Raw genomic sequence first — 288,358 nt, forward strand, 5'->3', positions numbered from 1 at the left:
TTGATACTTATATCGGAGCTCTTCTATGCTTTTTGTTGTAGAGAAAATTTCGATATTAATAAATATGAAGGGCAAGTTCAACTTTGGTTGAACAAATATCTAACTTATAAAAATATATATTAACCATGTCTATACTTTAAAAATTTATACTAATTTATATTTAACGTTATATGTGATGCCGGTATTTTTACACTCAGTGAGGACTTATGACCACTCACGTGAAACTATATATAGAAGACGATTGAATTCATATATATTTGCAGACATTGCTTCTATGAATAAGCAAATTAAATTTTAATGTTTTTAAATGATATATAATTATTTTAAGATTATTCATTAAAAAAAGAAAGAAAGAAAGAAATAAAGGTTGAGTAATATATATTAGATTATATTACGTTTTTATTTTATAGATAGTTGGGCATAAATATTTTAGGCTATTATTTATGTTATGTTACAATGATTATGATAATAATATAATTTAAAGACTCATGCATTAGAATAGTATTATTATGCATTAGGGTAGTATTCCCTGCATTAGGACAAGGAGGTCGTGAGACCACCCTCCTTGACCTCGATACCAGTAAGACTTGCCTAGTAGGTAAAAGTAGCAAAAAAAAACTATACCTGTTTGTAAATTTTAAATTGCAAAACTATGTGTTAAATTCAAATGTATACCTCAAACTTTTGCAAATTTTATTATGTATACAGGAAACATTACGATGGTAAGGACATATGAGTGACGATGAATCTGATCGGGAAGCATCACCATCATTAATACCACCATCGTCGTCATCACCATCTCCATCACCACCACCATCATCATCGCCTCCATCGAGACCATCACCAGCACCAATCGCTCTAGTACCAGAGTTGACCATGATAATACACTCATTAGAACCTTTATTGGAAACATTAAAAGGGTCAACAATGGCTACGACCAAAGAAGAACCTCAACTCTTTGCAACCAATTCAGCGGAACCAAAGAATTTTGAGTATAAAAGATCAAAGGAAGATATTTCTAAGGAGCTTCAGAAAATTAAAATCCTAGAATTTTCAAGAGGTCGAGCTGGAGAACGTGTTGAGGCATGGTTAGAAGGAATGAACAGATGTTTCAAATTAAGAGAATACTCTTCTTCTACAAAAGCAAAAATTGTTGTATTTCAATTAAAGGAAAGTGCCTTGATTTGGTGGGGAAATTTGGAAAAACAACTACACCTCACAACGGATAATGTCCCTTGGGAATTGTTCAAGGAAAGATTCCATGCTAAGTATTTACCTCCATATTTTCAGGAACAACAAGCTAGAGCCTTTCATATAATAATTCAAGGTAATAAGTTAGTGGAAGAATATGAAATAAGGTTTATGGAACTTGTGAAATACATTCACTACTTAGATTCTGATGAACGTCAAGTTGAATGCTTCATATTTGGGTTAAACCATCGCATCAGGGCCTTGGTTAGGATGTGGAAACCATCATCAGTAGCCGAGGCAGTAGAATGTGGCCACTGTGTAGAGGATCATCTAGGAACATAAAAGGATGTTAGAGTATCAGAACCCCTACAATCAGGGTTTTTAGGAAACACTCCCCAAAATTTCTTCAGGGGAGGTAGCTCAAGACCACCTTATGGTAATAGATTTACCCCAAGAAATGTAGAAACAAGAGCTCCCATGGCAGTTATTACTATAGCCACTGAATCATCAAACACAAGTCCATGGAAATCTCGTGGAACTGCTAATAGAGGAAGAAATTCGCGAGGAATCGATATGAGAGGGCAAATCTCTTTATCTAGAAACTCACAATTTGATTCAAGAGGATTGACCCAGGTAAATTGTTGGGGATGTGGAGGACCATATTTTCAATGTGATTGTCCAGAATCTTCATCAAGTATATTACGAAGGGCAGAAAAAGAACCAATATCAAATACTTAGGGTAATCATAGGATCCATGTAATAGTCAACAACAATCAAGTAGCACACCAGTCCAATGTAGTGGAATCCTCAGGTATTATTAATGGTATAAAATTCAAAATCTTGTTTGACACTAGTGCCACAGATAGTTTCATTTCATCATATGCATTAAATAAATGTGGGCTGGCAGCTCGCAGGAAAAATGATTTTAGACAAGTAGAAATGGCCTTAGGAGAACTCCAATCTATACACTTAAGTGTGGATCAATGCAAAATCGATCTAGGAGTCTTTTCGACTAAATTGAAAGTTTATGTTACAAATCTAGGCACTGATGATATTTTCATAGGTATGGATTGGTTAGAAGCTCATCAAGCTTCGGTAGACTGTTATGGAAAAAGAATTCTTGGTATAAATGATGAAGGAGAGGCGATCCAAATTCAAGGTATCAAGAGAAAAGTATCTTTATGCTACATATCAGCAGTGAAAATGAACTGTTGCTTAAGGAAAGGTTGTTAGGCATATGTAATTCAAGAAGTAAAGAAAAAGGACCATCCTTAGAACAATATCTAGTGTTAATCGAATTTCCAGATGTATTTCCAAAGGAACTACCAGGATTACCTCCCGAATGAGAGCTAGACCTCACCATAGAATTGAAACCTGGTACTCAACCAATCTCTAAAACACCTTATAGAATGATGGCTCCAGAACTTCAAGAATTACAAATTCAATTGAAGGAACTATTGGATATAGGACATATTCGAGCTAGTATATCACCTTGGGGTGCTCCTGTAATTTTTGTCAAGAAGAAAGACAGATCCTTAAGATTATGCATAGATTATCGAGACTTGAATCGAGCTACAGTAAAGAATTGATATCCTATGCCTCAAATTGATGACCTCTTCGATCAAATGAAAGGAGCTGGTATATTTTCAAAAATTGATCTTTGATCAGGGTATCATTAGCTAAGGATTTCCGAAAGTGATATTTCTAAGACTGCATTCTGAACAAGCTTCAGGCATTATGAATTTACTGTGGTACCATTTGGCTTAACTAATGCACCAACAATATTCATGAATCTTATGAACAGTGTTTTCCACAAATATCTTGATCAATTCATACAAGTCTTTTTAGATGATATTCTCATCTACTCCAAAAATGAGAAAGAGCATGAGGACCATTTACAGATACTATTATCCTACCTCACAAAACACCAGTTATATGGAAAGTTATCCAAATGTTCATTCTTTTAGGAAAATATTCATTACTTAGGTCATGTCATATCAGGTAAAGGGATCTTAGTAGACCCTAAGAAGGTAAAAGCAATCATGGAATGGTCAATACTAAAAAATGCACATGAAGTACAAAGCTTTAGTGGTTTAGCCGGTTACTACCAAAGATTTGTGGAAGCATTCTCCAAAATTGCAAAAGTCAATTACAACTCTTCAATGTGAAGGTGTTAAATATGAATGGACTAAGGAATATAATAAAGCATTCTCTGAACTTAAAAGACTACTAACCAGTGTACCAATCTTAAGAGTCCCTGATATGGAAAAAGATTTACAGTATATATTGATGCATCCAAACATGGGTTAGGTGCAGTATTAGTGCAAGATAGAGGAGTAATAGCGTAGGTCTCAAGAAAGTTAAAGCCTCATGAAGAACTCTACGCTACTCACAATTTAGAGTTAGCTGTTGTAGTACTAGCTTTAAAGATTTGGAGGCACTATCTAGTGGGGCGAAGTTTTACACTTAAAAGCGATCATCAAAGTCTACAATATTTGTTCACCCAAAGAGACTTGAATGTTAGAAAAAGATGATGGAGTGAATTCCTAAGTGAATATGACTTTGGATATTTATCATATATTAAAGGAAAAGAAAATGTAGTGGTAGATGGTTTAAGCATAAGACGTTAGATATTCTCCCTTATACCTATTCAAGTAGACTTAAGGCAACGAGTACTAGAACATCTCATAAAATATAGTTGGTATTTAAAGGTAAGATCTAGTCTTAAAAGTAAAAAGCCAAAATAATCTAAATTTGAAGGATATGAACTAGAAGATGATGGAACCTTATGATTTCATGGAGGATGTATATTCTTGATAATAGGGATCTTCAAGACACCATCCTTAAAGAAGCCCACAGAGAAGTATATTGTACACATCTTGGAGTAAAGAAAATGTATATTGATACCAAGAAACTCTTCTTCTGGTCGGACATGAAATGTGATATCGTTCAATTTGTTACAAGATGTTTGGAATGTCAACAAATAAAAGATAATCATTGTCATCTAGTAGGTCTCTTACAACCTCATGACATTCCTATGACCAAATGGGAGATCATTTCTATCGATTTTATCACTGAACTACCTCTTACTTCTCAAAGACACAATGCTATTCTGGTGGTAGTGGATAAATTAACAAAAAGTGCCCATTTCATTCCCGTAAGAGATACTTACGAAGTTGCTGACGTAGCTCAAGTATTCATAAATGAAATTACCAGATTTCATGGAGTACCTAAGAAGATCATATCAGATAGATATTCACGATTCACTTCAAGATTTTAGACTTGCATGTAGTCAGCCTTAGGAACTCAACTAAATTTGAGCACAGCTTATCATCCTGAAACTGATGGTCAAACAGAAAGGGTAAATCAAGTACTTGAAGATATGTTGATAATGTATGTTATGGATTAGCATTCGCACTGGGAAAAGCATTTATCCTTAGTCGAATTTGCATGCAATAATAGCTATCACAGTTCAATCAGAATGCCTCCATTTGAAACATATACAGCGGACCTTGCAGAACATCGTTAAGTTGGGACAAGTTAGAATATTGAGTGATAGTAGGGCTAGAATTAATCCAAGAAATGGAGGAGCAGGAAAAACAAATTAGGCGATGGTTAAAAGAAGCACAAGATAGACAAAAGAGTTATGTTGATGCTCACAGAACTGATAGGAAGTATGAAGTTGGGGATCAGGTTTTCATCGGCATCAAACCGAATAAAAGCATTATTCAATTTGGAAAAGGAACAAAGTTGTCACCCCGATTTATTGGACCATTTAAAGTCATGGAAAGAGTTGAACCTGTCACCTATTGTCTTGCACTGCCACCTTACTTGCATAAAATTCATATTGTATTTCATGTATCTGTATTAAGGCATTACATAGCTGACCAATCTCATAACCTTCAATGGAAAGAACTGCAGGTATTGGATGAAGGAATCATATTAGTCGAACCATTACGTATACTGGAACGTAGGGTTCGCTAGTTCAGGAATCGTCTGGTAGACCAAGTTAAGGTCCAGTGGGATAAGTATAGTCCTGGATCAGCTACTTGGAAAGATACAAAAATCATATGTCAAAAACACCCCAACTTGTGTCAATTTTGAAGAACTTTAAACCATGTTTTGTATATTTACTTTACTTTAAATCAGAAACTCAGAACCATTTTGGAATGATCACATATAAACGTGAATTCTTATGATATGTTATCTATTTAATTCTACTGGTACGTGGATACCAAGATGGAATTATAGTTCTCAAAGTAAAGTTTAAATATCTAAGTAGTTTTGCTAATGATGGGAATTAAGATATTATAATTTTGTTTCATTTATGCATATCGATATGATTGATGAGATAGAAATAAAAGAATGATTATATTTTAAATATGAAAGCTAATAACATGAGTAGAATATGGCCAAGTATGTTATACTGCAGTTAACATGTATGAATTATACATAAGCTATTTGTTTTGAATATGTTGATTCATATTTTATAAATGTATGGATAAGTGTTTATGTTGCAGATAATATCATTACCAAGATGACCACGTGATGATGAAAACTTTAGAACAAGTAAGGCTCAAAGAGATTCCATGATAGGGTGTTAACCCTGGTCCCATTAGGAGGGGCAGAGGTATTACCCACCGTTTATCCTCCGAAACCTGGAGTCATGGGAGGACTGTGTCAATCACGCTCCCCTAGATGTGTGATGATGACTGCCAAATGCCTACTAGGCAATCAGATTGATATAATCAACACTGATACCCTTAAAAGTATATGAATGGTTAGTCAGTATAGTTGATGCCATGGCATACTCTAGTAGAGGACGGATAGGATGGAAGCAGAAGAGATTAGGAAGGATAGGGTGATTATAGAATAGCTGGAAAACCAACTGAGGCAAAACATGGACATTATAGTTGTAAAATATTAAAAATATTAAAGAAAAAATTCAATTTTGTAATATAAGACATATATACTCATAATAATCATTAATATATTTTAGAAACCCTAACTTTGGGACGAAGTTTTTGGAAGGAAGGATGTATGTAATGACCCTAAATTTATGAAATTAAATAAAATTAAATAAATTAAAAACTAAAAATTAAATAAATTGAATAAAATCATTAAAATAAATAAATAAGCATTATTAAATCAAATTAAGATATTCGAATAAAATTAAATCAGATTTTGTTTATAAAATCAACATGCATCATAATTTGAACACGGAGATGGAGGAAGTTGGTGGACAGAGACTTATAAGAAGGAAGGGATGGTTGGAGGAAGGGGGGTTGAAAGGAGGAGGAAAATTTGTAACACATATTTTTTCAATAGAAAAGACTGAGCCTTGTTTGTTTTGAAGTTTTTGGGCATGGGGGAACAGATTGCGGCAATTGAGAAGAAATCTGGAGTAAGTACCTAGGTTATACTTAGTTTGGCTGGGAGGTTATGGTCTTTTGGTAATGGGAGCGAAAGCTGGAGCAAATCTGAAGTCTCTTCGTTTGCAGGAAATTAGGTAGGTACTTCTCATCAAATCATTCAATTTGATATATGAAATTTATTATTAAATTTCAAAGCATGTTCATAAAAATTTCATATCGAGTTCAGAGTAAAAAGTTGTTTAATTTCATTTTCAGTGCTGACAGACATTCCTTTCTCTCTTCCTAGGATGACGTTTGTTGCAATAACCCTTGCATGTATGAAAGGTATCATAACAACACCATATTCAACCTTGCTTTTTGTGCTTCCTAATGAGCCTTTCATTCTTTGCCTTGTAGCTCCTTAGCTCAACTTTTAAGCTTGTGAAGGTTTTTTCTTTATTAGGGGAACCTTCCTCATCTTCTTGATAATGGAGTTGGTTTCTGTTGTGTTGTACCATATTGTTTCCCATTCAAATTTATTTCTTGCTACAATTGGGCCTTCATATGTGCTATCACGCACACTTAGCTATTAGTTATGTCAGCATAAACGAAATGACATGTTACCTTTCCATTCCAACAACGTACATGTCGGTCTAAAGCATGTTTATTTTTTGTTTTTCACACATATAGAGTCCATGTCATTTAAGCATTTAAAAGAGCATATCAACATGCTTATACTCATACCAATCAACACGATTGAAATCAACATTTTACAAAAATTAGCAACCATGATATCTACAAGCCTAAAAGACAATTACAAAAAAAATAACATATCAAAATATATCATTCCTATCAATTCACAATTTTGATATCTATACATAAATGCATAGGACATATAGTCTGCAACTGGAACCTACTTGCACACACCAAACAATCACTAGAAAATGCCAAAAAATTGTTACAAAATTCCAAATATTTATGTCCAAAGGTGTAAGTTTGAGCCTTTGCTCCTTATTTCATCTCTCGTGATTTGATCCAATCCAAGTGTTGAACCAGGGTGCTCTTATACCACATTTAACACTCCCTCGCACCCCTTTGGGTACTTACTTCAGGCTGAATGGGAGGTGTTACTTTAAATTAACCTCAACTCTATGGTCTCCTTATAGAGATGGGGTTATAAAATAATCAAATTCAAAGGTTATTAGAGTCAAGTTATAATACCATACACTTTTAAAGCTCTATACTTCTTTATCAGAGCGATTTGATATTGCAAACTTCATAGTGGTGCAGTATTCAAATCTATCGATTCTCGACCTCCAATATGACATGCCCCTTCTGCTTAGCCCTTCCCACATTTCTCACCACAGGACTGAGGGTCGTGACCTCCTTCTTATCCTGAAGGTGCTATAGCATTTAGACTCCTACTAGGGGACATTCTTCCTTTGTTAAGTGCTTAGTGCCCAAGGTTCTTAAGTTACTCTTAACAATGCACTAGCCAAATATCAGAGCCCCTCTCATCGGAGGCTTCGAATTGGGGAAACAACTTTGGAGTTGCGATATTCTAATTCTCCCATATGTTGATAGCTCTTGGTTCTTAGTCCCAGATCTACGCCTTTGGTTCTTTCAGTCCTTGCAACTGTGGTGCTAGCCCAACATTGGAGCCCCCTTATCTGAAAATTTTCAATTATCAATTTTTGTAAAGTGTTGACATCCTTAACCTTTGATATGCAATCTCCAATATGATGTCATCATTTCATGTGGCACCCTATGGGTTGTGATAGGTGTCACTCATATTTGTCCCTTAGGCCACCTCAAAATGCTAGAACTGACTGCCACATGTCCTTCTGTATCACCACATCAGATGCCACTATAGCTTTATTAGAACTAATCTTATGTCACCACTTGTCCAGCTATATGAGAGATAAAAGGGCCCGCTCACCTTTTCTTTTGCTATGAAATCCTTTGTTAATAATTTTCAGTGTTTCCCAGTGATTTTTAATGCTATCGGAACTTTTCCATGTCGAAACTTTTAAAACGTCATCACCTTCAAAAGTTCTGATTCTCCAATTTAGAATGTTCTGATGTTGCAATATTGCAATGTGCCAATCTCTTTTGAGCTTCGACACTTGTTGCTTCAATGCATTATACCTTTGACATGCATGACCTATGATATTTGATCATTGATATGCCGATGCTTTGATGTTGTGATCATTAATGTGCCTGACATCTGATACATTCAGACCTCCAACATGCGATCTTTGATATTCCTGATATGCCTTCACAAGGCTTTAGTCCTTGAAAGTTAAGAAGATAACTTTTCATCTAGGAGTCCACGTTTAGACTTCCACAGATCATTGGAAAGCTTGTTTAGAAAACTTTCTATAGAATTTTGTAGAATTTTTCCTACAAATCAGCGAACTTTGATACCATGTAGAAATTTTTCTACAAATCAGCTAGCTTTGATACCATGTAGAAATTTCCCACCTGTAGATCAACCTGGTAATGCAATGTACTAAAGAAAAACAATTGATCTACTTCTACAAACGATTAAGCGGAAGCTTAATCAACCATGAGCAACATCAATAAGAACACATATAACTGATAAGAAGGAATCAATCACACATAACACAGAAGAATTTGCCTGGGTAAACCAACTACCTAAAACCCCATCTCTGTATTATCATACAAGTGGAAATATAGTCTGGATTACAAAAAGAATCAGCTCACAAGCTATCCTTCTCTCTCTGCAATCCCTCTGTTGCTCATAAACAATCAAAGGCTTCTCACAAACCTTCTCCTCTGTCCTCCAAGCCTCCTATTTCCTTGTGCAATTTTCCTTGGGGTCCACTGTTGCCACGTGTGTGAATTGGCCCCTTCACACACTCACTAACCTCTGATCTAACTGCAAAAACTTGAAGGAGATAAATCCTCATTGTGGATGAGCTTCCTTTATAGGAAAAATATTCATCCAACTGATAGTATATTGTCCCTTCTCTGATCTCAACTGGGTCTTTGACAGAACTGACATGCATCAATTATCCATGAGTGAATACACAATTATCTGAAAATATTAGTTTTTAGATGTGTGCAAGCATCAATATACTATATCTCATTAATTTAACAACTTGTTAAATTAATCTAACTGAACTTGACTAAGTTAAACTAAGTCAATTGATCCTTTCAATATAGAACTCATCCTTAACTCCTCGATCAGTGGAGTAAATCAAGGACACATTCTCCAATCAGTGGAGTAATAATTGCATGTTCCCACAAAGACTTCAAGTTTGTTTTTCCATAATTAATTAACTCATGGAGAATTAATTAATTAATATTTTAAACTTCTCGTAAGACCAAATTCAAATTTACTTCCTATAGATAGACTAGGGACTGCTATAAATAGGAAGGCTCCCAGAAATGCTATTTTTAAAAGATGTTATTTTTAGCAATTTCACCTCTCACCCAAGGTGGCCAAAATGCTTATTGGCCAAACTGCTATTTTTACAAGTGTTATTTTTAGTAGTTATATTTTTAGCACTTCCTAAATTTAGCATTTCTTGTTGCAGACTTTTCAAAACTCCCTTTCAATAAGAAAGGCTTCCTCTCGAACCTAATCCTGTAACTCTGGAATGTTCTGCATGCAACACATCTACCAATTGTGGTTGCTCCAGCAACACTCGAAACAAAAAATCTCCCAACTGAACTCTTTGTTGGGCTAGAAACATACTTTGATGCTAAAGCTCTACCTGCTACAGACAAGTGCTCCCTCTCTGACCTCTACGCTACTGCAACATCTCCATGCATCTCACACCATTAGAAACTTCTCTGTGCTACCCTACACTGTGGAACACAATTGTGCCTCTTGCATTGTTGTAACCTGCATGCTCTGCGCTGTCTTAGGATTCCTTGCACTGTAGCTCTCTCTGCCGCTCCATTCACATTTGTCTCTATCCAATTAGTCAGTTCTTGCTACTCTACATCGGGGCTCCTGTAGCAAGGTCTCATCCAAGAGGTTGAGTACCTCAAGGATCATGCCCATCATCCTTGGGACTATCACTCTACATTGCCGCACCTCTTACCTGGAGGTATGGCTACATGTGATCCCTCAACCCACCTGGCTCAAAGTTTCCCCTTACTAGAGGTCTTTGCATGAGTAGATGTCTCTACTCGATCTCCACTCAGCTTCCCCTATTGTGGCTGCTCCATAACCTCCTAAAGCTGCTGCACCAATCGTGGCTTCTCCATAATCGTCTGAGACTTCTTCTGGCACTGCATGTTGAGAGGTAATTTACTCTCCCTCTCAACCACCAAGTACCTAACCTTTGCCTTACTCCTTAAAGCTTTTCATGCATCTTGTACATCAAGTGCATATAGATTCTTAGCTAGCACACCAATCTATTTCCACTTTCTTGTCGTCACGAAATTTTCTAGAAAATAGCTAATCTTAAATCAGCGATATCTCCCTCATCCGAACTTCGATTCAGCTTTTTTTTATTTTATTTTAGGTATTTCTCCACAAGGAATCCAAATCTCCTATTTTTTTCTGAAAATTTTGTACAGAAATTTTCAGATCTTCTCTGCAAACTCTCGAACCAAAACTCAAAACTTTGAAATCTCCTCTCAGTATACTATTCTCTCCTTGATCACCTATGCTCTGATACCATGTAGAATTTTGTAGAATTTTTCCTACAAATCAGCTAGCTTTGATACCATGTATAACTTTTTTTACAAATCAACTAGCTCTAATACCATGTATAAATTTCCCACCTATAGATCAACCTGGTAATGCAATGTACTCAAGAAAAACACTTGATCTACTTCTACAAACAATTTAGCAGAAGCTTAATCAACCATGAGAAACATCAATAAGAACTCATATAACTGATAAGAAGGAATCAATCACACATAACACAGAAAAATTTTCATGGGGAAAGGACCTGCCCTAAACCCCATCTCTGTATTATCATACAGGTGGAAATATAGTTTGGATTACAAAAAGAATCAACTCACAAGCTATCCTGCTCTCTCTGCAATCCATCTGCTACTCATAGACAGTCAAAGGCTTCTCACAAACCTTCTCCTCTATCCTCCAAGCCTCCTATTTCCTTGTGAAATTTTCCTTGAGGTCCAGTGCTGCCATGTGTGTGAATTGGCCTCTTCACACACTCACTAACCTCTGATCTAATTGCACAAACTTGAAGGAGATAAATCCTCATCATGGATGAGCTTCCTTTATAGGAAAAATATTCATCCAACTGATAGTACATTATCCCTTCTCTGATCTCAATTGGGCCTCTGACAGAATTGACATGCATCAGTTATCCATGACTGAATACACAATTATCTGAAAATAATAGTTGTCACATGCATGCAAGCATCAACAAACTATATCTCATTAATTTAACAACTTGTTAAATTAATCTAACTGAACTTGACTAAGTTAAACTAAGTCAACTGATCCTCTCAATATAGAACTCATCCTTAATTCCTCAATCAATGAAGTAAATCAAGGACACATTCCCCAATTAGTGGAGAAATAATTGCATGTTCTCACAAAGACTTCAAGTTTGTTTCTCCTTAACTAATTAACTCACAGAGAATTAATTAATTAATATTTTAAACTGCTGGTAAGACCAAATTCGAATTTACTTCCTATAGATAGACAAGGGACTGCTATAAATAGGAAGGGACCCAGAAATGCTATTTTTAGAAGATGTTATTTTTAGCAATTTCACCTCTCACCCAAGGGGGCCAAAATGCTCATTGGCAAAACTGCTATTTTTAGAAGTGATATTTTTAGCAGTGCTATTTTTAGCACTTCCTAAATTTAGCATTTCTTATTGCACACTTTTCAACACTTTCTAATGGAGAGGCTCTGTTTTAGGATTTGAGTCATTTTGAGGCTTGTAATATGACTGTAAACGTCTATGCTCATTTACTCTTCGGATAATTGAAAACACATTTTGCAGTAATTGAAAACAAGGTCAATGTTGTCAACTCCATTTAGTGTCTCTAGTGTGTTCAAGAGAATTCATCCTATTTATCTTTGTTGAATACTCTAAATATTTCATTTCATGTCTGCCTTTCCTAATATAGTTCCATATCAGCATCATTCTAATCATTTTATCTCAATGATGATACATGTTTTTCTTCGATGATGGGGGATAGATCAAGGCCCTCCTATGATGGATCACTTCGTGTTGACATCAGAACATCATCGAGGAAGTTGACTTAGAAACACACCTTTTGTACCTTGGAACTTGCATACATCGATGGCAAATTTCCTCGCTCTCGGTGACAGGTTTACATCAATGGTCTTTGACTGAAATATTATGTGTGTTGTTCGACATCGATTCATTTATTCACACCATACGAATTGTACTATAGTACCATGAGAGCCATTAAGATCATCGATGGTTTCTCTTGTGTTTGCTAACGATCTACATCATTGGTCAATAATCATATGCTTTCTACCATGTTCGAATCCAACTCATTGATTCATATGGTTAGGCTCTTACATTGGTTGGTCACGTGAATGAGATACAAGACCCCAGATCTAGTTTGATCCATTTGGGCTACAATTTCAATATTTATACAAAGATCACAATTTATGTTGGTCATGATCATATAGATAGTCATCGAGTCATGGATCCACTAGTTGCATCTGTGGACGCTTATTTTTATCATTATACATTTTATGCTAGCTTATGAGATGTTTATGGGTATGCCTACCTCAACAAACAAATATGTCATATTGTAATTGTATTGTAAAAAATGAAGCTCACCAGTTTTCCTTCCTCCCGGAGTTGTCACAAGGTAAAGCACTTTAGTAATCAGTCATCACCTATGACTTTGGACTTTAGGGAAAATTCTGTTATAGGCCATTTTGTCACATCTGATGAGTGAGCCTCCTAATGGGATCAATCAACATCCTATCCCCCCTTATCAGCATCTTGCACAAAGCCCTAAGCATGTTCCCTTCACCGACCAAAATTTTAGCCCTAAAATGTAACATATGAGCCATTTTGAGGACCAATTCTCCTTGTAAGCCTATTGGGGTGCGTTCACCTACATGTTTCTCCATTGTGCCATGCATTGGTCACTAGTAGGTTGCTCTACTCTACACTTGTGTTGGTTCTAGAAATCCTAGATAATGATCAATATTCTAGAAGCTTCCCCTTCTAGGAGATTCCAAAAGTTGTTTTACTACTTACCTTTGATAAAACATTTAGATCCTACACTTCCCTACTTTGTATTTTTGACCACCTATCCTTTGATCCTATCCCTCCATCAAAGGTGGATCTCTTACCCTAGATTGGTAATTATATAAGAACTCTGAACTTATCCTACTTCTCTATATATTCCTAACCTTCTATGTGGTCCCCCGGATGCGGGTGACACAGGTGTCATAAATGGTTTACAAGCCAAATGTTAAATGTGAGTACCGCATGCTGCAGAGAAACGGGGCTCCCCAGAACCTTACCTCATGTAAAACTGATAGACAACATTACGATGGATATGGTAGTATCTGGGCATTTATGGTGTGCTCTGTTTGAAGCATGGCAAGGAATGTTATATTCAAGGCATCTCGGCTCATCCCTCTCATGGTTAGTATTCATTCTTCTTGCTCTGAGTTTTGGCTTATGAAGGTTTCGGGTGGCGAGAAGTTCTCCGTTTACAGCGGCGTGCTCTGCAGGACTCAGGCTCGTTTCTGGGGTAAGCGGTTCTCACCTTCTTCTTAGACCCTCTCAGTGTGTATTTCCTGTTCTCTGGCTCAATCATTCCGACTCTCAATTGCCTTCTTTGCTTGTTTTGTTGATTCTGTGGCCCTCCCTACGCTCCTCAATATGGTCCGCCAAGGTGGCAGGAAATGACCCAGAGGGCGTCATGGTAATGGCTCTCGCCCTACAGCCAGCAGTTTTGAGAACCCTGAACAATCTCCCATTAATCTCCCTCCCTCTCAGGCGAATGTGCAATCTCCTAGCCCTGCTCGTAGGCCAATCCCGAATAGTGCTTTTCAAACCACCCATTTTAAATTCCAAGGCAATCTCAATAGGCCTCTAATTTCTGCCCATATCACCATCATCCTCTTGGAAGAAGAAAACCAAATCCATCCTCTGGCCTGCATAACGCCGGAGCCCTCTCAGAGCAGCGAGTAGCATTTGACAGTGGGAAGCAAGGAGAAAGATTTGGTTGATCAACCAGGTCAAATTGACAGTCCAAGAATCATTCCGCCACATGTAGACACTCTCCCTACTACTAGGGATGGATTTCTGAATGATACTAATCACCCCATGTTAATCCCAGAGGATGATAAGGCTGGCAATGATGATCTATGTTTGGGTAGCGACTGTCCAGGAGAAGAGAAGACTCCTGGAAGCCTAAGGCCACCTGGGTCTGTTTTGTCTCGTTTTTGCTTTTTGGCTGTCAAGTAGATGAATGCATCCAGGTTTCTTTCAAAATAGTCATGACTCAATTCCATCATCTTGACACTTTTGGTCATTTCCAGGGCAGTGGCAACGTTTTTACAGTCAGACTCACTATGGATATTAGCTCTCTTGTACACATGCACAGTCTTCTAATCTACTGGTCCTTCTCTCAAATGTATTTCTGTCATGTAGTTTTTTGTAGAATATATGCCTAGAATCCTTCCATACTGGGGCAAACTTGCTGTGTAGAGCGCCCTCATGAATTCTCTTCTGAGGCCTCGAATACTTGTAAAATTATTTTTACTTTAAGTTAATAGATCTTAATCTTTGCAGAGAAAAAAAAAAAACCTTCTATGTGGTCAAGGGTTATATTTTAGAGATTTTTTCTACCCTTACATTGTTGTAGTGAGTTGTCATCATCTCATGCATTTAGGGTGAATGGAGGTGCATATTGTAACAAGGAAAGGATAAGTTAGCAACTTGGAGGAGCTCTTCTACAAAGGACAACTTCTACTTATGGTTGTAATATCCTTCCATTTATATTACTGTTTTCCTAGATGTGATGTTGTTATTTCACTTATTTCAATACCATGTTGATATATTGAATGAAGTACCTAGATAATACTACATAGATGTCATAGTTTCTTGGCTTGTGTTATGTGATTGTGCAAGTTCTAAAATTGGCATTCATAGCTAGAATTTGAGCTTCCAAGCTAAAGTAGGAGCGAAGTGTGTGAAGGATTCCAGGTATGCCTCACTCCATCATGTTTTTACTTTAAGGAAAATCATTATGATCCTTGTCTCCCTATTTTTATAGGTTAGCCAACGACCTAGGGGAGATACTCTTGTTCACAATCATTAATCTCATATAACAGGTGCTAAGAGGATGAAAGGGATATTAGATCTTTTTCATAGTGATGTGTTTGGACCTATGTCTATTCCATCACTAGGTAAGTCTATGTGCTATGTATAATTTATAGATGACTTCTCAAGGAATACATGGATATATTTCCTCAAGAATAAATTTAAAGTCTTTAACAAGTTTAAAGAATTTAAGGCTTTGGTGGAAAACTAGACAGAGAAAAATATGAAGTTGCTGAGGATAGATAATTGTTGAGAGTTTAACAAGAAGGAATTTGAAGAGTTTTATAAGAGTTGTGGTATAGCACAACATAAAACTAGTCCATACACACCTCATAAAAATGGATCACCTTCACCAACATTGGAGAATAGGAATCCAAATGAGGTATGGACTAGTAAGAAACACTCTCTTTCACATACAAGGGTATTTTGTTGTGATGCATTTTACATGTTCCAAAGGAGAAAAGAACCAAGTTGGATAGTAAAACTGAAAGGTGCATATTTATTGGGTATAAGGATGGTTAAAAATGTTATAAGATTTGGAACCCATAACTTAGGAATTATTTTGGCTTAGGGGGTTCTAACCTAGGTTTAGAGTTAGTTGCACCAACCAACAAATCCCTACACTACTCACCCTTTCGGTAACAACCCGCATAGCGTAGGCCGCAGTCTCACCCGAAGTAGTATGGGGGGATGCAAGAACCAAGTTTCTACATCCAGAGACAATTGTGATGTGTTGTAGCTCCTTAGCTCTGCCTTTGTGTAGATCAATAAACCCTTAGGGCTCGACACTGTAGTTTTATTAAAATAGCTTCTAGACCTTCGTCAAGGTCTACGATTGGTCCTTGCGGACTTGTATTAGTCAATCTATCCAGTTACGTGCATTGGAGAACAATTATAAATTAGACTTTGCATAGATAATCTTATGTTATTAATAAACATCAGATAATTCATCTGAGTCTTCACGAAATTACATAAACATACTTATGCAGATGATTTAACATTTATTTATTAGAATCGTGCACTGTCAGACCAATATTTCATAAACACATTATTCATCCACACCATATATCGTAAACAGAGATAAACAAATATGCACAATATTTGTTCGGTAGTCTTCTTTGTTGATATTTAGTTAAACTTGATAGACTCAAAACTACCCTACGCACTCAACTGCAGCGGTCCACACACTCAGCTACAGACTCTACCCAAGCCTCTATGCGCTCAGTTGTAGACCTTTCTCTCCAATCGACCCACTTCTTTGTGCTATCACTTTTCTCTTACTGACCCACTACATCCATCATTATGTTAGATATCTCTCTTAGAATCTATAAGACACACCTACTTATACAATCCCATGGTCCGTGGACCACGGGTGGGTCTCAAAGGCGACTCAAACTTTACATAAAAAAGGGGTTAAAACCCCTTTGACTCTTAACCATCTACACGCTCCACGTCCACAAATCACTGAGACTTTACATTAGCTACAAAATATACATTAAAACATGGGTTATTTTAACCCCAAAACTGACTCAGGGGACCCCATATCAATAGGAAGGTTGTGTACAACTGAGATATGGTGTTTAGATAGGTGAAATATTTTATTAAACATGAAGTCCTACTAATGTAAACTGAGAAGATAGATTTTGATCTAAAGGAGGAAAGAATAAACTCTACAACAGAAGAAGAATCAGAGGATGAAGAGCCACAAACTCTAGTTGTGATAACATCAGTGTAGGTTTTAACCCCGTACAGAAATTACCTACATACAAATTCTAAAACACAAAAAATAAACAATGTGAGAGCATAACACATAAAACACAATTACACATAGATTTTCCACTGGATCCCAATATCGGGACTCCCATCTTGATTTTTCATTATGTTCATTTCAATGTTACAATACATACTTATACATGCCGAAGTATCCAATACCATGGACAGAAAACCATCGCATCAAAAACCACGTGCAAAAAATCATGCACAAAACCATAGGTAGGTCCGCCGAACCTAATATAGGGTCCAAAAACAAAATTTTCTGGACCCCATAGAGTGGGCTTACCTGCACCTACAAACCCACTGTGACCCGTCCACACCCCCGCCCGGCTACGCAATTGGCGGAACGAGCCCCCCCTCTAACCCCTCGGTTAACTACATGGGCTAGTCATGGAAAGAATATAACACAACCCAACATTCTCACACTTGTTGTTTTCTTTCCACAGGGGGCCAAAAGAGAGCTTAGTCATTTATCCAGCCCTGTAACACCCATTGTTTCTCTACACCAAGAGAACTTCTCAAAGCTCAAAGATTTTGTCAATGCATCTGTTGTATTCTTCAAAGTGTCCACCTTTACCAGCAACACCTTTTTTGTCTTCTATCATTTCCCTCACAAAGTGAAAATGAACATCAATGTGCTTTGTCTTTGAATGATATGCAGGGTTCTTTGCCAAGAAAATTGCACTTTGTCTTTCACAGTCTCTCCTTATAGCTCCATGTACTAACCCCATACTTGAACACAATCGCAACTAAACTACTTCCTTGCTTGCATGAGTGGCTTCCATGTATTCTGCCTCTGTAGTTGATAGTGCCACTACAAATTGTTTCTTACTTATCCAAATGATTGCACCTCCAAATAGGTTAAACACATACCCACTTGTAGATCTTATCTGATCCAGATCTCCATCCCAGTTTGCAACAACAAAGCCACGAATATCAAACACTCTATCCAATCCTGGTCTTCCTTGGTAGCACAAACCATAAACACTAGTGCCACAGAAATACCTGAAAACCGCTTCACTACTATCGAGTGCTCCTTCCCTCGTTTTGACATAAACCTGCTCAATACTCCCACTGCATGTGCAATGTCTGGTCTAGTACAAACCATTGCATACATCAGGATATCGATTGCACTTGCATATGGAACATGGGACATGTCCTCTTCCTCTTCTGGTGTCTTGGGACACTGTTCAGTAGATAACCTCACACCTACAGGAATAGGAACCTTCATCGTTTATTATCCTGCATATTAAACCTTTGCAATATTGTCTCGGCATACTTCCTCTGGTTTAACTAGAACTTCCTTTTTGCCCGGTGTCTTTTAATTTCCATGCCCAAAATATAGTTTTCAGCACCAATATCTTTCATGTCGAATTTGGAGGACAATTGGGTCTTCAAATCCTGGATAATTTCTTTGTCATTTCCAACCAGCAACATATCATCCACATATAAGACCAGATAAATAACACAGTCACCAATTAATTTAAAATACACACAGTGATGTAATTTGCTTTTGGTGAAGCCAAGTCCCCATATAAATGTATCAAATTTATGATACCACAAGTTTGGTGATTGTTTTAACCCATACAGAGACTTCTTTAACTTGCATACTATTTCTTTCTTACCCTTCACCAGAAAACCTTCAGGTTGCTTCAAGTAGATCTCCTCTTCCAAATCCCTGTGAAGAAACTTTGTATTCACATCCATCTGTTCTACCTCAGAATCAAAAGTAGTAGCAACAAATAGAAGTAATCTAATAGAAGCTACCTTGGCAATAGGAGAAAAAATATCACCAAAATCAATTCCCGACACCTGGGAATAACCTTTTGCTACCAACCGAGCTTTGTATTTCTCCACCTTTCCTTTTACATTTTTCTTCTTCTTGAACACCCATTCGCTACCAATGGGTTTCCTTCCAGCTGGTAACTCCACCAGATCCCATGCCTCATTTTTGTGCAAAGGTTCCATTTCATCAACCATGGCCTCTTTCCAGAGTTTTCCATCCTCTGAATCTACTGCTTCCTTCATAGTTTTGGGTATCATCGTCAGTAATAGATAAAGAAAAAATTTGAATAGAAAGAAGATGGACTATACCTTTCTGGCTGCCTCCTTTCTCGAACTAATCTTCTCACACTCGAAATTTGTGGCTCTTCATCTTCTGATTCCTCCTTTGTTGTAGAGTCTGATTCTTACTCCTTAAGCTCAAACTCTATCTTCTCAAGTTCCTTTGGTTGGAATTCATGTTTAATAACATCTTTTACCTCTCTAAACACTACATATCGGTTGTACAAAACCTTCCTTGTTACTGGGTTCCAAAGCTTATAGCCCTTTAAACCATCCTTATACCCAATAAAGATGCACTTTTCATATTTACTATCAAACTTTGCTCTTTTCTCCTTTGGAACATGTACATATGCATCACATCCAAATACACTCAGATGTGAAAGAGAGGGTTTCTTACCAGTCCATACCTCTTGTGGAGTCTTATCCTCAAATTTTGATGAAGGTGATATGTTGACCAAGTAACATGCAGTCTCCACCGCCTTTGCCCAAAATTCTTGTCCTAACCCGAAACCACTAAGCATGCTTATTTACCTTTCCATCAATGTCTTTTTCATTCTTTATGCAACTCTATTTTGTTGAGGTGTATATGGAGTAGTCTTCTACTGTGCTATACCACACTTATTACATAATTATTCCAATTCCTTACTACAAAACTCTCCACCGTTATCTGTCCTCAACACCTTTATTTTCTTCTCTGTCTGGTTCTCCACCAAAGCCTTAAATTCTTTAAACTTGTCAAAGACTTCAGATTTATTCTTAAGGAAATATATCCATGTATTCCTTGAGAAGTCATCTATAAATGATACATATTACACATACTTACCCAGTGATGGAACCTTCACAGAACCAAACACATCATTGTGCAGAAGCTCTAATATTTGTTTCACCCTCTTACCACCAGAGGGGAAACTCACCTGATTCTGGTTCCCATATACACAATTTTCACAAAAATAAAAATCCAAAGATCTATTAATTATAGCTTCTACCATACTTTTACCATGAAGTATTCAAAGGCCTTTCTCTCCAATATGTCCAAGCCTTTGATGCCACAACATGGTCTTCTCTCCAGAGACCACTAGGTTTTCTACTCCACTTTGAGGAACCACGAAACTGTTTCACCCATCAACAATAGTGCTACCTTGCAACTCGTACAGAGTTCCAATCCCAACTCCCCACATCAATACCAGTGCTACCCAAACCATCTTGTAGGTATCCTTCTCGAAAATTGTTTTTATACCTGCATCATCTAGCTTGCTAACAGAAATCAAATTTCTTTCCAATACAAGGAATATGTAGAACACCCGGAAGTGTTCTAACCCTTCCACCTTGCAACTTCAACTTTTCTTTTCCGCGACCAATGATTTTCGCCTTCTTATCATCCCCTAAGAAGACATCACCACCATCGTATTTCTCATACTCACAGAACCACTCTCTATGGGGAGTGAAGTGAAAGGATGCACTTGAGTCAATCAACCATTCTTCATGATCTAGATGTGTAATTGAAGAAGCAAATTGCACATCCCGACCTTCATCTGAGGTGGTTTTCATCTATACAGAAGGAGCATCAGCAGATCCCTTTCCTTTATCAGGAGCTTTAGATTTACAGTCCCTTTTGTAGTGCCCTTCCTTTCCGTATTTCCAACACATAGATCTCCCACTCGATGAATTATTTTTGTTTCTATTCTGGGATCATCCTCATACAAACAAGGCATCACCATTCTGGCTCTCCATATTTTTTTGTCTCGTCTCCTCCGTCAGCAAGGATGAGACTATTTCATCAAACTGCAAGGCAGTTGCATTGCTACCTATTGCAATAACCAGACTATCCCACGAATCTGGTAGAGAACACATCAAACTGATGCACTTATCTTCATCTAAAATTTTAATATCTATAGATAATAACTGGCTTACCATAGTATTAAATGTGTTTAAATTCTCTATCACAGAGTCTCCATCTTTCATCCTCGGGTTATACGACTTTTTCCGTAGGAACAGTTTATTCACTAGAGACTTAGATTGGTACAAAGTCCCTAACTTTTCCCACAAAGCCTTCACCATAGGTTCCCCTAATACATTCAACAATATTGAATCTGAAACACACAATCGTATTGTGCTCTTTGCCTTTCAATCCAACTTCTTCCATTCTTCATTAGACACTCCCGTTGGTTTAGTACCTAGATCTACCGCGTTCCACTGATCTTTATCCACCAACAGATCCTCCATCTTGAGTTTCCACAACTGAAAACTCTGACCATTAAATTTCTCGATCTCTATCTTTCCACTACTCACCATCTTCTTTTACTACCAGAATCAATCTCGTAGATCTCCCACTAAACAGGGTCTACCACAGGCTCGAGCGAAACCCCTCAGCAACAAAGGCATCCCCTTGAAGCAAAAACAGGTCTGATACCAAATGTAGGTTTTAACCCCATATAGAAATTACCTGGATATGAAATCTAAAACACATAAACTAAATAATGTGAGAGCATAAAACATAAAACACATATAAAGAGAGATTTTCCCCTGGATCCAAAAACCGGGACTACCAACTTGATTTTTCATTATGTTTCCTTCAATGTTACAATACATATTTATACATGCCGAAGCATCCAATACCATGGACCAAAAACCATCGCATCCAAAACCATGGACTTAAAACCATCACGTCCAAAACCATGTGTGAAAAATCATGCACAAAACCATAGGTAGGTCTGCCCAACCTAATATAGGGTCCAAAAACAAAATTTTCTGGGGCGTTGCCCCTAACCCCATAGAGTGGGGTCACCTACACCCCTTAAACATCCTGTGACCCTCCTCGCTACATAATCGGCACAATGAAGGGGGGGCTTTGCCCACCCTCTAACCCCTCGGTTAACTACGTGGGCTAGTCTTGGAAAGAATATAACACAACCCAAAAATCAGTTTGAGAAAGAATACATATGGAAAGTTATAGTCCATATTCTTTTTGTTAAAATTTTGCTTTATATATTACTGATGATGATCCCATAAATGTCAGGGAGGTAGTAGATTCAGAATATGGAAAAATCTGGAAAGAGGCCATGGTTGATGAAATGGCATATTTGGAAAAAAAATGAGGCCTGCAATCTGGTGAAGTTGTTGGATGGAAGGAAACCCATTGGAAGAAAATGGGTGTTTAAAAGGAATATTAATGCAGAAAGCGAGGTGGAGAAATACCAAGCTCAGTTGGTAGAAAAAGGTTAATCCCAGGTGTCGAGAATTGATTTTGGTGATATTTTTTCTCTTGTTACCTAGGTAGGTTCTGTTAGAATACTTTTATCTATTATTGTTGCTTTTTATTTTGAGGTAGAACATATGGATGTGAATACCACATTTCTTCATGGGGATCTAGAAGAAGAGATCTACATGAAGCAACTTGAAGGGTTTGTGGGGAAGGGAAAGAAAGGACTGGTATGTAGGTTAAAAAAGTGTTTCTATGGGTTAAAACAATCACCAAGGATGTTGTATCATAAATTTGATACATATATACAAGGACTTCACTTCACTAGAAGCAAAGCGGATCACTGTGTGTATTTTAAATTAATTGGTGGCTTTGTTATTTATCTGGTTTTGTATGTGGTTGATTTGTTGCTGATTGGAAATGACAAAGAAATTATCCAGGATTTGAAGAGGAACATATGGTTAAACCATAGGAAGTATGTCGAGACAATATTGCAAAGGTTTAATATGAAGGATCGTAAACTGGTGAAGGTTCCTATTATTGTAGGTGTAAAGTTATCTGTTGAACAATGTCCCAAAGCACAATAAGAGGAAGAGGACATGAACCATGATCCATACTGAAGTGGAGTCGGTATACTGATGTATGGAATGGTCTATACTATACCCAAAATTGCACATGAAGTGGGAGTATTGAGCAGGTTTATGTCAAAACTAGGGAACGAGCATTCAACAACAGTGAAGTAGGTTCTTAGGTGTTTGCATGGCACTAGTGATTATGGTCTGTGTTACCAAGCAAGACTACAATTCAACATAGTTTTGGACATCCATGGCTTTGTTGATGCAGACTGGGTTGGATATTTGGATCGGAGAATATCTACATGTGGGTATGTGTTTAACCTATTTGGCGGTGTAGTTATTGGATGAGAAAGAGACAGAATATAGTGGCATTTTCAACTATAGAGGTAGAATACATGGAATCCACTCATGCAGTCACAGATGCAGTTTGGTTGCAGAGATTCTGTTCATGTATGGGGTTAGTATAATGAGATTTAAGGATAGACTATGACAACCAAAGTGGAATTTTCTTTGAAAAGAACCTTATTATTCAAAGACAAAACACATTGATGTTTAGTATCACTTTGTGAGGAATATGGTTGAGGAAAAAAGGTGTTTCTAGTAAAGGTGGACAATTTGAAGAATGTTGTAGATGCATTGATGAAGTCTGTTAGCACTAAGAAGTTTTCTTGGTGTAGAGAAATAATTGGCATTACAAGGATGGACCAATGAATAGGATCACATATGACATTCTATGTGGAAAGGAAAAAAATAAGTGTGAGAATGTTTGGTGTGGGTTATGTTATTTCCATGACTAGTCATAGTGGCGTAGTATCCCCCCTGCACAAGATCTAAGGATATGCTGCAAGAATTGCTTTTTTGGACCCTATATTAGGTGGGAAGACATACCTACAATTTTGTGCATGGGTTTTTCACATGGTTTTGGGCATAATTTTCTCACCATGGTATTTTGTAGATATGGTGAAGGGAACTATGTTTATGTTCTAATCCAGGGTTAATTGATTGGGGTTTTTGAATGCTTCGACATGTATATATATGAATTGTAACATTAATTCATGGGTTTGGGAGCCAGGGGAAAATATTTATGTATTTGTTTTATATTCTAGTCAGTGTTTATTTTTTGTTCTTTGAATTTTTCTGCAGGAAATTTCTATACAAGGTTAAAACGTATAGTTGATAAGTTTGTGGCAAGATGATATGCAATCTCTTGCATGACCAACTTATCCATGGTATACCTTCATAAGAAATGTGATGGTTTTTGGTATTCGAAGAACCTAAGGTAAGTGTCATCTGGTGAGGCAATTTAATCGGCAAGCTTTTATACTTAGTCCATCACCTCACGGGAAATGTAGGGGGGTTCCGCCTCAAATATCATCTAGTAGAAAAATTTGTTGAAGTGGTCAGCCAACTTTTCCATGACTCTTTTGTATCTACACTCTAAAAGAAGTTTGCAATAAATATTAACAAGAAGCTCTTTGGGTGTCCATTTCTAGCTCATGCTAGGAAAATAATTATGAGCACATATATCATCCAATAGGTATCCAAACATGTAGAATTTGGTTTGCTTGATCTTAGGCAGTTTCTTTGAATTTTTCACATTAATCTTAAGTTGCTGAGCCAAAATATCTGACCAATTAATACCTTACCCTTGGTGACAACCTAATGAAACATGTAAACCCATCCTTTGGGGAAGGTTCGAATACTCTTCCATCCATATATTAGGAAACATAGCACAATCAAGTACTAGAACAAATTTCTAAGAGATATAGTCCTATAAGTATTACTAGGTGTCTCGTGGAACTTAACTGGCACTTTCACCAAGTCTTGATAACATCCACGGTTCTCAATTAGCTAGTGACCGCATAGAAATCTGAATCCATGTATTCCTTTGGCTTAGGCAAGTGATACATCAAGTGAATATCATGGCTAAATAAGAAGCAAGACATTGCCCACTAACACTAATAAGGGTCATGTTCTTAGTATCCATGTTGGCCATGGAATCCCGTTGAGGCATGTTTTGGGGCTTAAAGACCAAATTTTGATCAAGTCCTTTGTAAAAGCTCCGCGAATTGAGGGCGCAGAGCACGAAGTCATAATAGAGTCATAGGGTTATCTACCGTAGTTTTTGTAATGTAATGTTGGATTGATATACCTACCCATGGTTCGTGGACCATGGGATTGTATAAATAGAGTGAGGCTCTAAGGAAGAAAAGATAATGATGAATGAAATAATGATAAGTCTAAGTGCTTGAGTCGAAGGGAAAAGTGTGTCTTTGGGTTGTAGAGTAGGAGAAGTTTCTGCAGCTGAGTGCACAGACCCCTGCAGCTGAGTGCGCAGGGTAGGTCGAGTCTGTAACTGTTTGAAGAATCAATAAAGAGAAGTTTACCATATTTATGTGTATCTTTTCCTGTTTTATTGTATTATTTCATATAAAATGCAAGTGTACTATTTATTTACATGAACTTATATGAATGTGTTGAATCAATAAATCTAATATAAGGCACCTATTTATATGAAGGTATCTAATTTTTGTAAGAAGCTAAGTACGATCTCTGGTGTGTCTTAAGGGAATAGCATAGAGTGTTGTTCCAACAGTGTGGAAGCTCCATAGTCACTGGTTAGGGTTGTGCGAAGGCAGTGCATCAAGGCGTGAAAGCCTAGGAAGTGCGAAAAGCAACCTATGTGTAGGAACAGATAGTTGGACTAGTCAAAAACCTCAAACATCTCAAGGGTGTGGAAACTTGGTTCTAGCACCCTCCCATACTACTTCGAGTGAGACCTTAGTCCACGCTCCGCAGACTGTTGCTGAAAGGGCCAGTAGTACAGAGATTTGTTTGGCTAACTAAGTTTGAACTTGGGTCAACCCTAACAAGCTAACAAATGGTTCCATTTTCGGGATCGAGATCTACGTAGGGATGTCTGATGTTGCATCACTAGAATCCAACTAAGAAGGAAATCAAAGATTGGATTGACAGGAAAATTCATGAGTATGCACTAAAGGAGAATAGGAATTCACAAATGACAAAATAAGATGGGTTAGACTGCTACCTGTATATAGAGATCCACAAAATTTTCTTCACGTCATTCCCCATTGAGATGTACGAGTGGATCGCAAAGCTAGAAGATAGCCAAGGAAGGTGCAGGCTTGATAGTCCTATTGTGTGGACCCAAATTTGGTAAGCAAGTTGGAAGAATCAGAGGACAAGATGGCAAGGGTTGTTGATCATTGGCTCGATTGAATTATAGGAGGATTCATTACTAAATTCATGGTAGACACTTCAGTCACCTATAGTGAGGCAGAGTGACGCTTCCTCAAAGGACCGCGAGGTAAGTACGTTAAGTATTTGAACACTTTGATTAATATGCTATTGTGTGAAAAATGGATTATGTGGTTACATTGATGTTCGGGGCTATGTGAAGTGGAAGAATTTACAAAAATGAAGGAAGTACGAAGCTAGAAAATAGCCCCCTGATCTCACCTCCACGAAGGGAGGAGGAAGAGCTCGTGCAGGTATCTCTGCTCATTGTGATCAACTTGATAAGGCAGAGGATTCCACGCATACCACCTCCACCTACACCACCTCCAATTTCACCACCATCACTTCCATCCTCACCCACCCCACCTCAACCACCATCGCGTTGTAATATGGTGAGCTCAATAAAGTTGTCGGTGTTCAAAGGAGGCAGAAATGAAGATCCGGACCAGTTTTGGTTCATGGTAAAAGCTATATGGGAAGCACAAGGAGTGATATATGATGCGATCAAGAAATCTACATTGGTTAGTTCCCTTCAGGATCATGCATTAACTCGTACATTAAGCACTCAAGCGATAATCCAAATGCAGGAATCAAAGAGGTTCAAGCCATGCTAGCTAAGGAATTTAGTAAGCCAAAATCAGAAGCGCAGTCAATAATTGGGTTCAAAGAAATCACGATGCTACCAGGTGAGAATCCTTGGGAGTTGGATCAAAGGCCGAAATGTATCATCCACGAAGCCAACATGACCCTGATAGATGGACAACACCATGCATGGTTTTTAGCATCACTAGCACCTTATCTAAGGAACGTGTTGTCACAACAAAGAATAACAATTCAAACCGAAGCATTAAAGACCGCGATGAGGATGCATGAAACTCTGATATAGGATCCTAACCTAGGAGTTCGGTAGATTCACACGTAGCTAAAGAACTTATGCCTTGAGATGCAGAGCCTAAAATAAGACAGTACAGTTCACCTGGAGGTGCGCGAAGAAGTATGGTGTGTAAAATGTAAGGGTCAGGGACATGACAAGGACCATTGCCCAATGTTTACGAATTACCTCACGGTAGTTGGACCAATGTCACTAAGGCAAGAGGCACAAGAAGGACCTATAAAGGCGATTGCATTATGGTGCGTGATTTGTCAGATAGGAGGAAAGTATGCTACAGATAATTGCCACTTATTGCAGAAGTACACACAGAATTTTCAACAGTTGTTCTATAATTTCTGTAGATCAGTAGATCATGATGAGCACACTTATGGAAGTTATGAGCTGATGATGGATCGAAATCCTACCTACAGAGTTCAGGCTAAAAAATGGCCCCTTGACCAGAATGTAGGGATGGTGAGAACCTGATTTCAGTGGCGCAGAAGAGGTCAAGTTGGAGGAGGACCAGGAAGAGGTCGCGAAAAACTTGTATGTTACAATTATTGAGGGTCAGGACATTATGCCCATGATTGTATGAATTTGACACAACCATCATTCTTGTATTTTACATTGTTTGATCATAAGATGGAGGATTGTCCCACACTGATAGCAAAGTTGCGTGATAAGGGAGCGCTCCAACCTCCCTCGACTCAAAACCTACAAATGATGAGGTCTAGGCTGCACGAGAAAGACCCCAATGTAAATATTGTGCTATGAAGTGGAATTACAACAGGGGATGACAAGGGCACATAGCCTGAAGAGAGTACTTGGGTTCACAAGGCTCCAACGAAAGAACCAAAGTTCGATTTGGAGCACGCCAAGGAGTCCTTCATGGAAGCTAGGGAGATCTTCACTGAGGCCTCCACTTCACGAAGTAAAGAAAGGGTGGAGCCAGACATGGACCCATCAATGCTCACAATGTTCTTGGAGACATGCATGAAGCTACTGCATGACAACAAGGTTGTAAAAGAGTTGTAGGAACTCATTAATAGATGTGTGGGGACTGCGCCAGGTGAATCACGCATAGTCAAGAAGGTTGGAAAGCATGTGACAAGGACAGGAAGAGAAATAAGATTGACTGTGCAAATCAGAGAATACGAGATGGATCAAGTAATTATGGACATGGGATCAGACGCAAACATTCTACCAAAGTAGACATGGGAGCACATGGGGAGGCCTATGCTACAATGGTCTCCTATCTAGTTGCAAATTGCAAATCATCATAAAATCCTACCTTTGGTAAGATTGTAGGGAGTCACTATAGATATCGAAGGGGCGAGTGTGCTAGCAGATTTTGAAGTGATAGAGATTGTTGATGACAACAATCCTTACCCCCACACTATTAGGTATAGATTGGGCCACTGACATGAATGGGGTAATAAATCTAAAGAAGCATAAGATGATTTTTGAGAATAATTCTCGGTGTGTAGTTGTACCGTTGGACCCTATGGAAGGATCACGTTACATGGAGCCAGCGTGCGACTATGAGATCGATGACAATCTAGATTGCATCTACAAGATAACTGCATGAGAACAAGACTAGGTGAACCCAACCGTGGATGGACGAGTCTCATGGGAGTGCGAAAGTTATTGTACATTGGATTTTGATGAAGAAATAGAACGATGGCAGAACCGATTGCACGAGGTAACCATGCTGAACTATAACATGATGACAAGGTCGTTGTGCTATGTATCAATGGAATTAAGGGATTTTCTTACGTATGATGGGTTAAGAAAGGTAGATGATTTCCTAAACAAATTCGAAAGCAAGGTGCTAGAATAGCAGTGCTTTGAGGCTTTGAAATTACTACTGCACGCTACACCCACAAGGTGGTGGGTACACACCAAGGAAGCTTTGGAGACTAGAACGCATGTAGGAGGATGATGCACACATGGTTTGGGAAGCCTATACAGTGATTGACAAATAAATGTCAGGGATGTTATAGTCCTCGCACACATTTGTCTAGATGGGTACGATCATATGGAAAACAACCTGTGTGGAAGCATGTGAACTTTGTGTTCATTGATATGGTCCATGTGCAGGTGTTGGGAGGGTAGAAATGTAAAAAGCTCCTCGAAAGGGAGCAACATGGTGAACAGAATATGATTGCGTAGAAGGGTAACCATGCAGAGGGATGTGGCAAAGTGTGTGAAGCTTTGAACAAGGCATGTAGCGTGCGACAAAATTATTGGGACCTCGTGTACGAGAAGTCCTATGGGTGTATAGAGTGACATGCAAGAAACTAACACAATAGATGACGTCAAGGCTAGGTTGTGGAGTAACCACTGTACTCCTAATGGAGCATCGCAAGCCTAGTCCGCACATAGTAGCGCCATGGGATATGAAGGGTCGACGTGCCCTAGGAGGAGGGACTACACAGTTAGAAGAAATGGAAGAAGAACACATGGAACCTAATGAAGAGATTTAGGAAAATGGTCTTAGGCTCTAGGAACTTATGAAAGAAAGGGTGCGATTAAGGAAGAAAAGCGCTCTAGTGGAAGCGGAAGTCAAGAGGTTGGAGGATGGGATAAAGGAAGATTTTCTCGATAAGGAAGCCAAGGGGATAAGATAGGATGACCATGATCAAAATGACAATATTTAGGACTATTGTCATGAATTGATTAGTATGATTCCTTGGCTTGGACTGCATATTACTAAGCAAATCAACTAAGGTGACGCGCTGCAGATGATAAGGTGCACGTCATCACCAGTAATGATAAAAGGTGGGTACTTTCCAGGAAGAATGATGGATGACTGGAAGAAATCATATAGGAGTGGCACAACCACCTGACTAGCTGAGGGAAGCATAGTCTTAGCACTCCAGGAAATTGAAAGGAGGTGTGGGACTTAAAACTACTCTACCCGGGAGCTGTGTGATGTTGGAGTTGTGTGCAGAAGCAAAGAGTCACAAGGTCCGCGCCCGCGCAAGGGGGGCCATGCTGCCATGTGGGTTGTCCAGAAAGTGACTGCTAATGTCTCTATTCATGATGCGATGTTCGACTTGAGACCAAATGGAGTGGGTGAGAGGCATTTAAGATGCAATTTATGGGCAAGATTTGCGAAAATCTATCGCCAAGGGAGCATTAATGAACCAGATTTGGGGGAACGATCGAATTCAAATTCAAAAGGTGTTGTAAATTATAATGGGCTACCCAGTAAACAAAAATTGGTTATTTGCAAATTGAGCTATTCAGCATAGACCTGTTTGTGTTGTGCCAAGCGTTGATTGAGCCCCTATGTTCGTGAGTGATATATTTCTAAATGGACATGATGGCAGCGGTTGAGGAAGTTATGGAAATAACAGGGGTCATCATCGAAAAGGCTATGCAGGCCCTAACTATGGGGGATGCCTCGAAAGGTGTCGGGATTGTGGCAGAAATCCCGAAATCATCTTGCACACCAAGACCAAAGAAGGACAAACAAATGATGGTTCCCGTACGTGTGTCCCCGTGAAACCCGCTGCACACCAGGCTGACGATGGATGGGAAGGGGAAAGTTGTTACCATAGAAACTGATGAGGAAGACTTGGAGGACCTGATTGTTGAGGAAAACATGGATGAAGGTACCGAAGAGGAAACTGAGCCTGCACACCCTCCAACAATGCTACCCACCTATATCCCACTGTGGAAATGGAAGGCCAAAAGTGCCCAAGGATCTTGACGAGAGAAAGAGCTCGCTCCAGACCCTACTCCTCCCAAAGAACATCATTTTTGAGGGCATGCACTTGGGATGGGTGCCAAGCTTGAAATTTGAAGATTGGGACCTTGCTGACCATGAGAAGTTCCCTCACCTTGAGACCATGCATCTCAAGAATCCTAAGCGGAACACTGTAGCGGGAGTAATAGAATTAGAGCTGCGAACGTGGTTGCATGGAGTGGAAAAGGCAGGGCTACTAAATTTGCTTTGGGTGCCGCCTTTCCACCGTGCCTCAATAACAATTTTTGTCATCAGGTAGCTACTCTTCCCGTGCATGGTGGGTGTTTATGGTTGGAGGAGCCCATCCCGATCACGGAGCATTTGATTCACTACATCACCCAGCTTCCATGCAAAGTGGAGGACCCCACGGATATCTCTGACGGAAAAAGCAGTGATTTGGCCACCGTGGACGCCATGAACAGGAAGTATAAACTCGAAAAGAAGAAGAGGGGCTACACCATCTCCAGCATCAACAACAAAGTAGTATGGGTGCAGACCAAAATTTTGGTAGGTAAGGTTATGCACAAGTGACGTGCGGATGAGGTACTCACGCTGGTAGTAGCACTTGCTAAATAGTCCGCAGAGGGGGTCCAGTGTAACTGGTCCCAGTTCCTCTGCAAGGAATTCTTAGAGAATTATTATGAAGCTCAGGAATAGGGCAAAACATTTCACTATGCATGGCTTCTGCTGACGATAGTACTCGTGGCAGTGGAATTGCCGGAAGATAGTCAATTCCCCACAATTGACAGGCATTGGCTAGAGGCTGTGAACTACGCTTCATTCTGGGCCACAAAGGATGCAAATAGGATCTGCCACAGTAAGATGTTTTGGGTGCTCATGGAGATTAACCTCAGAATGGGGATCAACCCCAAGTTTCGGTTGTCACCCACTCTCTACAACAGCCTAAAGTTTTGTAGAGTTCAAGGTGGATTTCCATAGCATATACATCAGAGCGTGTAAGGATCTGAACAAGAAATGGACAGAGCTACCCTTTGTGGCCACGAATGATGTAATCTTCAATGTACTGGAGACATGGCCACTAGAGTGGTGTGCTCTAGACATATGGCAATAGAGAGGTCTACGGAGCAGAGGAAGAAAGAGGAGGCCAAACTTTGCATCGCGTAGTTGGCAGAAAAGAAAAGGTAGGAGGTAGTGGCAGTAGAAGCGCAAGAGGCACGGGACACTGCAAAAACAACAGCTAAGTAGGAAAATGTAGCAGTAGTAGTAGCAATGTAGGAGGCAGCCATGAAGGCGCATGAGGGCCAAAAGTCACTTTCAGATGGGTAGGAAGCAGAGGAATACGGCGGAGGCGTGGACCTACAAACCGCGTCAACATAGTTGAAGCACCCACACCCAACCGAGAGGATAGGGTCATGCAAGAAGGTCAAGGCATTGAAGGTTTCTATTGACCCGATAACCCTTACCGAGGGTCATCTACACAACATCAGCAAAACAATGTGCAATGTCACCTCCGAGGCCATCTAGGAATTTATACAGGAGAACCAGATTGTGTGTGGGGCCCTTAGAGTGTAGCTGTAGGAGTTGCAGGTGCGTACTACTTAGGTTGGTACCCTTTTGACCAACCTCACAGTTGGAACAATGACAGCAGAGCATATGTTGTGCGCTTGGTTGATGAATATCATAATATTGCTGGAAGGGGCACTGATGACAAAAAATGAGGCCAATAGGCCTACGGTTAGCACATTGAAGGGTATCGGCATCAACATGGCTTCACTCCTGTGGGAGACATTATAAATTCTGTAGGATGGGATAACTGCAGAACTACGGGCTAGGGAGATCCATGCACTCCAAGTCCTCAATAAGCAGAGAAAAAACATGGACCATTTGAGCTTGCCGTGTGAAGAAGTGGGGTCACAGAATCAATAGTTGATAGAGGTACTGGATGAATCTTATCAAAGCATCCCAGAGCTAGCCATCCCAATAGACATACCAACAGAAGTGCGTATTCACAGGCTAGCAGCAGGGGTGCACAAGGTGTGGGAGGAAAAGACAAAGGTTTAGCTGGAGCTAAACCTTCAGATTGCAGAGCTACGGTTGAAGGCGCAGCTATCCACCCCTCCAGAAGTAAGAAAACAACGTGCCAGCACTATTACAGTGGGACTGGACAAGATCAATGGTGTAGTGAGAGACTACACCAGCATGTTGGAGGAGTCACTTGAGGTCCTCTCAAATCTGTAGGACCCCAACATCCAGCGCTTAGAGATAGAGGCGTGAGAACTCCAATAGCAATACGACAACATCAAAGGAACTGCACAGATGGTGGCCCTCACTCAGAGGCTATTGTGGATGCAACATGCCAAAGCGCTAAAAGAGCAGGTGGATGCAACACGGCATAAAGAAGCAATCCTGAAGTTGCTCATTCAGCCTTGGATCGACAAGGCCTTCACCATCATAGTAGTAATTGAAGGCAGGCTCGCACAAATGCAGGGAACACAGACACAGATGCATAGAAGCACTTTTGACTCTGAGGTATCGAAACAACACGTACAACAGATTGAGCAGGCAGCAGCTTAGTGCATTGCCAACCTTGCAGCAGTTCGAGTAGAGTTGGAGGGGCTTTGCGCAAGGATCTCCACACTGATAGAGTGACTCGAGGATGAGTCATGATGTTTGTGTTGGGGGCCTACTGGGCATGGAATCCCCCCGAGGCATGTTTTGGAGTTTAAAGCCTAAGTTTTGACCAAGTCCTTTGTAAAAGCTCAACGAATTGTGGGCGCAAAGTGCAAAGTCATAATAGAGTCACACTGTTGTCTGCCCTACTTTTTGTAACGTAATGTCAGCTTGATAGACCTACCCATGGTCTACGGACCATGGGATTGTATAAATAGAGTGAGGCTCTAGCGAAGAAAAGATAATGATGAATGAAAGAATGATGAGTCTAAGCACTTGAGTCGAAGGGAAAAGTATGTCTTTGGGTCGTAGAGTAGGAGAAGGCTCTATAGCTGAGTGTGCAGAGGCCTGGTAGTCTGCAGCTGAGTGCGCAGACCCCTGCAGTTGAGTGCGTAGGGCAAGTCGATTCTGTAACCATTTGAAGCATCAGTAAAGAGATGTTTACCATATTTCTGTGTATCTTTTCCTATTTTAATGTATGATTTGGTATAAACTGCAAGTATACAGTTTATTTACATGAACTTATATGAATGTGTTGAATCAATAAATATAATATAAGGCACCTATTTATGTGAAGGTAGCTAATTTGTGTAAGGAGCTAAGTAGGATCTCGGATGCGTCTTAAGGGAATAGTACAGACCGTTGTTCCAGCAGTGTGGAAACTCCACAGTCCCTGGTTAGGGTTGCGCAAAGGCAGTGTATCAAGGCGCGAAGTCATGGGAAGTGCGTGAAGCAACCTACGTGTAGGAACGAACAGCTGGAGCAGTCGAAATCCTCAAACATCTCAAGGGTGATGAAACCCAGTTCCAACACCCTCACATACTACTTCGGGGGAGACCTCAGTCCATGCTACATGGACTGTTGCTGAAAGGGCTAGTAGTACAAGGATTTGTTTTGCTAATTAACTCTGAAGTTGGGTTAGGCCCCAACAAGCCAACAATCCAATTTCTGCAAGAACCATTTGATAACATCTACACAGGGTAGGACTGGGAACCTGGAAGTAGCTCTATGAAAAGAGGATTATTGGATGTTTATGTACACCTCTTTGTCCTCTAGATTTGCTTTGAAGTTGGTAGTTGTGAATGCATCTTTGACATTATGCCATGTAATATCTAAGTCTTTTTCAATGAAGAGTTGAGTATCATATAAGATAGGAATGGTGACTAGAGTTCTCTTAACCACTCAATTAGTAATTGTCTATGTTGTTTCTTTGGAGGTTTATCTCTTTGGATGGGGATGATGATAACTGATGAAAGATGCACTCACGGAAAAGACAAATTAGCTTAAGAACATCAACTCAACAACCAAGATTAAATTATCACAAAAATGACTAAAGAGAATGATTGCATAGTTTCTGGGCTTTGGGAGTCAGATTGAGCTCTTCAAATGTGCACTACGTAGTATCAACATAGAAAAGTAGAGCGTGAGGCTTGAGACTATGCAATGCACAGTCTAAATTGGGAAGGAGAGGGAAGAGAGGCTAAGTTTTAGGAATGAGGCCAGGAACTGTGTAATGCACAACTATTCAAGCCAATGACTATGCATTGTGCAGTCACATAGGCCATGAGAAAGGCTTAAACCTTGAACTTGCAAAATGTGCAGTCGGAGATGCAGCAACTCCTCAAGAATTGTGTAGTTATGCCCGAGAAAGAGAGAGAAAAACTTCAATATCTGATGTTGGGGTAGGAAAATGTGTATATTAGCCTCAAGGTCAGTTATACCAATCAAAATAATGGGCTAGAAAAGTTCATGCAAAAGGAAAAATATGCATGCACAAAATGACCTAGCAGTTGTTAGCATTCGAATTTGCCTCAGGCTGAGGAAGGCAAAACTCGAGGCCACATCAAGCCACGCTCAGCCTCGTAGCTAGCCCTACGAGGATAGGAGAGGGCTCTCTCCTGTCAATCTCGGCAAAAGGTAATCAAAGAGGCTCGAGATGACTGAATTGATGACTAATTTTAGGCTAGGTATGAAGTACAAGGACTATGGAATTTATTTTTTGATGTTTTGTTGAATTCAAGGGAAAGGCAATTTTGGGTGCGGGGATGAGGCACATCTTTTGCAGAGGTCTACTTGGGGCAAGATAGGCGATTTTTTTGATGCCTTTAAAGTGATTGAATGAATATACCTGATAGGTGAGGAACTAAGGAGAGCAAGGAAGTCTCAAGGATTCTCCTTAAACTGAAGAAAACATGGAAAATTAAACAAACTTAAAGGCAGAGCATAGCAAATTTATGGATTCTACCTTAACACTTCATTCGTTTAATTGCAGAAGATTAAATAAGGAAAGTGATACACATACACAACTTACAAGTACTAATAGAAACACACCATCAACACATAAGGCCACATGAATCCCAAATAGTGCTGCAAAACCCTGGTCTATCCTTTGCATAAATTGCAGATAAAATATATACAATAGTGTATCAAGCTATTCCCAAGAGTCCAACCCTGAAAATGACTAAGAAAATACATAATATAGGCAAGCTAACACATTCCCTTGCCTCTAGGGGTCGAGCTCATCATCTTAGGAGCTGTTTCAACCAATTCTAAACAAAGCACTACAATCTAGGCAGTCAAAACAACTTGCCTCTATAAGCTAGGAAACCAATTCATTCATTAAATTTTTGTTATTTTATGAATGAACCATCTAGAATAGGTAAATAAGTGTCAAGTCAACAAAAAGTTCCATTAATTACATTAAGGAGGGTGAAAAATCCCATCACAAGTCAAAACTGGTGAAACTGGCTTTGTTTCCTGAGCTGAAGATGAAAATTTTGCAAAAAATCCTGATGCGTAGCGCGCCTGAGCCCTATGCGTAGCACGCCTTTCCACCTGCTTTTGGGGCACTTCCCGGCATCCAAATTGAGCTCAGGTTGGCTTGTTGGAAAGCCCTAGATGTCTACTTTCCAACCCAAGTAGAATTTTCCAATTTGATGTCCATTTGCCCCTCCCAAAGTGCATTCTCCCAAGGCTGCTACCTGTGTGTCCAAAAAGGGGCAGTGAGGTCATTTTTTGCATGTTTTTTGACCTTTTGGGGATCCAAACCTTGATGAAATGCCTTGGCAGTGGCTGAGAAGGCGTATTTCATCATGAAAAATCCAAAAATGTAAACCTTTCGTGATTTGGACCTCCTAATCTTATGGGTAGCGCGCGGCGCGCTACGCGTTGAGCCAAAAAACCTGTTTTTCAAGCCAAAAATTTCAAAATAACAAAATTTTCTCCAAATTCTTTGAAATTTGGGCTGAAGGTGCCTCATCAAGTGACATGCTCAGCCAAAGAGGCTTCGGCCAAGATTCGGAGTCTATCCTCCCTTTTTCGACGTTTTAGTGTCCTTCTGGTGCATGCAGTTTCAGTTGTAAAGTCACTGTCTATCCTCCTTCATGGTGTTTCAAAGTCTGTTTGGCTTTCAATGAGATGAAGAATAAGAGTTTGGCGCAATTTCCAAATATATCACATGTGTATCAAAGTATCATAGGAAAGCCACAATGAGAATAGTTTTGTCAAATGAGTTTGCATGAAAAAAATAGTCGTTGCTTTGATTATGAAGGAATTTGACAAGTGTGTAGAAAAGAGGTGGAAATGACAATGGCCATAACAATGACAGCAGGGATGTAATGGAAAAAAGAGAGTGTGAGGCTAAGGTTAAAAATGAGCATGGACACCACTGAAAATAGATGACATAGGCATATATTAACCCACACAGTCCCTAATATTTGTTTCAAACCCTAAGAAGTGAATTTGGAAATAAACATAGGGTTTTACATTTCACACTTGTTTCTCCACTTCAAAACACCATAATCATGTCTAAAATTCACTGAGAAAACATAAAGAACCTACTTGCAAGTAGTTGGAGGCAATTTGGCATGAATCTGGATGAAGGAGCAAAAAATTTTACCCAATGCGTAGCGCACACCTGAGTGCGTAGCGCCTGTGTATTTTTACACTGGCCAGTGAGGCCCAGTGCGTAGCGCCCATCTCAGTGCGTAGCGCCTTTTTCATGAGTCGTTTGGAGGCCTTCCTGGTGTCAAAATCAGGCGCAGGATAGCTTGTTGGAAAGTTCTTTGAGTCTACTTTCCAACCCAACTGGAATTTTTTAATTTGGGGTTTATTTGACCTGTCAAAAATCAAATCTCCCAAGACTGGTCAAAACGTGCCAAATGAGGCTGCCTCAAGGTAGAGTGCTGTTGCAGTCAACTTTTGAATGCCTTCCTCAACTCCAAATTGAGCTCATGATAGCTCATTGGAAATCTCTTTGTGTCTAGTTATCATTTGACTCATCAAGAAAGTCATTTGACCAATCAAGCTAGAAGAAAACTTGATTTTCCCAAGGTCACTTCAGAGGTGCATTCGATTCTCCTGAGGCAACGATATTTTTGACATTTCTCTAAAACCATGAAACCTGTGTAAAAAGTGAAGGAATATTTTCTTCCTTGGCCTATTGTGGACAAAAACCTCTCTCAATTTTCTAAAATTCATCTTTTATTGCTCTGAAACATCATTTGAGTGAAACCTATCCCGATGTGTGAAACAAGGGATTTTGTCAAAATGAAGCGAAATGAAGGGGATAAGGGGCTTCTAAATTCTTGGGGAAATTTTTGGAAGTAGGGAGGGATGTTAGAAAGTAGGGGAAAGTGGAATCTCAGAGATTGAGTGAGGGGAAGGGGTCCAAAAGGGCAAAACACAGGCCCAACCTAGAAAATTGTCAGGTTTTAGCAAGAAACTAGGGTTTGCGCGAAAATGAGGAACTTTGGGGATCTCAGTGATGGGAAGAATTTGATAAGGTACTTTAAGGATAGGGGAAGGTGTATGAACATCAGGATACAAGTTTTGCCGATGATTTGACTGTCCAAGAGAAATTGCCTTCAAAACCCTAGGAGAGGGAAATGACCTTACCTAGGCGCAACTGAAGCTTGAACAAGGTGTAAAATGACTCATTAGACACTGACATGATAATGAAAAACCTATGAATGATGATAGACTCAGATGAATAGTGACATATATTGGCATTTGGGCAATTTTGAAAACAGAGAAAGCAAACCCTAGACCTAATGCCTAGTGACCAAATTTTGCTTGAAGACTCACTGAAATGACAAAATTTGACCTTGACACTCTGAGACCACTTTGTAAGAGCATATTTGATCACTGGAGGAAGGCTGGAAAGACTGACACTAACATTGGCTCCAATGGGGATGGTAGCTCCTTGGAGGTGCCAAGAACGGCAGATCTTTGGGATAGCAGACCAGCGCCTTATCCATTGGGCAATGGAGTCAAAAACTCAAACTAAAATGCATGACTGAAAACCGACACAAACTAACTTAACAACAAGACTGAAAATTGACTCACAAAGGACTCATGACTCAACTAAAAACTGACTCGATACTTAAACACAATCGACCAACTGAAAATGATGCTCAAAGTGGAGCTTATTCATCAAAACCTACTCTAACAGTTTCATTCATCACCTGATCAAGTGAAATGAAACAACCAATGCAACCAAGTAAGTATTCCATCTACTGTTCGAATTTTCTGCAAGTGCTCACTTATGAACAACAAGAGAGAACTAATGAATGGCAACTCCCATGATAACTTAGAAACAGATCCGTTGAATGATATGAATTCTCTATCCGCCTCCAAAAACACTGCATAAGGATCTTGAAGTTCATGCACACTGGGACTTAGCTCATCCAATGGATTACTTTTCTTCTCCTCATACCATGAATGCAAACTTTGAACTAAGCCTTGTGATGATACCTCTGCTAAGAATGATAAAGAGACCAGCTGCCAGATCAAGTTCATGTCAGCACATGTCTCAAGCTCACATGTAGTTAATGGAGAAAGACTTTGACTGCAAACCTCATCCAAAACATCAACTATTGGATCATGAAAAACCTGAAAAGACTGCTGCATTGTATCCATTTAAAATATATGACATCCTTCTAGCTGTTCATCTTTTTCTTGAGAGATTTTACGAAGATTCTGCCTTATAAACTGAAATGCTTCGAAACAAAAGGGTATAGAATCTTCCTGCATCATCAAATCATGTATTTCATCTTCCACAACTTCATCTATAATCTGCCCTTCAATTTCATTTGGTGGCTGCAAATCTGATGCTACAGGCTGCTCAAGAATTTTGTTATCTGTCTCATCCTCAACATTAACACTGAGAGATTGCTGATTTGTTATAGGCTGTTCATTTGAAGATTTACTATGCAATCTACCCTTCAAAAACTGAAATGATTCAAAACAGAATGGTACAGAGTCACCTTGAATCATTAAATCATGTGTGTCCACTTCCAAGTCTTCAACTGCAACTTGACAATCAATGGATTTTAGGGGTTGCAAATCTGAATATGAGAAGTCTTGAACAAAATTTTCATTGCTCTCAAGATGATTGAAATCAAGACTTGTTGACATTTGATTTCTGATTGCATGGTAGTTATCTCTGATGAACTGAAACGAATCAAAACAAAAAGGCAAAGATCCTTCACTTACTTCAAACTTTGATGCACTTTCCTCATCATTGTCATAGCTCATATGCATCGGTTGATCACTGTATTCGAGCTGCTGAAAGTGAACTTCCTCCTCGCACAAACTAGCTGCTGATTCGTCTGCAAGATTAGCTTCTTTTTGGAGAACATAATCATCATCATATTGATCAAACTGAGGCAATTCATCATCAAACATACACATCATATCAACAGATCTCTCTTGTCCAAGATGATCTATAAGACAATCATTATCAGATCTATGACAATTGGGATAAGAAAGAAGATGTTTTGGATCAACAACTTGTTCCTTTTCAATCAGCGAGCCTTGAACTTGAACATCATAATCATTCCTTGCGTTGATCTTGTCCATCATCTTTTCCGCTGCACTTACCAAAATGTCAAGCTTCACCTCTAGAGATGTTGACTCGGCCGGATCTATGTTTTTCATCTCTTCTTCTTTCAACCTTGCCCTTCGGATCAGCAGGTGAGCCTCTACATTTACTGCACTTTTTTGCATCTCGTGAAGTGTTGCAATATCCCTTTCTCTCAGCTGAAACTCCATCTCCGTATCAAAGGCACCCGGATAGTGCAAGAGAGCCGATCTAGGAGTAGGCCTTATATCAACAGGCATCGAATAATAAACTTGGTTAAATCTGGCTGAAAACTGTTGTACTGTCTCCCCTGGTAATCTTTTCAGCTGGTTATACTCTTCTACAATCAAGAAAAGGTTCTGCCCGATCATCCACCTGTCGAGAAAAACTTTGACAAACTACTGGAAATCTGAAATGCTTGCATCAGGTAGGGCTTTGAACAAACTCTTCACTTTGGCTTGCAAAGAAAGAGCAAAAAGCCTTATACTAACATTTTCGCTATCAACTTCAAAAAGGTCTGGAAAAGACTCAAAATTCTGCACATGTTGCTCAGTGTTGACATTCTTACTTTCACCATCAAACCTCGGCAAGTATAGATCATAGCTTTTGGGGAAAGCATGGAGAACAGAAGGTAAAACAAGAGGTTTATACCGATCTGGAATTTTACAAGGTGTAGGGGTATGTACAACAGGTATAGAATTAGTCTTGGTCTCTTGAGGTTCATCAATTTGAAGATGGTCATCACAAGATTTAGAAGAAAGGTCTTGATCAAGCTCAAAGGTATGAAAATCTTTGGTATTTACCATCCTCAAAGGGAAAGAATCAACTGCAGGCCTGGGATCTTTTCTCAAATACAATATACATTGCAAAGCCTTCTTGACATTCTTGGGAAAAGAGAAGAAATAATTTATGACAAAGAACAAAATGTCTTGGATGAAATTCCAACTTGAGTACCTGATCTTGCTATATTGTCCCTTCATGTTTCCGCTGGTCGGGATCATCCTCCAGTGGAGTCTTTGGATCTGATCTCAAAACTAATTTAGAGTCGCCAGGTGAATGATTTCAGCCTTGCTAGTGTCTGATCGTTGTCCACCATCAACAATCAGATATGAACTTGATACATGTACTGGGGCAATTAACAAGTTAGATGTCACGATTACAAGCTAGACCGGAGATTGACTGAAGTAGCATTTATCTACTTCCGCTAATGCAAAGCAAAAGCGTTTTGAAGGCTACTTGGCATAACTTCAGGCTCCGTCTGTAGCTTATAAAAAAATGACATCAACAAGAAAACCATGTTCCTCCCCAGTATGGTCGCCACTATGTTAGCGTTCGAATTTGCCTTAGGCTGAGGAAGGCAAAACTCGAGGCCACATCAAACCACGCTCAGCCTCATAGCTAGCCCTACGAGGACAGGAGAGGGCTCTCTCCAGTCAATCTCAGCAAAAGGTAATCAAAGAGGCTCGAGATGACTGAATTGATGACTAATTTTAGGCTAGGTATGAAGTACAACGACTATGGAATTTATTTTTTGAAGTTTTGTTGAATTCAAGGGAAAGGCAATTTTGGGTGCGGGGATGAGGCACAGCTTTTGCAGAGGTCTACTTTGGGCAAGATAGGCGATTGTTTTGATGCCTTTAAAGTGATTGAATGAATAGATCTGACAGGTGAGGAGCTAAGGAGAGCAAGGAAGTCTCAAGGATTCTCCTTAAACTGAAGAAAACATGAAAAATTAAACAAACTTAAAGGCAGAGCATAGCAAATTTATGGATTCTACCTTAACACTTCATTCGTTTAATTGCAGAAGATTAAATAAGGAAAGTGATACACATAAACAACTTACAAGTACTGAGAGAAACACACCATCAACACATAAGGCCACATGAATCCCAAATAGTGCTGCAAAACCCTGGTCTATCCTTTGCCAAAATTGCAGATAAAATATGTACAACAGTGTATCAAGCTATTCCCAAGAGTCCAACCCTGAAAATGACTAAGAAAATACATAATATAGGCAAGCTAACACATTCCCTTGCCTCTAGGGTTCGAGCTCATCATCCTAGGAGCTGTTTCAACCAATTCTAAACAAAGCACTACAATCTAGGCAGTCAAAACAACTTGCCTCTATAAGCTAGGAAACCAATTCATTCATTAAATTTTTGCTATTTTATGAATGAACCATCTAGAATAGGTAAATAAGTGTCAAGTCAAAAAAAAGTTCCATTAATTACATCAAGGAGGGTGAAAAATCCCATCACAAGTCAAAACTGGTCAAACTGGCTTTGTTTCCTGAGCTGAAGATGAAAATTTTGCAAAAAACCCTGATGCGTAGCACGCCTGAGCCCTATGCGTAGCACGCATTTCCACCTACTTTTGGGGCACTTCCCAGCATCCAAATTGAGCTTAGTTTGGCTTGTTGGAAAGCCCTGGATGTCTACTTTCCAACCCAAGTGGAATTTTCCAATTTGATGTCCATTTGCCCCTCCCAAAGTGCATTCTCCCAAGGCTGCTACCCGTGTGTCCAAAAAGGGGTAGTGAGGTCATTTTTTGCATGTTTTTTGACTTTTTGGGGACCCAAACCTTGATGAAATGCCTTGGCAGTGGCTGAGCAGGTGTATTTCATCATGAAAAATCCAAAAATGCAAACCTTTCGTGATTTGGACCTCCCAATCTTATGGGTAGCGTGCGCCGCGCTATGCGTTGAGCCAAAAAACCTGTTTTTCAAGCCAAAAATTTCAAAATAACAAAATTTTCTCCAAATTCTTTGAAATTTGGGCTGAAGGTGCCTCATCAAGTGACATGCTCATCCAAGGAGGCTTCGGCCAAGATTTGGAGTCTATCCTCCCTTTTTCGACGTTTTAGTGTCCTTCTGGTGCATGCAGTTTCAGTTGTAAAGTCACTGTTTATCTGCCTTCATGGTGTTTCAAAGTCTGTTTGGCTTTCAATGAGATTAAGAATAAGAGTTTGGCGCAATTTCCAAATATATCACATGTGTATCAAAGTATCATAGGAAAGCCACAATGAGAATGGTTTTGTCAAATGAGTTTGTATGAAAAAAAACAGTCATTGCTTTGATTATGAAGGAATTTGACAAGTGTGTAGAAAAGAGGTGGAAATGGCAATGGCCATAACAATGACAGCAGGGATGTAATGGGAAAAAGAGAGTGTGAGGCTAAGGTTAACAATGAGCATGGACACCACTGAAAATAGATGACATAGGCATATATTAACCCACACAGTCCCTAATATTTGTTTCAAACCCTAAGAAGTGAATTTGGAAATAAACATAGGGTTTTACATTTCACACTTGTTTCTCCACTTCAAAACACCATAATCATGTCTAAAATTCACTGAGAAAACATAAAGAACCTACTTGCAAGCAGTTGGAGGCAATTTGGCATGAATCCGGATGAAGGAGCAAAAAATTTTACCCAATGCGTAGCGCACACCTGAGTGCGTAGCGCCTGTGTACTTTTACACTGGCCAGTGAGGCCCAGTGCGTAGCACCCATCTCAGTGCATAGCGCCTTTTGCAGGGGGCTTTTGGAGGCCTTCCCGATGTCTAAATTGGGTGTAGGATAGCTCGTTGGAAAGGCCTTTGTGTCTACTTGCCAACCCAACCATAATTTGTCAATTTGGAGTTCATTTGCCCTGTCAAAAATCAAATCTCCCAAGACTGCTCAAAACGTGCCAAATGAGGCTGCCTCAAGGCAGAGTGCTGTTGCAGTCAACTTTTGAATGCCTTACTCAACTTAAAATTGAGCTCATAATAGCTCATTGGAAAGCTATTTGTGTCTAGTTATCATTTGACTCATCAAGAAAGTCATTTAGCTAATCAAGCTAGAAGAAAACTTGATTTTCCCAAGGTCACTTCAGAGGTGCATTCGATTCTCCTGAAGCAACGATATTTTTGACATTTCTCTAAAACCATGGCACCTATGTAAAAAGTCAAGGAATTTTTTCTTGCTTGGCTTGTTTTTGACAAAAACCTCTCTCCGTTTTCTAAAATTAATCTTTTATTGCTCTGAAACATCATTTGAGTGAAACCTATCCCGATGTGTGAAACAAGGGATTTTGTCAAAATGAAGGGAAATGAAGGGGATAAGGGGCTTCTAAATTCTTGGGGAAATTTTTGGAAGTAGGGAGGGATGTTAGGAAGCAGGGGAAAGTGGAATCTCAGAGATCGAGTGAGGGGAAGGGGTCGAAAAGGGCAAAACACAGGCCCAACCTAGAAAATTGCTAGGTTGTAGCAAGAAGCTAGGGTTTGCGCGAAAATGAGGAACTTGGGGGATATCAGTGATGGGAAGCATTTGATAAGGTACTTTAAGGATAGGGGAAGGTGTATGAACATCAGGATATAAGTTTTACCGATTATTTGACCGTCCAAGAGAAATTGCCTTCAAAACCCTAGGAGAGGGAAATGACCTTAACTAGGCGCAACTGAAGCATGAACAAGGTGTAAAATGACTCATTAGACACTGACATGATAATGACAACCCTATGAATGATGATAGACTCAGCTGAATAGTGACATAGATTGGCATTTGGGCAATTTTGAAAAGAGAGAAAGCAAACCCTAGACCTAAAAATTTTGCTTGAAGACTCACTGAAATGACAAAATTTGACCTTGACACTCTGAGACCACTTTGTAAGAGCATATTTGATCACTGGAGGAAGGCTGGAAAGACTGACACTAACAGCAGTGATCACTTCTAGTAGGGAAAAAGCAAGAAGACAATGTGACACTTCTAAAAACTAAAAAATAAATAAAAGCCTTATACAAGCTAATAATAATATAATTTTTTTCTACCAATAAATGAAATAGGAGAAATAACACTTGTAGAGGCAAAAGTAACAAAAGTGGCAAAAAAACAAGAAAAAACAACACATGAGAAACTTATCTGGAAAAGTGTTGCAAACCAAGTCTAAAGCTCCTTGATCTTGTGGGGAAGGATAAGGCTCAAATGTTGAGTGTGAAAATGAGATCTACAAGTTTATATTACATATATTTAGCCCTCATGGGGATAGGTTAGGCTTTATGACGTGGATGCCTAAAATCAAGGAAAAAGTGACAATTGTCTTAAGATAAAAAAATATAAACTTTGTGCCAATTTTCAAACACTTATTGTGCATTCTATATTTTCTATGGATGAGAATGATCTTACTCCATGAAATTACACAGTCCCACTAGCGTAAGGGACTACAAAATTCCCATCAAAAATGGATTGTGTAGTTCACTAACTTAGTGGGTTACATGGTCTTGACTCTAAAAAAAGAGAGAGATAGTGCATTTTTCATGCTTAGTGAATTCCTGTCTTCAAGACTTCTGCAAGTCTAATCCTAAAGTCATAGCACAGTTCCTAGTGACAAAGAATTATGTAGTTTCTAGAGGAAAGACTAGCAATTGTTGCAAGATCAGGGAAAATATTAGCTTGTTCTAGAAGTTGTTTAGTTGTTATTGACAAGAGTTAGCCATCATCAAGACAACCAAATCAAGTCATCACACGAATTAAATGCAAAGATAATTGTTCATAACACTATAAAATCAAAAGGAATACTTGACAACAATGAAATATAGGTTCTTATGAATAGAAGGTAGGCCCCAAATTCAGGGCATAGGCAAAATTTAAGAGGAGGGTTGTAGCAGCTACAACACTTGGTGACGCACAATTAGAACTCCAACACTCTATATGGGTCTACTTCTATAAATAGGTCTAGATAATAAATAATTATTTTTCATCTCATTTATTACCACAACTTCTTTACTTAGCTCGAGGTAAAGATATAGTTCCTTCGTTCTCTTCATCGGTGACACACTAAAAAAAGCAAGTCAACACAGTGTTTTTAATTGTTTTTAAGGATTATATATGCAAGTGAAAAAGGATTTTTAGAGTCTTAGTTTCCATCTCTAGTGTTCCTCCGCTACCAACAGACCTAGAAAGTACCTTGACAAAGTCACTATAGGAACATAAACATTGCCTTGCTACCAACGAGCCTGGAAAGTACGCAAGTGAAGTTACTTGCTTCAATTCCCTGTGTAGGAATCCTTTCTCTTCTTTCACCCTTTCTTTATTTATTTATTTTTTCTTCATAACCTATTTATTTTGTGTGGCACAAGAGTGATCACAACTTGTTCAGAGCATAAGAGGTTTTCCCTTTAGAGAAGGATATTTCTACACCTTTTAAATGTAGTCTAGTTGTTTGAATTTCCTCCCCTCCTCACTCTACTTGACTAAGTTGAAAAGGTAGAACCAATCAAACATAAAATTTACTAGATAAGAGGGTACTAGTTATAGATTCAAGCATTGCAACTCAACTAAGGTCTTATCTGAAGATGAACATATTTTCCATCTAAGCATCATCTACTAAAATATACAAGGCCCATGCAAAGAGAAGGAATAGAGAGGAACCCAAGCATTGACAGTTGTACAATATACTCTTGAGATTTTCCATGCTCATTTCAAAAGTAGAAGATAATCTCATTCAAGGTTTATTATCAAGGAACTAAGGAAGGTACGAGACAAAAATAAATAAAATAAGAGAAAAATAAGAGTAAACTAACTAAGCTAAACCTATAGAATTTCCCATTGTAGATCACCAGATAATGCAATATGCTAAAGCAAAATACTTGATCTACTTCTACAAACAATCTTGCAAAAGCTTAACTGATTTTGAGCAAGATCAAATAGAACACATATAACAAAGAATGAGAAATCAATCACACATGAACACAGAAGAATACTCTAGGGAAAGCCTCAACTAAAAACCTTGATCTGTGTATTATCATACAATTGGAAATATGCCTGGATTACAAAAAGCTTTAGCTCACAAGCTATCCAGTTCTCAGTACAATCCCTCAATGTATCTCATAGACTGAATAGACACAACATATGCCTTCCCTCAATCCTCCAAGCCTCCTATTTCCTTGCGCAGTTTCTCCTAGGATCCAATGCTACCACTTGTGTGAATTCCCACATCACACACTCATCAAAACTCAAAGATAACTGCGCAATCCTCAAGGAATGAATTCCTTCTGCATGCAAGAGATATCCTTAATGGAATATTCCTAAAACTGATAGTACATTGTCCCATCATCTGATCTCAACTGGGTCTCTCACTAAACTGACATGCATGAGTTATTTATGAGAGAATATTCAGTTATCTGAAGTGCAGTAGTTACATGCATGCATGCATTAACTAACTGAACTCACAATCAATTCCAAAAACTATTGGAACTAATCTAATTCGACTTAACTCAGTTAAATGAGCTAACTAATTACAACTCAAAGTACAACTCATCCTGATCTCCTTAATCAAGCGATAACTTCCTCAATCAAAGGGAAAACTGTTGCATGTCTTCACATAGACTTCATGTTTGATTTTCTACAACTAATTAACTCAAGATGAATTAATTAATTATTTTTCAAATAGCTACTAAGATCAAATTCAAATTTTAATTCTCAATTTTAGTTCTGGGGCTAACTAAAATTGGAATGTATCTCGAAATGTTATTTATAGTAGTGCTATTTTTAGCACTTCTATTTTTACCATTTCTTGTTGCTATTTTCAACACTCCCTCTCCACAAGAAAGGGATTATCAGTCACCCCAATCTTGTCTCTGTTGAACTCGAACTTGCATTTTGATAACACCTTAGTCAAAATATCTGCATCCTATCCCTTAGTCGAAACATACAGCAAAAACCATGATCCTCTTCACCACAAAGTCTCGAGGATGATGATACTGGATATCAATGTGCTTGTACCTGTCATGAAATACTAGATTCTCAGAGAGTTTGATACAAATCTGATTATCGCAGTAGATCATAGTTGGATACATCCTCTGATCAAACAATCCAACTAGAATCCTCTACATCCAAATGGCCTCACATGCTGCCTGAATGGCAGCCATGTACCCAGCCTCTGCGAGCTAAGTGAAATTGACCTTTATTTCCTACTGTACCAAGAAACAACAACTGAACCAAGATTGAAGATTCCTCCTAAAGTGCTCTTCCAATCTGATGGACTCCCTACCCAGTCTGCATTTGTGAAGCCCTGAAGGTTCACTCCCTTTGTTCGTCTGTACCACAATCCATACTGAGATGTGCCTCAAAGGTATCTCAACATATGCTTCGTTGCCTGCCAAAATAGCTTGGTAGGCTGAACCATATCTTAACAAATCTAGTTCACTGCAAAGCACAAATCTGGTCATGTGTTCACTAGATACATCAATGAAGCCACAAGCTGCCGATAAACAGTAGCAACTACTAACTCACTTGAAGTTGCATCCTCCTTCGTCTAGTTACTAGCTAGAGGAGTTTGCACGGGCTTGAATTTCTCCATGTGGAATTGCCTGAGTATCTCATTGGCACACTTGCCTTGAGACACAAACACTTCCCCATCCTTCTACCACACTTCCATGCTTAGAAGGTAGTGCATAAGGCCCATGTCTTTCATCTCAATTTGTCTTGCAAGGTCCTCCTTATAAGACTTGATCAACCGTTCATCACCTGTCAATGTTAGATCATCCACATAAAGAACAATGATCAATGGCTTACCTTCTACCATGATGTGGTAAAGGTTCACATGTGCTTCACTCTTGGTGAAGCCCAACTCGATGAAATAGTCATCGATCCTGGTGTACCAAGCATGAGTTGCTTGCTTCAACCTGTACAAAGCCCTCTTGAGTCGGCACACATGCGACTCACAATCGAAGGCCTCAAAACCTTCTGGCTATTCAATGTACATCTCTTCCTCAATATTCCCATTGAGGAACATAGTCTTCACATCCATCTGATGGATCTTCCAACCCATCTAAGCTGATAGTTCCAACATCGATTTGATAGATGAGTACCTTGCTAGAGGAGTAAAAGTATCATTATAGTCAATCCCCTTGACCTGTGAGAAACCATGGGCAACAAACCTTGCCTTATGTTTCTCAACACTACCATCATATGCCTACTTTACCTTGTAAAGCCATAGGGAACTCAGCACTGACTTGTCCTAAGGTCTTGGGAGAAAATCCCAAACACAGTTCTGAATGATGGAGTCGTACTCCTCCACCATAGCATCAACCCAGACTGGTTGTTGAACTGCTTCCTCAAAAGAAGAAGGTTCGGTCTCTACACACTCTCCAACCAGGGCCATGTAACCAGTATACCACTTGGGTGACCTCCTCTATCTGCATTGAGAAGATGGTCGTCCCACATTCTCTCTTGAATCTAGCATCAACATGTCAGCTTCCCTTGAGCGTTTCTACCCATCTCTAGAAGACTCAGCAGGAGTGGATGTCTCCACTCCAGGATCCTCTGTATGCGACTGCTCTGCCTCAGTTTGAGGCTCCTCCTCATTAGGAACTAAAAGTTCCTCCTATGGATGCAACTTGAGCTCCCTCTCAAGTGATACTCACATGGCTTTGTGCTCGTTGAACTTCTCTGCTTACCACTGTCCTCTGACTAGTAGGTAAGAACATACAATAGTTTTGGGGTGTATCAGTGTACCCCACAAGTATCCAAAACTCGGCTGTTGGATCTAACTTCTTTCAGGCATCTTTGGTCACATGGCAATAAACCGATGATCCAAATATCTTGAAGTGATTCACATCTAGTCTCTTCCCAGAAAAGGCTTCCATTGGTGTCTTCATTCCCAATATACAATGCAAGCTTCTGTTCTACAAGTATACTACTGTATTGCATGCCTCAACCCATAAATGAAGTGGTAGGATTTGGTCGTGCAACATTGCTGGAGTTGCTCCCACAATCGATTTGTTCTTCCTTTTAGCCACCCCATTCTGTTGTGGGTTATGGGGTGCCATCAACTCCCGTTTAATTCCTTCTGCTACGCAGAAGTTCTTAAACTGTTGGGAGACATACTCTCCACCATTGTCACTATGCAAGGCCCTTACTTTCTTTCCAGATTCTTTCTCTGCCAAGGCTTTAAACTCACAAAACCTTGAGAAGGTCTGATCCTTCTTCTACATAAAGTAGATCCAACATCTACGAGAAAAATCATCAATAAAAATAGCATAGTACCTTTGTTTATTGGTGGAGGCTATAGAGAATGGTCCACACACATCTATGTGAACTTTCTCCAGGATTGCTCTAGCTCTACTATCTCAATCTTGAAAGGAAGATTTCACATACTTACCCAAGGTAAAACCTTTGCATGTATTCGTCTGCTCTAGTTTTCCCTTGAGAAGTCTAGTAGAAATATGATGCATGATCTTCAAGGCCCCATGGTGCAAGTGGCCCAATCTTCTATGCCATAGCTCACCAACATCTTGGCTCTGCACCAACTCTGCTTTGGAATTCAATGCAACACAGTAGTCTACCTTCAGCTTGCAGATATTCTTAACTCGAATCCCAATCCTCTTGGTCTTTCCAGTGCTGATATGCCTCAGGAATACCTTTCCTTTACTAAAGATTACATCATATCCTTTGTCTTCCAGCATAGCGACAGGTACAAGATTCTTCTTCAGACCTGGTACATACTTTACATCAGTCAGGGTGAGAGGAGCTCCATGCTCCCTCTAAAACACAACCGTACCTTCACCTAAAACACGGTACTGTCCATCATTTCCCATATCGATCCACATCTAGAGATCCTTCTCCTCCAAGGTACTGAAAAGATTTTTGTCGTCAGTCATGTGGAATGAAGCTCCACTGTCCATTTACCAAACACATCCCACCATCGATGAAACCATGCATTTGATGAGGGATAAATCCAATTCAAACTATGAGGCCAGGGCCTCACCATCTGATCCCTTCGAGGATCCCTTCTTGTATTTCTTCTATGGACAATTCATAGCATAATGGCCCACCTCATGACAATGAAAGCATCTCACTTTCGATTTGTCATACTTCTTCCTACCATGGGAAGAACTGAGTTTGGAATGGGACACCTTCCCTTTCCCTTTCCCTGCCTTACTCGCTAAGGTTAGATTTTCTTCATCATCTTGCTTTGATGAAAATCACTCTTTAGTGCTTCTTCTTATCTCCTCTTGTAGGACTGACCAAAGTCGTTCCCAATCTGGTAGTTCCTCTCTTCCATTTATCGAATATTGGTAGCTATGCCAGCTCTTAGGAAGACCGACGAGAGAAATACTCACCACGTCATCATTGGTTGTCATGATCCCTACACTTCCAAGCTCACCCCTGTAGGTGGCGAGCTTGTTCAGATATGTAGAGATCATGTCACCCTTTTCACACTTGATTTTCTAAAGCTTGTCTTTCAATGCTAGCTTCCTCTAATCGCTGCTATTATGATATAGATATTTCAATGTTTTCCATATTGAAAATAGTGTCTCCTTCCCATGGAGACTCGAGACTATGTGGTCTCGAACTCCCTCCAGAAGGATTCTCCTCGCTCTAGCCACACATTTCTTCCATTCTACCAATTCTTGGGCATTAGTCGCTACTGGTTTGGGGACTTCTTGATCAATGAAGTCCTTTAGACTATTATCCTCTAATACTATTTCCATGCAATCCGTCTAGGCTATATAATTCGAGCTACCTTCAAGGTCATACTCGAGTCTCAAACCGTTGAATTCCATTGGTGAAATTTGAGATGTGATAAGAATTCGAATTATATAATTAAGAACTTCAAACTTCAAACTTCTCCCTTCTTTGTATATTGTTCTTTGCTTTGATCACCTTTTCTCTGATACCATGTAGAATTTCCCACTGTAGATCACGAGATAATGCAATATACTAAAGAAAAATACTTGATTTTGAGTAAGATCACATAGAACACATAAAATAGAGAATGAGAGATCAATCACACATGAACACAGAAGAATACTCTGGGGAAAGCCTCAACTCAAAACCCCGATATTTGTATTATCATACAAGTGGAAATATGTCTGGATTACACAAAGCTTTAGCTCACAAGCTATCCACCTCTCAGTAAAATACCTCAATGCAACTCATAGACTGAATAGACACAACATATGCCTTCCCTCAATCCTCCAAGCCTCCTATTTCCTTGCGCAGTTTCTCCTGGGGTCCAAGGCTGCCACCTGTGTGAATTCCCACATCACACACTCATCAAAACTTAGAAATAACTCCACAATCATCAAGGAATGAATTCCTTCTGCATGTAAGAGATATCCTCAATGGAATATTCCTGCAACTGATAGTACACTGTCCCATCATCTTATCTCAACTGGGTCTCTGACTGAATTGACATGCATGAGTTATTTATGAGAAAATATTCAGTTATCTGAAGTGAAGTAGTTACATTCATGCATGCATTAACTAATTGAACTCACAATCAATTCCACAAACTATTGGAACTAATCTAATTGGACTTAACTCAGTTAACTGAGCTAACTAATTACAACTCAATGTACAACTCATCCTGATCTCCTTAATCAAGGGATAACTTCCTCAATCAAAGGGAAAATTGTTGCATGTCTTCACATAGACTTCATGTTTGTTTTCTACAACTAATTAACTCAAGATGAATTAATTAATTATTTTTCAAATAGTTGCTAAGATCAAATTTGAATTTTAATTCTCAATTTTAGTTCAGGGATTAACTAAAATTGGAATGTATCCCACAATGCTATTTATAGCAGTGCTATTTTTATCACTTGTATTTTAGCATTTCTTGTTGCTATTTTCAACAAAACCTACTCCTAATATAATAGTGGATAGACTAGGCTTACATAAAATGAAATTTCCAATGGAACCAATGAAACATTACCTGACCTATATCGGCAAGGGAGCCAATGAAAACAAATATCATCAAGATCATCACATGACAAGAAAGATAAAACATGACATGTTTGAAAATTTGAAGACGGAAAATGAAAGAAGAAAAGTACAATAAAAAAGTATTTTCTAGACATATGGTTGATGCATTATGATGTTTACACACATCGGGATAGACTCTCATATAAAATAATCTATTCTAATTTCCAATATTGGAAAACATAAAGAAATACAAGAACTTGTGTTTCACAAAAGAGCTTTCCAGGTATGATTTCTCCAACCATTAAGCAATATGGTCACAGAAAACAAGTGAAGGATCTTAGGGTTGAGAGATATATTCATTTTCAACTTTTGTGATTACCTCATGAGGATTCTTCAAGGAAGAGAATCAATTTGATCATGCTTGAAACAATCATCAAGATTGCAAGAAATTGACATAACCATAAGTGTAAGCTTAAGTGTATCAACATATTGACATGGTTCCAAGATATCTGAAGATATATCATCAAAAATCGGTGGCTTGGAAAAATCAATAGTTAAGGACACATAGTTATGACTCGATGAATAAATGAAAATATTAAGAAAACCATGATGATAATTTACTTTCTCAAAATGAAGGGATTCCTCATTATCTGATGAATCATAAAGAGTGGCTTATTGAATCAAGAGATTCCATTATCTGTTTCTTTAGATTGGTAGAATGAGGGATGTGATAGATCATGAAGAGAGTATCTTCCCTCACCTTGTTTTAATGTAAAATCAACATTCCACCACTTCCGACTACAATAAAAAATAGCATTCTCAAAAACTGGCTCACCAAAAGATGGGACATGTGTGATATGTTCATTAGATATGTCAACATAATGGGTGTGAGGTGAGTCCTTTTGGGGATCGGAAGAAACTGTTATAATAGGTTGATGTAATATCTCAAGATCTAGAGGATCAAAGGAAATAATATTGTTGATTGAATCACATTAGAAAGTGAAAATTGCGTTCAAATCTTGAACATGAAAGGTAAGAGAAGATAGTGGTAGATTGCAGATTGAATTTCATATTCTCTAATCTCAGCTTGTGTGCATGGATTTGTTTGATTTAATGGAGAATGATAAGAATATGAGGAGTTACATGGAAAAAAAATTTGTCCTTTTACGGATTGGAGAGCTCCATAACCAAGAAACGTTGGGAGGATTTCAAAAGATTTGAATTGTGATGGATTCAAAGAAATTTGAACAAGATACTTGAATTTATCTTCCATAAAAATTAAAATAATTATTTAAATTATAAATATAATTATTCAAATTACATAATTTATAGGTAGTAAACTTTTTTTCAAGTGTTACATTTATTTATTGAAAAATATAATTTGAATAAACATTAAATTGCAATTTAACTAACAATGTTATTTTCAAATCTGCTTAGCTTTATCCATTATCTTTGATTTAATTAGTAATTGTATGAACTATCCTAGATCCATATTAACCCCATATATCAAGAAATGAGAGGGATCAAATCTCTCAAGGTGGATGCCTATTTTTTTAGTACAAAACTTGAGAAACATTTGACTGCACGTTTCTTAAGTTTTGCACTAAAAGAATAGGTTTATGCCACGTGATATTTGATCCCTCTCGACACTTGATAGATTTGTGGTTAAGATGGATCTAGGATGGTATTATTAATTTACCATAAAATTCATTCTTTGTCTTCTCTCAAGAATATTTATGAACTAAAACCTCAATAACATAATCAAGAAAATGTTGGTAAGAATATAATTCAATTTTTTTTGTTTGACCTAAAATGATATGGCAAGGATCATACTTCCATGTAAAAATTTCCTTTGAATTCAATATAGAAAGTGACGCATCTAGAACATCATAAGCTATCAGGCCTTAACGATTAAGTAGCAAAATTAAGAAATAATTTTCCTCCTAATTGATGTAGCACCATGTAGAAATGATTTTTCCTCTTATGCATATTTCATTTACACAAACAAAGAGCATAAAAATAAGAAGTATTATTTGATTCATAACTGGCACCATATTTAAGACTTTGAACTAGTAAAAACAATTGATATAAGGAAGGGTCACAACATAAATTTTACCTAGGGTTTATTGGCTTGTCCTACCAAAACATTCTTAGGTACTCTCATGGTTAATGGGGATATCTTTTGTTACCATTAAATATTTTGAGTGCAAAGCATGACAAGGCTGCAAATAATGTTGGAGTGATGATGTATGTCCAAAGATTAATTGTTTCCTATGTTACATGATAATTGATTACATGAATCATTTTATGTTCTAGTATGGTTATCCAATGTTTTTTGTTGATGCGATTATCTGATTGATTACATAAATTATTTTAGTTCTTATGTGGTTATTCAATGATTTTTGTTGATGATATGGTATATTCAATGATATTATTTGATAACATTATTCGATGTTATTCCATGAACTAGAGATCATGTATGACCATTGATGGAAATATTAAATACATTATTGTGAAATTACTTTGTTAATTATAGAATGACTTTGAGTATATCAATTATTATCTTCTTATTTATTTTAAAATATTTAATGAAAATAGGAAAACAATTGTTTCTTGAAGATATTGGATAATATCATATCTTAGTTTAATGGAGGTATGCATTCCCAAACTAGTGTATGGTGTAAGCTTTCACCATACTACAAACTAATGCGGAGCTCCGTTGATTTGAATTTAGGAGACATTGTAGCCCATGGAAGGTGGAATTTTAAAATTTTGGTGGTACTACAAAAGTTCCACTACTATGGGAGTTGTAGTAGCATGGCTAGAATGGGTTGAGTTATTATGCACGTTCTAACTCTATAGAGAAGTGTATTTGTATGAAGGTACTAATTTATTATTAGAGGTATTCACTAGTTTGCAATGTCCTACGTTATCCCATTCGAAGTGTTTTGATACCATAGTAAGGGAAGTGAAATAGTGCTTATGAAATTGTAGCATTTTTGGGAGATGTTGATATTGCATTGGAGGTTGTGGCTTTGTACTTACTAAGTATTTATGCTTTGGGGGGATATTGCAAGATACTAGAGGTGAAGCTAGAGCTTCACTTGCCACACTTCAGGGCTTCTTGACTACCTTCTTATGTGTACACTTTGTGGCATAGTGTCCCATTCCATGACACTGAAAGAACTTGATCTTGGACAACTATTTCTTCTTGCCCCCTTGACCAGAATCTCCTTTGGATTGGATTCCTTCCCTTTTCCTTTATTTGTCTTTCCATCCAAGGCACAATTCTCTTCATCCTCAACCTTGGATGAGGTCCTCTCCCTATTGTTTCGTCTTATTTCTTCCCTTACTAGATAGGACAATAACTGCTCCCAACTTGGTAGTTTCTCTCTACCATTTACCAAATCTTGATAACTGTCCAAGTTATTGGGAAGACCCAAAAGAGCTAGAGCTACCAAATCTTCTTCAAGGACAGTAAAACTGACACTGCCAATTCCATCATGAAACTGTGTAAACTTGCTCATGTATTATGGAATTGATTCATTCTTTTACATCTCAATACTTCTCGAAATCTCAAGGATAAAAATTGAGAGAAGAACTACCGACTTGCAATTTATTTAGGATTAATTAGGTTTATATATATGTTGGTCAGAGGGTTCATCTCTCGAAGAACAATCATTCATAATCTACCATTTTTTGTCCTGATGATGGCCTCCTTTGGGGTTCGAAACGTCGACATGATGAATATAATACTGTGGATAATCTCGATCATACTACACCAAAAAACAACCACAGAAGCTTAAAGTCTAACATTACTTCCCTGTACGGAGGGGATACATGGAATGAGATATTTCTTCTTGAAATATCAAGGATAAAAATTGAAAGAAGAACTGCTGACCTGCAATTTATTTAGGATTAATTAGGTTTATATATACTCTCGTCGGGGGATTCTTCTCTCAAAGAACAATCATTCATAATCTACCATTTTTGGTTGTGATGGTGGACCCCCTTTGGGGTTCGAAACATCGACATGATGAATATAATGTTGTGGATAATCTAGATCATACTACACCAAGAAACAACCACAGAAACTTAAATTCTAACAAAACTATTATTCTCGTCTATTCTTATGTTGGAATGCAACTTAATACATATATAAACATAGAAACAACGATGCAACAGGAAAAATTCTTCATTTCATTAATATAAAAGAACTCAGAGATGCTTACATACAAAATGGAAATAAGGCAGCTTAGGTAATGGTAGGTTATCTCGGAGAAGAGATGCAGTGGATATATGCCTATGAACTACGTTACAATATGGATTGAATATGCCTATGAACTACATTCCAATGTGGATTGAAGGCCTATTTATTATTGAGGAACAATTTAAAACCATAAACATTGAAAAGCCTAACCCTAGGAGATTAAGCAACAAAACTGTGAGTTCCGTTGGGGTAAATTGGTACATCAACTTCCTTTCAAAGTACTCCATGTATAAGTTGGTGACAATGGGTGAGAGTGGGGAACCCATGGTGACTCCAGATATTTGTTCATAATAGTAAGCTTGAAAACTGAAAAAAGTGGACCGCAAACAAATTTCTGCAAGCTTTGCTGTTTTAGGATCGGTGGCCATCTTTATAACATAAACCGCTTCATCTAGAGGAATCTTTGTAAACAAAGAAACCACATCAAAACTAACTAGAATATCATCTTTATCCACCCTTTTATTCTTGATAAGCTTTACAAAATCATTTGAGTCTTTTATAAAAGAGTCCGTGTTACCAACCAGAGGTTTTAGGATCTTAGCTACATACTTAGCCAATTCATAGGTGGGGGAACCAATGGTGTTAACAATTGGTCTAAGAGGGACCCCTTCCTTATGGATTTTTGGTAATCCATAGATTCTAGGAATAACCTCACAGGAGGGAATCAGCTTCTTTTTTATTTTATCATCCAGGTTTGTTTCCATGATGGCTTTCTTGACCTGTTTTATCACCTTGGGAATAGGGTTGGAGCTGACTCTTCTATAACTCCCACAATTTAAATGCTCATTCATTTTATGAATGTAATCTTCCTTATTTAACACAACAGTGGCCCCTCCTTTATCAGCTTTAAGAACAACTATCTTATCATTATTTCGGAGAGATTTAAGAGCCTCTCGTCCCTCTTTATTTAGGTTACTCTTTGGGCATTTAGACTTCAACATAGCTAGGGAACATTCCTGTCTCAATATCTCTTTTTTGTTTGATGAAAGGCCTTGAGTACCATTTTCAATGTTGCAGATGATGTTTTCAAATGGAATGTTCTTAGGAGAGACCGCAAATCCCAATCCTTTGCTAAGGATATTGATTTCTTCAGAAGTGAGCATTATGGATGAGAGATTAACGACTCCCTTATCATGCTTATTTGTAACATTGGGGTTCCCACTAACATACCCACCATTGTCAGGATTATTAGATTTAGCCCTAAATTGATCATCACTTATAGCGTTATCATTCTTAATAATTTTACAAAAATGAGCTGTAGAATCCCCATTCTCCAAGATTCCCCTAGCATCAATGCTAATGTCCTTGATTTCAACCTTTCACCCCTGCTAATAACGGATTCAATTTCATCATCATTGCTGGAGCCCATGTTGATGGAGTTAACCCATGAGACAGTGTTGCTGGATTCAACATTGCTGGAGTCAACAGTTGGGACAGCGCTGCTGGAGTCACCACATGAGTCAGCGTAGGGCACCACGCTACTCCCCGTGTTGATACTATTGATACAAGCATTGAATGCGTTGTTGGAGCCAACGTTGCTGAAGTTGCTGGGGTTGACAGCGTTGCTGGGGTCTAAGGCAGCGTAGTTGGAGCCAATGCTGCTAGAGTCGCTGGAGTTGACAGCGTAGTTAGAGTTAATATATGGGACAGCGTAGGGTTCCACATTGTTCACCGAATTGATGTTGTTGTTAATACCTGTTTTAATGTTAATACCTGTGTTAAATGCATCGCTTACCGAGTTAATATTGATACCTGCGTGTTCCATGTTGTTGGTGCTGCAGGTGCGTTCTAAGCTGTTGGTGGAAGGAACAGCGTGGGAACAATGCTCCAGCTCTGGTTTTTTGATGCCGTTGACAGCGTAGTTGTAGGGAGCAGTGCAGGCCATGGGTCCTAGTGTGTAGATGCAGGAGACAGCGTTATCAGCTACTCCGTCTGGAATTGTTTCCATCAAGTTTTCCACAGTATAATTCGTTTTTGCGCTGCCTTTCTTGAAGGTTTTAACACCAGCATTTAGTATTAAAGCCACGTCTCTTTCCAACTTGGCCAGCTTTCTGGACTGTCTCTCCCTGGCAATCCTACCCTCCACCCGGGCTTTCAATGCAGCTTTCGCATCAATTATTTTCCATAGATTGAAGCTAATTATCATAGTAAGTTTTAGATGAGTGGAAAGGGCCAAGCAATTGAGCCTGTCTAACGCTACCCTGGTTCTTCTGATTTCTCCTCTAATTAGGGCCAAACTTAATTTCAAAAATTCTTTATCATTGTAATGATTAAATAATCTATAATTTACCTTAGCAAAAGGAGGAATGATTTTATTGTTTCTACATTGTTTCAGAAATTGTAGGTCAGCAGTTGTCCTCTCAATTTTTATCCTCAAGATTTCGAGAAGACAGATCTCCTTCCATGTTTCCCCTCCGTACAGGGAAGTTATGTTATATTTTAGGCTTCTGTGGAAGTTTTTTGCAGTGGTATGATCCGGATTATCCACAGTTTTGTGTTCATTCTATCGACATTTCAAACCCCAAAGAGGGTCCATCATCAGGACTAATAGAATATGAATGAAAGCTTATTGAGAGAAGAGTCAAACGACCTAGGAATAAATAAACCTAGAATCTATGGATTACCAAAAATCCATAAGGAAGGGGTCCCTCTTAGACCAATTGTTAACACCATTGGTTCCCCCACCTATGAATTGGCTAAGTATGTAGCTAAGATCCTAAAACCTCTGGTTGGTAACACAGACTCTTTTATAAAAGACTCAAATGATTTTGTAAAGCTTATCAAGAATAAAAGGGTGGATAAAGATGATATTCTAGTTAGTTTTGATGTGGTTTCTTTGTTTACAAAGATTCCTCTCGATGAAGCGGTTTATGTTATAAAGATGGCCACCGATCCTAAAACAGCAAAGCTTGCAGAAATTTGTTTGTGGTCCACTTTTTTCAGTTTTCAAGATCACTATTATGAACAAATATCTGGAGTCGCCATGGGTTCCCCACTCTCACCCATTGTCGCCAACTTATACATGGAGTACTTTGAAAGGAAAGCCCTGGACTCATATCCTCTGAAGCCAGCATGGTGGAAAATATTTGTTGGTGACACTAACCTGAATTGGACTCATGGTAAGGCAGAACTGGAGAAGTTCTTCAAACATCTTAACTCTATATCTTCCGAAATCAAATTTACTATGGAGCTTGAAGAGAACGGTAAGATCCCCTTTCTTGATGTTCTGATCAGTAGAAAGGAGGATGGTACATTGGGACACCAGGTCTATAGGAAAAAGACCCATACTGATAGCTATCTTCATGCTGACTCTTACCATCATCCTTCCCAAAAATCTGGCGTCTTAAACACTCTAGTTGTTAGGGCTTTCAAGATTTCTAACCCTGATCACCTAAAAGAAGAGATTGAACACTTAACCTCTGTCTTCAAAAACCTTGGATACAGAGAGTGGTGTATGAAGAAAGCTATAAGAAGAGCTCAGGATAAGGTTCTCTCCAAGTGTCCTCCTAAAGACAAGAATGAAAGTTATGGAAAGGTTTACCTTCCATTCATCCAAAAGGGGTTGCAGATAAGATTGCAAAAATTTTAAGGAAGAATAACATAAACACTCAATTTACAACATGTGGAACTATAAGACAAATGATGAGGTCAGTAAAAGATAAGATTGATCGTCAACAACTCAAGGGCATGTACAAGATTGACTGCACTTGTGGCAAGAGTTATATTGGGGAAACCGGTCGATCTCTGAAAATAAGACTAAAAGAGCACGCGGCTGATATAAAGAATGAGAGATCCCGTACATCAGCCCTTGCAGAACACTCGTCCAAAACAAAGCATCATATGTGTTTAGAGGACGCTAAAATAATTGCAATAGAGGAGAGTTATCATAAAAGAAAAATCAGAGAGGCCATTGAAATTATGAAATTTCCTCAGAACCTCAACAGGGACAATGGGAGTGAAATTAGTGGAAATTGGCTTCCCCTGATCAGACAAATAAACCCCTCCAGTCCTTTGGAAGCATAGTATCAGGGTTTTCATTTTAATTAATTAATTAATTTTAATTAAATAAACAAAAATAGAAATTAAATAAATTAAAATAAATAAAAATTAATTTATTAATTAGTTGGACAAATGATTAATAAAAATTATAAAATTAATATAAAATAAATAGAAAACAATAATAAAATAAAATTAATCAACATTAATTTATATATATATATTAATATTTTTTTTTTTTTTTAATTAAATAAAATAGGAATAAAATAAAATAAAATAAAAATAATTAATTTATTAATTAGTTGGACAATTATAGGTTAATTGGTTAAATCTTGAAAATTTCATTTAATTACATCCATTTTAATTAATTAATTAGATTCTAATAAAAATTTAATATAAAATAATTAGTCAATTAATTAAACTAAAATAATTATTAATAAAACAAATAAATTAAAGATTATGAAATATAAATTAACTAATTAACTAATTAATTGACTAATTAGAAAACTAGGGCTAAATAATAAATAATAAATATGGTAAATAACAATAAATAAATAAATAAAAATTCTGAATCAGATTAAACTAATTAATCAAACTATAAACTAATAAATTAAATTATAAACTAATAAATTAATCTTTGAATAAAATAATAATAAATTAAAATAAAATAAATAAGAAATCATACATATGAGTGTCGACTTCTTTAAAAAATTAGGGATCTAGGTTTATTTATTCCCAGGTCGTTTGACTCTTCTCTCAATAAGCTTTCATTCATATTCTGTTAGTCCTGATGATGGACCCCCTTTGGGGTTTGAAATGTCGATAGAATGAACACAAAACTGTGGATAATCCAGATCATACCACTGCAAAAAAACTTCCATAGAAGCCTAAAATCTAAAAAATCTCTATTTGATATGTTGTTAGAAAGATATATCTGAGGACTACAATTTTCGACTGCAAACATTAATCAATGATCAATGTTTCCCTGTTTTCCAAAAGCATGTCATTTAGGGCCTCAAAATGGCTCCAAAAGTTTAGGACCCGAAAAAACTGCAAAAAATATTAAACTGTGGTATAACTAAGGAAATGTAAAAATTGAAATAAATATTGTTGGGTGTCCTAGTGGTATTGGCTGGTGGCCACCAATATCCACCTCGATCATTCCTTCCTTCTTAGGATGAAATGGTTCCAATTGCGTTGAGTTTTGCCATGAGATTGGAAAAGTCCTCATGAAGTTGGTCCTTGGTGAGCCACTTTCCATGGTGGTGGAATTGGCCAACTTTGACAACCTAATATAGTTGGATATTCCTCTTATGAGTGTTATTGATTTTTGTATCCATGGTATTACTAGTAGGGGTTTGTTCAATACAACTTGGGTTGAACTCTATTGGTGTCATCTGGTTAACAATGTCCGATGTATCCAGCAGTGGGGGAAAGTATGGTTGCAGGCAATCCACATGGAATATTGGGTGCAAGCCAAGGAATGGTGTAGTGTTGAGCTTGGAATCAGTCTCCTACAAACTTGGTGATAATGTAAGGCCCATATACGAGTGGGAAAAGCTTGTGGTGGACCTAAGTGAGGTGCTCCTTCTACAGATGTAACCAAAATTTTTCGCCCACGTTGAAGTTGTGTGGCACCCAATATTGATTATTGATGTTGTTTGTAATTAAAATTTTCTCCACCCAATATTTCATGGACCTGTTAGCAGAATTGTTGAATGCATTCAATGAAGATGTTATCTTTCTTAGCTTCAGATTGGACATGAGCCGAAGTTTCTTGTATAACTACAAGTGGTATGGCAAGATCAATGGGACACAATGGTTGGAATCTCAATCCTACCTTAAATGGTTTATGAATATTTGAGCTGTGGAGATCCTTGTTTTATGTGTGTTGGACATAGGGGAAGCTTTCATCCCATGTGCATGGATTGTATATATGTAGGATGTGAAAAAACATTCCATTGACAACCTTGCTTTGTCCATCAGGATGGGGGTGGAAGGTCATGGACTTAGTGAGATTGGTATCCAGCAAAGACCAAAGGGTTGACCAAAATATACTTAGGAACATCTTATGGAATATGAGATCTTGAAGTGTACCCATACTTGTTCAAAGAAGGGTTTGGTAATGAGTTTTGTTCTGATACTCTTCTTCCAAGCCTCCAAAATGGACATCTTAGAGAATTTGTCGACAACCATGAAAACATAGTTGTTTCCATGCCTGGTAGAATGGATTCTCGGCATATCATCCATGGAGATAGATTCTTATGGTCACCTAGGAGTAGGCAGAGGAGTATACAATTCTTACTTATTGATTGTATGTCTGAAAATGGCACAAGTAATATAGGATCTTATGTACTTCCCAACATCTTGTCTAAGGTTTAGCCAACAAAAATACTTCTACAACATCACCACGATTTTCTCTACCCCAAAATGTTCAGTGACCCAATTGTAGTGCGCCTATGCAATCATCTTGGCATACTTGATTGAAGGAACATAGAGGTGTCCTAGGTGGCATGACAATGTGTCTTGGAGGTGAAAGCTTGAAACTTTCTTTCCTTCAAGGAGGATCTAGTATGTGGTGCCGAATTCTGGATGACTCTTGTAATGGTGTGACCATCCCTAAACCTCATGTCCACAAGAATCGAGCACCATGGTTAGTGTGATAGCCATCGATTAGATGAGGAAACCTGCAATTTTATTTGTGTTTCCCTTCATGCACTTAATGTTCAAATGGAATTGTTACATATTTCTGTATTAACACTATAAAATCATCCACATGTTTGCACAATAAATAAGATGCTAAAATACATCTAGTAGAATGCAAAAGTGAACAATTTTTGGCTAAAGACATCATGAAGTTTAAAATTTTTATTTTTTCCAAAGGTCCAAAGTTTAAAAATGTTAAAAATTGAAGACTTCATGATTATTTCTTCGATAAATGTGCAACGTGCAAAAAATTATTCGAAATTTGGGCGGTCGAGAAATTGGATGACTCAACAAATTTGAGACCACTTCACACACTTGGAGGTGATTCCATGAAAGATCTTATTCCAGGATAGTCAAATTCGAGTCGCCCTAGAGACATGCAGCAATTAATGGAATCATCTTGTCCTACTCATGATTCATTTTCATTCACGAACCAAGAGAGGGAAGATGGATTCAAAAATTCTATATAAATAGGCCATGGGAGAACCAAAATAAGAGATAATGTTATGATTGCCAAATTTCTATCAAAGAAAACATATATTTCATTGTTCAAACAAAATAAAGTAAGAGCACTAACATGCTGGCCATATTTCTTCTAAGAAATCCATCATCTTAGTGAGAGGACCAAAGTCCACCATTGAGAGACTCTTCCTACTTATTTGAGGGAGTGGAGAAGATTGCAAAGATATTAAGGAAAAGAACCACCTTGTTAAGGATTTTTTAGCACGATAGCTCAAAGAATTCTCTTCAAGTGTTTAATATTAATCTATTGTATTCAAATTCTACTACCAACAATCAATAAAGGGATGGTTTTCCATAATTTTGTTGAATTGTTTGCTCCATTGAGTGTTGTTTGTGTATTTATCTCTTTGTTTTAGTTCATGTTTGGTTTCATTATTTGTGATGCTTTGTTTATCTAAGTCTGTTCAACAAACACGTTAACTATGTTTGTGCTCCTTTTCAGGGAAAAACCAACTTTTAAGGCAGTGCCTTTTGGTACATAATTTCCACAAAAACATTACCATACATTTGTCTTTTCCTTAATCTAAAGGTTGTGTTTGTAGATATTCTCTCTGCATAGTTGGCCTACAAGGTGTGTAATACCTATATGGAAGTTTTGTAGAACCTTATGAACATGTGGTGGGATAAGAAACTTGTTAATTTACAATATCTAGTTGACTGCATTAGTTATGCTCAAACAGATGCACACTCCATGGATTTTCCTATGACAGATAGGTCGTTGCATTTGTGTATTGTGAAACGAGCGCAATTTTCCAAAAAGTTAAAAATACCTCGTAATTTCACATTTTTCAAGTGACTGATAGTCTTTGGTGAATTTCCTTCACCTCTGCAATTTTTTTACATTCATTTTAGATTTCTTAGATTCTTTACTAATCACAATTAGTAGAGAAATTAGATTATCTTTTGTTTTTGTTCACAATCTTCACATATCTTAATTAGCAAAAGAGTAAGTGGGCCGCTACTCACAAATCTTCTTACTAACCAAACAATTCATTTTTTTCAGTTTATGGGACTAGGAGAAAGTGTTATTAAAGAATGTAAGTAATCTCTACTTTGATTGCGTATGTTATATGAACTTGGGCTTGCATATGAAAACTTTCTTAAATCATTTGAATTCTCACCTACCTATTTTGAAATTCACATAGTGTAATTGGAAAAGGAGTAAGCAGCCCATTATACACATATCACTTCTTTTTCATCCAAGGAACAATTGAAATATAGTATAAGTAGGGGAATATTTGTATGAATCATCGGATATCGACATCTTCTCACACTTTACACTCTCACTTCATCACTTGTCGACAATTATACAACAGACACTAAGCTTATATAAAATTCATATTAGAAAGCATATAGTTTCCAGAGATTTCGATACTTAGTTTATTTTATCCTACATATCACACCCTAAAGAAAAGTAAGACCCTTAAAAGCAACCATAAATTGAACCAACTAAATTCCCCATAAGGGCCACCAAAACATTTATAGCTCATGTTAGGACCACTCGGTGTAGGTATCCCATAAGCCACAATGGTAATGTTACATATTTGAAACATAGCTGTGGACTTTTTAGGGAGCTTAAAATCCTTCAATCATCCCATGGAAAAGAATACCCAAGCAAGGTACAGACCTAATCCAGAGGGTGTTCGGCTTAGGTCCAGTGCCCGCAGTACTCTTTAGGGCTACTCAACCCATCTAGTGCTCAGTACTTGTAACTGAATTCCAAGAAACTAAATTCTCGAATTCTGATGTGGGACACAGGTACTTTAATGGCCAAAATATAGGGAACCCTTTCCCTATAGGTGATGGTGTGAGAAACACTTGAGCCTCGAAGATGTCATGAGTTCTTTTAGGACATTGTCCCAAGACCCATTAGAGGATATCTCTGCAAGGCCTAGTTACTTTGAGATTGGTAAGAATGAATAGGTCTTCTTAGGATATGGTTCTTCCTTTGGAGCCAAAATCTCCTCATCTGAATGCAACTAAATCTCCCTCTCAAGGGAACACCTTGTTGCCTTTTATTCATAAAACTTCACATCTCTATGAACATATGTCATCCTAAGAGATGTCAGGTACACCCGATAGTTGTGAGGTGTATCAGCATACCCCACAAATATGCCCAACTGTGTTGGTTTTTCAAGATTTTTCCTTGATTCATTGCAAACATGACAGTAAAATGATGATCCAAAGATTCTGAAGTGTGACACATGTTGGCTTACGGGTTCTTGACCCAGGTTCAAAGTTAGTTGCACCAACCAACAAAACCCTACACTCCTGGCCCTTTCGGCAACAACCCGCATAGAAAAGGCTGCAGTCTCACCAGAATCAGTATGGGGGGATGCAACAACCAAGTTTCTGCATTTGGAGACTAGTGTGATGTCTTTCAATGCCTTGGATCTGTCTCAGCATAGATCAACACACTACTAGGGAACATTACTGAAATTTTTTTAAAGTGGTTTTCAAACCTTCGCATAGGTCCACGATCATTCCTCACATACCCTTAATAGCAGATTTATTTACTTACGCAATTCAAAGAGTAATCATAAATTGGAGTTCACAGAGATATGATTAATTTGTTAGAACACATAAGATAAATTACTAGAGTCTTCGCGGAAGTGTTAAACATGCATTGCGTACATTATTAAGACTTATTCAAGAAAATCACATAGCATTCAATCAATATTTCATAGAACAAGTCATTCATCATCTGCATATGTGATAAATAGACATGAACATAAATACTCAATAATTCTCCACAAACTTGTCTTTATTGATCTCAATTCACAAATTACAGACTCAAATTAACCTATGAAGATAATTGCAGGGGTCCGTGTACTCAGCTGCAGACTCTACCTAGGCCTTCGTACACTCATCTATGGAGCATTTCCTTCTACCTACATGCAAAAAGAAAAGCCTCCTTCCTTAACCCAATACCCTATCCCACTCCTCCTTGTTCTCCAACTTCTTCCTTAGTTAGTTACTGTTGTGGGGAAAAGTATCCGACTCGGAATGACCCTATCCCGACTCTAAGGGTGATAGTTCCTTAGCAACAACTGAAAGTAAAGCTTAGATATTTTCCTTTATGAAAGTACAGAGAAGGAAGAAAAGATTAACCAACCGGTGTCTTTCGCTTTTGTCGATCCTGTCCTCTCTCTTTGTCTCTTGTTCCCAGCTCCTTGCTCTCTTTGCCGCCCAGCTACACACAGATCCTGCACAAACAAGAGAGGGAAACTACAAGAAACATGTACTCATAACTGATGCATGGATTAGAGTGAATCAGATATACAAGTAAATACAATACATCAATGCAATACAAGTATATAGGAGAACATTCAAAGCTTTATTGATAGAAGTAAAAGGGTTCTGAGAAGGTTACAACCATCAATGGCTCCAATCCAGCAGCACCTCCCCAGCAGCAAGAAATCTCCTCTTCACCTCTATAAAAGCAATCACCCAATAGCTCTAACTGTAAACCAACAACACTTCCTTGCTTTGCACAAAATTCCCGCTTCCCTAGACCTCATAGAAGAGCTCTATATATAGGAGATTTGGAGAAAGGATGAGTCAGCTTGAGGCTGGCATAAAGCTGACTAGTGTCCTCTCTCTCTTCAGTTAAACTTCAGTTCTTGAGTCCACTTGGAGATCCTTGCTTCCACATGGAGATCAAGTACCTCTTACTCATCACAGGGCGAATTCCTCGAACCAAGTGTCAGTTTGGAAGCTTCCTGGGCAATTGACACCTTGCAGAATGACTGTGCCACTTGGCCAATCTCGCCCAGCGCAGGTAGCCTTCATTGGAGTTGACTTTCAGCGCAGGTACAAGGAGGAGCAGTTGACATTCAGCGCAGATGCTCAGTGGAGCAGCTGACATGATCCAAAAATAGCCTGTTTTTAAGTGTTTTCAGGTGGAGAACTGATAGGAAGTGCTGTGGTTTGCTGACCTTGTTCCTCTAGGGGTAAGAACAACCTGTTTAGGGACTGAGGATCCCTGTAATTATTGACATTTCATGCTCCATGCTGCGAGGCACAAAAATGTCTATAACAGTTGCCCCCTAAAGTATGAGGCCGTTTATCGGGTGAAATGCTTTATCCAGAGGGTCCGAAGTTCATTCAAGTGCTGAGAGGTGCCCTGTAATACAATACAATACAATACATTATTTTTCATTTTGTTTTCATGATCTAGCTGAGGCGGGCATTCCCATGCTCAGCTTTATAAATACATTTTGGTACATAGAACAGACGATCGTATGATGGTAGACTGATAATTCTCTGCTGAAATTATCATCCTTTGAGTAGGATGATCATCTGCTGCAATGATGTACATGACAAATGCTTTTATATTTCCTGAATATGTATCGCAGCCCGGATGGATGAAACTAGATCCGGGGTCTTCAAACTCGTTCGATCTTCACTCTAAGTACAAGTCGATCCATGTGAGAATTTCGCTGAAGTCGAACATGGAAAGATATCGCTTGATTACCGGTCAATGATGAAAACCGTTAACAAGCGCGAGAGGAATCACCGATAATGATAATGACCCTCAAGGTACTGCAGTACAATTCACGTGGCGTGAATAAAGGACTTGGCGTCGAACGCCACGCAAAATCTTCTGGTCGAAGGTCATTGATGTATACCTGTCGCCGGAAGTGAGAAACTTGCCATTGAGGCATGCAAGCTTCAAAGTACTGATGGGGTTGTTCCTAGATCAACTTCTTGGATAATGAGCTGAAGTCGACAAGAAGCGATCCGTCAAAGGAGGGCCTTAATGAATCCCACATCAATGACACGGAACGGAGCTAATGATTTTAGTGGAGGTGAAAACAAACTGTGACATATGATTCAGGGTGGCGATCATGAATGGATGAAGGATAATGTATGGCAGTGGATGGGACATGGTTGACACTTTCAGAATGACCTCTCTTGAACATATAATGACACTGATGCGATGGATCGGTAGCATTACCCCAAAATGTGGATGATTTGGCGAAGACCATGGTGAAGAGACCGGTGAATGAAACAACCCAACCCGATGTGGTACGGAAGAAAAGTGTCATGTTCAAGAGCGACTTGCTACCATTAAGCTTTGATGTTCTCCCAATTTTTCCCCAGTCATTTCTGACCAGTACCTCTTTATTTTTGTCAAGCTTGAGGAGGATAACATATGCTTGTTCTATAACCTGCCCTTCGGGCAAGCCCATCGCTATGATTTAACGAGCTTAGCGATAGGGAAACTCGTTCTCGTCTAAAGACAAGTTTGTCGCTATTTAATCATTTTAACGAGTCTAACGACAAGGAAAACTCGGTCCTTTTCATTTTTAGAGAGTCTGAAAAGGTACAGAAAGTTAACTCCATAATTCCTTTTTCGTCATCTAATCCCTTAAGTCCGAAAAAGTATAAAACAATACAGAAGGGATGAATTTTCGATTGCTTTAACGAGCCGAACAAAACAAGGGCTCGATCTTTTTGTGTAATAATCCCTCAGGTCCAAAAAGATTAAAATCTAGAGGAGGGATAGCTCTTCCGGTCGCTTTAACGAGCTGGAAGGCCAAAACTCGGCAAACTTTTCATATTTTATGAGTCAGTGAAAAGAGCTCAAAGAAGACTCGTCTTTTGAGGAACGAGTGATAAACAGGGATAGCAGCAGATTCCAGGTACAAGTTGGAATATTCCAATCACGGCAGTGTCACAAGGATGGCTAAGTGAAATCACTCTTCGCAGCTGTTCCTCAAAATGGGTAAACAAACATATGGAGACGAACGTTTGGCCAAATGAACGGATGGAGGTGAGACTGCGAGAACACGACCAAGGGCTTTAATATGGCTGTCAAAGGTTACATTCACCAAGGTTATTTACCAGTTCATTTTTTTTTTTTGGGTGAGCTTGAACTCTAGGGGAAGATTTCTCACAACTTTTGTTTATTTTTTAACGAGCATGAACTATGCGCTAAAACTGCTCGGATCCCGCGTTTATTTTTTAATGAGCATGAACATTGCTAAAACTGCTCGAATCTTGCATGCCCCCAGCATCATAATAACGCATGTCAAAAGGAGGGTGCCCCCCAAGCTTCATTGCATTCAACTTGGTGATTGGAATGAAGGTTTACCTTTGAATTTTGAAAAGGGGATTTGTTTCATTTTTTAATGAGGTTGACATAGTAAAAGAACTATCCTCATAACTCCTTGTTTCATTTTTTAACGAGGTTGACACGAGATAAGAACTGTCCTCGGAGCCGACAAAATATTTAGGAATCTTCCGAATCCAACCAGAAGATTGGATTAGATTTCATTTTGTAGGTTTCCACCGTGGCCACTCCCGCCAGATTACTTGGAGGCGGTAGGGCGAAAGTACCCATTAAGGCAGGGTCTTTTAGGAGACCTACTCCGATATTTTGAAGCAAATGATTCCTTCCATGGATCATTGGAATGCTTCCTGTAACTTGTGAACTGTTGGGGAGAAAAGTTTGTTGGTCGACGATTGTAATTCCTTCTTGGAAGGGAAATGCAATCTTCCTGAAGTAGGTCGACACAACCGCAGCCATGGCGTAGATCCAGGGCCTTCCTAGTAGGATGTTGTAATCGAGGTTTCCATCAATTACTTCAACATCAATTCCTACTGTTTTGCCCCCCAGTTCAACTTGCAAGTTACTTAAAATCCCGTATGGATTGTATGATCGTCCATCAAATGCTTTTAACGTCGTTGACGATTTCGACAAGGGTGGTGAGCCTAAATCTTTCCAGAAACTCATCGACATAAGACATGTAGATGCCCCCTCATCAATAATTGTTCGATGAACAGTTTTGTTGAGGGCTTTCACTTGAATAAGGAAAGCTAGTTGAGCTGGTAACTGAGGGTCATATCCTTTATGATCAAAGGCCACAAGATTGGAATCCATTGGGCCAATCCCACCTATTGCTGATAATAAAGCTTGCTCTTGGGAGGGGCAATTTTGTGGTACTTCAAGCGTCGACATAGTGGACAGCGATTGGGCCAGGTCCTTTACTATATTATAATTCTGTGCTCCTTTGGCACGAGGATTAAATGTCGATTTGTGTACTACTCCCTTTGGCGACTTTATCATTGGCTCAGGAACGATGGGTGGCACAACTTCGGTCAAAGTTGTTGTTGAACTACTAGGTCGTTCATTAACCTTGTTGTTCGACAACTTTGGATTCCCGTAATCTTTACTCCTTGTCAAAGCATTATTCTGTTGCTTCGAGGTAGACAACATAAGCACTTGGGATCCGGAAGCATTTTGATTAGCAACCAGATTTTGACTTGGATTAGGAAACGGATCAGTCAATACTGCTGGGGTTTTTGAACTCTTGAAGAGTTTCTTAACTTCAGCTATATGTGGACAATATTTCGTCCAATGATCCTCATCGCATATATGACACCCTGCCGGGGGTTTCCTTTTTCTTCCTGTCTTTTTCTTCTTGCCCCCTGGTTGCTTCAGTTGTTTGCCCTTGTCGGTCGACATGGCATTTACTTCTGAGGCAAGAAGCTTTTCATTTGCATTTTGACTGTAAATTTTGTGCTTGCCAATCACGTCATCGTCGGCGTGAGAGTCATTGTCTGATTTAGGAGGAGGAGGAATTGAGAATTCCGGTCTAGGGGCGTCAGGTATTTTGTCGTAGAGCGTGCCAGACTAAGTATAAACCAAGTCTAGATATTGCGCACGAGCTATAACTTGCTCTTTTGTTACGACTCCCCCCTTGGCCACATCTTCCGTTATGGTCGGAAGTAATGACTTTATAAACCATTCAGCTAATAGCTGATCGGGAACATATGTTTTTACCATCCTACGACGACGTCGCCATTCATGTATATGATCAGATATATGAGTGGCCGTTGTCTGTTTGAAGTTGGTAAGGAGTTCTGTTCCCGTTTCATACCTTATCGGCAATTGAAAATGGGTTAAAAAGGTTGTGGCTAAGGCACTGAAGTTGTCGAACGAAGCTCTAGGCAATTCAATATACCATTTTGCCGCTGGACCCGTTAACGTCCTCTGAAAAAGGCGAAGTCTTATCGAATCATCATTCAGGGTGTTTGATGAACACCATAGATGGAATGTCATCACGTGATTCGACGGGTCTTCACCTGGATTTCCATTAAATTTAGGAATGTCTGATGGAAGTTTGTGTGGAATCGCTGGCCACCAAGGGGCATAAGCAATTGGATCATTCGTCAGCCGGTTTAGATCTGGTAATTCTAGAGTTGCTACAAAGGGCAACTGTTGATTCAGGTTAGGCGAAGCATATCCAGGATAAGATGGAATCGCCTGAGCAGTGGGTCTTTGCATACCAGCATAATGTTGGCAACTTTGACAAGGTTGATGGGTATAACCATTATAGTATGGTTGCCCATTACTTACAAAGACTTGTTGCTCAGGTCCTTGATATGATTGCTGGAATTGCGGTTGTTGAGTTCGAACCAGCTCTGGTTGTTGGACCATTTGCTGATGCCCAATACTAGATGATTGACCAAGATGAGGAGTCACAGTACTTGTTTGATCCTGAGTCGCTCCAGATAAGGAGGCACTGACCTGAGGTTGCGATTGAGATGTCGAGAGAAGAGGCTGTTGTATGGCAACCTGAGAAACTTGGGGTTGACATACAGTAGGTAGCGCTTGTACTTGCGACGCAATCACCATACCAGGTATAGTGGCAACATTCGACACAGGGCGGACTGGTTGCATAGAATATACAACTCCTGGTTGTTGAGGCAGTATTGGTACCCAACCGCTGGATGTAATTCCAGTTTGACCTGAACTTTGTTGTGAACTCACGGATGGGCATCCTCCCGGAGGAGGTAATGAAAGGGCATACTGCCCCCCATATGGTATCAATCCGGAACTCAAGGGGATCGATTGCCCAAATTGACTTCCAAATGGATCAATTTGGCGAGTTTCAACATAAGAAATACCAGATGATAATCCGGATGAAGAAATAGGAACTAACCATGTCGTTGTCCCTGATTGGGCTTCGGCTTGTTGTTGACAATTTGCCGGGACAGATGGTATACCAGCGAACATCGTTGGAGTAGCAGCAGGAGGCTCTGCTGCAGCTGTGTCGGACGACACAGTCCTAGATGTCGACGGTTGTTCAGACATATCTAGTCTATCCAAAAGATTTCTTAGCGATTCTACAGGAACTTCCACTTGTGGTGGACTAACTTCGAAGATCAACGAGGGAAGGGTGATGATTATTCCGCTTAAAATAAATTTTATAACGACGCTTTAGACACAACTTGCTTTTTCAGTTTTAAAGAGTCGAGAAAAAGCTAAAGATGACTCTAGTCTCCTTCGATGTTTTAACGAGCCCGAAGTGACAAATGCTCGGATGGACTTTTTCAGTTATAGAGTTTGAAAAAGGCCAAAAGAAACTACTCTGGAGTTCTAGGCAGAGGGTGTGCCAAACTTTTCGCGAAACCACAGAATACGTTTTACGGTACGGGTGGTCGATCTTCGTGAATGCTGTGTTCACTGCATCGCGATCAGTAGGGCGGCCGACACGGCTTCCTAAGGGTAAAGGATAAATGCCTATAGGGGTCTCCCAATATACGCGACGGTACGCGGGAGCACAAGTCCGTATTAGTGCTATCGTCCCTCAGGAGGAATCACCCACCTTCGTAGAGATCGACAGTCACTACGTTTAACGACGCCGGAACACGTCTCTACCTAGACCTCTATTGTGAGCGTTATGTTACAAAGCATTTTTAGATTCATTCAATATATTTTAAGTTGATCTTGTTTAGCAGTTTGTCTTTCAGGATCACCACGAGATGTATTGGTACAAATTCCTAAATGCAGCTAAAATGATAAGCAAGCTTTACAATTTTTTTAGCTTTGAAAATCCTAACTACTGAGGGGAGAGAAAAACATTATCTTTCCACACAGAGCACAAAGCACAAACTAATGCACTTTCCCCTAGATCAATCACGAAAACTTATCAAAAAATGCAAATGCAAGATGCATGTATTTCTTTTCTTTTCCCTTAATGTTGATGTAGACAAAAGGAAACTGTCGTATAATTTTCGAATTCAATTTGAAGCGTAAACAAACAAGTTTTGTCTAAAATCAAAAGACGCCTTACAGGTACTTGTTTCAACACTAAAAATGTATGAATTCAAACCATAAAATGAAAAACAAACAAACTCAAACAGCCATGAACAGTAATAAAACTAGCTCTCAAGATCACGACGACACTTTTACAGTTCAAGATCTAAGAGGTCACAGCTATACTGGTTTGCTTTTCACAATGGGAAACTGTAACTGAAACAAGAAATACTGAAAGAACAATCACAGTTTCATCACACAATTGAGGCGGAATAATGTCAAGGAAAGTTGGTTTACAGCAAGTACTAATGACAAGTAATCAGCAGCAAAATAACAGTGAAAACAGGGCCAAGACTCAGTGGGAAACCTCAGGAAGACATAGCCTAACTGGTTCAGCGCAGGCTCTAGTCTGTCAAACTGACTCTCAGCGCAGTTCCCGAAGGGAGTACCTGCGCTGAAATGCAGACTGCCTTTGGACAGCCTGCACTGAGACACGAGAGTTGCGTTTACAAGGATTTCTGGGTCATAAAAAGCTCAAAAATTCACTGTTTTTGCTGAAATAAAAAGCTATAGGTCAAGTACAAGCTAAGGGATGATCAAGAGGATGAAAATCTATCACAAAGAGCACAAGAGTCTTTCGTAGATCAGCTCTTCAAATCATGAATCTGCTCAGAAAATGAGCAAGAGTAGCAGCCCCTCTACTTCGCTTTTGATATAGTCAAAAGCTTTTCGATTTGGTACTCTTTTGTTCAGGAAATGAATAGAAAAGATACTACAAACACCAACAAGATACTAGGATCCCCAGTGGAGTCGCCAGTTTGTTGTGGGGAAAAGTATCCGACTCGGAATGACCCTATCCCGACTCTAAGGGTGATAGTTCCTTAGCAACAACTGAAAGTAAAGCTTAGATATTTTCCTTTATGAAAGTACAGAGAAGGAAGAAAAGATTAACCAACCGGTGTCTTTCGCTTTTGTCGATCCTGTCCTCTCTCTTTGTCTCTTGTTCCCAGCTCCTTGCTCTCTTTGCCGGCCCAGCTACACACAGATCCTGCACAAACAAGAGAGGGAAACTACAAGAAACATGTACTCATAACTGATGCATGGATTAGAGTGAATCAGATATACAAGTAAATACAATACATCAATGCAATACAAGTATATAGGAGAACATTCAAAGCTTTATTGATAGAAGTAAAAGGGTTCTGAGAAGGTTACAACCATCAATGGCTCCAATCCAGCAGCACCTCCCCAGCAGCAAGAAATCTCCTCTTCACCTCTATAAAAGCAATCACCCAATAGCTCTAACTGTAAACCAACAGCACTTCCTTGCTTTGCACAAAATTCCCGCCTCCCTAGACCTCATAGAAGAGCTCTATATATAGGAGATTTGGAGAAAGGATGAGTCAGCTTGAGGCTGGCATAAAGCTGACTAGTGTCCTCTCTCTCTTCAGTTAAACTTCAGTTCTTGAGTCCACTTGGAGATCCTTGCTTCCACATGGAGATCAAGTACCTCTTACTCATCACAGGGCGAATTCCTCGAACCAAGTGTCAGTTTGGAAGCTTCCTGGGCAATTGACACCTTGCAGAATGACTGTGCCACTTGGCCAATCTCGCCCAGCGCAGGTAGCCTTCATTGGAGTTGACTTTCAGCGCAGGTACAAGGAGGAGCAGTTGACATTCAGCGCAGATGCTCAGTGGAGCAGCTGACATGATCCAAAAATAGCCTGTTTTTAAGTGTTTTCAGGTGGAGAACTGATAGGAAGTGCTGTGGTTTGCTGACCTTGTTCCTCTAGGGGTAAGACCAACCTGTTTAGGGACTGAGGATCCCTGTAATTATTGACATTTCATGCTCCATGCTGCGAGGCACAAAAATGTCTATAACAGTTACCTCTTAGACTCATTAAGACACAACTATTTATAGACTTTTCCATATAAAACCATGGTTCGTGGACCATGGGTGAATCTCAAAACTGACTCAGAACTTATCCAAAACAAGGGGCTAATCTCCTTTGACTCTTATTCCTCTATGCACTCTGCATCCACAAATCACAAAGACTTTACGTTGTTTTACAAAATTGTACCAAAATTTGGGTTATCTAACCCCAAACTTACCCAAGGGACCCCATTCCAACAAGCCTCATCACAAAGATCATGACTCTCCCTCAAGTCACTCTTCTGGTGTTGCGATCTTATTGCGAATATCCCCTAGCTCCACTTGGATCACTGCAACTACAACAACGCACAGTGTCGCGGTCTGTCTAACCTCCTCAGCCAAATTTTCAGTGGTTGGTCCTTCTACATTCAGCCTCATCATAGCTGTGTCTACTACAGTCCCTTAAGGTTGTCTTGAATGGAAAGCATGATCTAATAAGCTTCCTCCAACCAAGGCTGCAATCCAACCTTTAGCAAGGTCTGTTTCTTCTGCGCTACCTCTACCTATGCCAGTATCTACTTTCCTTCCTGTAACATGGCAAGGGACAGAACTCGTGCTAAGGTGTGTGCGTCACCCTGACCTCTTCATATTAGCATTGAATCTCCCTTACGTCTGTGTTCAATTCTTGCAAGTTCAGATCTTCCTACAAATTGATCAATTTCCCCATAGACATTCTTGTATTAGGATACCCAAAATGTAACATCATCACGTGCCTGTAATCCCTCCATCCTACAAAAATATCCTTGTGCATACCCCACCATCATGTAGGCATAGCGTGTAGCACCAAATCCAGCTCTTAAAACTAGTGGTCCTCAGGGACTTCACACTCAAATTCATCCAGAAATAGATCTACGTCAGTTAAGCCATCATACTAAGGTAATTTTCTTATTAATAATGGTATGGAAACTGTTGAACTATAATATATACCTTGTAGAACTCCCTTAAGCTAGGATACGTTAAAGGATAGAAATTGAGTAGGACCCAAACTCATTTACGAAATGGAAGAGAAAGTATTTTTAATTAAGAAAATATTAAAGGAAACTCAATATTTTCAAAACAATTGCATATAAGAAACCATAGCTATGAATTTAATGATCATGTCTTTCTAAGAGTTGAATCTAGGAAGCACTCCAAAAAGATCCAAACTTTCCCCTTGATTTGTGGGGACACTTGAAATCTTCAACAAGATAAACTTATCATCCTTTTTGACCACTAGTATGGCATATGTATATTTTTTTCAGACATTGTATCCCTAATGTAACTCACTTTTCGAATTAGAAACAACTAAATCATCTCCAAGTTAGCAACGAAGGAAATCAAAAAAAAAAATCATCACACCCACATGCTAAGATACCATCTAATAAACAAAATATTTATAGTCCAAGTTTTCCCACTTAAAACTATGCAACAATTATGCACTTGAGGTATCTGTTCTTGTATAGTAAATGAGTATTATACATTTTTGTTATTCTATTTTGAATTCAAAAATATTTAAATAGTATAATAAATGAGTATGATATATTTTTGTTATTTTATTTCGAATTCAAAGATATTTAAATAGGATACGATCTGAATATTTTGTAGAGTAAATGAAAAAAAAAAAGATTTTGTTATTATTTTTTTTCGAATTAAAAATTAATTAGAAATGTTTTGTGAGAAAGAGATAAATTAACTAGAAGTTGCAGGATTTTTTTAGAGAAGTTTAGTATTCTACGTGAGGTTAATATTTTTACACCATAACCGATTATTTTAATATTTCTTTTAATAAATCTAAAGTATGACAATGACAACTACAATTTGCCCCATTCACTCATTATTGGAGAGAATATGCAATTTGACACTTATTATTCCCAAAATGGGATTCCTCACTTGCATTTGTTGTTTATGAATCGTGTTAAGGTGTACAAAATTACCAATCAATTCTACTATTCATTTTCTTCTTCCATAAGCATTTGCTAGTAAACTGTGGTAAATTTCCTACAAGAACTACAAAATAGTTGTCACTATGCACTAGTGGCAACTCTCATCTTTTGGATAATTATTAGTGGAATAAAATTTCTCTTCCATGGAGAGACCTTTGAAAGAAACATTCAAAGGTATGTGTGTACCTGAATCTTAGAAGTTACAATGCGGCTTGAAGGCCTATTTATTATTTAGGAACAATTTAAAACCATAAAAATCCAAAAACCTAACCTTAGGAGATCAAGCAACAAAATTGTGGGTCCCATTGGGGTAAATTGGTATATCAACTTCCCGGGGTTGTAACTTTGGCATACAATATCTGTTTGATACATTGTTAGAAATATATATCCGAGGACTACAAATTTCGACTACAAACATTATTCGAAAACCAATGTTTTCCCATTTTCCAAAAATATGTCGTTTAGGGCCTCAAAACGGCTCCAAAAGTTTAGAACCCGAAAAAAACTGCCAAATATAATAAATTGTGCTATAATTAAGGAAACATAAAAATTGGAAGAAATAATGGTGGGGGTCCTAGTGGAATAGGTCGATGGCCACCAATATCCACCTCGATCATTCCTTCCCTCTTAGGAATAAATGTTCCCAATTGTGTTGAGTTCCTCCATGACATGGGGAAACTCCTGCTGAACTTGGTCCCTGGTGAGCCACTAACATTGGTGGTGGAGTTGGCCAACTTTGAAAACCCAATAAAGTTGGATATTCTTCTTCTGAGTGTTATTGGTTTTTGTATCCATGAAATTACCAGCAGGGGTTTGTTCAATACAACTTGGGTTGAGCTCTGTTGGTATCATCTGCTCTGCAATGTCTGATGTGTCCAACAATGGGGGGAAGTATGGCTGCAATCGATCCACAATTAATACTGGGTACAAGCCAAAGATTTGTGGAATGTTGAGCTCAAAGTCATTGTCTCCTACAACCTTGGTGATGGTGTAAAGTCCATATAGGAGTGGGAAAATCTTGTGGTGGACCCCAGTGAGGCGCTCCTTCTACAAATGTAACCAAAAATTTTCTCCCATGTTCTAGTTGTGTGGTACCCAATGCTGATCATGATGTTGTTTGTACTTAAAGTTTTCCTCGTCCAATATTTCATGGACCTATTGGCAGAATTATTGAATGCATTCAATGGAGATGTTGTCTTTGTTAGCTTCATATTGAACATGAGCTGAAGTTGCCTGTGTGACTACAAGTTGTATGGCAAGATCAATGGGACATAGTGGTTGGAATCCCAATCCTACCTTAAATGGTTTATGTTTAGTTGAGCTATGGAGATCCCAGTTGTATGTGTGTTGGACATAGGGGAGGCTTTCATCCCATGGGCATGGATTGTATATATGTAAGATGTGAAAACCATTTCGTTGAAGGCCTTTGTTTGACCATCAGTTTGGCGGTGGTAGGTTGTGGACTTAGTGAGATTGGTATCAAATAATGACTAGAGGGTTGAACAAAATTTACTTAGGAATCCCAATCTTATATCATGGAATATGAGATCTCGAAGTGTACCCATAATTGTTCAAAGAAGGGTTTGGCAATGGCTTATGTTCTGATACTCTTCTTGCAAGTCTCCAGAATGTACATCTTAGAGAATTTTTCGACAACCACGAAAACACAATTGTTTCCATGCTTGGTAGAATGGAGGACCAACATGTAATCCATGGAGATAGATTCCCATAGTCAGCTAGGAGTAGGTAGAGGAGTATACAGGTCTTAATTCTTGATTGTACGTTTGGAAATCACACAGGTAGTGTAGTATCTAATGTACTTCCAAACATCTTGTCTAAGGCTTGGCCAACAAAAATACTTCTACAACACCGCCATGATTTTCTCTACCCAAAAATGTTCAGCGACTCGATTGTAGCGTCCCTCTGAAATCATCTTGGTACACTCACTTAAAGGAACATAGAGGTGTCTCGTGTGGCACAATAATGTGTCTTGGAGGTGAAAGTTTGGAACTTTTTTTCCTTCAAGGAGCAGCTAGTATGTGGTGTCGAATTCTGTATGACTCTTGTAAAGATGTCACCATACCTAATCCTTATGTCCATAATAATCGAGCAATTTGGTTAGCCGCATAGCCAACGATTGGATGAGGCAATTTGCAATTTTATTTGTGTTTCCCTTCATGTACTTAACGGTCAAGTGGAATTGTTACAAATATGTGTATTAACACTATAAAATCATACACATGTTTGCACAATATAGAATATGCTAAATTACATCCAGTAGAATGCACAAGTGAACATTTTTCACCTGAAGACATCATGAAGTTTAAAAATTTTAATTTTTCTAAAGGTCCAAAGTTTAAAATTTTTAAAAATTAAAGACTTCATGATTGTTTATTCGATAAATGTGTAGTGCTCAAAAATTTATTTGAAATTCGCATGGTTGAGAAAATGGATGACTCAAAAAATTCGGGACCACTTCACACACTTGGAGGTGATTCCATGACAGGATCTCAGTCCAGGACAGTCAAATTCGAGTCACCCTGGAGACATCTAGCCCTCAATGGAATCATCTTGTCCTACTCATGAGTAATTTTCATTCATGAACCAAGAGAGGGAAGATGGATTCAAAAATTATATATAAATAGGCCATGGGAAAACCAAAATAAGAGATTATGTTATGATTACCAAATTTCTATTAGAGAAAACATACATTTCATTGATGAAACCAAAGAAAGTAAGAGCACTAACATGTTGGCCATATTTCTTTCTAAGAAATGCATCAGCTTAGTGAGGGGACAAAAGTCCACCATTGAGAGAGTCTTCGTACTTATTTTAGGGAGGGGAGCAGATTGCAAAGATATTATGGAAGAGAACCACCATGTTATGTATTTTTTAGCATGATAGCTCAAAGAATTCTCTTCGAGTGTTTAATATTAATCTATTGTATTCAAATTCTACTACCAACAGTCGATAAAGGGAGGATTTTCCATTATTTTTTTGACTTGTTTGCTCCATTCAGCATTGTTTCTATATTTATCTCTTTGTTTTAGTTCATATTTATTTTCACTATTTGCAATGCTTTGTTTATCTAAGTCTATTCAATAAAAACATCAACTATGTTTGTGCTCCTTTGTAGGGAACAACCAACTTTTAAGGTGGTGTCTTTTGGTACATCATTTCCACAAAAAAATTGACATAGAAATGGTGACCATGCAATTGTCTTTTCCTTAATCTAAAGGTTGTGTCTGCAGATATTTTGTCTGCATAGTCGGCCTATAAGGTATTTAATACCTATATGGAAGTTTTGTAGGACCTTATGAACCTGTGGTGGACCAAGAAGCTTGTTAATTTACAATTTTCCGTCGACCACGTGACTTATGCTCAGACAGACACACTCCATGGATTTTCCTCTAACAAATGTGTTGCCATGTTTTTGTATTGTGAAATGCGTGCGGTTTTCCAAAAACATAAAAATACCTTGCAATTTCATATTTTTCAAGAGATTGGCAGCCTTTAGTGAATTTGCTTAACCTCTGCAATTTTTTACAGTCAATTTAGATTTCTTAGCTTCCTTACTAATCACAATTAATAGAGTAATTAGATTATCTTTTATTTTTGTTCACAATCTTCACCTAGATTAATTAGAAAAAAAGAAAGTGGCCCATATCCACAAATTTTCTTACCAACCAAAGAATTCATTTCTTTCATTCTATGGGACTAGGAGCAAGTGCTATTAAAGAAAGTAAGTAATCTCTACTTCGATTGCATATGTTAGATGAACTTGGGCTTGCATATGAAAACTTTCTTAAAGCATTTGAGTTCTCATCTACCTTTTTTGAAATTCACATAGTGTAATTGGAAAAGGAGTAAGCGGCCTGTTATCCACATATCACTTCTTTTTCATGCAAGGAACAATTGAAATATAGTATAAGTAGGGGAATATTTGAGCGGATCACCGATTATCCACATATTCTCACACTTTACATTCTCACTTCATCACTTGCACACAATTATACACCAAACACTAAGCTTCTATAAAATTCATATTAGAAAGCATCTAGTTTCCGAATATTTTGATACTTATTTTATTTTAGCTTACATATCACACCCTAAAGAAAAGTAGGACCCTTATAAGCAACCATAACTTGGACCAACTAAATTCCCCACAAGGGCCACCAAAACATTTATAGCTCAGGTTAGGACCATTCGAGGTAGGTATCCCATAAGACGCCATGGAAATATTACATATTTGAAACATAGCAGTAGAGTTTTTTGGGAGCTTAAAATCCTTCAATAATCCCATGGAAAAGAATACCCAAGCATGGTAGAGACCCAATCTAGAGGGGGTTCGGCTTAAGTCCAGTGCATGCAGTGCGCTTTGGGGCTACTCGACCCATCTAGTGCTCAATACTCGTAACTAAATACTAAGAAACTAACTTCTCAAATGATCATCTAGGACAAAGGTACTTTAATGGCCAAAATTTAGGGAACCCTTTCCCTATAGGCAATGGTGTGAGAAACACTTGAGCCTCATTTCCATTACCTTGGTTGATTTTTTTATTGATGGAAGATGTCGCTAGTTTTTTTGGGACATTGTCCCAGGACCCATCAGAGGATATCTCTGCAAGCCTTAGTTACTTTGAGAGAGGTAAGGATGAATAAGTCTTCGTAGGATATGGTTCTTCCTTTGGAGCCAAAATATCCTCATCTGAATGAAACTAAATATCCCTCTTAAGGGAACACCGTGTTGCCTCCTCTTCATTAAAATTCATATCTCTATGAACCTATGTTATCCTCAGAGATGTCAAGTACTCCTAATAGTTGTGAGGTGTATCAACATATCCAACAAATATTCCCAACTCTGTTCATTTTTCTAGATTTTTCCTTGATTCCTTGCAAACATGAGAATAAAATAATGATCCAAAGATCCCAAACTATGAGAGATGTTGGCTTAGGGGGTCCTAACCTAGGTTCAAAGTTAGTTGTGCCAACCAACAAAAGCCTACACTCTTGGTCGTTTCGGCAACAACCTGCATAACATAGGCTACAGTCTCACCCGCGTCAGTATGGGGGGATGTAAGAACCAAGTTTCTGCATCCAAAGACTAGTGTGATGTCTTTCAATGGCTTGGATGTACCTCCACACAAATCAATACACTCTTAGGGCACATTAATTCAACTCTGTTAAAGCGGATTTCAAACCTCCAGATAGGTCAATGATCACTCATTGCAGACCTTTAACGGTCAATTTATCTACTTACACACATCAAAGAGTAATCATAAATCGGAGTTCATGCAGATATGCTTAATTTGTTAGAACAAATAAGATAAATTTCCAGAATCTTTGTGGAAGTGTTAAACATGCATTGCATACATTTTTAAGACTTATTCAAGAGAATCACGTAGCATTCAAAAAATATTTCATATAACAAGACATTCATCAGCGGTATATAACACAAATAGACATGAACAGAAATACTCAATAATTCTTTAGAAATTTGTCTTTATTGATCTTAGTTCACCGATTACAGACTAAAATTAACTTGCACACATAATTGTAGGGGTCCCAGCACTCAAATGTGGACTCTAACTAGGCCTCCGTGCACTTAGCTATGGATCCTTTCCTTCTGCCTATGCGTAATAAGCAAAGCCTCCTACCTTAACCTATTGACCTATTCCACTTCTCCTTGTTTCCCAACTTCTTCCTTAGTTAGTTGCCTCTTAGACTCACTAAGACTCAGCTATTTTTAGACTTTTCCATATAATAACATGTTTCATGGACCATGGGTGAATCTCAAAACTGACTCAACAGAACATTTCTCCCCCTCCCATGCTTGTTTTGACAACATTTGCATCGGACCCCAAATCGAAGATGTCATGGTCCATTTCATCGTCACCATTCTACGTTGTTAACCTCATTTCTCGCCCTATTCGTGACGTATGCATGGCACATTTATTGATTAATTCCTACAGGCCCTCTACAGTCTTTCTAATGCACAGTTATTTCACAAAGGTCTCCAAAAGCATGGTGAGTATAAAAGGAGAAACCTCTGTAGGCATGCTGATTTCTTGCACCTTTCCCTGGCTTCCAGAGGTGGAGGCCTTTGTAAAGCTCTTCTGGTCTTCCCTAAAAGTTTCCTTAGCATGAGTCAAATCAAGGTCGACTTCTTTCTCTAGGGCCTTGCAGACCCATCCATCTTCTTTAGGTTGTTTACCTTTATCAATTCCGGTCATCATTCCACTTATCATCACAATATTAACACTTTGATCCTCCCCACGGGGCTCAGCTCTCATCATCACTAGATTTTGCATAGGCTGCTGAGGTTGTGCTTTCCTCTCTTGTATTTTAGCTATCAACACCAGGCAGTCTTCTATAGCATGGTCGAACTGACAGCAACATTGACATGACAAGCGTGTTGGATTCTGGCACCCTCATGCATAGTGCCCAAGTTGTTTGTAGTTGTAGTAGATAATCTATCCATGACCTCTACCAGGTCATCCTCCACGGCCCGTTCTTATGCCTTGAAACCCTCCAAGTGCTCCTCCAACGGCTTGATGTGGAGGATGACTTTCTTCTTGCATATGGTGAGTTGCAGTTCTCTCCATCATTATCTCATAGGTTCGACAATGGTTCTCATCATGGCCCATAGATTGGGGAAAATTACAGAACAACTGCTGGGGTGTCTGAACAAATTTTTGAAGTAAATAGAAATTATCTATTGCATTTTTCCAAGTAACTTGACAAATAGCAGACCATAGTGCAACCCCCATGTTCAGCCCTACTGGGGCTTCTAGTTTCAGTGGAATTGGACTTCTCCTGTAATATAATTTGCGTACATGGGACAATGATCCTTATCATGCCCATGGCCCTTGCACTTCAAACACTAGAATTATGAGTGCGCTTTTGGTTTAATCTCCTTTTCCTTCTTCAAACTCTGTATTTTTAAGTGTAAGCTCTCTAGCCATGAGTGGATTTTTTGTACTCCTAAGTTTGTATTCTGAATGGGTGATGCATTCAGCCTCATTGTGATCTCCAAGGCTTCTACCTACATTTCAATCTTTTGTTGTGACAAGGAAATTCTCAAGTGGGGAAAGATCGAAGCTATGAACCATTCACGGTGCTGACTATCTTTGACCTACATGTTAGCTTTTGTGATCTAACACTTCAACCTTTGATCAAATTCCCAAGGCATCTCATCAACCCTCATCATGATATCTTTAAATCCAATTACTGACTAGGAGTCTGATTTAGGTTGAATAATCTATTTGTTGAAAACCATCTTAGTCTCTTCTAGCATTGCTAGAGGATTATCAGTGGAATACTTAATCCTGCAAAGCGGTAACCAGCTATGTCTTCTTTCATCAATAATCTATTGCGTTGTCCACACAAAATTCGCAACAAACCAGAATTTCTTTGGTACTTCACTTCCTGTGCCCTTGAAGACTAGAAACTTCATTGCATTTTCCATATTGGATGGTGGGGGTGGAGGTGGAGGGGTGGGCGAAGGAGTATGTAGTGGAGGTGGAGCTGGAAGTAGAGTTCATGGATGATGTGCTCATGGAAAACCCTATGTTATCATCTGAACAACACTTCGCAGTGAAGCCTACACTGCCCCTTCATCATCACTTGAGGGAGGTTTATTCAATGGGCTATATTCAGGACCTGATCTCTCACGATCTCTAAAGAGTCTTCCACTTCACGTAGCTCCGTACATAAAGGTAATGGCATTACCAAATATTGACACAAGAGCATTTTAATCTAAGTACTCAATGATTTTAAATACTTACCCCGCAGTCCCTTGAAGAATCTTCAGTTTGCTTCGCTATAGATGGCCGAGGTATCAACTACAAATTCTATAATAAATCCTCCCAGGATCTGATCTAGCCAATGATTGACAACTCGTGTGATCTTGTGCTTAGAGGCTTCTAGTTGTCGCACTAATTTTGGAGTCCACACTATAGGACTATCAAGCTTCCACCTTCCTTGACTGTCTGTCAACTTAACTAACCACTTGCACAATTCGATTGGGAAGGTGCAAAAGAAGATATTGTGTATATCTATATACAAATATCTATTCAACCATTGCTCCTTTGACAACCACATATTCCTATTTTCCTGCATCGTGAACATGTGAATTTTTCAATCCAGGCACTTTTAAATTTCTCTCTTGGCTGGGATCCAGTGATGCGACATCACACATCCCTTTCAAGAAGATCCTGGTCCTGACAATGGAACCATTTTTTGGCTTAGGGGGTCTGACCTAGCTTCAGAGTTAGTTGCACTAACCAGCAAAACCCTACACTATTGGCCCTTTCAGAAACAATTCACGTAGTGCAAGTGTTGAAAATAGCAACAAGAAATGATAAAAACATAATCCAGAATATTCCAATTTTAATTTGTCCTTGAATTAAAATTGTGAATTGAAATTCGAATTTAGTCTCATGAGCTACTTGAAAATAATTAATTAATTCATGATGGATTAATTAGTTGGAGAAATTCAAGTTAGAAGTATTTTTGAAGTCATGCAACAATTATCCCTTAAATTAATGAGATTATCCCTTAATTAAGGAGATAAGATTGAGTTATATTTGAGTTGTAATTAGTTAACTCAGTTTACTGAGTTAAGTCTAGTTAAACTAATCACAAACTGTTTGAGGAATTAATAGAGAGTTTACAGTCAGTTGATGCATGCATGCACTCAAAAAGTGTATTCCAGTTAACTAAAGATTCACTCATCAGAAACTCTTGCATGTCTATTTTGAGAAATATCCAGTTGAGATTAAAGGTAGGGACAATGTACTATCAGTTGCATGTGTTTGCCTATAAAGAAAACACAAGCATGCAGTCAATGTAGAGGTTCCATAAGGATTGTGTAGTTCTGACAGTGTGTTACAAGAGTGTGTGAGATCAATGTTGCACTTGGTAATAGGAGTATCACCCAGGAGAAACTGCGCAATGAAATAGGAGGCTTGGAGGGCAGAGGAGAAGGCTTGTTAGAAGCCTAGGTTACCTATGAGCATCCAGGAGGATTGTATTGAGAGCCGGCTAGCTGTGAGAGCTAAGGCTTTGTATAATTATGATGTATTTCCACCTTGTATGATAATACAGATAGTGGGGTTTTTTAGCTGAGGCTTTCCCCTGAGTATTTTCTATGTTTCATGTGCATTGATTCTTCTTTTGGTTATATGTGTTTAGCTTGATCTTTCCCAAAAACTTTTGAGCTTCCGCAAATTGAAAGTATAATTAAGTTATAGTATTTTTCTTTGGTTATATTGCATTATTGGGTTAACCTACAACTAATTTCCTACATGGTATAAGAGCTAGATCTATAGAGAGAATAATTTCTACATGGTATCGGAGCAAAGGTTATCGGATCTATGAATAGTATACTGAGAAGAAAATTTGAAGTTTCAAGTTCAAGGTTGTAGGTGCAAATCGAATTTTGATCATACTTGAAAGTTGGTTAATGGCGTTCTATGGCTTGAGACTCATGTATGCCTTGGATGGTAGCTCGAATTGCATAGCATCAAAAGACAGAATGGAGTTTGTATTAGAAGACAATGGTTTGAAGGATTTCATCGGTCAAGAAATCACAAAGCTAGCTTCAACTAATGCACCGGAGTTGGCTGAATGGAAGAAGTGTTTGGCGAGGGTGAGACAAATCATCCTTGAGGGAGTTTGAGATCATGTTGTCTCGAGTCTCCATGGGAAGGATACTTCATATTCAATGTGGAAGACATTGAAGGACCTCTACTAGAATAGTAGCGACTAGAGGAAATTGGCGCTCAGGGATAAGCTTCAAAGAATCAAGATGGACAAGGGCGATACTATTTCAACATATTTGAACAAGCTCACCACCTGTAGAGATGAGCTTGGTAGTGTGGCAATAACTATTGTCAATGATGATATGGTGAGCCTTGCTCTCCTTTGCCTTCCAAAGAGTTGGAATAGCTACCAGGACTTTGTGAATGGAAGGGAGAAACTGCTGGATTGGGAACGATTGTGGTCAGATCTTATGCAGGAGGAGATCAAGAGGAGCACATGAGATGGTTCTTCATACAAGAATGATGATGAATAAAATCTGACCTTAGCAGGTAAGGTGGGAAAAGGAAGGGGAAGGATTCCCATTCCAAATTGAATTCTTCTCATGGAGAGAAGAAGGGTGACAAGTCTAAAGTGAGATGGTTTAATTGCCACGAGATGGGACATTATGCAACTAATTTCCACTTGAGGAAGTCCAAGAAGGGGTCCTTAGAAGGATTAGAAGGTGAGGCATTAGCCTCCTAGTTTGAAATGGACCTTACCCTCATCGCATGCATGGTGTCATCAATGATGGGTTGTGTTTGGTATCTTGATAGTGGAGCCTCATTCCACATGACTGGTGATAAAACATTATTTAGTACCTTGGAGGAGAAAGACCTCAAGATGCACATAGAGATGGGTGATGACAGAAGTTATAGTGTTTTAGGAGTGGGCAAGGATACTTTTCAAAGGGAGCATAGACCTCCTATCACCTTGACTGATGTGAAGTATGTGCTAGAACTGAAGAAGAACTTGGTATCGGTCGCAATGTTGGAGGACAAAGGCTATGATGTGTTTTTTAGTAAGGGAAAGGTTTTCCTTAGACACATCACCATGAGATAGGTGAAATAGATTGGTTCACAGGTTGAGCACCTATATGCTCTTGAGGTTCAAAATGCATGTAAAGCCTTGAGGAGCAAGGAAAATGTTAGAGACTTGGTGGTTGAGAGGGAGAGTAAATTACCTCTCAACATGCAGTCCCAGAAGAACTCTAAGATGCAACTTTAGGAAATTGTGGAGCAGCCATGATTGGAGAAGCTGAGAGGAGACCGAGTGGAGGCATCTAGTCATGCAGAGACCTCTAGTAGGGGGGAAGTTCGAGCCAAGTGGGAAAAGGGATCACATGCAACCATACCTCTAGGTGTGAGGTGGGACGATGTGAAGTGATAGTCCCAAGAAGGCTGAAATTGGGTAGGGTCCATTGACAGGTTTTATCTCATTTATCATACCTTGCTACCAAAGCCCAAAGTACATAGTAGTGCCAGAAATCAGTAGGATTTATGCAGTCAGAGATCAAAGTGACAGATGCTAGAGTAGTCAGATACTGAAGAGCACAGAGAATGATTGACAACAGTGCAGAAAGGCAGAGTCAGTAGAAGCACAAAGTTTTCAGTTGGCAAAGGCAATAACAATAAGACTTTCATGAGAGACACATCATACTAATTCAGGTTAGATATTATTTTTCTTTTGGAGTTGCTGGCGCAACAACACTAGAGAGAAGTGTTTCATGGATAACATTCCAAAGGTACATGATTGGGATCGAGTTGAATTCCTTTCTTGTTGAGAGGGAGTGTTGAAAATAGCAACAAGAAATTATAAAAATAGAATCCAGAATATTCCAATTTTAATTTGTCCTTGAACTAAAATTTGAATTTAGTCTCACCAGTTGCTTGAAAATAATTAATTAATTCATTATGGATTAATTAGTTGGAGAAAATCAAGTTAGAAGTCTTTCTGAAGTCATGCAAAATTTATCCCTTAAATTAAGGAGATTATCCCTTAATTAAGGAGATAATATTGAGTTATGTTTGATTTGTAATTAGTTGACTCAGTTTACTAAGTTAAGTCCAGTTAAATTAACTCCAAAATGTTTGAGGAATTAATAGAGAGTTTATAGTCAGTTGATGCATGCATTCATTCAACAAGTGCATTCCAGTTAACTGAATATCCACTCATTAGAAACTCATGCATGTCTATTTTAAGAAAGAACCGGTTGAGATTAAAGGAAGGGATAATGTACTATCAGTTGCATGTGTTTACCTATAAAGGAAACACAAGCATGCAGTCAAGGCAAAGGTTCCTTGAGGATTGCGCAGCTCCGACATTGTGTTAGAGAAGTGTGTGAGATTAGTGTTACACTTGGTAACAGTAAGATCACCTAGGAGAAACTGCGCAAGGAAATAGGAGGCTTGGAGGGAAGAGGAGAAGGCTTGTGAGAAGCCTAGATTTCCTGTGAGCATCTAGGAGGATTGTACCGAGAGCTGCTAGCTATGAGAGCCAAGGATTTCTATAATTCTGATGTGTTTCCACCTTGTAATACGAATAGTGGGGTTTTTAGCTAAGGCTTTCCCCTGAGTATTTTCTGTGTTTCATGTGCATTGGTTCTTATTTTGGTTATATGTGTTTAGCTTGATCTTTCTCAAATCTTTTAAGCTTCTGGAAATTGAAGGTAGAATTAGGTTATAGTATTTTTCTTTGGTTATATTGCATTATCAGGTTAACCTACGACTAATTTTCTACATGGTCTAAGAGCTAGATCTATAGAGAGAATAATTTCTACAGCAGGCTATAGTCTCACCCGAAGCAGTATGGGGTGATGCAAGAACCAAGTTTCTGCATCCAAACAATAGTGTGATGTCTTTCAACACCTTGGATCCACCTCCGCAGAGCATGATACACTCCTAAGGCATGTCACCACAACTCTATTAAAGTGGCTTTCAAACCTTCTTGTAGGTCCATGATCATTCCTTGTGCACCTTTAACAGTCGATTTATCTAATTACACACATCAAAGAGTAATCATAAATTGGAGTTCATGCAAATATGATTAACTCATTAGAACACATAAGATAAATTACCAGAATCTTCGTGGAAGTGTTAAACATGCATTGCACACATTATTAAGACTTATTCAAGTGAATCATGTAGCATTCAATCAATATTTCATAGAACAAGTCATTCATTAGCGACATATAACATAAATAGACATGAACATAAATACTTAATAATTATTTAGAAACTTGCCTTTATTGATCTCAATTCACTGACGCACACAGCTACATGGGTTTGTGCACTCAACTACAGACTCTACTTAGCCCTTCATGCACTTAGCTACGGAGCCTTTCCTTCTACCTATGTGTAGGAAGATGAGCCTCCCACCTGAACCCAATGGCCTATCCCACTTCTCCTTGTTCTCCAACTTCTTCCTTTGTTAGCTACCTCTTAGAATCGCTAAGACTCGACTATTTATAACTTTTCAATAAAATACCATGGTCCGTGCACCATGGTTGAATTTGACAATGCACTCAAAAGTTATCCAAAACAAGGGGCTAAGCCCCTTTGACTCCTATTCCTTGATGCACTCCGCATACACAAATCATGGAGACTTTACATATTTTTACAAAATTGTACCAAAATTTGGGTTATCTAACCCTAAACTAACCCGGGGGATCCCATCCCAACAAAACATATTATTTCTTCCCTAAAAATTATTCTTCTAGTGTGCTCATCCCAAGCATCAGATGAGGACTCCTATTCTGCACATATACCGTTGTGTTGCATGCTTCAACCCACAAGTGAAAAAGTAGGCCCTGATAATGTAACATCACCTATGCAACTCCTACAATTTTCTTCCTCCTCTCAACCACCGCATTTGTCATGGGTTATGGGGTAATATTAACTTCTATCAAATTACTTCCTTTACATAGAATTTTTTGAACTCATTCGACAAATATTCACCACCATTATCACTCTTGAGAGCCTTCCATTTCATTCCAATTTCTTTCTGAAGAACTATTTTAAATTCAAAAAATTTGGAGAATGTCTGGTCTTTCTTGTGCATGAATAAAATCCAACACTTACGTGAGAAATCATCTACAAATATAACATAATACTTGTGCTTGATCATGGAGGCTATCGAGAAAGTTCCATAGACATCAAATTGAATCCTTTCAAAGGATTGCATGCGCCCTGCTATTTGAATAATTGAAGGTTTCTTTTATGTACTTCCCTATGGTACACCCTTTGCACGTATTATGCTTCTCTAGTGCTCCATTGAGGAGGCCTCTCGTAATATATTGTATGATCTTCAAAGCTCCATGGTGCAAATGGCCAAGCCTTCTATTCCGTAATTCACTGATATCTCTACTATGCACCTTTTCTACCTTTCTGCCCAAAGTAACAAAGTATGCCACCTCCAACCTATAGATTTTCTTCACCAAAACCTCAATCGCATTCAATTTTCCCATGGCGATGTGAGCCGGGAGTTCATTTCCTTTGCTGAATATCACATCGTAATCATGGTCTTCCATCACCGTGACAAAACCAATGTTCTTCTTTAGACCCATAACAAAAATCACATCATTGAGCTTGAAAGGAGAGTGAGACTCCCTCTGAAAAGTAATTGTACTGATATGAGTCACATTATACCTCCTATCATCTCCCATCTCGATGTGCATCAAGAGGTCCTTCTCCTCCAAGTCATTGAAAATTTCTTGGTTGCCTATCATATGGAATGAAGCACCACTATCCAAATACCACACACTACTAATCATTGGGATTACCATACATATAATGAGGGAAATATCAAGCTCTAATTGTGAAGGTAGAGCTTCACCTGCCACACCTCTTGAGGGCTTCATGCTCGCCTTCTTGTTTCAACACTTTTTTCCATAGTGTCCCATTTCATGACAGTGAAAGAACATGAACTTGGACAAGTCTTTCTTCTCCTTCGGATTGGGATTCCTTCACTCTCCCTTTGTTTTCCTTTCCATCCAAGACACAGTTCTCCTCATCCTCAACCTTGGATGAAGTTTTGTGTCTGTTTCTTCACCTTATTTCTTCGCTTACTAGACCAGACAATAACCACTCCAAACTTGGTAGTTTCGCTCTGTTAACACCCAGGTTGTTCCCTATGACTCCCAAGGGAATACGGCCGGGGTAACCACTAACCAATCTTTTAATCACTGTTTCTAGCCAAACAGAGATCAGAGAGGGCTCTCTCTTTATGATTTATATCTACAGTGATGGTGTTTTAGGCTAGGTTTTGAGTACAGGTTATGTTTGTGTTTCGGTTGATGTAATTCCCTTAGACTTTAGTGATGTAGTTTTCAGATATGTTGAATATCATTGGGCAATGGAGTCTGTGGTTTGGTGTGTTTGAAACTGTAAGATGAAGGATGGAACGTACAGGGCCTTTTGAGTGCTTCATTAAAACATATTTTTGGGTAATGACAGGAGACAAGAGAAAACAGAGGTCACAGGGGCAATAGTTGAATCCCTGAAAATGACTGTTACAATAAAAATACAGTTTCGAATTGCAGCAACTAAGAATTACAATTCTTTCACTGTATATGAGGAAAACATATATAATAGCTCAGTTTGAGTCCAGGGTAAACATGGTTAAATCCTGGTACTATCCTTTCACCTTGCTATCAAGTGTAAAACATTAGAACAACAAAGAGAACAAAAGACTCAAAACACATGACAAAGAGATTTGTGAATACTTATAGTTTTATGCAACACCCATGGAATCCTGTAACATGCATCCTTCACCACAAGACATCAAATACACCAAACTTCTGGAAGTTCCATTCCTCCTTTGTATTAATTCTCTGAAAATATTACAGCAGATGGAAGTTATCCAAGAGAAAATTCCAGCAACCTCTTCAGCATCTGTGAAGGGTGTATATATACTAGCGGTGGTCTACAGAAATATCTGAGTTCTGCGTTATCTCAGTCTTTACATTCTCACCAACTCTTTAAGATATTATGTCAAAAATTTATTACACATTTAATACACAGTACAGGCATTTTAATGCTCTGTCAGAAGATATTTAGCTTTATAAGAATAGCTAAGTCGGTCTGAATATTTGGAGTTAATGCATAGAAAACCCGACTGTAGGCTGGTACACTATGTCTCGGACCTGTCAGCTGTGACTTTGACTGCTGCTGGTGGTGAGTGACTGGTCTGGCTGAGTTGGCTCAACCTCTGCTTTTTCTGTAAATTTAATTCCCAAAATCGCCACTGCGCGTGTCTGTCTTTTTCCTTCTGCGCTATTGGTTCTGGCCTGTCAAAATTGTCTGGGTCAAATGCCTCCAGACATCCTGTGTGGGCAGTTGATGTGCCAAAATTGCGCCTAGAGTCTCATCTGCTTCTGTGAATTTGAAGAAATTGGGTGGTGTATCAAACAGATGCTCTATCTCATTCATGAGAAAAAACAGGTTTTCCACCCTGTCATACACCATTTGCCCTGTGGCTGGCCCTGTGTCTGCTGAAGTGCTGGGAGGTTTTGCAATCTCTGCTACTGCATGGGCATCAATTCTCTTGTTATAGTTGTCCAGGGTGAGCAGTCTTCCCACGCTGCTCAAAATGTTGGGGAGGCCTCTGTTCTGCAGTGTTACAAATTTCTCCAGGAATTTGTTAATTTATGTCTGCATGTCCTGTGTTCTCCTCTCCAGGGTCCCAACCAAGTTTCTCAATGTAACAACTCTCTTGGCTATGGCAATTGTTTCTGTCCTGTTGTTGATTCCCATGGTAGCCAATTGAGTGCTGGTCTTGTAATTCAGGATATTGATCATCCTGGTAGCTGCTTCTGGCATGTGTCCAAGGCTTGCCCTGGCTCTCTGTATCTCCTTGTTTGCTTTGGTGATGAGCACCATTTGCTCATCCATAGTCTCAATATATTGCCACTGGTTGGCAATGGATCTTCCAATGTTGCTCCATAATACTGCTTTCATCTGAGCAGTTACCTTTTCCAATGCAAGCTCTTTTTCCAGCTCAGCAATCCTTCTCTTAAGGGTTTTCACCTCTCTCTCCTTGGCTGCCTCATTTTGTTTGCTTTTATCAAATTTCTCATTAACATTAGCCAAGTTCTGTTTGAGCCCATCCAGCTCTTTCATTTGAGCTTCCATAGCTCGGATCTCTGCTTGCAGCTTTTGCATGTCTAGACTAGCAGCCTGTTCTGATGTTGTAGTTGTTGCTGCTGTGGATGGCGCTGAAGTTGGTGCTGTAGCTTCTGTTTGCTGAGGAGGAGGAGCAGTCTTTGGAGGGACTTCCTCAAGATTTATTATCATAGGAGGAGGCTGGGAGGGTTGGCCCTCTTCTCTTTGCTTCAGTGCTTCCTGTAGTGCTGCCTTTGCAGCTTCAGTTTGTCCTAGCTGGTCTTGAGTCCTAACCAGCTCTTTGTATAAGGATACCAGCAGGTCTGTGGTATCTTTTTCTTGCCGTTGCTGGGCAACTTCATCTGTTTGTGGATGGATGGTGGCCGGGAGCTTGATCTTCTTTCTTAGGGCTGCCATATCTGCATCCCTTATTTTCAGGAGTTCTTGGATGCCTTTGACATCCTTGGGGTCATGTCCTATCTCTATGATTACCTCCTCCAAGGATTTGATCCTGTTGTCCTTGGCTTGTGAGGATGCTCGTTCCAATTCTAGCTGGGATGATGTATTGTCTAGGCTGCTCTTTAACTTGTAATTTTCCAGTGTCTCATCTGCCAGGGAGGCATACACCATTTCACCCGTTTGTTTGTGTAACTCTATCTTATCCATGGGGTGAATATCTTTAGCCAGAACCTCCATATTGGTTCTTAAATAGTCTGAGGTGGACTGGGGATGTAGAGTTGTGGGCATGAAATGGCTCATTATCATTTTTCCCTCACTCACATCAAAAGCAGACATTAGTCTCTGCTGGTTGCTGGGAGCTAGTTTTAACAAGTGATCATAGAGTTGCACTTTTATGGGATCACTCCTTCTCTTGATTTCTATGAACTGCTGCTTTATACTTGAGTGCCCCTCTCTATGCTGGCCAGAAGAGCTGACCTCTCCTCCCATTGTCATATCTGGTCCTCTTTGAGATGAGCTGGCCGAGAGTTCTCCACTGGGTGGGCCCATGCCCATGGCCTGCCTTACTGCTATGTCCTCCTCTTGGGAGTCATTCAATCTTTGTCTCTTCTCTCCTCTGATAAAGGATGAAGTCTGGGGAGTCTCTCTCTCTCTCTTTCTGGTTAAGTCCTCCTTCTGAGGTGTTTGGAGGACTGAGCTGTCCACATTGATGTCTGTTCTTGGAGACAACTCTGTTTGGGGCTGCTGTTCTGTAGAACCGGGCAAATCTGTCTCTTTATCTTGCTGTAATGGCTGCTGCCCACTAGTTTGTGGTTTATCTTGTTGCTGCCCCAACTCCCGTTCTTCCATTTCTTCTTGCTGCTGTAGCAAGGTGTCAACCTGTTCTTCTGTTAATATAGGTGGTTGTTCCACCTGTTTGCCTTTGTCCTTGCTTGCTGCTTGGGTTGTCTGCTCGACAGTTCGCTGTTGTGTTGCTGGTGTTGTGGTGGCTGCCCCAATTTGCCTCCTGTAGGAAATAGGCACCTGTCCACAAGTTTCCAAGTCAGCTTGTTTTTGGACATTTCTAGCCTCTTGCTCAAGTATTTCTTCATTAGTCATTTGCTCTACTAATGTGCCCTCTTCCCAATCTGGTGCATTTGCATATTTTTCAATTTCAGGTAATCTTGCATGTGCATAGTTGCCTAACTTATACCTGATCCTCCTGAGGGAAATAGAGTGGTTAGGGTCATATGGAATCCACTCAAAACTAGTTTTCAACTGGAGTCCTTCCAGGATCCTGTCTGCCTCTTTCCAGCCTTCCTCCTTCCTGTTGTATAAGAAGGGACCTAGCTGATTTCTCACTTTCAACTGTGATTTCTTGTTTCTACTCTGAAAGTGTAGGTAATCTGAGTTCCCAAATTGCCTGAAATATTCTAAGGCAAACAGTCTCATGGGAACGTACCTTGGCAGCCTAAATGGATTTAATTCACATCCATACACCCTAATGACTGTGTGATTCTGGTAGAAGTACCAGTTGCCGATGTTGTAAAGCTTGTTCAAATGAAGAATTCTCTTCATGTCATCGGTCAGTCTAGGAGGAGGGGCACCTTGCAGCACTGTTAGGGCTGGATGAACAAATAAATCAATAAACTCACAGTATGTATAAGGTGATACTGAGGTATAATGGAACACAGGGGTCCAAAAAACAACTGATCTTGGGGTTCCTTGGGCGTTGAGTGGCCTCAAAGGGACAGAGAAGGTAGCTGGCTGGTTGAACAAGAACAGATGGTATATGTAGGAGGTGTATCTGAACAGCCTCTCCCTCTTCAAGTTCATGAACTGGTCATGAATCTTCTCAGCTATATAAGTTGCATAATCATAGTGGATAGCTGGAGGCTTACCCGGGGCAAATATGGACAGCATGGCCAATATGCTGTCATCTACATCTTCCAGTCCTCTGAATCCCAGGACATATTCAATCAAGTCCACCATCATCCTGCCCAACTCATTCAGGTATTGGTACCCAATGGGAGGGGTTCTGACTGCTTCAGAGCTAGGTGTGACAAATAGCTGGTTAATCTTCACAATCTGGTCATTAGACAGGTTATTTCCTCTCTTTATCAAATCTTGCATGGAAAGAGGGGTCAATTTCTTGGCTGTATGGAAATGCAGCATCTGATTTATACTCTCTGGAGTGATCTGAAACAGGACTAGGCCTGTGGGGCTAATGACTGCCCTTTGGCTGGGGTCATAGCACTCTTGGCAACTGTAGATAAGCTCTGGCATGGGATTAACTTGGGGAAGGTTGTATATGGGCAAATTTGATTCCCAAATTCCCAGGATATCTGCTCCACTCATGTGCTGGGCTCTCAGTTCATTTAACATCTGGATATTATACTTAGTTCCCATAGGAAACCAGTCCAACATCTGGTAATCCATGTCTCCCAGGGGCTTCCATGCTAATTCTTGGTGGGGGGCATTGATAGGCTTAATATTGAGAGCAATGGGAGTCTCCATAGCTTGTGAAGGGATAAACTAATGCAATTTGACAAGTGAGTTGGCAAAGACAGACTGCAGATTGCCCTCTGTGGTAAAAACTTGATTTTCTGAACTGTCAGAGGGGAATTTACCAGCTAGAAATTGAAATACTGCTGGTAATTGGTTACAGAGACTCTTTTGGGGCCCAATTTAGCTCCTGGTAGTAATTCAGAGGTATTCAGCGGGGCATTTAGCCGAGAAAACGCAGGACGAGGGGTTTTCAGATGAATTGCAGTTTGTTACAACTCTGCAGGGAATTTTTGGACTTCACAGAGACAATGGTGGAGGTATAACCCGGTTCTAGCGGTGAAAAAGTCTGTTTTACGGTCCTATTATGCCTGTGAGCAGTTTAGAGCAGAATGCAGGTCGTATGGAGGGCAGGGCAGGGTAAATACCTGTAACTTGACGTGCAGAAGTCGTGATAAGGTGTACTGCAGTTGCTGGAGTGGTCGCCTTTGTTGAATTTACAGGTTGGCGGAAATCCGGGCAGAAATGGTTAAACAGAGAGTTCAGCAGACAAAACGATGAAATGGTGAAAAAACGCGTGAAATTTGGTTAATATGAGATTTTTACCCATTTGGCGCTTTTTTTACGATGACGTCAGCATGACGTCATTGGTGGGTCACGGTGATGTGACGTCAGCTGACGTCATCGGGGAGGACGTGGCGGAAGACGACAGGTCAACGGGGGTGAGGTGGCAGTCCAGTCAGCGGTGAGCTGGATGCGTGGTGGAGGCGGGTACGAGACGTGGCAGACAGGTCAACGGGGACGGGCGGAGGTGAAACCGTGACGGTCATGGTTAAGGCTCTAACCGTCACGGTTTCTCGGGGCGGTTAGAGTACGGCGCCCAGGGTGTCAGAGGGAGCTCCGAGATGGTCCATCGGGCGACGCGTGGCGGAGGAGTGACGAGGCGCAACGTCATGTTCTCGGGAGTTAACGTGCGGACGTGGATAGCGCTCCGATATTGTTGTGGGCCGTCGGATCTGGAAGGCTTGATCCGACGGCTGGCGGAGGTGTAAGGTGCACGGCGGATAGGACGGCGGAAATATTAACTGTTTGTGGGTTTTTTGACATGGTTTTCAAATGTTTCAACTTCTGACCACCCGCGCTTGCATTTGGGGGCGTGCTGAAAGCGGAATTTTGCCTTTTATAAGGTTTGCGGAGGGTTTGTGGGCTAGAGGGGTTTAGAGAGGGGTTTTTACCCATGCAAAGGTATTTTTTGAGGGGAAATGATCTGCAGCAAAGGGAGAGTATCGGAGATAGGTTCACCATGGTGGCCAGATGCCACTATGATCCCTCTTTGCAGATTTCTCGGCTATTATGCCTAGGGGAGGGAATATATAACATTTAGGGCTTTATACACCTTAGTGTTATTACTATTAGGGCAAGGGGTAGAATAAGGGAGTTAAATAGTAGATTTAGGAGTTAGTAAAGTGAAGGAGGGGAATCTTTGAGAAAGGGGATGTTAATGATGGAGTAGAGGGGAAAAAGTGAAGTTAGTGATGCTCTCTGCTGTGAATCCATGAAATTCACCACCTTTTTTGCTGATATGTCCATTGCCTTGGCAAAATATCTTTGACAACTATGTAATGGTGAACCTGTCCTTTCTGCAACCACAACTGCCTACCCAACTATTTCACCTAACATTTTTTAGTTTCTTCTTGGAGGGGCACTTAGACTTGCAACCCTCAATTGCCTTTTCTTTTCTTTGGCTTTTTCCTTTTTACTCTATCTGCTTCTACCCTTATCTCTTCCAAGGTCCCAGATTAGACTTTTGGGAACCTTTGTTTCTCTACCTGAACTACTTATCTGCCAAGATTAAGCTGTTTGGACAGACTTCTTTCTCTATTCTATAACTCAAAATTGAAACATGGCATGATCCAGCTTGAACTGTTGAATCATCCACAAAATTTGTAATAAGGTCCTCAATATTTGAAGTATTTCATACACCTCTGATTTCCTGGAAATATGGGATCTTTGTAGTAACAAAGCAGAGCATATTTGGATTTTCAATAATCAATCATGAAATATGAAACCTATTACTATAGGTATCCAACAGTGGCTCCACATGGGGATGGTTTTTCTTTTGAAAGACCAAGAACAGCAGGTCAGATTGCCTTGTTGCTCGATTGTCCATCTTAATCTTTGAGCTCTGATACATGTAACCTGTCAAAATTGTGTGCTTTTTGATGGGGAACCTCTGGTTCTATGTGCCTATTGCTGCTAGGTGCAGCACTTGGAAAACCTCTTCTTACAAACTAAAAATAGAAAACATATATAGGCCTGAATATATACAATGAACCTTTGGATCCTTATCATAGTGGACCATCATAATAGTGCTTCAGCATCCTGCCATTGACAGGACCTTCATCCAGTTCAGTTACAGTCAAACTTTTAAGGAAATAAGTGTTATTACCTTGCACTGCTTGGACAGCAAATGGTCCTTTCCACAAAGAATCAAATTTCCCATGTTTCCCTTTCTCTTCTCTTCTTGCATCCCACTTTAGAACTTTGTCTCCCATATTGAAATCTTCTGCTTTGGTTCTTCTGTCAAAGGCCTTTTTAAGTTTTTCCTGTAGTATTTGCACTCTGCTGAAAACTTGTTCTCTGGTCTGCTGCAAACAGATTATCTGGTTGATCCTTCTTTGCATGTCATTTGGCTCTGCTTGACTTTCTTGTAGAAGTTTCATAACTGGCACACCTAGTGATGAAGGAAATCTGGCCTCTAATCCATAAACTAACTGATATGGGCTGGTCCCAATTGATCTTTTGGTGGTTAATCTGTCTGCCCATAAAGCATTTACTAGCTTTTTGTGCCAGTTCTTTTTGTTCTCTTCTAGCACTTTCTTTATGATGTTTATCAAACTTTTGTTTGATGATTCAGCAAGACCATTTCCCTGAGGATAGTAAGCTGTAGAATGGCCCAAAGTAATGTGAAATTTATGACAGAAATTTATCATTTTCTTGGATTTGAAGGCAGCAGCATTGTCTGTTATTATCTTTTCTGGGCAGCCAAATCTAGCCAGTATATTGTTTTCCAAAAATTGAATGATTACTAAATCATTTGCTTGTCTGCATGGGGCAGCTTCAATCCACTTGGTGAAGTAGTCTGTTGCTGTTAGAATCCATCTGTGTTGTCCTGAAGATGAGGGATGAATCTCTCCAATGAAATCCAAGCCCCATTGTTGAAAAGGTCTTTCTGTTGAAATGGGCCTCAAAGGAAGTGGCAGCAACTGTCTTCTGCCTTCAAACAGCTGGCACTTGTGGCATGATGTTGTGAATTTCTTCACATCTGAGAACATGGTGGGCCAGTAATAACCGGCCCTTAATATTTTGTCCACAGTGGACTTCCAGTACAAATGTCCACCACAGTCTCCAGCATGGAATTCTTGCATAATTTTATCAGTTTCATTCTCAAGAAGACAGTGCAGCAAAATACCTTCATGGTTTTTCCAGAGTAGATTCTCATCTAACACACAAAATTTGGATGTTTTCATTTTTAGGAACCTAGACTTAGTTCTGGACAGTCCTGGGGGAGCACACAGGTTTTGTAACACATAACAGATATCAGAGTACCATGGAGATTGTTCAAAGGCTACGTTGATCTTTGGAGTCGCCAGCTCTGTTTCACTGTCCAGTTGGTTGATATCTAAGGCTTGGAAATTTGCTTCTGTCATTAACTTGGCCAAACCTTGCCCTTTAATCAACTTTGTAGGTTTTATTTCAATGTCAAATTCAAGTATGTTTGCAATCCATTTTCCTCTTCTACCCTCTAGGTTTTCTTGGGTGAGAATGTCTTTGACAATAGGACTTGGTACATAAGCTACAACATGGGAGTAAAGGATGTAAATCCTAAAGTCTTTGATGGCTTTGATCAAGGCATAGGCTTGTTTTTCCATTATTTGATACTTCAAAGGAGCATCTCTAAGAGCTCTGCTGAAAAAAGCAATGGGCTTTTCATTCCCTTGATCATCTTTCTGCAATAATACAGCAGCAATAGTATGCTGGGAGGCAAAAGAAAAAATGATAAAGTCTCTATCAAACTGAGGATTAGTTAATACCGGGGTTTGGGTTAAAGCCAGTTTTATGCTTTCAAAGGCTTGCTTTGCTTCCACAGTCCACTTGACCTTTGAGTCTTTCTTTAGCATATTGTTTAGTAGTCTGATCAATTCTGCTAAATTTGGGATAAACCTTCTCAAAAAGTTGATTTTTCCCAAGAATCCTTGAAGCTCTTTGACATTCCTTGGGTGAGGCATTTGTAGGATAGCTTGTATCCTATCTGGATCAATTCTTATGCCATCTTTCGAAATGATGTGTCCTAGAAGTTTCCCTTCTTCCAAACCAAATAAAGACTTCTTGGGGTTTAAGGAGATGCCATATTTTCTGCATGTTATGAAAATCTGTCTTAAATGTTTCAAATGTTCTTGGTCAGATTTTGAGAAGGGTGTGAGATCATCTAAGTAAATGACCAAGAAATCATGAATTTCTTTTGCAAAAGCAATGTCCATTGCTCTCTGAAATGTTGCCCCTGCATTTTTCAATCCAAAGGGCATTTTCACATACTTGAAAGTTCCCCATGGGGTAGTAAATGCAGTTTTGTCTTGATCATCAGGGTGCACTAAAATTTGATTGAAGCCTGAGAACCCGTCAAGCAGTGATATCCTTGAGGCTCCTACTACTCTTTGGAGGATGTGGTCCATTTTTGGTAAAGGGTAGTTATCTTTGAGTGAAACTTGATTCAGATTCCTTAAGTCTACACAAAGTCTAATCTCACCAGTTTTCTTTCTTGTAGGGACCAAATTTGAAATCCAGTCAGAAAACCTGATTGGTGCTATGATCCCAGCTTTGAACATTTTTTGTAATTCCTTTTCAATGGAAGGAAGAAGCACAGGATTGATTCTTCTCAATTTTTGTTTGAATGGTTTTTGATTAGGCTTGAGGGGAATGGTGTGCTGTATAACAGAGGTATCATAAGACTTCAAGTCTTCATAACCCCAGGCAAAGACATCTTGGAATTCTTTAAAGAGATCAACATATTTGGGCTTTTGATCGGGGGGCAAAGAGGCGGACAGCTTGACTATCTTAGGCTTTTCCATAGTGCCAATATTACATTCTTCAACTCTTGCATCTAATGGCTGCATCTTTGGCTTCCTAGGGATGTCATTTGAGTCAAAAATATCCTCTAATGGGGTAAGGCCCACTGGGAGGAAGTTGTCTTTGAGTTGTATGATTTCAGTTTCAATGTTACTCATCTCTTCACAGTCCATTTGTTTAATTTGTTGAATGTTTTCATTGTTGAAAATGGTTGGGCTGAGCAGTTGTTTTGCTGTCCTAAGTGACATTGGGTGAGCAGATTGTTGAAACTGTAATTGTGATTGACTTGCTCCATCAACAATTTGAGATTGACTTGCTGTCTCAAGGTCAATATTTAATCCTGTAAACTCTTGTTGCAAAGTTAAAAAGTTGTTTATTTGCCTATCATTCTCAAATACTTGCCATTCTTTGACATTGTTTGGAATAGAAGGCCTATATTTGACTTCTGCTGTGAAACAATTGTTGGGTTGTAGTGGGAATTTGAAGGTGCTGGCAAATGTTGCCAAGCTGTGAGCATGGAGATTGTGGCCCCTTGGAATCTTTGTGAGAACAAACTCGGAGAAAGTTTCTAGTATTTCAATTACAGCAGACCTGTAGGACCTTAATCTTTTGTCATTGGTGACAAAATCCCCTTTTACTTGTTGAATTACTAGATCAGAGTCCCCCATGATTGAGAGGCTATGTGCTTGTAATGATTTTGCAATCTTGAGGCCTAGTAGCAGAGCTTCATATTCTGCCATGTTGTTAGTGCATTTAAAGTTCAGTCTATATGCCCTGCCTTGTGCACAGGCTTTCTCTTTGTTATGTATCCATACTCCAGCTCCTGCCCCTAACTTGTTAACTGAGCCATCAAACTCTAGGACCCACAGACTATCTTGCTGGTCAGGGGATCTTAAATTCTTCTCATGGGATGGCCATGTGAGCATGAGTTGAGGTTTCTTTTCCCATTTGTCTCCTAGGATAATTTCATCATTTGTTTGACAATTTTTGACAACTGAAGGAGGGTGAATGGGTATTGTTGGGCTGATTAAATTTTGGCAGGTGCCACTTGTTTGATGGATGTTTTGTTCTTGTATGGGTGTCTCGGTCTTAATGTTATTGCTTAAGGAATTTGTGCTGTCATTGAAAAGGATGAAGGAGTCTATGTCCGAATGGACAGCATATATTGGAAAATTTTGAGGCTTTTCTTCACTGCTGACCATGTATTTCATGAGTGTTTCCCTATAAAGTCTCTTGGGTTGTCCAAAGACAGAGATGGTTGCATATGACATGTCTAATTGCAGGGAGCCTTGGAGCTTGGCTCCCCATGATCTTGATAAGAGCATTCCATATTTGGGTGGGATATCAGCAACAACAACATCCATTAAAATGGTTTTGTTGGGAAATTGAACCAGGGACACACATAAATCCTTAATCAGGCCCAAGCATTTTACTTGACTAGAATCAAAAGAAAACAGGTCTTTGTATGGTCTTGTTATATCCAAATTTAATCTTTCCATGACTGCTTTTGGCATGAGGTTGTGAGATGCACCTGAGTCAAACATTGCATTGTGCAGTATTTTATCATGAACGTGTAAGCTGACATAAAAAGGTAAAACCCCTGTGACTACTGTTTTTCCATCTACCTCTGGACCAAACAGTAATTCTGGAGTGTCATCTAGCACATTTACATCATCTTTGTTGTTGGTGAGCTGAAGGGATTTCTTGATCTGTTGCTTATATATGTCATGCTTGGCTAGCTCTAAAAGGGGAATTGCTATCTTTAACTTGCCAATCTCTGTTCCTAGGTCAAAGGGTTTATCCACCTGAATTTTAGGGTCACGGACAGCAGTCCTTTCCTTGTTCAATGAATCTTCTTGTTGGATTTCATCTTGATTTTGGAACCTGCCCCCCATGTCCATGTCTTGAGGGGTGATGTTCGGATTTGGGTGAGAGGATGATGTTGCTGTGGGCTCTTGTGGTGTGGACAGAAATTCAGTGACCTCCTCAACCACTACTTCCTTTGCAGGCAAGTTTGTTTTGTCATTAGGTTCAGTGACTGAGGCTTCTTTAGATTGCTGTTTCTCCTTTACCTTTTCAGGCTGATTTGCATTTACAGTCCGACTTCTTAGTTTGTACTGCTTATGGACTTCATAGACAGCAGTATCATATCCTTGCTTAAAGTCAAAGGATTCTCCTGATTGTGTTTGGAATGTTTTGTTTTCATCCTCATCATGGTCTTCTTGTGTTAGGAAAACATGGCTTTTACCATCCAGACCTATTAAATTGATCTCAGGATCTTCATTGAGCTGATTAGCCGAGGAAGTTTCTGCATAATTTTCTTGAAAAGGTGGTCTGATATCTTGGTCAGCACCTGTTTTTCCTATATTGGGGTTCTGTGTTCTCCTAAAATTTGGGTTTCTAGGAGTATTGTTTTGTGGTGCTTCCCATGATGACTTTCTTTCTACTGATTCCACTCTCTCACCTAGTCTTTTCATGCTGTTTAGTATTGCATCCAACTTCTGATCGAAGCCCGAGGGCTCTTCCTTGAAACCAACCTTCTTTTCCAGCTTTGCCCTGTTTCTTTTGGCAATTAGGTTGGCCTCTACAGTGACTGCAACTCTTTGGGCTTCTGCAAGGGTTGGAGGGTCTCTTTCTCTCAACTGATAGGCCATATCAGAGTCAAAACCATCAGGGAAGTTATAAAGGGCCAAATCAGGAGGGGGCCTTAAGTTCTGGGGAATAGCATTGTATATGTTGTTAAACCTAGCACAATATTCCAACACCGTTTCTTGGGGACCTCTTTTAATAGTGTTATATTCACCAAGTATATGGTGTGGATCTCTCTTTTTCTCCCATCTGTTGGTAAATTCCTGGTATAGAACTTCAGAGGTTGCAATGGAATTTGCATTCAAGGATCTAAACCAAGTTCTGACATCCCCAGTTAGGCTTTGGACAAAAATTCTCATTCTAACACTGTCATCATCAATTTCATAGGTCTCAAAGTGGTCTTGCATCTTTTTAGCATGCTGGATGGCCGTCAAAGGGCCATGGGAATCAAAAAATGAGAGTCTGGTTTGATAATCTTGGGGTAGGGCTGGAGCATTGGCTGGAATCTGCAATGGTGCATATCTGTTAGCCATGTTTATAGGGTTAATAGGGTTGATAGGAACAAATGGGACAACTGGGATTACAGGTGTACTGGGGTTAATAGGATGGATAACAAGTGGAGAACTGGTTGAGTGAGTATGTGCAGATGGTGAAGATGGAAAGGTAGGACTTTGAGGGGTTGAAGATGAACTAGGGGAGTTGGGTGTGGAACGAAAAAGGACTTTGCAAGGAGTGGGAATGAGGATGGGTTGGTCTGACCTTATATCTGAATCAGCAGGTTTATCCTGCTTGTGCTGTTTCCTTATGTTCTTTGGGATGATATTTGGGTTATCAACAATGATGGGTTGATCAGGGTCAGGGTGTGCCCTAGTATGCCTTGGGTTTCTTTTAGGAGCCAGCTTCTAAGTGTTCTTTCAGAACTTTATACAGAAGTTTTGTATTTACAAGGGCAAAATAAGAACTCTGGAATGACTATATATGTTTCAAGGCTAGGATAAGTTTCCCTAGTTAGCTCTTCCCTAAGACTGCCCCTGTATTAGAGAAACAGTCCTAAGATGTCTTGGCTAGCTTCAGGCTTGATGAAAGCTTTGGAAGATAGATAGTGATTGAATAGTCTTATCCCCAGTGGAGTCGCCAATTATGTTAACACCCAGGTTGTTCCCTATGACTCCCAAGGGAATACGGCCGGGGTAACCACTAACCAATCTTTTAATCACTGTTTCTAGCCAAACAGTGATCAGAGAGGGCTCTCTCTTTATGATTTATATCTACAGTGATGGTGTTTTAGGCTAGGTTTTGAGTACAGGTTATGTTTGTGTTTCGGTTGATGTAATTCCCTTAGACTTTAGTGATGTAGTTTTCAGATATGTTGAATATCATTGGGCAATGGAGTCTGTGGTTTGGTGTGTTTGAAACTGTAAGATGAAGGATGGAACGTACAGGGCCTTTTGAGTGCTTCATTAAAACATATTTTTGGGTAATGACAGGAGACAAGAGAAAACAGAGGTCACAGGGGCAATAGTTGAATCCCTGAAAATGACTGTTACAATAAAAATACAGTTTCGAATTGCAGCAACTAAGAATTACAATTCTTTCACTGTATATGAGGAAAACATATATAATAGCTCAGTTTGAGTCCAGGGTAAACATGGTTAAATCCTGGTACTATCCTTTCACCTTGCTATCAAGTGTAAAACATTAGAACAACAAAGAGAACAAAAGACTCAAAACACATGACAAAGAGATTTGTGAATACTTATAGTTTTATGCAACACCCATGGAATCCTGTAACATGCATCCTTCACCACAAGACATCAAATACACCAAACTTCTGGAAGTTCCATTCCTCCTTTGTATTAATTCTCTGAAAATATTACAGCAGATGGAAGTTATCCAAGAGAAAATTCCAGCAACCTCTTCAGCATCTGTGAAGGGTGTATATATACTAGCGGTGGTCTACAGAAATATCTGAGTTCTGCGTTATCTCAGTCTTTACATTCTCACCAACTCTTTAAGATATTATGTCAAAAATTTATTACACATTTAATACACAGTACAGGCATTTTAATGCTCTGTCAGAAGATATTTAGCTTTATAAGAATAGCTAAGTCGGTCTGAATATTTGGAGTTAATGCATAGAAAACCCGACTGTAGGCTGGTACACTATGTCTCGGACCTGTCAGCTGTGACTTTGACTGCTGCTGGTGGTGAGTGACTGGTCTGGCTGAGTTGGCTCAGCCTCTGCTTTTTCTGTAAATTTAATTCCCAAAATTGCCACTGCGCGTGTCTGTCTTTTTCCTTCTGCGCTATTGGTTCTGGCCTGTCAAAATTGTCTGGGTCAAATGCCTCCAGACATCCTGTGTGGGCAGTTGATGTGCCAAAATTGCGCCTAGAGTCTCATCTGCTTCTGTGAATTTGAAGAAATTGGGTGGTGTATCAAACAGATGCTCTATCTCATTCATGAGAAAAAACAGGTTTTCCACCCTGTCATACACCATTTGCCCTGTGGCTGGCCCTGTGTCTGCTGAAGTGCTGGGAGGTTTTGCAATCTCTGCTACTGCATGGGCATCAATTCTCTTGTTATAGTTGTCCAGGGTGAGCAGTCTTCCCACGCTGCTCAAAATGTTGGGGAGGCCTCTGTTCTGCAGTGTTACAAATTTCTCCAGGAATTTGTTAATTTCTGTCTGCATGTCCTGTGTTCTCCTCTCCAGGGTCCCAACCAAGTTTCTCAATGTAACAACTCTCTTGGCTATGGCAATTGTTTCTGTCCTGTTGTTGATTCCCATGGTAGCCAATTGAGTGCTGGTCTTGTAATTCAGGATATTGATCATCCTGGTAGCTGCTTCTGGCATGTGTCCAAGGCTTGCCCTGGCTCTCTGTATCTCCTTGTTTGCTTTGGTGATGAGCACCATTTGCTCATCCATAGTCTCAATATATTGCCACTGGTTGGCAATGGATCTTCCAATGTTGCTCCATAATACTGCTTTCATCTGAGCAGTTACCTTTTCCAATGCAAGCTCTTTTTCCAGCTCAGCAATCCTTCTCTTAAGGGTTTTCACCTCTCTCTCCTTGGCTGCCTCATTTTGTTTGCTTTTATCAAATTTCTCATTAACATTAGCCAAGTTCTGTTTGAGCCCATCCAGCTCTTTCATTTGAGCTTCCATAGCTCGGATCTCTGCTTGCAGCTTTTGCATGTCTAGACTAGCAGCCTGTTCTGATGTTGTAGTTGTTGCTGCTGTGGATGGCGCTGAAGTTGGTGCTGTAGCTTCTGTTTGCTGAGGAGGAGGAGCAGTCTTTGGAGGGACTTCCTCAAGATTTATTATCACAGGAGGAGGCTGGGAGGGTTGGCCCTCTTCTCTTTGCTTCAGTGCTTCCTGTAGTGCTGCCTTTGCAGCTTCAGTTTGTCCTAGCTGGTCTTGAGTCCTAACCAGCTCTTTGTATAAGGATACCAGCAGGTCTGTGGTATCTTTTTCTTGCCGTTGCTGGGCAACTTCATCTGTTTGTGGATGGATGGTGGCCGGGAGCTTGATCTTCTTTCTTAGGGCTGCCATATCTGCATCCCTTATTTTCAGGAGTTCTTGGATGCCTTTGACATCCTTGGGGTCATGTCCTATCTCTATGATTACCTCCTCCAAGGATTTGATCCTGTTGTCCTTGGCTTGTGAGGATGCTCGTTCCAATTCTAGCTGGGATGATGTATTGTCTAGGCTGCTCTTTAACTTGTAATTTTCCAGTGTCTCATCTGCCAGGGAGGCATACACCATTTCACCCGTTTGTTTGTGTAACTCTATCTTATCCATGGGGTGAATATCTTTAGCCAGAACCTCCATATTGGTTCTTAAATAGTCTGAGGTGGACTGGGGATGTAGAGTTGTGGGCATGAAATGGCTCATTATCATTTTTCCCTCACTCACATCAAAAGCAGACATTAGTCTCTGCTGGTTGCTGGGAGCTAGTTTTAACAAGTGATCATAGAGTTGCACTTTTATGGGATCACTCCTTCTCTTGATTTCTATGAACTGCTGCTTTATACTTGAGTGCCCCTCTCTATGCTGGCCAGAAGAGCTGACCTCTCCTCCCATTGTCATATCTGGTCCTCTTTGAGATGAGCTGGCCGAGAGTTCTCCACTGGGTGGGCCCATGCCCATGGCCTGCCTTACTGCTATGTCCTCCTCTTGGGAGTCATTCAATCTTTGTCTCTTCTCTCCTCTGATAAAGGATGAAGTCTGGGGAGTCTCTCTCTCTCTCTTTCTGGTTAAGTCCTCCTTCTGAGGTGTTTGGAGGACTGAGCTGTCCACATTGATGTCTGTTCTTGGAGACAACTCTGTTTGGGGCTGCTGTTCTGTAGAACCGGGCAAATCTGTCTCTTTATCTTGCTGTAATGGCTGCTGCCCACTAGTTTGTGGTTTATCTTGTTGCTGCCCCAACTCCCGTTCTTCCATTTCTTCTTGCTGCTGTAGCAAGGTGTCAACCTGTTCTTCTGTTAATATAGGTGGTTGTTCCACCTGTTTGCCTTTGTCCTTGCTTGCTGCTTGGGTTGTCTGCTCGGCAGTTCGCTGTTGTGTTGCTGGTGTTGTGGTGGCTGCCCCAATTTGCCTCCTGTAGGAAATAGGCACCTGTCCACAAGTTTCCAAGTCAGCTTGTTTTTGGACATTTCTAGCCTCTTGCTCAAGTATTTCTTCATTAGTCATTTGCTCTACTAATGTGCCCTCTTCCCAATCTGGTGCATTTGCATATTTTTCAATTTCAGGTAATCTTGCATGTGCATAGTTGCCTAACTTATACCTGATCCTCCTGAGGGAAATAGAGTGGTTAGGGTCATATGGAATCCACTCAAAACTAGTTTTCAACTGGAGTCCTTCCAGGATCCTGTCTGCCTCTTTCCAGCCTTCCTCCTTCCTGTTGTATAAGAAGGGACCTAGCTGATTTCTCACTTTCAACTGTGATTTCTTGTTTCTACTCTGAAAGTGTAGGTAATCTGAGTTCCCAAATTGCCTGAAATATTCTAAGGCAAACAGTCTCATGGGAACGTACCTTGGCAGCCTAAATGGATTTAATTCACATCCATACACCCTAATGACTGTGTGATTCTGGTAGAAGTACCAGTTGCCGATGTTGTAAAGCTTGTTCAAATGAAGAATTCTCTTCATGTCATCGGTCAGTCTAGGAGGAGGGGCACCTTGCAGCACTGTTAGGGCTGGATGAACAAATAAATCAATAAACTCACAGTATGTATAAGGTGATACTGAGGTATAATGGAACACAGGGGTCCAAAAAACAACTGATCTTGGGGTTCCTTGGGCGTTGAGTGGCCTCAAAGGGACAGAGAAGGTAGCTGGCTGGTTGAACAAGAACAGATGGTATATGTAGGAGGTGTATCTGAACAGCCTCTCCCTCTTCAAGTTCATGAACTGGTCATGAATCTTCTCAGCTATATAAGTTGCATAATCATAGTGGATAGCTGGAGGCTTACCCGGGGCAAATATGGACAGCATGGCCAATATGCTGTCATCTACATCTTCCAGTCCTCTGAATCCCAGGACATATTCAATCAAGTCCACCATCATCCTGCCCAACTCATTCAGGTATTGGTACCCAATGGGAGGGGTTCTGACTGCTTCAGAGCTAGGTGTGACAAATAGCTGGTTAATCTTCACAATCTGGTCATTAGACAGGTTATTTCCTCTCTTTATCAAATCTTGCATGGAAAGAGGGGTCAATTTCTTGGCTGTATGGAAATGCAGCATCTGATTTATACTCTCTGGAGTGATCTGAAACAGGACTAGGCCTGTGGGGCTAATGACTGCCCTTTGGCTGGGGTCATAGCACTCTTGGCAACTGTAGATAAGCTCTGGCATGGGATTAACTTGGGGAAGGTTGTATATGGGCAAATTTGATTCCCAAATTCCCAGGATATCTGCTCCACTCATGTGCTGGGCTCTCAGTTCATTTAACATCTGGATATTATACTTAGTTCCCATAGGAAACCAGTCCAACATCTGGTAATCCATGTCTCCCAGGGGCTTCCATGCTAATTCTTGGTGGGGGGCATTGATAGGCTTAATATTGAGAGCAATGGGAGTCTCCATAGCTTGTGAAGGGATAAACTAATGCAATTTGACAAGTGAGTTGGCAAAGACAGACTGCAGATTGCCCTCTGTGGTAAAAACTTGATTTTCTGAACTGTCAGAGGGGAATTTACCAGCTAGAAATTGAAATACTGCTGGTAATTGGTTACAGAGACTCTTTTGGGGCCCAATTTAGCTCCTGGTAGTAATTCAGAGGTATTCAGCGGGGCATTTAGCCGAGAAAACGCAGGACGAGGGGTTTTCAGATGAATTGCAGTTTGTTACAACTCTGCAGGGAATTTTTGGACTTCACAGAGACAATGGTGGAGGTATAACCCGGTTCTAGCGGTGAAAAAGTCTGTTTTACAGTCCTATTATGCCTGTGAGCAGTTTAGAGCAGAATGCAGGTCGTATGGAGGGCAGGGCAGGGTAAATACCTGTAACTTGACGTGCAGAAGTCGTGATAAGGTGTACTGCAGTTGCTGGAGTGGTCGCCTTTGTTGAATTTACAGGTTGGCGGAAATCCGGGCAGAAATGGTTAAACAGAGAGTTCAGCAGACAAAACGATGAAATGGTGAAAAAACGCGTGAAATTTGGTTAATATGAGATTTTTACCCATTTGGCGCTTTTTTTACGATGACGTCAGCATGACGTCATTGGTGGGTCACGGTGATGTGACGTCAGCTGACGTCATCGGGGAGGACATGGCGGAAGACGACAGGTCAACGGGGGTGAGGTGGCAGTCCAGTCAGCGGTGAGCTGGACGCGTGGTGGAGGCGGGTACGAGACGTGGCAGACAGGTCAACGGGGACGGGCGGAGGTGAAACCGTGACGGTCATGGTTAAGGCTCTAACCGTCACGGTTTCTCGGGGCGGTTAGAGTACGGCGCCCAGGGTGTCAGAGGGAGCTCCGAGATGGTCCATCGGGCGACGCGTGGCGGAGGAGTGACGAGGCGCAACGTCATGTTCTCGGGAGTTAACGTGCAGACGTGGATAGCGCTCCGATATTGTTGTGGGCCGTCGGATCTGGAAGGCTTGATCCGACGGCTGGCGGAGGTGTAAGGTGCACGGCGGATAGGACGGCGGAAATATTAACTGTTTGTGGGTTTTTTGACATGGTTTTCAAATGTTTCAACTTCTGACCACCCGCGCTTGCATTTGGGGGCGTGCTGAAAGCGGAATTTTGCCTTTTATAAGGTTTGCGGAGGGTTTGTGGGCTAGAGGGGTTTAGAGAGGGGTTTTTACCCATGCAAAGGTATTTTTTGAGGGGAAATGATCTGCAGCAAAGGGAGAGTATCGGAGATAGGTTCACCATGGTGGCCAGATGCCACTATGATCCCTCTTTGCAGATTTCTCGGCTATTATGCCTAGGGGAGGGAATATATAACATTTAGGGCTTTATACACCTTAGTGTTATTACTATTAGGGCAAGGGGTAGAATAAGGGAGTTAAATAGTAGATTTAGGAGTTAGTAAAGTGAAGGAGGGGAATCTTTGAGAAAGGGGATGTTAATGATGGAGTAGAGGGGAAAAAGTGAAGTTAGTGATGCTCTCTGCTGTGAATCCATGAAATTCACCACCTTTTTTGCTGATATGTCCATTGCCTTGGCAAAATATCTCTGACAACTATGTAATGGTGAACCTGTCCTTACTGCAACCACAACTGCCTACCCAACTATTTCACCTAACATTTTTTAGTTTCTTCTTGGAGGGGCACTTAGACTTGCAACCCTCAATTGCCTTTTCTTTTCTTTGGCTTTTTCCTTTTTACTCTATCTGCTTCTACCCTTATCTCTTCCAAGGTCCCAGATTAGACTTTTGGGAACCTTTGTTTCTCTACCTGAACTACTTATCTGCCAAGATTAAGCTGTTTGGACAGACTTCTTTCTCTATTCTATAACTCAAAATTGAAACATGGCATGATCCAGCTTGAACTGTTGAATCATCCACAAAATTTGTAAATAAGGTCCTCAATATTTGAAGTATTTCATACACCTCTGATTTCCTGGAAATATGGGATCTTTGTAGTAACAAAGCAGAGCATATTTGGATTTTCAATAATCAATCATGAAATATGAAACCTATTACTATAGGTATCCAACACGCTCTACCATTTACTGAATTGTTCTAACTGTCCCAGTTATTGGGAAGGACCGAAAGAGCTAGAGCTACCAAATCTTCTTCAAGGACAGTAACACTGACATTGCCAAGTTCATCATGATATTGTGTAAACTTGCTTGGGTACTGTGGAATTGACCCATTCTTTTGCATCTAGATACTTTGAAGCTTTTCCTTCAGTGCTAGCTTCTTGTGGTAACTATTATTTTGATCTGTTCTTATGCAGGAAATAAAAAATATACATATATAAACACAAAAACAAAGACACAACAGGAATAAATCTTCATTTCATTAATATCAAAGAACTAAAATATGCTTACATATAAAATGGAAATAAGGTAGCTCGAGCAATGGTAGCTTATCTCTGAGAAGAGATGTGGTGGATACATGCCTCTATAATATGCTAAAATGCTACTTGAAGGCCTATTTATTATTGAGGAACAATGGAAAACCATAAACATCCAAAAACCTAACCCTAGGAGATGAAGTGGCAAAACTGTAGGTCTAGTTTGGGTAAATTGGTACATAAACTTCCCAGGTCGTAAATTTGGCATACAATCTCTATTTCCTACCTCACTAGAAACATATATTTGAGGACTACAATTTTTGACTAAAAACATTAGTGTAAGACCATTTTTTTCCTATTTTCGAAAAAGATGTAGTTCAGGGCCTCAAAAAGAATCCTAAAGTTTATGAACTAAAAATCTCCCAAAAATAGTAAATTGTTCTATAATTAAGGAAACTAAAAAAAATGAAAGAAATAATAGTGGGGGTCCAAGTGGAATGGGTGGGTGGCCACCAATATCCACCTAGATCATTCCTTCCCATTTAAGAAGCAATGTTCCTAATTGCGTTCACTGCCTCCATGAGATGGGGAAACTTCTACTGAACTTGGTCCCTTGTGAGCCACTTGCCATGGTGCAGGAGTTGGCTAAATTTGACAACCCGATACAGTTGGGTATTTTTCTTGTGAGTTTTATTGAGTTTTGGTATTCATGATATTACTAGTAGGGTTATGTTCAATGCAACTTGGGTTGAGCGTTCTTTGTGTCATCTTCTCAGTAATGTCTAATGTGTCCAGCAACAGGTGAAAGTATGTCTATAGTCGGTCCACATTGAATACTTGGTGCAAACCAAGGAACGGTGGAATGTTGATCTCAAAAGAATTGTCTCCTATAACCTTGGTGATGGTGTAAGGACCATATAAGAGTGGGAAAATATTGTGGTGGACCCTATTAAAGTGCTCCTTCTACAAATCTAACTAAACTCTTTTGCCCACCTGGAAATTTTGTGGCACCCAATGTTGATCATGATGTTGCTCGTACTTAGAATTTTCTCTGTCCAATATTTCATGGACCTGTTTGCAAAATTTTTGAATGTGTTCAATGAAACTGGTAGGTTTTTCAACTTCAGATTGGACATGAGCCGAAGCTACCTATTTAATTACAATTTTATGGCAATACCAATGAGACATAGTGGTTGGAATCCCAATCCTACCCAATGTGGTTTATGGTCAGTTGAGCTATGGACAACCCTGTTTTAGTAGGTGTGTTGAACGTAAGGGAGTATTTCATCATATTGTCATGGATTGTATATGTGTAGGATGTGCAAAACCATTCTGTTTACGACCTTTGTTTGGCCATTAGTTTGGGGGTGCAAGGTTGTGGACTTAGTGAGATTGGTATCCAACAATGACCAGAGGCTTGACGAGAATATACTTAGGAACATGTTATCCGAATCATAGATCATGGAATATGGGATCCCGAAGTGTACCCATACTTAGTCAATGAAGGGTTTGGCAATGGATTCTGTTGTGATACACTTCTTTCAAGTCTCGAGAATGGAAATCTTAAAGAATCTGCCGACAACCATGAAAACACATTCATTGCAATGCATGGTAGAAGGGAGGCTGGACATGTAATCAATGGAGATAGATTCCCAGGAACAGCTACAAGTAGGTAGAGGAGTATACATGCCTTACTTCTTTATTGTAGGTTTGGAAATGGTACAGGTAGTGTAGGATCTGGTGTACTTCCCAACATCTTGTCTAAGGTTTAGAAATTCTAAAAATTGAAGACTTAATGATTGTTTCTTCGATTATTTTTTTCCAAAGAAAAAGCGAACTTTTTATTACCAGGATAAAAAGTTACAAGTATATGCTGAGGCATTTGATTTGCTCTATAACTTGCTGATCATAGAGCTCACTGGATGAGAACATTGAGTCCAGCCAAACATTTAAAGGCACCACTAAGCAGATACACGACCTCCTCATATGAGGACATTTTGGGCCAGTGTCTGTCAAAGGTGATAAACACATAAAAAAATAAAAAAATAAAGACAAAACTGCAAGTGAAAAAGACCACAGTGAGAAACAAAGGCGCTGACATTTGGGGGGATCATGACTTCCTCCCCTTTTTCTTCTTGACCTTTCGCCATTCTCCTTGGGACGGAATTATGGGAACAATTTGAAGTGGATTTTCATCGCCGGGTCGGGGGTTTTCCTTGTCTGAATCAGAGGTGTCTGATGAATGCTACCTTTTGGTTCCACTTATTTCCATTGGATTTGAATTCTTTCCGGATTGTGATTCCATGGGCTCTTGTGTAGGAGTCTTCTGAGTTTCTGTTTCATTTGGAGTTGGTTCTTCCTCTTCATATTCTTCCTCCTCATCCGAACCTGAATGTATAATTTTCCATCCCTTTTGTTGATTGCCAATTTTCTTTTTTTTGCGACTGTTCTTTTTGTATTCTAGACATGCATTTTGGAGATGTCCCATTTGTCGACATTTTCTGCACCTGAAAGCTGTATTTTCATAATCTAATGAATGTACCCAGCTGCGATCTTTGTGTTTTAGTTTAGTGTTTCCCGGTAATCCTTTACTGAGATCTACTTCCACACATATGCATGCAAAAGTAAAAATTCTTTCATCTATTCTTTGTGTATCCATTTTGATATATCTCCCTATGGCGTTCCCTATGCTTGCAAGTATTTTTTGGTCCCAGAAATGGATAGGGAGATTATGGAGACGTACCCATATAGGCATTTTAGATACAACGAAAGCATTTGCATCAAATTCCGAGAACCGTGGAGTTATAAAGAGGCCCGAAGATCCCCAAAACCAAGGTCCTTCCTAAATCACAAGATCTCTAACTTCTGATGATTGAAATTTTACTATAAAAAACCCTTTGGAACAGAGGTGGATCTCACAGTCCATAGACCATTTTTTGAATATCCAGTGAAACAGATCCAAAGGTTTGGGCCAAAATCCATTCAAACGGCATATGATGGGTAGCTTCTCATAGCTGCAACATACCTTTTCTACTTTTGCTGCATCGATTTTTAGTTCTGGGGTTTGCTGCATTTTCTCCACTATGTATGGACTTGGTTCTAATCCAACCTACTTTGGAATTGTTGGAGAAGCTTTCCCTCCTTGTAGAATATTCTTGTAAGATGTTCCTTCACTTCTGTGCTGCTGGTGTAGATCTGGGTTGTGATTTGATTTGGATCCGCTTCCTCCTTCTATTGATTTGATTGTTGCTGCACCTCCTCTTAGTCTCATATTGAGAATGATTGCAGATCCTGGTTTGACTTTGTAGTCTTTTATGGATCTGGAGTCCTGTAGCAATCTGCCCCTGCTAATAAGTGTTGCTTGTCAGTCGGGTATCCGATCTGATCTGCAAATGTGGTTTTTCAGATCTATTACATTGTCTGTAGCGTAAACCCAGATCAGTGTTGTATTCCCCGTGGGTGTTCTAATGAAAATTTGAAAGTTCTTGGGGGTTATCTCATCATAGCTGGCGATCTACATCTAGGGGCCAATTTTGTGGTCTTCGCTTTCCACTGAAGTGGATTTCATACTTTCCAGATCTGGCCCATCCAGATCTGCATCAGATCTGTGCGGAACCTTGATCTTGTGAAAATAGCTATGGATCTGCCTTCCCTTGAGGAACCCATCTATGGCTGATCTATGGCAAGAAGAATCTGCGTCAAAAAAGATATATTTGGTTCCAGATCTAGGCTTTAGCATTGCCTGAGGCCCAAGATCTAATCGCCCTGCTGCAAGAAAGCTTCAATCTAGACCTCGAAAGCTCCTCTCCTTCCATTGCATGAAGACGACAGCATTTTGAAACCTCAGATTGGTCTTGAGATTCCGGGCAGTCATCCTCACCAGGCACTGGAAGAGGGATAGCTCAGTGTTCTTCTGGTGCTATCGAATCTCACGAAGGGTAGCGATGCTGAGCCTGAATCTGTGAGGCTTCCTTACTCCTCCCGTCACTGGGACAGACTTTGGCGCAGCCTTTGTTGCATGTTGCTCCCACGGATCCTTCTTTCCATTTGACTTCCAGGCTATCTGCTTCCTGCGGACCCTCTCTCCGTTATTGCTCGAGCCAGCATCTCGGAGCTCGATCGCGTATGCCCTCGCAGAAACCCTTGCCATTACAGATCCCTGATCTTGTTTCTTCGATTATTGTGCAACACGCAAAAATTTATTAGAAATTCACGCAGTCGAAATAATAGAAGACTCAACAAATTCGGGACCCATTCACACACTTGGAGGTGATTCCATGACAAAATCTCAATCCAGGAAAGTCAAGTTCGAGTCGCCTGTGGGACATGTAGCCCTCAATGGAATCGTCTTGTCCCAATCATGATTCATTTTCATTCATGAACCAAGAGAAGGGAGATGGATTAAAAAATTCTACATAAATAGGCCATGGGTGAGCCTAAATAAGAGATAATGTTATGATTTCGAAATTGCTATCAAAGAAAACACACATTTCATTGTTGAAACCAAGGAAAATAAGAGCACTAACATGTTAGCCATATTTCTTCTGAGAAATCCATCATCTTAGTGAGAGGACAAGAGTCCACCACTGAGAGAGTCTTTGTACTTATTTGAGGGAGAGGAGAAGATTGCAAAGAGATTAAGGAAGTGAACCTCCTTGCTAAGGATTTTTTAGCATCATAGCTCAATGAATTCTCTTCAAGTCTAATATTAATCTATTTTATTCAACCTCTACTACCAACTATTAATAAAGGGGGGATTTTCCATTATTTTGTTGACTCGTTTTCTCCATTAAGAATTGTTTGTGTATTTATCTCATTGTTTTAGTTCATGTTGTGTATTTATCTATTTGTTTTAGTTCATGTTTGTATATTTATCTCTTTGTTTTAGTTCATGTTTGTTTTCACTATTTGAAATTCTTTGTTTATGTAAGTCTGTTCAATAACAAAATCAACTATGTTTGTGCTCCTTTGCAGGGAACAACCAACTACTAAGGTGGTGTGTTCTTTTACACCATTTCCACAAAAATTCTACCACAGAAATGGTGACTAGACAGTTGCCTTTTCCCTCTAAAGGTCGTGTTTGCAAATATTCTCTTCGCATAGTCGACCTACAAGGTGATCAATACCTCTATGGAAGTTTTGTAGGACCTTATGAAACTCTGGCAGGCTAAGAAAATTGTTAATCTACAATTTCCAATCGACTGTGTGACTTATGCTGAGACAGATGCACACACCGTGGATTTTCCTCTGACAGATGTGTCATTGCATTTGTGTATTGTGAAACCTGTGCGGTTTTCCAAAAGGATAAAAATGCCTCGTAATTTGACATTTTTCAAGTGATTGGAAGCCCTTATTGAATTTCCTTCACCTCCATAATTTTTTTACAGTCAGTTTAGATTGCCTAGTCTCTTTACTAGTCAAAATTAGTAGAGTAATTAGATTATCTTTTCATTTTGTTCACAATTTTCACATAGCTTAATTAGCAAAAGAGTAAGTGGCCTGTTATCCACAAATATTAAGCAAAGCATTAATTTCTTTCATTTTATGGGACTAGGAGCAAGTGTTATTAAAGAAAGTAAGTAATCCCTTCTTCGATTGCATATCTTAGACGAACCTGGGCTTGCATATGAAAACTTTCTTAAAGAATTTGAATTCTCATTTCTCTATTTTTAAATTCACATAGTATAATTGGAAAAAGAGTAAGCAACCCATTATCTGCATATCACTTCTTTTTCATGCAAGGAATAATTGAACTATAGTATAAGTAGGGGAATATTTGAATGGATCGCTGAATATGCACATCTTCTCACACTTTACATTCTCACTTCATCACTTGCACACAATTACAGACCACACACTAATCTTCTATAAAAATTCGTATTAGAAAGCATCCATTTTCCAAAGATTTTGATACTTAGTTTATTTTAGCTTACATATCGCACCCTAAAGAAAAGTAAGACCCTTAAAAAAAGCCATAACTTGAACAAGCTAAATTCCCCACAAGGGCCACCAAAACATTTATAGCTCAAGTTAGGACCATTGGGGATAGGTATCCAATAAGCCGACATGGTCAAGTTACATATTTGAAACATAGAAATAGACTTTTTAGGGAGCTTAAAATACTTCAATTATCCCATGGAAAAGAATCTCTAAGCATGGTAGATACCCGATACAGAAGGGGTTCAGCTTAGGTCCTGTGCGTGCGGTACTCTTTAGGGCTACACAACCCATCTAGTGCTCAATAATGATAACTAAATATCAAGAAGCTAAAGTCTCGAATGCTCATGTGGGACACAGGTAATTTAATGGCCAAAATCTAGGGAATCCCTTCCTTATAGGCGATGGTGGAGGAAACAGTTGAGCCTCATTTCCATTATCTTGGTTGATTCTTCGACTGCTAGAAGGCGTCACCACACTTTTAAGATGTTGTTTCAGGATGCAACAGAGGATACCTCCACAAGGCCTAGCTACTTCGAGAGTGGTAAGGATGAATAGGTCTTCTTACGATATGGTTCTTCCTTTGGAGCCAAAATCTCCTCATTTGAACGCAACTGAAGCTCCCTCTCAAGGGAACACCTCATTTTCTTCTCTTCATAAAACTTCACATCTCTAGGAACATATGTCACCCTAAGAGATGTCGGGTACACTCGATAGTTGTGAGGAGTATTAGTATACCCCACAAATATGCCTAGTTTTCTTGTGGGTTCTAGATTTTTCCTTGATTCGTTGCAAACATGACAGGAAAATGATGATCCAAATATCCTAAATTGTGACACATATGGTTTCTTCCCTGAAAAGGATTCTTGCAGTGTACTTGTTCTGAGAATCTGATGAGGACTATTGTTCTTCACATATATTGTTGTGTTGCATGCTTCAACCCACAAGTGAAGAGGCAAGCCCTGATCATGTAACATCACATGTGCAACTCCAACAATAATTTGTTTCCTTCTCTCAACCACTACATTTGTTATGGGTTATGGGGTACTATCAACTCCCACCAAATTCCTTCCTTCGCAAATAATTTTTTGAACTCATTTGACACATATTCACCACCATTATTGCTCTTGAGAGCCTTCAATTTCATGCCAATTTCTTTCTAAACAACTACTTTAAATTCAAAAAATTTTGAAGAATGTCTAGTATTTCTTCTACATGAAGAAAATCCAACACTTACTTAAGAAATATGCTACAAATATAACGTAATACTTGTGCTTGGTCGTGGAGGCTATCGTGAAAGTTCCAAAGACATCAAATTGAAACCTTTGAAGGATTCCATGTGCCCTCCTATCCTAATAATTGAAGGTAGATTTTGTGTACTTCCTAAGGTACATTGTTTACATGTATTATGCTGCTCTAGTGCTCCATTGGCAAGGCCTCCCGTAATGTGTTGCATGATCTTCAAAGCTCCATGGTGCAAATGGCCAAGACTTCTATGCCATAATTCACTGATATCTTTGATTTTCACCTTATATACCTTTGTGCTCAAAGTAATAAAGTCTGCCACATCCCACCTATAGAGTTTCTTCACCCCAATCTCAACCTCATTCACTTTTCTCATGGTGATGTGCCTCAAGAATTCCTTTCCTTTGATGAATATCACATCATGATCATGATCTTCCATTACTTCAACAAAAACCAAGTTCCTCTTTAGAGCTAGAACTAACATCACATCCTTGAGCTTGAAGGGGGAGCCAGCCTCCCTTTGAAAAGTAACTTTATTGATATGAGTCACGTTATACCACCCACCATATCCCACCTCGATGTGCATCTAGAGGCCCTTCTCCTCCAAGTCTTTGAAAATTTCTTGGTTGCCTATCATATGGAATGAAGCACCACTATCATAATACCACAGACTACCCATCATTATGCTTAACATGCATGCAATAAGGGTAATATCAGGCTCAGATTGTAAAGCCACAACTTCAACAGCTACACCTCCTAAGGGCTTCTCACCTAGATTCTTGTGTGGATACTTTGTAGCATAGTGTCCCATTTCATGACAGTGAAACAACTTGAACTTGGACAAGTCTCTCTTCTTGCCACTTTGACTAGAATCTCCTTTGGATTGGGATTCCTTCCCTTTACCTTTCTTTTGCTTTCCATCCTAGGCATAGCTATCCTCATCATCAACCTTGGATGAATTCCTATCTCTGTTACTCCTCCTTATTTATTCCCTTACTAGATCAGACAATAATTTCTCCTGACTTGGTAGTTTCTCTCTACGATTTACCGAATCTTGATAATTGTCCCAATTATTGGGAAGGCCCAAAAGAGCTAGAGGAACCAAATTTTATTCAAGGACAATAACACCGTACTACCAAGTTCATCACAAAACTGTGTAAACTTGCTGAGGTATTATGGAATTGATTCATTATTTTCCATCTCGATACTTCAAAGATTTTCCTTGAGTTCCAGCTTCCTATCTTAACTATTATTCTGATGTGGTCTTATGAAAGAATGCAAACATATATATATATATATATATATATATATATATATATATATATATATATATATATATATATATATATATATATATATATATATATATATATATATATATATATATATATATATATATATATATATATATATATATATATATATATATATATATATATATATATATATATATATATATGCAACATGAATAAATATGCATTTCATTAATATCAAAGACCTGAAAAATGCTTACATACAAAATGGAAATAAGGTAGCTCAGGCGTGGTATCTTATCTCTGAGAAGAGATGTGGTGGATACATGCCACTAAACTATGTTAATATGCAGCTTGAAGGCCTATTTATTATTGAGGAACAATGGATAGCCTTAAACATCCAAAAACCTAACCCTAGGAGATGAAGTGGTAAAACTATAGGTCTCATTCAGGTAAATTGGTACATCAACTTCTTCATGTCGTAACTTTGGCATACAATCTTTGTTTCATACCTCGTTAGAAATATATATCTGATGACTATAATTTTTTACTACAAACATTAGTGAAAGACATAATTTTTCATGGTTTCCAAAAACATGTTGTTTAGGGCCTGAAAACAGTTCTTAAATTTTAGGACCCAAAAAACTCCTAAAAATAGTAAATTGCGCTCTAATTAAGGAAACTTAAAAAATGAATAAAATAATGGTGGGGGTCCAAGTGGAATAGGTTGGTGGCCACCAATATCCACTTGGATTAGTTCTTCCCCCTTAGGAAGCAATGGTAGTAATTGCATTGAGTTCCTCCATTAGATGGGGAAGCTTCTACTGAACTTGGTCTCATGTGAAGGAGTTGGCAAACTTTGGCAAACCGATATAGTTGGATATTTTTCTTGTGAGAGTTATTGATTTTTGTATTCATGATATCACTAATAGGCGTTTGTTCAATACAACTTGGGTTGAGTGTTGTTTGTGTCATCTGCTCAATAATATTTGATGTGTCTAGTAGTGGGTGAAAGTATGTCCGTAGCTGATCTACATTGAATACTAGGTGTAGGCCAATGAATGGTGGAATGTTGAGCTCGAAAGAATTGTCTCCTACAACCTTGATGATGGTGTAAGGCCCATATAGGAGTAGGAAAAGCTTGTGGTGTGCCCTAGTGAGGTGCTCCTTCTACAAATGTAACCAAACTTTTTTACCCATTTGGACATGAGCCAAAGTTGCCTTTGTAACTACAAGTGGTATGGCAAGATCAATGAGGTAGTGTGGCTAGAATATCAATAGATAATCCTTCTACAACCATTCCTTGAGAAACATTTGCATTCCCCAACCGGTAGCATCCTCTCCTTAGGCCCTTCTCGCAGTATTGGGGTTTTACGCTACCATAGTTGTTGTAGGTAAAGGTAACAATCCTTATTACATCATGAACATCTTAATACACAATGAAACTTCCCTCACCAACTTCCCTCTTATTCTTGACTTGAACATTTCTTTCGCCCTTGAAAAGGACTAATAATTTTCTGCTGCGAACTCAACCATGTATCCCTCTACCGTAGTTTGTAACCAAAATTCTACTACCCTTGTTAGATCGATATCCAAGTGTCGAATCAATGCAAGGTCTGAGGGAACCCAGTCGTGATAGGCTGGTGTTGTTCCTTCTAGTTGAATTTGTACTTTTAGCCTCCTTAACCAATTATAAAAGTCTTCTCGGAACTTACACCAAAATATCTCGTATTGGTTACTCGCAACCTTAAAGTGTAAAATCTCTTCACTTACTTTGGAAATACTGATGAGCCTCATAAATGGGTAATTATATGGGCTCATTTTACCTCCTAACCTAGTCAAATCAACCATTCATTTTCTGATTATATTTATGTTTATGGAGTGAGTTGAGTTAGTTATGATGCCATGTGGTCTAACGTGTGTTTAATGAAGATTATTAATGAATTTTGAGATCAAAGACAAAGATCTAGTGGAAAAATGGAAGAAATAACTCGAAGTGGAAAAAGGAGAGGAATTATAGGAGGTAATCAACCTCATTTATTACTCCTCACTTCGTATTCCCCTTCGTTCAGCTCGGAGTACAAGCAACCAAATCATGCACTAGAAGGCAGCTGAGCAAGTGGAGGATGACTGATGATTATCTCGAGTTTTGGGAGCCAAGCCTACCTGATTTTAAGGAAGCTATTGTTAGCTTCATTTTTATAAGTAGAGAGGCCAAGGGCCTCACTACTGTTGGATTTTTTCTTATGTAAACTCTGCTCAACTTCGAGCTTATTATTTTGTGACAGTTCATGTAATCTTGTTATTGTTTTGATAATAAAGATGGAAACCTTTTTGAGATAGCATTGAGTTACCTCAGAGGGCTAAAGATCTTAGGTTATGGCCCAATCCAAGCAACCAAGCTCCTCTTTACTTGTATTTGTATGTTTTATTTCAGTTTGTAGATTAGGTTGCTGTTAGATGTATTTCTTTTATGGTTAAGCATAGGTTGCTTTTGATGATTCAGTACTTTACTTCCATTTGTGATTTCTATAGCACGTTAGGCAGTGATAAAAAGAAGATTCAAAAGGATAGCAATGGTGCCTTGGCCTCTCTTCCTCCCTTTGGGACCACGATTTGAGGCAAAGACCCTCTTGCTGCCCCAAAAACACAGATTTTCCTCACTCATAAGACTTCTAGTGTTTCTAGCTTTTTAGTAGGTTAATAGTCCATTTTTTTTTTCCTTCAGATCTTCCTCATCATGCTCACTTATTTATTTGCAATAGTATTCTTTCATGCTTTCCCCTCTTGCAACATTTCTCACCATTTCCTTTCATAGATCATAGTTTATACTATTTTGATGAAAACTCTGTTTTCCTAGATGCACTCATTTCATTGCTTGCTTGATTTCCTTGGTTAACTATTAGTTTTTTATGCAGTAGATATCTTCTAGCAGTAGGCTAGCCTATTAGCCATTCCATCCTCCATCTGATCCATTCTCTACAGGTCGCACAAGTCTCCCCTCAATTCTGCTTTAGTTTCCTGCATTTTCCATAGAACTTATTCCTCTCCCCTTGAGCAAACCCAATCGTCTTTTCTCTCTCCTAGTGATTCTCGGTAGACCCTAGGTGCCCTAATACCTAATTCCAACCTTCATCCACCTTTTCTATCCACTCTCACACCTTCAAAATAGTGAAAACTGCTCTCGGCCTCCTCATGTAGGCCTCTTGTAGTTGCCCTGTTTTCCTCTTGTAGATTTCCTCTATCCTCCTTTAGATTTTTCTGTAGGCTTTCTTTTGAAGGCCAAGTGTGGGAAAACCCTCCAAAAGGTCACCTAAGACCTCATAGGACCCATCCACACCATCCTACATCCTCTCAAGTCCCAGAAACACCCTCCAACGCCACCTATTCGTTGCCACATTCACACAAAATGAATTACATGCATGTCAAATTCACATAAAAATACATAAAAATCCAAAAAGATGTTTTTTGCTTATTTACTTCCAAACATAGCTTAGTTAGATGTTGTTTACTTTCTTGAGTAGGTGATGGAATTCTTTTCATGGCTTTCATAGTACTTTCTGCAAAAGTAGGATTAGTTTGTTAAGTAGGGTTTAGTAGGTTTGCTTTACATTTCAGTCTTTCTCCTTTTTGCATTTAGCATAGCACACGTAGAGTAATATTTCTTTCCTTTCATCACATATAGAGCTTCTTCTGGAATCCATAGAAGTTGGCTTAAGCTCCTAGTGATCTTGCATCAGCTGACCAAGTGACAACCTGCAGTGAGAGCTAGTACTTGTGCATATAGCACCGATGCTTCCAAGTTTGTTACGAACTACAGGGTTGATAATAGTAAAGTAGGCAACCCAAGAGTTGCAGCATTATTGCTCTAATACTGGTGCTCACCACTTTTTGGCACCATTGTCGGGGAAGCATCAAAATATTATGTGATTACTTATTTATTCTATTTTCTTTTGCAATATTCTGCTAATAGTTTATTTCAGCAAAAGTAGACTAGTCATTTCTCTTCTTTCAAGTTTTGCATTTCCTTGCATTCCTCTTCAATTTTGCAAATTTTATTTCAGCAAGTTCATTTTAGCTAGTTGCAATTTGTTTTGTTCAATCAATTTTAGTTTTTGCAAGTACTATCAGTGTGGGGAAAAAGAAACAAAAACCAACCAAAAAAGATTTCCTTTCATGCCTCATAGGAATAGAGATAACTTAGGAAAATTTTTGCCCAACACCCCCACTGCTTCACACAACCAGCCTTCTCTCTTCTTCGGTGACTGTGATCAAGAGGAACCCTTAAGTGAATAGCAAGACATATTTGAAGAACCCATAGGGGAAGAAGAAGAATAAAACAATCCTTTCGAGCCAACGACTAAGCACAGAAATGCTAGGGAGAATGGAGAGAGAATAGAGGGTACCTTTCCCATTCAAGAGATCAATGGGAACAACAAAATGAAGAATATAAGCCCTTTTTCCCCACCTCATTTCCATGTTCTGACACCTTTTTATTTGAGCTTGTTGTTATCTGTCGAACCTATGACTATGCAGAAGATGAGCAAAAGTTGAAATGGTTCCCTTCTACTCTCAAGGATGCAGCATTGCGATGTTTCATGGGATTACCTGGCAATAGCATCACAACTTGGACTCAAATGCAGCAAGCCTTTAAAAACAAGTATCGAGACTATTGTAGGTCAAAATATAATAAAGAAGAAATTTTTTGAATGACTATAGGAAGTGATGAGTCCCTGAAGGACTATGAAGAGAGGTTCCAGCTCAGTTCCAAAAGGGTCGGGTGTACACTTGACCCTGAGTCTCTGAAGCTGGTCCTGCTCAGGGGAATTCGAGAAGATCTTTTAGACACCCTCCATCTATTGGCCATGGGAGAAATCTACCAACTTTCATATTAATACATAATGACTATTTTTAGAAACCATTCTAGAGCAGCTAGAAAGAAAGGTAGGCGGAGGCAACCCATAGCCAGTACCTCTTCCTCTAACTCATCCATTAAAGGCGAAATTGGAAACATGCTAGAAGACTTCAAGAGTGAGATGTTGTAGACTCTTGCCATGCAAATGGATACCTTACATATCAAAAGGAAACAAGAGGATGCAGAGAGGGCTTTGGCCATTTTGGCCCTAGATGCAAAAGGAGGAATCCTAGGAATGAATGCCCATTGAACTCTATAGAGGTTTGTTCAGTCTGTGAAGAAAATCATTCTACAGATAAGTGCCCTTCCATACATGGACTTAAAGCTGTATATCAAGGGGCTGAGGGAGTCACTGAACAACTCTATTACATAAACCAAAGGAGGCCACATGGACCTAGACCATACCAACAGGGGATGCAAGGGACATCTCAGGCATACTACAACCCCAACCAAGTCACTTCCATACCTTCTTGGGCTCCCCCTGCTCATCCTTCCTAGTCCACACCTCCTCCTTGGTCCTTCACATCTCAATACCATGCCCAACAAGTCACCCATTCATTTTAATCCTATGCTCAGCCACAACCTTAGTGGAATGCACCTCATCAGGGGTGGAGGCCCCAATACAACTCTCTTCCCGCTCTTTTTCCTCCACCACCTGCCCAACCACAACTGCTACCTCCTGCTCTGCCAAAGCAACCCCAAATTCCTACCCAATTGAGTCTGAACCTAAACAATAGACATGCTCAACAAGTGTATTGTGAGGAACCATCATGCGCAACTTATGCTGTGGAGATTTAGGAAATTAACTTGTAATCTAGGAAAGTTATCCCTGATAGCCAGCCTCCACCCAGTGAGGTTGAGGAAGATAAAGAGGAAAGTGAACCTAAAGCAATTCCACCCTTTCCTGAGAGAATATCCGTGACAGTCTAGCCTACCCCAGAGGAAAGTAAACTCCTGGGAGAATTGAAACTTTTATGTGTGAATATACCACTTCTCCAAAGCCATAAAAGATGTGCCTATCTACAATAGGTTGATCAAAGAGAAGTGCTTTAGGCATCCAAGAAGGAGCAAGAGAGATGCCCCAACCATCAATGTCATAGGGCAACTGTCCAACCTTATGTTAGGGCAGGTAATCTGTCCAAAATATCTGGACCCTGGAAGCCCAGTAGTTGATGTCGACATCAATGGCACCATGAACCCACACACCTTGATTGATCTGGGAGCTACCATTAATGTGATGAAAAAGGACACAATGCTCAAAATCAACCTCTAGGGCTCCTTGAGGAAGACCACGACCGTGCTAGAGCTAGCAAACCGCTCCACCATGACCCCTGAGGGTATTTTGGAAGATGTGATGGTCTCCATTGATTCTTGGGAGTACCTTGTTGATTTCTTAGTTCTCTAGCCAAAGGAAAAGCTCACTAGGTATCTTCTCATTCTGGGAAGACCCTGGTTGGTTATCGCCGATGCCTACATCAGCTGTCGATCTAGGGACATGACCATAAAGAGTAGGCATATGTCCAAATAGTTAATCCTATATCCTCCTGCCCAACTGTTTCTAGAACATGATCTAGCTCTCTGGTTGGAGGAGGAAGATGAGGATGAAGTCAATTTTGCACCGCTTTGTGCATTAGAAATATACATGGGGGGAAAACCGCAAGATGAGGATGATATGACTGAAAATCTGATTCAGAATCCACCTCCCAGTGTATCTCCATTAGAGGACATAGTAAGAGAAACCCAAAACAACCCCTCAACTAATCTCTGTGCGGCTGAGTCCACTCCTCTCCCTGTTAATAATATAGAGTTTGGACCAAAAAGAACCTTGAAAATCAATCCATCTCTATCGACTTCCTAGCAGAAGGAACTACATAGCCTGCTAAGAAAGCACCTATATGCCTTCACCTGGAGTTATAAGGAGATGAAGGAAGTGCACCCTTTAGTATGTACTCATCATATATACATCAAGGAGGACTGCAAGCCCGTCAGGCAGTCTCAAAGCAGGATGAATTCAGCACTCAAAGATATTGTTAAGGAAGAACTACAGAAATTGATTGATGCAGAATTCATCTATCCCATCTCCGACAATGAATGGGTCTCTCCTTTGGTGTTAGTGCCAAAGAAAAATGGTAAGTGGAGAATCTGTGTCGACTATCACGAATTGAACAAAGCCACTAAAAAGGACCATTTTCCTTTACCTTTCATACATCAAATGTTAGATGGTCTGGCAGGGAAAAAGATTTTTTGTTTCCTAGATGGGTTTAGTAGGCACAATCAGATTCAAATCAGCCTGGAAGACCAAGATAAGACCACTTTCACTTGTCCTTGGGGTACCTTTGCATTCCGGGTCCTTCCTTTTGGTTTGTGTAATGCTCCAACCACTTTCCAAAGAGCAGTATTGAGTATATTCTCTAAATTAGTTCATGATGCAGTAGAGATATACATGGATGACTTTACTCCTTATGGCTCTGACTTTCAGGAAGCTTTATCTAACCTAGGAAAAGTTCTAGACAAGTGTATTGAGATGAACCTATCCCTCAGTCCAGAAAAATGTGAATTTTTGATGACTGAAGGGAAAGTGTTAGGTCATGCAATATCTCAGTAGGGACTGCAGGTGGACCCCAACAAAATCGCCATCATCCAAAGGGTCCTACCTCCTCAAAAGGTGAGATATGTCAGAAGTTTCCTAGGCTTAGCTGGGTATTACACGAGAATCATTAAAGATTTCAGCAAGCTAGCCTCTCCTTTGTTTGGCCTCTTAAGCAAAGATGTTGAGTTCATATGGTTAGAAAACTATCAAGAAGCCCTAGATACCTTGAAGAGCAAGCTCTTGACTGCCCCAATTCTAAGAGGCCCAAACTAGGCCCTACCTTTCCACATTCACAAAGATGCCTCGAACAAAGCAATAGGAGGAGCCTTAGGACAAATTGATGAAAATTTACCTTATGCCATATACTTTATAAGAAAAAACTTGCAAAGGCAGAGTTAGACTATACAGTGACTGAGAAGGAACTCCTAGCCGTCGTGCATTCCCTAAAAAAATTCAGACATTATATCACAGGCTATAAAACCTTTGTGCACACTGCTCATGATGCAATTAGATATTTAATGAACAAAACAGATGTAAATGCTTGCATTATTAGATGGTTTCTTTACTGCAGCAGTTTGATTTGACCATTATTGATAAGCCTGGTAAAGAAAATGTTGTTGCTAAATTTTTGTCTAGAGTAAATTTTCCTGCAGGTGAAGAAGGAATGGTGGATGACCAAATGCCGAATGAACATCTATTTTCGATATCAGTAATCTCTCCATGGTTTGCTAATATAGCAAACTAATTGGTTTCAACACAATTCCCACCAAACCTATCCTTAAAAGAGAAGAGCAAGATAGTAAGGAAAAGCACCCCTTTCACCCGGATTGGGGGAAATCTCTTCAAAGTTGGCCCAGATCAGATCTTGAGAAGATGTTGTCAGGGAGGAGGAAGTCTTTGACATCCTCATAACCTGTCATGATGGGCCTTGTGGAGGTCATTTTGCAGCAAAAATAAGTGCCTTCAAGATATTGCAAGTAGGCTACCACTAGCCCACTCTTCATTAGGATGTGAGGAGACATACCAGCCAGTGTGATCGGTGTCAGAGGATGGGGAAACCTACTCCAAAGGATGAGATGCCCATGCAACCTCAAGTGACCTTTGAGCCATTTGAGAAGTGGGGCATGGACTTTATGGGTCCTATGAGCCCTCCTTCAAAGCAAAAACAATACATCATTGAGTACACCGATTACCTGACAAAGTGGGCAGAAACAAAAGCAATCAAAGTAGTGACAGAGGAAAAAGCAGGCGAGTTGTTGGGAGAAAGCATATTCTACAAGTTTGGGTATCCAAGAGAGTTGGTCACAGATCAAGGCGGCCAGTTCACTTCCAATTTGATTGAAGACCTACTTACACATCATAGAATCAAGCACAACACTTCAACCCCTTACCATGCACAAGCCAATGGGCAAGTGGAGGTCACTAACAGAGCACTAGAAGGGGTCCTGACAAAGGTAGTGAGTAGCAACAGAAAAGACTGGGTGGACAGATTAGTTGAGGCCACTTGGGCCTACAACACAACCTGCAAGACCACCACAGGGTTCACACCCTATGAGCTGGTCTATGAGAAGAAGGCTTTGTTGTCAATAGAATTTGAATTCAATACCCTAAGGATGGCAGCACAGCTAGACCTGGACCTCAGCCATGCATAGAAAGAGGGATTACTTCAGCTCAATGGACTGGATGAACACAGATTGCAACCCCTTCTCCATACAGAGGTAGTTCAACTTTAGAGAAAGATATGGCATGACAAAAATATCAAGGAGAAGCAATTCCAAGAGGGAGATTAGGCACTACTCTATGATTCAAGATAAAAAGATTTCAAAGGCAAGCTAAGGACAAGATGGTTGGGACCCTACAATGTGAAGAAATGCAATGACAATGGTTCAGTTTTGATCAGAACCATTTATGATGAAGCCATCCCCATGCTTGGCAATGGACACCGGTTGAAAGTTTACAAGGAACCCCTCTCCAAGCAAGAGTTCATTGAAGATTTGAATAATACAGTGATATTAGTGGAGAATGTCTTAGCCTCCACTTCACCCACTCACTGAAGAAAAAGAAAAAAATAAAAAAAATAAGGACTCAAGTGAAAAACTCCATGAGGCAGTTGAGTCCCATCATTGGGTTGAAAACCTCTTCTGAGGCGGGTCAGTGATGTCAAAAAAAAAGAGAGAAAAAAATAAGATCCTTGGGTGAAAACCTCCCTTGGAGGCACTTAGGGTAGGCAATTAGGGTGAAAACCTCCTTGAGGCGCCCTAGTTGTTTTCAAAAAAAAGGAAAAAAAAAAAAGAAAAGAAAAGTGAATTTTCATTTTAATTGCAAGTTGCAAGAGGACTATAGGAAGTAGAAGAAGGTGCTAAGGGAGCTTTGACATCCACACCAGTACCTATCCTACCTCCCTTCACTTTTCTCCATCATTTTTGGCATTTATTTCAACCCGTTGTGCTTCTTTTTCAAAAACTGTGTTTTCTACAGGAGGCTCCTTTAGGAATTATAGAGAGCCAAAAATGGATATAAAAGGTAGTTTGAGGGATAAGGAAGCTTCATGAGGAACCTATATACCCTCCTACAATCTTCAAACCTCCTTTCCATCATTTCAAAGCTGCATCACACCCCAAGCATCATTCTTCTTCCTGTCTAAGAAAAACACAAAAAAACTGTTTCTTAAGAAAAGAAAAAAGAACAAAAAAATAATAGAGGAACCAACACCATTGACCTCACCTGAAACCTACCTATTACCTCTTCTTGTCTATCTACATCTATGGCATCCTCCTCAAAGCTCCAAGTGTAGAAAGAAGCTGAAGTTTCAAGGGGAGAAACAACTACAAGAGCTCTTGTAGGAATTCATGTAACAGTTGATCCCATCAAAACCCAACACAGTAGCAAGAGAATGTACACATAAAGGTTGAGAAGGCACCTGAAGCTTAGACCCAGCTAGAGAAGAACCTGCATAAGACACAGCCACACATCAACAAGTAGAAAACATGCATAAAAAGAAATAAAGGCATGCAATAGAGAGAAAGCCACAACACCTCACAACAAATACATTCGGATCACAAGTAAGTAACTAACCCGCTCCTCTGTTTGAATTTGTGTAATTAGAGTTCATGCAAAAGAAACGAGATGGTTGAGGTTGAATGAGGGAAAGGTGGCTGGTTAACTTGGCCACCTTCATCTAGTTGACTCCACTCATCCAAGATGTCACCCACACGTGCGCACAGTCAACTCAAGAAAGATGTCAAGGACAGGTAGTGGAGGAAGTGCGAACTTTGAAGCAATCATGAGGGATGATTACAAGGAGGGGCCATGATGACAAGGTAGGTGGGGACCAATGGTCCGAATATGGCCAGCGTATACTTTGCCAGCTCACCCCCCATCACTAGAAATATCCATAAAGGGTAATAAGAACTCCTCCCCAAGCACTCTCACGACCTTTTCCTTCATTCTCTCCTCGTAACTCAGCTATAACAGTCTCCTTGTGCCCTCACAACCTTGTAACCATTGTCCTCCATTCGTCTCTCCCATATTATTGCTCTCAGCATTTTCTACAGGAGCACTTACAGTTTCTATAGGAGCACCTACAGGAATTCTATAGGAGGGACAACAGGCTTCTACAGGAGGGGCAATGAATTGTTTTGAAGGGAGAAAACATGGGTTTTAGCATGATTTTCAGTCTGGGGAGGTAGATTCCATGCACGCCCCCATTGAATATCAATATATGAAAGAAGTGGTTTCAATTTGAGGAGGAAATAAAGCCTTTAAGAGGAGAAAATACATATAAAAAAATCTACTTATTTAAAAAAAAAAAAACACAGTCTCCTCTGTTTCTCTGATTTTCTCAAAAATTGTTGTCTCCATCTCCACATTTTGTTTCCCAAAAGAGTATAAACAAAATGACAGGAGGGTTTATGAGAAAGGAGCCCACCAACTCCACTAGGCTCCATGCACATCCACAAGTGGTGGACATCTTCAGAAGGGCAAATTGGATGAATTTCTTTGAGAAATTCTGAGGATTTCATGAGGAGATTGCCCAAGAGCTTGCTCTCTCTCTGGTACACCACATAAGAACTCATGCCACTATCACCTTTAGAGGTCTTTCCATGGAGATAACCCCTAAATTTATTAGTAGGGTCACTACCCTTCCTCTTGGGCTGCCTTGGAGTAAGGATGAGAAACCAATTGGCCAGGCTGCCAAGAAAAACTTTTTCCAAAATAATGAAACCCCTATAGAAGATAAAAATGGCATTAGAAGGGCTAGCATACCATATCCTTGGGATGAGGTTAGCTACCAAATAATCAAATACATTTCCTATGAGGGGAGGTACAACATTGTCTATGGTTATCACTTTAGAATCCTTCATGAATTAAGGTATCACATTGACACTCTAGCCCCTCAGAAGCTTAGCATCCCCTACTTCCTCCAGCAGTCCATCATTGAATCCAAAACTAAAGTTCAAGTAGGGAATTTAGAGTAGCTAGATCACCATGGGTTAATCAAAATCCTAGTGGAAGAATCCCTCCATACATTTACACTTCGTATAGCATGCGAAATCTTCCGAAACATGACAGCAGAGGATGACATAAAGGCCCTAGCCTATGATATCAGTCCTACTGGCAGTGAGGATGAAGAGTAGCAAGGGGGAGAAGGTGAAACCACTGGTGGCTTAGCAGAACAAGGAAGGAAGGAGGAAGAAACTAGGATAGAGGAGGAGAAAGCTAAAGAAATAGAGCAGGAAGAAACGGAGCAAACAGAGACAGAAAAAAGAGACAGAAGGAGGAGTAAAAGAGGTAGAAAAGGCAGAACAAGGAGAAGGGTCCCCTGAGACTTTGGAAAGGGAGCCAGCAGCTACCCTAACTGCCCTCAATACACCTATCAAGCCAAGGAAGAAGAGGAAAAAGTAGGCCTCCATGTATTTCAGGGCTAGGAAGAGCACAAGAATCAAAATAGGCAAACCTCAACCCTCTTCAAAAGTGCCAATTACAATTGAAGATTCACCCTCTACCAAAGGGAAAGAATCCCCTTCCAAGGCATGTATCACATATGAAAGGGGGACTCCTAGATCTCCCACATGGAAAGAAAAGCTAGAACTATAGGACCCAAAAACATTCCTACAGGAGGCTCAGACAGTTCTACAGGAGACACTGTCAAAACTACAAGAGACCCAAAAGATTGAGGAAAGGATGGAAGGAAAACCACAGATAAAGGAGGAAGAAACAGAGCTACAAGAACTTAATCCCTAGCCTAGTCTAGCCTCCTACTACAATATACTTGAGGGGGGAAGGATAATTCCACAAAAATTTGTAATTCCACTATTCCTTGAATTAGAGAAAGAGAGAATAAGAACACATAGGTGGATGCAAATAGCCAAATCAAAAGGAGTTGAGGATATTGGCCATATGGAAAACAAACTCAGAGAAATGGGCAGAGATTTGAGTGATATTAGACACAGGGAAGCGATTACAAGAAGCCACCTTGAAACTGAAATGAATTGCTAAGGAGGCCGCTACAAGAGAAGGAGACCCAGCTGGCATGCATGGCCAACTTATCCATGGAGGCATTGTAATGTATAACACCAGTGAAATCCTATGGCCTATATATCAAGGACCAATGGTTGCAATTCTAGATGAAGACTCTGGCAAAAAGGGACACAATGACTTTCCAAGATTACATGCAGTTTATGGATCTGTGTGACCAAAGCACATCAGAGGATAAGGAAAAGATGGCAGAATTCTACCTATATAACATGGCATTCATAGACATGAATGTGTGGGACCCCAATGCCAAGCTAGGGGACCTAAAACTAATGGCCATGGCCTCATGGATGAACCATGAAGAGTTGAGGGTAGAAAAAATAAGAATATTGATGATAAAAGAGTAGAATGAGACATTAATGATAAGAGATGAGCCATCAAATCCCATGGAATTCATCAGCACACACAACTTGCTTGCCAATAATCCGTAGATTGCCCCTAGATATATAAGTGATCAGGCACAAGCCATTGCACACTTTGAGGATATGCAAAGACTACTTAGGGATGACTGTGTGCAAGCATGCATGAGGAGATGGAACACCTTACCACACAGTTTACGGATCAGGGAATATCATTCCCCCATGAGGATGAAGGAGGCATTAAGAAGAGTGCCAATGTACAAGCACTCCATGCAGAGGCTGAAGGTCAACTGGATTGGCCTCAAACTGAGTCCCCCACTGCTGTTAGGCATGCTGGAAGGCAGAAGAGAAGAAGAAGAGGAGGAGCAATGGGAAGAGATAGACAAGAAGGCAGATTGTATGATAAGGAAGAGTAGACTACATCAAAAGCTTGGGATGCTAGGGAGGCCACCAGGGCCATAAAAGATAAGGAGATGGACTAAGCTGCTTAGAGGATGAGCAACACATTCAGTAGGGGGGTGATGATGAGCCTCATAAATGGGTAATTATATGGGCTCATTTTACCTCCTAACCTAGTGAAATCGACCATTATCTTACCTTTTTGTATGATTTTCTAATTATATTTATGCTTATGGAGTGAGTTGAGTTAGTTATGATGCCATGTGGTCTAACATGTGTTTAATGCAGATTATTGATGAATTTTGAGGTCAAAGTCAAGGATCCAGTGGAAAAATCGTAGCAATAACTCAAACTGGACAAAGGAGAGGACTTATAGGAGGGAATTCCCCTCATTTATTAGTCCTCACTTCGAATTCCCCTTCATTCAGCTCGGAGTACAAGTAGTCGAATCATGCACTAGAAGGGAGCTGAGCAAGTGGAGGATGATTGATGATTATCTCGAGTTTTGGGAGCCAAGCCTCCCTCATTTTAAGGAAGCTGTTGGTAGCTTCATTTTCATAAGTAGAGAGGCCTAGGGCCTCACTAGGGTCAGATTTTTGTTGGATTTTTTCTTATGTAAACTCTGCTCAACATCGAGCTTATTATTTTGTGACAGTTCATGTAATCTTGCTATTGTTTTGATAATAAAGATGGAATCCTTTTCGAGCTAGCATTGAGTTACCTCAAAGGGCTGAAGCTGTTGGGTTAGGGCCCAATCCAAGCAGCCAAACTCCTCTTTACTTGTATTTGTATGTTTTATTTTAGTTTGTAGATTAGGTTGCTGTTAGATGTATTTCTTTTGTGGTTAAGAATAGGTTGCTTTTGATGATTCAGTAGTTTGCTTCCATTTGTGCTTTTTATAGCAGGTTATCTAGTGATAAAAATAAGATTAAAAAGGCTAGAAATAGTGCCTTGGCCTCTCTTCCTCCCTTTGGGACCATGATTTGAGGCAAAGACCCTCTTGCTGCCCCAAAAACACAGATTTTCCTCATTCATAGGACTTCTAGTGTTTGCAGCTTTTTAGTAGGTTAATAGTCCAGTTTTGTTTTGCTTCATATCTTCTTCATCATGCTCACTTCTTTATTTTCAATAGTCTTCTTTCATGCTTTCCTTTCTTGTAGCATTTCTCAGCATTTCCTTTCATAGATCATAGTTTAGACTATTTTGATGCAAAACTTTGTTTTCCTAGATGCACTCATTTCATTGCTTGCTTGATTTCCTTGGTTGAATGTCATTTTTTTATGCAGCAGATCTCTTCTAGTAGCAGGAAAGCCTATCATCCATCCCATCCTCCATTTGATCCATGCCCTATAGGTTTCCCAAGTCTCCCCTCAATTCTGCCTTAGTTTTCTACATTTTCCATAGAACTTCTTCCTCTCCCCTTGAGGAAACCCAATCTTCTTTCTCTCTCCTGGTGATTCTTGGTAGACACTAGGTGCCCTAATACCTCATTCCAACCTTCATCCACCTTTTCCACCCAATCTCATACCTTCAAAATAGTGAAAACTACTCTCAGCCTCCTCCTGTAGGCCTCTTGTAGTTGCCCTATTTTCCTCCTATAGATTTCCTATGTTCTCCTGTAGATTTTCTTGTAGGCCTTCTCTTGAAGGCCGAGTGTGGGAAAAACCTCCAAAAGTCCACCTGCGACCTCCTAGGACCCATCCACACCATCCTACATCCTCTCAAGTCCCAGAAACACCCTCCAACACCACCTATTCGCTGCCACATTCACACACAATAAATTACATGCATGTCAAATTCACAAAAAAATACATAAAAATCCAAATAGATGTCCTTTGCTTATTTACTTCCAAAAATAGCTTAGTTATATGTTTTTTACTTCCTGGAGTAGGTAATGATGTTCCTTTCATGGTTTTCATAGTTCTTTCTGCAAAAGTAGGATTAGTTGGTTAAGTAGGGTTTACTAGGTTTGCTTTACATTTCAGTCTTTCTCCTTTTTGCAGTTAGAATAGCATGTGTAGTGTAATATTTCTTTCCTTCCATCACATATAGAGCTTCTTCTGGAATCCATAGAAGTTGGCTTGAGCTCCTAGTGATCTTGCGCTAGCTGACCAAGTGACAACCTGCAGTGAGAACTAGTACTTGTGCATACAGCACCGACGCTTCCAAGTTTGTTACGAACTACCGGGTTGATAAGAGTAAAGTAGGCAACCTAGGAGTTACAACATTATTGCTACAATATTGGTGCTCACCAAATACATTGACCCCATTGAATAGATTGTTATAATAAACCAGTATACTCTTTTATCCCACCAATCCCTAATCTCTTTCTTAAATATCCTAGAAACCATATTCCAAACCTAATCTTACAACTTCATGTCCCGGTAACAGAACCATTCGTTGGCACAAAAATGACATCAAGGAAAGACCCTGGGTTCAGGCACAAGGGGCCAAAAATAGTTCGTTGTAGTCTAGGACATTGCCGAAATTTTCACCTTACCCCAAGGGATAAGGAGTGTCACCTGAGGGGTGCTGCGACTGAAACTAAGAAGGGTTTGGTATAGTGTCAGGGATATCTTAACCATTACTCTATATGCATCCCTATGCATATATTCAATCTAACAACATATCAACATGATGATCAATCTAACATGAGAATAGACTCGCAACATATTAAAAATTTTAGTGGGTCCATGAATCATAACCAAAAACACACATCATATCAATTAACCGGTCTGATTTCTCATTCATATTAATCCAACAAAAGGTTTAATACATTATATATTCGGCCTCAGCCATAGACAAATACATAAAATACCAGGCTTATAGAACATCGCGACCCCCAATAGATCTCAACTCTGGCTTTCCTGCTACTACTCTGGCCTTTAGGTTGGATACTTTGGTAGCTTGCATCCTCCTCACTACTCGTCCTTAACCAAGAACTATTCAACCCTTCTCTCCTTGCAGTATCTTCCTTTTGTATGCTCCTCTTCTGTTTGCACTGCTAGTTCTGCTCGGTTGTCACTTTCCTCGACTGCCTCTCACCCTCCTTGTCCAATCGGTTGCCCTTGCTTTCTATTGACACCTTGCCGCAACCATCCCCCAATTGGTTATTCCTATTTCCCTCCCTAGTTGTCTTCTCCACAACTTGACCATTGCTGCCACCACCTGTTTTCCTTTCTTTGTATCTTCAAAATGTTTCAAAATTCAAAACAAAGGCCCCAACTGCTTGTATAGGAGATCCATGGATATCCCCATTGGTTATAATTGATTCCTTTTTCTCTGCTTCAAGATGTCTACAAGAAGGTTTCCCCCTTTCCCCCTTATTGTACATCATCATCGTGGAAAGTCTAAGTCAAAATATAGAAGCAGCAAGGTAAGAAGGGTAACTTTAAGGCCTATCTATTATGAAGAATGTCAAAGATATCAGTGAAAAATAGTTCGTCGATGATACTCTTTTGTTGGGTGGATCCTCTCGAATTATTTCCTCTTGGTCCCAAAAAAAATGGATACATACTTACCCCTATCACGTGGGTTGGTAAACAAAAGGAAAATAAAATTGATAGGTTGGAATTGCTCGAATAATACCTTGTAAGGAATATCCTGTATTCTTGGATTTCTTGTTGTTAAGGACTGGAAATCATTCACCTACCTCAAAATTCCTATTTCATTAGGATCGTCGAATGGAGAGGATTGGGAAGTAGTTCTTCAAAATATCAAAAAAGAAATTCAATCATGGGGAGCACGTTGGTTGAATGTCGTTGGAAATATTGTCCGTATTAAGTTAATCTTTTCTTCCCTTCCTATGTATATCGAGTTTTGGGTCCTCGCACCCAAGAGTGTCATCCATAATATAAGTAGCATGATCAAAAAAATATTATCTTTGGGTGAAAAAACTAATGAGATTTGTTTCAACATGGTGAATTGGAATATAGCTAGATTATCAGAAAATTTGGGAGGATTGGAAGTAAAAGATCCTGAATACATGAATCTTGACTTGGATGCAAAGCTAGTCTGGTGACTCCTAAGATGCGAAATAGGGAATGGAAGGCACATACAACATTGGAAAGATGAGGTTCCCTCTACATCATTGGCTTATAAATATCAAGTTGTTCAGGACCTATCAAATTGGATGGAAGAGAAATGTTTTCATAGTTTGGTTGATATTTATGTTTGGGTTGATGAAGGTGTTTGGAGGGGATAGAATTGCCCCAACTACCCACCTGATATTTCCTAATTATGGCTTGCTTTTCTTATATCGCTAAAAGCATTCATGTTGTTGGTCTCTCATCATTTAGAATCTACATTATTGAATATGGTTGAGAGGTAAGCATATACACTACACAATTAAAGAAGGGTATGGATCCAATATTAGAAAACTTATGCACTCTCAATCCTCTCATATATGGGGAAAATTTTCGAATAAGATGGTCTTTGTAAGTTCAACACATTTTGTTTGGAGTTAGTACATGGAAATATTCTGATCATAGAATAAAAAAAAAAAAAAGAGATATGGGGACCTTTACAATGTGTTGTTTGCAGAGTGGATAAAGAAGATATTAAGCATGTATTTTGCCAATTTTCCTTTTCAGCAAAAGTGTGGAAAGTTACCTTCCATCCAATTGGAAAAACACAAAACATTACTTTGGATTGGTGTGAAATGTTCAATAATTTTAGATATCTATATGAGTTGCATCACAACCCTGACTTGACAATAATTTGATTATCGGTTTTCATCGATAAATATTTGTGTCGTCCAATCTAGCTCTCTTGAAATCATGCCATCTTTAAGAACATGTTGAATCCGGCTTTAGCTGCAATGAGAGTGACTAAAATTATTTTTGAAGAGATATCTTCTAAGTGGTATAATCTATCTGATTTGGGAGATATTTCGAATGATGAAAAAGAGTGGCTCAAATTAATCATTCCTTCTAATCAAATTGTTAGCTTCAAGTCTCGTAATCCTAATCCTTCCTTTCCAATTAGAATGATTTGGGAGATATTTCGAATGATGAAAAAGAGTGGCTCAAATTAATCATTCCTTCTAATCAAATTGTTAGCTTCAAGTCTCGTAATCCTAATCCTTCCTTTCCAATTAGAATTATAGGAGATCAGTTCCTAGAATGGCATCATTCCTTAGGAAATTATCAGTTGTTCTTTGATGGAGCTTCAAAAGGCAACTCAGTGGAAGCTAGAGTGGGAGGGGTTCTTTATTGCCCTGATGGAGAAATATAGATGCAATTTTCTTGGGGGATAGGCATAGCATCAAATAACCAAACAGAAGCCTTAACCCTATGGCAAGGACTAAAAATAGTGCAAAAGCCTAACCCTCTGGCAAGGATTAAATAGAGTATTATCAAAGAGATTTTTTTGATTAAGTATATCTGGTGACTCAATGATAATCATTCAAAAAACCCACAGCAAAAAAAAAAAAGAAAACTTGGAAGGATATCCAATAGCAGGATCTCAGATTATTTTCCTTCTCTGCATGGAACTTCTTGATCCTATTCTTCTCGCTCAGACTGGATCCCATGACCAGTCATGCATGAGCTCTGAATCCTCTACCACCCCACTTGTGTACTCTAAATCTCTCCTTAACCTAGTGTTCCAGGGGCCTACATATTTCTCTTGTATACTGGTCAACCACGGTGAGTTTCCTTGCAAGTATTTGTACACTTTTTCAGTAATGTTGTTTTTCCAAGGCCATGGATCCCAGATACACGAGTTACCTTAACTTTGGGAGCTTCCCTCAGCCACTTCTTTAGCTTTTTCATAACATATTCTATCCCCAACTCTAGCAATGTTGAATATAGTTCTACTTGATGACTATTGCAAACCATGAAGAGCTCATAAAAAAACTTGTCTTCCATTCTTTGGTTTGTGTAGAGAGACTTGGATTGCACGCAACAGATCGAATATACAATTACATAGTGTTAGATCAAATCTCTCACCCTTCCCTTGAAAACAATTATTTATCTCCAGTGACATACTGGACGGTAACTTTGCATCTTCATTTTTATAGTTAATCATCTATTTCTCAAATTAGTTGTTGGAAAAACGGAATCATCCTCGCACAACTTTTCCTAGCTAGAGTATCCATTACTTCTTTTTCTAAATGTGGCCATCTTGGTCCTAAAATTCGCTACTTCCTCAACTTCTGAAGTTTTATTTTTATTTTCTTTGGCATGACCCCTATAGATTGACAGGTCCAATTCTTCCACCTCTTCTTCTTCAGATATCCTCTCTCTACAGGTGATGGGTTTTCCCAGATCACTCTGGCCAACCAGAGCTTTGATGCCACTAGTTAGGATTCAAAAATATATAATCAAACAATAAATATTTAAATCATATAAACTGTGATTTATCAGAAAAATCTTAACTGGGGAGTCAATAATAGATCTATTATTAATCTTGTCTAAATCACAATCAAGCTAGATTACAATCTAAGTTTCACAGCTCAACCATGACTAACTACAAAGAAGAATTCTCGAACCTTTTAAAGGTTTCAACTACGTGTAATACCATAAACTTAATACCAAAAGTCATCAACATTAAATGACCAAATCCATAACTATTTATACAATTTCAAATCCACCATCACTATAACTATGTCAAGTTTCTCTAACAATCACTCAATTAACTCCAATGTTGAATCTACCAGAACTATGAAATGTCAACTTTTAGAAATGTTGCAATAAAAAGTCGTTTGTTTTCCAAAATTGAAAGAATTTTTCTTTTACCTAAATTTGAAGCGTCATAGTCATATGCATATATAGGCTTCAATGGCGACCAGGGACTACAAAAATGGAATCTACCGTTGTTGACACTCACACTGTTTATTCACTCATTATCATTATCGTAATGAATAAATAAAATGTGAGAATGTCTCAAACTATAGATACGCAAGTTGGAGACAAGTATGCGAGTTAACTAGAAATGTTTAGTGAAAAAGCAATTTAACTAATTAGACGTTAAAGTTGGGAGAATTTTGAGGGAAGTTCAATATTTTTGGAAGGGGTTAATATTTTGACAACATTGCTAAGTGTTACTTGATGCGGTTCTTTTAATAAAAGCCTACAAATATTTAATTTTGTTTGTTTTGGATAATTTTGATAGCTAAATGTTACTTAGATGTTGTTCTCTTAATAAAAGCAGGTAAGAAGGGCATTTTACATACAAATATTTAATTTTGTTTGTTAGGAAATTTTTGTTTATAATGGTCTTTCTCTTTTATCATAATTTCATTTTGTGTATTTACCTGTTTTGAAATGAGCTATTGTGCATTTACTTTGATTTTTGAAAATGATATAGATTTGTGGGTTAAAAATGATTTGGCTTTTAACATCTCATGGGTTAAACAAGCTATTTGAAATGTTAGTTCTGTGGATACGAATGTCATACGAAGATCTGGAGCCTTTTGTCTCATGGAATCCATGACACTATCCCCAACCGCCTCCCAACTGTTTCCTACGGAATCAGAACCCCGCAGCACTCCATCACCAAATAGGATCCGTATTGGTATGGAGGACACCTACCTCCACATGAGCATAAGCTGGAATTGGATGGGACAGGAGTTCATTCAAGCTTGGCCACAATAATAATGCATTCATGGAAGTAACTGCATGTTATATTTCAAATTAACTCAAATTATACTCCAAATAACGGTTAGCATAGGTAGAGTTAAATGGGGTGCAAAATTAAGTGTAACTATGAAATATCCATTCCAATGAGAAGGGACTGATATACATCATCTCTCTCTTTGATGAAAGTTCTGCTAATTCATATTCATTACCAAAAAGCCTGAATTCAATTTCTTTATCTATATCCTCAATTTTTGGAAAATTATGAAGTTCTTCCATCAAGCCCTGATCGATAAAACGACAAAATCCTTCAAATTGTATCTTACCAAACATCAAAATTGTATTGCTGTGTCAGAAGAAAGCTAGCTATACTGGTCCAGTAGACTTTAAAAATACCCTTGGTATAACATTGACAATCGAACAAGGATTGGAGAAGATATCAGTAGTTTTCCATTTCCTGATCTCTATCTTTCATGGGATCAATTCCCCCTTGACTGAATTTACAATAATATATAGAGCTGAGCATGTCTGGGAATATGGGAGAATGCTCCTTTGCTGACATTATTACTAGTATTAGATACTGGGTTATCCATAGCATTACCATACCTTCTCTATTCATTGCAAGTTGGTAATCCAAATCCCTTTGCAAAATTAAGTGTAACTATGAAATATCCATTCTAATGAGAAGAGCATCAATTTTATTTCCAACTCCACAAAGAAAGCAAGTCATGGATTGGGTGGTTGATGGGTTGGAAATAGCAATAATACAAATTCAAAATTCAAGTTGGAAAAATTAAAAATTAACACACATATATGAAAAAAATAAATAAATAATAAATAATTCAAAAACACACCTATGAGATGTATTCATTCCACTTAGCTTGCACTTCAACCACCATTGCAATATTCCTTGTCGAAGGCTCACTGCCTTCACCGTACCATTTCCAAGTCTCGTGCAAAGCAAACATTAAACTGAAACATTAGTTTCCCAAATCAACCAAAGGATTTCTTGACTAACCCCTTCACTTATCCTTTTTAACTTGGTCATATTCTTGTCATATTTTATTTCCTTTAATTACTAGAGATTTTCACTGAAGCATAAACATAATATATCAATAATACTCATTATCATTAGTAGCTCATTCTTTGCCATGTACACAATGAATATTCCACACGGTGTGGAATCCCTTACATAACCACATGGTGTTACTGAAAACATTGTAAGTACAAATTATGTTTTCCCACTATTCACATAATTATTATAATTTTAAAGAATGATTACTTATTTTACTACTATGATGGATCTCAACTAATTACTTTTTGGACCAAACAAAATCATTATAATTTCATTGTATTTTCTCTCATATATATATATATATATATATATATATAAGTCAATCACACATCCGATTAAGGTAACTCTCTTATTATGAGATTTTCTTGTTTTCTGCATTGTTGTCCATTTACTCAAGTGGACTGAACCAAGTCTAATATAGTTGTCCTGTGATCTTTTTCCACTTTCCATTTCCATGTATCTTATGTAAAAGGCTTAATCAAGGTGTTGTAGTTCTAGTTTGGTTTATTTGGCTCTTCTCTAGATCTCTTTTCCTTTCCCTTCCCACACACAACAATCCAACCCAAGCCAAACCACAAAAGGCAAAAGGAAAGAGAAAATAAAAAATAATGGCAAGTTCATTACAATAATATGCAATAACAAAATAAACTAGAATAGCCAAGCTCAAAGTCAACATCCAAGTTACAACAAAATAAGAAGCCAACCATAAAAACAAAGGCATGTAAGACATTCCAATCATTCATTAGCCCTCAAGAACTTAGTCCCTTTAGTTTTGGTATTCATTGTGTCCATCACCAACATAGACACAAAATTTTAGCGATAATCCTTTCCAAGGTTTTCAACAACCCCAAAATTTCAACATCCCTTGACATAGTTCAAGATGGAACTTTCTATGTATTTCAAAAATATTGAGGGGATTCTCCCTCATTTATTTATGTACTATCAATATTTGGCTCATGTGCTTCGAATTAACAAGAATTAGTCTTCTTCTTTCGCTATAAGTTAGGATAATACCTCTTCAAATGTGCTTCTCCACAGTTCCAACAATAAACTAACGTTCTTTCCTTTTCGGCCTTATGATGTTCATTTATATTTTTTCCATCATGACATTCCTTTGTATCTGCTTAGGTTGATGTTTGTTGCAATAACCCTTGCATAGGACATATAGTCTACAACTGGCAGTTACTTACACACACCAAACAATGACTAGAAAACGCCAAACTTTGTTACAAATTCCAAATATTTATGTCCAAATGTGTACTTTAGAGCCTTTTATCCTTATTTCATCTGTCTTGAGTTGATCGAATCCAAGTGTTGAACCAGGGTTCTCTTATACCACATTGTAACACTCCCATGCAGCCCTTTGAGTACTTTAGGCTGATTGGGAGGTGTTACTTTCAATTAACCTCAACTCCATGGTCTCCTTATGGAGATGGGGTTATAAAATCCTCAAATTCAAAAGTTATTAAAGTCAAATTATAATGCCATATGCCTTTAAAGCTCTATACTTCCTTATCAAAGCGATTTCATATTGCAAACTTCATAGTGGTGCATTATTCAAATCTACCGATTCTCGATCTCCGATATGACATGCCCCTTCTGCTTAGCCCCTCCCATATTTATCACCATAGGATTGAGGGTCATGACCTGCTTCTTACCCTCAAGGTGTTATAGCATTTAGACTCCTACTAGGGTCCATTCGTCCTTTGTTAAGTTCTTAGCACTGAAGGTTCTTAAAGTTCCTCTTGACAATGTGCTAACCAAATATCAGAGCCCCTCTCATCAGAGGCTTCGAATTGGGGAAATAAATTTTGAGTTATGATATTATAATTCTCCAATATGTTGATAGCTCTTGTTGTTTAGCCCCATATCTACGCCTTTTGTTCTTTGAGCCCTTGCAAACGTGGTGCCAGCCCAAAATTGGAGCCCCCTTATCCAAAGATTTTCAGGTATCAATTTTTGTAAAGTGCCGACATCCTCAACCTTTGGTATGTGATCTCCAATATGTCGTCATCATTCCATGTGGCACCCTATAGGTTGTGACATGTGTCACCCATATTTTTCCCTTAAGCCCACTCAAAATCCCAGAACTAACCGCCACATGTCCTTCTGTATCACCATGTCAGATGCCACTATAGCTTTATCAGAACCAATACTATGCCACCATGTGTCCAGCTAGACGAGAGATTGTTAGGTCCCTATAATACTAGTGATTTTCCCATTACTATTGTATTTGTATCCCTTATTAATATTGTTGTGCCCCTATTGTCCCCCATATTGTTATTACTGTGCCCCATAGAATCCCTCTATCGTTATTTTTGTGCCTTTATATTATTATTGTTAGGTCGGCTAGGTTATATTGTGACTCCTTAGACTCCTATATATAGAAAGGAGGTTTTGCCATTTGAATCATCCAAGAATTGTTCATTTGTGTAATGTAAAGGAGATTCCCCCCTCGAAGAGGTTGAAGGCGTTCAACTATCTTTTCTATCTTTTTGTCAGCTAGTTTCATAACATTTAGTCTCAGAGTTGTGGATTTTAGGGTTTCGCTGCTCCAAATAGGTCATCGTGGCATTTTCACTATAACTTTTTTCTATGACATTTCAAAAGCGAAAAAACAAAACCCATTTGAGAAAAGATTACACTAAACCTTGGATCCAAATTTCATAGTTGTTTACACTATATTTATGGAGATATGATCTGAGGAAGTTGGTCTTTTTGCAGACTCCTGAATTACATTCCAAACAGGTGACCTGGGGAAAATCGTCATAACTTTCTCTCTGAGCATCAGATTGAAATTTTGTTAGAAGGTAGAGAAATAGGATGGACAATAGTTTCTTGTAGATATTTTTTAGAGCCAAAGGTCAAAACAGGGACACATGGCACGTCGTACAAGTCTGCTCTACTGAACTAGTCTATAATCAAGTCACTGTGGGAGATTTGGCATAACTCTTCCTTGGAGAATCCAATTTGGATCATACTAGTGGCATTTGAAAGAGGACACAGAGGGCTAATTCAGGTCACAATTTCATAATTGGATGATCCAAAATTACAGAGATACATCAGAGGCAATATCGAGCTCCCACAAAGTGAAAAAAGGTGTGTAGATTTTTTAAAATTCTTGCTTAAGCTTGGTTTTTGAAAAAATGTTTTGAACGAATTCAAAGGGCATAGTAGAGAATTGTTATCAGTAACTAATGCCTCGAGGAAATAAAATGCAAACACCTAGTAAGCAACCTAAAAGCTCTAGCATGACTCATGAAGAAGTGGAAGAAATGCTACATGATATATCAAAATTACAAGACCAAGTGTAACAAATGTCACTCTCAAAAAAGCTAACAGAAGCTAAGATAAATGGCGTGGAATCTAAGATAAAGGGCATGGAAGCTAAGATGAATGGCATGGAAGCTAAGATGGATGATTTGAAGATAAATTTGAAGACATATTTGAAGACAGGCATGGCAGATTTGAAGACAGATCTGACAAATTTTCTACAAGAAATACTTACTAATGGTGAAAGGGTAGTAAAGGAAACTCATGATGCGAACAAAAGAAATGTTAATCATGATTTCATAGACTCTATTTTTGGATTGAAGACCCACCATATTCCAAAAATTGATATGAGAAAGTTTGATGGCAAGGATCCCACAACATGGATATTACAGATGGAGCAATTTTTCGATCTCAATAATGTGCAAAACACACAAAAGGTACGTATTGCAACTTTATATTTGGAACCAAATTAGTTTGTATGGTATCAGTGACTTTTCTCTTGTAAACAAATTATCACTTGAGTAATTCTTACGGAAGAATTGACAGCACATTATGAGGATACAAAAAGCAACACTTTTTTTATCCAATTGATAAGTCTCAAACAAAAGGGTTCAATAATGGAGCACATTGAGGAGTTCCAAAAATTGAACATAAGGGTCAAAAATATTCCAAAGGAGCATAGGATTGATGTGTTCATAGGGACTTTAAAGGATAATATCTAACATGATGTTCGCCTTTAGGAACCTGATTCATTAGAGAAGGCATTCAAGTTAGCAAGAAAAATGGAAAGCAAAATTATGGCAACCAAGAAGCATACCACTCACAACTATAAAGATGGAAGTGTTGTTGCCCCTAGTATTCCACAACCTGTAAGGTTGACACCACAAAAATTGGAAGAAGAGAGAGAAAAAGGGCTTTGTTACTGTTGTGATAGCAAATACACTAAAGGTCATAAGTGTGCTGAGAAGAAATTATTCTACATAGATTGTGAAGAGGAAGAAGAAAAGGGGCAAGAAAGGTCAAAAGAAGAGGATATACTCCAGGAACAGAGCCTAGATAAAGAAGAAATGAATCCGACCATATCTTGTAATGCATTGGCTGGAATTACCACTTCTCAAACCATCAAGATAGAAGGATAAATTAGGAGGAAAAAGATAATAGTGTTGATTGATTCAGTAACTACCCACAAGTTTATTCATTGTAAGATAGCAAAAGAATTGAATTGCTTCCTATATCCAGCACTAGAGTGTCAAACGATGGTTGCAAATGGATGAATGATAAATTTCTCTAGAAAGTGCCATAATATCAAGCTATCCATGGGAGAATATGTATTAACTAGCCCAATGCTTACCATTCCAATGGGAGGTGTTGATGTTGTACTAGGAGTCCAATGGCTACAATCCTTAAGTACAATAGCTTTTAATTTTCAAGAACTTTTCATGAAATTTTCTGCAGAAGAAAAGGAAGTTGAATTAAGGGGTATTGCAGGGAAACCGAGAAACATAATTAGCTCTAACATTATGACAAAGCTTCTAAAAAAGGAACAAAGAGGTGTAATTGCACAATTATGTTCACTAGATGTTTCCACATCGAAATCATCTATTTCTCCAGATCTCCAAAAAGTCTTGGGCAATCATTCCAAGGTATTTGAGACATCCAAAGCTCTCCCACCTATTCGTGATCCTCCAAACATCAGGCCATACATATATCCCTATGCCCAAAAGAGAGAAATTGAACGTATGGTTGCAGAAATGCTAGAGGCTGGTATAATTCAACCTAGTCAAAGTTCTTTCTTTGCTCCAGTAGTATTGGTGCACAAGAAGGATGGATCATGGCGCATGTGTCCAGATTATAGGGAGTTCAACAAGCTCACTATTAAAGATAAGTTTCCCATTCCTGTCATTGATGAATTATTGGATGAATTGCATGGATCAATTTACTTCACCAAGTTGGATCTTCGTTCAGGATATCATCATATCATAATGAAGACTGAAGACATTCCGAAAACAACATTTAGAACTCATGAGGGTCATTATGAATTTTTGGTCATGCCTTTTGGTCTTACGAATGCACCTTCTACATTTCAAGGTTTGATGAATTCCATTTTCAAACCCTTACTTAGAAAATTTGTGTTAGTATTTTTTTATGATATACTAATCTACAACAAGTCTTGGAAGGATCATGTTGAACATGTTGATAGGGTGCTACAACTATTGGAGGAGAAACAATTATATGCAAAAAGATCCAAATGTTTCTTTGGAGTACAAGAGGTGGAATATCTGGGTCATATTATATCTCATGAAGGAGTTAAGGTAGACCCTAGAAAAATTAAATCCATTAAGGAAAGGAAAATCCCCACATCCATAAAGCGTCTGTGAGGATTTCTCGAGTTGACAGGGTATTATTGTAAGTTTGTTAAGAATTATGGGAGAATAGCAGCACCTCTAACAACATTATTGAAGAAAGATGCATTTTCATGGACTCCAGAAGCAACAAAGGCCTTTGAACATCTTAAAGAGGCAATGTGCCAAGCATCGGTCTTAGCTACACCGAACTTCAAAAAAAACTTTATTGTGGAATGTGATGCTTCAGGAAATGGAACTGGTGTTATTTTAATGTAATATGAAAGACCCATTGCTTTTGAAAGTCGTCCAATCAAGGGAAATTTTTTACACAAAGCTATTTATGAGAAGGAAATGTTGGCAATACTACATGCACTTAAGAAATGGCGACCCTACCTAATGGGAAGACACTTCAAGGTAAAACCGGATCATAATAGCCTTAAATACTTTTTAGAACAAAGATTATCCTCTGAAGAGCAACAAAAGTGGGTCACAAAGATGTTGGGTTATGTCTTTGAAATCATCTACAAAAAAGGGAAGAAAAATGTGGTGGCAGATGCACTCTCAAGAAAGGATGAGGATGTGGAAGCATTTTTGTGCACCACTTCTATTATCCAACCAGATTGGATAAACAAAGCAAGGGAGGAATGGAAGAATGATGAAGAAGTTTGGGGACTTATTCAAAAGTTACATGCCAAGATTCCAGTACATCTGATACATTTAGTTGGCAAAATGATTCGTTATGGTACAAAGATCGCTTATACCTCTGTAAGAATTCCCAACTCAAACAAAACATTCTTATGGAATTGCACACTTATCCCTTAGGAGGGAACTCAGGATTTTTAAAAACTTACCACAGGGTTAAGAAGGAATTTTTTTGGGATGGCCATAAATCGGATATTCAAAATTTTGTGATGGAATGTTTGGTTTGCCAACAAAATAAAGTTGAAACAATTAAGACCCCAGGTCTATTACAACCTTTATCCATTCCAAGCCAACCGGCTAGGAGGAGGTTTCAATGGATTTTATCATAGGTTTACCCAAGTCTAAGGGAAAGAATGTCATCATGGTGGTATTTGATAGACTTACCAAGTATGCACACTTTTGTGCATTATCACATCTATTTAAAGCCAGTACAATTTCTACTACATTTATGGAAACAATTCAAAAGCTACATGGAAACCCAAAGATTATTGTAAGTGACAGAGATCCCATTTTCACTAGAAATTTTTGGACAGAATTATTTTCTTATCTCGGTACTCAGTTAGCTCATAGCTCATCTTATCATCCTCAATCTGATGGGCAAATTGAGATAATAAAAAATGTTTGGAAGGATATCTTCATTGCTTTGTATCTAATATTTAGACACAATGGGTCAAATGGTTGCCTCTGGTTAAATGGTGGTATAACACTTCCTTCCATACAGCAACAAAAATGACCCCATTTATGGCACTTTATGGATATCAGCCACCATCCATCACATCATATTTAAGAGAAAATTCTAAGGTTCAAGAAGTGGAACATCACATCGAGCATCAACAACAAGTCCTACAACTCTTAAAGGATAACCTAGTGTTGGCATAAAATAGAATGAAACAACATGCAGATCAACATCGCAGCGAAAGAAGTTTTGATGTAGGTGATTGGGTATTCCTACGGCTACAACCATATAAACAAATTTCCCTCAAGCAAGCTAAGAAGGATAATAAATTATCACCAAAGTATTATGGTCCGTACAAGGTGTTGCACAAGATTGGTACTATGGCATACAAATTGGAGCTTCATGCAGCTTCTCGAGTGCACCCAATTTTCCATGTTTCATGTTTGAAGAAGGTTATAGGCAACAAGCTCCCAGTTCAAACAATATTACCAGAACTTGACGAGGAAGGAAAAATTATATTGGAACCAGAAGCAGTCACAGAAACAAGAACTCGACAACTATGAAATCTATCAATTTCAAAGTATCTCATGAAGTGGAAGAACTTATCCACTGAAGATTCCACATGGGAGGATGAGAATTTTATACAGAAGCATCCAAAACTACTCAAGCATTGAGGAAAACACTTTTTTGAAGGAGAGGGGCATGTTAGGTCCCTATAATACTAGTGATTACCCCATAATTATTGTAGTTGTATCCCTTATTAATATTGTTGTGCCCCTATTGTCCCCATATTGTTATTACTGTGCCCCATAGAATCCCTCTATTGTTATTTTTGTGCCTTTATATTATTATTGTTAGGTCAGCTAGCTTATATTGTGACTCCCTAGACTCCTATATATAGAAAGGAGGTTTTGTCATTTGAATCATCCAATAATTGTTCATTTGTGTAATGTAAAGGAGGTTGCCCCCTCGAAGAGGCTGAATTCTAAGGCGTTCAACTATCCTTTCTATCATTTTGTGAGTTGGTTTCATAACAGAGATTAGAGGGGTGTCTCACCTTTGTTTTTGTGATGAAATCCTATGTCAATAATTTTCAGCGTTTCCCAACGACTTTTAATGCTATAGGAAATTTTCCATGTCGCAAGTTTTAAAAATGTTGTCACCTTCAAAAGTTTTGATTCTCTGATTTAGAATGTTCCAATGCTACGATATTGTGATGTGCCAATCTCTTCCAGGCTTTGAAACTTCCTTCTCTAATGCACTGGACTTCCAACATGCATGACCTACGATATGTGATCATTGATATGCCGATGCTTTGATGTTGTGATCGTTGATATGCCTGATGTATTATACATTCAGACCTCTGACATGCGATCCGATATTTGTGATATGCCTTCACAAGGCTTCAGTCCTTGAAACTGGAGAAGAGCATAACTTTTGATCTAGGGGTCCATTTTTGGACTTCCACATATCATTGGAAAGCTTGTTTAGAACACTTTATAATGGACAGGGTTTGATTTAGGATTTGAGTAATTTTGAGGCTTGTAATATGACTATAAATGTCTGTGCTCATTTACTTTTTAGATAATTGAAAACACATTTTGCAGTAAGTGAAAATCAATGTTGTCAGCTCCATTCAGTGTCTCTGGTGTGTTCAAGAGAAGTCATCTAGTTGATCTCTTCTAGAATACTCTAAATACTTCATTCATGTCTGTCTTTCCTAATCTACTTCCATATCAGCATCATTCTAATCATTCTATCTCAATTATTATACATGTTTTGTTTCGATGATGGGGGATAGATCAAGGCACTCCTATGATGGGTCCCTTCTTGTCAACATCAGCAAATAATTGAGGAAGTTGACTTAGAAACACGCCTTTTGTACCTCTGAACTTGCATATATCAATGGCAAGTTTCCTTACTCTCGATCACAATTTTACATCAATGGGCTTTGACTAAAAGATTATGTGTTTTGTTTGACATCGAATCATTCATTCAGACCACACAAATTGTACTATAGTACCTTGAGATCCATTAATATTATCGGTGGTTTCTCTTGTGTCTATTAACAACTTACAACATTGGTCAGTAACCATATGGTGTCTACCATGTTCAACTCCAACTCATTGATTTACATGGTTAGACTCTTACATTGGTTGGTCATGTGAACGAGATACAAGACCCCAGATCTAGTTTCATACATATGGGCTGCAATTTCAAGATTTATACAAGGATCACAATGTATGTTAATCGCGATCATATAGATAGTCATCCAATCATGGGTCCACCAGTTTCATTTGTGGATGTGTATTTTGGTCATTATACATTTAATGTTAGCTTATGACATGACTATGGGTATGCCTCCCTCAAAAAAAAAATATGTCATATTGTAACTGTATTATAAAAAATGAAGCTCACTATTTTTCCTGCATCTTGACTTGTCACAAGGTAAACAACTTCAGTCGTCAGCTATCACCTCTAACTTTTCACTTTAGGGTGAATTCTGTTATAGGCCATTTTGTCACATGTGATTAGGATGGGATCAATCAACATCATATTCCCCCTTGTTAGCATCTTGCATAAAGCCCTAAGCATGTTTCCTTCACCCCCCAAAATTTTAGCCTGAAACTGCATCATATGAGCTAGTTTGAGGATCAATGGTCCCTGTAAACCTATTGTGTTGTGTTCATCTACATGTTGCTCCATTGTGCCATGCATTGGTCACTAGCAAGTTTCTCCACTTTGTACCTACGTTGGTTCTAGAAATCCTAGAGAATGATCAATATTCCATAAGCTTCCCCTTCTAGGAGTTTCCAGAATTTTTTTTAACTACTTACCTTTGATAAAACATTTAGATCCTATCCTTCCCTACTTTGTATTTTTGACCACTTATTCTTTGATCCTATCCCTCCATCAAAGGTGGATCTCTCACCTTAGATTGGTAATTAGATAAGAACTCTGAACTTACCATACTTCTCTATATATTCCCAATCATCTATGTGGTTGGGGGTTATATTTTAGAGAGTTTTTCTACCCTTACGATGTTGTAGTGAGTGGTTATCATCTCATGCATTGAGGGTGATTGGAGGTGCATATTGTAACAAAGAAAGGACAAGTCAACAACTTGGAAGAGCTCCTCTATAAGGTCAAATTATACTTATGGTTGTAATCTCCTTCCATTTATATTAGTGTTTTCCTATATGTGATGTTGTTATTTCACTTGTTTCAATACTATGTTGACCTATTGAATAAAGTACCTAGATATGATACTACATAGATGCCATAGTTTCTTGTCTTGTGTTATCTGATTGTGCAGTTTCTAATTTGGCATTCATAACTGGAATTGGAGCTTCTAGGCTAAAGTAGGAGAAAAGTGTGTGAAGTATTCCAGGTATGCCTCAATAAATTATGTTTTTACTTTAAGGAAAATCATTATGATCCTTGTCTATCTGTTGTTATAGGTTATCCATCGACCTAGGGGAGATATTGTTATTCGCAATCATCAATCTCTTATAATAGGTGCTAAGAGGGTGAAAGGGATATTAGATATTTTTCATAGTGATGTGTTTGGACCTGTGCTTATTCCATCAATGGGTAAGCCTACATACTATGTATCATTTATAGATGACTTCTCAAGGAATACATGGATATATTTCCTCAAGAATAATTTGAAGTCTTTGACAGGTTTAAAGAATTTAAGGCTCTGGTGAAAAACTAGACAAAGAAAAAGATAAAGGTGTTGAGGATAGATAATTGTTGAGAGTTCAACAAGAAGGAATTTGAAGAGTTCTATAATATGTGTGGTATATCACAACATAATACTACTCCATACACACCTCAGAAAGATGGAGTTGTAGAGTGAATGAATAGGACATTGATGGAACAGGAAAGAAGCATGTTGAGTGGTGTGGAGCTAGGACGAGAATTTTGGGCAAAGGCGGTGGAGACTGCATGTTACTTGGTTAATAGGTCACCTTCACCAACATTGGAGAATAGGAATCCAAATGAGGTATGGATTGGTAAGAAACACTATCTTTCATATATGATGGTATTTTGTTGTGATGCATTTTACATGTTCCAAAGGAGAAAATAATGAAGTTGGATAGTAAATATGAAAGGTGCATCTTTATTGGGTATAAGGATGGTTTAAAATATTATCATATTTGGAACCCATAAAAAAGGAAGATTTTGGCTTAGGGGGTCTTGACCCAGGTTCAGAGTTAGCTGTGCCAACTAACAAATCCCTACACTACTAGCTCTTTTTGCAACAACCCACATAGCGTAGGCTGGAGTCTCACTGGAAGTAGTATGGGTGGATGCAAGAACCCAGTTTTTGCATCCAGAGATGAGTGTGATTATTTTAGCACCTCATATCCGCCTTTCCATAGAACAATAAGTTCTTAGGGCTTGGTACTGCAGTTTTGTTAAAACAACTTCCAGACCTTTGTGAAGGTCTATGATTGGTCCTTGCGGATCTATATTAGTCAATCTATCCACTTAAGCACATTGAAGAAAAATTCTAAATTAGACTCTGCGTAGATAATCCTATGTTATTAATAAATATTAGATAATTCATCAATCTTCATGAAATTACATAAGCATACTTACGTACATCATTTAACATTTATTCATTAAAATCGTGCACTATTAGATCAATATTTCATAAACACATTATTCATCCACAACATATATCGTAAACAGAAGTAAATAGAGATTAACAGATATGCATAATATTTCTTTTGGTAAGTTTCTTTATTGATCTTCAGTTCAACATTACACACTCAAAACTACCCTACGGACTCAGCTACATGGATCCACGCACTTAGTTGCGGACTCTACCTAAGCCTTTGCGCACTTAGTTGTAGAGCCTTTCTCTCCTATCTAACCCACTTCTCTATGTTATCACTTTCCTCGTACTGACCCATTACATCCATCATTATCTTAGATATCTCCCTTAGACTCTCTATGACACACCTATTTATACAATCCCATCGTTTGCAGACCATGGGTGGGTCTCAAAGCTAACTCAAACTTTACATAAACAAGGGGATAAAACCCCTTTGATTCCTAACCATCTACGTGCTTTACATCCATAATTTGCAGAGACTTTACATTAGTTACAAAATATACATCAAGAATTGGGTTATTTTAACCCCAAAACTGACCCAATGGACCCCATCCCATTAGGAATGTTGTGTACAACCGAGATATGGTGTTTATATAGGTGAAATATTTTATTAAAAATGAAGTCCTACTAAAAGAAGCTAAGAAGATATATTTTGATCCAAAGGAGGAAAGAATCAAACTCTACATCAAAACAAGAATTAGAAGATGAAGAGCCACAAACTCTAGGTGTGATAAGATCAGTTCGAGAAAGAAGACATATGGAAAGGAGTAGTCCATCTTCTTTCTGTTAAAATTTTTCTTTATATATTACTAATGATGATCCCATAAATGTCAGTGAGGCAGTAGATTCAGAGGATGGAAAAGTCCGGAAAGAGGCCATGGTTGATGAAATGGCATATTTGGACAAAAATGAGGCTTGGGATTTGGTGGAGTTGTAGGATGGAAGGAAACCCATTGGATGAAAATGGATGTTTAAAAGGAAGATTAATGCAAAAGGTGAGGTGGAGAAATACAAAGATCAATCGGTAGAAAAAGGTTATTCCCAGGTGTGGGGAATTGATTTTGGTGATATTTTTTCTCCTCTTGCCTAGTTAGATTCTATTAGAATACTTTTATCTATTGTTGTTGCTTTTTATTTCAAGGTAGAACACATGGATGTGAAGACCACATTTCTTCGTGGGGATCTAGAAGAAGAGATCTACATGAAGCAACCTGAAGGCTTTGTGGTGAAGGGAAAGAAAGGACTAGTATGAATGTTAAAGAAGTCTTTGTATGGGTTAAAATAGTCACCAAGGATCTCATAGCATAAATTTGATACATGTATACGAGGACTTGGATTCACTAGAAGAAAAGCAGATCACTGTGTGTATTTTAAATTAATTGGTGACTGTGTTATTTCTCTATTTTTGTATGTGGATGATTTGTTTCTGATTGGAAATGACAGAAATTATCCAAGATTTGAAGACCTAATTGTCCTTCAAATTCAACATGAAGGATCTTGGTGCTGCAAATTATATTTTGGGCATTGAAATTAAACGAGATCGAGAAAAGAGGAAGATATGGTTAAACCATAGGAAGTATATCAAGACAATACTGCAGAGGTTTAATATGAAGCATCATAAACTAGTGAAGGTTCCTATTCTAGTAGGTGTAAAGTTATCTATTGAACGGTGTCCCAAGGGACAATAAGAGGAAGAGGACATGTTGCATGATCCATATGCAAGTGCAGACAGTAGCCTGATGTATGCAATGGTCTGTACTATACCATAAATTACACATGAAGTGGGAGTATTGAGGAGGTTTATGTCAAAACTAGGGAAGGAGAATTCAACAACAGTGGAGCAGGTTTTTAGGTGTTTGCGTGGCACTAGTGATTATAGCCTGTGCTACCTAGGAAGACCACGCTTGGACATTGTTTTGGACATCCATGGATTTTTTGGTGCATACTGGGTTGGAGATTTGGATTAGAGAATATCTACATGTGGGTATGTGTTTAACCTATTTGGATGTGTAGTTATTAGATGAGAAAGAGACATAATGTAGTGGCATTTTCAACTATAGAGGCAGAATACATGCCATCCACTCATGCAGTCAAGGCTACAATTTGGCTGCAGAGATTGTGTTCATGTATGGGGTTAATATAATGAGATTTAAGGATGGACTGTGACAACCAAATTGGAATTTTCTTGGCAAAGAACCCTGCTTATTATTCAAAGAGAAAACACATTGATGTTCAGTATCACTTTGTCATGGATATGGTTGAGGAAAAAAGGTGTTGCTAGTAAAGGTGGACACTTAGAAGAATGTTGCAGATGCATTGATGAAGTCTGTGAGAACTAAGATGTTTTCTTGGTGTAGAGAAACAATTGGCATTACATGGATAGGCCAATGAATAATATCTCATATGAACTCCTATGTAGGAAAGAAAACAAGTGGGAGAATGTTGGGTGTGTGTTATGTTATTTCCATGACTAGTCACAGGAGGGCGTTATCCCCCTTGCACAAGGTCTGGGGAAGTGCCCTAGAATTTTTTTTTTGAACCCTATATTATGTGGGCAGACATACCTATGGTTTTGTGCATATGTTTTTCACATGGTTTTGGGCATAATTTTCTCCCCATGGTATTTTGTAGATATGGTCAAGGGAACTACGATTATGTCTAATCCTAGGATAATGGATTGGTGTTTTTGAATGCTTCAACACACACATCTATATATATATATATATATATATATATATATGAATTGTAACATTAAAATTCATAGGTTTGTTTTATATTCTCGTCATTGTTTATTTATTTTTTTAGAATTTTTCTGCATGAAATTTCTATGCAAGGTTAAAACGTATAGTTCATAAGTCTATGGCAAGATGATATGAAATTTCCTGGATGAACAACTTATCCATGGCATACCTTTGTAAGAAATGTGATGGGTTTTGCTAGTCGAATAGCCTAAGGTAAGTGCCATCTGGTGAGGCAATTTAATCGACAAGTTTTGATACTCATCCCACCACCTCACGCTTAATGTATGGGGGTTCTGCGTCAAATATCATATGGTAGAAAACTTTGAGGAAGTGGCAAACCAACTTTTCCATGACTCTTTTGTAACTACACTCTAAAAGAAGTTTTCAATAAATATTAATAAGAGGTTCTTTGGGTGTCCAATTCTAGATCATATGCGAAAAAATAATTATGAGCACATATACCATCCAACAGGTATTCAAACATGTAGAATTTGGCTTGCTTGACCTTAAGTGGTTTCTTTGAATTTTTCACGTTAGTCCTAAGTTGTTGAGACAAAAGATATGACCAAATGAATACCTTATGCTTAGTGACAATCTAATGCAACATGTAAACCAAACCATTAGGGAAGGTTCGAGTACTCTTCCATCGATATATTAGGAAACATAGCACAATCAGGTACCATAACACCTTGCTAAGTGATATAGTCTTGTAAGTATTACTAAGTGTATGGTGGAACTTAGCGGACACTTTCTCTAAAGTCTTGATAACATCCATGGTTCTCAATTAGCTAGTGATCGCATAGAAGACTGAATCCATATATTCTTCTAGCTTAGGAAAGTGATACATCAAGTGAATATCATGGCTAAATAAGAAGCAAGCCATTTCCCTCTAACACTAATAAGGGTCATGTTCTTAGTATCCAATTTCTTCAAGATCCATTTGATGACATCTGCATAGGGTAGGACTAGGAACCAACAAGAAGCTCTACGAAAAGAGGACCATTGGATGTTTATGTACACCTCTTTGTCCTCTAGATTTGCTTTGAAGTTGGTAGTTGTGAATGCATCTTTGAAATTATGCCATGTAATATCTATGTCTTTTTCAATGAAGTGTTTAGTATCAAATAATATAGGAATGGTTACTAGAGTGCTCTCAACCACTCAATTAGTAATTGTCTAAGTTGTTTCTTTGAAGGTTTATCTCTTTGAATGGGGATGATGATAACTGATGAAAGATGCACTCACGGAAAAGACAAATTAGCTTAAGCATATAAACTCACCAACTAAGATTAAAGTAGAAAAGAACTGACTAAAGAGAAGGATTGCATAGTTTCCAAGCTTTGGGAGTTAGACTAAGCTCTTCAAATGTGCACTACGTAGTCTCATCATACAAAAGTAGAGCTTCAGGCTTAAGACTATGCAATGTACAGACTTAGCTGGGAAGGAGATGGAAGAGAGGCTAAGTTTGAGGAATGAGGCTAGGAAATGTGTAATGCATAATTGGTCAAGCCAATGACTATGCATTGTGTAGTCGCATAGGCCATGAGAAAGGCTTGAACCTTGAACTTGCAAAATGTATAGTCAGAGAGGTAGCAAATGCTCAAGAATTGTGTAGTTATGCCAAGGGAAGAGAGAGAAAAACTTCAATGTCTGATGTTGGGGTAGGAAAAAGTGTATATTAGCCTCAATATCAGTTATATCAATCAAAATAATGGGCTAGAAAAGTTCATGCAAAAGGAGAAACATGCATGCACAAAAGGACCTAATAGTGATAAATACTAGTAGGAAAGAAGTAAGAAGACGATGTGAAACTTATAAAAACTGAATGACAGACCAAAGAAAAACTTGTACAAGCTAATAATAGTATAAAATTTTTCTACCACTATAAGAAATAGGAAAAATAACACTCATAGAGGAAAAAGTGACAAAAGCGACAAAAAAATAGCAAAAAAAAAATGAGAAACTTACCTGGAAAAGTGTTGCAAACCAAGTCCAAATCTCCTTGATCTTGTGGGGAAGGATAGGACTCCAATGTCAAGTGTGAAAATGAGCTCTACAAGTGTATATTACATATATTTAGCCCCCAAGGGAATAGGTTAGGTCTTATTACGTGGATGCCTGAAATCAAGGAAAAAGTGATACACATTTAAACAGGAATGCACCAAATTACAGAGATAACCATAAATACAGAGATGCAGCGGAAATAATACTTGATTTCATTACTGTAAAATACTGAAATATGCTAACAAATAGAAATGGAAATAAATCAACTAGGGTGATGGTAGCTTATCTCTGAGAAGAGATGTGGCAACTACATGCCTTTGAACTATGTTACAATGAGGCTCTAAGGCCTATTTATTGTTGAGAAACAATGGAAAACCCTTAACATCTCAAAACCTGACCCTAGAAGATGAAATGCAAAATTGTGGGCCCCGTTTTGGGTATGTTTGTACATCGACTTCCCGGGGTCGTAACTTTGGCACCTGATCTTCGTTTGACGTGTACAATAGCTCATTAGAAAGATCTGTCTCAGCACTACAACTTTGGGAAGAGCTACATCAGTCCATGGACCCATGTTGCTCCTATATTTCCCAAAAAACTTTGCTTAGGGCCTCAAAATGGCTCTAGAAGTTAAGGACTCGAAAAGCTACTAAAAATAGTAAATTGTGCTACAATTAAGGAAACTGAAAAACTGAAAGAGACAATTGTGGGGGTCCAAGTGGTATAGGTGGGTGGCCACCAACATCCACCTAGATCATTCCTGCCCCCTTAGGAAGTAATGGTCCCCATTGCATTTAGTTCCTCCATCTGCTGAACTTGGTTCTTGTTGAGTGGTTCTCCAATCTTCGATGTGTCCAGTAATGGTGGGAAGCATGGTTGAGGGTGGTACACATTGAACACTTGGTGCAGGTGAGGGAATGGATGAAATTTGTGCTCCAAAGCATTGTTTCCCACAGCCTTGGTAATGCTGTAGGGAACATGTCGGAGTGGTTTGAGCTTCTGATGGGCTCTTGTAAGGCATTCTTTCTGCATATGTAACCAAACTTTTTCGCCCACCTAAAACTTGTGTGGTGCCCCTATGGGTGAGGAGAAGTTATTACTGTGTTCTTTCATGACCGTATCCCTTTGCTGCTGCTGCTGCATGGAGGAACCCTTCGCGGGTGTCATGGATGTGGTCACAATCTTCCCCTTACTTTGGGAGTGAACTAGACAAAAAATGAATTTCCTAGTCTGGGAGATGATCTTGCCACATTTCTTAGCAGAGATCAAAGAGGTGACAGTAGGTGGGGCTACCTCTGGTATCCTATATAATGAATTACCCAAAGTAATAATAACAGTGTGAGGCTTTGACTCATACACAACATGTTGCCTCCATAAGTATGGCTGGACAAATAGTACATCACAAACATACAAAGGTCCAACATCACAAAATACCTCATCTGTGAAGGGTTTGATGCTATAGGAAAGGTGGCACTACTGGAAAACTCAGACATCTCGTCCTTGGTGAAGCCACCGAATACTGTATGGTTGTGGGTGCGGTGTGGTCGGTAGGCCCAACTGCTTCACGACCTCTGCTAAAATGAGGTTCTTTTGGATTCCACTGATGACAATGAATTGTAGCAATGAACCCTTCATCCACATCTGTGAGTGGAAAAAACACTCTCCCTCCTCTGGATCTTCGGGCTCATTCTTCTGGATCTTGGTGGTGGAAACAGTGATACTGGGCTCTGCATCAATGATCTGCTTCCCTTTGTCATTCCCCTTGTCGAGTTTTGACTCAGGGTCGAAACATGCATATGATTCTGAAGCCTTCAAATTGGCCATAGTGATTGCTTGGTCTCACACTCACTTGTGTTGTGAGTGGGTCTCTTGCGGAACTCACACCACTTTCCCGTGTCCTTCTTCGAATTTGTGGTGTTGTTCTTTTCTTGTGGCTTCGATGGGTTGTCTTGGGTCACCTTGCCTTAGCTTTGCCCTTTAGTCTTTAGATTTGCAGATCCAAAGTCTCGCTTTTTCTTTTTGAACTTTTGCTCGATTTTGACAGTGTATCTGTGCGCCATGCCGAGCAATGAGATGTTTAGGAATTCCATCTCTTCCTGGATATACTTGTGTAGGTAGTCACAGTATTTGAGTACCAAAAGTAGCTCAGAATCCTTGATACCAAACTGTGTGCGAAGGTATGAGAAATGTTTGTGAACTCTAGCACATCTTGGTCCCGTCCCTGCCACAGCGTGGTCCACTATATGTATTTATCCTGATAGCTTTTGTAGTACTACTCCTTAATGGAGTCCCAGAAGGAATTCCAAGTGGGTGCGGCTAAGAACAATGAGTTCGTGCTTTCATCCCTCCACTTGCAGTAGATTTCCCACCAATCCTTGACATGGGGGGCTGCTTTGAGAAGAGCGAAAACAATCTTTTCTTGACTCGAAAATTTATGAACAAAAAATAGCCCTCTAGCAGATTTAACTATTTATCTATGACATCTGCATCTATCTAACCCTCAAATATGGGGATTTCAAAATTAACTTGTACCTTAAATGGTGTGGAATTTCCAGAGTAGCTGTTGGAAGTCGATGCGTCACCCCTTGGTAGCTGCTGAAGGATCTGGGCAAAGTTGTCCATCATTGAGTTCCTTTGTCGCTCGATGGCTTCTTCGAGCAAGATTTTGATAGGATCTCCTACACCCTCATCTTTCTTTTCATCTACCATGGGAGGCCGTCAGGGTTTACGAGGTTGGTCTTGCAAAGGTTCGACCAGTTCAAGCCCTAACTCCTTATATCTCGACCTCATTGGGGACATGCAAAGAAAAATAGAGAAAAAGTAGACCGCTCTGATACCACTGATCCAAATTTAAATATGAACGCACCAAGTTACAGAGATAACCATAAATACAGATATGAGATAACCATAAATATAGAGATGCAACGGAAATAATACTTCATTTCATTACTATAAAATATTGAAATATGCTTACAAACAGAAATGGAAATAAATCAGCTAGGGCGATGGTAGCTTATATCTGAGAAGAGATGTGGTGGGTACATGCCTCTGAACTGTGTTAAAATGAGGCTCTAAGACCTATTTATTGTTAAGAAACAATGGAAAACCCTTAACATCTGAAAACCTAACCCTACAAGATGAAACACCAAATTGTGGGCCCCATTTGGGGTAAGTTGGTACATCAACTTCCTAGGGTCGTGACTTTGGCACCCGATCTTCATTTGGCACATACAATAGCTCATTAGAAATAACTATCCAAGCACTACAACTTTGGGAAGAGCAGCATCGGTCCATGGACCTAGGCTACTCCTAGATTTCCAAAAAAAAAGTCATTTAGGGCCTCAAAACGGCTCCAAAAGTTTAGGACCCGAAAAACTGCTAAAAGTAGTAAATTGTGCTACATTTAAGGAGACTGAAAAACTAAAAGTGATAGTTGTTGGGGTCCAAGTGGGATGGGTGTCCACCAGCATACACCTAGACCAAAAAGTGACAATTGTATTAAGATAAAAAACTATAAACTTTGTGCCAAGTTTCAAACATTTATTGTTCACTCTCCATTTTCTATGGATGAGAATGACCTTACTCCATGGTATTATGCAATCCCACTGGCAGAAGGGACTACAAAATTCCTAGCAACAATGGATTGTGCAGCTCACTAAATTAGTGGGTTATGTAGTCTTGACTGTAAAAAAAATAGAGAGAGAGTGCATTTTTCATGCTCACTGAGTTCCTGGAGGAAAGACTAGCAATTGGTGCAAGATTAGGGAAAATATTAGCTTGTGCTAGAAGTTGTTAATTTTCTATCGGCAAGAATTAGCCATCATAAAGACAACCAAATCAAGTCATCACAAGAATTGCGTGCAAAGATAACTGTTCATGACACTATAAAATCAAAAGGAATACTTCACAACAATGAAATATAGGTTCTTATGCATAGAACGTAGGCTCCAAAATTAGGGCATAAGCAAAATTTTAGAGGGTTGTAGCAGCTACAACACTTGGTGACACACAGGTAGAACTCCAACTCTCTATATGGGTCTAAATCTATAAATAGTTCTAGCTCTTTAATAATTATTTTTCATCTCATTGATTACAACTTATTTACTTAGCTCGAGGTAAAGATATAGTTCCTTCATTCTCTTCATCAGTGACATACTGAAGAAATAAAGTCAACATAGTTTTTTTAATTAGGTTTAAGGAGTATCTGTGAAAGTGAAAAAGGATTTTTACAATCTTAGTTTCCATATTTGGTGTTCTTCTACTACCCACAGACCTATAAATTACCTTGATGAAGTCACTATAGGATCATAAACATTGTCTCGCTGCCAGCAAGCCTGGAAAGTACCCCTTTGAATTTACTTGCTTCAACTCCCTACGTAGGAATCCTTTCTCTTCTTTCTCCCTTTATTTATTTATTCTTCATCACTTATTCATTTTGTGGGGCGGAAGATGGATCACAAATTATTTAGATCGTAGCAAGTTGTCCCTTTAGAGAAGGATATTTATACACCTTTGAAATGTAGTCTAGCTGCTTGAATTTCCTCCCCTCCTCACTCTGCTCAACTAAGAAAGAGTGTTATAGCTCTGATACCACCTGTTATAGATCTGATCTAAAAATATAAGAGAACACAATATACTCAGAAATAAGATAGAAATAGATAGAAATGCTTCTTTATTGATCAAACCCTTAGGGTAGGGCAACACCATACATTCACTCCTTAAGGAAGGAGAACACTCCACAAGCCATATGCCTGTTCATACAATAATCCTTGACTATCTTGACATGGAGTGTCTAGCCTCTATATAGGCCTCATACATACAATACCATGGGTCATTACCATGGTTCCCTCATACCATCAACTAATACCATGGGCCCATTACATTATTATTAACTACTTGTGGTCCCTTACATGATATGGGTTAACCACCTTATTTATTACTATGGCCCATCCCATTATTACATTATTACCTTGGGTACCTCCCTTGGTACCCCATATTATCCCCCCTAGGTATATAACATTCCACCCCCCTAAGCATGTTTCATCCCCGAAACATGAGAAGAACACAAATAATAAGATCTACTCAAAAGAGTAGTCCACTAATAACATGCACGTGCATCTAGCCATCCAAGAGAAAGGTGAACCCTTGATCTCGCTGGTGCCTCGCTCGCTTGAGCTGGAAGTTGACCGTGGCAGCTCTTCTGTGTTGATGTGTAGTGGGTGGATCTTCTCTCCTCGCTATCCATCATGTGACTACTTGGTTTCCATCTTGATGGTTGTCTTGCGGGGTGATGATATGTTGAAGTTTTAACCCACGATGTCTTTTTCTTTAATTCACCCTGCTGTGGTGTCCGTTGTGGTGTCTTCTTTTCCAATATGACTTCAACCACTGAACCCTCATCAGATGTGTCAGCACCTGTTACCTTATCGGCTTCAGCCTCTGTTTGTGTTTGATTGTCGACTATCAACTGCTCATCATCTGATATGTCATTCCCTGGAACATCTTCTGCGTCAACCTATGGGGACTCTACCTGTTTATTGATGGAAATATCCTGTAATGTAATTTTCTTCTTTTTATACCAGAGCTTCAGGAATTTCTTCTGCACATTAATATTTATATTACCCACTGATTCCATCCACGGGTATCCCAAAACAACATCCATATTATCTGTCTCTGAAGCATAAAAATCACCATGCAACACATACTTATCCATAGAAATCTTCAAATCCTTATATACTTCAACATCCTCATTATCAATCTGTGCAGTTTCAATGTGTTGTGCTGGAACTTGCAATCTTTTTGCCAAATTAACACTTATAAGATTTTTCTTGCAACTAGGATTTATAGACACAACGATTTTCTCCTTCTGAATCAATCCATGAACCTGCAATAAAGATATACCAGTAGGAAATAACCCCATATGTTTCTCCTTATCTTGTTTTCTGACATGAGACCATCTGTCTAAAAGTAATTTTTTAAATTCTTCATCGGGCAAGTTGGAACACTTCTTTTGGTTAAGTAATCCCCACCATGTGGTTGCCTCATCTCTAAAGTTCTGTACTGTCCACCATTTCCAATTGTTGTTCCATAACCACTTCTGTTTTTTTATGTATTCTTCAATAGTAGGACCATTATCTTTTCCTGTAAATAACATAACCTTGCTAGAAGCCATGAAGAGGGTTTTGAAAAAAAAGGATGAAAATTTGAATTTGTCACAATTCTGTCAATATTGCTCAGAATCCCTATTATGACCTATTTTTAGAAATGGTACAATCATTCTGAATCTGCCCATGTGATAGAAATCCTGATCCAGGTACTAGAATTCCAGATCTGCGCTGCTACTCTCCCGCCGTCACCCAAAATTTCTGAAAAAAGAGCTGATTTTAAATCAGCGATATCTCCCTCATCCGGACTCCGATTCGACTGATTTTTTTTCTGAAATTAGGTTCTTTTTCACAAAGATTCCATATCTACAATTATATCTTGCAGATCTTGCACCAAGACGTCCAGATTTGTGCCGCAAACTCGCTGCCCTGAAAATTGTCTGCAACCCCACTGATTTTTAGATCAGCGATATCTCCTTCATCCGGACTCCGATTCAATCAATTTTTTTTTTGAAATCGGCTATTTTTTCACACAGAATCTAGATCTACAATTAGATTTTTCAGGTCTTGCACCAAAACATACATATCTGATCTGAAAACTCGCCACCCCCGAAATCCTGCAAAAATTAAAAAAAAAAATTCTCCACTGTTTGCCCAAGAAAGTGCTCTGATACCACTTGTTATAGCCTCTGATACCACCTGTTATAGATCTGATCTAAAAATATAAGAGAACACAATATACCCAGAAATAAGATAGAAATAGATAGAAATGCTTCTTTATTGATCAAACCCTTAGGGTAGGGCAACACCATACATTCACTCCTTAAGGAAGGAGAACACTCCACAAGCCATATGCATGTTCATACAATAATCCTTGACTATCTTGACATGGAGTCTCTAGCCTCTATATAGGCCTCATACATACAATACCATGGGTCATTACCATGGTTCCCTCATACCATCAACTAATACATGTCAAGAAAGATAATACATGACATGTTTGAAAATTTGAAGATAGAAAATGAAAGAAGGAAAGTACAATAAAAAAGTATTTTCTATAAATTTGGTTGATGCATCATGATGTTTAAACACATCGGGATAGACTCTCATATAAAAGAATCTATTCTAATTTTCAATCTTGGAAAACATAAAGAAATACAAGAACTTTTGTTTCACAAAATGGATTTCCAAGTATGATTCCTCCGATCATTAAGCAATATGATCACATAAAACAAGTGAAGGATCTTGGGGTTGAGAGATATATTCATTTTCATCTTTTGTGATTACGTCACGAGGATTCTTCCAAGGAAGATTATCAATCTGATCATGCTTGAAACAATCATCAAGATTGCAAGAAACTAACATAACCATAAGTGTGGGCTGAAGTGTATCAACATATTGACATGGTTCTAAGATATCTGAAGATAGATCATCAAAAATAGGTGGCCTGAAAAAATCAATAACTAAGGAAACATAGTTATTACTCGATGAATCAATGAATATATTAACAAAACTATGATTATAATTTACTTTATCAAAATGAAGGGATTCCTTGTTATCTGATGAATCATAAAGAGTGGCTTATTGAAATCAAGAGATTCCATTCTCTATTTGTTCATATTGGTAGAATCAGGGATGTGATAGATCACAAAGAGAGTATCCTCCCTCACCTTGTTTTGATGTAAAATCAACAATCCACCACTTCCGACTGCAATCAAAATTAACATTCTCAAAAACTAGCTCATCAAAACATGGGACATGTGTGATATGTTCATTAAATATGTCAAGGTAATGGGTGTGAGTTGAGTAATAATTTTAAATATTAGATGAAACATCATCTTTCATCACATAATATTGTTCAAAATCAGAATCCCACACATAATCTTTGTGAAAGATATCATAAGTTTCTTGTTCCCCATTGAATCCATATTGAACTTGATCCTCCTGGGCTTTAGAAGAAACTATTATAATAGGTTGATGTAGCAACTCAAGATGTAAAGGATCAAAGGAAATAATGTTGCTGATTGAATCAGATTAGAAAGTGAAAATTGTGTTCAAATCATGAATATGAAGGGTAAGTAAAGATGATGGTAGATTGATAGATTGAATTTCATATTCTCCAACCTCAACTTGTGTGCATGGAGTTGTTTGATTTAATGGAGAGTGAGAAGAAGATGAGGAGTCAAATGGAACAACAATTTGTCCTTTTGTGGATTGGAGAGCTCCATAACCAAGAAACATTGGGAGGCTTTCAAAAGATTTTAATTGTGATGGATTCAAAGAAATTTGAACAAGATACTTGAATTTATCTTCCATAAAAATTTGAACAATTATTTAAATTATAAATATAATTATTCAAATTACATAATTTATAGGTAGTAAATTTTTTTCAAGTGTTACGTTTATTTATTCAAAAATATAATTTGAATAAACATTAAATTGCAATTTAACTAACCATGATATTTTCAAATCTTCTTAGATTTATCCATTATCTTAGATTTAATTACTAATTGTATAAACTATACTAGATCCATATTAACCCCATATATCAAGAAATGAGAGGGATCAAATATCTCAAGGTGGAAGCCTCTTTTTTTAGTACTAAACTTGAGAAATTTTTTACTGCAAGTTTCTTAAGTTTTGCAATAAAAAAATAGGTTTATACCTCGTGATATTTGATCCCTCTTGACGCTTGATAGATTTGCGGTTAAGATGGATGTAGGATAGTATTATTAATTTACCATAAAATTCATTCTGTGTTTTCTCTCAAGAATATTTATGAACTAAAACCTCAATAACATAATGAGGAAAATGTTCATAAGAAGATAATTTAAGATTTATTTTGTTTGACCTAAAATAATATGGCAAGGATCATAATTCCATGTAAAATTTTCCTTTCAATTCAATAGATAAGGTGATGCATCTAAAACATAATAAGCTATCATGCCTTAATGATTAAGTAGAAAAAATAAGAATTAATTTTCCACCTAATTGATGTAGAACCATGTAGAAATGATTTTTCCTCTTATGCATATTTCATTTACACAACCCATTAATAGCTTTAAATATCTTGCTACATGAAGATTTTGTAGTGTTATTCTATAACCACTTTTAAAATAATCCAAAGAGCATTAAAATAAGAACTATTATTTGATTCATTACTAGAACCATATTTAATATTTTAAACTGGTAAAAACACTTGATATAAAGAAGGGTCACAACAGAAATTTTACCTAGAGTTCATTGGCTTGTCCTATCAAAACATTATTAGATACTCTCATGGTTGATGGAGATATATTTTGTTACCATTAAATATTTGGCAATGAGGCTTCGAGTCATCCTCGTATGAAACCCTAATTTTGTCACTCAATTGGTTAATGGAAAGAGAATTACAAGAGTGCAAAGCGTGAAAAGGCTGTAAATAATGTTGGAGTGATGATGTATGTCCAAAGATTAATTGTTTCATATGTTACATGATAATTGATTACGTGAATCATTTTATGTTCTAGTATGGTTATCCAATGGCTTTTGTTTATGAGATTGTGTGGTTGATTACATAAATTATTTTAGTTCTTATGTGGTTATTCGATGGTCTTTGTTGGTGATATCATATATTCAATGATATTATTTGATAACTGTAGGAATTTACAGGGTAAGTTCCACAGAAAGAATACCAAAAGGACACCGCTCACAACCAGATCTCAAATCAATACACCAGTATTTTTGACGTGGTTAAAACCCTCAGAGTGCAAGGAGGGAAACAGTCCACGGCTTGTCCCAACGTGGGTACTACAGGCAATTTATTAATCAAAGAATGAAAATTTACATAAGCTTCTCTCATGCACGGATTACCCGAACAATGACCCTCCATGCGCTTTAAATAGAACTCATGGACCAATCGGGTGTCAAGCCATGGATCAAGTGTCGGTAATACCGAGGTGAGAGTGAACCGTCGGATCACTACATATCGTGACCGTTGGATTGTAAGTTACAAAATGTACAACGGTAAAGAAACACACTTTACCTAACTCTAACCTAACTCTATACTAGACCAAGTTGAACTTAACTATATCCTATGTGTCGGAATATCCTAACATCCCCCCTTAAGAACAACTTGGGATAGGATTGAAGGATTTACAAATATGACACAATAGGAGAAGGAAGGAGGCACTAGAGCCTATCCCCCCTTAGTGACAACTTCCTGAACGCCAAGCATATATCGAAGTTTAGTGAACTTCGCCTCTGTGAGAGCCTTTGTGAAGATGTCTGCAACCTGATCATCTGTTGGACAATATTGCACTTCAAGAACATGGTCATGAATGAGCTTTCTGATGAAGTGCATGTGTAGTTCAATGTGTTTGCTACGCTGATGCTGGACTGGATCTTTGCATAGCTGAATGGCACTTTGATTATCACACCAAAGTGTGGTTGGATGCTACTGCTCAAAGCCAAACTCTGATAGGATCTGACGAAGCCACAAGGCTTCCTTACTAGCTTCCACGGCACCACGATACTCTGCTTCTGCTGACGAAAGAGAGATGGCGGCCTGTTTCTTACAAGCCCATGTAATAGGTCCTGAACCAAGAGTGAAGACATAACCGGCAGTAGACTTCCGATCATTAGGGTCACCAGCCCAATCAGAATCAGTGAAACCAACTAACAGAGGAGCTGCTTTGGCACTGTAATGAATCCCAAACTGTACTGTACCTCGAACATAACGAAGTATTCTTTTAGCTGCTTTCCAATGACTTTCACGGGGGTTTTGCATAAAACGAGCAACAAGGCCAATAGCAAAGGAAAGATCAGGACGAGTATGGGTTAAATACAAGAGTTTTCCGACAAGTTGACGATATAAGGTAGCATCAACTTCAGGAGAAGTACAAGAGACTGAAAGTTTGACTCCAGAATGAAAGGGAGAAGGGGCTGGCTTACAGTCTTCCATGTGAAAATGACGAAGAATATCACAAGCATACTTGGACTGGGAAAGGGAAATACCCTCCTTGGATTGCAAGACTTGAAGACCGAGAAAGTAGTGTAAGTGTCCTAAGTCTGTCATTTCAAATTTTCTTTTAAGGATAGACTTCACATGGTTTATAAGATTGGGATCACTACCAGTAAGGATAAGATCATCAACATAAAGAACAAGGATGATAAGAGAGTTGCCCACTTTCTTGGTGTAGACAGTATTGTCAGAATGACACCTAGAAAAGCCAGATTCTAGAAGAAAGCTATCCATTTTGGCATACCAAGCCCGAGGAGCTTACTTGAGACCATAAAGGGATTTCTTAAGTCGACACACAAGGCTGGAGTCTGTTTGTATGAAGCCAAAGGGTTGTTCCATATAGATTTCTTCCTGCAAGTCCCCATGCAAGAAGGCAGATTTAACATCCATTTGATGGACTTCCCATTTTAAAGAGGCAGCAAGGGAAAGAACAAGGCGGATAGAGTTCATTTTGGCAACAGGGGCGAAGGTTTCAGTGTAGTCAATGCCTTCAACCTGTGAAAAGCCCTTAGCAACAAGACGAGCTTTATGTTTATCAACTTTGCCATCTGGTCCATACTTAGTTCTGTAAACCCATTTACATCTTACAAGTTTTCGTCCCTTTGGTAGAGGAACAAGATCCCATGTATCATTTGTCATCAATGAATGATATTCTTCATTCATAGCTGCTTCCCAATGTGGATGGCCTGAAGCTTCTGCAAAAGTGTCAGGATCATGATTTACTGGAGCTTGAGCCAATAAAGAAGAGGCTCTTTCAAACTGAGAACGTGTACGTCGCTGATCTGTAGGATCACCGGCAAGATCACCTGCTGCATCCCGAGTAGCACGGACCCATCTTGGAAGTTGAGGATCCTGAGAAGGTGGGGGAGGATTATCATCCTCGCTTTCATCATCTGAAGAAGAAATGTTTTCAAAAGTAGAAGAGATAGGAAGAGGTGGCACATCCGCCGGACTAGGCTCGCAGGCCGATTTATTTTCATCAAATTTTACATCTCTTCTAATGATAACATTTTTGGACTTAAATGGAATAAGTCTATAACCTTTTACATCTTCAGAATATCCAACAAAAGTACATTTCTCACTCTTAGGTTCTAAAGCTTTATGCTTTTCATCTGGAATATGGGCCCATGCTTCACTTCCAAACACACGAAAGTGACTTACATCTGGTTTAATGGAACTCCAAGCTTCTTCTGGAGTGATATTCTCTAGAACCTTAGTAGGAGTGCGATTGATTATATAATTTGCACAATTAATTGCTTCGGCCCAAAAACTAAGACTGAGTCCTTTAGATTGCAGCATACAATTAGCCATTTCCTTTAAGGTGCGATTTTTCCTTTCAGCTACACCATTTTGTTGTGGAGTGTATGGAACAGTATGTTGCATTTGAATTCCATTTTCGGTGCAAAAGTTGAGGAATGTGTTTTTAACATATTCTCCACCATTATCAGTTCTTAGCTTAAGAATTTGATGTCCAGATTGTTTTTCAACAAAGGCTTTGAAGGCCAAAAATGTGTTAAATACTTCGCTCTTAAGTTTTAAGAAGTATACCCAAGTGCGTCTGGAGAAATCATCAATGAAAGTTAAGAAGTACTTGCAGCCAGAGAATGAAGTAACATGAAGAGGACCACATAAATCACTGTGCACAAGCTGTAAAGGGGCTGAGGCATGCCAAGAGGCACGTTTGCCAAAACTGTCCCGATGATGTTTTCCGAGTACACATCTGGAACAAACACCATCTCTGCAAGATACCATAGGAAGACCTGTCACCATATTTTCTTTACATAGATGCTGAAGGGAGCGATAGTTTAAGTGACCAAATCGCTCATGCCAAAGCTAAGTTCCACAGAAAGAATACCAAAAGGACACCGCTCACAACCAGATCTCAAATCAATACACCAGTATTTTTGACGTGGTTAAAACCCTCAGAGTGCAAGGAGGGAAACAGTCCACGGCCTGTCCCAACGTGGGTACTACAGGCAATTTATTAATCAAAGAATGAAAATTTACATAAGCTTCTCTCATGCACGGATTACCCGAACAATGACCCTCCATGCGCTTTAAATAGAACTCATGGACCAATCGGGTGTCAAGCCACGGATCAAGTGTCGGTAATACCGAGGTGAGAGTGAACCGTCGGATCACTACATATCGTGACCGTCGGATTGTAAGTTACAAAATGTACAACGGTAAAGAAACACACTTTACCTAACTCTAACCTAACTCTATACTACACCAAGTTGAACTTAACTATATCCTATGTGTCGGAATATCCTAACAATAACATTATTCGATGTTATTCCATGAACTAGAGATCATGTATGACCATTGATGGAAATATTAAATACATTATTGTGAAATTACTTTGTTAATTATAGAATGTTTTTGAGTATATCAATTATTATCTCTTATCTATTTTAAAATATTTAATGAAAATAAGAAAACAATTGTTTCTTGAAGATATTGGATATATCATACCTTAGTTTAATGGAGGTATGCATGCCCCAACTAGTGTATGGTGTAGGATTTCACGAGACTACAAATTGATGAGGAGTTGCGTTGATTTAAATTTAGGAGACATTGTAGCCCATGGAAGTTGACATTTTAAAATTTTGGTTAGAATGGGAGTTGTAGTACAATGGCTAGAATGAGTTGAGTTATTATGCGCATTCTAACTCTATAGAGAAGTTTATTTGTATGAAGTTATTATTTATCATTAGAGGTATTAACTAGTTTGCAAGTTGCAATGTCCTACATTATCCCATCTGAAGTGTTTTGATACCATAGCCAGGGGAGTGAATTATTGCTTATGACATTGTAGCATTTTTAGGATATGTTGATATTCCATTGGAGGTTGTGGCCTTGTAGTTATTAAGTATTTATGCCTTGGGGTATATTGTAAGATAATAGAGGTGAATATCACCACAACTAGAAGAGGGTGGTGCCTTTATTAGGTTATGATATTTCATATGTTCCTCGATTGATAAGGAATTGAATCATATTGGAAATTCGATTTGAAAAATATGATTCATATACATATTATTTCTTCTGAAAATTTGGAACGGTAAGTGTTTAAGATGCATGCAGAAAACCAGAAAAAATGAATCGTAGAGAACTATGAGAAATGCTATGGTTGATGTCAATTCTATTGAGGGAGGACATAACACCTATCATAAGCACTACTATTGTGCATATTACAACATCTCATCTATGATTATATTTATATGAATATTTGAAAACGATTATATAAAATGATTATATTATTAATGAAAAAATATCATTAATATACATAAACTTGTCATTTCCTTGCTTTAGGATCAACAATAACCAAAATAAAATTTCAAGAGTGTTCGAAAGAATTTTATAGGGAATTAATTTATTTAAATACTACCATTAATTGCATGATTATGTTTTTAAAGATCCACACTAACTTAAAACAAAGTTTGGGAGAAACCTAAAAGGTTATTAACCTTATTGTGGTTTGACACCTAAAGGGCAGGAATTTAGTGCAACATCGATGACTTGGCCTCTATGTTATTAGTTTTTTCAGGTGTTTGGAAATAATATATTTGTGATATGTTGTTAGTATATGTAGACCAAAGGGGGATGGGATTAGAATAATAAATGAATTTCATATAACGTATGTAAATAAATTTACCCTGACTCTAGTTCCCGCTAAATTTCATTTAATGTTTCTAATTAACATTTTATGGGGGATTAATTGGATTAGCTTATGAGACAAAAATAGTTTTTATTGATCTGCTATGGTGAAAAATAAGGAAACTAGTATTTTATAGAGTCCTAGTTTTATATACAGCTTCTTAGAAACAGTGGTGGTTTGTTCACTTGACTGTGGAATAATTATGATATAACAGTTTTCCTCAAATGAATCTACCATCTCTACAGATCATGGTGATTAGTTAAATGACTCATTATACAATTTTGCCTAAAATTCTCAAGTATATGCAATTAGTAAACACCAAATTTCTCCAGCTATATGTCCATAAATGTTTGTAAGAAAAATATGAGTAGAGAGGAAAGAATAATCTCTAAAAATTGTGGTTTGACTATAAGGAAAAATGTTGGAACAATAAAATTATATATATATATATCTATATATATATATATATATATATATATAGATATATATAATTGAAATTAAAATATATTATTTAATATGACATTGAAATATTTTATTTATGATTCATATTGAAATTTTTACGAACTTTTAAATGTTGCATATCAATTTTATATTATGAATTCAGTAAATAATATCTCTATTCTTTTTACTTGTAATGGCTTCATCTCTTTGGATATTAAAATATTTTACTATGCCATCTATATATATATATATATATATATATTAGTTGTTGGGATGATTTCCAATGATTGTATGCGGATAGAGAGGGATATTATCTGCACATGTGATGACCATAATGATACAATATGTTAGCAGGTGGGCATTGGGATGATTCCCATGGATTCTTCTCTAGCCCATGGTCGTTATATCTACGTCAAAAATGCTTTGGAAATAAACTAAGGTTTGTAGGTAAATGAAAATTGGGATTGCAAGGAGAACTGGTCTAGACTTGGGGAGTCTCCTCCAAGCCACAAGCTAGATCTTTGGCAGAGGGGAGGCTCAATTTATTGATATATGAGTAGCCAAGAGTGGAGGTTGCCACTGATTGAAATGGAGCCCACTGTTTGGGATCCTAATGTGGTATGTAGCTGGAAACTTGAATATTCAGGAGCTCCTTGGTTTATCAACCTCCCTCCTCAGACTGGGTATGGTAGATCCTCGTTGAGTTTTTATTCTAGCAGGTCGTCGGGATCCTTATGACTGTTATGCGGGTATCCTTCTTCCCTTTTCATTGCTATTGTTGGATAATCGAGGTGTATGCAAACTTTTGAGAGCCATATTCAATATTCCCAACAGGTGCCCTAGGAGTCACTCCCAGTCTCTGCTGGAGAGGGTTGATGATTGGCTTTGTGACTTCCCTGAGTGAAAACATGGTTATTCTCTAGAGGCCTAGGCAGTTGTTCATTCAAGTCTTAATAGAATTTTCCTTGTTGTGTTTACCTTATTTTTTAAAATGTGGAGTTGTTTAAGAAAGGTAACCAGGGTAGGCTACATTTCATTAACCTCTCTCAGCCCGGAGCAAGCATGTTTTATTCTCGTAGTCTTCTTGGGCGGGGGTGGAGACAAAGAATTATTGTGTGTGGGTTAATGGATTGGGGTTTATGAATGATTTGGCATGTATATAATGTATGGTAGCTTTGAAAGGAATATAATGAAAAATCAATATGGTTTTCTCAATTTTGGGTTCTAAGAGAAAATATCTATGTATATTTTTATGTTCTTGCAATTGTATATAATTTCTTAATTATGGGATGCTTCATCAATGTGGCTGACCTTGTTGAGGGGGTGGCCACAAGGGCTGAGGTGATATATGGGCAAGAGGTCAAGAGGAAGAGGGCGAGCTTTTTGGCCCATGAAAATACTTTCTTGGGTGAATAGATTTGTTGTATCCCTTTGACTCCATAGAAGCTCAAATTTGGCTCCTTCATCACTCAATGGATCAATTCGACCAAGCATGACATATGGAGCATGATGAATTGGTTATATTTTTTTCTGATATATTGCGTAATGAGAGTTGTATTCTAGACTGTCATGCATCCCTACGATGAAACCAATAATGGCTACAAGAGTGTATTGATGGTTTCGAGGGCTGAATGACACACATGGATTCCCATATCCATGATGTTTTTCATCATCTACCTAATTGAGGTAATGATTCTAATGACACAAATGAAGGAAATATGTAATGAAGCAAGCAGGCTATGAGTTTTGTGCTTGGTGGGCTCTTTACATGAAGCAAAATAGTTTTGTCTAGCTAATTTTAGTTCTCTTTTGGATGTATCTAATGACTAACAAATCTGGTTGGAGCTCTCTCTCTCTCTCTCTCTCTCTCTCTCTCTCTCTCTCTCTCTATGTCCTCTTCATTTATTATCACTAAATAAATGGAATAAAATGCTTTTAGGCTAATAAATTGTCCTTATATTAATAAAAAAAATTACTTTTAAAATTTGAAAAAGTGTTTATCATTAACTTCTTCTCTATTTTTTCATTTACAAAATAAATTGAATTTTTATGATATATATATAAATTTTAGATTTTATTTCTTTATTACAAAATATTTAACATTAACTTTCATATAAATTTTCATGGATTATATAAAAACAATTCCCTTCAAAAAAATTACTTTTAAAATTTGAAAAAGTGTTTATCATTAACTTTTTCTCTATTTTTCGTTTACAAAATAAATTGAATTTTTATATGAAATATATATAAATTTTAGATTCTATTTCTCTATTACAAAATATTTAACATTAACTTTCATATAAATTTTCATGGATTATAGAAAAACAATTCCCTTTTTAATCTACAACATAGATTCAAAATTTTCATTTTTTATAAAAAAAAAAAAAATTATAAACAAAAGTCGGATGGGCAGTAACTTGTAGAAAATTTTTGTTTTCCTTACATCTGAATTCTCATGATGGGAAACTGCAATTTATGGCTGATGACACCCCAAGCATTTGTTCACTCATTATTCCATTGAATAAATAAATGATTGAGGATGTGATCATGCGAGAGATATGCAAGTTGAAACTCATTATTCCAATAAATAAATAAATGACTGGGGATGCGATCATGCGAGAGATATGCAAGTTGAAAAGTATGTATGACGGGCAACGAGAAATTTGCAGAGAGTTTTCCCATGATCACATGGGAAACATTCATGCACACACTCATTATTCAAATGAATAAATAAACCTTCCTATGTGACGAGGGAGAGATATGGGAGTTGACACCTATTATTTCTACCTTAGTACGTATAGTATAGTAAATTCTACTATTAGTTTTCTTCTTTCCTATCTGTTTAGTAAATTCTACCATTCATTTTCTTCTTCTACTATCGTTTTTCCCATGGTTAGCTAGGAGTAGGCAGAGGAGTATACAGGACTTACTTGTTGATTGTATTTTTGGAAATGGAACAGGTAGTGTAGGATATGATGTACTTCCCAACATCTTGTCTAAGGTTTTTCCAACAAAAATACTTCTACAACACTGCCATGATTTTCTCTAGCCCAAAATGTCCAGTGACTCACCTGTAGTGTGCCTCTAAAATCATCTTGGCACACTCGCTTGAAGGAACATAGAGGTATCCCAGGTAGCACAACGATGTGTCTTAGAGGTGAAAGCTTGGAACTTTCTTGCCTTCAAGGAGCATCTAGTATGTGGTGTTGAATTCTGGATGACTCTTGTAAAGATGCGGCCATCCCTAAACCTCATGTACACAAGAATCGAGCACCATGGTTAGCGCCATAGCTAGCGATTAGATGACTCGGGAATCTGCAATTTACTTATGTTTCCCTTCATGTACTTAATTGTTCAAATGGAATTGTTAGAGATATGTGTATTAACTCTATAAAATCATATAGATGTTTCCACAATATAGAAGATGATAAACTACATCTAGTAAAATGCACAAGTGAACATTTTTCGGCTGAAGACATCATGAAGTTTAAAATATTTAATTTTTCCAAAGGTCCAAAGTTTAAAATTTTTTAAAATTGAAGACTTCATGATTGTTTCTTTGATAAATGTGCAACGCGAAAAGATTTATTTGAAATTCATGTGGTCGAGAAAATGGATGACTCCACAAATTTAGGACCACTTAGCACACTTGGAGGTGATTCCATGACAGGATCTCAGTCCAGGACGGTCAAATTTGGGTTGCCCTAGAGACATGTAGCCCTCAATGGAATCGTCTTGTCCTACTCATGAGTCATTTGCATTCATGAACCAAGAGAGGGAAGATGGATTCAAAATTTCTATATAAATAGGGCATGGGAGAACCAAAATAAGAGATAATTTTATGATTGCCAAATGTCTATCGGAGAAAACATACATTTCATTCTTGAAACCAAAGAACGTAAGAGCACTAACATGTTGGCCATATTTCTTCTAAGAAATCCATCATCTTAGTGAGAGGAAAAAAGTCCACCATTGAGAGAGTCTTTGTACTTATTTTAGGGAGAGGAGAAGATTGTAAATATATTAAGGAGAAGAACCACCTTGTTAAGGATTTTCTAGCATGATAGCTCAAAGAATTCTCATCAAGTGTTAAATATTAATCTATTGTATTCAAATTCTACTACCAACAGTCAATAAAGGGAGGATTTTCCATTATTTTGTTGACTTGTTTTCTCCATTGAGCATTGTTTGTGTATTTATCTCTTTATTTTAGTTCATGTTTGTTTTCCCTATTTGCAATGCTTTGTTTATCTAAGTCTATTCAATAGAAACATCAACTATGTCTGTGTTCCTTTGTAGGGAACAACCAAATTTTAAGGTGGTGTCTTTTGGTACATCATTTCCACAAAAAACACTACCACAGAAATGGTGACCATACAATTGTCTTTTCCTTAATATAAAGGTTGTGTTTGCAGATATTCTCTCTACATAGTCGGCCTACAAGGTGTTTAATACCTCTAGTGAATCTCCTTCACCGGTGTAATTTTTTTACAGACAGTTTAGATATCGTAGTTTCTTTACTAATCACAATTAGTAGAGCAATTAGATTATATTTTCTTTTTGTTCACAATCTTCACATAGCTTAATTAACAAAATAGTAAGTGGCCAGTTATCCTTAAATATTCTTACTAACCAAAGAATTCATTTCTTTCATTTTATGGGACTATGAGTAAGTGTTATTAAAGAAAGTAAGTAATCTCTGCTTCGATTGCGTATGTTAGAAAAACTTGGGTTTGCATATGAAAAATTTCTTAAAGCATTTGAATTCTCATCTACATATTTTGAAATTCACATAGTGTAATTGGAAAAGTAGTAAGCAGCCCATTATCCACATATCACTTCTTTCTCATGCAAGGCGCAATTGAAACATAGTCTAAGTAGGGCAATATTTGAACTGTTCACCAAATATCCACATATTCTCACACTTTATATTCTCACTTCATCACTTGCACACAATTATACATCAGACACTAAGTTTATATAAAATTCATATTAGAAAGCATCCAGTTTCTAGAGATTTTGATGCTTAGTTCATTCTAGCTTACATATCGCACCCTAAAGAAAAGTAAGACCCTTAAAAACAACCATAACATGAACCAACTAAATTCCCCACAAGGGCCATCAAAACATTTATAGCTTAGGTTAGGACCATTGGGGGTAGGTATCCCATAAGACGCCACGATCATGTTACATATTTGAAACATAGCAGTAGACATTTTAGGGAGCTTAAAATCCTTCAATCATCCCATGGAAAAGAATACTTCAGCATGGTAGAGACTCGATCTAGGGGGGGTTCGGCTTAGGTCCAGTGCATGCAGTACTCTCTGGGGCTACTTGACCCATCTAGTGCTCAATACTAGTAATTGAATACCAAGAAACTAAATTCTTGAATGCTCATGTGGGACACAGGTACTTTAATGGCAAAAATCTATGGAATCCTTTCCGTATAGGTGATGGTGCGAGAAACACCTGAGCCTCATTTCCATTACCATAGTTGATTTTTGGCTAGACGAAGACGTCACCAATTCTTTCAGGAGATTGTCCCACAACCCATCTGAGGATATATCTGCAAGGCCTAGTTTCTTTGAGAGTGGTAAGAATGAATAGGTATTCTTAGTTGTTGGGTAGTGCAAGCCCCGTGGAATGAGTATGGGGTGCAAAGCTTGGAATTTTGGGTAATATTATGGTAAAAGACTCCGTGGAAAGTGTGAAGTGCGAACTATAGTAGGTTGAGTCAAAGGGTAGTCCACCCAAAAATAATGTAAAGAAATAGTAATATAGTTAGCCCGTGAAGGGATCGCAAGCCAAGGGAAAGTATAAATAGAGCGGGGCTCTATTAGGGAAAGTAGTTCTTTTGAAAGATTGAATGTAATGGGTTCTAAAAGGAAATAACTTGAAATCATCTGTAAGTTCGAGTCGAGGGAGTAGGGTAGAAGGTAGAGGATCTACAACTGTGTGCGCAAAGGCATGGAAAGTCTGCAGTTGTGTGTGCAAACCCCTGTAGGTGAGTGCGGAGGGTGGATCTGGATGTATTGTTGAAGATTGATAATAAAGATAAGTTTCTTCTGAATTCGGTGTTGATTGCGACTGTACTCTTTTATGATAAGTGAACTATTATGATTTCTGCATTTTCTACGATTAAATTCATGTGAATCGGATTAATCTTGATGCATGAAGTAACCAAAAGTAATAAATGTTTGGTTAAAGACCGTTTTAACTAGATCAAACCAGTAATAAGTGATTCCATCTGTAATAAGTGCAATAAGGGTATTTCGATCTATGTGGATCTAGCATAGTGCGAGGCTGCAGAAAAGTGCATGAGCCCCAAACCACATCCAAGACATCCCCAGGCTGTGGAAACCTGGTTCAAGCACCCTCCCCTACTACCTCAGGTGAGACCTTAGTCCACACTTCGCGAGCTGTTGCCGAAAGGGCTGGTAGCTATGGGATTTGTTTGGCTAAATAATTCTTCTGAACCTAGGTCAAGGCCATATAAGCCAACAAATGGTTCCATTGTCGGGACCCAAATCTACCTAAGGGGTGTTTGGTGCGAAAGGCGGGGATGCTAGAGGAAAGAGTGACGAAGGATCTGGATGGTAGTAATGGCGAGCGCCATCTAATTACCAATATTCAAGGGAGTAGGAAGTGAAGATCTGGAAAAGTTTTGGTTTGTATTGAATTCAGCATGGAATGCGCAGTAGATCACGAATAATGACATCAAGAAAGCCATTTTAGTCAGCACACTGCAGGGCCGAGCATTAAGATGGTATATGAAGTATTCATGCATCAACCAAATGATGGGGATAGTAGACATCTACACAGAGTTAAAAAAGGAGTTCAGTCAGCCAAAATCGAAGTCGCAGTCAGTCATACGATTCAAAGAAATCATGATGATGCCTGGTGCAACCCCGTGGGATCTGGATTAGAGGTTAAAAAGCACTATTTGTGAAGCCAACATGACCCTGACAGATGGATAGCATCGTGCTTGGTTTATCACATCGTTGACGCCATATTTGAAATCGGCTTTGTCACAACAGAAGATCTCAACCCAAGAAAAAGCATTGGAGGCAGCAATGCGGCTGCACGAAACCCTGGTACAGGACCTAGGGTTGGGATTTCAGCAAATCTAACCACAGGTCCAAAATTTTTGTTTGGATGTACAAAAGTTAAAACATGATCAGGTGCTAAAAGTTCAGGAAGAAGTTTGGTGCATCAAGTGTAGCGGCTAGGGACATGATAACCATTTTCTAGTTGTGGTAAACCTTGTGGTCATGGGGGGACCAGCATCATTGTGATCAGAGGCACAGGCAGGGCTGAGTGTGATCACCCCACTCTAGTGCGCAATCTGTCAAGTAGGAGGAAAACATAACACAAATAATTGCCACCTATTCCCGAAATACAATCAAACCCTTAGTGGCTCTTTTGCAACTTTTGTAGATCGGTGGGTCACGAGGACAGAGATTGTCGAATATTGGTAGATCAGACATCTGCCTACCAAATACAGACTATGGGACGAGGTCAATATCTAGTTGCAATGTTTACACGTGATGGATTCCAAGGACGGGGTCGAGGATGGGGTAGAATGGGACTAGGAAGGGGTCGAGGAAAACTAATTTGTTACAATTGTGGCAGACCAAGACACTACGTGCAGGATTGCACAAATCCAACTCAAGTATCATGTCGCTATCGTGAACAATTCAACCATGAACTGCTAAATTTCCCTATGCTGCTAGCATAGATTCACGACAAAAGGACAACACCTCCTACAATGACACAGAATGTCTAGATGATAAGGGCCGAACCACGTGATCAAGAACCTGAAGTAAATATGGTACTAAGGAGCAGTGCAATCTTAGATGGAGATCAGTCTGAGCCATATAAAGGTCCCTCAATGTTAACAACCTTCACAGAAGCCTGCACGAAGTTACTTCGCGATAATAGGGTAGTGAAAGGATTGCAAGAGGTAATTAACAAATACGTAGGATGAGGAGAACCTCGCATAGTCCGACAAATAGGAAGCCATACGTCGCAGACCAGATAAGAAATGTGGTTAACAGTGCGGATTGGTGACTATGAGATGGATCAGGTCATTCTGGACCTCAGTTAGGATGAAAACGTCTTGCCCAAGTAGACATGGGAGCATATCGGTAAGCCCCCACTCCATTGGTCTCTGATCCAATTATGGATGGCAAATCAGTAGAAGATCTTGCCCCTAGGTAGGTTGCAAGGAATCACCGTAGACCTAGATGGTGCAAGCACTAGAACATATTTTGAAGTTATTGAGATAGTGGATGAGAAAAGCCCGTACCCCGCGTTGTTAGGAATAGAATGGGCCATCGACATGAATGGGATTATTAATTTCAAGCATAGGGAGATGATGTTTGAGAAAAATTCACATTGTGCAGTTGTTATGCTAGATCCAACCAAGGGACCCCGCTGCACGGAACCTGTCGCGACGATGAGTAGGACGAAGCCTTGGATTGCATCTACCAAATTGCTGCATAAAGGCCAATAAAGGGTAAGGTAATGGAGGAATAGAGAATTTCACGGGGTTACGCAGAACCATACACCGATGATTCAGAGGAAGAATACGAGCAGTGGCAGAACAAAATGAATAGGGCAACTACTTCAAGCTGCAATATGCTGACAAAATCCATATACTACATTAAAGCTTAGGACCGCGAGCTACTAGTATATGATGGGCTCATAGTAGTAAATGTATTCCTGGAGAAGTTTGAGAGCGCAGTACCAGAGTACCAGTGATTTCATGCGCTCAAATGGGCCTTGAACGTGACACTGACGAGATGGTGGCATACCCATGAAGGCACTTTCACAGATTGGCAAAGTTGTAAGTGCATGATGTAGATACAATTCGAGACGCCAACACTCCAACTAAAGGAAAAATATGGCGGATGAGAAAATCTGCAGATACATCTGAGCAAATGGACCAAAGCCTATGGCAAATAGCCGCAACCAGAATGGGTGCACCTAGATTCAAAAGCATACTGTCGGGCTTGCGATGTATGCCAACGAACAGGCAAGTTGTCGCAAAGGGATGAAATGCCACTTTAGCCACAGGTATAACTACAACCATTTGAGAAATGGGCCATCAACTTCATCAGGCCTATTGAACCATGAGGGAAGATGGGCGCATGCTATATCATCACTGCGACCGAATACTTGACCTGATGGGCAGAAGCATAGCTAGTTAAGGATTGCACAACCACGATAGCATCAAAGTTCTTGTTCGAGAATGTGTTGACCAGGTTTAGGTGTCCTAAGATTCTCATGAGTGATTGAGGAACATATTTTTTGAACGAAACCATTAGCGCACTCATTGAGGAATTCGAAATATATCACCAACAGAGCACACCATACCATCCACAAGAAAATGGGACCGTTGGGGCATTCAACAAAATTTTGGAAACCGCACTGACTAAGATCTGTAATGTGCGATAGAATGATTGGGACTTGAGCATTCCTGCTGTGCTATGGGCATAACGAACCACGTGCAAAATGTTGACATGCTAGACACCGTTTCGACTAGTCTATGGGAAGGAGGCTGTGATGCCTATGGAATATATCATGCCCAGCCTACGGATTGTGGCAGCCATAGGAATGGCAGATTGTGGGGCATTAGAGGAAAGGCTCGCACCACTCAATGAACTGGGCAAAGAATGATTTCTGGTGGGATTTCATTAGCAGGTGCAAACACAACGCGAGAAAGCATGGCATGATCACCATATCAAGGTGTGCACGTTCAAGAAGGATGACCTCGTATTATTATATGACAGTAAGTTTGAAAAATTCCCAGGTAAACTCCGTATGCATTGGTTGGGGCCTTATGTTGTTAAAGAAGTAACTGATGGGGGTGCAGTTTAGCTGGCTAAGCTCAATGGACACCCCTTCCCAGGAAGAGTTCATGGCAGTCGCCTGAAGCTCTATACGGGCAGGTCGACTGCCTAACTAACCGTTCCACGGAGAGTCTCACCACTCTGACCATTTGAAAGAGAGCGAGGGATGTTAAAGCAGTCTAGGGAAAAGATGCATCTGTATTAGGGTACGTGTATAATTGGCCAACAATCAGGAGTGTGGTTCAGTGGACAAAGCCACGCAGGTGTGCCGCTCCAAGGAATGATGACCGTTAATACCACTGTTCATGACAAGATGGCTGCATTATGGCCGAAGGGAGCGAGCGATAGGAAATTAAGAGCCACAGTAAGAATTAGATATGAAATGATCAACCACAGATTTCACACGAGAAGGTTACACTAGCTGGAAAGAGCAGTAATCTGGGCATTTGAAGTTTGCATGGCTTATAAATGACTATGGGGAATCCGCTGGGTAACCTATGCTTTGGAAATACAGATGGAGCTGTTCAACATCTCTGCACCTGGAAAGCACTCGAAGGTAGTAATCTGGCCAAAGGGGGGGCAGGACTCTCTAAGAAATCTAGTATTGCCAGCTGTGGGTATCCCACAGGCTGCAATATTACTAGTAGGGGATGTATAGGAAAACAGGGAATGCGAAGTAGAATTGGTCCAGATGTCATCACCCTGCCTAGGGGTAGGATGGTGCGTTACAACAAAAAAACAAAAGGATGGACAGATGACGACTGCGAGTGGAGATGTAGTCAATAAGTTGCCTTTGATGGTTCTTGACAAGTGGGATCCAGCAGACAGCAGCCAGGGTCTCGCGAAATTACAACACAAGTTGCAGCGGATGGAGCGAAGAGAAGATACATCAGTCAGAAAGGACCATGGTGGTACTAGGAGGTCCTATATGTGGCTCCCCCGCTCACACTAAAATCCTCGGACAGGGTGTTCTATGTTAACCGAGTAGAGCAGAATGAGCATCATCGGTTGCGAAGAAAGGGTAGAAACACTGAAGCCAGAAAAGCATTGTAGGAGACAAAGTAGGAGCAACTGGATGACGAGTGCCACTCAATGAAAGGCGAACCACGAAGCCAAGACTGAGCATCTAGCCATGCCAGTAAGTGACTTGGGATGAGTCACGATGATTGTGTTGGGGGACTGTTGGGTAGCGCAAGCCCCGCAGAATGAGTATGGGGTGCGAAGCCTGGAATTTTGAGTAATATTAGGGTAAAAGACTCCACGGAAAGCGTAGAGTGCGAACTATAGTAGGTTGAGTCAAAGGGTAGTCTGCCCAAAAATAATGTAAAGAAATAGTAATAGAGTCAGAACGTGGAGGGATCGCGGGCCAAGGGAAAGTATAAATAGAGCGGGGCTCTATGAGGGAAAGTAGTTCTTTTGAAAGATGGAATGTAATGGGTTTTGAAAGGAAATAACTTGAAATCATCTATACGTCCGAGTCAAAGGAGTAGGTTAGAAGGTAGAGGCTCTGCAGCGATGTGTGCAGAGGCCTAGAAAGTCTGCAGTTGTGTGCACGGACCCCTGTAGCTGAGTGCTCAGGGTGGATCTAGATGTATTGTTGTAGATTGATAATAAAGATAAGTTTCTTTTGAATTCGGTGTTGATTGCGACTATACTGTTTTATGATAAATGAACTGTTATGATTTCTACATTTTCTATGGTTGAATTCATGTGAACTAGATTAATCTTAATGCATGAAGTAACCAAAAGTAATAAATGTTTGGTTAAAGACCATTTTAACTAGATCAAACTAGTAATAAGTGATTCCATCTGTAATAAGCGCGATAAGGGTATTTCGATCTGCATGGATCTAGCATAGCGTGAGGCCGCAGAATAGCTCGTGAGCCCCAAAACACATCCAAGACATCTCCAGGGTGTGGAAACCTAGTTCCAAAACCCTCCCCTGCTAGCTCCAGTGAGACCTCAGTCTATGCTTTGCGGGTTGTTGCCGAAAGGGCTAGTAGTTGTGGGATTTGTTTGGCTAAATAATTCTTCTGAACCTGGGTCAAGCCCATATAAGCCAAAATTAGGATATGGTTCTTCATTTAGAGCCAAAATCTCCTCATCTGAATGAAGCTAAAGCTCCCGCTGAAGGGAACACCTCATTTCCTTCTCTTCATCGAAATTCACATCTCTATGAACATATTTTATCCTGAGAGATGTCATGTACACCTGATAGTTGTGAGGTGTATCAGTGTAACCCACAAATATGCCCAACTCTATTGGTTGTTTTAGATTTTTCCTTAATTCGTTGCAGACATGACAGTAAAATGATAATCGAAAGAACTTGAAGTGTGACACATGTTGGCTTAGGGGGTCCTAACCCAAGTTCAAAGTTAGTTACACCAACTAGCGAAACCCTACATTGCTGGCCCTTTCAGCAACAACCCACATAGTGCAGGTTGCAATCTCACCTAAATCAGTATGGGGGGATGCAAGAACCAAGTTTCTGCATCCAGAGACTAGTGTGATGTATTTCAACGCCTTGGATCTACCTCCAAATAGATCAATACACTCCTAGGGCATGTTACTGCAACTTTGTTAAAGTATCTTTCAAACCTTCACGTAGGTCCACGATAAGTCCTTACAGACCTTTAACAGCTGATTTATCTACTTACACACATCAAAGAGTAATCATAAATTGGAGTTCATCCACATATGCTTAATTCGTTGGAACACATAAGATAAATTACTTGAATCTTCGCGTAAGTGTTAAACATGGATTATGTACATTATTAAGACTTATTCAAGTGAATTGTGTAGCATTCAATCAATATTTCATAGAACAATTCATTCATCAGCGACATATAACATAAATATACATGAACATAAATACTCAATAATTCTTCAGAAACTTGTCTTTATTGATCTCAATTCATCAATTACAGACTCAAATTAACCTGCGCACATAGCTACAAGGTTCCGCACACTTAGCTGCAGACTCTACCTATGCCTCTGTGCACTCACCGATGGATCCTTTCTTTCTACCTATGCACAAGATGGATAACCTCCTTCCTTAACCTAATGCCCTATCCCACTTCTCCTTATTCTCCAAATTCCCCCTTAGTTAGTTACCTCTTAGACTCACTAAGACTCGACTATGTACAGACTTTTCCATACAATCCCATGGTCCGCAGACCATGGGTGAATCTCAAAATTGACTCAAAACTTATCCAAAACAAGGGGCTATGCCTCTTTGACTCCTATTCCTCTATGCACTCTGCATCTAGAAATCGTGGAGATTTTACATTGTTTTACAAAATTGTACCAAAATTTGGGTTATCTAACCCGAAACTAACCTAGGGGACCCCATCCCAATAGGCCCCCAACACGAAGATCATGAATCAAACTCAAGTCACTCTACTAGTGTCGTGATCTTATTGTGAATATCCCCTAGCTCCACCTAGATCAATGACACTACAGTAGTGCTCTATGCCGCAAGATGTGGAACCTCCTTGACCAAATTTTTAGTGGCTGGTCCTTCTATGTCTAGCCTCATCGTCCGCTACATCTAATATAGTCCCTTAGGCTTATCTTGAATGGACAGCGTGATCTGATAAGCCTCCTCCAACCAAGGCTGCAACTTGGCCATTAGCAAGGCCTCTTTCTTCTATGCTTCCTATACCTGTGCCAGTAGCTACTTTCCTTCCTGTAACTTGGCAAGGGACTGTGCTAGTGCTAAGGTGTGTGCAGTCACCCTGACCTCATCATATTGGCATTGCATCTCCCTTACTTATGTGTTCAATTATTTCAGGTTTAGATACTGCTACAAATGGATTGATTTCCCCATAGACATTCTTGTATTAGGATGCCCAAACCGTAACTTCATCACGCGCTTGTAATCCCTCCATCCTACAAAACTATCTTTGTGCGTACCTCACCATCATGTGGGCATAGCACATAGCGCCAAATCCAGTGCTTGAATCTTATGGTCCTCAGGGACTTCACACTCAAATTAATCTAGAAATAGAACTACGTAAGTTGAGCCATGATAATAAGCTAATTTTCTTACCTACGACAAAACACAACGTAACGATTTTGTCATCATATTGCATCGCAAGGTTGAAACTTCATGTAGGCGATTCTTCTAATTCTTTAATTCTTCATTGGAATTAGAGGCACAAGAGCTTTCCCACTCCCATGCAATCCCCCCATATGCCATTGGATTGACCCAATCATGAGCTCATGCAGTTATTTGTAGATCTGATTTAGTTCATCATCACTTTCCTCATAGTGGCGGACTGGTTCAATATAGTGCGCCCCTTCCACATGATCTAATGGCACTACAACCCTTAGCAAATTCTTTTTGAATGTCATAGTCCTTTTCTTTAGGTTAATAACCCTGTTCATGTCGATAATCCAATCAATTCCTAGGAGCGTGGGGTAACGATTATTGTCATCAACAATCTCTACCACCTCAAAGTTCGGTAATGCACTTGGACCATCAATATCAACTATGACACCATACAGTCATCCCATAGGGATGATCTTCTATTGGTTTTGATGTTGTATCTCTAACATGATAATGGTCAGCTATCATGCCACGACATCTAAGATAATTGTTTTAGGGGTTTTGTTTTAATTTGGAGGACCAATGTAGGAAACAAATGTAAGACTACAATGCCTAACATTTTGAATAATATTAATATTAAAATAGGGGGTTTCTATCAAAATTCACATAATGATATAGCTTGTATGGTGGTGAGCAGAAACAGAGAAATGATATGATTATCACAGTTTTCATATTGAAAATTAGATAATCATAAGTATGAAAACCTTTAAACTATGTTCATAAGGTTTAACAAAATATGCTTAAGCTTACAAAAGGTGCTGATGATTTATTTATTTAGAGGGAAGTAATTAAAAAAATAGTTCATTAATTGATTCCCTTTACAGATTATCACTTCAGAAGCTTATAGGGGTAGATTGAAACCTAGTTATTCCTACCTAGTTACCTCTCTAAGACATAAGAATATGAAGAAAAACATAATAAATAATATTGGAAAAGCTTATAGGAAACACACAACTATGTTAATCAAAATTTAGAATCCTTTTCTTTTATATTAATGATCTAGAAAAGTCAAGTACATAAAATGCTTTAAAATGCATCTTCAAGGCTGAAACCCTTAATAACTCATAAAGAGAGTTATTTATAAAATAGTAGAACTAATAAAATATCCTAAATTGTTTTTACAAAAATAGATTATTACAAAATAAATAATAAAACTTCTAGTTGATCTGGCATTATTTTGATGCCAAGCTGTTGATGACTGTTGCTGAAAAAACTGAAAACTGTTGAAGCTGGCTGACTGTACCTCCAAAAACTAAATGTTGTTAGATCACCCTTCAGTCAAGTAAATTTGTCAATTCTTCCCGACGTTTCTTATCTGGGATAGAAATCTTGGTTACCCTCCTGTAAAATTCATCCATGTATATTTAGTAAAAGTGGGCTTTACTAAAAATAAGTGTATCATTTCAATCAAAATAAAGAATGTATCCCTGAGCATATTTACTATTGGTGTCGGTGTTGTTGAACCTGTGATGTTTGAAACTCAAGTTGCATGTTTTCCCACCTCTATCAGTTTCTAAACATAATCCTTAATTGTCATCAACTTATCATTAATTACAAGCATAGAGAGTAAACCATTGCTAGTCAAGGGTTCTATTCTACTAAAAAACCTTTGTACTATGGTATTGAGATTGTTTCAATTTTCCTCTAGCTGAAGGGTGATATTTTTCTTGGTGATGATCTTCTTTACCTACAACATAGTTGCAGTTCTGTCACTAATTCCTAATTCCTCAAGCTCATAGCCATCTTTGGAACCCCCAATCCATCAAATGATGTCTTCTGAGGTTCATTTGTGGCACCAACAATTTTACAGATCTTGGGTCTTGCTTTCATGCGTACAACCCTAAAGCCCTAACTTGATACTTTAGTTGTAGGTGAATATTGTTCTTCCCTCCCTCTCGTGGTTATCTTTTCTTTTGCAAGTGGATTTTGCACATTAGATGTAGAAACTAATGTTCTCGAGCCTCTTCAAGGGTGTTCTCTGTCCATTCCAACTGATTTTTATACTTTGCTATCTCAAACATGGTTATGTGCTGATATGGTGTAAATTTATTCTACACTCTGTGTTTGGAAATCACTCCCAATGGGTCATAAGTCCATGTGAAACTGAGACCAAACTTCATCTCCTTTAGTAATTTCTTTGCTTCCTGTCATGTTGCCCTAGTGTTACAGATGAATGGACGAACTTGGGCTTTCAGCTTGAATTGTGATTTCTTCTTGGCAGCCAAAAGTGTACTTCATTTGCATTTAACCTCTACCTTAAGTATTATAGTCCAAAGATTCTAATAGGGAGGTACTTGGGTAGTTTGTGTGGTGGAAGCTCACAACCATAAAACCTGATGTCTATGTAGTTTTGGTAATAATACCAATCCCCTGTTGTATCTTGATCAACCAACTGCAATTCTTTAATAATCTCCTCATAGATCCTTGGTACTAGAGTGTTGCTCATAACACTGATAGCTGGATGAATAAACAATTCTACGAATTTTTTTATATGTAAACTCTTCTTTTCCATTCATCCCCATTGAAGTCCGGAATATCACTGATTGTTGATTTCCTTCCTCAACTAACTTCTATAAATAAAATGAGAATTTGTCTCCCTGAAAATATATAAAAAGGTAAATAAGTACTGAAGCATACTTGAATACTTCTTCAGTATTGAACTTGACAAATTGCTCATGTATGGCTTCAACAATGAAATTATTGAAATCATAAATAATAGTGGGTTTAAGATGAGTAGAAAACATGGATAAGAAGCCAAGGATGGCTTCATTGATAGACTGATTAGAGTTATAAGCAAGCAAATAGGACAAAATAGTGGTAATTTGCTTGGTTCTATCAGGAAAAATGGATGAATCATAAGGAGGATTATTTTTTGGCAGAGGACTATCAATAGCTAGAAACAGTTCAAGGGTCTGGGATATTTTAGTAAAGTCTAGTTTTTGATAAGATTCTATCAGGTTTTCATGGGAAAAATGATGAGTTGGTGTAGTAGAAGGGGCCTATAACTTTTTTTCAATGGAATCAGAATTGATTGAACAGAGGATTTCTCCCATGGCTGAAATAATTGCTCTCTGGCTAGGATCATAAGATTCATGGCATTTTCTTAGAAATTTAGGTGCTTTATGTATCTGTGCGAAAATGTTATGAGATAATTGAGAGTCCTAGAGCCCTATTTCATCTGTCTGGTCAATCAGCTAATCTTCCATCTAGCAATAGATTTCATATAGATTGAATTGAGAAGAAGTCTCAACGATTTTGCAATATTTGTTGACCAATGGGGTATGATGGAAGTCGACCTGCGGGTGAATCAAAGGATTTCACACTTTTTCGATTTCTTTTCACTTTGGGAGAAATTTTGTCAAACAAATTGCAGACTGTAAATGAAGTAAATTGCTCTGAAAGAGAGCGATCAAAGTAAAAAATAGATAACTTACCAAGGGATAAGTGTACCTGTATGTCAGGTTCACGAACAAGATGACTTATTGCTTTAATATTAGACAGTGGTTGAGTTGTAGGCAAGAAAACTTCAATGATTAATCTAGTTGTAGAAATTCACTGTGTAACCAATCTCATGGATAATACAATGTTTATAAATGAAAAGGTGGAGTGGGGGTGGTACTGAAGATTTGAATTTATATTAATTATCGAATTGATTAATTAACAGATGTTTGAGTCATAAATTTGTGGGAGCGAAATTGAATGGGAAATGGATAGGTAGCAGTTGATTGGACGATAGACATGAGATGGAGTGTGACGTAGCGCATGATGTGGAGTAGTGGTAAATGGCCCTTTAGTACACCACGTTCCGCAGTAAGGTGAGGTGGTATGCTGTTTTGGGATTTTTAGTCCTGAAACACTAAAAGCATAAAAAAGAGTTTATATGGGTGGTATGTGAAACTTCCCATTCGGACCCCCCAGCCGATAAAGTTTGAATGGTGAATGAGGGTCGAGGATGGTCGTGGGCCATCAGATCATGGAAGAGTGTGCGGGATGAGAGGTGAGGTGAGAGGGTATTTAACATATGAGTGTGAATGAATGGTGGGGTCACGACTTTGAGGGCGGATGTGACAGTTGTGGGTCATGGGGATTAAATGAAATAACATTGGCTTATGAAACTTGTTGGTTAATTAAAACCTGTCATATGTATTTTTTCCCAATTTTAGAACTTAGTGTTAAAACATTTGATGCTTCAATTTGATTTCACATGTCTACCTACCCTTTTACTCCTAACATTTTCACTTATTTTTCAAAGTGCATATAAGCTAATAGATAAACATTTTTATTTTATGCCTAATCTACCTCTATACCTTATTTCCACCATTTGCTCAGATTAAACTGTTGAGCCAAATTTATTTCTACCTATGATAATCAATTTAAATTAAATCCAATCATGATTAAAATGTATAATTGGACCAAACAAACTAGTGTGGCATCTAAAGAAACTACATACAACTATTATTTGCAAAACTGAATTAGAATAAAGTAGTGGCATTTAGATTTACAATACTTTCAAAGTTTATTGTTTTTGCTTTTCTCTCTAAGCTAACATTTTTATTTTTTTCCTTCATTTTTTAGGGCACCTATTCTAACATTTTCTTTGATATGGGCATATTTATCAAAATATTTTGTAACCTTTTTTATTCAATATTCTTTTTTTCCATATCCCAGCTTAACATTTTTTCAAATAAACTTTTCATTTTTTGACTAATTGATTCTAACTTACCAAAACCAAAAAATGCTACGACATTGGCTCCAACTAGGGGCTGCTTTCTCCTGTAGAATGCAAAGAACCTGCAAATCCATGTGCCTTCTCCTTGCGCTATGGAGTCTCTACTGTAAAAAAATCATACTGACTTCTTTGAAAGTAAAATAAACCGGATTTTTACAATTGAAGTAATGAACTCTACTTCAACTTCTCAGTATTGAATGTAATGTTTCAGGAAACTTTCATTTACAGGATAAGTGGAATATAGTCCCCCGAGTTTTTGTAGCACAAAAGTATTAATTCCCTTCACTTCAGCAATTGCTAAAGGTCTAAACCATAGGTTTTCAAACTTGCCATGTTTTCCCTTATCTTCTCTTCTGGCATCCCACCTTAAAACTAGATCACCTTCCTTGAAGTCCCTTTCCGTGGCTCTTCTGTCAAATAGGCTCTTCATCTTATTCTGATACTTTTTCAATTTGTATTGAACTTCATCTCTATTTTCATTTAGTTCAATAATATGATTTATTCTTCTTGAAAAAACATCAGGTTCATCTGTTGGATCCTGTAGGATTTTTAAAATAGGAAAGGCCAATTTGGTAGGGAAGATTGCATATTTTCCATAGAATAATTGAAAATGGGATTTTCCAGTAGATCTTTTTGGAGTAATTATGTTTGCCCATATTGCATAAATCAAATGAGAGTCCCAAATCTTTTTATGATCTTCTAGAGTCTTTTTTATTACCTTTACCATAATTTTATTTGAGGATTCTGCAAGGCCATTACCTTGAGGCTAATATGGAGTTGAATGATATAAAAAAATCTAATATTTTTGGAAAAAATCAATCATTTCAACACTAGAGAAAGTTGTTGCATTATCAGTGACAATTTCAGTTGGGAAACCAAACCTAGATAAGATATTTTCTTCAATGAACTTAATTACCACTGCATTAGTAGCATTTCTTACTGGAATTGCTTCTACCCATTTAGTGAAATATTCTATTGCAGTGAGTATCCATCTATGTTGATTACTTGAAGTGGGATGAATCTCTCCAACAAAATCTAATACCCATTGGAGAAAAGGTGTTGAGACTATTGATGGAATCAATGGAGAGCTGCTAATTTTTGCTTTCCAGAAAACATCTGACATAGAGCACAACCTCTAACCTTTTCTCCTACTTTTAAGAAAAATGTTGGCCAATAAAATCCTTCCCTTAATATCTTATGTGTTGTTGCTCTCCAAGCATAATGTCCTTCACAAAATGTTGTATGAAACTGATCAATGATTACTTTAGTTTCTAATAAACACAATAACAAAATGTTTACTGGATCTTTCCAGTACAAATTTCATTTATGATACAGTACTTGACTACTTTCAATTTGAGATTTTTACACTGGATTTTGGAGAAAGATGTTGGAAATTCAAAGTGGATCAAAAAATTTACAATGTCTTGATACAAATTTGATAATAGAAATTTGTCATCAATGTGTAAAGGGCTGATCTGATCTGAAGCTAAAGGTTCTTGTGGATCCTTTTCTTCAGGATGAAGGGAAGGTTGTTGTGGATTCTCCCCTTCTACAAGGACTAAAGGTTCTTGTGTATTCTTCATGTCTGAACTTTGAGAAGGTTCTTGTGGATTCTTCCCTTGTATTTCTAAAACAGAGTTTTTTCTGAGCACTTTACAGTTGGATTCATCTATAATCTTAGCTAATCCTTGACCCTTTACTATCTTTGTAGTTTTGATAGTTAGATCAAAATCCAATATTTGAGTGATCCATCTACCTCTCTTCCCATCAATGTCAAGTTGGGTTAAAACAATTTTCACAACACTGTTAGGGACATAAGCAGTAATAGGTGAATGTAGGACATACATCCTGAATGATTTTAGGGCTTGAATAAGGGCATAGGCTTACTTCTCAATGATGTCATACATAAGCTCAATATCTCTCATTACCTTACTAAAAAAGGCTACTAGTTGGTCATGGGAATCTTGATTCTTTTTTAATAGAACAACAACAAGGGTTGTTTCAGAGGTAAAGGAAAAGATACTAAATGGTTTAGTATAATCAGGGTTGGCCAAGGTAGGGGCTTTATAGATAAATTTCTTGATTTGATCAAATATATGACTAGAAGAGACAATCCATTTAACTTCATGATCCTTTCAGAGCATATCAACTATATATTTTACAATCTTAGCATAATTTGGAATGAATCTGTACAATTTCCCACTATAGATCACCAAATAATGCAATATACTAAAGCAAAATACTTGAACCATTTCTGCAAACAAACTTGCGGAAGCTTAATCGATTTTGAGCAAGATCAAATAGAACACATATAACAAAGAATAAGAAATCAATCACACATGAACACAGAATAATACTCTGGGGAAAGCCTCAGCTAAGAACCCTGATCTCTGTATTATCGCACAAGTGGAAATATGTCTAGATTACACAAAGGTTTAGCTCACAAGCTATCTAGCTCTCAGTACAATCCCTTAATACTACTCATAGATAGAATAGATAGAACATATGCCTTCCCTCAGTCCTCCAAGCCTCGTATTTCCTTGCGTAGTTTTTCCTATGTCCTCTAGCCGCCACCTATGTGAATTGACCTCTCACACAACTCACCAAACTTAGAAGTAACTACGCAATCTCCAAGGAAGGAATTCCTTCTACATGCAAGAGATATCCTCAATGGAATATTCCTGCAACTTAAAGTACATTTTCCCATCATCTTATCTCAATTGGGTCTCTGACTGAACTGACATGCATGAGTTATTTATGATAGAATATTCAGTTATATGAAGTGCAGCAGTTACATTCATGCATGCATTAACTAACTGAACTCACAATCAATTCCAAAAACTGTTGGAACTAATCTAACTGGACTTAGCTCAGTTACATGAGCTAACTAATTACAACTCATCCTGATCTCGTTAATCAAGGGATAACTTCCTCAATCAAAGGGGAAATTGTTTCATGTCTTCACATAGACTCCATGTTTGATTTTCTACAACTAATTAACTCAAGCTAAATTAATTAATTATTTTACAAATAGATGCTAAGATCAAATTTGAATTTCAATTCTCAATTTTAGTTTAGGGACTAACTGAAATTGGAATGTGTCCTGAAATGCTATTTATAGCAGTGCTATTTTTAGCACTTCTCTTTTTAGCATATCTTGTTGCTATTTTCAATAGAATCTCCTTAGAAAATTAATATTGCCTAGAAAAGCTTGAATCTCCTTCTTGTTTCTAGGTAAGGTCAATGTTTTAATGGCAGAGACATGCTTGGGATCAATCACCACTCCTTCCTTCAAAATTATGTGGCCCAAAAGTTGTCTTTCTTTGATAGAAAACAGAGACTTTTTTGGATTAAGTGATATCCCCAAATTCCCACACCTGTCAAAAACCTTCCTCAAATGCTTAAGATCTTTCTGATCAGAATTAGAAAAAATGGCTATGTCATTAAGATAAATGACTACAAATTTATTTACCTGACCCACAAAAGCTCTATCCATAGCTCTCTAAAATGTTGCTCCAACATTAGATAAACCAAAGGGCATTCTATAGTACATAAATGTACCCCAGGGTGTAGTAAAGGTTGTCCTCTCTCTGTTTGTTGGATCAACATTTACCTAGTTATAGCCTAAAAAACCATCAAGCATACAAATTATTTGTTCTCCTGTAACCATCTATAGTAAATGATCCATTTTGGGTAGAGGATAGTTGTCTTTCAATGATAATTTATTAAAATTTCTGAAGTCCACACACAGTCTGATTTCTCCATTCTTCTTTCTAACATGAACTATATTTGCAACCCAATTAGAATACCTAAGAGGGAGAATAATCTTGGCATCCAAAATTTTCTTAATTTCCTTTTCTACAGTTGGTAAAAGAGATTGGATTTATCCTCCTAAGTTTCTGTTGATAAGGTTTTTCTTCTGGTTTTAAAGGAGTATTACGTTGCATCAATGAAGTGTCATAAGTATTTAAATCAACATTAGTCCATGCAAGAACATCCTTGTATTTTTCAAGTAACTTGAGGTACTGAGCTTTGATCTCTCAATCTAAGGATGCATAGATTTTGATTTTTTTAATATCATCACTTCTTGCAATACTAATTTTTTCTATGTCATCTTGTGAAGAAATGGACTGAGCATTCCTGAGGACATCGTTTTCATTAAACAATTTTTCTAAAGGAATGAGACCTTTGGGAATAAAATTGTTGGAAAATTGAATGATATCATGATCAACAGTTTTTGAATTAAAATTTGTGCTATCATTTTCATTTGTATTTTCATTTATTTTTGTTCTATCTTCATCAATTTGTAGAACTGAAAATTCATCTACAACCTGCAAAAAAGATTTCAACTGTTTATCATCTTCAAATATCTACCAATATTTGAGATTATCAGGGATAGATGGTCTGTATTTGACTTGTATTAGATAGAGTAGATTAGTATGATCAAGAATTTTAAATGAACTTGCAGAAACAGCTAAGGAATCTACATGAATATTCTGATCTCTTGGAATATATGTCACATTAAAAGCATTAAAGAAATTTTCAACTGAATCAAAAACTTAATTTTGGTAAGACCTAATCCTACGATGCTTGTTTTGGAAAATATTTCTCACTTGTTTAATAATAAGTTCCGAGTCAATAAAAACACGTAAATTTTGAACCTTTAAGCTTTTGGCTAACTGCAATCCTAAAAGGAAAGCTTCCTATTCAGCCACATTATTTGTAACTTCGAAGCCGATTTTGCATGATTGGGTAATATTTTCTTTTTTTCTGGTGAAGTTAAAACTACCCCAACTCCTACTCCATATTTTGTACAAGAACCATCAAAGAATAATTTCCATACATCAATTTTATTTGGTACATGACTTTCAATTATATCTTTAATTTTAACTTAAGTTTCATGTGTTTGGTTTGAAGAGAGTTGAAAGAAACCAAAATCTTGATCAATTGCATAAATGGGATGGTTCCTTGGTTGCTCGATTTTGCAAACAATGTGCACACATCTCACTTCTCTATATAACCTTAGTTGTTCTCTAGTATCGACTGGAATAGTGGCATAAGACATATCCATCTGAAGAGTTCCCCCTAATTTGGCACAACAAGACCTAGAAAGGAGCATTCCAAATTTGGGAGGGATATCTGTGACAACTATATCAAGCACCACACTTTTTACCAGAATTTGGGCAAGGGTAACTACTAAATACTTAATCAATTCTAAGCAAGGCACCCTTTTGGAATCAAAGATGTACAAGTCATGATAGGATCTAGCTATGTCAAGTTTCAAATGGTCCATCATAGTTTTTGGCATGAGTTTATGTGATGCTCCATAATCAAGCATATAATTGTATAACATGGAATCATTTGTCTTAAGAGTTACATAGAAAGGAGGGACTATTTCATCTATCATATTTGAGCTAGGACCAAAGACAACTGCTTGTTTTTCATCTTCCAAACTTATGATATCACTTTCAACATCAACCAAGGTGTTTTGTATCCATTTGCAAACTTGATTTTCATACCCAGAGTTTTTGGAAAGTTGTGAAAGTGGAATTTGGATTTTAAATCTTTCTAACTCTTTTTCAACATTAAATGTAGTCAAAACATTCCTTTCATTTTGAGCAGTATCAATTGACCAATTTAATGGTTGAATAATATTTGTTTGAGTTTCAACAACCTTGGTTTGAGGTTGAATTATTGGAGGTTCCTTAGGAGGTATTCTAGGGCCAGCTCTAGGCCTAAGATCATATCTTTTGTTCAACTCTGCAATTAGGAATTTAGATAAGGCATGGTATTTAGAAACCTATGAGGATTCTTGATCTTCTTGAACCTATTTTTGTTGTAAGAGGGCAATAATAGCAATCTAATCAAGAGAAGTGTCCACATTATTAATGTCTTTAGTGATAGTCATAGTATTCTCATTAGGCTGCTAATCATCTATTAGTAAAGGAGTTGGAACTTGTTGATCATTACTAGGTCTCTGTAGAATTTGTAATTGTGGATTCCTTTCATATTGACATTGATTTTAATTTTGGGGTCTAGTAACTATTTATTGAACTGTCCTAGGTTGAGTCTCAATATCAGAAATCCTATTGGATAGATTTCTAAGAAGTGAAGTTATTTCATCTATTTTGGAATCTATGGTTTTAATTTTAGAAGAAGTAGAGGCTTCTTGACTAGTTTTGAGTTTTGTCCGTGTCTTTTCCTCTTTAGCCTTTAAAGTGGTTGAAGCAGCTCTATTTGCTTCTACCTCTATAGAATTAGTTTACATATGTTCAAGAGTTCTTGAAGTTATTTCTCTTAACATAACAAAAAAATCATCTTCAAAATCTTTTGAAAATCTTGATTTGGCTGCTACTATAGGGGGTTTACAATCAGCAAGCATCTTATGGCAAAGGTTTTTGAACCTTTTCATAAAATCAGAGACAGGTTCACCATACTTTCTTCTAAGTTCATCAAACTCATTTAAAAATTAAAGATTGTCTTTCTTCAGTCCCAATTGATTTTTAAATATATTTTTTAGTTCTTCCCAATTTCTAATAGAGTTAGCAGGTAACTGCCTAAACCAAGTTTTGACATTTCCTTCAAGATATTGAACAAACAACCTCATGTAGACTTTCTCTTGCTCTATGTTCATGTTATTTGCAAAGTCTAGAAAGGCTTGAAGATGATCCTAAAATAAGGGACTAGTTTCTCCATTATACCTAGGAAGGTGTTTCAAATATCCATTTGGAAAAGCATTACGAACTTGTGGTAAAACTAAAGCTACATATCTTGATTGTAAATGATTAGGTGCTCATGTCCTAAGTGTCGTAAAATTCTCAAAATTTAAAATGCTAAGAACTGGTTTAAAGTTGAATGAATGGAAAGTGCTCATCTTCCTGATTCCGGCACCACAAACAGTTCGAAAAACGGTCGTCGTATGAGAAAGTTATGGCAAAAACAAAATCGCCAAATAACCCTTAATTTTTGAATTTTTACAAAATATTTAAAAAAGAATATTCCACAGAATATTCCTTGGAATATTCTAGGGAATATTCCTTTTGGACAGCGAATCAACGGCTGCCACGTGGCAAGCCCGGAGGCTGCCACGTGGTTGGGGTGATGTCAGCAACAATGGGCACATATATACAAAAGTTGGCTCAAGCGTGGTTTGAACCCACGACCTGCCCGAAACAAACGCCACGCCTTACCAACACACCACTGGAGCCGATCCTGTCATTGGGTGGAAAAAATTTTAAAATTACTTTGGGCAAGGCCTGAAGGGGGCCAGCCCCTAAGGGCCAGCCCCCATACCGTGCGACCTCGGGCCCGAAACCTAGGGCTTAAGCCCCAACCGCCAGCACACTAACCACCAGCGCACAATTCGAGGTAAACTGTTCACATGTGCATTTATTGTAACTGCAGTCAAGTTGGCGGGAATAATGGTGGAGCACCAAATTTGGGTGGTTTCGCCATATTTGGCATGCCTAACTGGCCCCAACTATAGTTAGCTGGAGTTTTTCTAGGGGCAGACTGGAGAAACTTTAATTGGCCATAACTTTGGCTAGGAAAGGCGGTTTTGGACAAATTTTTTTTTGATTTTGGGTGTTTTTCAACCTTCTGAAGCCATTAGTGTAGGTCTTATAGCCATCTGAGGTCATTTGTAGAGGTTTTGGAGCCGTGAAAGTTCTAGGAGCCACTAGGGCCCAGTATTGTGAAGACTGTATAGGGTTGCAGGTATCCATTGGAGGTGAACCAGTAGTCAATCCTAAAGGATTCAAGTGTTCTGAATCTGTTTTTACCATCTGTTCCACCTGTAGATGCTTCTATTCAGTTGTATATTCAATTTGAGCATTTAATTAAAACAAGGACAGGCCCATTTGGGAGCTTTGGACCCAGCAAACGTAGCCCAGGAGGGGTGAACTGCTTTATCAACTTCTTTTGCATCTGTGGTTGATTTATTTTGCAGAACAAATTCATTTTAGTGTGTTAAACAGTAAAAGAAAATAAATCTGCTATGCTTAAATGGGTCATGAACAGCTGAAAATTTCATTTGTTTTCTTTCTGCAAGACATGGACAGTTTTTAAATATGTATATATCTGAATTGAATACCTTGCAAACCATTTACAAGTAGTTTCAAATTCAGATCAAGTTGGTACGAGAGCCCAGGTTTTTGTGCAAAGATCTTCTAACTGTCTTGCAAGTATTGATGCTTACCAGGTTGCAACTTAAAAGAGGGGAAGGACAGTTGACTAAAGAACGAGAGAATCCTCAGTCAAGGAAGGCCAGAGAGCCATTACCTCCACCTTCAATTTCACCCTCAAGAGTGTCAGTAGAAGCTTCAAGAATGACTGCACATGAAGGAGAAATTCCTGCAGACATGGATACAAAAGAAGAAGAAAGAGTCTTCAGAAAGGCTTTCTTGGACCTCACTGAAATGGTGAGGATATTGTACCAAGAAAGAAATGAGAAATTGGCTGGATAAGGGTCCAAACATCCACATGAAGGAGAGGGCTCTTCAGGAGGTAAGAAGGATGATGATCATTCCAAGAAAGGACATGGAGGAAATGGTGATCCACCACCCCCATCATCACCTTCTTCCTCTTCATCCTCATCTTCTTCTTCTGTGCATAAGCATAGATCCTCTGGAAAAAGTCCTTTTTTGAAGCTTGATGTAAAATTCGAATTACCTATGTTTAATGGTGAAGTGAATGCAGAAAAGCTTGACAACTGGATTAGGCAGTTGGAAGTTTACTTGAGGATCCAGAATATGCATGATGATGCCACAAAGATTCAGTTGGCTTCTTTGAGAATGTATGGAGCAACATTAGTCTGGTGGGAGGCCAGACTAAAGAGGAGATCAAGAAATTTGGTAAGGTTACCTTAACATGGCCTGAATTTATGTTAGCCATTAAAAAACAGTTTTATCCTCTTGCTCACATGTAGAAAGCCATTATGAACTGGAAAAATTTCAGACAACTTAAGGGTTAGAGTGTCCAAGACTACACCCAAGAATTCAGGAGAAGAGCTCTCTTGTTAGGGGTAGATTTACAGACCCAGGAAACCTTGCTGAAATACATTGGTGGCTTGCATAGCTACCTTAGACATACCATCTTGATGTTTAACCCTACTAGCTTGGACGAGGTTTGTGTCCAAGCTACCCATTTAGAGGCAAGGGGAAAAAACACATTTGAAGAGGGTAGAAACAAGCCCCCAAGGGGAAAAACAAAGAGAAAACCTCCAAGGGAAAGGGCAAAAAGAATGCATCTGTCAAACAGGAGAGTGAGAAAGTGATCTGTAAACACTGTTCTAAACCAGGCCATGAGGAGAAAAACTATTGGAAATTACATCCTGAAAAAAGACCTCAATCTAACAAATCCAAAGGGAAACAGAAAACTGCTGCCACTACATCTACACCACAGGATTTAGGGGATGATTCAGGTGATGAAACCAAAATTGCAGCCATGGGTTTGAAAAACATGAAGGGAAAAGAAATTGAAACTCAAGCCAGCACTAGTACCTCAAACTGCCATGTACAAGCTCCTAATGAGGAAGAAAGAATTGAACTGTTTCATGTGAGGGTGATTTCAAAACATACTAAAATTGACACACTTTTTGATAGTGGGTCACAAGCAAACATTATATTAGAGGACTTGGTCAAGCAGCTTAAACTTGAGACCGTTCCACATCCGAAGCCATATCCACTTGGATGGATTTGCAAGGATGCAAATTTGCAAGTTTCAAGAAAGTGCACATTGCGCTTTGCAATTACTGCACATTTTATTGACACAGTTGAACTTGACGTGGTACCTTTTGATATAGCAGGAATTGTTTTGGGAAGTCCTTACTTATTTGACAAGAAAGCTATCTTTCATCGCCATGAAAAAAAATATCATCTTTTCAAAGATGGCAAGGAGTTCATTGTTAGAGCTCATCGCAAGAAGACAAATATAGCGATGGTGAATGCAGCACAGGTAAAAAGGCTGGTCAATTCAAGTAAGAATTTTGTTCTTCTTATGATTAAGCCTAAGGTTGATGTGAATCATGAGTCATTTGACTTGTGATCCAAAACTTAAGTCAGAACTATATGATGTAGTTGATGCATATCATGAGATGTTTCAGGAGCCAACAGGTTTGCTTCCTAAGAGGGAGATTCAGCATGAAATCCATTTGCATCCAGATTGTCCTCTTCCAAACATAGGCATGTACCGCATGTCTATTATGGAGAATGCTGAAATAAAGAAGCAAATCAAGGACTTGTTGGACAAGGGTTTCATAAGGCCAAGTACTTTGCCATGTGGGTCACCAATAATATTGATTCCGAGGAAAGATGGCACTTGGCGTATATGTGTTGATTTCAGGGCCTTGAACAAGATAACGGTAAAGAATCATTACCCACTCCCAAGGATAGATGATTTGCTAGACCAGCTGAAAGATGCTCGATATTTCACTAAGTTAGACTTGCGCAGTGGATATCATTAAGTAAGAATTGAAGAAAGTGACATTTGGAAGACAACCTTTAAAACCAAACAAGGACTCTTTGAGTGGCTTGTGATGTCGTTTGGTTTGTGCAATGCACTTGCAACTTTCATGCGGGTAATGTATGATGTCTTGCGTTCTTTTCTTGATGATTTCATTATTTTCTACTTAGATGACATCTTAATTTTCAGCAAGTCTAGAGAAGATCATGTCATGCATGTTAGGAAAGTACTTGATGTTTTGAAGAAGAATCAGTTATTTCTTAAAATGTCAAAGTGTGAATTTGGAAAGACTTCTTTGGTTTATTTGGGACACATAGTAGGAGGAGGTGCTTTGAGAATAGATCCTACTAAAATAGAGGTTATTGTGAATTGGCCTACTCCCAAATCCATAACAGAGGTAAGAAGTTTTTTGGGTGCAGCTCAATATTGGAGGAAGTTCATCTCTAACTTCTCTTCTATAGCAGCTCCTATGCATGCAGTGACAAGTGTGAAGCATGCTTTCCAATGGGGAGGCAAGCACCAAAAAGCTTTCGAATCTTTGAAAGAGAAGATTAGTTCAGCTCCGGTCCTTGCATTACTAGATTTGAGACAGCCATTTGAGATACAAACCGATGCTAGTGAATATGCCATGGGTGTAGTTCTTCTACAGCATGGTAAGTCTATTGCTTTTCATTCTGAAACTTTTAATGGTGCTGTTGTAAATTATGCTACATATGATAAGGAGTTGTATGCATTGGTACAAAGTGTCAAAAAGTGGAAACACTATTTGATGGGAAAAGAAACTGTTATACATACCGACCATCAACCCTTATAGTACTCGCAATCACAAAGCAAGTTACAACAGTCACGACACTTCAGATGGATGGGCTTCTTGCAACATTTCCATTTGGTAATAAGGTACAAGAAAGGTACTTTGAATAAGGTTGCCGATATGCTTTCAAGGCCTATTATTGGTGTTGTTACTTTACTTAAGAATGATTCCATGGTACATGATAGTTACATAGAACAATATGCATCTGATGATGACTTTAAAGATGTGTATGCTAACTTGAGTAAAGGGAATCATGTAGAAGAAAATGACTATCACATGCATAACAATTTGCTGTTTCATTTGGGCAAGTTGTGTATACCACAAGGGGAGAGAATAAATGTCATAAGAGAAGCTCATTCTTCTCTTATTGCTGGCCATTTTGGGGTAAGCAAAACAGTTGCACATCTACAGAGGTATTGCTATTGGCCTCACATGGTAGATTCTGTTTCAAGGTTCATAAGAGGATGTTCATTATGTGCTACAAGCAAGCCTAGTAATAGGAAGCTTGGTTTGTATACTCCTTTGCCGGTACCTTCTAGAGCATGGGAGAGCATCTCTATGGATTTTGTAGGAGGTTTGCCAAAATCTAGAAAGCAACATTACTATTTATATGTAGTAGTTGATCGTTTCAGCAAAATGTGTATACTTATGCCTTGTAAGAAAACTATAGCTGCTGAACAAACTGCTGAATTATTTTTTCATCATGTATGGATTCACTTTGGTTTGCCTACTTCCATTATTAGTGACAGGGATTCCAGATTTGTGGGGAATTTTTGGTCCAACCTATGGGAGAAGATGGACACAAAGTTGAAGAAAAGTACTGCTTTCCATCTGCAAACAGATGGACAAACATAAGTTGTGAACAGAACCATTGTGCACCTCTTGAGAGGATATTGCAGCAAGCATCCTAAGCTATGGGATGAACATTTGCACTACATACAACATGCTTACAATCGTGCCAAGCACTCTTCCATAAACACCTCACCGTTTGAAGCTTGTTTTGGTTACTTGCCAAAATCACCTCTTGATTTCATTCTTGAGAAAGATGTTGCCATTGAGGGACATAGTGATATTGGCAAAGCTCGTTCATTCATTGAAAAAATTTAGCAAATACATCAGCAAATTCAAGAACAACTTGAGAAGAGTCAAGGCAAGTACAAGGAAAGACACGACAAGCATAGAGTCGATCACAAGTTTCAAGAAGGGGATGAGGTATGGATGTACATTAGTAAGGAAAGGATGCAAGGAGAAGGTAAAAAGCTTAAGCCTATTCGTTATGGTCCATTCAAAATCCTCAAGAAGGTTGGAAATAATGCTTTTCAATTAGATTTGCCTTCCTACATGCAAATGTATTCTGTTGTCAATGTGGAGAACTTACGTTTGTATGAACCTCCTTTGATTGTTGATCATGAAAGTGCTATTCAGCTGCCATCTATAGAAGATTTCTTGCTAGAATTCTTAAATGAGCTGAAAGAAGATAAAATCCTTGACAGAAGGACACGCACTTCAAGGAGGGGTGGTGTAGATTATGTTCGGGTTGGATTCAAAGGCAGCAAACCGAACAAGGCAAAGTGAATGGAGGTGGACAGAGTGAGGGAGCTACACCCTCACCTCTTTAACAGGTAGTTGAAGGCTTTTGGGGTCCAAAAGCTTCCCAATGGGGAGGCGTGATCATGTGCTCATGTCCTAAGTGTCGTAAAATGCTCAAAATTTAAAATTCTTAGAACTAGTTCAAATTTGAATTATTGGCAAGTGCTCGTCTTCCTAATTCTGGTGCTGCAAACGGTTCGAAAAATGGTCGCCGTATGAGAAAGTTATGCCAAAAACAAAATCGCCCAATAACCCTTAATTTTTGAATTTTTAAAAAAAAATTAAAAAAGAATATTCCACGGAATATTCCTTGGAATATTTTGGGGAATATTCTGACAGCGAATCAATGGCTGCCATGTGGCAAGCCCGGAGGCCGCCACATGGCTGGGGTGACATCAACAACAATGGGCGCATATATACAAAACTTGGCTCAAGCATGGTTTGAACCCACGACCTGCCCAAAAAAAACGCCACGCCTTACCAACACACCACGGGAGCGGATCTTGTCATATGGATGGAAAAGAGTTGATTTGAATTTTAAAATTACTTTGGGCGAGGCCTGAAGGGGGCCAGCCCCCATACCATGCGACCTCGGGCCCAGAACCTAGGGCTTAAGCCCCAACCGCCAGCACACTAAGCACTAGCGCGCAATCCGAGGTAAACCGTTCACATGCGTATTTATTGTAACTATAGTCAAGTTGGCGGGAATAATGGCGGAGCGCAAAATTTGGGTGGTCCCGCCATATTTGGCGGGCCTAACTGGCCCCAATTATAGTTAGCTAGAGTTTTTCTAGGGGCAAACTGGAGAAACTTTAATTGGCCATAAATTTGGCTAGGAAAGGTAGTTTTGGACGATTTTTTTTTTTTGATTTTGGGTATTTTTCGACCTTCTGAAGCCATTGGTGTAGGTCTTACAGCCATCTGAGGTCATTTGCAGAGGTTTTGGAGCCGTGAAAGTTCTAGGAGCCACTAGGGCCCAATATTGTGAAGATTGTATAGGGTTACAGGTATCCATTGGAGGTGAACCAGTAGTCAATCCTGAAGGATTCAAGTGTTCTGAATCCGTTTTTACCATTTGTTCCACCTGTAGATGCTTCTATTCAGTTGTATATTCAATTTGAGCATTTAATTAAAACAAGGACAGGCCCATTTGGGAGCTTTGGACCCAGCAGACGTAGCCCAGGAGGGGTGAACTGCTTTATAAACTTCTTTTGCATCTGTGGTTGATTTATTTTGCAGAACAAATTCATTTTAGTATGTTAAACAGTAAAAGGAAATAAATCTGCTATGCTTAAATGGGTCATGAACAGCTGAAAATTTCATTTGTTTTCTTTCTGCAAGACATGGACAGTTTTTAAATATGTATATATCTGAATTGAATACCTTGCAAACCATTTACAAGTAGTTTCAAATTTAGATCAGTAAAATGGGTTGGAATGCCATAGTAGAAGATTATATATGAGATTTTTGTGAGGATGATGAAAAAGAAGAGGAAGATGGTGATAAATAAGGGGAAGATGGTGAAAGAGGTGTGAACTACTATGTCGATGTGAATTAGGAGAATATAAAGAAGGTGGAGACTTCATGAATGGTTTTAGAGGTGTTTTAATTACCATCTTGTATACTTGAGATTGAATATCTTCTTTTGTTTCAAAAAGTGGATTTGAATATACAGAAAAGGTCCCTTCAGGTTGTCTAGAAGTACAAGATTCAGGTTGTTCAAAAGTGGAATGAAATGAATAAGTGGTAGGGGAAATAAAGTCTTTAGGTGTGTATTCATGTAAGTGAACACCCAGTTCAAACTCAAATTTAGGAGATCTTGGTGGAAGTGGGGGTTTTGGATGAGATTCAAGAGAATGAATAAGGGGAGGTAATTTGAAATCATCTCCCCTATCTAACAATTCAGCAACCCTAGGTGATAAATGAGTGGTATCTAGATAAGATGGAATGTTACTATAGGGATCAAAATGTACAGTATCTTCAACGCATAAAGTTGAAGTGGAAGAAGATGGTTGATGTCTTCTTTTGGAACTGGTCCTCATCAGAAGTTTCTCTAGATCTAACAAAGGATTAACTTTTCAGACTCAGAATGGAATCTTGTGTGCTTAAAAGGTTTGAATTTTGCATAGTAGAGTCGCCAGGTGAAGGATTTTGACCTTTGTAAACCTTTAGTCACCTTAAAGGAGTAGGATTAATATTGTTGTCCTAGGGAAACTCTATGAAATTCACCTCCCATCAACAATGTCAGATTGATGTTGTATCTCTATGATGATAAAGGTCAGCTATCATGACAGTGCATATAAGATAATTGTTTTAGGGGTTTCGTTTTAATTTGGAGGACTAATATATGAAACAAATGTAAGACTATAATTCCTAACCTTTTGAATAATATTAATATTAAAACAAACGGTTGCTATTAAAATTCACACAGTGATATAGCTTGTATGTTGGTGAGCAGAAACAAAGAAATGGTATGGTTATCACAGTGTTCAGATTGAAAATTAAATAATCATAAGTATGAAAACCTTTAAACTATGTTCAGAAGGTTTAACAGAATATGCTTAAGCTTACAAAAGATGGTGATGATTTATTGGTTTAGAGGGAATTAATTAAACAAACAATTCATTAATTCATTCCCTTTACAAATTTTCACTTCATAAGCTTATAGGAGTAGATTGAAAACCAAATTATTCCTACCTAGTTATCTCTGTAAGACATAAGAATATGAAGAAAAACATAATAAATAATATTGGAAAAAAATTACTAGAAACACAAAACTATGTAAATTAGAATTCATAATCCTTTTCTTTTATATTAACGATCCAAAAAAGTCAAGTAAATCAAATGGTTTAAAATGGCTCTTCAAGCGTGAAACCATTAATAACTTGTAAAGGGAGTTATTTATACAACAAGAGAACTAATAAAATATCCTAAACTGTTTCTACAAAAATATATTATTACAAAATGAAAAATAAAAACTGCTAGTTTATCTGCCACTATTTCGATGCCAAGATGTTGATGATTGTTGCTGAAAAAACTAAAAATTATTGAAGCTCGCTGACTATTCCTCCAAAAAGCCTAAATGTTGTTAGATCATCTTTCAGTCAAGTAAATCTATCAATTTTTCCCAACTTTTCTTATCTGTGATAGAAATCTTGGTTACCCTCCTATAAACTTTTTCCATCTATGTATATTTAGTAAAAGTGGGCTTTACTAAAAATACGTGCATGATTTCATTCAAAATAAAGAAAGTATCCCTCAGTGTATTTACTATTTGTGCCTGCGTTGCTGAACCTGTAATGTTTGAAACTGAACTACATGTTTTCCCAACTCTATCAGTTTCTAAACATAATCCTCAATTGGCATCAAGTTATCATTAGTTACAAGCATAGAGGGTAACCCTTGCTAGTCAAGGGTTCTATTCTGCTAAAAAACCTCTGAACTATGGTATTGACATTGCTACACTTTTCATGTAGCTAAAGGGTGAAATTTTTCTTGGTGATGATCTTCTTTACCTCGAATATAGTTGCAGTTCTGTCACTTATGCCTAATTTCTCAAGCTCATAGCCATCTTTGGAACCCCTAATCCATCAAATGATGTATTCTGAGGTTCATTTGTGGCACCAACAATTACAAAGATCCTAGGTCTCTGTTTCATGTGTACAACCCTAAAGCCCTGGCTTGTTGCTTTAGTTGTAGGTCAATACTGTTCTTCCCTCACTCTCCTAGCTGTCTTTTCTTGTGCACGTGGAGTTGCACATTAGATGTGGAAACTTTCTATTCTTCAGCCTCTTGGAGGGTGTTCTCTATCCATTTCAACTGATTTTTATATTCTTCTATCTTAGGCCTTGCTTTTTTATGATATGGTGTAAATTTATTCTCCACCATGAGTTTGGAAATCACTCTTGGTGGGTCATAATACCAGGTGAAACTGAGACCAAACTTCATCTCCTTTACTAATTTGTCTACTTCATCTCCTATTGCCCTAGTGTTACAAATGAATGGACCAACTTGGGTTTTTAGCTTGAATTTTGATTTCTTCTTGGCAGCCAAAAGTGTACTTCATCTTCATTTAACCTCTGCCTTAAGTATTCTAGTGCGAAGATTCTGATAGGGAGGTACTTGGTCAGTTTCTAGGGTGGAATATCACAACCATAAAACCTGATCTCTGTGTAGTTTTGGTAAAAATACCAATCTCCTATTGTAGCTTGATCAACCAATTGTAATTCTTTAATAATCTTCTCACTGATCCTTGGTACTAGAGTGCTGCTCATAAGACTGATAACTGGATGAATAAACAATTCTATGAATTGTTTATATGTAAAATCTTATTTTTCTTCATCCCCATTGAAGTCCATCATATCACTGATTGTTGATTTCCATTCTCATCTAACTTCTGTAAAGAAAATGGGAATTTGTCTCCCTAAAAATATATAAAAAGGTAAACAAGTAATAAAGCATACTTGAATACTTCTTCAGTATTGATCTTGCAAATTGCTCATGTATTGCTTCAGCAATGAAATTACTAAAATCATAAATAACAGTGAGTTAAGAATCAGTGGAAAACATGTATAAGAAACCAAGGATGGCTTCATCAACAGACTGATCGGAGTTATAACCAAGAAAATAGGACAAAATAGTGGTAATTTTCTTGGTTCTATCAGGAAAAATGAATGAATCATAAGGAGGATTCCTTTTTGGCAGAGGACTATCAATAGCTAGAAACAGTTCAAGGGTCTTGGATCTTTTAGTAAATTCTAGTTTTTGGTAAGATTCTATCAAGTTTTCCTGGGAAAAAGGATGGGTTGTTGTAGTATAAGGGACCTGCAACATTTTTTTCAATGGAATTATAATCGATTGAACAAAGGATTTCTCTTGTGGGTGAAATAATTTCTCTTTGGCTGGGATGATAAGATTCATGACATTTTCTTACAAATTCATGCAAAATGTAATGAGGTAATTGAGAGTGCCAAAGCCCTATTTCATCTATCTGGTTAATCAATTGATCTTCCATCCAACAATAGATTTCATATCAATTAAATTAAGAAGAAGTCTCAACGATTTTGCAATCTTTGTCAACCAATGGGTATGATGGAAGTCGACCTGTGAGTGAATCAAAGGATTACGTAGTGAGGGGAGTCACAGGGGGTTTGAGGGGTGCAAGTAACCCCACTCTATGGGTGGACCTACCTATGGTTTTGTGCATGTTTTTTTCACATGGTTTTGGACGCGATGGTTTTTGGTCCATGGTTTTGGACATGATGGTTTTCAGTCCATGGTATTAGATGCTTCGACATGTATAAATATGTATTGTAACATTGAAAGGAACATAATGAAAAATCAAGTTGGTAGTCCCTATTTTTGGATCCAGGGGAAAATCTCTGTGTCTATGTGTTTTATGTGTTATGCTCTCGCATTGTTTATTTTATGTGTTTTAGAATTTGATGCATGTAATTTTTGTAAGGGGTTAAAACCTATAGGTGGGGTCATGACTTCGAGGGTGGAGGTGACAGTTGTGGGTCATGGGGATTAAATGAAATAACATTGGCTTATGAAACTTTTTGGTTAATTAAAACTCGTCATATATATGTTTTCCCAATGTTACAACTTAGGGTTGAAACATTTGATGCTTCAATTTGATTTCACATGTCTACCTACCCTTTTAGTCCTAACATTTTCATTTAATTTTGAAAGTGAATATAAGCTAATAGCTCAACATTTTCTTTTTATGCCTAATCTACCTATATACCTTATTTCCACCACTGGCTCAAATTAAACTGTTGAGCCAATTTTATTTTCTACGTATGAAAATCAATTTAAATTAAATCCAATCATGATTAAACTGTATAATTGGATCAAACAAACTAGTGTGGCATCTAAAAAAACTACACACAACTATTGTTTGCAAGATTAAATTAGACTAAAGTAGTGGCATTTATATTTTCAATACTTTCAGAGTTTATTGTTTTTTCTTTTCTCTCTAACCCAACATTTTTTATTTTTTGCCTTCATTTTTTAGGGAATCTATTCTAAGATTTTCTTTGATATGGACATATTTATCAAAATATTTCCTAGCATTTTTTGGTAAATATTTTTTTTCCATATCCTAGCTTAACATTTTTTTAAATATATTTTTCATTTTTTGACTAATTTATTCTAACTTACCAAAACCAAAAAATGCTATAATAGGTTTTCCATTCTAACCTGTATCGGAGACCACTACAGCAAAGGTCTCCCCATCCTCTCCCATGTTTTTTCAGTAGAATGTTTGCATCAGACCCCAATTGCAAGATGACCTGGTCCATTTCATAGTCACCATTTTGCATTGTTAACCTCATTTCTTGCCATGTTCGTGCCTTATGCTTGCTATTCTTTCTGACCTTGTGGTGTGCATAAGGTGCCCATTCCTTACTGGCACATTTATTGATTAATTCCTCAGGCCATCCACAACCTTGCTATCACGCAAAATTTTCATGAAGGTCTCCAAAAATGTGGTGAGTACAAAAGGATCGACTTCTATAGGCACACTAATTTCTTGTATCTTGCACTAGCTTCCAGAGGTGTAGGCCTCTGCAAAGCTCTTCTTGGCTTCCATAAAAGTTTCCTTAGCGTGAGTTAGATCAAATTATACTTATTTCTATAGGGTCTTTCTGACCCATCTATCTTCTTTAGGTTGTTTACCTTTATCGACTCCAGTCGTCATTCCACTTCTCATCATAATATTAACACTTTGATCCTCCCCATGGGGCTCAACTCTTATCACCTCTAGATTCTACGTAGGCTGTTGAGGCTGCACTTTATTCTCTTGTATTTTAGCTATCAACACCACCTAGTCTTCTATAGCATGGTCGAACTAGTTCTATCATTGAAATGATGGGCATGTCGGATTCTATCACTCTCGCGCATAGTGCTCCAGTTGTCCATAGTTGTAGCAGATAATATATCCATAGCCTCTACTAGGTCCTTCTCCTCGGCCCCTTCCTCTACCTTGAAACCCTCTATGCACTCCTCTGGCACCTTGATCTGGAAGCTGAGTTTCTTCTTGCATATAGTAAATCGGGGTTGTCTCCATCGTCATCTTATAGCTTCGACAGTGTCGCTCATCGTGGCCCACAAATTTGCAGAAATTACAGAACAACTACTGGGGTGTCTGAATTTTTTTTTTAAGTAAATGGAAATTACCCATTGCATTTTTCCTAGTAAATTAACAAATATCACACCATAGTGCAACCCCCATGTTCGGCCCTACTAGGGGTTCTATTTTAAGGGGAATTGACCCCCTCCTGTAATATAATTTGCGTACATCGAACAATGATCCTTATCGTGCCCATGACCCTTGCACTTCAAACACCAGACTCATGCATGGCCTTCTGGTTTAATCTCCTTGTCCTTCTTCAAAATTTGTATTTTTAAGTGTAAGCTCTCTAGACGTGAGTGGATTTTCCGTACTCCCAAGTTCGTATTCTGAATGGGTGATGCATGCAACCTCATCACAATCTCCAATGTTTCTTCCTGCGTTTCTATCTTCTGTTGTGACATGGAAATTCTCAAGGGGGGAAAAGAGAAGCTATGAACCATTTGCAATGCTAGACAGCTATGACCTACATGTTAGCTTCACCGATCTAACACTTCAACCTTTGATCAAATTCCCAAGGCATCTCATCCACCCTCATCCTGATCTCTTTAAATCCAATTACTGACTGGGAGTCCGATTTAGGTTTTCTAAACTCTTTGTTGAAAACTGTCTTAGTCACTTCTAGTGTTTCTAGAGGATTATCAGTGCAATACTTAATATACCAGGTGAGTGAATGATCCTGCAAAGTGGTAACCAACTGTGTCTTCTTTATATTTTCATCAGTAATCTATGTCATTGTCCACACAACATTCGCAACAAACCATAATTTATCTGGTTCTTCACTTCCTATGCCCTTGAAGACCCACATCTTCATTGCATTTTCCATATTTTATGGTGGTGATGGAGGTGGAGGGGTGGGCGAAGGAGTATGCAGTAGGCGTGGAGGTGAAGTGGATGGATGTTGTGTTCACGGAAAACCCTGTGTTATCATATGAACAACACTTCACGGTGAAGCCTGCACCACCCCTTCGTCGTCACTTAGGGACGTTTGGTCAATGGGCTATATTCGGGACTTGATCTCTCACGATCTCTAAATATTCTTCCACTTTGTGTAGCTCTGAACATCAAGGCAATGGAATTATCCGATATTCACACAAGATCATTTTAATCCAGGTATTCAATGATCTTAAATACTTACCTCGCTGTCCCTTGAAGAATCTTCGCTCTGCTTCAATATAGCCGACTGAGGTATCAATTGAAAATTATATAACAAATCCTCTCAGGATTTGATCTAGCTAGTGATTGACAGCCTGTGCGATCTTGTGCTCGGAGGCTTCTAGTCGTCACACTAATTCTGGAGTCCACATTATAGGACTATCAAGCTCCCACCTTCCTTGAATATCTGTCAGCTTAGCTAACCACTCATACAATTCAATTGGGAAGGTGTAGAAGAAGATATCATGTATCTCTGTATACAAATATATATTCAAACACTGCTCCTTTGACAAGCACATATTCTTGTTTTCCTGCACTGTGAACATGTGAATTTTTCGATCCATCCACTTTTCAATTTCTCTCTTGGCTGGGTTCCAGTGATGTGACATCACACATCCCTTTAAGAAGATCCTGATACTGGCACCGAAACCATTTTTTGGCTTAGGGGGTCTTGACCTAGGTTCAGAGTTAGTGGCACCAACCAACAAGACCCTACACTGTTGGCCCTTTCGAAAGCAACCTGAGTAGCGTAGGTTGTAGTCTCACCCAAAGCAGTATCGAGGGATGCAAGAACCAAGTTTTTGAATCCAAAGAATAGTGCGATGTCTTTCAATGCCTTGGATCTAGCTCCGCGCAGATCATTACACTCCTAAGGCACTTTACTGAAACTCTATTAAAGTGGCTGTTAGACTTCACATAGGTCCACGATCAGTCCTTGTGGAACTTTAATAGACGATTTATCTACTTACATGCATCAGAGAGTAATCATAAATTCAACTTCATGAAAATATGTTTAATATTTTAGAACACATAAGATAAATTACAAGAATCTTCATGGAAGTGTTAAACATCCATTGCGTACATTATTAAGACTTATTCAAGTGAATCGCGTAGCATTCAATCAATATTTCATAGAAAAAGTTATTCATTAGCGCCATATAACATAAATAAACATGAACATAAATACTCAAAATTCTTCAAAAACTTTTCTTTATTGATCTCAATTCACCGATTACATACTCAAATTACCCTACGTACACAGTGGTGGGGGTTTGCGCACTCAGTTGTAGACTCTACCTAGGCCTTCAAGGTCTCAGCTGTAAAGCCTTTTCTTCTACCTATGCGCAGGAAGAAGAGCCTCTTGCCTTAGCCTAATGCCCTATCCCACTTCTCCTTATTATCCAACTTCTTCCTTTGTTAGTTACCTCTTAGAATCGCTAAGATTTGACTATTTATAGACTTTTCCATATAATACCATGGTCCGTGGACCATGGGTGAATCTCAAAACTGACTCAAAACTTATCCAAAAGAAGGGGCTATGCCCCTTTGACTCTTATTCCTCTACGCACCCTGCATCCTCAAATCACGGAGACTTTGCTTTTTTTTACAAAATTGTACCAAACTTTGGGTTATCTAACCCTAAACTAACCCAGGGGACCCCATGAAAATGATTCTTTTGGTGTACTCATCCCAAGAATCCGATGAGGACTCCTATTCTGCACATATACCATTGTGTTGCATTCTTCATCCCACAAGTGAAAAGGTAGGCCCTGATCATGTAATATCACCTGTGCAACTCCCACAATTTTTTTCCTCCTCTCAGCCACCGCATTTGTGGTGGGTTATAGGGTACTATCAATTCCCATCGAATTCCTTCCTTTGCATAGAATTTTTTGAACTCATTCGACACATATTCATCGCCATTATTGCTCTTAAGAGCCTTTAATTTCATGCCAATTCCTTTCTCAACAACTGCTTTAAATTTAAAAAAAAAATATGAGAATTTATGGACTTTATTCTGCATGAATAAAATCCAACACTTACTTGAGAAATCATCTACAAATATAACATAATACTTGTGCTTGATCATCAAGTCTATACAGAAAGTTACATAGACATCAAATTGAATCCTTTCAAGGATTGCACATGCTCTACTATCTGAATAATTGAAGGTGGCTTTTGTGTACTTCCCTGAGGTACACCCTTTGCATGTATTATGTTGCTCTAGTGATCCATTAGGGAGGGCTTTGGTAATATATTGCATGATATTTAAAGCTCCATGGTCGAAATGGCGAAACCTTCTGTTCCATAATTCACTAATATCTCTGCTCTGCACCTTCTCTACATTTCTGCCCAAAGAAACAAAGTATCCCACATCCAACTTGTAGAGGTTCTTCACTAGAACCTTGATCTCATTCACTTTTTCCATGGAGATGTGCCTCGGTAATTCCTTTCCTTTGTTGCATATCACATCGTAATCATGTGGTCTTCCATCACCATGACAAAAAAAAAGTTCTTCTTTAGACATAGAACAAAAATCACATCCTTGAGCTGGAAAAGGGAGCCAGACTCCCTCTTAAAAGTAATTGTACTAATACAAGTTGCACTATACCACCTATCATCTCCCATCTTGATGTGCATATAGAGGTCCTTCTCCTCTAAGTCATTGAAAAATTCTTGGTTTCCTATCATATGGAATGAAGCACCACTATCCAAATACCACACACTACCCATCATTGTGCTTACCATGCATGCAATGAGGGTAATATCAAGCTCGAATTGTGAAGGTAGAGCTTCACCTTCCGTGCCTCTTGAGGGATTCTTGCCCGCCTTCTTATTTGGACACTTTGTGTCATAGTGTCTCTTTTCTTGACAGTGAAAGAACTTGAACTTGGACAAGTCTTTCTTCTTGGCCCCTTGACCAAAATCTCCATTGGATTGGGATTCCTTCGCTCTCCCTTTCTTTTTGTTTCCATCCAGGATACATTTCTCCTCATCCTCAACCTTGGATGAAGTCTTGTGTCTATTTCTCCACCTTATTTCTTCCCTTACTAGATCAGACAATAATCGCTTCCAACTTGGTAGTTTTTCTCTACCATTTACTGAACCTTGATAACTGTCCAGTTATTGGGAGGGACCAAAAGAGCTAGAGCTACCAAATCTTCTTCAAGGAAAGTAACACTGACACTACCAAGTTCATCATGAAACTGTGTAAACTTGCTTAGGTACTATGGAATTGATTCATTCTTTTGCATCTCGATACTTCAAAGCTTTTCCTTGAGTGTTAGCTTCCTATGGTAACTGTTATTTGTATCGATTCTTATGCAAGAATGCAAAAAAATAAATATATAAACATAAAAAAAAAATATGCGACGAGAATAAATGTTCATTTCATTAATATCAAACAACCGAAATATGCTTACATACAAAATGGAAATAAGGTAGCTCGGGCAATGGTAGCTTATATATGAGAAGAGATGTGGTGGATACATGCCTTTGAACTATGTTAAAATGCAGCTTGAAGACATATTTGTTATTGAGGAACAATGTAAAACCCTAAACATCCAAGAACCTAACCCTAGGAGATGAAGTGGAAAAACTGTAGGTCCTATTTGGGTAAATTGGTACATCAACTTCCTATGGTCGTAACTTTGGCATGCAATCTTTATTTCCTACCTCTTTAGAAATATATATCTAAGGACTACAATTTTCAACTGCAAACATTAGTGCAAGGCCAATTTTTTCCTGTCTTCCAAAAATATGTCGTTTAGGGCCTCAAAACAACTCCTAAAGTTTAGGACTTGAAAAACTGCCAAAAATAGTAAATTGTGCTATAATTAAGGAAACTAAAAAAATGAAAGAAATAATGGTGGGGATCCAGGTGGAATGGGTGGGTGGCCACCAATATCCATGTGAATCAGTCCTTCCCCCTTAGGAATAAATTTTCATAACTACATTGACTGCGTCCATGACATGGGGAAACTTCTACTGAACTTGGTTCATCTTGAGCTACTTGCCTTGGTGCACGAGTTGGCCAACCTTGACAACCCGATATAGTTGGATATTTTGTTGTGTGTTATTGAGTTTTATATTCATGATATTACCCATAGGTTTACGTTCAATGCAACTTAGGTTGAGCGTTGTTCATGTCATCTGCTCAATAATGTCTATTGTGTCCAGTAATGGGTGAAAGTATGTTTGCAGCTGGTCCACAATGAATACTTGGTGCAGGCCAAGGAATGGTGGAATTTTGATCTCAAAATAATTGTCTCCTACAATGTTAGTGATGGTCTAAGCACCATATAGGGGTGGGAAAATATTGTGGTGGGCCCTAGTGAGGTTCTCCTTCTACAAATGTAACCAAACATTTTTGCCCACTTGGAAATTGTGTGGCACCAAATGTTGATCATGATGTTGTTTGTACTTAGAATTTTTTTTGTCCTATATTTCATGGACCTGTTCACAGAAGTGTTGAAAGTGTTCAATGAAACTGGTAGCTTTGTTAACTTCAGATTGGACATGAGATGAAGCTACCTATGTAACTACAAGTGGTATGCCAAGATTAATGAGACACGGTGGTTCGAATCCTAATTCTACCTAATATTGGTTGTGGTCAATTGAGCTATGGAGAGCCCTGTTGTAGGTGTGTTGGACATAGGGGAGGCTTTCATCACATGGGCATGGATTGTATATGCGTAGGATGTGCAAGACCATTCCATTCATGACCTTTGTTTGGCCATCAATTTTGGGGTGGTAGGTCGTGGACTTAGTGAGATTGGTATCCAACAACGACCAGAGGCTTGACCAGAATGTACATAGGAACATTTTATCCCAATCACAGATCATATAATATGGGATCCTGAAGTGTACCCATACTTGTTCAAAGAAGGGTTTGGCAATGGATTATGTTGTGATACACTTCTTTCAAGCCTCCAGAATGGACATCTTAGAGAATCTTTTGACAACCATGAAAATGCAGTCATTGTAATGCTTGGTAGAAGGGAGGTCAGACATGTAATCCATGAAGATAGATTCCAAGGGTTAGCTAGGAGTAGGCAGAGGAGTATACATGCCTTATTTCTTGATTGTAGGTTTGGAAATGGCACAGATAGTGTAGGATCTGATGTACTTCCCAACATCTTCTCTAAGGTTTGTCCAAAAAAAACTTTTGAGAAGCCACCATGATTTTCTCTACCCCAAAATGTTTAGTGACTTGACTATAGTGTGCCACCCAAATCATCTTGCCACACTGGCTTGAAGGAACATTGAGCATTGTTTGTGTATTTATATCTTTGTTTTAGTTCATATTTGATTTAGTATTTTCAATGCTTTGTTTATCTAAGTCTGTTCAATAACAACATCAACTATTTTTGTGCTCCTTTGCAGGGAACAACCAACTATTAAGGCAATGTCTTTTTGGACACCATTTCCACAAAAAAGAAACCACAAAAATGCCAACCATACGATTGTCTTTTCCTTAATCTAAAGGTTATGTTTGCAGATATTCTCTCTGCATAGTCAACCTACAAGGTGATCAATATCTCTATGGAAGTTTTGTAGGACCTTATGAAATTGTGGTGGGTTGAGAAAATTGTTAATTTGCAATTTCCAATCGACTGCGCAACTTATGTTGAGACAATGCGCACTCCGTGGATTTTCCTCTGACAGATGTGTCATCGTGTTTGTGTATTGTGAAACCTGTGCATTTTTCCAAGAAGATAAAAATAACTTGTAATTTCACATTTTTCAAATGATTGTCAACTTTTAGTGAATTTCCTTCAGATTCACAATTTTTTTATAGTCAGTTTAGATTTCTTAGTTTCTTTACTAATCATAATTACTAGAGTAATTAGATTATCTTTGCTTTTTTTTTCACAATTTTCACATATCTTAATTAGCAAAAGAGTAAGTGGCCCGTTATCCACAAATCTTATTATTAGCCAAAGCATTAATTTCTTTCATTTTATGGGACTAGGAGCTAGTGTTATTAAAGAAAGTAAGTAATCTCTACTTTGATCGCGTATCTTAGACGAACCTGGGCTTGCATATGAAAACTTTCTTAAAGAATTTGAATTTTCATCTCCCTATATTGAAATTCACATAGTGTAATTGGAAAAGGTGTAAGTGGCCCATTATCTGCATATCGCTTCTTTTTCATGCAAGGAACAATTGAAATATAGTATAAGTAAGGGAATATTTGAACAGATCATCGAATATCCACATATTGTCACACTTTACATTCTCGCTTCATCACTTGCACACAATTATACATCAAACACTAAGCTTATATAAAATTCATATTATAAAGCATCCAGTTTCCAGAGATTTTGATGCTTAGTTTATTTTAGCTTACATATCACACCCTAAAGAAATGTAAGACCCGTCTAGTGATATGTGGTTCTCTTTGGGGCTACACAACCCATCTAGTGCTCAATACTCATAACTAAATCTAAAGAAGCTAAAGTCTCAAATACTCACATGGGACATAGGTACTTTGATGGTGAAAATCTAGGGAATCCTTTCCTTATAGGCGATGGTACAGGAAACAGTTGAGCCTCATTTCCATTACCAAGGTTGATTCTTTGACTATTGGAAGGCGTCGCCACACTTTTAGGACATTGTCCCAATACAGAACAAAGGATATCTCTGCAAGGCCTAGTTACATTGAGAGTGGTAAGAATGAATAGGTCCTCTTAGGATATGGTTCTTCCTTTAGAGCCAAAATCTCCTCTATTGAATTCAACTGAAGCTCCCTCTCAAGGGAACACCTCATTACCTTCTCTTCATCAAAATTCCATCTCTACAAACATATGATATCCTAAGAGATGGCAGGTACACCCGATAGTTGTGAGGTGTATCATCATACCCCACAAATATGCCCAACTCTATTGTGGGTTCTAGATTTTTCCTTGATTCCTTGCAAACATGAAAGTAAAATGATGATCCAAATATCTTGAAGTGTGACACATATGGTTTCTTCCCTGAAAATGATTCTTCTAGTGTACTCATTCCTAGAATCCATTGAGGACTACTATTCTTCACATATACTTTTGTGTTGCATGATTCAACCCACAAGTGAAGAGGTAGGCCTTGATCATGTAACATCACTTGTACAACTCCCAAAATATTTGTTTTCCTTCTCTCAACCACCACATTTTTTGTGTGTTATGGGGTACTATGAACTCCCATCGAATTCCTTCCTTTGCATAGAATTTTTTGAACTCATTTGACACATATTCACCACCATTATCGCTCTTGAGAGCATTCAATTTCATGCCAATTTCCTTCTCGAAAACTACTTTAAATTAAAAAAATTTAAAGAATGTCTATTATTTTTTTTGCATGAAGAAACTCCAACACTTAAGAAATATTCTACAAATATAACATACTACTTGTGCTTGGTCGTGAAGGCTACCGAGAAAGTTCCATAGACATCAAATTTAAACCTTTCAAGAATTGCATGTGCCCTACTATCTGAATAATTGAAGGTGGATTTTGTGTACTTCCCTAAGGTACACCCTTTGCATGTATTATGTTGCTCTAGTGCTCCAATAGGGAGGCCTATGGTAATGTGCTGCATGATCTCCAAAGCTCCATGGTGAAAATGGCCAAGACATCTATTGCATAATTCACTGGTATCTATGCTTTTCACCTTCTCTACCTTTATGCTCAAGCTAATAAAGTCTGCCACATCCAACCTATAGAGGTTCTACACTTGAACTTTGATCTCATTCTCTTTTCCCATGGCGATGTGGCTTAGGAATTCCTTTCCTTTGTTGAATATCACGTTGTGATCATGATCTTCAACCAATACAACAAAAACCAAGTTCTTCTTTAGACCCAGAACTAACATCACATCCTTGAGATTGAGAGGGGAGCTAGAATCCCTCTAAAAAGTAACTGTACAGATACGAGTCATGTTATGCATCCCATCATCTCCCATCTCGATTTGCCTCTAAAGGTCCTTCTCCTCCAAGTAATTGAAAATTTCTTGGTTGCCTATCATATGGAATGAAGCACAACTATATTGATACCACAGACTACCTATCATTGTGCTTACCGCGCATGCAATCACAGTAATATCAATCTTGAATTTTCAAGCTATAGCTTCACCTGCTACACCTCCCAAGGACTTCTCGCTTAGATTTATATATAGATACCTTGTGAAATAGTGTCCCATTTCATGAGAGTGAAAGAAATTGAACTTGGACAACTCTCTCTTCTTGCCAACTTGACTAGAATCTCCTTTGGATTGGGATTCCTTCCCTTTCACTTTCTTTTCCTTTCCATCTAAGGCATAGTTATCCTCATCATCAACCTTGCATGAATTCCTATCTCTATTGCTCTGTCTTATTTCTTCCCTTACTAGATCAGACAATAACCGCTCCCAACTTAGTAGTTTCTCTCTAGCATTTACCAAATCTTGATAACTATCCCAGTGATTGGGAAGGCCCAAAAGAGCTAGAGCTACCAAATTTTCTTCAAGGAAAATAACACTGACACTACCAAGTTCATCATGAAACTGTGTAAACTTCTAGAGGTACTATGGAATTGATTCATTATTTTGCATCTTGATACTTTGAAGCTTTTCCTTGAGTGCCAGCTTCCTATGGTATCTATTATTCTGATCCGATGTTATTCAAGAACACAATATATATATATATATATATATATATATATATATATATATATATATATATATATATCTATATATATCTCTATCTCTCTCTCTCTCTCTCTCTATCTCTCTCTCTCTCTCTCTCTCTCTCTCTCTATCTATATATATATATATATATATATATATATATATATATATATATATATATATATATATATATATATATATATATATATATATATAACATAAAAGAAATATGCAATAGGAATAAATCTTTATTTCATTAATATCAAAGACCTAAAATCTGCTTACATACAAAATGGAAATAAGGTAGCTTGGGCAATGATAGTTTATCTCTGAGAAGATATGTGCTGGATACATGCCTCTGAACTATGTTAAAAAGCAGCTTAAAGGCCTATTTATTATTGAGGAACAATGGAAAACTGAAAACATCCAAAAACTTAGTCCTAGGATATGAAGTGGAAAAATTGTAGGTCCCGTTCAGGTAAATTGGTACATCAACTTCCTGGTGTTGTAACATTGGCATACAATCTTTGTATCATACCTCATTCGAAATATCTATCCGAGGACTATATCTTATGACTACAAACATTAGTGAAATACATAATTTTTCCTGTTTTCGAAAAAGATGTCGTTTAGGGCTTGAAAACGGCTCTAAAGGTTTAGGACCCAAAAAATTGCCAAAAATAGTAAATTGCACTATAATTAAGGAAACTTAACAAATGAAAGAAATAATGGTGGGGGTCCAAGTGGAACAGGTGGTTGGCCATCAATATCCACCTGGATCAGTTCTTACCCCTTAGGAATCAATGGTACTAAGTGCGTTGAGTGCTTGCATGAGATGGGGAACTTCTACTAAACTTGGTCCCATGTGAGCCACCTGCCTTTGTGAAGGAGTTTGTCAACTTTGACAACCTGGTATAGTTGGATATTTTTCTTGTGAGTGTTATTGATTTTTGTATTCATGATCTTACTAGTCGAGGTTTGTTCAATACAACTTGGGTTGAGCGTTGTTGTGTCATCTACTCAGTAATGTTTGATGTGTCTAGAAGTGGCTGAAAGTATGTCCATAGCCGAAGTACATTGAATACTAGGTGCAGGCCAAGGAATAGTGGAATGTTGAGCTTGACAGAATTGTCTCCTACAACCCTGGTGATGGTGTAAGGCCCATATAGGAGTAGGAAAAGCTTGTGGTAGGCCCTAGTGAGGTGCTCCTTCTACAAATGTAACAAAACTTTCTCACCCACCTCGAAATTTGTGGTAACCAATGTTGATCATGACATTTTTTATTCTTAGAATTTTCTCTTTTCAATATTCCATGGACCTATTCGCAGAAGTGTTGAATGCGTTCAATGAATCTGGTAGCTATGTCAACTTCATATTGGGCATGACCCGAAGTTGCCTTTTCAACTACAAGTGGTATGGAAAGATCAATGAGACACAATGGTTGGAATCTCAATCCGTAATCCTTATAAAACCATTCCTTGAGAAACATCTACATTCCCCAACCAATAGCATCATCCCCTTAGGCCCTTCCCCCAGTACTGGGGTTCTACGCTACCATAGTTATTGTAGGTAAAGGTAACAACCTTTCTTCCACCATCAACATCTTGATCCACAACAACACTTCCCTCACCAGCTTCCCTCTTAATCTTGGCTTGAACACTACTTCCGCCCTTGTAAAGGATTGATAGTTATCTGCTCCGAACTTGACTATGTATCCCTCTACTATGGTCTGTACCCAAAAATCTACTACCCTTGTGAGATCGATATCCAAGTGTCAAAGTGATGCAAGGTTTGAGGGAACATAGTCATGACGGGTTGGTGTCATTCCTTTTGGTCGACTCTACACATTTAGCTTCCTTAACCAATTATAAAAATCTTCTTGGAACTTACACCAGAATATCTCGTATTGGTTACTCGCAACCTCAAAGTATAAAATCTCTTTACTTACTTTGGAAATACGTTGACCCTAATGAATAGCTTTTTCTAATATAAATTGGACTACTCTTTTATCCCACCAATCCCGAATCTCTTTCTTAAATATTGTCGACACCATATTCCAAACCAATTCTTATAACTTCATGTCCCAACAATGGAACCATTTGTTGGCACAAAAATGACATCAATGAGAGACCCTGGATTCAGGCAGAAGTGGTCAACAATAGTTCATTGAGTCTAGGACAACACCAAAATTTTCACCTTACGCCAAGGGATAAGGAGTCTCACCCGAGGCATGTTATGATCGAAAATAAGAAGGGTTTAGTATAGTTTCAGGTATATCTTAACCATTACTATATATGTATCCCTATGCATATATTCAGGCTAACAACATGTCAACGTGATGATCAATCTAACATGAGAATAGACTCGCATCATATTGAGAATTTTAGTGGGTCCGTGAATCATAGCCAAATACACACATCATATCAATTAACCAGTCGGATTTCTCATTCATATTAATCCATCAAAAGGTTTAGTACACTATACATTCGGCCTCAGCCATAGACAAATACATAAAATACTAGGCTTATAGAACATCACAAATCCTAATAGATGACAACTGTGGCTTTCTTGCTACTTATCTGGGCTTCAGGTCAAATACTCTAGTAGCTTGCATCCTCCTTGTTACTCGTCCTTAACCAAAAACTATTCAACCCTTCTCTCCTTGTGGTATGCTCCTTTTGTATGCTACTCTGCACTTTGCACTGCTACTTCTACTCAACTGTCACTTTCCTTGGCTGCCTCTCGCCTGCCTTGTCCGCTCGACCACCTCTGCTTTCTACTAACACATTACCACAACCATCCCGCAACTGCATTTTCCTTTTTCCCTTCCCATTTGTCTTCTCCACAACTTGACCGTTACTTCTGCCACCTGTTTTCCCTTCTTCATATCTTCAAAATGTTTTAAAATTCAAAACGAAGGCCTCAATAGCTTGTATAGTGGATCCATGGATAGCCCCATTGGTTAATGATATACTTGATTCCGTTTTCTCTACTTCAAGAGGTCTACAGTAAGGTTGTCCCCTTTCCCCTTATTGTACATCATCATGGCTTAAATTCTGAGTCAAAATCTAGAAGCAACTAAGAAAGAAGGGTAACTCGCAGACCTGTGTATTATGAAAAATGTAAAAGATATCAATCAATCATAGTTCTTCGATGATACTCTTCTGTTGGTTGGATCCTCTCGAATTATTGCCTCTTAGTCCCAAAAAAAATTGGATACCTATTTCCTCTTGTCACGTGGGTTGGTAAACAAAAGTAAAAGCCAATTGATAGGTTGGAATTGCTCAAATAATACTTCGCAAAGAATATACTGTATTTTGGGTTTTATAGTTGTTAAGGACTGGAAATCATTCACCTACCTCAACATTCCTATTTCATTAGGACCACCAAATGGAGAGGATTTGGAAGTAGTTCTTCAAGAGATCAGAAAATAAATTCAATCATGGGGAGAACGTTGGTTGAATGTCATAGGAAAGATTGTCTGTATTAAGTCAATGTTTTCTTCCCTTCATATGTATATCAGGTTTGGGGTCCTCACACCTAAGAGTACCATCCATAATATAAGCAGCATGATCCAAAAATTTTCTTGTTAGGGTGGAAGAAATAATGAGGTTCATTTCAACATGGTGAATTAGAATATAGTTAGATTATCAAAAAAGTTGGGAGGATTGGAAGAAAAAGATCCTGAATACATGAACCTCGACTTGGATGCAAAGCTGGTATGGCAACTCCTACCTCTTATCTTATTTAAAAGGGTGGTTGAAGAAAGAATTCCTAAGGAAATACTTTCATTAGAATTGACTACTCAAGCCACAAACGAAGCATGGGAAGTACAAGGAACTATAATTTGGAAGTTGTGTAAAACAACAACTCTAGTAGTACTGGATCATCTAATATGGGAAATAGGGAATGGAATGCACATCTAGCTTTGGAAATATTGGGTTCCCCCTACATCATTAGCTAATAAATATTAGGTTGTTCAGGATCTATCTTATTGAATGGAAGAGCAGTGTTTTCACAGTTTGGCTGACATTTATGTTTGGGTTGATGAAGGTGTTTAGAGGGGATAGAATTGCCGCAACTACCCACCTCATCTTTCCCAATTGTGGCTTGATTTGCTTATATCGCTAAAAAATTCCATGTTGTTGGTATCTCATCATTTAGAATCTAGATCATCGAATATATTTGAGAGGTAAGCATATACACTACATAGTTAAAGAAGGGTATGGATCTCATATTAGACAACTTATGCACCCTCAATCCTCTCATATATGGGGAAAATTTTTGAATAAGATGGTATTTGTAAGGTCAACACATTTTGTTGGGAGTTAGTACATGGGAATATTCTGATCACGAAAAATTAAAAAAAAAAGATATAGGGATATTTATAATGTGTTTTTTGTGGAGTGGCTAAAGAAGATATTAAGCATGTATTTTGTCAATTTTCCTTTTCAACAGAAGTGTGGAAAGTTACCTTGCATCCAATTGGAAAAATACAAAACATTACTTCAGATTGGTGTGAAATGTTCAATAATTGGAGATATCTATACGAGTTGCATCACAAATCTGACTCGACAATAATTTGATTATGGGTTTTCATTGATAAATATTTGTGTTGGTCAATTTCGCTCTCTTGAAATCACACCATCTTTAAGAAAATGTTAAATTTGGCTCCAGTTGCAATGAAAGTGACTCAACTTATTTTTGAAGTCATATCTTCTAATAGGTATAATCCATCTGATTCGAGAGATATTTCAAATGATGAAAGAGAGTGGTTCAAATTAAGCATGCCTTCTAATCAAATTGTTAGCTTCAAGTCTTGTAATGCTAATCCTTCCTTCTCAATTAGAATGATAGGAGATTAGTTCCTAGAATGGCGTCGTTCCTTAGGAAAATATCAGTTCTTCTTTGATGGAGCTTCAAAAGGCAACTTGGTGGAGGCAAGAGCGGGAGGGGTTCTTTATTGTTCTGATGGAGAAATAGAGATGAAATTTTCTTGGGGGATAGGCATAGCATCAAATAACCAAGCATGATCCTGAACCCTATGGCAAGGACTAAATATAGTATTATTAAAGGGATTTTTTTGATTAAGTGTATTTGCAGACTCAATGATAATCATTCAAAAAAACACACAAAGTATAAAGAAAAACTTGGATGAAGATCCAATACTAGGATCAAAAGTTATTATCATTTAAAGTTTCCTCTTTTAACCCTTACAAAATCATCAAGCCCTCCACGTGGGATGTCAAGTGGCAAATGTGGTTCTACCATGTCTGAAAATACATCAACACATGCTTGCCCTCGTCAACATTCCAGTGCATTATGCCCAAACCTGGGAAGTGTACAGTTGAGCCAGGCGCTAAACAATGGGTGTGATCCTCATTATTTAATGGAGATATCTTCCTCACCCTACCCATTGCATGTAAGGAAATTATTCCATGTTATATCCATTCATTCATAAAAACATGGGGTTAAACCCCACACTCCTTTCTAATCATCTTGATTAGGCCAACATGGGGTTAAAATCACACACAGAAGGCACCACACCCAAGGTGATTTTTCTCAAACTTTTATGCAGGTGGCAAGAGTTCGACATCTTCACTTATGGCATTTTTCAGACTATTTTCCTTTTGTGCATGGAACTCCTTGATCCTATTTTTCTTGGTCGAACTGGATCCCGTGACCTCTAAATTCTTTACCACCGCGATGGTGCACTCTGAATCTCTCCTTGACCTAGTGTTCGAGGGGCCTACACATTTCTCTTATACACAGGTTAGCCATGGTGACTTTCCTTGCAAGTATTTGTACACTTTTTCAGCAATGTTGCTTTTCCAATGCCTTAGATCCCATGTACACCAATTAGCTTAACTTGGGGAGCTTCCCTCAACCACTTCTTTATCTTTTTCATTACATATTTTATCCCCAACTCTGGCAATGTGGAATATAGTTGTACTTGATGAGTATTCCCGACCATGAAGAGCTCATAAAAAAAATTGTCTTCCATTCTCTGGTTTTTGTGGAGAGTCTCGAATTGCACAAAATGAATTGAATATACAATTACGTAGTAGTAGATCAACTCTCTCACCCTTCCCTTGAAACAATTATTTATCTCTAGTGACATCCTGGAAGGTAACTTTGCATCTTCTTTTTTATAGCTAATACAAAGGAAGAGATTCTTCATATGATATATCTGATCTTGGAGAAGCAGATGATTTTCCTCCAACAAAACAACATCATATATTTCTCAAATGACTTGTTGGAAAAATGAAATCATGCTCACACAACTTTTCCTGGCCAGAGTATCCATTACTCCTTTCTCTACATGCGGCAATCTTAGTCCTCAAATTCCACTCCTTCCTCAGCTTCCAAAGTTCTTTTATTATTTTCTTTGGCATGACCAGTACAGGAAAAATTCCTGACAGGTCTAGTTCTTCCACATCTTCTTGTGTTTTCACTACCATTTTTCTTCAGATATCCTCTCTCTACAGGTGATGGGTTTTCCGTGGTCACTCTGGCCAACTAGAGCTCTGATGCCACTAGTTAGGATTCACAAATATATAATCAAGCAACAAATATTTAAATAATATAAAACGTGATTTATCAAAAAAAAAAAACTAGGGAAAGACCAGTTAATAATAGATCTATTATTAATCTTGGCTAAACCATAATGAATTAGATTACAATCTAATTTTTCACAGCTCAACCATGACTAACTACAAGAAAGAATTATCGATATTTTTAAAAGCTTCAACTACATGTAATACCATAAACTTCATACCAAAAGTCACCAACACTGAATGACCAAAACCATAACTATCGATACAACCTCAACTCCACCATGACTGAGTCAAATTTCTCTAAGAATCAATCAATTAAGTAGCATGCTGAATCCACTGGAACTATGAAATTTTGCAATAAAAAGTTGTTTGTTTTCCAAAATATGAAAGAATTTTTCTTTTACATAAATTTTGAAGCGTCATTATCATATGGATATACAGGTTTCATACAGGAGGAGAGCAATGGCAAGCAGGGACTACGCAACTGCAATCTACCGTTGTTGACACCCACACTGTTTATTCTCTGATTATCATTATTGTAATAAATAAATTGTGAGTGTCTCAAACTATAGGTATGCAAGTTGGAGAAAAATATGCGAGTTAATTAGAAATGTTTAGTGAGAAACAAATAAATTAACTGGATGTGAATGTTTGGAGGATTTTGAGGGATGTTCAATATTTTTTCCAAGGGTTAATATTTTAACAATGTTGCTAAATGTTACTTAATGGTGTTCTTTTAATAAAAGGTGGAGAGAAAGGTTATTTAACCTACAAATATTTTTATTTTTTTTTTCTTGGATAATTTTGATAACATAAATGTTACTTAGCTGTTGTTATTTTAATAAAAGTGGGTAAGAAGGGTATTTATAATACAAATATTTAATTTTGTTTGCTGGGAAATTTATGAACATTTTGTTTGTTAGGAAACTTTTGCTTATAGTGGCTTTTCTCTTTTATCGTCGTTTCATTTTGTGTATTTAACTATTGTGAATTAAGTTATTGTTCATTTACTTTGATTTTTGAAAATCATATAGATTTGCGGCTTAAAAATGATGTGGATTTTACTATCCCATAGGTTAAACCAGCAATTTGAAATGTTAGTTTTGTGGATACGAATGTCATTGGGAGATCTGGAGCTTTCTATCTCAAGGAATCCACACCCCTAGCCCCAACCGGCTCCCAACCCTGCAGCACTCCTATTATAGAAATATTTGGGCACTGCGACCCCAATCACATATGTAGATAAACCAAGGGCTCTTAAACCCATAAAAGTGTTGTTTCATACCCTAAAGGATCAAGGTCATCTGATTACATCATTTCCCAAAAGTTCCACCTGAAAAAACTACTCAGAATTGGTCAAAACTGACCCATACAGACTGCTCCTTGGTCAAAGTGCGATGCATCTCACCTATTACACATGGGGGTTGTGATGCATACTAAAAATGCCTTTTGTAGGGTGAGATGGGTGAGAGTAGACAAATGGTAGAGACAGTTTGCTAGGTGGAAGCCATGAGAATCTTCTAGAAACTTCTCATATGACACTTGCCTCTCTGAATTCACCCAGGGATGAGTAAGAGATCATTAAATCTCCAAGTGGAACCAAGAACTATTAGTGAAATGACACTAATCAAAAACCCAGAATCTGACTCACCCCCCTACAAATATCTATATATGGATCCCTCATCCTAGAGATCCAAAGGCTAGAATTTTGTAATTTGTAAGGAAGTGTTGTTGGTTTCTCTGTGAGACATTGTATTGTTGGGTGATCTAACTTTTCATGAGGTGAAGAGTGCTTTCAAGCTAGGAGGATGGTGCTAGATCAGATAACTAGGTTGTAATCCTCTCTTCTACTTCTATCAATAAAGTTATTTGAGTTTTCCTCCATATACTTGTGTGTTTCTGAATCTTGTATTTGTGTATGCATTTGTATGGTTAATGTACATCTGATTCTACATTGTTTATGGTATCATAGATCTCTATGATTTGATGGTATTTTGTTACTTTGCCTCTATAGGTGTTCTTTGAAGTAGGACAAGTGAGAAAGGAGTGGCGAAGCTCTATCAAAGGAGAGAAGAAACAAGCAAGGAGCCAAATGCAAGACTAAGGTTGGTGCTCTCTACTTCTCTTTCATCTATCTCCCATAAAGAAAAACATAGGTTACTTTGAATTGTTTGTTTCTAAGATAGCTACCAGTCTTAGTGGGACTAGTAGATCTGAATGGTGACTCCATTGGGGAGCAAATAGTTTGTTTGTTTGTTACTGTTGTTTGCTTTATAAACTATAGACAGAGCCTGAAGTTAAGCCAGCTAGCCTTCGAATTGCTTTTGCTCTGCAACTGCAAAGTAGATCAACATAGCTTTAGTCAATCTCTAGGTTTGTTTATGAACTGAACATCTAACTTGAAAACATCCTAAGTGCCCTGGTGGTAGCTCAATAACCTCATTAGATCATACCTCTATACTTTGTGTTTACTGTCCATTATAATCTCGGCCTAAGTCACTGAACTTAGTTGCAAACTGTGGGTGAAAACCAAGCTCAGTCTCATCCCTGGATCATCATGCTATCTCTCATTGGCAGTCTGGATGCATCGCACCTCTCGTGTGCTTCAGGTGAGATGCATCCCTATTTCCCTTAAGCATAGGTGCGATGATTGAATGAGACTATTTCTCTCTCCAAATTTTGGTTTTCTCTTCATTGTTTTCAGCTCTATTCAGTAGTTTTGCTGCTTATGATCAGTATATCATTGTTGAAGCCTTCTTCCTTTACATTATTCAGCCTCCATTGATAAGGAATTGTAAATGTTTTTTTAATGTATTTTTCATCATTTACAGTCCTCCTTTGCAAAAAGTAGCTTAATCGAACTGTCGTCTTTTGATTCGAAAGTGTCGTAACTGTCATTTTCAGTCAAGAAAAAGAGTGTCGTAAAGTCTTCCTCTTCTAGATAGTCGATTGTACTTTTTCAAAAGTATTCAATTTGAATTGTCAATTCTTTGATGTGTCGAACACAGTTTTCCATTCGAAACTAAAAGTGTCGTCTTAGTCTTCCTTTCGTTTTGAAAATAAATTGTTAAAGTGTCGCTTTGAAGAAAAGTAGCTTAGATCTGTACTTAGTTTTATTTTTGGCATTCTCACATTAAGGAAATGGAAAAATAAATACATGCATGTGCATTTTCATTTAGACTGCATGTGGAAATTGATTTAGGAAAAGTGCATTTAGTGTGTGCTCTCTGCTCTCTGTTGAAAGAATCTTACTCTTCTTTCCTTAGTAGCTAGGATTTTCATTGCTAAAAGAAAACAAACGATTGTTTATCATTTTAGATTGCATATTTAGGAATTGTACATCTACATCACGTGGTGAGCCTTGAAAGACAAACTTCTTAAGAAAGATCAACTATAAAATAAACCTCAATGAACATAAAAACGCTTTCGAACCTAATAGACAACATCTAGAAGTCTAGGCTAGAGACGTATTTGGGCACCGTAAAGCTTGGTAACTATCATTTTCATCGTAGGTTGGGTGATTCCTCCTCTTGATATGACAAGTGCTAGTATAGACTTGTGCTCCCACATACCATCGAGTATATATTGGGAGACCACAATAGGCTAATATCCTTTATCCTTAAGAAGTCGTGTCTGCCACCCTATCGATCGTAATGCACTGAACACAACATTCAGGAAGATTGACTGCCATACATAAAGTCCTCGGTAATTTCTCTTTAATTTACCACCGAGGTGCATATTGCAGTTTTGCAATTAGTTTGGTAATCCCTTTGTCTAGATTTCCAGAGTAGTCACTTTCGTTCCTTTTCGACTCCTTAAAAGAAAAGGTCCATCTAAGCACTTGTCACTTTAGGCTCATTAAAAATCGAAGGCGACTAGAGTCACCTTTAGCTTTTTCTCGACTCTTAAAAATTGAAAAAGCAAGTTGTGTCAAAGCGTCATAAAATTCATTTAATTTGGAATAACATTTTCCCCTTTTAATTTTGAGTTGATCAAGTAATCCGCAATCGTGGAAGAAAGTCAATCAAAACCCCATCGTTCATGGAGACTAACAAGTCAAACATCTTTGACTTCAGAAACACAACCATTCTAGGGCCAAGAGATCTCGTTTAACTGGGTCGAAATATCATGGTTTATTTTAAACTTGTGTTTCAACATCATCAGAGACTCTAGTTACTCCAATTATTTCTAGTACCCCTGCCTCTACAGAAGAAGTTCTGCAGTTACAAGAGGACATTAGAACTGATCCTAGTGTAACGGTAAACACTTCTATTCCTAAATCAACTCCATCTAGGGCTGATTCGGAAGGTGTGACCCCTCCAGTATCTGTTGCTACAAAATCTATAACTTCTTCAGCACCGGAAATATTTTATGGACCTAACGGTCTACCTCTTCCACCTGGACTCATTGCTATAGAAGAGATTATGGAGGATCTTCCATCCAGTACCCCATTGCATTTTTGAACTGGGATCCACCTATTTCCTTCTACTATAGAAGTTAGTTCTTTTGATCACCCTTCATTGTAGGTTCCTGTCAAATCACTAGGAAATATTTTGGATAGACTCAATATGTCTAAAAAACCATCAGCATCTAGGACTGTGTGATCTGATACAACAACAACAAAACCTCCTACCGCTACTCTGACAATGTTCGTTGTTATACCATCTGTCCCAACTAGTTCTCAACCACTAGATGGAGTCCACCCAGGGACTGTTTCGACAACATGGTCTGTTCCTATTTGTTCATCTGGAATCTTATCTGGAATTTATTATGTTGAGACTCAGCAAATTGATCCTTCATATCAGTATCAATTTGGGCAGTCCAGTCTCCAAAGACCAATTTACTCTTTGAACAATGGATTGCCGCCATATGGGGGGCAATATGCCTTTTCATTTTTCCCTCTGGGAGAGCAACCATATGAGAGTTCACAACAAAACTCGGTTCAAGCTGGAATTGCATCTAGTGGTTGGGTACCAATACTGCCTCAACAGCCAAGAGTTGTATATTCAATGCAACCAAATCAACCTGTGTCGAACATTCCCACTACACCGGCTATTGTGATGGTGTCACAAGTACAAGCACTGCCTATTGTATGTCAACCTCAAGTCTCTCAGGTCGTAATACAACAACCACTTCTTTCCATGACTCAATCACAACTGCAGATTAGTGGCTCCTTAACTGAACCGACAAAGGCTCAAACGGGGATTATCACCCCTCATCTTGGTCAAACATCCACTATTGGACAACAGAAAATGGTCCAACAACCATGGATGGTACAATATCAACAACCGCAATTCCAGCAAGCTTACCGAGGACCTGAGCAAAAACGCTTTGCAGGTAATGGACAACCGTATGTTCAGAACGATTACCAACAATCATATTATAATGGTTATGCCCATCAACCTTATGAAAGTTATCAGCATCAAATACGTTATGCTGGTATGCAAAGACCCACTGCTCAGGCAATCCCATCTTATCCTGGGTATGCTTCGCCAAACCTGAATCAATAGTTTCCTTTCGTAGCAACTTTAGAATTACCAGATCTGAATCAGCTGACAAATGATTCAATTGCTTATGCCCCTTGGTGGCCAGTGATTCCTCATAAACTTCTGTCAGATATTCGTAAATTCAATGGAAATCTGGGTGAAGATCCATTGAATCATGTAATGACCTTTCATTTGTGGTGTTCGTCCAACACCCTTAATGATGATTCAATTAGGCTTCGCCTTTTTTAGCGAATGCTAACTGGTCCAGCAATGAAATGGTACATTGAATTTCCCAAAACTTCATTTGATAACTTCACCACCCTTGCCACTACTTGTTTAACCCATTTTCAGTTACCCATAAGGTACGAAACAGGAATGGAGCTCCTTACCAATTTTAAACAGGCAACAGCCACTCACATATCTGATCATATTCATGAGTGGTGATGTCATCCTTGAATGGTAAAGACATATGTTCCTGATTAGCTTTTTGCTGAGTGATTTATTAAGTAATTATTGCCTTCTATTACTGAAGATCTAGCAAACGGAGGAGTTGTCACTGAAGAGAAAGTAATTTCTTGTGCACAATATTTGGACTTGATCTATACTTAGTCCGTCAAGCTCTACGACAAAATTCCTGAAGCTCCAAGACCAAATTTTTCCATTCCTCCCCCTCCTAAATTGAACAGGGACTCTCATGCTAGTGACAGTGTGATTGGTACCTCAAGTACGCAAACACCAAAGGCCCCATCTGGTAAAGCCCTTGTAGTTTCAAGTCAAAAAGCAAATGATAAACTTCTTGCCTCAGAGGTCAATGTCATGTCATCCGATAAGGGCAAAGAACCAAAGCAACCAGGGGGCAAGAAGAAAGGGAAAAACAAAAAGAATAAACAGGAAGATTCTACTCCTGAAAAATCTTCTGAGAACCCAGCTGGGAAATAGAAACCTTGCTATCCATGTTTAACATGTAACAATGAACATTTCACAAGAAATTGTCCACATCGAGCTAAGGTTGCGAAATTTTTAAAGATTTCAACTACCTCAACAGTGTTGACTGATCCGTTTCCAAACCCAGAAACTAACATGGTTGCTATTGATCATGCTTCCAAATCCCAAGTGCTTATGCTATCCATCTTGAAACAAAAAAATGATGCTTTGATATCGACAAGGAACAAAAATTATGGGAATCCACAGTCGTCGAACAACAAGGCTACAGATCAACCCAGTAGTTCGACAACAGCTTCACCATAAGTTTTTCCATCCATCATTTATGAAATAATTACAAATCCACCAAAGGGAGTAGTACATAAATCGACATTTAATCCTCGTGCTCGAGCAGCACAGAATTATAATATAGTGGAGGATCTGGCTCAATTGTGATCTGCTATGTCAGCACTTGAAGTACTGTAGAATTACCCCTCTCAAAAGTAGGCTTTGTTATCAGCTATAGGTGGGATTGACCCAGCAGATTCCAATCTTGTGGCCTTTAACCATAAAGGATATGAACCTAAGTTACTGGGTCAACTTGCTTTCCTTATACAGGTAAAATCCCTCAATAAAACTATTCATCGAACAATCATTGATGAGGGGGCATCTACTTGTATTATGTCAATGAGTTGTTGGAAAACTTTAGGATCACCACCCTTGTCATGATCATCAATGACATTAAAAGAATTTGATGGAAGAACATACACGCCATATGGGATATTAAGTAACTTGAAAGTTGAACTAGGGAGCAAGACAGTAGAAATTTAAGTCGAGGTAATTGATGGAAACCTTGACTACAGTATCTTACTGGGAAGGCCCTAGATTTATGCCATGGCTGCCGTTGTGTCAACATATTTTAGAAATATTGCATTTCCCTTCCAAGGCGGAGTTATAATCATTGACCAACTAAAATTTTTCCCCAATAGTTCACAAGCTACTGGAAGCATTCCAATGATCCATGGAAGCTCTCAATCACTTCAAAATGTCAGAGTAGGCCTCCTAAAAGACCCTTCCTTTATGGGTACTTTTGCCCTCCCGCCTCCGAGTAATCTGGCGGAAGTGGCCATAGTGGAAACCTGTCATATGATATCTTCTACATCATCAAAGATTAAGAAGAACTCTGACTGTTTTGATAGTATGGATCACTGAGAATGATTCTTATCTTGTGTTGACCTCATTACAAAATGAAACAAGGGTTATGAGGATAGTTCTTTTACTGTGTCAACTTCATTAAAAAATGAAACAACTCCCTTTCCAAATCGAGACTTTGATTACGATCTCGTAAAATCCAAGTCGAGTCTTTCCAAGATCTTGAAAGCGAACCTTCATTCCATCCACCTCGTTGAATGCGATGAATCTTGGGGGGCATGCACCTCGATTTGCATCACTATGCTAGGGGCATGCGAACTTATAACAACCATAGTTTTTCGTTTCAATCTTGTGTAAACATGAAACCGAATCTGAGCAAAGTTTCAATGGGGCAAGTGCATTAAAAAATGAACCTACTAATAAGAGACATCTTTAAAGATGATTGGAATGAGCAATGTTTCTGCAAGGTTCAAGCTCGTTAAAAAATAAACCCGCCACTGAGCATAGTTTCTTCCGATTCAAGCTCATTAAAAAATGAATCCACCTTCGGTAAATAACCTTTGTCATTGCCATTTTATCTGCCTTTCGAACCTTGGTTGTGTTCCTTCCATCACCTCCATTATTTTGGCCGATCATACACTTCCACTTGATTGTTTACCATTTTTAGGAACGGCTATGATGAGTGGTCCTGTTAGCTAACCTCTTCACACCACCATGTTTTGAGAAGTTCCAAGATTACCTGGAACTAGTTCCAAGATTACCTGGAACCTGTTTGCTACCCTAAACACCACTCGTTCCTAAAAAAATGAGTCTACTTTAAACTCTTTTTGGACTCACTAAATATGAAAAGATTGTCGAGCAATTGGGCTCTCTAGCTCGCTAAAGTGCTTGGAAGTGCCATTCCTCCTATATTTTAATCTTTTTGGACCTGAGGGATTATCACACAAAAAGATCGAGCGCTTATCTTTTTCAGCTTGCTAAAACTATCAAAAAGTCATCCCTTTTGTATTATTTTATACTTTTTCAGACTTACGGGATTACACCACAAAAAAGGACTATTGGAGTTTCCTTTTCATCCCTTTTCAAACTCTCTAAATATGAAAATGACCGAGTTATCTTTGTTGTTAAAACAATATCGACAAACTTGTCCACTTGGACAGAGCGAGTTTCACTGTCGCCAGGCTCGCTAAAACATAGCGACAGGTTTGCCCAAAGGGCAAATCATAGAGCAAGCATATGTTATCCTCCTCAAGCTTGACAAAAATAGAGAGGTATTGGTCAACAATGACTTGGGAAAAAGGGAAGAAAACTTGAAGAACTTCATTGGAAGCAGGTCGCTCTTGAACATGACAATTTCACTCCATCACCATGATTCAGTCGGGTTGGGTTATTCCGTTCACTGGTCACATCACCATTGGTCCTCCATACCATCCATTTTGGGGTTAATGCTACCAATCCATTTCAGTGTCACCTATATGTTCAAGAGAAGATGCTTAGAGAGTTCACCAACCCAGCTAACACCTCATCCACTGCAATACCTTCACTCTCCATTTTTCATGACTGCCATTCTTGAACCTTGTATAGTTAGACTGTTTTCAACTCCACAAAATCATTTCCTTCATTTCCTATCATAGATGTGGGATTCATTAAGGCCCTCCTACGACGGGTCACTTCTTTTCGACATCAGCTCATTATCCAAGAAGTTGACTTAGGAACAACCCTTTCAGTACTTTGAAGCTTGCATGCCTCAATGGCAAGTTTCTCACTTCCAACGACAGGTTTACATCAAGGGTCTTTGACCGAAAGATTTTTCGTGGTGTGTGACATCGACTCATGTATTCACACCATGTGAACTGTACTATAGTACCTTGAGGGTCATTATCATTATCGGTGATTCCTCTCGTGCCTTTTAACAACTTACATCATTGGCTGGTAATTAGGCGATCTCTTTCCATGTTTGACTTCAGAACATCTTTTCACATGGATCGACTTGTACATCGAGTGAAGATTAAATAAGACCCCAGATCTAGTTTCATCCATCCAGGCTATGATATATTCAGGAAAATAAAGACATCAAATGTACTCCATGGCTGCACAGATAATCATCCAAGCTAAGGATGATGGCTCTACAACAATCACCAGTCTGCAACAACGGACGATTGTCTGTCCTATGTACATGAAAACGAATTTATAAAGTTGAGCATGGGAATGCCTACCTCAGCTAGATCATCAAAATAATATGAAGATAATTTATTGTATTGTATCTTATTACAGGTCACCTTCCAGTTAGAAAAACCTCAGATCCTCATGATAAAGCATTTCACCCAACATCAGAAGATTTACGACTTCATGCTTTAGGGGCAATTGTTATAGACATATTTGGGCACTGAAACTCGAATCACATATGTCAATAAACCAAGGGATTTTAAACCCCTAAAAGTGTTGTTTCATACCCTAAAGGATTAAGGTCAGCTGATTACATCATTTCCTAGAAGTTCCACCTGAAAAACTACTTAGAACTGGTCAAAACTGACCCATACAGACTGCTCCTTGGTCAAATTGTGATGCATCTCACCTATTACACACAGGGGGTGTGATGCATACTGAAAAGGCCTTCTGCAGGGTGCGATGAGCGAGAGCAGACAAATGGCGGCGACAGTTTGCTAGGTGGAAACCAAAAGAATCTTCTAGAAACTTCTCATATGACACCTGCCTCTCTGAATTTGCCCAAGGATGAGTAAGAGATCATGAAATCTCCAAGTGGAACCAAGAACTATTAGTGAAATGACACTAATTAAAAACCCAAAAGCTGACTCACCCCCCCAACAAATATCTATATATGGATCCCTCATCCTAGAGATCCAAAGGCTGGAATTTTGTAATTTGTAAGGAAGTGCTATTGGTTTCTCTGTGAGACATTGTATTGTTGGGTGATTATCTTTTCATGAGGTGAAGAGGGCTTTCATGCTGGGAGGATGGCACTAGATCAGACAACTGGGTTGTAATCCTCTCTTCTACTTCTATCAGTAAAGTTATTTGAGTTTTCCTCCATATACTTGTGTATTTCTAAATCTTGTATTTGTGTATGCATTTGTATGGTTAATGTACATCTGATTCTACATTGTTTATGGTATCATAGATCTCTATGATTTGATGGTATTTTTCTACTTTTCCTCTATAGGTGTTCTTTGAAGTAGGACAAGTGAGAAAGGAGTAGCAAAGCTCTATCAAAGGAGAGAGGAAACAAGCAAGGAGCCAAGTGCAAGACTAAGGTTGGTGCTCTCTACTTCTCTCTCATCTATCTCCCATAAAGGAAAACACGGGTTACTTGAATTGCTTGTTTCTAAGATAACTACCCATCTTAGTGGGACTAGCAAATATGAATAGACACTAGTTTTCCCGGAAACAACTCCATCACCAAATAGGATCCGGATTGGTATGGAGGGAAGCTACCCACGCATTAAAAATAGTTACAGTTGCATTCTATTGGAAATAATAATCCCAATCACCACCTTAAACACACTGACAAACACCATGCTTTGCTAGTCAACTACTACATGGTTGTGATTTTGTTTGCAGGCAAAAGGAAGTCAGAGCAGAAGTTCATCGTTGACCATTGCACAACAGAGCAAAAAGTTTAAGGCATTTAATAAATTTTCGTAAATAGATATTGGAAATCATTCACTCTGCAACTTTTTCCCACACTCCATAACACCTGCAAGTTCAGAAAACAATTTATTATGTAAAATCACCCATGTTGCATATTAATTATTTTCTCTGTCATGTATTAAAGTCAAATTTGTATGTTGAGATAAATATGGATGTAAAAGTCATTTGTAATGTTAGGAAAGTTAGAGAGCAAGAGTATGTGAGGTAGTGATGAGAAAATCATAGCAGAGTTTACAGAAGTTTACTCCACAACCCGAGTGATGTGTAAATCGTAGTGAGTTTGTTTTGGCATATAATATAAAGTGTGGCTTGTTGCGTTATGGTATTTATCTTACAAGTAAATCTACCACAACCCTCTTTTGTTTTACTCTGTTTTGATGTGCATAAATTTTCCGCAACCTAATTTTAGTGAGACTCCTCACCTCTGCCCTATGAACTTTTTCTAACATGGTTAGCATAAAAACGAGTGTTCTTTCTAGCAGTTAATTTTTTTTTTTTTTTAGGGTAGATTGTTTTTTTTGGCATATTTACTAGAAGGTAGAAAGCTTTTTTTTTTCTCACTCAGAAATGGAAACATCAATCACAAGTCCTCAGATACCTCAGTTTAATGGGAAAAATTACGACTATTGGACTATTACAACGAATGCCCTAGTTTCAACTCAATACATTTGGGATTTGGTGGAGAATGGTTTTCAAGAACCAGTAGATGTAGAAGCATACAATGCCTTGTCTCAAGCAGAAAGAAATTTGTTGAGGGACAACATGAAGAAGGATGAAAATTCCCTCTTCTACATTTTTCAAGCCGTACATGAAAGTATTTTCCCAAGGGTTGTAGCAACAACGATGTCCAAGCAAGCATGGGACACCCTCCAGATAGCCTTCCAAGGCATGGAAAAAGTCAAGACAACAAAACTGCAAATGTTGAGAAGATATTTTGAAACACTTTGTATGAAAGAGTCTGAGAATGTAGACTCATTTTTAACACATGTAATTGGGTTGACTACTCAAATCAGGTCTCATGGTGAGACAGATGAAGAAAGAAGAATAGTTGAGAAAGTTTTGAGAATTTTTCCAACAAGGTTTGATGCCATTGTTGTGGCCATAGAAGAGACAAAGGATATCTCATAGTTCTCAGTGGATGAGCTTCATGCATCACTGATTTCTCATGAACATACACTGAATAGAGCAACAAGCTCATCAATGGAGCATGCCTTCAAGACACAAGTTTACTATGGTCAAGTTCAAGGAAGAGGAAGATCATATGCTAAAGGAAGAGGAAGAAGCCCACACAGAGGTGGAACAGAGGTGGAAGAAGCAATCGTTCAAGATCAAGTGGAAGGGGCAACAATCAAAATCCAAGTCAAGGGCCAAGATAAAATCAAGCACAAGGTCAAAGGTATGATAAATCTCAAGTTCAATGCCATTACTATAAGAAGTATGGTCATTATGAAAATTAATGTAGAAATAAGCAATATGACATTAGTAAAAAACCAAATGTAAATTTCACAAATAAAATCAGAACCATGATAGCATGTTTTTAGCTTGTAATATAGCACAAGAAAAACAAAGCGATATATGGTATCTAGATTTAGGTTGTAGCAACCACATGTGAGGAAACGTACAAATGTTTTTCAATCTAAATGAAAGTTTGAAATCTGAAGTGATATTAGGGACTAATAGAAAAGTCACTGTCATGGGAAAAGGAAGAGCTAATATCCTAACTAAGAAGGAGGAGAAGAAGTACATCTCGTATGTTTACTTTTTCCCTGGTCTAAAGCATAACCTCATAAGCATTGGACAACTCATGCAAAAGGGATACAATGTCTTCTTCAAAAGTGATGTGTGAACAATTTTGGATAGGCCTCCAAGCAGACAACTGATTACAAAGGTTTAGTTGAAAAGAAATAGAATGCTTCCCCTAAAGATAAGATCAGATTTGGAGGAAGAAAGCACACAAGCACAACTATCAATGAACTCACAAGAGGATGGAAGAAAAGAGGCGGTGGTCACACAAGTGAACTATCAAGCAGGGGTCAAAGATGATAATTGGTTATGAAATTTGAGATTTGGTCACCTCAACTTTGGAGGTTTGAACTTTTTGCATAGGAAAGGAATGGTGAAGGGTTTGCCACTCATAGAAAAACCGGACAGCCTATGTGAAGGATGTATCTTGGGCAAGAAACATGGAGAGACATTTCTATCAAGAAAGTCAATAAGGGCAAAGGCACCTTTGGAGATTGTCCACTCAGATTTATGTGGACCAGTGAAGACAACATCAATTGCTGGATGCCACTATTTATTGACCTTCATATATGAGTACACAAGGAAGAAATGGGTTTATATCCTAAAACAAAAATGTGAAGTGTTTGAGTGCTTTCGCCAATATAAAGCTCTTGTTGAAAATCAAAGTGGACACTACATCAAAGTCCTTAGAATTGACAGAGGTGGCGAATACATCTCAAATGATTTCCTACGTTTTTGTAGGGAGCATGGAATTCACAAGAAATTTACAACAACATATACACCTCAACAAAATGGTGTAGTGGAAAGGAAGAATAAGACCATTATGGAGATGGAAAGGAGTATGTTGAAGGCAAAGTATTTGCTAAATGATTATTGGGCTGAGGCTGTAACTTGTGCAACATATATCTTGAATAGATGTCCAACCAAAAGCATCCATAACGTGGTTCTTGAAGATGCATGGAGTGGAAGAAAGCATAACGTCACCCACATGAGAGTTTTTGGATGTGTGGCATATGCACATGTCCCTTATAAGTTGAGGAAGAAGTTGTACAACAAGGGAGAGAAATTCATATTTGTTGTATACAGTGATGAATCCAAGACATAAAATCTCTATAATCCATCAACCAAGAAGTTCATAATCAACAAATATGTGTAGTTCATAGAAGAGGAAGAATGGGATTGAAGTTTATAGAAGACAATCAATTTCAAAGAATGTATAGCACATGACGACAAAGAGGAATTGACAAAAACAAACAATTCCTCAATAGTGATTCCCTCTACACCTATTCAAACACAACAAAACGGACATCAAGGAACACCATCAACAAATATCAAGATAGTGTCACTATGTAAAGAAAGTGCTTCTCCAATCATGCCGCAAAGCGCAACAACAAGTGACATGACAAGCCCATCTTCAACAATAACAAGAAGACCAAAATTCAGAAATTTCAATGAAATTTATAAGCAAGATGAAGTTGATAGTAGCACTAGCCTGAATTCATTATTTTCTCTTTTTTTGTCATGTAGATGACCCAATCCACTTTGAAGATGTAGTGAAAGAATAAAAATGGGTTGTGTCAATGGATGAAGAAATAGGAGCAATAGAAAAGAATGACACATGGGAGTTAGTGAACCTTCCGCAAGGAAAAGAAGTGATTGGAGTGAAGTGGGTCTATAAGACCAAGAGAAATGTCAATGGGTAGATTAAAAGGCACAAAGAAAGGCTAGTTGTCAAAGGATACAAGCAGTAGCATGGAAGAGATTATGCAGAGACATTCGCACCAGTTGCAGGGATGGAGATGGTGTGTACAGTTGTGACTATTGTTGCGCAACATAAATGGAAAGTGTATTAAATGGATGTAAAGTCAACGTTCTTGAATGGAGTGCTGAAAGAGGAAGTGTATGTTGTGCAACCATCTGGTTATGAGGTAGAAGGCCAAGAAGACAAAGTGTATCAGTTGGGGAAAGCTCTTTATGGGCTGAAGCAAGAATCATGTGTTGAAAATAGCAACAAGAAATGTTATAAATAGAAATGCCAAAAATAGAATATTCCTATTTTATTTTGTCATTGAATTAAAATTAAAATTTAGTCTCACCAGCTGCTTGAAAAATAATTAATTAATTCATCATGGATTAATCAATTGGAGAAATTCAAGTTAGAAGTCTTTCTCAAGTCATGCAGCAGTTATCCCTCAAATTAAGGAGATTATCCCTTAATTAAGGAGATAATATTGAGTTGTGTTTGAGTTGTAATTAGTTAACTCAGTTTACTCAGCTAACTCCAGTTAAAATAATTCCAAATTGTTTGAGGAATTAATAGAGAGTTTACAGTCAGTTGATGCATGCGTGCACTCAACAAGTGTATTCTAGTTAACTAATGATTCACTCATCCATGACTCATGCATGTCTATTCTGAGAAAGACCCAGTTGAGATTAAAGGCAAGGATAGCGTACTATCAGTTGCATGTGTTTTCCTATAAAGGAAACACAAGCATGTAGTCAAGGCATAGGTTCCTTGAGGATTGTGCAGTTCTGATAGTGTGTTAGAGTAGGGTGTGAGATTAGTGTGAGTGATCAGACCTATAGTTGGTAATAGTAGGATCACCCAGAGAAACTATGCAAGGAAATAGGAGGCTTGGAGGGTGGAGGAGAAGGCTTGTGAGAAGCCTATATTTCTTGTGAGAATCCAAGAGAGTTATACTGAGAGTTGGCTAGCTATGAGAGCTAAGGTTTTATGTAATTTTGATGTATTTCCACCTTGTATGATAATACAGATAGTGGGATTTTTAGCTGATGCTTTCCCCTGAGTATTTTCATGTATTCTCACGTGTACTGTGCATTGATTCATTCTTCTTATGGTTATATCTGTTCAGCTTGATCTTGCTCAAATATTTTAAGCTTCTGCAAAGTTGATAGTAGAAGTAGGTTATAGTATTTTTATTTGGTATATTGCATTATCGAGTTAACATGAAACACATTCTCTACATGGTCTTAGAGCTAGATCTGTAGAGAGAAAAATTTCTACACCATGTGCATGGTACAAAAGAATAGATGCCTACTTGTTGGACAATGCTTTTGACAAATGTGATGGTGAGCCTACTCTCTAAATCAAAGAGAATGATGGCCAAATTCTTATTGTTGTCTTATATGTAGATGATTTAATTTTTATGGGGAATGATGATTTCCTCGTCACTCATTTCAAGAAAGTCATGAAGAATGAATTTGAAATGACCAGCTTGGGGTTGTTAAGATATTTTTTGGCCATAGAAGTGAAGCAAACAGAAAATGGTATTTTTATTTCTCAAGAAAAGTATGTAAAAGACATTTTTGATAGGTTTAGGATGCAGAAGAACAAGCCCGCACCAACTCCAACTGTCATGGGGTTGAACTTAAGCAAAGAAAATTGCAGCAACAATGTCAATACGACAATATACAAAAGTATGATAGGCATCTTGATGTATTTGACTACCACTAGGCTAGATATAATCTATGCAGTGAGGTCGGGGTCGAGGTTCATGGAGACACCGAAGGAGATGCATTGGCAAGTAGTGAAATGGATTCTAAGTTATGTCAATGGGTCAAAACAATATCACATTTTGTACACCGCAATAAATGATTTCAAGTTGGTTGGTTACACTGATAGTGATTGGGTAGGAAGTATCGATGACAGAAAGAGCATGTCAGGATATGTTTGGAACTTGGGTTTCGGAGCCATTTCATGGGCTTCCAAGAAGCAGACAATAATGTCACTATCAACAACAAAAGTTGAATATGTTGCCGCAATAATAACAATGTGTCAGGCAGTTTGGATGAGAAGAATGTTGAGGGATCTTTGCCACGACCAAGAAGGAATGACAACTATTTTCTACAACAACACATCAACAACTGCATTATCAAAGAGTTCTGTTTTTCAAAAGAGGACCAAGCATATTGATGCTAAATATCATTTTATTAGAGATTTGGTTAACAATGATGAAATTGTGTTGGAGCACTGCAGGTCATAGGAACAATTTGTTGATGTTTTCACAAAACCATTGGCACGTGAAAGTTTTTCTTTTCTCAGAGATTGTTCGGGAATTGTTAATGGCAGTAGTTGTTATTAAGGGGGAGTGTTGGAAATAATAATCCCAATCACCGCCTTAAACACACTGACAAACACCATGCTTGTCTAGTCAACTACTGCACGATTGGGATTTTGTTTGCAGGTGAAAGGACAGAAGTTAGAGAAAAAGTACACCACTGACCATTTTGCAATGGAGAAAAGAGTTTAGGGAATTCAATAAATTTTGGTAAATAGATATGGGCAACCATTTACTCCGCAATTGTTGCCCACACTCCACAACACCAACAACTTCAAAAAACCATTTACTATGTAGAATAACCCATGTTGCGTATTAATTATTTTCTCTATCATGTATTAATATCAAATTTGTATGTTGAGATAAATATAGATGTAAAAGTCATTTGTAATGTTGGGCAAGTTAGAGAGCGAGATTTTGTGAGTTAGTGAGGAGAAAATTGTGGAGGAAATATTGGTGGGTGCATGAAAACCAGTTTTACGGAGTTTTGTAGAAGTTTACTTCACAACCAAGAGTTTTACAAAAGTTTACTCCGTAACCCAAGTGATGCGTAAATCAGTAAGTTTGCTGTGTTTTTCACTTGGAGCTGGAACCTAAATTTATCATGTGAATGCATTTCCTTATGTGTTGACATATAATATAAAGTGTGGCTTGTTCCATTATGGTATTTATCTTACATAAGTAAATTTACCGCAACTCTGTTTTGTTTTACTCTGTTTTTCTCTGCGTAAAATTTATGTTTTAATTAAGTCCCTATGAGGTTGCGATATTCTTGCTGCAACCTATCTCTGGTAATAGAAAATGAAGGGTCACTTCTATCCATAGCACATGATACCTCACGTACCTCCACATGAACATAACATGGAATTGCACGGGACGGGAGTTCATTCGGGCTTGACTGCAATAATAAAGCATGCATGGAAGTAATTGCACATATCTTCCAAATTAACTCCAATTATACTTGAAATAACAGGAAGCATAGGTAGAGTTAAATGGAGTGAAAAATTAAGTGTAACTATGAAATATCCATTTGAATGAGAAGAGTGCCAATTGGATTTCCAACTCCACAAAGCAAGCGAGGCATGGATTGGGTGGCTAATGGGTTGGAAATAGCAATAGCAAAAAATCAAAATTTAAAATGGAAAAAAATTAAAAATTAACACACATATATGAAAAATAAAAATAAATAATAAATAATTCAAAAAAACACATCTGAGATGTATTCATTCCACTTAGCTTACATTACAACCACCGTTGAAATATTCTTTGTCGAAGGCTCACTGCCTTTATCATACCATTTCCAAGTATCATGCAAAGCAATCATTAAACTGAAACATTAGTTTCCCAATTTAACCCAAGGATTTCTTAACTAACCCCTTCACTTATCCTTTTTAACTTGGTCATATTCTTGTCATATTTTATTTCCTTTCATTACTAGAGCTTTTAACAAAAGCATAAACATAATATATCAATAATACTCATTATCATTAGTAGGTCATTCTTTCCCACGTACATAATGAACATTCCACACGGTATGGAATCCCTTAGATAACCACATGGTGTTACTCAAAACATTATAAGTACAGATTATGTTTTCCTACTATTCACATAATGATAAGACAATTACAAAAAAAACTATCTACAAGTCTAAAAGACCATTACAAAAAAAACTAACATATCAAAATATATCATTCCTATCACTTCACAATTTTGATATCTATACATATATGCATAGGACATATAGTCTACAACTAGCACCTACTTGCACACACCAAACAATCACTAGAAAAAGCCAAAAATTGTTACAAAATTCCAAATATGTATGTCCAAAGGTGTACTTTAGAGCCTTTTTTCCTTATTTCATCTCTCATGATCTGATCCAGTCCAAATGTTGAACCAGGGTGCTCTTATACCACATTTAACACTCCCTCGCACCCCTTTGACTACTTACTTCAGGTTGATTGGGAGGTGTTACTTTCAATTAAGCTCAACTCCATAGTCTCCTTATGGAGATGAGATTATAAAATAATCAAATTCAAAAGTTATTAGAGTCAAATTATAATACCATATTCCTTTAAAGCTCTATACTTCTTTATCGTAGTGACTTCATATTGCAAACTTCATAGTGGTGCAGTATTCAAATCTGCCGATTCTCGACCTCCGATATGACATGCCCCTTTTGCTTAGCCCTTCCCACATTTCTCACCACAAGACCAAGGGTCGTGACCTACTCCTTATCCTCAAGGTTCCATAGCATTTAGACTCATGCTAGTTGCCATTCTTCCTTTTTTAAGTTCTTAGTGCCCAAGGTTCTTTAAGTTCCTCCTAAAAATGCACTAGCCAAATATGAGAGCCCCTCTCATTAGAGGCTTCGAATTGGGGAAATAAATTTGGAGTTGTGATATTATAATTCTTCATTATGTTGATAGCTCTTGGTTCTTAGCCATAGATCTACACCTTTGGTTCTTTCAGTCCTTGCAACTGTGATGCTAGCCCAACATTGGAGCCCCCTTATCTGAAAGCTTTCAATTATCATTTTTTTTAAGTGCTCACATCCTCAACCTTTGATATGCGATCTCCAATATGCCATCATCATTCCATGTGGCACCCTATGAGTTATGATAGGTGTCACCCATATTTGTCCCTTAGGCCACCTCAAAATGTGATAACTGACTGCCACATGTCCTTCTGTATCACCACGTCAGATGCCATTGTAGCTTTATCAGAACCAATTCTATGTCACCACGTGTCCGGCTAGACGAGAGATAAGAGGGCTCACTCACCTTTTCTTTTGCTATGAAATCCTTAGTTGATAATTTTCAGTGTTTCCCAGTGTTTTCTAATGCTATCAGACCTCCGACATGCGATCTCTGATATGCATGACATATGATACATTTGAAACTCCAACATGCGATCTCCGATATTCCTAATATGCCTTCACAAGGCTTCAGTCCTTCGAACTTGAGAAGGCCATAACTTTTGATATAGGAGTCTATGTTTGGACTTTCACATATCATTGGAAAGCTTATTTAGAACGCTTTCCAATGAAGAGGCTCTGATTTAGGATTTTATTCGTTTTGAGGCTTGTAATATGACTTTTAATGTCTATTGTAATTTACTCTTTAGATAATTGAAAACACATTTTGCAGCAACTAAAAGCAAGGTCAATGTCGTCAACTCCATTTAGTGTCCCTGGTGTGTTCAAGAGAATTCATCTTGTTGATCTATGATAGAATACTCTAAATATTTCATTTCATGTCTTCCTTTCCTAATATAGCTCCATATCAGCATCATTCTAATCATTTTATATCAATTATGATACATGTTTTGTTTCGATGATGGGGGTGAGATCAAGGCCCTCCTATGACAGATCACTTCTTGTCAACATTAGCACATCATCAAGGAAGTTGACTTAGAAACACACCTTTTGTACCTTGTAACTTTCATACATCAATGGCAATTTTCCTCACTCTCGGTGACAGGTTTACATCATTGACATTTGACTGAAAGATTATGTGTGTTGTTCGACATAGATTCATTTATTCACACCATACGGATTGTACTATAGTACCGTGAGAGGCATTAAGATCATCGGTGGTTTCTCTTGTGTTTGTTAGCGACTTACATCATTGGTCAATAATCATATGGTTTCTACCATGTTAGAATCCAACTCATTGATTCACATGGTTAAACTCTTATATTGGATGGTCATGTGAATGTGATACAAGACCCCATATCTAGTTTCATCCATATGGGCTGCAATTTCCTTATTTATACAAAGATTACAATTTATGTTGGTCATGATCATATAGACAGTCATCGAGTCATGGGTCCACCAGTTGTGGATGCGTCTATTGATCATTATACATTTTACACTAGCTTATGAGATGATTATGGGTATGCCTACCTCAGCAAACAAAGATGTCATATTGTAATTGTATTGTAAAAAATGAAGTTCACCAGTTTTTCTTCATCCCGAGTTGTCACAAGGTAAAGCACTTCAGTCATCAATCATCACCTCTAACTTTGCACTTTAGGGTGAATTCTGCTATAGGCCATTTTTTCAAATCTGATCAGTGAGCCTCCTAATGGGATCAATCAACATCCTATCCCCCCTTGTCAGCATCTTGCACAGAGCCCTAAGCATGCTCCCTTCACCCCCCACAATTTCAGCCCTAAAATGTGTCATATGAGCCAGTTTGAGGACCAATTCTCTGTGTTAGCCTATTGGGGGGTGTTCACCTACATGTTTCTCCATTGTGCCATGCATTGGTCACTAGCAAGCTGCTATGCTTTGCACCTGTGTTGGTTCTAGAAATCCTAAAGAATGATCAATATTCCAGAAGCTTCCCCTTCAATGAGTTTCCAGAAGTTGTTTCAACTACTTACCTTTGATAAAACATTTGTATCCTATACTTCCCTACTTTGTATTTTTGACCACTTATCCTTTGATCCTATCCCTCCATCAAAGGTGGATCTCTTACCCTAGATTGGTAATTAGATAAGAACTCTAAACTTATCTTACTTCTCTATATATTCCTAACCTTCTATGTGGTTTGGGTTTATATTTTAGAGTGTTTTTCTACCCTTACGTTTTTGTAGTGAGTTTTCATCATCTCATGCATTTAGGGTGATTGGAGGTTCATATTGTAACAAGGAAAGGCCAGGTCAACAACTTGGAGGAGCTCTTCTACAAGGTCAACTTCTACTTATGGTTGTAATATCCTTCCATTTATATTAGTGTTTTCCTAGATGTGATGTTGTTATTTCACTTATTTCAATACCATGTTGATCTATTGAATGAAGTTCCTAGATGATACTACATAGATGTCATAGTTTCTTGGCTTGTGTTATGTGATTGTGCAAGTTCTAATTTTGGTATTCATAACTAGAATTTGAGCTGCCAAGCTCAAGTAGGAGTGAAGTGTGTGAAGGATTCCAGGTATGCCTCACTCCATCATGTTTCTACTTTAATTAAAATAATTATGATCCTTGTCTCTCTGTTATTATATGTTAGCCAACGACCTAGGGGAGATACTCTTGTTCGCAATCATCAATCTCATATAACAGGTCCCAAGAGGATGAAAGGGACATTAGATCTTTTTCACAGTGATGTGTTTGCACCTGTGTTTGTTCCGTCACTAGGTAAGTCTATGTACTATGTATCATTTATAGATGACTTCTCAAGGAATACATGGATATATTTCCTCAGGAATAAATTTGAAGTCTTTGATAGGTTTAAATAATTTAAGGCTCCGGTGGAAAACTAGACAGAGAAAAAGATGAAGTTGTTGAGGATAGATAATTGTTGAGAGTTTAACAAGAAGGAATTTGAATAGCTCTATAAGAAGTGTGGTATAGCACAACATAATACTACTCCATACACACCTCAAAAAAATGGAGTCGTAGAAAGAATGAATAGGACATTGATGGAAAAGGAAAGAAGCATGCTCAGTGGTGTGGTGCTAGGATAAGAATTTTGGGCAAAGGAAATCGAAACTGCATGTTACCTGGTTAATATATCACCTTCACGAACATTGGAGAATTGTAATCCAAATGAGGTATGGACTAGTAAGAAACACTCTCTTTCACATATGAGGTATTTCGTTGTGATGCATTTTACATGTTCCAAAGGAGAAAAGAACCAATTTGGATAGTAAAGTTGAAAGGTGCATCTTTATTGGGTATAAGGATGGTTTAAAATGTTATAAGATTTGGAACCCATAAATAAGGAAGGTTTTGGCTTAGGGGGTCCTAACCAAGGTTTAGAGTTAGCTTCACCAACCAACAGAGCCTTACACTACTTTCCCTTTCAGCAACAACCCGCATAGCGTAGGCTACAGTCTCACCCGAAATAGTATGGTGGGATGCAAGAACCAAGTTTCTGCATCCAGATACAAGTGTGATGTCTTGTAGCGCCTCAGATCTACCTTTTTGTAGATCAATAAACCCTTAGGGCTCGGCACTGTAGTTTTGTTAAAACAGCTTCCAGACCTTCATGAAGGTCTATGATTGGTCCTTGCAGACCTGTATTAGTCAATCTATCCACTTACATGCATTGGAGAACAGTTCTCAATTAGACTTTGCATAGATAATCTTACATTATTAATAAACATTAGATAATTCATCAGAGTCTTTGTGAAATTTCATAAACATACTTTCATAGATTATTTAACATTTATTCATTAGAATCGCACACTGTTAGACCAATATTTCATAAACACATTATTCATCCAGAACATATATCGTAAACAAAGATAAACAAATATGCACAGTATTTGTTTGGTAGTCTTCTTTATTGATCTTCAGTTCAACTTGACAGACTCAAAACTACCCTACACTCTCAGCTGCAAGGGTCCACGCACTCAGTTCCAGACTCTACGTAGGCCTATGGGCACTCAGTTACAAACCTTTCCCTCTTATCTGACCCACTTCTCTGTACTATCACTTTTCTCTTACTAACCCATTACATCCATCATTATCTTAGATATCTCCTTTAGAATCTCTAAGACATACCTACTTATACAACCCCATGGTCCACGAACCATGGGTGGATCTCAAAGGCGACTCAAACTTTACATAAAAAGGGGGCTAAAACCCCTTTGACTCCTAACCATCCACACGCTCCGCATCCACAAATCACGGATGCTTTACATTAGTTACAAAATATACATTAAAACTTGGGTTATTTTAACCCCAAAATTGACCCAGGGGACCCCATCACAATAGGAACATTGTGTACAACCGAGATATGGCGTTTAGATAGGTGAAAGATTTTATTAAAGATGAAGTCCTACTAAAGTAAACTGAGAAGATAGATTTTGAACTAAAGGAGGAAGGAATAAAACTCTACAACAAAAGAAGATTAAGGAGATGAAGAGCCACAAACTCTAGCTGTGATAACATCAGTGTAGGTTTTAACCCTGTACAAAAATTATCTGCATACGAATTCTAAAACATAGAAAATAAACAATGCGAGAGCATAACACATAAAACACATATACAGAGAGATTTTCCCCTGGATCCAAAAACCGGGACTACCAACTTGATTTTTCATTATGTTCCTTTCAATGTTACAATACATATTTATATATGTTGAAGCATCCAATACCATGGACCGAAAGCCATCGCGTCCAAAACCATGGACCGAAAACCATCACGTCCAAAACCATGTGTAAAAAATCATGCAAAAAACCATAGGTAGGTCCGCCCAGCCTAATATAGGGTCCAAAAGCAAAATTTTCTGGACCCCATAGAGTGGGGTTACCTGTAACCCTCAAACCCCCTCTGAGGCCCCCCACTACACAATCGACGCAACGAAGGGGGGGGCTCCACCCCCCCTCTACCCCCCAGTTAACTACGTGGGCTAGTTGTGGAAAGAATATAACACAACCCAACATTCTCCCACTTGTTGTTTTATTTCCATAGGGGGCCACAAGAGAGCTTAGTCATTTATCCAGCCCTGCAATGCCCATTGTTTCTCTATACCAAGAGAACTTCTCAAAGTCAATGCATATGCAATATTCTTCAAAGTGTCCAACTTTACTAGCAACACCTTTTGTGTCTTCTATCATATCCCTCAAAAAGTGATACTGAACATCAATGTGCTTTGTCTTTGAATGATATGCAGGGTTCTTTGCCAAGAAAATTGCACTTTGGCTGTCACAGTATATCTTTATAGCTCCTTGTACTAACCCCATACTTGAGCACAATCTCTGAAACCAAACTACTTTCTTCCTTGCATCAGTGGTTGCCATGTATTCTGCCTCTGAAGTTGATAGTCCCACTACAGATTGTTTCTTACTCATCCAATTGACTGCACCTCCAAATAGGTTAAACACATACCCACTTGTAGATCTTCTCTGATCCAGATCTCCAGCCCAGTCTACAACAACAAAGCCACAAACATCCAACACTTTGTCCAATCCTGGTCTTCCTTGGTAGCACAAACCATAATCACTAGTGCCATGCAAATACCTGAAAACCCGCTTCACTGTTGTCAAGTGCTCCTTCCCTAGTTTTGACATAAACCTGCTCAATACTCCCAATGTATGTGAAACGTCTGGTCTAGTACAAACCATTGTATACATCAAGCTACCGACTTCTCTTGCATATGGAACACGAGACATGTCCTCCTCCTCTTCTGGTGTCTTGGGACACTGTTTAGTAGATTACCTCACACCTATAGGAATAGGAACCTTCACTAGTTTACTATCCTGCATATTAAACCTCTACACTATTGTCTCGACATACTTCCTCTGGTTTAACCAGAGCTTCCTCTTTGCCCAGTCTCTTTTAATTTCCATGCCCAAAATATAGTTTGCAGCACCAAGATCTTTCATGTCAAATTTTTGACACCACATCCTTGGTGACTCTTTTAACCCATATAGAGACTTCTTTAACTTGCATACCAATTCTTTCTTACCCTTCACTGAAAACCTTCAGGTTGCTTCATGTAGATCTCCTCTTCTAGATCCTTGTGAAGAAATGATGTGACATCTATCTATTCTACCTCAAAATCAAAAGCAGTAGTAATAGATAGAAGTAATCTAATAGAAGCTACCTTGTCAATAGGAGAAAAAATATCACCAAAATCAATTCCTGGCAACTGGGAATAACCTTTTGCTACCAACTGAGCTTTGTATTTCTCCACCTTTCCTTCTACATTTGTCTTAGTCTTGAACACCCATTTTCTGCCAATGGGTTTCCTTCCCATTGGCAACTCCACGAGATCCCATGCCTCATTTTTGTGCAAAGATGCCATTTCATCAAACATGGCATCTTTCCAGAGTTTTCCATCCTCTGAATCTACTGCTTCCTTCACATTTTTGGAGATCATCGTTAGTAGTAGATAAAGAAAATATTTGAATAGAAAGTAGATGGACTATAACTTTCCGGCTGCCATCTTTCTTGAACTGATCTTCTCACACCCGAAGTTTGTGGCTTTTCATATTTTGCTTCCTCCTTCGTTGTAGAGTTTGATTCTTCCTCCTTAAGCTCAAACTCTATCTTCTTAGGTTCCTTTGGTTGGAATTTATGTTTAATAACATATTTTACCTCTCTGAACACCACATATTGTTTGTACACAACCTTCCTTGTTACTGGGTTCCAAAGCTTATAACCCTTTAAATGATCCTTATGCCCAATAAAGATGTGCTTTTCAGATTTACTATCCAACTTTTTTCTTTTCTCCTTTGGAACATGTACATATGCATCACATCCAAATACCCTCAGATGTGAAAAACAGGGTTTCTTACGAGTCCATACCTCTTGTGGAGTCTTATCCTCCAATGCTGATGAAGGTGATTTGTTGACTAGGTAACATGCAGTCTCCAACGCCTTTGCCCAGAATTCTTGTCCTAACCCAACACCACTGAGCATGCTTCTTTCCCTTTCTATCAACAACTTGTTCATTCTTTCTGCAACTCCATTTTCTGAGGTGTATATGGAGTAGTCTTCTATCGTGCTATACCACACTTCTTACAGAATTATTCAAATTCCTTACTGCAAAACTCTTCACTTTTATCTGTCCTCAACACCTTTATCTTTTTCTTTGTTTGGTTTTCCACCAGAGCCTTACATTCTTTAAAGTTGTCAAAGACCTCATATTTCTTCTTAAAGAAATATATCCATGTATTCCTTAAGAAGTCATCTATAAATGATACATAGTACACATAATTGCCTAGTGATGGAACCTTCACAAGTCCAAACAGAGAGGAAACTCACTCGATTCTGCTTCCCATATACACAATTTTCATAGAAATCAAAATCCAGAGAGATATTACTCATACCTTCTACCATACCTTTACCATGAAGTATTCAAAAGATTTTTAATCCAATATGTCCAAGCCTTTGATGCCACAGCATGGTCTTCTCTCTAGAGACTACTAGATTTTCTGCTCCACTTTCAGGGACCACAGACTATTGCACCCATCAACAAAATTGATACCTTGTAGCTTGTACAGAGTTCCAATCTAAACTCCCCGCATCAATACCAGTTCTCCTCGAACCATCTTGTAGGTTTCCTTCTCGAACACTATTTTTACACCTGCATCATCTAGCTTGCTTACAGAAATTAGATTTCTAACCATTGCAAGAATATGCAAAACACCGAAAAGTGTTCTAACACTTCCACCTTGTAACTTCAACTTTACTTTTTTGCAACCAATGATTCTGACCTTCCTATCATCCCCTAAGAAGACATCACCGCCATCATATTTCTCATACTCGCATAACCACTCTCTATGGGGAGTGAAGTGAAAGGATGTACCTGAGTCAATCGACCATGCCTCATGACCTAAATGCGTACTTGAAGAAGCCAAGTACACATCCCCACTTTCATCTGAGGTGGTTTTCACCTCTGCAAAAGGAGCATCATCAGATCCCTTTCCTTTATCAGGAGCTTTAGATTTACAGCCACTTTTGTAGTGCCCTTCCTTTCCACATTTCCAACAAACCACCTTTACAGGTTTTCCTGAAGATTTAGATCTCCCTCTAGATTTAGATCTCCCAGTCGATGAATTATTTTTGTTTCTGTTCTGGGACCATCCTCGTACAGACAAGGAATCACCATTCTGTCTCTCCCTATTTTTCTGTCTCATCTCCTCCATCAACAAGGATGAGACTATTTCATCAAACTGTAAGACAGTTGCATTACTACCTATTGTAATAACCACACTATCCCATGAATCTGGTAGAGAACACAAAAACTAATGCACTTATCTTCATCTGAAATTTTAATTTCAACAGATAATAACTGACTTACACAATATTAAATGTGTTCAAATGCTCTGTCACTAAGTCTCCATCTTTCATACTCAAGTTATACAAATTTTTCCGTAGGAATAGTTTATTCACCAGAGACTTAGATTGGTACAAAGTCCCTAACTTGTCCCAGAAATCCTTCATCATAGGTTCCCTTGATACATTCAACAGTACTAAATCTGAGACACACAATCGTATTGTGCTCTTTTCCTTCCGATCCAACTTCTTCCATTATTCATCAGACACTCTCATTGGTTTAGTACCCAGATCTACCGTGATCTATTGATCTTTATCCACCAACAGATCCTCCATCTTGAGTTTCCACAACTAAAAACTATGACCATTAAATTTCTCGATCTCTATCTTTCCACTACTCACCATCTTCTTTTACTACTAGAATTGATATCACAGATCTCCGACTAAACGTGGTCTACCATAGGCCTGAGCGGAACCTGTCAGCAACAAAGGCATTCCCTTGAAGCCAAAATAGGTCTAATACCAAATGTAGGTTTTAACCCCGTACATAAATTACCTTCATACGAATTCTAAAACACATAAAATAAAAAATGCAAGAGCATAACACATAAAACACATATACACAGATATCTTCACCTGGATCCCAAAACCGAGACTACCTGCTTGATTTTTCATTATGTTCCTTTCAATGTTACAATACACATTTATACATGCCGAAGCATCCAATACCATGGACCAAAAACTATCGTATCCAAAACCATGGGCCAAAAACCATCGCGTCCAAAGCCATGTGCGAAAAATCATGCACAAAACCATAGTTAGGTCCACCCAACCTAATATAGGGTCCAAAAACAAAATTTTCTGGACCTTGTAGAGTGGGGTTACTTGCACCCCTCAAACCCCCTGTAACCCCCCCCCCCCAACTATTCAGTCGCCACAACAAAGGGGGTGCTCCACCCCCCCCTCTAACCCCTCAGTTAACTACGTGAGCTAGTCATGGAAAGAATATAACACAACCCAACAATCAGTTTGAGAAAGAATACATATGGAAAGGTATAGTCCATATTCCTTTTGTTAAAATTTTGCTTTATATATTATGGATGATGATCCCATAAATGTCAGGGAGGCAATAGATTCAAAGGATGGAAAACTCTTGAAAGAGGCCATGGTTAATGAAATAGCATATTTGGAAAAAAGCGAGGCCTGCGATCTCGTGAAGTTGTTGGATGGAAGGAAAACCATTAGAAGCAAATGGGTGTTTAAAAGGAAGATTAATGCAGAAGGCGAGGTGGAGAAATACAAAGCTCAGTCGGTAGAAAAAAGTTATTCCGAGGTGTTGGGAATTGATTTTGGTGATACTTTTTCTCCTGTTACCTAGGTAGATTCTATTAGAATACTTTTATCTATTGTTCTTGCTTTTTATTTTTAGGTAGAACATATGGATGTGAATACCACATTTCTTCTAGGGGATCTAGAAGAAGAGATCTACATGAAGCAACTTGAATTCTTTGTGGTGAAGGGAAAGAAAGGACAGGTATGTAGGTTAAAAAAGTCTATGTATGGGTTAAAACAATCACCAAGGATGTGGTATCATAAATTTGATACATATATACAAGGACTTGGCTTCACTAGAAGCAAAGCGGGTCACTGTGTGTATTTTAAATTAACTAGTGGCCATGATATTTATCTGGTTTTGTATGTGGATGATTTGTTGCTGATTGGAAATAACAAAGAAATTATCCAGGATTTGAACAGGAACATATGGTTAAACCATAGGAAGTATGTCAAAACAATACTGCAGAGGTTTAATATGAAGGATCATAAACTGGTGAAGGTTCCTATTATTATAGGTGTAAAGTTATCCATTGAACAGTGTCCTAAGGCACAATAAGAGGAAGAGGACATGTACCATGATCCATACTCAAGTGGAGTTGGTAGACTAATGTATGGAATGGTATGTACTATAGCAAAAATTGCACATGATGTAGGAGTATTGAGTAGGTTTATGTCAAAACTAGGGAAGCAACATTCAACAACATTGAAGTAGGTTTTTAGGTGTTTGCATGGCACTAGTGATTATGGTTTGTGCTACCAAGCAAGACCACAGTTCAACATAGTTTTGGACATCCATGGCTTTGTTGATGCAGACTAGGTTGGAGATTTGCATCAGAGAATATCCACAAGTGGGTATGTGTTTAACCTATTTGGCAGTGTAGTTATTGGATGAGAAAGAGACAAAATGTAGTGGCATTTTCAGCTATAGAGGCAGAATACATGGAATCCACTCATGCAGTCATAGATGTAGTTTGGTTGCAAAGATTGTGTTCATGGATGGGGTTATTATATTGATATTTAAGGATAGACTGTTACAACCAAAGTGGAATTTTATTGGAAAACAACCCTGCTTATTATTCAAAGACAAAACACATTGATGTTCAGTATCACTTTGTGAGGGATATGCTTGAGGACAAAATGTGTTGCTAGTAAAGGTGGACACTTTGAAGAATGTTGCAGATGCATTGATGAAGTCTGTTAGCACTAAGATGTTTTCTTGGTGTAGAGAAACAATTGGAATTACAAGGATGGACCAATGAATAGGTTATCATATGACATCCTATGTCGAAAAGAAAACAACAAGTGCGAGAATGTTGGGTGTGGGTTATGTTATTTCCATGACTAGTCACAGAGGGGTGGTATCCCCCTGCACAAGGTCCATGGAAACGCCCCAAGATTTTTTTTTTTTGACCCTATATTAGGTGGGAAGACATACCTACAGTTTTGTGCATCAGGTTTTCACATGGTTTTGGGCATAATTTTCTACCTGTTAGCGCTTGAAATTTCACCTCAGGCTGAGAAAGGTAAACCTCAAGGCTACATCAAACCATTTAGCCTCGTAGCTAGCCCTACGGGGCAGGAGAAGGCTCTCTCAGGTCAATCTCGGCAGATCTTCAATGGGATGAGATGAACAACAAGGTAACATTGATATTAGGCTAGTAAACTGATTAAAAAGATTGATTTGGGGGTTTTTGGTGGCAAATTGAGGAACTGCAATTTAGGGTGCGGGGATTTGACACAGTTTCTGCAGGGGGGTCTTTGGGGCGAGGTAGGAGCCTGTATTGATGCCTTTAGTTTGAAGTGGATGATTAGGAAAGAAAGAGGAGAAGCTAAAGAGAGCAAACAATGAATTTGAACTCTCTTTAGACAGTAGAAAACATAGAAATTAAACAAATTTAAAAGCAGAGCATGGCAGGCATGAATTCATACTTTAACACTTCATTTGTTTAATGTGCAACAGTAAAGAAAGGAAATGAATCACATAACAAAGCTTACAAGAACATTGAGAAACACCATCAACACATGAGTCCACAAGAATCCCAAAGATGACTGCAAAACCCTGGTCTTCCTTAGCCAAAAATTGCAGAGATACAATGAATAATACAATGATAGCTTCTCCCTCAAGAGTCCAACCATGAAAATGAGCAAGAAAGTACATAATATAGATGATCTAACCTCTTTCCCTACCTCCATGGGTCGAGCTCACTATCCTAGGAGCTGTTTGAACCACTTCTAAACAAAGCACTACAAAATAGGCAGTCAAAACAACTTGCCTCTATAAACTTGGAAACCAGTTCATACATTCAATTTTTACCCTTTACATAAAAGAATCTTCTAGAAGTGTTAAACAAGAGTAAAAGTATCTAAAAAGTGTCACAATTTCACCCAAGAGGACCATCATTAACCTCAAAAAGTCAAAAAGAGTCAAATCTGCGTTTTCTGGGCTGAACTGGTCAAATCTGGCAAATTCTGCTCAACAGGTCGCGCCCCTTTTCTCAACGGGTCGCGCCCCTTTGCAGCTCTATTTGAGGCACTTGCAGGTGTCAGACTTGGGTGCAGGATAGCTCGTTGGAAAGGTCTATGAGTCTACTTTCCAACCCAACTGGAATTTTTCAATTTGGAGTTCATTTTCCCTATCAAAAATCAATTCTCCCAAGACTTCTTTCTGCAACTCAAAAAAGGGGCAGAAAGTCAAATTTTGCATGTATTTTGACCTTCTGGAGGCCCAAAACACCATAAAAACTCAAGTCCATCCATGGGCATATGTAACTTTGCATAAAAAATCTAGAAATGCTGAGTTTTTGCAAAAAGGAGCTGCCACGACAAAGGGTCTCACCGGGGGTGAGACCCGTTGAGGAGCCAAAACCTGTAAATTTCCAAAAAATGCCAAAATTACCCAAAATTCTCAAAAGTTTTTGGGATTTGTGCTGTGGCTGAGCTAGTGAGTGCCATGATCTTTGAGGGATGCCTCAGCCAAGATACGGAGTGGATTGGTCTTCTTTCTCCGCCTAAGAGCCTCGGACAACCTCCTCTGGAACATTTTCATTTTGGCCTTGCATACATGCATCCTTGCCCAATAGTGATTCTTCATGTTTCTCAGCAGCTTTTTCTCTTGGTTGGCCTTTGCCAACAGCCTCTCCAAGTGGGCATTCTCCTGAATGAGCATAGACTCTCGGTCAGCAGGCAATGGATCACCGGGTCTTCTACGGTTCAAGACTCGGTCGCTACGAATCCTCCATAGCTCACCAAGTGATTTTTCCTCCTCCAATTGTTTGTTCCGCTGCTCCAGGTAAGTGATAGTCCATTGGGCACCCTCAAGTCTCCTCTGCAAAACATCATTTTCAGCCCTGAGATGCTGAATGATCTCCTTCACCTCTTGGCTAGGAGAACTGGCCTCAAGATCAATCACCGGACCCTCATGAATCATGGGCTCTTTGCCCCTCTGTAGTACCTGTGCTGGTGAAGAAAGTGAGGCCCCTTCCACCTGATGTGGAGATAACACTCGCTGAGCTGAAGATGAAGGCGAGACCCCTTCCACCTGCTGTGGAGATAGTACTCACCTAGCTGCTGCAAATAAGGCCCTCGGGCCTTTCTGATATGTGAGCTGAGGTGAAGAAACAACATGTCTAGTGACCAGAATATCAGGCTGCTGAGACGGTCCCCCCTCCTCATGAATGACCTCGGGATGTGGCTGGGGTGGTGCTGTGAAAAACTCACGGGAGATGAACTCCTCCCATGAGATGCCCTGTTGAGTCAACTGATGTGAGACTATGAGCTGAATCAAACCATAATGACATAAGCTCCTGTACTGCTGGGCCGGGGTCTTCTTCTGCAACATGGGCACCATCCTCTGAATGTTATGAAAGAAGAAGACCGGGATGTTCATCATCCTCACTCGGGTGAAATGCATCAAAAGGCGAATGTGATATGAGTACACCTGTGAAAATCTGCCCTCACAGGTAAAATAATGCATAATAAGCCTCATGATGGGAGCATACTCACTCCGGAGAAATCTGAATGGAAAAACACCTGCCAAATGTCTCACGAATGGTGGCCGGACATAGGGCTCAAAGTGAACAAAATCTAGCAACCTGCGCTTAGGCCACACCTCACCCACATTCGGTATCCCTGTAGCCTGTGAGATCACCTCGGGTGTCAATGTAAAGTTCACCCCTGCCAGAGTGACATGTCCATCATGGAGGTGTAAAACAAACAAGCGGGCCAACTCTCTATGGTGCTGAATCCGAGAAATCCTCTCACAGAACTCATAACAAGACATGTACCGAAAACAACTGACTGCCATAAGACAGGCCTGTAATTCTGCCAAAGAGGTGGGCTCCTCTCGCTTATGATGTCCACCCTTACCACCCTTACGAGGCCTCCTCTGTACCTCAGCCTCTGTAGATGATGAATGGTCATCACTTTGCTCATAAGTTTCAGTTTCTGACATGGTTTAGGAGCAAAGTGGACAAACTGGACTGCTGTCTCTGCCTGCAAAAAGTGCTGAACTCTATGCTGTTTCAAGGGGAAAAAGACACGAGGGAAATGTTAGGGGAGGGATCTTTTAACAAGGAATGGGAATATATAAATATAACAGGGAATTTTTAAGGGAAATTTTGCAAATCATTATGCATATAGGAACACATATTTGTAATTGGGAAATCATTTGCAAAGATTATTGCATATGGGAAAAACATGTATGAAAGTGAACATGGGAATATATGTATACATGTTTAATAGGGGAAAAAAGGGAAACCATGCACAAAACATGCTGACATGTTTACCAACAGTTCTTTTTTTTGTTATTTTGCACATGCATATGGTAGAGGGGAATTAGGGTTTTGAATTTCTGTTTTTTTTTTATGCTTTGGGAAAAGGGTAGGGCTTACATTTTTAGTCATTAGGAATGGGGAAAGATTTGCATTTCATTTGTAAAATAATATGGGAAAGGAGATGAACATATAAGGGTGAGAGAAAGGGAAAGGAGGGAAACAAACCAAAGGTAAAAAATAGCTTGAAACAACATAAACCCTAGCACAGTTTGCTCATTAACCTTGCAGCCATATAATGTCTTTTCACTTGCATGATTTGATCATTCAAACATTTTCAAGACATCCCCCATTCATAACCAACAAGCTTTTTTAAGATTAGACCACCTACCTCGAACAAATTGGTGGCTTGGAGAAAGATTGGGTAATTTTGATTGAAGTTTGCAGCAAAACAGTTCAACGGGTCGCGTAGGCCGCCCAACGGGTCGCACCCCTCCCAACGGGTCGCGCACGTTGCTTTTCTGAACTACGGAAGAGCTCTCAACAGGTCGCGCACCACCCAACGGGTCGCGCACCTGGTTCGACGGGTTGCGCCCCTCTCTGCTGCCCGAAATTGCTTCTCTTTCGCTCCTTTCTCTCAATCACTCTCTCTATCTCTCTTGCAAGCGTTAGAATGCACAATGAGAGTGAAAGGAGGGAATTTGGGCTTTTATAAGTCTCATTTGAAAAAATTTCATTTACAAACCCACTTTCTAATGTTTTTTCTTTTGACACTTTATAACACTGATTTTTGGTTTCCTTTATCCTGAATTTGACTCATTGAGTGCTTTGACTTGATTCTTTTTGCAGGTAGATCATCTGAGGGACTTTGGCAAGGGGACCAGGGTTACTGCTACCCTTTTGAAGACTTTTTGGAATTTCATTCTTTTTACAAAAATTTAACATGACCTCGGCTTTAAAAAACAGAGTTTTTAAATCCAAGGTTAAAAATGAACTGTACATGATGAAAATATCAAAGAAACATGTTTACAATCCTCCCTCTGGCTCGCTGGGCACTCAAGGACTTTCAAAGACATGACCTTGCAGAGATAAATGACCAAAACCCTAGACCTAGGACCTTTGACCTCAAGACAAAACAAGACAAGCTTGAAAGAGCTTAATGACTGATATGACCTGATCCAGCAAAACCAAGAGGGGTATAAATAACCAGCTCCTCCATCAGGGTTATGGCATGCCTAACGGGATGCAAAACTTAACACTGATGAGACACCTACCTATGCAAATGAAAAGAGCTTTGATCACTGATGGAGGGCTTCAAGACCGACACTAACATTGGCTCCAATGGGGATGGTAGCTCCTTGGAGGTATCAAGAACCTTAGACCTCTGGGAGAGCAGACCAGTGCTTTTAGCCATTGGGCAATGGAGTCAAAAACTCAAGCTGAAGTGCATGACTGAAAACCGACTCAAACTAACTTAACAACAAGACTGAAAATGGACTAACAAAGGACTCATGACTCAGCTAAAAACTGATTCAATACTTAAACACAATCGACCAACTGAAAATGATGCTCAAAGTGGAGCTTATTCATCACAACCTACTCTAACAGTTTCATTCATCACCTGATCAAGTGAAATGAAACAACCAATGCAACCAAGTAAGTATCTCATCTGCTGTTTGAAATCTCTGCAAGTTCTCACTTATGACCAACAAGAGAGAACTACTGAAAGGCAACTCCCATGACAACTTAGAAACAGATCCATTGAATGATATAAATTCTCTATCCGCCTCCAAAAACACTGCATAAGGATCATGAAATTCAAGCACACTGGAACTTAGCTCATCTAATAGATTACTTCTCATTTCCTCATACCATGAATGCAAACTTTGATCTGAGTCTTGTGACGAGACCTCTGCTAAAAATGACAAAGAAACTGGCTGCCGGATCAAATTCATATCAGCACATGTTTCAAGCTCACATGTGGTCAATGGAGAAAGACTTTGACTGCAAACCTCATCCAAAACATCAGCTATTGGATCATGAAAAACTTGAAAAGACTGCTGCAATGTATCCATTGAAAATGTATGACATCCTTCTAGCTGTTCATCTTGTTCTTGAGAGATTTTATGAGAATTCTGCCTTATAAACTGAAATGATTCAAAACAAAAGGGTATAGAATCTTCCTGTATCATCAAATCATGTATTTCGGTTGCCACAGTTTCATCTGTAATCTGCCTTTCAATTTCATTTGGTAGCTGCAAATCTGATGCTACAGGCTGCTCAAGAATTTTGTCATCTGTCTCATCCTCAACATTTACACTGAGAGATTGCTGATTTGTTATAGGCTGTCCATTTAAAGATTTACTATACAACCTACCCTTCAAAAACTGAAATGATTCGAAACAAAAAGGTAGGGAACCTTCTTGTATCATTTGATCAAATATGTCAACTTCCATGCCTTCATCTGCAACTTGAAAACCAATGGCATTTGGGGGCTGCAAATCTGAATATGAGAAGTCTGGAACAAGGTTTTTATTGCCTCCAAGATGGTCTAGATCAAGACTTGTTGACAGCTGATTTCTAATTTCATGGAAGTTGTCTTTAATGAACTGACATGAATCAAAACAAAAAGGTAAAGATCCTTCACTTACTTCAAAATTTGCTGCACTTTCCTCATCGATGTCATAGCTGATATGTGATGGCTGAACATTGTATTCAAGCTGCTGAAAATGAACTTCTTCCTCCCACAAACTAGCTGCTGATTTGTCTGTAAGATTATCTTTTGTTTGGAGAACATAATCATCATCATACTGATCAAAACGAGGAAAATCATCATCAAACATACACATCATATCAACAGTTCTCTCTTCTTCACAATGATCTATAAAACAATCACTATGACAACTGGGATCAGAAACAAAATATTTTGAATCAGCAACTTGTTCTTCTTCAATCAGCACGCCATGATCTTGAACATCATAAGCATTTCTTGTGTTGATCTTGTCCATCATCTTTTCCACGGCACTTACCAAAATGTCAAGCTTCACCTCTAAAGATGTTGATTTTTCCGGATCTATGTTTTTCATCTCTTCTTCTTTCAACCTTGCCCTTCAGATCAGCAGATGAGCTTCTACACTTGCTGCACTGTTTTGCATCTCGTGAAGTGTTGCAATATCCCTTTCTCTCAGCTGAAACTCCATCTCCGGATCAAAGGCGCCCGGGTAGTGCAAGAGAGCAGATCTAGTAGTAGGCCTTATATCAACTGGCATTGAATAATAAACTTGGTTAAATCTGGCTGAAAACTGTTGTACTGTCTCCCCTGGCAATCTTTTCAGCTGGTTATACTCTTCTACAATCAAGAAAAGGTTCTGCCCAATCATCCACCTATCGAGAAAAACTTTGACGAACTGCTGGAAATCTAAGATGCTTGCATCAGGCAGGGCTTTGAACCAACTCTTCACTTTGGTTTGCAAAGAAAGAGCAAAAAGCCTTGTACTAACATCTTCTTCATCAACTTCAAAAAGATCTAGAAAATTCTCAAAATTCTGGACATGTTGCTCAGCGTTGACATTCTTACATTCACCATCAAACATCGGCAAGTATAGATCATAGTTTTTGGGGAAAGCATGAAGAACAGAAGGTAAAACAAGAGGTTTATACCGATCTGGAATTTTACAAGGTGTAGGGGTATGTACAACAGGTATAGAATTAGTCTTGGTCTTTGGAGGCTCATCAATTTGAAGATGGTCATCATAAAATTCGGAAGAAAGGTCTTGATCAAGCTCAAAGGTATGCAAATCTTTGGTATTCACAATCTTCGAAGGAAAAGAATTAACTGTAGGTCGAGGATCTCTTCTCAAATACAATATACTTTGCAAAGCCCTTTTTACATTCTCAGGAAAAGAGGAGAAATAATTTAGAACAAAGAACAAAATATCTTGGATGAAATTCCAACTTGAGTACCTGATCTGTCCATATTCTCCTAGCATGTTTTTGCTGGTCGAGATCATCCTCCAGTGGAGTCTTTGGATCTGATCTCAAAACTGATTTAGAGTCGCCAGGTGAATGATTTCAGCCTTTCAAGTGTCTGATCGTTGTTCACCATCAACAATCAGATCTGAACTTGATACATGTACTGGGGTAAAATACAAATGAAGTGTTGTATTCACAAGCTCATGGAGATGGACTGAAGCAGCATTTATCTACTTGCGCTGATGCAAAGCAAGAGCGTTTTCGAAGGCTACCTGGCGTAACTTCAGGCTCCGTCTAAGACTTATGAAACACACACATTAATCAGCAAACAATTTGTTCTCCCCAGTATGGTCACCAGTATGTTAGCGCTTGAAATTTCACCTCAGGCTGAGAAAGGTAAACCTCAAGGCTACATCAAACCATTTAGCCTCGTAGCTAGCCCTACGGGGCAGGAGAAGGCTCTCTCCGGTCAATCTCAGCAGATCTTCAATGGGATGAGATGACCAACAAGGTAACACTGATATTAGGCTAGTAAACTGATTAAAAAGATTGATTTGGGGTTTTTGGTGGCAAATTGAGGAACTGCAATTTAGGGTGCGGGGATTTGACACAGTTTCTGCAGGGGGGTCTTTGGGGCGAGGTAGGAGCATGTATTGATGCCTTTAGTTTGAAGTGGATGATTAGGAAAGAAAGAGGAGAAGCTAAAGAGAGAAAACAATGACTTTGAATTCTCTTTAGACAGTAGAAAACATAGAAATTAAACAAATTTAAAAGCAGAGCATGGCACGCATGAATTCATACTTTAACACTTCATTTGTTTAATGTGCAGCAGTAAATAAAGGAAATGAATCACATAACAAAGCTTACAAGAACATTGAGAAACACCATCAACACATGAGTCCACAAGAATCCCAAAGATGACTGCAAAACCCTGGTCTTCCTTAGCCAAAAATTGCAGAGATACAATGAATAATACAATGATAGCTTCTCCCTCAAGAGTCCAACCATGAAAATGAGCAAGAAAGTACATAATATAGATGATCTAAACTCTTTCCCTACCTCCATGGGTCGAGCTCACTATCCTAGGAGCTGTTTGAACCACTTCTAAACTAAGCACTACAAAATAGGCAGTCAAAACAACTTGCCTCTATAAACTTGGAAACCAGTTCATACATTCAATTTTTACCCTTTACATAAAAGAATCTTCTAGAAGTGTTAAACAAGAGTAAAAGTATCTAAAAAGTGTCACAATTTCACCCAAGAGGACCATCATTAACCTCAAAAAGTCAAAAAGAGTCAAATCTGCGTTTTCTGGGCTGAACTGGTCAAATCTGGCAAATTCTGCTCAACAGGTCGCGCCCCTTTTCTCAACGGGTTGCGCCCCTTTGAAGCTCTGTTTGAGGCACTTACAGGTGTCAGAATTGGGTGCAGGATAGCTCGTTGGAAAGGTCTGTGAGTCTAATTTCCAAGCCAACTAGAATTTTTCAATTTGGAGTTCATTTTCCCTATCAAAAATCAATTCTCCCAAGACTGCTTTCTGCAACTCAAAAAAGGGGCAGAAAGTCAAATTTTGCATGTATTTTGACCTTCTGGAGGCCCAAAACCCCATAAAAACTCAAGTCCATCCATGGGCATATGTAACTTTGCATAAAAAATCTAGAAATGCTGAGTTTTTGCAAAAAGGAGCTGCCATGACAAATGGTCTCACCGGGGGTGAGACCCGTTGAGGAGCCAAAACCTGTAAATTTCCAAAAAATGCCAAAATTACCCAAAATTCTCAAAAGTTTTTGGGATTTGTGCTGTGGCTGAGCTAGTGAGTGCCATGATCTTTGAGGGATGCCTCAGCCAAGATACAGAGTGGATTGGTCTTCTTTCTCCGCCTAAGAGCCTCGGACAACCTCCTTTGGAACATTTTCATTTTGGCCTTGCATACATGCATCCTTGCCCAATAGTGATTCTTCATGTTTCTCAGCAGCTTTTTCTCTTGGTTGGCCTTTGCCAATAGCCTCTCCAAGCGGGCATTCTCCTGAATGAGCATAGACTCTCGGTCAGCAGGCAATGGATCACCGGGTCTTCTACGGTTCAAGACTCGGTCGCTACGAATCCTCCATAGCTCATCAAGTGCTTTTTCCTCCTCCAATTGTTTGTTCCGCTACTCCAGGTAAGTGATAGTCCATTGGGCACCCTCAAGTCTCCTCTGCAAAACATCATTTTCAGCCCTGAGATGCTGAATGATCTCCTTCGCCTCTTGGCTAGGAGAACTGGCCTCAAGATCAATCACCGGACCCTCATGAATCATGGGCTCTTTGCCCCTCTGTAGTACCTATGCTGGTGAAGAAAGTGAGGCCCCTTCCACCTGATGTGGAGATAACACTCGCTGAGCTGAAGATGAAGGCGAGACCCCTTCCACCTGCTGTGGAGATAGTACTCGCCTAGCTGCTGTAAATAAGGTCCTCGGGCCTTTCTGATATGTGAGCTGAGGTAAAGAAACAACATGTCTAGTGACCGGAATATCAGGCTGCTGAGACGGTCCCCCCTCCTCCTGAATGACCTCGGGATGTGGCTGGGGTGGTGCTGTGAAAAACTCACGGGAGATGAACTCCTCCCATGAGATGCCCTGCTGAGTCAACTGATGTGAGACTATGAGCTGAATCAAACCATAATGACATAAGCTATTGTACTGCTGGGCTGGGGTCTTCTTCTGCAACATGGGCACCATCCTCTGAATGTTATGAAAGAAGAAGACCGGGATGTTCATCATCCTCACTCGGGTGAAATGCATCAAAAAGCGAATGTGATATGAGTACACCTGTGAAAATCTTCCCTCACAGGTAAAATAATGCATAATAAGCCTTATGATGGGAGCATACTCGCTCCGGAGAAATCTGAATGGAAAAACACCTGCCAAATGTCTCACGAATGGTGGCCGAACATAGGGCTCAAAGTGAACAAAATCTAGCAACCTGCGCTTAGGCCACACCTCACCCACATTCGGTATCCCTGTAGCCTGTGAGATCACCTCGGGTGTCAATGTAAAGTTCACCCTTGCCAGAGTGACATGTCCATCATGGAGGTGTAAAACAAACAAGCGGGCCAACTCTCTATGGTGCTGAATCCGAGAAATCCTCTCACAGAACTCATAACAAGACATGTATCGAAAACAAGTGACTGCCATAAGACAGGACTGTAATTCTGCCAAAGAGGTGGGCTCCTCTCGCTTATGATGTCCACCCTTACCACCCTTACGAGGCCTCCTCTGTACCTCAGCCTCTGTAGATGATGAATGGTCATCACTTTGCTCATAAGTTTCAGTTTCTGACATGGTTTAGGAGCAAAGTGGACAAACTGAACTGCTGTCTCTGCCTGCAAAAAGTGTTGAACTCTATGCTGTTTCAAGGGGAAAAAGACACGAGGGAAATGTTAGGGGAGGGATCTTTTAACAAGGAATGGGAATATATAAATATAACAGGGAATTTTTAAGGGAAATTTTGCAAATCATTATGCATATAGGAACACATATTTGTAATTGGGAAATCATTTGCAAAGATTATTGCATATGGGAAAAACATGTATGAAAGTGAACATGGGAATATATGTATACATGTTTAATAGGGGAAAAAAGGGAAACCATGCACAAAACATGCTGACATGTTTACCAACAGTTCTTTTTTTTGTTATTTTGCACATGCATATGGTAGAGGGGAATTAGGGTTTTGAATTTCTGTTTTTTTTTTTATGCTTTGGGAAAAGGGTAGGGCTTACATTTTTAGTCATTAGGAATGGGGAAAGATTTGCATTTCATTTGTAAAATAATATGGGAAAGGAGATGAACATATAAGGGTGAGTGAAAGGGAAAGGAGGGAAACAAACCAAAGGTAAAAAATAGCTTGAAACAACATAAACCCTAGCACAGTTTTCTCATTAACCTTGCAGCCATATAATGTCTTTTCACTTGCATGATTTGATCATTCAAACATTTTCAAGACATCCCCCATTCATAACCAACAAGCTTTTTTAAGATTAGACCACCTACCTCGAACAAATTGGTGGCTTGGAGAAAGATTGGGTAATTTTGTTCGAAGTTTGCAGCAAAACAGTTCAACGGGTCGCGCAGGCCGCCCAACGGGTCGCACCCCTCCCAACAGGTCGCGCACGTTGCTTTTCTGAACTACGGAAGAGCTCTCAACGGGTCGCGCACCACCCAACGGGTCACGCACCTGGTTCGATGGGTCGCGCCCCTCTCTGCTGCCCGAAATTGCTTCTCTTTCGCTCCTTTCTCTCAATCACTCTCTCTATCTCTCTTGCAAGCATTAGAATGCACAATGAGAGTGAAAGGAGGGAATTTGGGCTTTTATAAGTCTCATTTGAAAAAATTTCATTTACAAACCCACTTTCTAATGTTTTTTCTTTTGACACTTTATAACACTGATTTTTGGTTTCCTTTATCCTGAATTTGACTCATTGAGTGCTTTGACTTGATTCTTTTTGCAGGTAGATCATCTGAGGGACTTTGGCAAGGGGACCAGGGTTACTGCTGCCCTTTTGAAGACTTTTTGGAATTTCATTCTTTTTACAAAAATTTAACATGACCTCGGCTTTAAAAAACAGAGTTGTTAAATCCAAGGTTAAAAATGAACTGTACATGATGAAAATATCAAAGAAACATGTTTACAATCCTCCCTCTGGCTCGCTGGGCACTCAAGGACTTTCAAAGACATGACCTTGCAGAGATAAATGACCAAAACCCTAGACCTAGGACCTTTGACCTCAAGACAAAACAAGACAAGCTTGAAAGAGCTTAATGACTGATATGACCTGATCCAGAAAAACCAAGAGGGGTATAAATAACCGGCTCCTCCATCAGGGTTATGGCATGCCTAACGGGATGCAAAACTTAACACTGATGAGACACATACCTAAGCAAATGCAAAGAGCTTTGATCACTGATGGAGGGCTTCAAGACCGACACTAACATTGGCTCCAATGGGGATGGTAGCTCCTTGGAGGTACCAAGAACCTTAGACCTCTGGGAGAGCAGACCAGTGCTTTCAGCCATTGGGCAATGGAGTCAAAAACTCAAGCTGAAGTGCATGACTGAAAACCGACTCAAACTAACTTAACAACAAGACTGAAAATGGACTAACAAAGGACTCATGACTCAACTAAAAACTGACTCAATACTTAAACACAATCAACCAACTGAAAATGATGCTCAAAGTGGAGCTTATTCATCACAACCTACTCTAACAGTTTCATTCATCACCTGATCAAGTGAAATGAAACAACCAATGCAACCAAGTAAGTATCTCATCTGCTGTTTGAAATCTCCGCAAGTTCTCACTTATGACCAACAAGAGAGAACTACTGAAAGGCAACTCCCATGACAACTTAGAAACAGATCCATTGAATGATATAAATTCTCTATCCGCCTCCAAAAACACTGCATAAGGATCATGAAATTCAAGCACACTGGAACTTAGCTCATCTAATAGATTACTTCTCGTTTCCTCATACCATGAATGCAAACTTTGATCTGAGTCTTGTGACGAGACCTCTGCTAAAAATGACAAAGAAACTGGCTGCCGGATCAAATTCATATCAGCACATGTTTCAAGCTCACATGTGGTCAATGGAGAAAGACTTTGACTGCAAACCTCATCCAAAACATCAGCTATTGGATCATGAAAAACTTGAAAAGACTGCTGCAATGTATCCATTGAAAATGTATGACATCCTTCTAGCTGTTCATCTTGTTCTTGAGAGATTTTATGAGAATTCTGCCTTATAAACTGAAATGCTTCAAAACAAAAGGGTATAGAATCTTCCTGTATCATCAAATCATGTATTTCGGCTGCCACAGCTTCATCTGTAATCTGCCTTTCAATTTCATTTGGTAGCTGCAAATCTGATGCTACAGGCTGCTCAAGAATTTTGTCATCTGTCTCATCCTCAACATTTACACTGAGAGATTGCTGATTTGTTATAGGCTGTCCATTTAAAGATTTACTATACAACCTACCCTTCAAAAACTGAAATGATTCGAAACAAAAAGGTAGGGAACCTTCTTGTATCATTTGATCAAATATGTCAACTTCCATGCCTTCATCTGCAACTTGAAAACCAATGGCATTTGGGGGCTGCAAATCTGAATATGAGAAGTCTGGAACAAGGTTTTTATTGCCTCCAAGATGGTCTAGATCAAGACTTGTTGACAGCTGATTTCTAATTTCATGGAAGTTGTCTTTAATGAACTGACATGAATCAAAACAAAAAGGTAAAGATCCTTCACTTACTTCAAAATTTGCTGCACTTTCCTCATCAATGTCATAGCTGATATGTGATGGCTGAACATTGTATTCAAGCTGCTGAAAATGAACTTCTTCCTCCCACAAACTAGCTGTTGATTTGTCTGTAAGATTAGCTTTTGTTTGGAGAACATAATCATCATCATACTGATCAAAACGAGGCAAATCATCATCAAACATACACATCATATCAACAGTTCTCTCTTCTTCACAATGATCTATAAAACAATCACTATGACAACTGGGATCAGAAACAAAATATTTTGAATCAGCAACTTGTTCTTCTTCAATCAGCACGCCATGATCTTGAACATCATAAGCATTTCTTGTGTTGATCTTGTCCATCATCTTTTCCACGGCACTTACCAAAATGTCAAGCTTCACCTCTAAAGATGTTGATTTTTCCGGATCTATGTTTTTCATCTCTTCTTCTTTTAACCTTGCCCTTCAGATCAGCAGATGAGCTTCTACATTTGCTGCACTATTTTGCATCTCGTGAAGTGTTGCAATATCCCTTTCTCTCAGCTGAAACTCCATCTCCGGATCAAAGGCACCCGGGTAGTGCAAGAGAGCAGATCTAGTAGTAGGCCTTATATCAACTGGCATTGAATAATAAACTTGGTTAAATCTGGCTGAAAACTGTTGTACTGTCTCCCCTGGCAATCTTTTCAGCTGGTTATACTCTTCTACAATCAAGAAAAGGTTCTTCCCAATCATCCACCTATCGAGAAAAACTTTGACGAACTGCTGGAAATCTGAGATGCTCGCATCAGGCAGGGCTTTGAACCAACTCTTCACTTTGGTTTGCAAAGAAAGAGCAAAAAGCCTTATACTAACATCTTCTTCATCAACTTCAAAAAGATCTAGAAAATTCTCAAAATTCTGGACATGTTGCTCAGCGTTGACATTCTTACATTCACCATCAAACATCGGCAAGTATAGATCATAGTTTTTGGGGAAAGCATGAAGAACAGAAGGTAAAACAAGAGGTTTATACCGATCTGGAATTTTACAAGGTGTAGGGGTATGTACAGCAGGTATAGAATTAGTCTTGGTCTTTGGAGGCTCATCAATTTGAAGATGGTCATCATAAAATTCGGAAGAAAGGTCTTGATCAAGCTCAAAGGTATGCAAATCTTTGGTATTCACAATCTTCGAAGGAAAAGAATTAACTGTAGGTCGAGGATCTCTTCTCAAATACAATATACTTTGCAAAGCCCTTTTTACATTCTCAGGAAAAGAGGAGAAATAATTTAGAACAAAGAACAAAATATCTTGGATGAAATTCCAACTTGAGTACCTGATCTGTCCATATTCTCCTTTCATGTTTTTGCTGGTCGAGATCATCCTCCAGTGGAGTCTTTGGATCTGATCTCAAAACTGATTTAGAGTCGCCAGGTGAATGATTTTAGCCTTTCAAGTGTCTGATCGTTGTTCACCATCAACAATCAGATCTGAACTTGATACATGTACTGGGGTAAAATACAAATGAAGTGTTGTATTCACAAGCTCACGGAGATGGACTGAAGCAGCGTTTATCTACTTGCGCTGATGCAAAGCAAGAGCGTTTTCGAAGGCTACCTGGCGTAACTTCAGGCTCCGTCTAAGACTTATGAAACACACACATTAATCAGCAAACAATTTGTTCTCCCCAGTATGGTCACCAGTATGTTAGCGCTTGAAATTTCACCTCAGGCTGAGAAAGGTAAACCTCAAGGCTACATCAAACCATTTAGCCTCGTAGCTAGCCCTACGGGGCAGGAGAAGGCTCTCTCCGGTCAATCTCGGCAGATCTTCAATGGGATGAGATGACCAACAAGGTAACACTGATATTAGGCTAGTAAACTGATTAAAAAGATTGATTTGGGGGTTTTTGGGGTTTTTGGTGGCAAATTGAGGAACTGCAATTTAGGGTGCGGGGATTTGACACAGTTTCTGCAGGGGGGTCTTTGGGGCGAGGTAGGAGCCTGTATTGATGCCTTTAGTTTGAAGTGGATGATTAGGAAAGAAAGAGGAGAAGCTAAAGAGAGAAAACAATGACTTTGAATTCTCTTTAGACAGTAGAAAACATAGAAATTAAACAAATTTAAAAGCAGAGCATGGCACGCATGAATTAATACTTTAACACTTCATTTGTTTAATGTACAGCAGTAAAGAAAGGAAATGAATCACATAACAAAGCTTACAAGAACATTGAGAAACACCATCAACACATGAGTCCACAAGAATCCCAAAGATGACTGCAAAACCCTGGTCTTCCTTAGCCAAAAATTGCAGAGATACAATGAATAATACAATGATAGCTTCTCCCTCAAGAGTCCAACCATGAAAATGAGCAAGAAAGTACATAATATAGATGATCTAACCTCTTTCCCTGCCTCCATGGGTCGAGCTCACTGTCCTAGGAGCTGTTTGAACCACTTCTAAACTAAGCACTACAAAATAGGCAGTCAAAACAACTTGCCTCTATAAACTTGGAAACCAGTTCATACATTCAATTTTTACCCTTTACATAAAAGAATCTTCTAGAAGTGTTAAACAAGAGTAAAAGTATCTAAAAAGTGTCACAATTTCACCCAAGAGGACCATCATTAACCTCAAAAAGTAAAAAAGAGTCAAATCTGCGTTTTCTGGGCTGAACTGGTCAAATCTGGCAAATTCTGCTCAACAGGGCGCGCCCCTTTTCGCAATGGGTCGCGCCCCTTTGAAGCTCTGTTTGAGGCACTTACAGGTGTCAGAATTGGGTGCAAGATAGCTCGTTGGAAAGGTATGTGAGTCTAATTTCCAACCCAACTAGAATTTTTCAATTTGGAGTTCATTTGCCCTATCAAAAAGCAATTCTCCCAAGACTGCTTTCTGCAAGTCAAAAAAGGGGCAGAAAGTCAAATTTTGCATGTATTTTGACCTTCTGGAGGCCCAAAACCCCATAAAAACTCAAGTCCATCCATGGGCATATGTAACTTTGCATAAAAAATCTAGAAATGCTGAGTTTTTGCAAAAAGAAGCTACCATGACAAATGGTCTCACCGGGGGTGAGACCCGTTGAGGAGCCAAAACCTGTAAATTTCCAAAAAATGCCAAAATTACCCAAAATTCTCAAAATTTTTTGGGATTTGTGCTGTGGCTGAGCTAGTGAGTGCGATGATCTTTGAGGGATTCCTCAGCCAAGATACGGAGTGGATTGGTCTTCTTTCTCCGCCTAAGAGCCTCGGACAACCTCCTTTGGAACATTTTCATTTTGGCCTTGCATACATGCATCCTTGCCCAATAGTGATTCTTCATGTTTCTCAGCAGCTTTTTCTCTTGGTTGGCCTTAGCCAACAGCCTCTCCAAGTGGGCATTCTCCTGAATGAGCATAGACTCTCGGTCAGCAGGCAATGGATCACCGGGTCTTCTACGGTTCAAGACTCGGTCGCTACGAATCCTCCATAGCTCATCAAGTGCTTTTTCCTCCTCCAATTGTTTGTTCCACTGCTCCAGGTAAGTGATAGTCCATTGGGCACCCTCAAGTCTCCTCTGCAAAACATCATTTTCAGCCCTGAGATGCTGAATGATCTCCTTCGCCTCTTGGCTAGGAGAACTGGCCTCAAGATCAATCACCGGACCCTCATGAATCATGGGCTCTTTGCCCCTCTGTAGTACCTGTGCTGGTGAAGAAAGTGAGGCCCCTTCCACCTGATGTGGAGATAACACTCGCTGAGCTGAAGACGAAGGCGAGACCCCTTCCACCTGCTGTGGAGATAATACTCGCCTAGCTGCTGCAAATAAGGCCCTCGGGCCTTTCTGATATGTGAGCTGAGGTGAAGAAACAACATGTCTAGTGATCGGAATATCAGGCTGCTGAGACGGTCCCCCCTCCTCATGAATGACCTCGGGATGTGGCTGGGGTGGTGCTGTGAAAAACTCACGGGAGATGAACTCCTCCCATGAGATGCCCTGCTGAGTCAACTGATGTGAGACTATGAGCTGAATCAAACCATAATGACATAAGCTCCTGTACTGCTGGGCCGGGGTCTTCTTCTGCAACATGGGCACCATCCTCTGAATGTTATGAAAGAAGAAGACTGGGATGTTCATCATCCTCACTCGGGTGAAATGCATCAAAAGGCGAATGTGATATGAGTACACCTGTGAAAATCTGCCCTCACAGGTAAAATAATGCATAATAAGCTTCATGATGGGAGCATACTCGTTGCGGAGAAATCTGAATGGAAAAACACCCGCCAAATGTCTCACGAATGGTGGCCGGACATAGGGCTCAAAGTGAACAAAATCTAGCAACCTGCGCTTAGGCCACACCTCACCCACATTCGGTATCCCTGTAGCCTGTGAGATCACCTCGGGTGTCAATGTAAAGTTCACCCCTGCCAGAGTGACATGTCCATCATGGAGGTGTAAAACAAACAAGCGGGCCAACTCTCTATGGTGCTGAATCCGAGAAATCCTCTCACAGAACTCATAACAAGACATGTATCGAAAACAAGTGACTGCCATAAGACAGGCCTGTAATTCTGCCAAAGAGGTGGGCTCCTCTCGCTTATGATGTCCACCCTTACCACCCTTATGAGGCCTCCTCTGTACCTCAGCCTCTGTAGATGATGAATGGTCATCACTTTGCTCATAAGTTTCTGTTTCTGACATGGTTTAGGAGCAAAGTGGACAAACTGAACTGCTGTCTCTGCCTGCAAAAAGTGTTGAACTCTATGCTGTTTCAAGGGGAAAAAGACATGAGGGAAATGTTAGGGGAGGGATCTTTTAACAAGGAATGGGAATATATAAATATAACAGGGAATTTTTAAGGGAAATTTTGCAAATCATTATGCATATAGGAACACATATTTGTAATTGGGAAATCATTTGCAAAGATTATTGCATATGGGAAAAACATGTATGAAAGTGAACATGGGAATATATGTATACATGTTTAATAGGGGAAAAAAGGGAAACCATGCACAAAACATGCTGACATGTTTACCAACAGTTCTTTTTTTTGTTATTTTGCACATGCATATGGTAGAGGGGAATTAGGGTTTTGAATTTCTGTTTTTTTTTTATGCTTTGGGAAAAGGGTAGGGCTTACATTTTTAGTCATTAGGAATGGGGAAAGATTTGCATTTCATTTGTAAAATAATATGGGAAAGGAGATGGACATATAAGGGTGAGTGAAACGGAAAGGAGGGAAACAAACCAAAGGGAAAAAATAGCTTGAAACAACATAAACCCTAGCACAGTTTGCTCATTAACCTTGCAGCCATATAATGTCTTTTCACTTGCATGATTTGATCATTCAAACATTTTCAAGACATCCCCCATTCATAACCAACAAGCTTTTTTAAGATTAGACCACCTATCTCGAACAAATTGGTGGCTTGGAGAAAGATTGGGTAATTTTGTTTGAAGTTTGCAGCAAAACAGTTCAACGGGTTGCGCAGGCTGCCCAACGGGTCGCGCCCCTCCCAACGGGTCGTGCACGTTGCTTTTCTGAACTGCGGAAGAGCTCTCAACGGGTCGCACACCACCCAACGGGTCGCGCACCTGGTTCGACGGGTCGTGCCCCTCTCTGCTGCCCGAAATTGCTTCTCTTTCGCTCCTTTCTCTCAATCACTCTCTCTATCTCTCTTGCAAGCGTTAGAATGCACAATGAGAGTGAAAGGAGGGAATTTGGGCTTTTATAAGTCTCATTTGAAAAAATTTCATTTACAAACCCACTTTCTAATGTTTTTTCTTTTGACACTTTATATCACTGATTTTTGGTTTCCTTTATCCTGAATTTGACTCATTGAGTGCTTTGACTTGATTCTTTTTGCAGGTAGATCATCTGAGGGACTTTGGCAAGGGGACCAGGGTTACTGCTGCCCTTTTGAAGACTTTTTGGAATTTCATTCTTTTTACAAAAATTTAACATGACCTCGGCTTTAAAAAACAGAGTTTTTAAATCCAAGGTTAAAAATGAACTGTACATGATGAAAATATCAAAGAAACATGTTTACAATCCTCCCTCTGGCTCGCTGGGCACTCAAGGACTTTCAAAGACATGACCTTGCAGAGATAAATGACCAAAACCCTAGACCTAGGACCTTTGACCTCAAGACAAAACAAGACAAGCTTGAAAGAGCTTAATGACTGATATGACCCGATCCAGCAAAACCAAGAGGGGTATAAATAACCAGTTCCTCCATCAGGGTTATGGCATGCCTAACGGGATGCAAAACTTAACACTGATGAGACACCTACCTATGCAAATGCAAAGAGCTTTGATCACTGATGGAGGGCTTCAAGACCGACACTAACACTACCCATGGTATTTTGTAGATACGGTGAAGGGAACTATGATTATGTTCTAATCCAAGGTTAATGGATTGCGGTTTTTGAATGCTTCGACATGTATATATATGAATTGTAACATTAAAATTCATGGGTTTGGGAGTCAGGGGAAAATATCTATGTATTTGTTTTATGTTCCCATCACTTTTTTTTTTCTTTTGAATTATTGTATAGGAAATTTCTATACAAGGTTAAAATGTATAGTTGATAAGTTTGTGGCAAGATGATATACAATCTCCTACATGACCAACTTATACATGTTATACCTTCATAAGAAATGTGATGGTTTTTGGTAGTCGAAGAACCTAAGGTAAGTGTCATCTAGTGAGGCAATTTAATCGACAAATTTTTATACTCAATCCATCACCTCAGGGGAAATGTAGGGGGGTTCTGCCTCAAAGATCATCTGGTAGAAAAATTTGAGGAAGTGGTCAACCAACTTTTCCGTAAATCTTTTGTGTCTACACTCTAAAAGAAGTTTGCAATAAATATTAACAAGAGGCTCTTTGGGTGTCCATTTCTAGCTCATACTAGGAAAATAATTATGAGCACATATGTCATCCAATAGGTATCCAAACATCTAGAATTTGTTTTGCTTGACTTTTGGCAATTTCTTTTAATTTTTCACATTAATCTTAAGTTGTTGAGCCAAAATATCTAACCAATTGAATACCTTACCCTTGGTGAAAATCTAATGAAACATGTAAACCCAACCTTTAGGAAAGGTTCCAATACTCTTCCATCCATATATTAGGAAACATAGAAAAATAGGGTACTAGAACCATTTCTAAGTGATATAGTCATGTAAGTATTACTAGGTGTCTAGTGGAACTTAGCTGGCACTTTCACCAAAGTCTTGATAACATCCATGGTTCGCAATTCGCTATTGACCGCATAGAAATCCGAATCCATATATTCCTCTGGCTCAGGCATGTGATACATCAAGTGAATATAGTGGCTAAATAAGAAGCAAGACATTGCCCACTAACACTAATAAGGGTCATGTTCTTAGTATCCATGTTGGGCATGGAACCCCCCTGAGGTATGTTTTGTGGCTTAAAGACCATGTTTTGACCAAGTCCTTTGTAAAAGCTCCGCGAATTGTGGGCACGAAGCGCGAAGTCATAATAGAGTCACAGGGTTGTCCACCCTACTTTTTGTAATGTAATGTCAGCTTGATATACCTACCCATGATCCATGGACCATGGGATTGTATCAATAGAGCAAGGCTCTAAGGAAGAAGATATAATGATGAATGAAAGAATGATGAGTCTAAGTGCTTGAATCGAAGGGAAAAGTGTGTCTCTGGGTTGTAGAGTAGGAGAAGTCTCTGCAGCTAAGTGCGCAGAGGCCTAGTAGTCTGCATCTGAGTGTGTAGACCCCTGTAGCTTAGTGCGCAGGGCAGGTCAAGTCTGTAACCATTTGAAGAATCAATAAAGAGAAGTTTACCATATTTATTTGTATCTTTTCATCTTTTATTGTATGATTTGGTATAAACTACAAGTGTATTGTTTATTTACATGAACTTATATGAATGTGTTGAATCAATAAATATAATATAAGGCACCTATTTATGCGAAGGTAGCTAATTTGTGTAAGAAGCTAAGTATAATCTCTGGTGTGTCTTAAGGGAATAGCACAGAGTATTGTTCCAATAGTGCAGAAGCTCCATAGCCCCTGGTTAGGGCTACGTGAAGGTAGTGTATGAAGGTGCAAAGGCCTAGGAAGTGCACGAAGCAACCTGTGCGTAGGAACGAACAATTGGACCAGCCAAAACCCTTAGACATCTAAAGGGTGCATAAACCTGGTTCCATTACCCTCCCATACTACTTTGGGTGACACCTCAGTCTGCGTTCCACGAACTGCTGCCGAAAGGGCCAACAGTACGGGGATTTTTTTGGCTAATTAACTTTGAACCTGGGTCAGGCCCCAACAAGCCAATAAATAGTTCCATTCTCAGGACCGAGGTTTGCATAGGAATGTCTGATGTCACATCACTGGAATCCAACTAAGAAGGAAATCGAAGACTAGATTGACAGGAAAATTCACAAATTTGCGGTGCAGGAGAACATGAATTCGCAACTAACAAAAGAAGAGGGGTTAGACTGCTACATATATACAGAGATCCATAAAATTTTATTAACGTCATTCCCCATTGAGCTAAACAAGTGGATCGCAAAGCTAGAAGATAGCAAAGGAAGGTGCAGGCCTAATAGTCCCATTGTGTGGACCCCAGAGTTGGTAAGGAGGTTGGAAGAATCAGAGGATAAGATTGCGCGGGTTGTTGATAATTGGCTCAATTGAATTATAGGAGGATTCATTACTGAATTCGCGGTAGACACTTTAGTCACCTATAGCGAGTGTTTCAGGTAAAACTAGCGTCTTCTCGAATGACTAGTCCTCTAGGTTTGGCAACTACCCTAGAAACAATAGCTTAAAGCAATTCAACGATTTCTTTTATGTGCAACAGATAAGAGAAAAATAAAGGAACCAACCTGGAACTTCCGCTTAATCCCTTGCTTGATCTCTCTCCCCCTTGACAGAACTTGCAACTCTCTCCATACTTAACCCGCTTGGAGAGTACCTACACAAGTACAGCAACAAAGAACCGTCAAAGCATCATGATCTATTACAATATAAACATTACAGAATCAGATTTATAATGAACAAATGATATCATTCACAAATGATAACATTCACAATTGCACAATCATATGGAAGAAAACTTGAAGAAATTTATTAAATAGAAGGGAGAATTACAACCCAATTGTTTGATCCGGCATCATCCTCCCAGCTTCAATCCCTCTTCACCTCATGAAATAGCAAGATCACACCAACAATACAATGCTCTTTCCTTAATTACAAACTATCATCACTTCCTTGCAATTCACAATATTCCAGCCTCCGAACCTCTTAGATGAGGGATCCATTTATAGATGTGTGCAAGGGTGTGATTCATCCATGGGGTTTGATTAGTGTCATTCCACTTGTTACAATTGGTTCCACTTGGAGATTTCTTGGATCTCTTACTCATCTGTGGGTGAATTCGTAGAAGCAAGTGGCATAGGGGAAGTTTGTAGAAGATTCCATGAGCAACCACTTAGCAAACTGTCTTGGAAATTTGTCCATCCTCGCCCATTGCACCCTATAGAAGGCCTAATCAGTATGAATTGCACCCTGGCAGTGTACCACTCAGTATGCATTGCACCCTGCCAGTGGAGCAGTCAGTATGGTTTAGTTTAGGCCATTTCTGGATGGTTTCTCAGGTGGAACTTTTGGGGAATGATGTAATCAGATGACTATGTTATTTTTGGGTATGAAACAACTCTTTTAGGGGTCGAAGAGCCCTAGTTTATCAACATATAATTTTGGGGTTGATGTGCCCAAATATGTCTATAAGAGTCGCCCCCCTAAAGGATGAAGTTGTAAATATTGATGTTGAGTGAAATGCCTTATCATGAGGATCCGAGGTTTCGAACTGGAAGGTGACCTACATAAGTTACAATACAATACATCATCATAATATAATTTTCATGATCTAGCTAAGGGAGGCATTTCCATGCTCATCTTTATAAATTCATTTCATGTACATAGATCAAATAGTCGTCTACAGATGCAAACTGGTGATTCTTTAGATGTAGAGTCATCATCCTTGGTTCAGATGACCATATGTACAGTGCCTTTGTACATTTGATGTTTTTATATCCCTGAATATATCGTAGCCTGGATGGATGAAACTGGATTCGGGTCTTCAAACTTGTTCAATCTTCGCCTAATGTACAAGTCAATCCATGTGAAGAGATGTTCTGAATTTGAAAATGGAAAGACATCACCTGATTACCATCCAATAATGTGAGTTGTTAATAGATGCGAGAGGAATCACTAATGATGATAATGACCCTCAAGGTACTATAGTACAATTCACGTGGTGTGAATATATGATCTGATGTCGAACACCACTCAAAATCTTTTGGTCGCTTGCAAGCTTCAAAGCACTGAAAGGGGTGTTTCTAAGTCAACTTCTTGGATAATGAGTTGATGTCGACAAGAAGTGACTCGTCGTAGGAGGGCCTCAATGTATCCCACATCTATGACACGAGATGAAGCAAATGATTTCTGGAGGTGAAAACGGACTGATGAGACAAGGTTCAGGAATGGCGGTCATGAAAAAATGAAGGTTGGAGGTATTGCAGTGGATGAGACATTAACTGGATTGTGGTTTCTCAATTGAATGACTTCAGTTAAACATGTCAGCGACACTGAGATGGATTGGTATCATTAACCCCAAAATAAGGATGGTGTGAAAGACCAATGGTGAGATGACCGGTGAATGGAATAACCCAACCCAACTCAATAATGGTGATGGAGTGAAATTGTCATGTTCAAGAACGACCTGCTACCATAAATTCTTCAAGTTTCTTCCCTTTTTCCCCAGTCATTGCTGACTAGTACCTCTTTATTTTTTCCAATCTTGAGGAGGATAACATATGCTTGTTCTATAATTCGCCCTTCGGACAAACCTGTCTCTATATTTTAACAAGTCTAGCGACAGTGAAACTCGGTCTTGTCTAGAATGGACAAGTTTGTTGCTATTGTTTTAACAAGTTTAATGACAAGGATAACTCAATCCTTTTCATTTTTAGAGAGTTTGAAAAAGGACGAAAAGAAAATTCCATAATTTCTTTTTCGTAATTAATCCCTCAAGTCCGAAAAAGGATAAAATGATACAAAATGGATGACTTTTCTGATCACTTTAATGAGCCGAAAAAGACAAGAGCTCGACTTTTTCATAAGATAATCCCTCAGGTCCAAAAAGTTATAAAATCATACAGGAGGGATGACATTTCCAATCACTTTAACGAGCTGGAAAGGTTGGCGCTCGACAATCTTTTCATATTTAATGAGTTTGAAAAGGGTTTAAAGGAGACTTGATTTGAGGAATGAGTGGTTTCTAGGGTAGCAACTGGTTTTGATGAATTTGGAACTTCTCAAAACATGGTGAATTCTATGAAGAGGCTGGCTAATAAGACCACTCTTCGTAACTGTTCCTCAAAAGGGGTAAAACAACCAAGTGGAAGCATATGATCAGCCAAAGGGATGGAGGTGATGGGAGGTACACAACCAAGGTTCGAAAGGCTGATAGAGTGGCAATCATAGAGATTAATTACCTGAAGGTGGGTTCATTTTTTGACAAGCTTGAACCATGGGGGAACCATGCTTGGATTTAGTTTTATTTTTTTAAACAAGCTTGAAATGACAAAACTAAAAATTGAAAAGGAAATTGAAAAATGGGTTCATTTTTTGACAAGCTTGAACCATGGGGGAACGATGCTTGAGATGGGTTTACTTGCCCCCAGCAAGAAAAGAAAGTCTCTTGTAACTAGATGGAAATCATTGTGGTGAAGAAGTACGGCTTCATCCAGAATAGACAAAGGTGAATGGTGTGACAGACCAATCACATAACCTATAAGGAAACTTATCTTCACAACTAGGTGCATGCCCCCAAAGCTTCATTACATTCACCAGATTACTCCTGGCTATCAGGTGGGTGGAATGAAGATTTGATTGATACTGTTGATGCAAATGGACCATTTATGGACGATGATTGACTTGTAGCTATTCTTGAACCAGGAAATGAAAGTTGGTCAATGGTGACAATTTTGTCTTGATGCGAGAAATGCATCACTCGAAAGAGTGTTGAAACAATAGCTTCCATGTTGTAAACATAGTCACGCCCCAAAAGTAAATTGTAATCTAACGGTCTTGGGACTATCATGATGTCCAGATGAACAGTTTGCCCTCCCAAAGTGATCGATAACTTAGGAAGGATCCCTAACGGTCGATTGGTTCCTT

Source organism: Pinus tabuliformis, chromosome 8 (genome assembly GCF_031772625.1).
Source record: "Pinus tabuliformis cultivar Carrire ecotype Pingquan chromosome 8, CPIR1, whole genome shotgun sequence".
Taxonomy (NCBI): Eukaryota; Viridiplantae; Streptophyta; class Pinopsida; order Pinales; family Pinaceae; genus Pinus; species Pinus tabuliformis.